The 254,784-nt window shown below is 42.9% G+C and overlaps 6 protein-coding genes and 2 pseudogenes across 11 annotated transcripts; 3 read left to right on the forward strand and 5 right to left on the reverse strand.

The window, feature by feature from the left end:
• Positions 1-2,326: 2,326 nt before the first annotated feature.
• MYO7B (myosin VIIB) lies at positions 2,327-71,905 on the reverse strand. The gene is made up of 49 exons (XM_066621484.1): positions 71,883-71,905; positions 69,571-69,684; positions 68,547-68,699; positions 64,262-64,446; positions 63,643-63,764; positions 61,421-61,563; positions 60,372-60,485; positions 59,487-59,640; positions 58,720-58,796; positions 58,309-58,428; positions 57,313-57,455; positions 55,822-56,032; positions 55,016-55,151; positions 54,571-54,737; positions 53,182-53,238; positions 48,349-48,486; positions 45,146-45,298; positions 43,233-43,331; positions 40,716-40,810; positions 37,953-38,037; positions 36,739-36,957; positions 35,663-35,770; positions 32,074-32,253; positions 30,766-30,984; positions 29,456-29,617; positions 25,642-25,710; positions 24,251-24,378; positions 23,951-24,077; positions 23,546-23,665; positions 22,147-22,320; positions 21,178-21,405; positions 20,743-20,910; positions 19,534-19,651; positions 19,311-19,437; positions 18,587-18,756; positions 18,106-18,287; positions 16,909-17,036; positions 15,692-15,849; positions 14,995-15,148; positions 13,812-13,967; positions 11,507-11,612; positions 10,629-10,742; positions 9,921-10,008; positions 8,623-8,729; positions 6,156-6,341; positions 5,486-5,602; positions 5,015-5,098; positions 4,082-4,201; positions 2,327-2,416 (listed from the first exon to the last, which is right to left on the reverse strand). The coding sequence occupies exons 1-49, from the start codon at positions 71,898-71,900 to the stop codon at positions 2,327-2,329; spliced, it is 6,591 nt and encodes a 2,196-aa protein (XP_066477581.1). The 5' UTR covers positions 71,901-71,905.
• LOC136646683 (5S ribosomal RNA) lies at positions 46,180-46,299 on the forward strand (annotated as a pseudogene).
• Positions 71,906-81,176: 9,271 nt separating the features above from the next.
• On the forward strand, positions 81,177-103,043 carry IWS1 (interacts with SUPT6H, CTD assembly factor 1). 3 transcript variants are annotated; one of them, XM_066621713.1, is made up of 15 exons: positions 81,177-81,336; positions 83,707-83,822; positions 87,306-88,101; positions 89,102-89,297; positions 89,944-90,001; positions 90,308-90,402; positions 91,234-91,384; positions 92,563-92,645; positions 94,212-94,341; positions 94,718-94,835; positions 96,539-96,650; positions 97,590-97,646; positions 98,381-98,492; positions 99,076-99,251; positions 102,643-102,731. In XM_066621713.1, the coding sequence occupies exons 1-14, from the start codon at positions 81,303-81,305 to the stop codon at positions 99,202-99,204; spliced, it is 2,187 nt and encodes a 728-aa protein (XP_066477810.1). In that variant the 5' UTR covers positions 81,177-81,302; the 3' UTR covers positions 99,205-99,251; positions 102,643-102,731. The 3 variants fall into 3 exon arrangements, with proteins under 3 accessions (XP_066477810.1, XP_066477809.1, XP_066477808.1); XM_066621712.1 differs by having other exon boundaries at positions 99,076-99,236; XM_066621711.1 differs by lacking the exon at positions 99,076-99,251 and having other exon boundaries at positions 102,643-103,043.
• A 1,859-nt stretch (positions 103,044-104,902) lies between these two features.
• Positions 104,903-113,131, reverse strand: LOC136644152 (coagulation factor X-like). Its single transcript, XM_066619733.1, has 8 exons — positions 113,053-113,131; positions 112,599-112,759; positions 111,458-111,482; positions 111,203-111,316; positions 109,190-109,324; positions 106,332-106,648; positions 105,920-106,037; positions 104,903-105,497 (listed from the first exon to the last, which is right to left on the reverse strand). The coding sequence occupies exons 1-8, from the start codon at positions 113,129-113,131 to the stop codon at positions 104,923-104,925; spliced, it is 1,524 nt and encodes a 507-aa protein (XP_066475830.1). The 3' UTR covers positions 104,903-104,922.
• A 9,760-nt stretch (positions 113,132-122,891) lies between these two features.
• Positions 122,892-134,508, reverse strand: PROC (protein C, inactivator of coagulation factors Va and VIIIa). The gene is made up of 9 exons (XM_066621485.1): positions 134,421-134,508; positions 133,459-133,545; positions 132,195-132,355; positions 131,525-131,549; positions 130,795-130,905; positions 128,644-128,781; positions 127,268-127,365; positions 124,631-124,748; positions 122,892-123,466 (listed from the first exon to the last, which is right to left on the reverse strand). The coding sequence occupies exons 1-9, from the start codon at positions 134,506-134,508 to the stop codon at positions 122,892-122,894; spliced, it is 1,401 nt and encodes a 466-aa protein (XP_066477582.1).
• A 3,692-nt stretch (positions 134,509-138,200) lies between these two features.
• On the forward strand, positions 138,201-138,320 carry LOC136647151 (5S ribosomal RNA; annotated as a pseudogene).
• Positions 138,321-139,334: 1,014 nt separating this feature from the next.
• Positions 139,335-230,202, reverse strand: DGKD (diacylglycerol kinase delta). 4 transcript variants are annotated; one of them, XM_066619920.1, is made up of 30 exons: positions 230,002-230,202; positions 209,591-209,701; positions 208,079-208,159; positions 182,187-182,291; positions 180,660-180,792; positions 180,014-180,120; positions 176,625-176,750; positions 174,413-174,515; positions 173,077-173,239; positions 170,312-170,420; positions 166,127-166,266; positions 164,970-165,054; positions 164,424-164,518; positions 164,232-164,331; positions 163,874-164,147; positions 162,490-162,648; positions 157,722-157,850; positions 156,386-156,482; positions 155,280-155,390; positions 154,010-154,106; positions 152,379-152,486; positions 149,870-149,983; positions 149,022-149,156; positions 148,632-148,783; positions 148,421-148,532; positions 148,240-148,332; positions 147,319-147,438; positions 146,941-147,058; positions 144,851-144,981; positions 139,335-143,156 (listed from the first exon to the last, which is right to left on the reverse strand). In XM_066619920.1, exons 1-30 carry the CDS (start codon positions 230,200-230,202, stop codon positions 143,067-143,069), a joined length of 3,699 nt encoding a protein of 1,232 aa, XP_066476017.1. In that variant the 3' UTR covers positions 139,335-143,066. The 4 variants fall into 4 exon arrangements, with proteins under 4 accessions (XP_066476017.1, XP_066476018.1, XP_066476019.1 ...); XM_066619921.1 differs by lacking the exon at positions 230,002-230,202 and adding an exon at positions 223,826-223,887; XM_066619922.1 differs by lacking the exons at positions 208,079-208,159; positions 209,591-209,701; positions 230,002-230,202 and adding an exon at positions 198,386-198,427.
• A 4,064-nt stretch (positions 230,203-234,266) lies between these two features.
• SAG (S-antigen visual arrestin) lies at positions 234,267-250,710 on the reverse strand. The gene is made up of 15 exons (XM_066621486.1): positions 250,600-250,710; positions 249,963-250,023; positions 249,817-249,861; positions 248,612-248,805; positions 248,050-248,109; positions 247,317-247,384; positions 245,994-246,129; positions 245,456-245,540; positions 244,937-245,009; positions 243,912-244,049; positions 243,519-243,596; positions 242,636-242,659; positions 241,611-241,675; positions 235,371-235,380; positions 234,267-234,366 (listed from the first exon to the last, which is right to left on the reverse strand). The coding sequence occupies exons 1-15, from the start codon at positions 250,708-250,710 to the stop codon at positions 234,267-234,269; spliced, it is 1,248 nt and encodes a 415-aa protein (XP_066477583.1).
• Between the last annotated feature and the right edge of the window lie 4,074 nt (positions 250,711-254,784).

A 254,784-nucleotide genomic window follows, 5' to 3' on the forward strand; every position in this document is an offset into this window, starting at 1 on the left:
ATGAGCAAGTATAAGGAGATAACTCGTGCTGGATGCCCTCTTCTGCTAGCAGATACTCCAGACTGTAACACTGGATCATTCTTTGAATTTGGTATGTAACGTTTGGATGTTAACACAGGACCTGAGCAGATGTTTTGTAACTGTAAAGGACTGACTGCTGAATCGCTCCAGCTTTATTATCATGCCCAGCTACTTATGTGGGGCTCAATGTAGTTCTGGTTCCCAAACTGCATTCTGGAACATAGTTTATAGAAGTTGGCCAGCCTGCTTGAAATGAAAGTAAAATGTTGTTTTTCTAGTTGATTTCATTAGCACACACACACCCCACCCCCAGTGTAGCTGTTGCTGGTTCGTTAAATGTAGCTTGGTAGCAAGAATCCCTTATTCCACTCTGCAAGATTAAGTGTTTTGATAACACAGTAGTGTGACAGGTTGTTCAAGAGCATTCAGTTTATTAATTTATAGATGATTTAGTGCAACATACTTTCTGGACAAAATTTCACTGTTCTGCAATTTTATGTAAAAAGTAGAAACAATAATTTGGCTATTACCATGCAATAAAATACAAAATATTCTTAATTAAGATAAACTAACTGAATTTTTGTTAAGAATACAGTGCGATCGTATCACCCTGATCCTAGGTTGTTTTAAGCATCCACTGCCAGCAATGGACACGGCCTGTGGAATGTCTACCAAAAAGTCAAGTATTCTGAAAAGTGTGGCACTTGTTTAGCTGCACAGAGATACAGAAGCTCTAATCCCCCGTTGCACATGCACAACAAAGCCTATTTGCAAGAACTGCATAGCCGCATCGAGGGAAAAGACAGCCTACTGTGACTATCTTGGCAAATGATGGGGAACTCCAACAGTGCCAGTTTTTCTTCACTGCAGATAAATGCCTCCAGGGACTTAATATGAATGTACTATAACAATCATAATAGACCATCCCGAATTTAAGAGGGACAAATTCGGTGTCCCTTTTATGTAAAGGCATTATAAGAAGAGCATCTTTCCAACTATTTGGTTCACTGGAGAAGTTTTAATCAAAGAACAATCTAGTCACCAAAAGAGCTGTATAATATAGGGCTAGGAAGATTAGCCCTATATATGTAGACTAAGGGGATCATAAGGCCAATTTTCTCACTGCAATTATCTGGCAGGGAATATTAAAAACATGGCAAGTACACATCTGTAATTTGTCTTTTTCTGTTGACTGTGGAAGCTCACTGAGTGCTTGCTCACACAGAGTCACACGTCTATGGATTTTTTTTTGGGGGGGGGGAAGCAACTATGGAGCCCCCAATCCAGATCAGGAGGTAAAGGCAGAGGGTTAAATCCCCCTCGCTACCCAGTGGAGTCCCAATCTTGATTGGAGTCCCTGTGCTATTTACTCTTTTACAAAAACACACACATGGAAGAGCTTATTGTGCACTTATAACATGAAGCTTGACTAAGAATGAAGCAGTGTCACTTTTCAGTGTTTTTCTTATGTGTTCTCTTTTTCTTATTCTTTTATTATAAAAAATTTAAAAAACACTAAAAAAGACAAATGAGGCAGAGCGAAGTTCAATGGTCTAGCTGACATTAGTTCTGCCGTGTCAGGATGAGAAGTGCAGGCTAGCAGAGAGCTCGCAACTTCATGTGTGTGAAGCATGTTAGTCACAAGCAAAGGTAGCATTCAAGAAACTGACTGTGGCCAAATCCTATCCAACTTTCCAGCCCTGCTGTAGCTATGCCAGTGGGGTGTGCACTGCCTCCTGTGGTGGAAAGGTAGTTATGGAGACCTCCACAAGGTAAGGAAACATTTGTTCCCTTGCCTAGGGGCTGCACTGCAGCTGCACTGGCATTGGAAAGTTGAATAGGATTGGGTCCTGTATCCCGCAGTCAGGGACAGGCTGCTTCCTTTCAGCGCAGTCCCTCTGTGTTTAAGAGGTAATATAGCTACCTCATTTCTGTGTACTACAGAGGTTTGTGTAGAATTATGGAGCATAGAGAGATGCTGTTGGACAAACTGGTAGTATGGCAGAACAGAAAGTATTCCAGGAAAGGTGCCTGCCATTCGTGAAAATATTGTAATATCATTTTAGACCAAAAACCAGGTATGATGCTATCCCTGAATGCGAACACTGAACCAGAAATTATTCAGCTGTAGTCAGCATAAGCCCACGTGTTTCCCTGCTATAACAGCAGTGTTAAGATTTACTCCACTAGTGTCAAGGAAAGATACAGTTAGAAACTTGCTGAGGAATTTTAAAAAATGAATTTCTAACAAGACATAAAATATTGTCACTTTGGCACAGCTGTGAATGATGGGCTGCTGCCGTCCTCACTCAGGGAGACGGGGATTCTTCTGGTTATTTACGGAATTCATTAACAGTTGCACATATGATGTCAACAAGTCGTCCATTTTGTAGCCCTAGAAGAAAAGCAAAAACCAGTCAACCATCTCTTTAGGTAAGCACTACAAAGACACAAACCTGCTCAGCACACATGGAACATTTCCCAATGGTATTCCAGCCAGTCCCGAAAACAGTTCTGTGTTGGTGGTGGTCCTGCTAATACAGACCAGAAGTATTAAACATTGCAGCTCCCAGGGTTTTTGTTTGTTTGTTTTTGGCAAAAAGATTGTAACATATGCCTCCTAACTTTCCAAAGTTACAAATATTTACTTATACCAAATGCCTCATCTCTTTCACTAACCCCATTCTTACTTATTTCTAGTCACATTAATATACTTTTCCTAATCCAGCCCCTCCTCCCCCCACTGTGTCCAAGAAAGAGGAGGAACAGAGTCCCCTGTAGTCTGTCTGACAAGAAGGGCCAAACCACATATTATGTTAAACATGTGCTTAAAGCTAAGTTACTTGTGTTTCTTTTCCCAATTCTCTAAATAGAAACTGAAGGCAATGAGGCCCAATTCAGATCAGGACCATGGCAAAGTAAATACTTAAAGCCCCCCTGCCAGTCCTGATCCAGCAGGGCCTTTCTCTGCTATTTAGAGAGTAAAAAGCAAGCACATCCTTCATATCATGTGTAATTTGGCCTTGCTCTAAAGCAGTGGTTCTCACACCTTTAGCACCAGGACCCACTTTTTAGAATGCGAATCTGCCAGGACCCACCAGAAGTGATGTCATGACCAGAAGTGACATCATCAAGCAGGAAAATTTTTAACAAACCTAGGCTGCAATCCTACCCACACTTACCCAGGAGTAAGTCCCATTTACTATCATTGTTAAAAGAATATACAGAGCAGTTTGTTAAAAGTACATGTCTGTAACATTTTCCCAAATGCAGTCACATACCATGGTAGCATCAAGTCTAATATATTAAAAATAAAAATTGAAATGAATGGGGACCCACATGAAATTGGCTTGCAACCCACCTAGTGGTTCCCGACCCACAGTTTGAGAAACACTGCTCTAAAGAGATGCCCAAGGAAATCTAAAGAGAGCTGTGATTTCTGGATTTTTCCCCTCAATCATTTCCAAGGGGGAACTGTTACCTGAGGAGGATGGAGGCATGAATATTTACTGGCAGAAACCTTTACTCCTTCCACTGAAAATGGGACAGCCTTCACCAGTGGGTTGTGTCCCTGTCTTTGGCATGAGACAAATGAACTCTTACTGAACCTTCAGAAAGCGATTTCAATTGTTTATGCGCCTCCACAAAGAGCAGCCTGATCGTCCTCAGGGACACAGTCACATGGAAGACCCAAGTATCCAGAGTTCAGTGCATCCATAGATAACAACCACTGCTTTTTGGCAGTCAATCACATAAGTGCAGCAACAAATTTGTTGGCTACCACATCTATAAAAAGCGCAGCTGAAAAATAATTGTATCTAGGAGTGTGTATGTCAAGAGTTACTTTCACTATTCAGCAGTCTTTCTGGGATTAGCTTGGCTGCTTTGTGAAGATTTGTAAACTTTGAAACTGGCTCCTAGAAGAATATTTTCAGGGAGTGCTTTTAGATGAAGGAGAGAAATGATTCACCATTCAATTATCAATTGATTCAATTATCACATCCTCCTAGCCTTTTCCGTAATGAGGTTTTGCTTTATCTAAAATCATAAGCTTTCTTACCAGCGATGTCTCGCAAAGAATTCGACTGCCTCGTACCAGGTTCCCTATGGTCATGTGGAAGTATGTACTACCGCTACTCCAATTGGAGATTTTATTGAAGGGGTAAACTGTCAAGATCTCCTGCAACCCAAAATACATGCATAAGATTATGCATAAGATTGATAGAAACCACATTTTTCATGCAAAGAAAGCCTTGTGGCACAGTAAAGAGTTCATTTGGGGCAAATTAATTGCTTGCATTCAAATAAAGTTAGTCATGATTAAGCACCATTAAAATCAATGAGACAAGTTAGTCATGACTAATTTTCTTTGGATACCACCTATGTTTTTCTAGAACATCAGCTGGTGGATTTCCAGTAAGCATTTAGATGCTGATGCTAGCTCAAATTATCTTCTCCGCACCCACACTGATTTAAAAGAAACTTTTTTTTACTGATGACTATGTGAGACATTCCATAGATCAAATCCTTCTGGTTCAAGAACGTTGTCACTGAGCCAAGTTTCTATTTCTTTGCTGTTTGGCAATTAGAAAGATACTTCCAGAAAGCCATCATGTGACTTGACTCATTCAGCAAGGAGTTTCTCCTCCCTGGGCTTATAGATCTCCTGAGTATTGCCTTTTTAGAAAATTCTTCCTTCTTTTTATTTTTCTGATTAAGAAACTATTTATAGGAGCCAACAGAACAATGAGGGAGAAACAACTCAGATTGGAACAAATTGCTTCAGAATAAAGAGTTTTCTATTTAATAAAGAGAAACGGTAGAACTGAGTGTCTCCTGCTGAAATCACAGAGACAGTCCTTTCTCCCTATACCTAAACTCTAAGGGAAATTTTAATGACGCTGGTATAGCAGATATATTTTCCAGACTGTAAACACCCATTCTAGACTGGGTCATGTTGTAGGTATGCCAGGTACCAAAAATGGACTCTTACCTTAGTCTTTGGATGTATTAAGGAGACTCCTTGTTTGTTGATAGCAATCAGAACAATGTCTGGGAAATTTGGCTCTGAGGTTTGCTAGTAAAGAGGAACAAATAGAAAAGGAAGCTATCCCTGTGAATTGTTAATTGTCCACCAGTTCCCATTCTCACATTAGCACAGGAACCACAAGTGTTAAGGACTGAACAATTTATTGCAGACGAAACATGTGTAACAATACACTGACAGCCCCTCCACCCCCTTTTTTTAAATGAAAAAAACTGATTTGGGAGTGGTAAGTGAACTGCAGAAATAGTGGTGGTGCCTATCTTGATGTAGGTTATGTTTTGACATGACATTCTAGACACAGCGCCTGTTCTCTCATGACTACATCTGGAGTAGTATTCCCAGGGAATACTGATTTGGATCCTGTCCTGACATGTTGCATGATTAGCAGCTAGAAACCACAGAGATGCTGAAACTTACTTTCACTTCAAAGAAGGCTGAGCCAAATGTTGGCCAACGATATATGAACTTCAAGAAGGCAATCTTGGCCTCATCTTCAGTTTTCTGTTCATGTTTGTTGAAGGCAGAAATAATACTCTGTATGAGACACAAATGGATGTGTTTCAAAATGGCTGACAACTTTTCTCTGGTCAGACATGGATCATGGATTGGCCTGTGGTAGGTCTGCTACTGCAGCTATGGATAAGGTGAGCCTTTCCTAGTAGTCCTTGCTACAGGCAATTGTACCCACTGAGCCATCTCCCCACCCTAGGAATCAAATGAAGGAGAACATTTCATGACTCCAGATATGGGTAGGAATCCAAGAGTGGCAGAAACAAACTATGCACTCCTTGAGTCAAGAGGACAGGGTGAATAAAAACAAAAACAAAATAAGTACAGCTTGATGCTTGCCATTTTCAGACTAGAGCTTAGAAAACTACCACAACTACGGAGATTTTCTACTCTCTGTATGGTCAGCATTGTATGGTCAGTGGAAGTCTCACTGATAGCACCATTAGCTTCATTTGCTAGTGGACACAGGTTAAAAGTTACTGGAATGTAATCAGTTACTCTAAACTGGGGCAACTCGAAAAGAAAGTCAGTGCACACAGACATTGATAACAGGGTAGAATAATCAAAGGGTTCATACCCGTTTCCACTCCTCTGGAGATGTTGTTCGGATCATATTGTCAGGCACTAGTTCCTTCAGCATTTTGGGAATTGATGCTTGTTGCATCCGATCATTCTTAAATTGAACTCTAAAGATCAGTCCAGCTAGCTGAATGGCATCTTCTTTTGAGCACTTGTGATAGCCTCGTAGATACTTCGGCAATTCCTGAAAAATTGATGAAAAACCACATTTATCTGTTGACCCCATTCTCTGCAGTTTTGCTGGTGGTCTGTGCATGTGCATGAGAGGGAGAGGCTGCTTTGGTTTGGGGTTTGTGATATTAAAACTTTGTTCATGTAATATCAAGACATTATTTTAGGAACTTACAGGGTGATTTAGGAGAAGAGAAAGCATTTAGGTTTTAAAACTGGGATGCACAGTGGCTCAAGCATTTTTATGGCTCGATGATGAGACACTGGACATATCTTTGGTCACAGATGATGTCAGGCTTAAGGGGTTTCAAGCTGTTCTCTTAGACAAGAGTAAAAAAGGGTATACATGGGAACTTCGGGGGGGGGGGAGACTGATATTTCCACTGTCCACTTAGCTATGAATCTTCAGCCCCTAGTGTTCCCCAACATGTCCGCATGGCTGATGGAGACAACAGTAAGAGTGATGGTGCACACACAAAGGAGACACATTTCCTGTTGGTGTGGAGGCATTCCACACTGGGCTGTATCTTATTTTTAAGGAATTTCTTGAAAGCTCCTCAAACTAGAAATGCTGATGCACTTTTGAGACAGATGTCTGTTTTGACTATTGTTCTTCCAGGATGAAAGATGCTGTATTCAATCCAGCTGCAGAGTAGTCTATGGCAAAGACACTCTGGTCACCATGTCTCAAAAAGGACATAGTGGAAATGGAAAAGGTGCAAAAGAGAGCGACTAAGATGATTACGGGGCTGGGGCACCTTCCTTATGAGGAAAGGCTATGGCATTTGGGCCTCTTCAGCCTAGAAAAGAGATGCCTGAGGGGGGACATGACTGAGACATACAAAGTTATGCACGGGAAGGATAGAGTGGATAGAGAGATGCTCTTTACACTCTCACACAACATCAGAACCAGGGGACATCCACTAAAATTGAGTGTTGGGAGAGTTAGGATAGACAAAAGAAAATATTTCTTTACTCAGTGTGTGGTCGGTCTGTGGAACTCCTTGCCACAGGATGTGGTGCTGGCGTCTAGCCTAGATGCCTTTAAAAGGGGATTGGATAAGTTTCTGGAGGAAAAATCCATTACGGGTTACAAGCCATGATGGTATGTGTAGCCTCCTGATTTTAGAAATGGGCTATGTCAGATGCAAGGGAGAGTGGGGCGATTCCGTGCTGCTTTTTCAGGCAGCCCAAAACACTGCAAAAAGGCTCTGCCTTGCCCAGGCAGGGAATAGCCCTGGAGCCATGGAAGAGGTTCCCCTTTCCAAGGAACAGTAACATTCCTGGAGCCCCTGAGCCAGCAAAGAGGCTGAAGAGGGGGGCAGAAAACCCTGTGTAATCAGAACACTTGCAGCAAGGTGGAGCTCTCTCTCTCTCTCTCTCTCACTTACTCACTCACTCACACAGGGGAAGGTGTGGTAGCAACAGAGGGGATTGCTTTAAAAAACCCAGGGAGTGTTTGCTGAATTCCCCCCCCCCCCAGATGATGTAGGCAATCAGTGACAAAAGGAACCCTTCCCATCAAGCAAAGCATGAGATATAGCTTACAATCCTCTCCACACTTTCCTGGGAATAAGCCCCATTGACTACAATGGGGCTTATTTCTGAGTAGAAACGCTTAGGGCTGGACTCTGAAAAGCTCAGCATCCCACCTGTGAAAGAAGCGGGACAGCTGGCAATGGGGAGAGCTCAGGATGGGGGAGGCAGGAGGGGGAGGAGAGGGGATTGCTTTAAAAAACCCAGGGAGTGTTTGCCGAATCCCCCCCCCCCCCCGCAAAAGATGATGCAGGTTCTCCTGCTCCAGCAAGCCTTCCCAAGCAAGCCTTGGCAAGCCTTGGAGAGACAGGTGAGGGTGAGCAGAGAGCCAGACTACAAGTCCCAGAATGCTCCGGGACAGAGGAGCTTCCATGATGGTGGCCAGGGAGGGCTGCAGGAGCAGCAGCAGCAAAGAGGAGGAGGAGAACCTGCAGCGCTGTTGGGAGGCCACCTGGGACACAGGACGAGGCTTCCCAAGCAAGCTCACCATTCCAACTGTGAAAGAAGCAGGGCAGCTAGCAACAGGAGGGCTGAGTACGGAGCGGAGGGAATTGAGAACAGCTGCCTTAGTTTCCTTCCATCTGGAAGTGTCAGGCTGCAGCCTATTTGCGTAACTCTATGGCATTTAGCACAACACATTTTTTGTTAATCGCGCCGAGTCACGGAACAGAACTAACACGGATAAATAGGCTCCACCTGTATTATGATTCTCAACATCATTATCATCAGTGGCATGCTACAAACATCAGCCCTTTTACCTGATGGTAATGAAAGATGCAGTCAGCCTTCAAGTCCTTTCCGGGAGTCACACTGAGCCATAACTTTCTCATGAAGTATACCTGATAACTCACAGTCACTGGAACTGCTAGGAAAGCATAGTTAAAGATGTTTAAGACAATGCAACAGTCCCTCCCCCCCCCCCCCCCACAGATTAGTTAGGCCAGGTATTTCATTCATGTTTGATTGCTAGCAAAGTGCTTTCTCTTGACTCCTCTGCAAGGAAGTACCCTCTCCAACTTCCAATAGCTTGCAGAAGGGCTGGCCAAGGGCAGATGCAGCTATCAGTAGCTAGAGGAGAGACCAACTTGTGTTCATTCTGTCATCAACAGTAAGCCTTCAGCCAGTGGAAGATAGATAAAGTACATTGGATACAAATTATTTACAGATCTGGAAGGAAGAATTCGCAAAATTCAGTTTGCCACATGAAAGCATCCCTACTTCAGAGACACATTTTCAGGAAGAGACGTTCATCTGGAGTGCCAACAGTACACTCCTATATTTCAATGTTCTCAAACTCGTAAGGAGTTTAAGAACTGAGGTAAGTGGAAGTGGGGGGATGAGGACAATGCAATCAGAACAATTGTGCTGCTGCTGGAGTCACAGGGGCTTCTTTTGTACTTACCCCTGCTGCAGCAGCCTCTGGGGAGTGCAAGGAGCCCCACAGAGCCCTCTGCAGGGCTCCCTGCACTCCAAAACATTTTTAAAAATGAAATTGTGATCCACTTCCAGTTTCGCGATCACAATCCAGACGTGGGTTGTGATCACATTTAAAAAAAATGTTTTGAGGCACAGAGAGCCCTGCAGAGGACTCCACAGGGCTCCCTGTACCCCTCCAGAGGCTGCTGCACACAGGGGTAGGTACCAAAATATTCCCAGTATTGTGTCCCAGAGGTGACACAATAGTTCCAATTGTGTCATCGTCAACCCCCCGTCCCTACCTCTTAAGGGGACAGAGGCAGAGCTTCTCAGGCTAGTGGGTCATGACCCACCAGTATGAGAACCCCTGATATACATGTTTATTTGGCATTCAAGTAAATGCCACTACATTCAGGTAAGTATGTATAGGACTGCAGTCCAAGTGATGCCTCCCAACTCAGTTTTGAAAGCCAGTTTCCCTACCTAAAGAGGGATACTTTATCAATTTTTTCAGAATGGTGCAGAAATATTTGTCGGATATGGTTTTGCTGAATTGAAGTGAAATGCTTATGGCCCATTTCATACAGTGGGCTGAACAGCATCATCTCCACACACAGAATCAGTCCATCCATTCCCATACCTTCTTTGCCGGGTCTGTTCTTCCGTGTCCAGTCCGTCAGCTGCCTCAAGGAGTCAAAAAAGTAATCTGCCTCATTCTGGCTAATCACCTAAAGGTGACAGATGAATGGGAGCTGAGTTAGCACATAGAGCTAGACCTAACACCACAGTTTCCACTGCAGGAACAGGAGTCATCAAAAGCAGAGTCATGTTGACAAGTTGACATGAGTGCCATACTCATTTCATACAGTTAGCCAAATAGCATTCATGGTGCCTGCTGAGGACCAGAAGTGATGTCTTTAAGTAGGAAGTGACATTCTTAAGCAGATGATGACCAGAAATAAGCACTTTGTTCTCACTTAGGAATTCATTTGTTGCAAATGACAGAAAATAAAACATGCAAACCCTGATCATATTTTCAAGATATGGGAGAGCCCAATTATCACGAGGGCTGGATAAAAAGCATCTGGGGGTCATATCAAGCCCATAGACCTATGACACCTCAGTCCTAAGAGGATAATTAGATGCAATGCTACTATGACCTGTGTGTTAGAATGTGGGAAATGCTGAACTGCTAGAAGACTAAAACTTAAGCAAAAGCAGCAGAGTAGAAACAGTCTTCTCACCCACCAGAGTTGGTTGAAATGTGGTTTGTATTACATAAGAGCTAATAGTGGACATGTGATTGACAGGGCACTTTTTAAAAGTGCTGCACTCAAATCTAAATTACCTTGTCTGCAATCTTGACAAAGAGGCTGAATCCTTCCCAGGAGTTCAGTTCCAGCTTGCTGGCAATTGTCTGACACAAAGTTCGTACTTTTGTGTTTGTCCCAACTTCAAATATCTGGAACACAACAGTGAGAGACAAAAGTGAGAAAACTGGAAGGAAAAAGAGTACAGCTTGCATGATGTAGAGTTTGCTAAGTCACCAGTCTGGTTGACAGTGAGCAACCGTAGAAGTTTGTGGTGCAAAATATGCAAGTCCAAGGCAGCCTCAACAAGTGATGGCTATAACCCAGGACCTCCCAAAATGTGGGTATCAACCCACTAGTGGGTCACAAGCCCATGCTTAGTGTGTCGCAATTTTGGCCCTTCCACCCACCCTTGCTTCCAGATGGTTCTAAACTGGAGCTGTTCTGGAAGCATTAGGAGGTCCCAGAGGCCTCTTCCATGCTAGCAACCCACCATATTGGCCTCCACAGGCAACAGAATGGCCTGCGTAGGCCTCTGAAAGTCACATCTGACAAAACTGGAAGTGACTTCTGAAAACCAGAAATTACTTTTTGAGGCCTCTGTGTGGGACATTTTGAGGACAGCTGAAAGAGTGGGTCACCGGTCCAGAAGAGGCCTCCAAGGCCTTGCAAGATGGAGCAGCGCATTGCAACCTGCCAGGGAGGACAAGGTGAATCATGGCACTAAAAGCTTTGGGAACCACTGCTATAACCATCTTGAGCTGTTTGTGTGAGCTCCTGAGGGTCATCCAGTTAGCTACTGTTGGAGGCAGTTCTGGTTTGAACAGATTGGATTGATCCAGCAAAGTACATTCCTACAATGTGAAAAACAGCCCTCAAACAGGCACGTGGGGGTATAAGGAAGGACTAGTCTCACCTGCTCTGTGTCATTTGGAAAGTAAACCTTGTGGGAGATTTTTGTGATGTTCCTCTGGATTGCCTCCACTTCCACATTGTGGGGAGCCCACTTCCGACAGCCACTCCTAGAAAACATAGGGCATTTGTTTACTTGGAGGTGTACATGACCTGTTAAACCAAGCACTCTGAATAGCAGGAAGCTCACCCTGCATCTCAGAAGAACATAAGAAAAGCCCAGCTGGATCAGCCCAAAAGCCCATCTTGTCCAGCCTCCTGTATCTCAGTGGCCCACCAGATGCCCCAGGGAGCACATAAGACAACAGAATTCCTGCATCTTGGTGCCCTCCCTCACATCTGGCATTCTGAGGTAGCCTACTTCTAAAATCAGGAGGCTGCACATACCAATCACGGCTTGTAAACTGTGATGGACTTTTACTCCAGAAATTTGTCCAGTCCCCTTTTAAAGGCATCCAGGCCAGATGCCATCACCACATCCTGCGGCAAGGAGTTCCACAGACTTGAATGCTTTACTTAAAGGAAGGAAAAGGAGGGATACAAATATTTTAGACAAATAACATTTACCGTTTCTAGATCATAACAGAAAAGAGAATGGTGAAAAAGGCTTGAGTACAAACCTGTTTTTGAAATAAGGTCTTTATGCTCAGCCTGGGATGCTCAATCACAAGGTTTAAAAATGATCAAGTGATTCCTACTAGACATGCCAGGCAGCCCAATCCTATGCAGCAATGCAACAGCATCAACATGGTGCCTCCTTAACTTCAGCCTTCAGAGGCCTCGTTGGATGAAGGGAACATTTTTCCCCTCTCTGGGGTAAGCCTCTGCTGGACCGCTGGGTCTATTCAGACCAGCACCAGCTCTATAGATAGCACAAGTACATGTGGACTTGGGTTTGGGGAATTAGTGCTGCGAAAGGGATTAGGATTTAGTGGACGCGCTGCTGCCAAACCTGCCCCCTTCCTGGTCCTGCCCTTCTCCCCACCCTCCATTGCCATCCTGTTTTGCCCACACCTCCCCATCTCCCTACACCAGGTCCTGTGGGTGTCTGGAAGCCACTGGTGCATGGAGCCGGTGGCTTGCCACTTGTGGCAGTAACCAGGCCAAGTGCTCCAGCGTGTTGCCTTTTGTGACTTCCAGAAAGCACCTAGCGCTGCCAGAATGCTTGTTCTGATGGCACCAGCAGCTGTGGCTTCTCTTTCCCACTCGAAAAATGGTATTTAGGCTGCAACCCTAGAAAAATTATTCGGGAGGAAGTTCCATTGAAATAAATGAGATTTATTTCTGAGTAGTTATCTTAAAGCATATTAGCACTGTGATGCACAGCAGAGCTTTCCAAACCCCGGCCCATGGGCCTGATCTGGGGTTTGGTGAAAGCCTTTTGCCCCATGAGCGGAGCTTACTGTTCCACCATGTCGCTGCATGTAGTCCAAGTAGATTGAGGCACAGGGACGCTCTGGGCAGTCGCGTCTTCCCGGATGTTCTGTTGCACAGCCTTCTGGGACACTGGGCAACAGACACAACTGCCCATAGCATCCTTGTCCCCCAATCTACTTGGACTACACACAGTGACATGGTGGGACAGTAAACTCCGGTCCAAATGGGGACCAGTTTTTCAGCATGCAGCAGTTGTGAGTTTGGCAACTGCTGATTTACAGCAATGCACAGTACATAGAGGATAGACAGTGTTGCACTGGAGAAATAATGAAAGAATTTCAGAATCTGATTATCTCCATGACTGAGTTCTCCCAACGTCGTATTTCTCAGTCTTCTAAAGTGAATGCTATTTGCTTTTGAGGCATCCTCTTACTCAGAAGCTACAGATTAGTCAATATTCCTGCTTCAGATTGGCAAAATTCCCAGGAAAGAACTCAGAAACATGCAAATGTAGCTGCAGCACCTGGGGAATGAACTGTGGGTTCAAGGCAAACACTACACCATAGAAAAGGAGGTTGGAAAAAGGGATGCTCTTTAGCAACATGTAAGATGGTACCAGGCTGTTCACCGTACAGGCAAAAACAAGAGAGAGAATGGACCAGAGCAGAAAAAGAAACCAAAAAGATCAAACAATACTTACTGCAGGATCTATAAGGTAACACTGGGGTGAAACGCAGCATGATTATGGACATGAGGAATTCCAATTCAGTCTCTCCTCACATGAAAGGCAACCCAACCTTTTGATTAGCTTATATATTTTACACATCAGAAAGAACTTTTGTTGCTAGCTGGCACTGTTGACAGGGTGGAGTCTCATCAACTCAAGAATGGAAGGCACAAACCCATTAAAAATGACTGATAAAGGCCTGTACCTCATCACTCTTTGAATTCTGCGCCTGCAGTCAGAGGCCAGGCTCTCTCTGTGATGAGTCTCTATGAACTTCTGAGCATGTTTCAGCAGCGACTTGCTCGGTGGGAAGAGACCTGTGCAGAGCCACAGTAACTGCCAACCACTGTTCACGCTGTAACTATAGTTTTGACAAAATATATTACCAAGCTTTGTAGACAAATAGACATACAAAAGAGCATTTATCCAACTCAGCAGTCTGGGGGGAGGGGACAGGATTGGCAGCAGTGGTACACACCATATCCTGTCTCCCTTCCCAGGCCAGATCCACTAACACAGATCCCTTGGACTTGCACCAGCGATTTAGCAGATGCAGGTCCAAGTAGACCTGTTGTTGCAGCTGGGGCTTACCCCAGGGCAAGGGAACAAATGTCCCCTTACCTTGAAGAGCCCTTCAGCATTCCAACAACTCCCACAGGATATAGTGGAGCCCACACTGATGCCACTGCATTGGGGGGGGGGGAGGTTGGATAGGATCCAGCTGTAAATACAGTAAGTAGGTAGCTCAGAAGTTGCCTCTGGGTCCATTACCAAAAGAACATGTGTTAAAAGTGTACAAACCCTAAGGAGAGTCAAAATATTTGTTTCCACAACATTTGGAACATAACCAGTCTAACCAGTCTAGCGTGACAGACAGACAGACAGACAGACAGACAAAGTGTGAGGTGAGAGTTCCTTAGACCTTGGCAATGAAAAGCATAGTGTCAATTGTCATGCATTATCCTAGAAACGCTTCAGATCTATTCTATAGCAACTTGCAAAGGTAAGGATAGTCTTCTCAAACAGGCTGCAGTATTCTGAAGTTATATTCTGTTTCTCATTTGGTACTTTACAAATTGGAATAAACACCAATGCATTTATCCACCATCCTGCTATGAATCAGTCTTAAATGACATCAATAAAATATGAACAGAAACATCACAAGAGGTGCTCCATGGATCATTTTTGTCAGTTTGGCACCTTCAGCTTTCCACGTTGTGTTGTGATGAAAATAAAACAAGGGCTGCAGGGTGGGGGTGAAGAGGTTGCCTTGAGTCTCAGGTCTTATGCAGTCAGAACTCTCTAAAACCATCAGAATTTGTGGTTTAGAGCTTGATGATGTTGGCTATTATCCTGTAGGAAATGCAAGAAATGCTTTGCCTTGGTACCTGTTTACATTTTCTGTCAGCTGTTTCATGATCTGACAGTAGATCTCATCACGCAGAACTTCCTCCTGGATTGCCACTACAAAGATCTGGTCAGTGAGCTCCGCAGGAGATCTTTCTTGCTTGGAGGGATAGTCGCCCATGTACTTCATAATAGGTGAGCAAACAGATAAGGAACAGTTTATGGGGATTGTGCACAAAATCCAATTCAGAGAGAGGGTTGAAAAGCTTCCTTTTTAAGAGTCCCTAATAAATGAGCCATTCAGTAACAATCAGACTGCATCCTGTGCAAACAATATGACTCTGTCAACCCAGACTTAAACCTATCTTGTACTGTTCTCCATGACTTCTCTCGCCTCCAGTTGTCTTCTTAGCATCATCATTATCAGAAATTACACTTATCCTAGCCATAATGGTTAACTATGATACATAAATTATTTGCTGGGATTATCCAACGGGACTAACTAGATCCTTGGAAGTAGATTTTCGTCCACCTTCACCTACCTCCTAATCCTCTACATCAAATAATGCAGAAAAATGTTCAACTATTAGCAAATAATTGTACATCGTTCAGCTGCTTGCCACTTCATCTCTCAAAATGAATACGAATACGAGTCAAGAAAAGTAACATGGAAAACCATTCTGGGGAAATAAGTTTCATTCCTTAAACTCATCCTTGACATAACTGTTGAAAGGATATCAGTGAAGGCCTGGCAAGCAAAGTCCCAAAGTTCAGGGTTGGTGCACACCTTCTTCAGCAAGGGCTGTTTCAGGGGCTCCTTAGAGTGAGACCACAAGTTGCTGCGCCAACGGGACTTGTACAAGACAGCTTTGCTGATGGACTCCTTCTCAGGAACCCTGGACAAACACAGAAAGGGAGCATTGTCTGAAAGCACTGTCTGATCCAAGTACTCACACGCCTGCCATTCTGACTCACATTTGCTTCTAATGGGTTAAATGTAACAGAGAGAATCAGTTAATTGTAGCAAGAATCAGAACTGGCCCAACTATCTGTACCTACCACATCATTATGGCTAATTCATACATCAGAAAGAGTGATGCAGGAGCTACAAGGCTGGTGCCAGTGGCTGGATCTGTACACAGCTACAGGCTGGAGGCCCAGAACCCCAAAAGGGCCTACTGCTGTACAGCCTTACCTCATTGGCTGATGAGTAAGAGCAGAAGGAGGAAACAATCATGTTTCCTTCCTCCCCACTGGCCAACATGGACATTTCTCCCTGTTCATAGCATAGTGACGAGCTGGGAGCAAAGTCCCACCATTTCCTTTCCTTCCCTTCTAAGTCAGTAGGGTGGAGATATTTTTCCCAAGCAGTGGCCTTACTGTCACCTGGTTGAAATACCTCACCCCTGTTGGAAAAGTCAGAGGCTGACTGAGGGGAGTAGCAGCTAGTGGTTAGTACTCAGCACACCACTTCCTGTTCTCCAGTTCATTAATTTATCAGGTTAGCAACTGAATGGTGGGACCAGTAGATATGCATTCATTCACTCATTCTATTTATATCCCTGCCATTCTCTCCCCAAGTGTCATCATTCCAGGCTAAGGAAATCAGGCAGAGAGGGGCCATCTGAGAAAGACCAAACCTCCCAGGACAGCACAGAGTCCTTGTTCCTGCTTAAAACCCGACTGCAGTATTGCTCATAAGCAATCAAGCATAAGAACCCACGGAATTGCCAGTGAACATGAGTGAGACAGGAAAGCAGTCAAAATAGAACCAGTTTACTAGGACAAAAAGAAAACTAAAAAGGAATTAAAATAAAACAAGGAAGAGTGAGTATCAAGATCGAAAACAGCTGATTCATCCTCAGTTGAGATCAGAGAGCAAAGCCTCATTCAAGATACAACAAATTATGAGAGAAATTGAACAGAAAAGTCCTCCAAAACACAGAAATGGATACCTGAAGTGCTCATAGGAGAATTCCTCAAGAGTATAGGGCTTCACCTTTGCTTCCTCTTCGTCAGGTTCCTCTGTGCGAGAGTTTAGCGATGCCAACCTCCGTTGTTCAGGCGACATCATCAGCAAGCTCTGAAAAGAAACAGCCACTTGAAGATTCCATGCTTACTGCCATGAAGGCAGCATTGCATCAGAAATTGGCCACCGTGTGGATCCTTCCAGAAAGATCTGTGAAAAGCCTACTCAATGTCACATCTGTTTACAGAATTTTCAGAAAAATCCAGCTGGAGTACCAGGCCTGTAAAAATTTTTCCAGGTGTTATGTCTCTATGGGAATAATTCCAAAAGTACTTTCCAAAAAAGCAAATATTGCACTAGAAGAGGACCTCTCAGAGCACCAAGCAGAACTCAGCCATCTTTGTGCAATCTGAAATAGTGCTGCAATATTTACTTATCTGAAACATATGGCCCCTTTTTCAACTGAAATATATTATCAAAGCAGATAATTAATAAGAATCTTTCAAAATAACATTTAAAACAATGATTTAAAAACATCCTAAAATTAATTTATTAATTAATCCCAATCAATAAGAGTGATAAAAACAGACAGTAACTAAATTCCCAGCAGATTATACGCCAAACTAAAAAGAAAAGTTTTTACTGGGCACCCAAGCAGGCCAGTTATCTATATCACCATAGTGGTCTTGTCAGCTTATGTGTGGACACAATGTTAGGGCACTTACCAAGGTCTTGGATATCTGGCTGGTTTGGGACAAACAAAGCTGCAAACTCTTGAAAGGAGTCTGGCTACCAGAACTTGCTTGACTTCCTTTAAACTACCTGAAAATGTTCAACACCCTCCACTGCAAAGGTGAAGTTCCCTTAGGAACCTATCAGTGCATGTCACCCCACTTGCAATACTTACTATGCAAATAAACTCAATTGGGGACTTACTGCTAAGTAAATGCATATAGGATTGCAGTCTAGGCTTGGCAGAAAACCTTCAACCAGGGACCAGACAAGCTCTAGCAGCTTTATCAAGTGCTGCAGCAGTCTTTCAGGTGGTAGATACTAATCTACTGTCCTTACCTAATCCACCATCCTAACCTACCATCTTAAATGCTTTGTGGATTTTAGCATGTATCAAGAGCTGGAAGACAGCCATTTATCAGAAGTAGAGAATGCATTACTTGCTCCTTACCAGGATCTGACTAGAAGGTTTCGTAACGGAAGGGATGACATAAACGGCCTCTAGTGCCACGTCTCCAGATTTGTGAGTTCGCTCGTTTTGAGCATGGACCCAGCCATGTTCTTCATTTCGTCCTCTGTCCTGGCTAAGAATCAGCAAATCCCCCATCTTAAAGGCCAGAATAGTAGGGTCCTCTGGGAAACAGAAGAGTTATTTAGCGCATACACAAAAAGAAGTCAAGCAACATAATGCATACAAATGAGTAACATCAACCTACAAGTTACTGAATGAAGTAGGATTTGGGTTGGAGTTGCTACTCCACATCAACTGATACACTTAACACTTGCGAATCCCTCCATTTGGAAGCATCCTGGTATCTGATAATTGCTATCTTTTTCTAGAATGAACTATCACACTATTTTTCTGCTTATGTTTTAACTTCTGCTTCACTACCCATCTTTCTTGCCTAATGGAACCAGCTCTGTGGAGGTACCTCGCTGCTTCTTCTCCTGCATGGCCACAGCATACTGTGACCTCTTCTTCAGTCCTTCCAGAAACATGACCACCAGTTCTGCAATGACAACACTGTGGACTGAAGTTAAGACAAACTCTTCTGCACGCAATGTGGTGATGGTGCAACTTTGTCCAAATGTCTTGACGGCCCTGAGAACACAAAACCATGTGTTAATGAGACAGAGCTCCTAAAGCTGCAGAAATGCACAGCTCAGGTTCCTGAGCCTTCATCTGAAGCCTGCAATACAAGAGCTCAAACATGTCTGCTAATCCACATGTATGATCACTGCTTAACATGCATCCAAAGCAAGGAATGAGAAGGACTAAACCTGATGATATTTAAATCAGGAAGGTGGTTCTTCTGTTACATGTCTTGAGAGAACACAAAGATATGTGTATGCAAATATATGTGGACCAACACTTCCTCACTATAACAATCTTCAGTCATGCTCAGTATCCTGAATGATGTATTTACAATTCCACTCCTTGTTACAGAAGATTTTCATTTTTGCTAAGAGCAGACTTTTCTTAGATGACCCAAGAAGAACTATTGTATTTCTAAAGGATCCATGGATCAGAATGTCCATTTGTGCCACATCTTCCTAAGCCAGCTGTATGATAAAATGCAGTTCAAAATCCTCCGCTGATTGTAGTCAGAGAGTCATTTACACCCTTCCTGGCCCCAGTATGTTCAATAAACAAACCTGCTGGTATGAATGCCAGTGATTTCTGGAAAAGACAAATCTAGAAGTCTCTTTTCTGAATCATCCAGGAAGCAGATACCTTTCCAATTGATTGCCACTATGAAATGGTTCTTGGGCAGGCTGGGTCCTGCAAACACAATAAAAAAGGTAGTGTGATAGCCTCTTCCAGCTTCAGGTATTCCCTCCTCTTTGTCCTCACCCATAGCACAGCACCCTCCATTACCTGAAAATTTAGTGACTTCAAAGAACCTAGAAAAAAGCAAAGGCCACTGAAAGCGGGCAAAATCCACCAGTTGTTCTTTCACGCTCTGAGGGGGAAGCCGGTCTTGTGTGTACGGGGCCTGCAACAAAGAATTTGAATTCTGTGTGCACATCTATCACAGGCAAGACACTAAAATAAGGTAAGAAATAGATAAGAAAAATTTTCTGAATGGTTTTGAAGTGCCTTACTACTATTGACAGCAGTGCAACTTAGGTTCAGCACTAGTGTGACTTTAACCACCAAGGAACAAAATATATAAACCCCCATAGCTCAAAAAGTCACATGTCATATAGACAGTAAATGAGATATCCACCACTAGCTTGGCACACCAAAGACACAAAAGCTGAAGACACAAAAGCTTAGGACTGAACAGTTCGGGTCATGTCCAGGGTCCCCTGATCCGCTTTGGGAACTCATCACGCCCTTACACTGTTCAACAGCTTATTGAAACTCCTTGTTTATTATCTAGAAGAGATTTTATGATATGTCTCATAAAGGTAATCTCTGTGGATTTAGTGTAGAATCTTTCTCAGTCCCTTTTGATAAACTATATACAGTAAAACTATCTTCTGATAAATTTATCTGCTGATCCACTTGGCTTTGGGACCACCATTTTCTGTTCCGTAAGAGAGCACAGAAGGACAATCACATACAGATAAACATAATTTAGCGTTAGGCCAATTTACCACATTTGGGACATGCATACTATCCTTTCCCCTGAATCATATTTAGGGGAAATCTATCTGTCAGATTTTTAGCAGAAGCTGGGTTTGTACAGTGGTGATTGGCTAAGACTTTCTGCCAACCAAAAAGTCACATCCAACCTCATCAGAGCAGGTCTGGCACAGTGCTGATTGGCTGGCCCTTGTGTCCATCAAAAGTCACATTTTAAGGTATTTTAAAAGTGCAAAAATTAAGCACTGAACAAATGCCTGAACAGAAACACATACATGATATCTGAAAAAGCAACAATATGGATGACCTGTTTAGAGCACCGGATGGAGGGAACACTGGATCCCAAGGTCATTTGCATGCTATTAGCACACACCCCACAGCTGAAAAACCCACACCTGCTTGTCTTTGAAGCTACATCTACAAGCAACCACAGAGAACGAAGTGAAGCAAATGCTAATTTTAAAGTAAGGTCCTTATCTGTTGGTTTGTCCATACCTTGGCATGAGCATATGTGATGAGGCTCACCCACTTCTCCTGAGATTTGGACTTTACAAGCTTTGCTGGAATACATTCCTGGAGTACATTTTGAACCAATTCATTTTGGATGGACTCTCCAAACTGGACATAGCAATATTTAGCTCCAATCTCCACCAAGTCCTCTTCCTGAAACAAATAAATCAGGTGAGGTAATTGTAGGAAGAGGTCTTAATCTAATCTCAGCCACTTCCCAGCACTTCACTGCCTGTGTTGGTCAATTAGATCTTCTTCCAGCAGGGTTTCTCTAGAGATTTATAAAGCAAATTACACTAAAAGACCCATTTGGCAAAAGAATTACCTTTTAAAAGGAAGTGATTATATGTACTCAAATCAATTCACCTCTCTAAGCCACCTCTGAAACCCTTCTAATATCATCACTGCATACAAACTCACCTTCTCACAGCGATATTCTCCAAATCGGATCCCACGGATGATCTGATGATAGATAAGCTCAGTGCTGACAGGATCTTCTTTAGAGTTGTGCCAGGGAGTGAAGATCTCTTTCCTGAAGTACAGACGCCAGGGAGTGTGGCGTTCATGGCCACCTTTCTTCCTTTCCAATTCTTCACACTGGGAAATGGCATCCATAATGTGGTCCCGTCCACTTCCAAGTGACCAAACCTAACAACACAGACATGGGAAGTTTTCAGGATAAATGTGCTGTTGGCTTAATAGATTGGGCCTGGAAGATGGCCCTGGATGAATGCTCATGAAGGCATCTGATATTGTGGGATAAATTAAGAATAGGAATAAACATTTACATACTGGATTATAAATACCACAGCAGGAAAAAAAAGAAACTAGTTGCATCAGAAGAATTAATTAGCACTTTCAACTGTAAAGCAGTCATCACCAGCCATAAAAGATGTTCCAGCGGCACTCTGAATAGAGTGCTTCTGGGATACTGGCAAGAAGGTTGGAGCCTTCCTGCCTAACTGCCAGCAGATCCCCAAATGCTTGCCAAGGAAGGTAAGGTGGCGATGAGGGGGCAGGGGATGGTGGAATGGAGCGGGCAGGGGCAAAACTGGGTGGGGAGGCTGCAGGAGAGGGTGGATCTGGTGGCAATGGTCCACGCAGAATCCTAACCTCCTTTTCTGCAGCCTCCCTGCTCCCTTTCTCTCCTCAGACTTGAGCTAATGAAACTGCTAGTGTAGATCCAAGGAGACCCATTGCAGGGTGGAAGCCTTATGCAGGGGTAAAGTGATTTAAATTTCCTTTTCCTGCTTAAGCCTCCTGATCTGCCCCTCCATCCCACTGGCTACACAACTCCCAGCAGGGGGTGGGGAAGGATAGAACTGGGCTGTGAAATTTAGAGGAATGCATTTGGACAAATGTAATCACAGACTGAGATCTATCTTTCACCTTGTCATACAAAGCAATGTAGAGAGAAAAACCAAATATATCCTTCAGTTTCATTTTATCAGCAACAAGCTGGCAGATCTCCTTTGCAGTGGAGGCTGAATCTGCAGGGATTGTGATGCTGTTGCCGTTCATAAGAGTCACGCTGAGCGTGATAGGCTTCTTACTCTTTGTTGCCTGCAAAGCAGAGTTTAAAAGAGTCAGAGAAACAGGAGTAGAGTTCTCCACACTTGTTCTACAATGTGGTCACAAAGCAGATCCCAGAGCATTGCAAAGGTCTGTAATTTTCATGTAACATCTAGAAACCTGACCCACATCTGTTGAAGTGGATCCTCTCTAGAGACTGGGAAGGGAGTGACACCCAGCTTGTAGTTTGCTACAGTTGTGCACTCCAGACCAGAAACTGGAAATAAACTGCAACTGAATTAGATATGTAGCATAACCAGACTGTAGGGAGGTATGACCTGCTCCGCCCCTTCCACTTCATTCCAAGGGGAAGGTCAGTATTATAGAGATTAGGGAATGACATTTTTTAGGTCTCCATTCCAGAATAAATCAAAACACTGGAGAATTCTGCTCCACTCCAGATATTTATTGAGGGGGGATAACTTACAGAGAAGATGGGAATGGAGGTAAGGTTCTTCAGGGTTAAAGCATCTTGCTGCCTTTCCTACTAGTGTCATCCAGCTGGGCATTAACTTCATGCCAGTGGAACAGGTAAAATTCTCAAATGGAGGTACTTTAGACTATACCTCCCTAATGGGGATACCTGCCAGGAAGTGCTGGTGGCCTCCTGCCCTGAGGCAATTGGGAGGTGCTACAGGTACCTGATGACCCTTGTGGCTGAAGGCTCAGGGCTAACTCTGGGGTTCTCTTATTTACTGTTGCTGCCCCTTCTCCTAACACTGCTATTCCTGCCCCCTTTCTTCCACTCTCCCTCCTTCTCTTCCAGCTCACTACCCACAATACTTTCACATTTGTTCCCCTTGCCTCTCCCCAGATTCTCCTGTTGGTTCTCACTGGGCTCTGCTTCTCCTTGCTGCTGATTGCTCATCTTGGGTTGCCTTTCTTAAACCTCCTGCCCCCACACATTGCCTGCTGCTCACTCTTCATACCTCCTCTCTCCTACCCCTCCTGATCCTTCTCCCTGTCTTTTAAACCCTCCCACCACCTTGATCTCCTGCTCCTCAGGATCATTGTTAGCTGTAAGGTTGACAGTATTCCAATTCTCCAGCTTGCAGGGTGAGGAGGCCATCGCTGGTCACCGAGCAAGGAAGCCCCAGCGACGGCAAGCACCCCATGACTGAAGCACCTGTGAATATCTACGGGAGGTCAGTTGCTGTTTCCTGGCTCCACATCACAAAATTTACCCGCATGAGAAAAGAATACAGTCAATAGCTACCTGGAGCTCCAACCACCCAGGTGGGTCTGTCCGTGCTCCATTCATATATGTGCGCCTCAATCGTTCAGCACAGTATGCGGTATACAAATTTGGTCCACCCCGGATGAAATTCAGCAGGTACTGGAAATAAGAAAGCAGAACAAACATCTAGGGATGAATTTAGCAATCACGTGGATGTAGAATTGCAGCAGAAGCTTGTGCACTGCAGGGCCTCTGCACTGCAGATCTTTCTCAGGGCCAAACTGTATTTCTGTGCGGCCCCCACCTCATAGAAATAGAAGGAACAACCTCAGACCAAAGCAGGCAACTGTCATAAGGTGTAATTTGGCTCTTGGGGGCAGCAAGCCCCATTAATATTTAAGTACAATTGCTACCACAAGTGGTGAGCAACTGCACCAAATATACCTTCACAAACTTGTCTGAAGGAGGGAAAGAACCAAGACAAAGTGACAAGAGGATCCAACCTCGGAGATAACTGGTCTTATTGTTATTCTCAGTAAGTTGTTTGCAGATCTGGCAGTAAATCTCATCCCTGCAGAGAGAAAAAACAAAACAAAAAACACCAAGGTGTGAAAAGGCCCTACCCTTACCTGACTATTTTGGCAAGTTATTTGGCTGTTCTGCACATTATAATCTGAAAAGGGGACACTGGATTGTGTGCAACCCAGTAAAATGGGCAGCTGGTTCTCAATACAGGTCTCCTACCTGATGGCAGGACGTTGGATAGCATTGCCAATAATGAAATGCACTTTTTCAAGGTTAGACGTAGGCCTCTCAGTTGTCGTACTCTCCCCCTGAAACATGTCTTCATCACTTGTCAGTTGATTTGCAACCTAAAATGAAGCAGAAGACTACCATCCTGTTTTGCATTAAAGATTTGTGTAAAAGCTATTCAGAGCCTTGTGCTAAAACAGATTTGCAGTACAGTACTCAGCAAGTATGGAAGGCATAATCAAATGTTCCCTGCAGACCAATCCTGTGCTTGTTTATTGGCCACAAGTCCTACTACCTAGTCATGTTTACTGATGAATTGGTGATCAGCCTTTACAATATGCTTCAGTGAGACTCTTATATGCAGAGTAATATGCATGGTATTAGAGCCCTCAGTTTCCTATCTCATATACATTTATTTTTAGTGTATAGAGGTTTGACATTTGACTCAGACGACCATCCTTCCTATTTTTATGGTACAGTAGGGCCCATTCACATTTTTACATGGGCCTTTATTCTATGAAACACAGTTGCTTCAAGCATCTAAATGACACCAATTATTTATGTCAATTTGCAAGCAAAAGCACAACAAATCTGAAGGAAAAAAATTAGATGCAAACAGCTCAACAAGGTTGCTTGTTCAAATATTTACCATGAGGATTTCTTGTACCGGTTGTGGCCCTATATATCTCACTTCTGAAATAATTTGTGAGGAAGGGAGAGCACGCATACAGTTATTTGAACAATGGCCAAATTTCCACAACCCACTCAACTCTTTTTTCAAGGTGGAAAGATTGTGGGAATCACAACATGGGAAGCAGCAGTTTACCGGTTATAAGTCTTTGCTCAAGACAGACCAGTGTGGAAGGGATTGTCACTCCCGAATTGGCCTTTTCGGCCACACTAGACGCTGTTCCAGAACCACCATTCAGAGCGCGATACCATAGTCTTTCGAGACTGAAGATTGCCAACTACTACTGGTATATGCACCTACAGCAATAGCTCTCTTAATGCAAGGGATCCATTCCAGAAAGTTGAACAATACACAAAACAGCACTACAGAATACATTGTTAATCGAACAGGCAAGAAATGGGAACTGACGAGTCTAGAAAGCACTACTTCCCTTGGTTAGAGTAGCAATCAATTATGTCATGTCAGAATGCTGTAACAAATCAATGCAAAAAGAAGCAGCATTATGAAAGGTACTCCTATACTTTTCATATCACACATTATGTCACACCTATAATGGGCAATGAATGCAATCACAACAATCCTTATACCCCACCACATATACATCATTCCCAACCCTCAATAAGCCATAGAAAGGCCATTATATTTCTCAGAAGGATTACTGGATGGTAAAGGATGATGAAGCAAAACCTACCTTAGCATTTCGTTTTAGTTTCACCGAGGAAATAACTTTGGAGAATTTGTTGTCCTTCCTGTTGTCTCTCTAGGGTAGAAATGTTCATTGTAAAGATTTAGTTTGATCTCCAAAAGACAGTGAGGAACTGCTGATTTAAGGAAAATACATCAGGAAACAAATCATGGACACCTGTGAAGGAAACCACTATAGAATACATAGAGAAAGGGCTAGACTCAAACACTTCTACCAGAGAAATTTTTAAACATACAGCATGGGGATGCCATCTAAATCCCTAGTACAGTGTTTCTCAAACTGTTGGTCGAGACCCACTAGGTGGGTCGCAAGCCAATTTCAGGTGGGTCCCCATTTATTTCAATATTTTATTTTTAATGTATTAGACTTGTTGCTACCATGGTATGTGACTGTATCTGGGGAAATGTTACAGCTCTATACTTTTAACAGGCTACTATGTTTATGCTTTTACCAATGACAGTAAATGGAGCTTACTCCTAGGTAAGTGTGGATAGGATTGCAGCCTAGGATTATTAAAAATTTTCCTGCTTGAGGATGTCACTTCCGGTCATGACATCACTTCCAGTGGGTCCTGACAGATTCTCATTCTAAAAAGTGGGTCCCAGTACTAAAAGTTTGAGAACCACTGCCCTAACCAGTATAAAATAGCCTTGTCTAATGAGTAGCACCATAGGGCTGGCTGATGCACAACATGAGGTAAGGGAACAAAAATTCCCTTACTCTGAGTTCTGCTCCAGACAACACCTACCTTGTGCTCAATTCAGTACAGGCCAGTTGATCCGCCTGTTCCAGCACAAGTTAGGATTGTGCCCTTATTAGACTTAACTCATTTGGATTTTGAAAAGTCTCAAATTCAACACATTTTTCATAAGGCACAGGTAGACACATTACTATCGTAAAGTATAGTTTGCTATATGTCTGGACTGATGGCTTCCTGCCTAGGTACTGTGCTCTGAGAACCAAGACGGTGGAGAGCAAAGAGCAACTCAGGAGGCTTTTATGCATGTTTGGTGTCACCTATGATGCTAGTGCAATTCTAAATTTTCCAAGTTACAATACAATCAGCGACAGTTGGCATGTTTGAGAATGCAGGAAGTGGGTGCTACAAGGAGTCCTTTTAGAGGACTTACAAATGACAGTTTTGGTTGCAGCATAATCTTTTATTTCTGTTGCAGCAGAGCCCGACAACTGTCTAGTTTAGCTTTGACTTTGCAGAAATCCCTTTGCTCTCACTGTAGGTAGAAAAGTTGTATACTATTAATACGAGTGGCATGAGGGCCGTGCTGAAACATTTAATTCAATACTATTTTTAAAAAAAATCACAATAAATCACACTTGAGACTATCTTCATTCTGGCTCTATAAACCATGAGCTGAGTAACATAAATGGAATGTAGGGCTTTCTTTTCATACAACAGAGCCCTAATGAACTATGACCCAGTTTTCTGAACATCAAAATGGTTGACAATTAACAATAGCGCAATCATAGACAGGCTAGCCTGTCCCCATTAATTATACTGATTCAAGTCTGCAAGCACTAATTGCAGGAAGTTAACAATAAAAAACCAAGAACCCAAGTTACACCATGGAGCAACTATCTGCAAAATTCTTTTAATCTTGGCTGATCAAAATGTAGAGCTCTTAGTCCACACGCACTATGCCAGTAGTCTAATATGTCTCTCCCCCTCCCGCTGGCCCTTGAAGATCTCCTTTTACATCTCTAGGATGGCTGTAAAAACAAGAGAGTTATAGACCAAACGTGAGCTGCCTGGAGTGCAGGGCTGCAGCAGTGCCAAAAACAGCTGCCACAATATCCAGCACACACTGGGCAGCTGCTACCATCTTTTCAGGAGAAGGGGACAAGAGTTCCCTTCCCCTGAGTAAGGGAAGTAGCCCTGCAATGGGGCTACTCAATTCTGCAGTGGCTCTTGAGCGAATGCAGAATCAAAGAGTACCGTGTCGGGCCTTGCGGCCCAACATAGGGCTCAGGAGCCAGTGAAGCTGAGCTCCATCGATCCTGACTCCCTTCCGCTCCACCCCTTCCTCTCGCCACACCTCCTCCCTGCCCTCTGCCCACATTCCCCCACCTCCCCCTAACCTGGAATGCCTCCCCCATAACCCCACTCTCTACTCTGCTGCCCAGCAGTTTGGACAATGTAACACAAGGCCAGTGCCAGAGCTGGCCCAGGGTCCACAGTAAGGGCTTGCAAATGTGCCTTATAGCATGTTTGTAACAGTGTGCAGCGGCAGTAAACCAGCACACAGGTCTCTGGATCAGGCCCTTAGTCTACATCAGCCATTTTCAACCACTGTGCCGTGGCACACTGGTGTGCCACGAGTGGTCCACAGGTGTGCCACAAGAATTTGGGGGATGTCATTTATTAGTAGGGCCAATGGGGGATATGAGCCCCCCACTGGCAGCATGGGGTGCCTTGTCAATTGTCAAAAACCTGATGGTGTGCCTTGACCATTTTAGTGCCTTGTCAGTGTGCCATGAGATGAAAAAAATTGAAAATCACTGCTCTACATGCTTTCCTGGGAGTAGGCCCTTCTGTACACAATGGGACTTACTTCTGAATAGACCTGCATAGGATTGGGTTGTTAGCACCTCATAGACTGCATACCTGGTGAGCATGCCTGAAACAGTCTGGAGGCAACAAGTTCAACAGGTTCGCTCCTAAATACTAAGAAATTATCCTGCCTGGATGTAATATAATAAAATGCAGAGTTTGAAACTGCCAAATATCCGTGAGATATTTGTTCCTTCAATAGCTGAAGGGAGCAAGAAAGCAAAAGAAACCTATATAAGGTTTATCTGGTTCTGCCTACGTTGAAGGATCTAGGTTCCACCTATCTCAGATGCAAACTTCCTGCTGTATGCCTTGTAGAACAATACCATTTGGAGAGGAGCAAATGTCCACCACTCCAACCTAATTCACAACTAAACTATGAGGACTACAGGTAGGAATAGCAACTGCCATTCAGAATAGCAACTGCAAATCCAGCAACTGCAAATCCAGAATAGCAACTGCTTCCAGGAGACAATGCCCTCGTGCCCTCTATCTAGATCACATTTTATGGTTGGTATTACACAGGAACAGAAATAACAGTGATTTTAAAAGCCACAAGCAAATGGCACTCACACACAGTGGCATTCCTTACCACTGTGTCACCTGGGGGCACACCTCCAGGGTGCCACCCCCTCACCTGGAAGAGCCACCCCCTTGGGCCTGCTGCCTTTTCTCACAGGGCCTTTTGAGGGCTGGGGAGGCTACACATGGCCTCCTCGGGACTCAGAAGGCTTTCTGAGACCTTCTGGTGACCAAAAACCATCACTTAGTCACCAGAAGTGATGGTTTTCAGCTTCCAGAAGGCCTTCTGAGGGCTGGGGAGGCTGCGCATGCCTCTCCATCCCTCAGAAGGCCTCTGTGAGGGGAGGCAGTGGCCCCAGGAGGTGGCACCTCCAGGGGGTGGCACCCAGGTGCAGGGGGGGCAGTAAATGCTGCCTCGAACCATGTGACCTCTCTGAACTCACCCCCCAGGTATTCAGCTCACATATTCAGACAAGCTACCCAGTCACACCAGTGTAAACCATTGGCTTACCGGGGGGGGGGGAGATATACCTTTCATACAGAATGACAGCTCGAGTAGGGGATGCAAAGTCAAACTGCACAAAATAGAACAAGAAAATCTGACACTGCAAAACAAGCTTAGATACAGAAGAAGCAAAGATTTTTTTCTTCTAAAACAATCATCTTGTTCTAATAAGCTAGTAGCTGTGAAAGGCGTCTTCCTCTTACCAGATCAGGACTGTTGCTGCCGAAAGGCTGCATGTGACTTCTCTTGCCAAGGCTATCATACAGCTGAGTCATCTCAGAGCTGCTCTTGCTGTTGGTGGTCTTTGCTGGCTCAGGCAAGTCACCCATGAATTGCAAGATGATGGTCCAAACAGCTTGAGATGCCTGGTGCGGATAGGACATCTTGTTTACTGTTACTATTGTGGATAATACTGTTACTATTCATTAAGTCCAACAGTGTGACAGTATACAAAATGAACATGCATTCTGCCAGTGGCCAAATAAATGTACTTAATTCTCATGGAAATCATGAGTGATCTATATGACAACTATACTGAGGCCTTCACCATCAATAATTGTAGCAGCAGCAGCAGTAACCGTAGCTAATCTAGCTTTTTTTTCTAATAAAAATTAGGTGTTCTGAAAGCTTGTCCTGTGATATACCATAACATGTTATCCATTTGATGTTGAGCTATCAGCCAATTAAAGAAATTGTGATTCCTGCAGCACAACCCTTTGCATGCTTATGGGGAAATAAGTCCCATAGTTTTCAAAGGAGATTAGCATATACAGGATTGCAGTCCAGATTGGGAATGCAGCATGGAGAAAGGGGGTAAACTGCTTCCTTCATGCTATTCCCCCCTCCACAACTCCCCTCAAACTTGTTATTTGCAGGAGGGCTGTTAATTTCCTCCATGGCAATTTCGCACCAAAAATCACCCTGCCCTCCAAACTGATACTTGCCCATAAAGTGACTATTTTCAGCAAATAGCCATTTTAGGGGAAAACAGCAGTTGGAACAGATGCTTCTTTTTTAATAGGTAAACGGTACCAGTGAGAAAGGTTAATTCCCCTCTCCACATAAACCTTGGTTCCAATCTGGGTTAGCCCTCCCCTCCCTCTGGTATGTTCAATGAATAAATCAGTCTAACCCAGTGGTTCCCAAACTGTGAGCTGTGGCTCTCTGGGGAGCTGCAGAAACCAGCCTGGAGAACTGTGGAATCCTCACCAAAAACTCGCCAAGCCTATACAATGGGATTGTATCTCTAATGGGGAGCCATAGTCAAGGGAGTAGGTCAAGCCCATAGTCAAGCCCAGTAGGTCAAGGGAGCTGCCAGTCAAAAAGTTTGAGAACTGATCTAACTGATGTCTTTTCTAGATGTCGCAGCACTACTTTTTATGTTACATTTTAAATATATTCCAGTGCAGTGTTGTTTTTTGTTGTGGTTGTTGTTGAAGTTGTTTTTGGAAAGGTGCTAAGAGCTGGAAGCAAAACTCATAAGAAATATTGAGACACAAAGGAATCATGCTACCAGAATGTCATCTTTCTCATCATGGAAGAGCAGTGGGTGGCGCAGTTGCCGCCGAATGTGAGTATGCGTAGAGGATCCCTGGAAGTAAGTGGCTGCAAATTTGGGGAATGTATACTCTTCTAGGTCATCTGTTTCCTCCTCCTCCAGCTCCATGGTCATTGGGATCATGTCTAAATCCACCTCATTCAGCTTGTATGTCTGTGTCTTTGTCTCCAGGTCCTGTAGGCACAAAAATAGAAAGCATGACATGGCACAGCTCTCTCTCACACACATACTATTATCCCTTGTACCCTGCCTTGCCACAAAAAGATGCTGAGGTTTGGCAGGTGCTCTCTTCAATTATATATATATAAACCTTTAATGGCATAAATACATCGATGAAATAAATTTAACAGGACAATGATACTAGAAAATATGTAACATAAACGACATATATAAAAAAGAAAATTTGCAGGGGGAGAAACTGCTCGTCCAACTAGCACTATGACTGGGGATTCACGGCTTAGGTCCAACTTTGGAAGCAAAACTCTCTTCCATTAACCTCTCCATTGAAGCATTAGCAGATCTAAGCTTACAACAAGCCTACAGCAATATTAGGGAGAATCTTTTCTTGGCTGAATTCAACTTTCTCAAAAGTATCCTTAACCCTGCTTGTTCCCCTCTTTTCTTTGGTCTATCCCCTCAACATGCTCTTATTTCAAATTATTTTTTCACTCTCACCAATCCACAGCTGAAAAGAGCCTTTTTGTTAGCCCGGTTTAACATATTCCCTTCTGCAGTACATTACGGTCGTTTTTTGCATATCCCTCGTGACAAACGCCTCTGTTTATTTTGCAAGGAAGCCCCAGACACCCTGTCCCATATATTATTTTTCTGCCCTTTTCATTCTTCCTTACGTAAATTATAATTAGCCACCTGGCTTTCCCATTATCCTCCCACATGTGAATCTTCTCTTTCACGGTTTATGGAAGATGCTATAGGACCCTTGACATATGCTGTTGCCAGATACCTGGCTCTTATTCTATCAAAAACTCCTGCTTTCAGACAAGTCAATCTGTCCTCGCAAGATGTGTGAACCGTTCAACTTTTCTACCAGCTTTGGACATTTCTAGAATGCTCTTCAATTAGCATCAGTATATGACGCTGATGCTAATTAGCATCAGTACAGCAGTAACAGAGAGCAGTTTGCTGCTAGCACAAAGGTGTGCACTGATCATGCTCTCCTCATGATAAATTTTGTAGTGGTCACTTCACATGCTCCTTTTCTTCTGGGGATAAATTGGTCTACAATTTCTTCATATCTTTTACCTCAAAGCCCACAGGAGCCTGTCCTTCTTGCCCTCCGATGAAAGAAGGTAAGAAACCAAACACCCGATCCACCATTTCCTGGTCACTGATAACATCGTAAAGTATTTTGTGTTTTCCATCAACAGCTTCCCCTTTCTTTTGCTCTTGGGCATCTTCTTGTTCGCAAACAGCCAGGCGTTCCTGTAAATACATATCAGGCCCACATTTAGCAGAATCCAGTCACTTGTTGGAACAAAGACTTTCATACTTGCGCAAAATCCTTGAGACAAATGGCTGCCACTAAACCACTAAAGAACATAAGAACATAAGAACATAAGAACAGCCCCACTGGATCAGGCCATAGGCCCATCTAGTCCAGCTTCCTGTATCTCACAGCGGCCCACCAAATGCCCCAGGGAGCACACCAGATAACAAGAGACCTCATCATGGTGCTCTCCCCTACATCTGGCATTCTGACTTAACCCATTCCTAAAATCAGGAGGTTGCGCATACACATCATGGCTTGTACCCCATAATAGATTTTTCCTCCAGAAACTCGTCCAATCCCCTTTTAAAGGCATCTAGGCTAGACGCCAGCACCACATCCTGTGGCAAGGAGTTCCACAGACCGACCACGCGCTGAGTAAAGAAATATTTTCTTTTGTCTGTCCTAACCCGCCCAACAATCAATTTTAGTGGATGTCCCCTGGTTCTGGTATTATGTGAGAGTGTAAAGAGCATCTCCCTATCCACTCTGTCCATCCCCTGCATAATTTTGTATGTCTCAATCATGTCCCCCCTCAAGCGTCTCTTTTCTAGGCTGAAGAGGCCCAAACGCCGTAGCCTTTCCTCATAAGGAAGGTGCCCCAGCCCCGTAATCATCTTAGTCGCTCTCTTTTGCACCTTTTCCATTTCCACTATGTCTTTTTTGAGATGCGGCGACCAGAACTGGACACAATACTCCAGGTGTGGCCTTACCATCGATTTGTACAACGGCATTATAATACTAACCGTTTTGTTCTCAATACCCTTCCTAATGATCCCAAGCATAGAATTGGCCTTCTTCACTGCCGCCGCACATTGGGTCGACACTTTCATCGACCTGTCCACCACCACCCCAAGATCTCTCTCCTGATCTGTCACAGACAGCTCAGAACCCATCAGCCTATATCTAAAGCTTTGATTTTTTGCCCCAATGTGCATGACTTTACACTTACTGACATTGAAGCGCATCTGCCATTTTGCTGCCCATTCTGCCAGTCTGGAGAGATCCTTCTGGAGCTCCTCACAATCACTTCTGGTCTTTACCACTCGGAAAAGTTTGGTGTCGTCTGCAAACTTAGCCACTTCACTGCTCAACCCTGTCTCCAGGTCATTTATGAAGAGGTTGAAAAGCACCGGTCCCAGGACAGATCCTTGGGGCACACTGCTTTTCACCTCTCTCCATTGTGAAAATTGCCCATTGACACCCACTCTCTGCTTCCTGGCCTCCAACCAGTTCTCAATCCAGGAGAGGACCTGTCCTCTAATTCCCTGACTGTGGAGTTTTTTCAGTAGCCTTTGGTGAGGGACCGTGTCAAACGCCTTCTGAAAGTCCAGATATATAATGTCCACGGGTTCTCCCGCATCCACATGCCTGTTGACCTTTTCAAAGAATTCTATAAGGTTTGTGAGGCAAGACTTACCCTTACAGAAGCCATGCTGACTCTCCCTCAGCAAGGCCTGTTCGTCTATGTGTTTTGAGATCCTATCTTTGATGAGGCATTCCACCATCTTACCCGGTATAGATGTTAGGCTGACCGGCCTATAGTTTCCCGGGTCCCCCCTCTTTCCCTTTTTAAAAATAGGCGTGACATTTGCTATCCTCCAATCTTCTGGTACCGTGGCCGTTTTGAGGGACAAGTTGCATACCTTAGTCAAGAGATCTGCAACTTCATTCTTCAATTCCTTAATAACCCTTGGGTGTATGCCATCAGGGCCCGGTGACTTATTGATCTTTAATTTATCAATGAGGTCTGAAACATCTTCTCTTTTAACCTCTATCTGACTTAACTCCTCGGTTAGGAGGGGCCATTCGGGCAGCGGTATCTGCCCGAGGTCTTCTGCCGTGAAGACAGATGCAAAGAACTCATTTAATTTCTCTGCCATCTCTAAGTCTCCTTTTATCTCCCCTTTCCCTCCCTCACCATCCAGAGGGCCAACCGCTTCTCTGGCGGGTTTCCTGCTTCTAACATATTTGAAGAAGCTTTTATTATTCCCCTTAATGTTGCTGGCCATGCGTTCCTCATAGTCTCGCTTGGCCTCCCCTATCACCTTCTTACATTTCTTTTGCCACAGTTTATGTTCCTTTTTATTCTCTTCATTAGGGCAAGACTTCCATTTACGGAAGGAAGCTTCCTTGCCCTTCACAGCCTCTCTAACTTGGCTGGTTAGCCATGTGGGCACTCTCCTGGATTTAGTGGAACCCTTCTTTCTTTGCGGTATACACCTCTGCTGGGCCTCTGTCGGCATTCTGTCGGCATTGCAGGTACAAACAGGGTTGCAATATTAGTTAATAAAATGCGGGTTGGAAGCAGAACACAAGGCTGGTATACCTACTTGGTAACTGAGTAGGTATAATTAGTCATATGAGGAAGCTGCCTGATACTGGGCTGGACAATTGGTCTATCGAACTTGGTGTTCTTTTTTTCTGACTGACAGCTGTTCTCCAAGGTCTCAGACAAAGAGAACTTTCTCCCAAACCTACCTGGAGATGTCAGGGAGAGAACCTGAGACCTTATGCCTGCCCAGCATGTGTTCTACCACCAAGTTACAGCCCCTGCCTGGAAGTTATTTTATATACCAGCTGCTAAATGCTTAGTCAAAATGTTCTACAAATAAATTCCAAATATTTTCAAACATTTCTAAAGCTTGTCTTCTTCTGTAAGCATCCTGCTCCTTAGAAGCCACATTTATAACTTTTGCTATCCAGGTTTAGATTTCCATGGCAGGTTTGGGGGGGGAATCTTTGGTTTTTAGCTCCAGACATTTGGCAGGAAGTAGAACATTCGAGAATCATGCTTTCTGAGAGCCAGTCTTAGTCCTTGGAACATGCAACTAGTTTTTAAGCAGGTGAAATAAGAAAATCTCATGATAAATTTAATTTGCCTGGCCATTTCTGACCAAAGATTTCCCAGGAACCTAGTGTGAATGAGCAAAACTGCACTTTCACAAGTGAAAATGATATGAACATGTGGAACAACCTCATATCAGTTCAGACCACCAGTTCACCTAGGCTATTCTAACTGGCAGTGACTTTCCATCCCTCAGAGATCTTTGCAGTCACCTGCTACATGTTCTAAGTCATTGGTGATTCCAGGAACTGACCATCCTGCATGCAAAGCACATGCTGTACCATTATGGCCTCTCCCCAGGAACCTCTCTGCTCTGCGGTGCCAACAGATTCAGATGGCATGAGATTGCACAATGTCTTCACTAAAGGTATATGCGCCAAAATCTATCAAAAGGCAAATATGAACACATATCACTGTGAGGGGAAACAGATCTCCATAGCAAAGTTTCTTCTGCTTGAGTACCACACAAAATCTTCCTTTTTGGCCTGAGAACCTACCTTTTCTATTCTAAGAGCTTCTTTCTTTGCTTTCTGCGCTCCAGATACTGGAAGGAAATGCTTAACTTCCTCCAAGCTTAGCTTTCTGGCCTTCAGTTTGTGTTGCTGCTGCAGGTTAACAGGAACTTACTCTGGTTGTCTTTAGCCACCTTTACCACTTTGCAACCCCTCATCTCCAAATGATTCCCACCTAACATTTGCACATGGTTGGAACCTGCAATGACTGTCAAAGCAAAAGAGCATTGTGGGTGGCTCTGACCTGTCTATAATGAGGAAATGCTTCTGTTAGAACTGGGTGAGCTTATTGGCATCCTCACACTTTCACTGATATGCCAAAACAAGAGAGACCACAAACCAAGGTAGAAAATATTTCTTTACTCAGCGTGTGGTCGGTCTGTGGAACTCCTTGCCACAGGATGTGGTGCTGGTGTCTAGCCTAGACACCTTTAAAAGGGGATTGGACAAGTTTCTGGAGGAAAAATCCATTACGGGGTACAAGCCATGATGTGTATGCGCAACCTCCTGATTTTAGAAATGGGTTATGTCAGAATGCCAGATGCAAGGGAGGGCACCAGGATGAGGTCTCTTGTTATCTGGTGTGCTCCCTGGGGCATTTGGTGGGCCACTGTCTGATACAGGAAGCTGGACTAGATGGGCCTATGGCCTGATCCAGTGGGGCTGTTCTTATGTTCTTATGTAAGGTAGTAATATATGTTGACTTCCTCTGTATTTTTATATACAAACTGCTTTGTGAATGTTTCTAGTTGAAAAGTAGTATATACATATTGTTCTTAATAGTAATAGCTCATTAAAAAGGCAATATGAACTGATCATAATTTTAATTATTCTGTTTCAAGCCCTTGTCAAGGTTTCCAAGACTATTCGTCTCGGCTATAGCAACCAGGGCACCACCTCTATCTCTGGGGTTATGTGTAATATGTAGTATGCAGCTGTTTTATATCTTGAAAACACTAAAGTCACTGTTAAATGGAGTTTCTATTCATAGGAGTTGGCAGCTGTCAAACTTATCATCACGAATCAAGTGCACCATGCAACTACTGTCCAATCATACCCACCTCTTTCTTCATTCTCTGGAAACTCCTCCGGGCAAACATTCCTCTAGCATAAGCCTGTATCACGCACACAGCTTTTAGCTGTTCTGCTGTTTTCTGGCGCATCAGGTAACCTCGACACAGGGCTTGGAACTTAATCACACTTGCCCGGGCTGTCTCATACTGCTTCACAAGCTGTCTGGTCCGGAAAACGGCTTGCAGGCGCTCAAATCCCAACATGATCTGCCACAGAAGAGAAGAAAAGGATAAGGTGAAAGATGTGGGTCTGATGAGGACAAGAACAGCAAGGCAGAATTGGTTTAGGAAAAAGCCAGGGCAGAGGCAATGTGACTAGTTAAAAATGGTTTTAATCTGATACTTCATCTTATGCAGTCTACTTAACATGATAGCTTTATGACAAAACTAGAATGACAGAAAATGAGAGATTAATGGAAGAAAACGATATCATGCTATCAGATGAATGGAAACTTTACATTGTCTTCCTAGATGCAGCATATTATTTAGAAACAGTTATGTCACTTTCTGGGCATTATTTATGCCCTTCACCTAGGGTGCGATCCAAACCTGCACTGGAGCAGGCAAGCCAGGAGGCTTGTGCTGCATCCAATGCAGGTTTGTTGGGTGCAGCGGCTCAGCCAGAGGCAAGGGGAAGCTCTTCCCCTTACCCCTGGGTAAGCGCTGCGTGCCCAAATGGGTCTCCTCAGATCTGTGCCACCTCTGGAGGTGGTCGAGTCCGAGGATAGCGGAGCGACTTGAAGCTGCTCTGTTCTCCCCGGGGACAGGGCTTGGGACCCAGCATAACTGCTGGGTTCCAGCCCCACCCCCGGCTCCCCATGTGCCTGCCCCTGGGGCTGCCCATTGCCTGCCCTCCCCCCACCCAGAAACGCCCCCTCCCGCCTCATCCCCGCCCCCATGCCTACCTTCGCCGCTTGTGTCAGCACAGGTGTGCCAGCACAAGTGATGGGGAGGAAGCCGCCGCGGAGGCCTCCTCCGGCCTCCATGCGTAAGCACATCTGGATGTGCTGACACAGCTTCCTCCCACAGAGGCGTAAACGTGCTTTACGGCACGTTTGTGACCCTCCAGGGACTCCTATCCCGGCATAACTGCCGGTTAGAATTGCACCCCTAATCATACCAGCATACTATGAATAGTATGCCTGGTTATGGAGAACACAGCACTGACATTGCATCTCAGAAGATGGGCGAATGATCCTTACCATCCTGAAGTTCTTCCGACAGTAATAGCCTCTCCAGGCAGTCTGAATAACCACAGCACTGCGCCTCTGCTTCAGAAACTGTTTTCTACAACCAGAAGATGTTTTAATAGCGGTTTTATTTTTTCACAAAGGAAGTTGTGAGAGAAACTATGATAATATCCGTTTACCAACAGTGGATTCTATCCAAAGGTATAGACAGTGGGACTTTGAAACCTTGTAGTTGGAGAGACTAAAGATCCCCCATACCCCATCCAAAACCAGCAGAACACTGCACCTATCTTGAGCCCAACTATCAATATAGTTCAATATAGTTTTCAAATTGTTTTTCCTTCAGTGAAAAATAGTTGCAAGTGAAAGTAGTTGCACTTAAACTCTCTTCTCCATGAACGTTTACAAGTACTATCCCCAATGGGACCTGCTCAAATCCAATGCTTTCCTGCGCAAACGTCCCAACCCTATCTAAGCTTTAAAACAGTGGAAAGGAGATTCTGCTGTCGTAAATGGCCATATTTTGGAGCTGTAATCACAAATGGCAGTGGTTTCAGTGGCCCCACTGTTGCAGCCAGCTATCCAGAGATAAGCCAGCACAGGGAGTGGGCAGTGGGGGGAATAGAGGAGTGTCTGGGCAGAAGGCAGAACAGAGGAGGGAGAGGGTGGATCCTAGCAGTGCTGGTGAGCGCAAGCACCCTACCCTCGTTGCCTCTCCACTTCACTTTCCCTTACTGTCCTTGATCCTGCACAAGCAAAATGGCTGGTGCACAACCAAGGATACCCATCAGGGCAATGGAGGCTTGCCCTGGGATAATGGAACAAAATATCCCTACCTTGAGGAGACTTCTGCAACTGCCTCTCATAGAATGCAGTGCTCACTCTGTTGGTACAGCTGTATCAGTGTGGAGGGGATTTAGAGCCCAATCCTGAGCTCTTAGCACCAATCCACCACTGGCGCTGAATGTCACAAACGTGCCATAAGGCATGTCTGCAATCCTCAGCACCACTCCAGAGCTGGTGCTAGCTGTCAGCGCCAGCCTGCACTGGGCTAACGCTAGTGGACTACTGCCAGCAGCCTGAAACAGAGGCTCTTGATTCTATGGCAGCTCAAGGGCTGCTGCAGAATCAAATAGCCCCATTGCAGAGCTACTTCTCTTACCAGGGCAGGGATGCTCAAACCCTGGCCTGGGGGCCACCTGCAGCCCTCGAGGACTTCCAATCTGGCCCGCAGGGAGCCCTCAATCTCCAACAAGACTCTGGCCCTCCAGAGACTTGCCGGAGCCTGCACTGACCCGGCGCAACTGCTCTCAGCTTGAGGGCGACAGTTCGACCTCTTGCATGAGCTGTGGGAAGAGGGCTCTCTCTACTGCTTGTTGTTTCATGTCTGTGATGCAGCAGCAGCAGTGAAGGAAAGGCTAGCCTTGTTTTGTGCAAGGCCTTTTGTAGGCCTTGAGCTATTGCAAGACCTTCATTCATTCATATAAGTCCCATTTCTAATGTATTGATTTGTGTAAATTTATGTAAATTTATTCAAATTTGAAATGTAAATTAATTCTCTTTTTTCCCAGCCCTTGACACAGTGTCAGAGAGATGATGTGGCCCTCCTGCCAAAAAGTTTGGACACCCCTGAACCGGGGATGGGAACTTTCATCCCATCCCCCGGAGGAGCCAGTGGCGGCTGCCCTGTTGTATGCAAAATGCCGCAGCAGCCACTTTGGTGCCGCAGCAGTCTTGGCGCAATGGGCAGCTCAGCATTGGGCTGTTAGTTAGGATTTGGCTGTAAGTGTTGCTGCTTTAATGTTTAACGCATAAAATTAGAAAACAGACACCACATGATCAATTCTGACAGGCTTATGTGTGTACAAGTACCTCCTGTTTTACCTGAGTTTGATTTACATGTTTCTGAAATAACACAATTTGAAAATTAATACTGAAACCTAATTTATGCATGCTAATTTTCAAAATAACTTCGTCAAACTATGACCTTGTAATTAAAGTACATCTCATTTCCTATTTATCCCACCCTTTCTCTGGCTTCCTTCTACTTTCTTCCCGGCTTGGTCTCTCACTCTCTTTTCTTCTCTCAGTCTCTTCATGTATTTGTTGCTGTGCAATGTAATCAGATAACCAGTTCACATTGTATTTATTTATTTTAAAAAATTTACATTCCAACTTTCCTCCCCCAAAAAGGGAAACTCAACATGGCTAACAAGAATTATAATACAATAGATATAATAAAAAGCTCACAATAGCTAAACAAGGCAGAGCAATCAATAATTACAGTGGTAAAAGCAAAAGCAATAAAAACAGTGGTAAAAGCAAAAACAACCAAACAGTAACTTAAGCAGCAATTGGGAGAACAAAAGAAAGGCCCGAGGGGGAGGAACCCAAACATAAAACAGAAATCTTTAGCCTCTGCAAAAACTTTAACAGTGAGGGTGGAGATCTTAACTCAAAAGGGAGGGAATAACTGAAGTGAACATTTGGGAGACTGTGCCTCATTGAACCACAGAGTGACCTGAAGGGCAATGGGCATTCCTTAGCTCCTCCCCTTCCTCCTGTTTGTTTTAATTCAACCAGGGAACTTGGAAAGCCTGTCAACAAGCCACCTTTCTGCACAGTAACCTGGCTGGCCACAAATCATCTTCCTTTTCTCTCCACCTCACCTTCCCTGCCCTTTCTGGACATCTCCAGAAACATCTCCAAGCTATGATCAGGAATATAAAGGAGATCAAAGATCTGGTTTTGTTAGCTCCCTTTAAGAGTATTTACCTGTCTTTGAATCCCCTCAGCACTTTCTGAATAAGAATGGCTTTCTCTGCAAGCGCTTGGTCTCGTCGCACTTCCAGGACAGTATCATGGTAATCCTATTAAAAAATGTTTTCAAAATCATCACATCTATCTAATGGCCAAAAAAAAAAAAAAAAGAGAAGAACACAAAAATTCTGCATATGAAAAGTATCTGAGTTGAAGAGTTCCTCTTAGATCAAGGGTCTCTAAATCCTGGACCGGGCGCCACATCCGGCCCTCTGGAGGATTTTATCGGGCCCAGAAGGTTCCCCAGCATCTCAGAGCTAAAAACAGCTCAAAACAAGCATTTCCAGGTTTCCCAACATGGGTATATACCGCATTTAGCCACTAGAAGTGCTGAATGTAATGCAATGTAATGAAAGAATTTATTTCATTACATTCAACACCTCTAGTGGCTGAATTTGGTATATACCCAGTATATTCTTCCTTCAGCTATTAGAAATGCTGAATGTAATGCAATGGATTGGAATGAAATTATTCCAATACATTGCTTTACATTCCATTTAGCAGCTCTAGTGGCTGAATGAGATATATACCCATGCTGGGATACCTGGAATATAAATACAAAGTTAGTGTCTATGTTAAAATTATATGGAGCAGAAACTGAGACAAAGTTTGTGATTTGCATTGTAGGTTGCTTGATACTTTTCCATAAGCCATTTCCCTCTCTCTGTGCAAGTCAATTCTACCCTCTACTCCCTTCCTCCTTCCACCCCCACCCACTTATTTTAATCTAACTCTCAGCACGTCAGTTATTTGTGTATTTATTATATATTTTCCAGTCCTCAACACCATGTCAGATGTACAATGAGGCCTAATACCAAAAAGTTTGGAGTCCCCTGTCCTAGATAATATCAATCTTAGTGCAATCCTAAGATTGCGCTGGGCTGAGGGTTGCAAACATGCTGTAAAGCATGTTTAGGTCTACTCCTGAATAAGCTGGGCCAGCACAAGGATGTGCCCCGGTCCACAGAGGCTTTATCCAGCCACTGAATCGTCGAAACAGGGTGAGTTTGTGCCAGCTGAGCTCAGCTGGTGTGAGGGTTAAAGGGGCATGGGGAGGGAGAGGAGGAGGCATTTTGGGGCGGGCAGAGGGCAAGAGGAGGGCAGGCTTGTTGGCCAGCAGCAGGACAGCAGGGGGTGGGGCCAGGATCAGGCACTTATGCTGGATCCTGACCCTATTTCCAGCAGCTCCAGGCTGCTTGGATCTGTGCCACCTCTTTAGGGGCTGCAGCAGCTCTTCCCAGGGTAAGGGGAAGTGATTCTCCTTGCCCAAGCTGAGTAGACCCATTGGGGCTGCAGCAGCTCTTCCCAGGGTAAGGGGAAGCAATTCCCCTTGCCCAAGCTGAGCCACTTTCAGCCCCAAACCCATGCTAGATACAGGGCAGGCCTACCAGCTTCCTCGTTCCAGCGCAAGTTAGGATTGCACTGTAAATGTATTAGTGAAACCATAATAGGAAAAATGCTTTGTCACATTGTATCTAATACTGCTTACATTCTGCTTTGTCACATTGTATCTAATACTATCCAACAAATACCTGGTTTTATTTCCTGAAGGCCAGGGTGCAGAGTTCTTTGGAGCATTCTTCCTGAGTACAGTTTTATCAAAAAAGAGGGACTGTGCAAGAGCACATGTGCTACCCGCAATGAGATTAAGTGGCAGACTAAATTGCACAGCTGAGGAAGCAACCTATAGGCTAAAGATGTCAGGCCACTCTAGAGACTCTAGAACGCCTAAGAAATGCCATCCTGTGCGTCTATTTAAAGCGTTCCATTAGACCAGAGGTGCCCAAACCCCGGCCCGGGGGCCACTTGCGGCCCTCAAGGCCTCTCAATGCGGCCCTCAGGGAGCCCCCATTCTCCAATGAGCCTCTGGCCCTCCGGAGATTTGTTGAAGCCCATACTGGCCCAATGCAACGTCTCTCAGTGTGAGGGCAACTGTTTGACCTCTCATGTGAGCTGTGGGATGAGAGCTCCCTTCACTGCTTGCTCTTTCACATCTGTGATGCAGCAGCGGCAGCTAAGGAAAGGTCAGCCTGGCTTTTTGCAAGGCCTCTTATAAGCTTTGAGCTATTGCAAGACCTTGATTCATCCATACAAGTTCATCTTTAATATATTCATCTATGTAAACTTATGTAAATTTATTCAAATTTGAAATGTAAATTAATTCTTTATTTCCCCGGCCCCCGACACAGTGTCAGAGAGATGATGTGGCCCTCCTGCCAAAAACTTTGGACACCCCTGCATTAGACCAATGAGACTGACTCACAAGACAAAAGTTCCCTTACCCTGAGGAGTCATCTGCAACTGCTCCCCTCCAACCATTGTATGCCACACATACACATGCATTGACGGGGGGGAGCGGGATTTGGATAGGTTCAGGGCCTTAGTAATGCAAAGTTTCTTCCTAGATATGTTTGTATGTACAATATGAGTGGGTGCCTATTACTCGTAAGTGTGAGAAGACCTTGAACTTACTTTCAGGAAAACTTTGGTTTTTCCAGTTTTCCATTCATCATCGTTTCCTATCACCCTTTTACAGATGTAAATGCAGCACTCTCGAGCATCATTCTTCAGCTGGAAAGTAAATCCATTATTATGTTTAAATTGGGTGGGAGATACTGAGGTTCTATAACAAACGTTTATGAAGCTGGACTCTTCAGACTATTAAATGTCAAAATAACCATGCTTTAGAAGTGACTTTTGAATCTACCGTAGATACTCACGTATAGTATGTGAAAATTTTTGCCAAGTAATCAAGCTCCAATTATCACTTCGCCTTATCTCTGAGTCAGAGGGCAGACCCTTTCAACTCTGAACAGTTTCCTTTCTCCGCTAAGCTTAGGCAGGCAGCTGGTTAGTTGCTATAGTTACTTTCCTGAGACATTCCAGCCAAAGTTATCCTTTAATTCCCCTCTGTTCCCTTTTGCTGCTGCAGCCTGATTCCTTTTTGCAAAGGCTTTGCATTTGGCAGAGGATTTTTTTTTTTCCAACACCAGGATGGGATCCCCTTTCCATTTGAAGCAACAATTCCCAGGCTACAATTCAATGCAGCATTACTTAAGAATAACACCCATGGAAAGCAGTGGGTCTACTTCTGAGTAAAAAGGGTTGCAAATATATGCAGCTGCATCTCTCTGCTGTGAATTGAATTGCACACTCCCAGTTATGTGTTATGGTTTGTATGTTGTATGTAGAGCTTCTGGCTTAACACACCAGAAACCTTAAAGGTAGATTTGATTCATGGATCTCCTGCAGTGGTTGCCAACCTTTTTCACTTGCATATCCCTTGGCAGACTATTTCCATAAATTGTACTCTTCATATTAGCAAAATCTTTGTAATTAATAATACAAGCCCTCATCTCCTCCATATGAAAGCCCAGACTTCATGTATTCATCACATATTTTCTCTTTTCATCTGTTTGAAGGACAGAAGAATCTGCCCTTGCACTGTTTTGCACCAGAAGTGTACTGAGAAATTCTGGGAGAGTGATCACTTTCCATATTATGTTTCAGCTTTTTTACTGTGCTGGTTTTCAATCACTCATTCATAGATGAATTGATGACCAAAAACTAGCTATTGGGGGGGCTTTCACAGCCAACTAGCTACCTCCCTTCCTGCCTTGCTGGTCCTTGCAAGGCATTCCTGTCTTGCAAGGCATTCTGGAGCAGGACCTGCCTTTTTCTGCCATTATTCCATTCTTTTTCAAGTACCCCTAAAGGTCCTGTTGAGTGTACCTGGGAGTACATGAATACCAGGTTGGGAACCACTGATTTACTGGTATGTTGTTTACAGTGCACTTACTCTGATAGTGTTTACAAAACGGTGGTGAAGACCAGAATTTAAAAAGAATAAAAATGTACCTTATGATCTTTTACTATGTTTTTAATAAATTAGAGACTACAGTTTTTAGGTAACAATTAGTGGTAGGTTATTTTTCAGGATCTGGCCTGGGGTAAAATCAGACAAAACTATAGTCAGACACCCCCCTAAGTTTAACCCCCGACTTATCCGAGGGTCATAGAAAATTCCATGATTGTTGGCTCAAAACCTGCCCTCGACTTAACTGTGGGGTCGGCTTATAGGTGAGTATCTGTGGTAGTTCAATTTTGCCTTGCTCCTTTTCTTTTAAAATATTTTCAACCAACGTCCCATAACATGAGAACAGCTAAGATGTATATTGCAATGCCATCACCAAAATATTAAATATTAAATTCTTCTGCAATATCTAATGGACAATTAAGAACAATATACATAATTTCATTTTTATGTTGGTGCTATATTTACTGGATATATAATTATAGTAGTAAGAAGGGATTTTAGATTTACAAAACACTTTTATTACCACAATCATTTAATATGATTTATTGGTTCAGGCTTCCTAAAATACCTGCTCTCGAGCAGACACTGGCTGCAGAACTTGGTATCTGTCAAAGAACTCTGCAAAACTATAACGAATTGGATAGCCAGCCTTCCGAATTCGAATAGTTTCCATCATCCCAGAATAGCGCAGTTGTCGGATGCAGAGTTCTCGATCAAACAACTGAAGTAAGAGAAAACACACAGCCAAAGTCATCAGAGAGGCAAACCGTGTATGCATAGAAGTACACTGGTTTACTCCTTCACACATCTGAATGCAGAATGAAACCACATAAACCACTTTTATGTTCAAAACCACTTTGAAGACACATGACGCTGCCCTATATAGAGTCTATATCACTGTTTCTCAAACTATGGGTCTGGACCTACTAGGTGGGTCGTGAGACAATTTCAGGTGGGTCCCCACTCATTTCAATATTTTATTTTTAGTATATGAGACTTGATGCTAACATGATATGTATGCATTTGGGGAGATCTGTATTAGGCTACAATGTATATGCTTTTAACAAAGATGTTATATGGTGCTTGCTCCTGGGTAAGTGTGAATAGGATTTCAGCCTATTGTTAAAAAATTTTCCTGTTTATGTCACTTCCAGCCATTACATCACTTCCAAGTTAATGACATCACTTCCAGTGGGTCCCGCCAGATTGTCATTCTAAAAAGTGGGTCCTGGGCTAAAAAGTTTGAGAAGCACTAGTCTATATCATTGGGCCATCTAGCTAAGTATTGTCTATGCTGGCTAGGAGTGACTTTTCAAGATTGCAGACATGGGGTCTGCAATCTTCCCTGCCTGTCCTGAAGATGCCAGGGATTGACTTGGGATCCTCTGCAACAAAGCATGTGTTTTTCCAATGAGCTATGGCCTCATCCCCTTGTTTTGCATTGCTTCTAAATTTATCAGCATGGGACACTAAAAGTTTAGAATGAATTGTGATTGGTTAAGATAAAGATAATGATACAATTTCTACTACAGATGGACAATATTTCCATACAGCTAGAGTTTCAACTCAGATAGCATGATTTGCTGCCTGCTTTCCATCAGTTTTGACAGCAACTGTTACCCTGCACATGCCCAATCTTGTCTGATCTTGGAAGCTAAGCAGGGTCATGCCTGGTTAGTACTTGGATGAGAGACCGCCTGGGAATACCGGGTGCTGTAGGCTTATACCATAGTCTTTCGAGACTGAAGGTTGCCAACCACCATTTCCATCAAAGACACCTCCAAGTCTCCCCTGAATTCTAAGCTTCCTTGACAATGCAGTGAAGTTCTTGCCAAGTATAGTGGCATGGATGTTGACTATTTCTTTGTACACGCCAGGTGATTATGCAGTTTCTGCATGGATAAATCCAAAATGGTTATACAGGTGAGACCCTATATCTTTGGATGCAGATCCATAGATCCATGGATACAGGTACCCCCACATGCCCATTATATTACCTTATTTTTTTGTGTCGTCACACTGCAAGCACTGGTGTGCCTTGCTTTAAACCTGCTTAAGCCATTTCTGCCCAACGTTGTAAATACGCTACAGGGATCAAATGTGTATACCTGTGGGCTGGGCAGAAATGGCTTAAACCAGGGGTGCTCAATAAGTCGATCGCAATCTACCAGTCGATTGCGAGGGAAAATGAGTTGATCGCAGGCTTCTCTCCCATCCACACATCCCTGTGAGTGAGCCCCGCTCTGGGAGTGAGCCCCGCCCTGGGAGTGACACATCCCTGGGAGTGAGCTCCTGTCCATGCATCCCTGGGAGTGAGCCCCGTTGACTCTACTGGGGCTGACTCATGAATAACCTGGAGAGGAGCCACTGGCAGGCTTCTCTCCTGTCCACACATCCCTGGGAGTGAGCCCCGTTGACTCTCCTGGGGATGACTTACCTTTCCCCTGTTTTTGCACTGGTATGTATGGAGATCTGCCCCCCCCCACTTCCATCTGTTGGTTCTGTGTGCAAGGGGTTGTGTACTGGTCTTGCTGTGATGTCTATATAGAGATCTTCCCTCCCCCACACCTTTCCCTTGTTTTTGCACTGGTCTGTATAGAGATCTGCTCCCCCCCCCACTTGTATTGGAATCAAGGAAGATCTGGTGAGGAGGTAGATGTGGTGTCAGCAGTGGCCCCTTTAAGGGTAAGGCCTGGGCATCCAGCAGAGTGTGCTGCACAGCTGCAGCCACTTGAAAGCAATAGGGCCCTCAGGGATATAAGAGCACCTGAGGCAGGAAGGGCTCCACTTATTTATGTGAGTCAGCCTTTTCCTACATGAAGATCATTAAGTCCAAGTACCGTTCCACCATGACTGATGAACATTTGGAAGTGTGCTTGAGGCTGGCTGTCAGCAGTTACTGTCTGGGCTATGCATCCTTGGCTGATTCACTTCAGTGCAAGTCATCAAAGTAAACTCAAGTAATTACAAAAAATGTTTATAGTTAATTGTGTTGTGTTGTGCAATATTGGCTCATGCAGTTATGCAAGGTACACCAACATACATTGTACACATAAATGTTATATGTTACGATGGCGCGAACATTGTAAAAAAACTCTAGTAGATCTCCGGGCCTTGCTGGGTTTCAAAGTAGCTCTCGAGCCAAAAAAGTGTGAGCACCCCTGGCTTAAACAAAGCAACACATCATGCAGGCAACCAGTCTTCATGCTAGAGGGCTACTAACAGGAAACAGGATGGCTCCTGCTTCCTATTAGCCTCTCTATAGCATGCAGGTTGCCTGCACATCACATTCCCCCACACCTGCTTTTTCCTTATCTACAGGGTCCCCCTGGAATGGAACTCCCACAGGGGTCCACCTGCACTAGAATCTTGACTCAATCTTATAAAAAAATGTACATTGTCTATAGAAGCGATTTTCAACCACTGTGCTATGTGGCACACTGGTGTGCCACAAATAGTCTGCAGGTATGACACTGGAGTTCGGAGGAGGAGGGTCATATGTTAGTAGGACCATTGGAGGATGTGAGCCCCCAGCCAGTAGTGTGGTGTGCCTTGACAATTGTCAAAAAAACTGATGGTGTGCCTTGTCAATTTTAGCACCTTGACAGTGTGCCATGAAATAAAAAAGGTTGAAAATCACTGGTCTACAGCCAACTTGTCTGAAATAAACAGATAGTGTTTCCTAATATGCTGCAAAACCCCTGTTTGAAATAACCAAGAAACAAGAGTATAGACAGTGGATTAATTGAAGGAACTTAAATGAAATATTACCAGAGGCTTCTTGTAGTCATTGGGTTTGAGACAGCGGATAAAATATGGCTGGCAGTTACCCAGGATTTTCATCAGCTGCTCCAGGGATTGTTTGAACTGACCTCCTAAAGTAGATAGTCGTTTGGTGGTATCTGATCCCTGGAGAGAACAAGCATAGATGACATGAACAGAATGAGCCACATTAACAAGTACTTCGTTACAGTGCTGTCCACTCTTGAAAAACAAAAAGTAAATAGTGGCTGCATGAACACTGGAGTCCCAACCTATCATGCTTTTGCAAGCTGACTTCTGAGTATTTTTCTACGTTATCTTTCTGTATTTAAATGTACGCATCCAGAAAAAATGAAGCATTCAGAAACTAGTGGGAGACGATTTCAGTCTCCCAGGATACTCTGCTGTGGATCTGAAAGTAGTTTACTTCAAACAAAATAGGGTTCAAAGAAATATTCCAGCAAGAAGTGTTTGAATCAGAAATTGTCAATAAATTGGATTGCATCCATTTAGGACTCAAACTCAATCAAGCTATTCATCCTATTACAGGTGTTAAATTAGCACAGTACAGTTGACAAGATTCCATTATTAGCAAATACTGCTCTTGAGCAGGAATGCCCAAACCCCAGCCTGGGGGCCACTTGCGGCCCTTGGGGGCTTCTAATCCGGCCCTCGGGGAGCCCCCAGTCTCCAATGAGCCTCTGGCCCTCTGGAGACTTGCTGGAGCCCATGCTGGCCTGATGCAATTGCTCTCAGCATGAGGATGACTGTTCGACCTCCCACCTGAGCTGTGGGATGAGGGCTCCCTCCACTACTTGCTATTTCACGTCTGTGATGCAGCAGTGGCAGCAAAGGAAAGGCTAGCCTTGCTTTGTACAAGGCCTTTTATAGGCCTTGAGCTACTGCAAGAACTTCATTCATTCATATAAGTTCCATCTCTAATAAATTCATTTATGTAAATTTATTCAAATTTGAAATGTAAATTAATTCATTTTTTTCCCGGCCCCCTACACTGTCAGAGAGATGATGTGGCCCTCCTGAAAAAATGCTTGGACACCCCTGCTCTTGAGAATGATCACTGTACTTATTGTATATGAATCTGAGTTTTGCATAGAAATATGACAGGCTCTCCTTCCAACATTTTATGGCCTTTAGCCCCACTGTTTTCTTCTTTTTTTCTGTATCTGCCTGCCAGCCTATGCTCATCTGTCAACTGAGGATAAATATATAAAGCATTTGATGAAGAGGGCTCTAGCCCATGAAAGCTTATGCCACAATAATAATATACTATACATGTCTACTCAGAAGTAAGTCCCACAGTGTTCAATGGATTTACCCTTGGGAAAGCATGTATAGGATCACAGCCTAAAAGCCCAGTCGTAATCCCTGCCACCAGCACTGATGCAGCTGCGCTCTGAATCCTAAGGTGCAGGGGACAATCATAAGGCATCCTCAGGATAAAGGACCTTTTGTTCCCTTAAACCCACAAAAGCTGTCCCTGTTCCACTACAGATCTTTGGCTGGTGCAAGTCCAAGCAGACCCAGGGTGCAATCCTAACCCCTTATGTCAGTCCTTTCCAGCACTGGCATAGCGGTGCCAATGGGACATATGCTGCATCCTGAAGTTGGGTGGCACTCATGGAGGCCTCCTCAAAGTCAGGGAATATTTGTTCCCTTACCTCAAAGCTGCATTGTCCTTATGTCAGTGCTGGAAAGTGCTGGAAAGGAGCTGGAAAGCACTGACATAAGGGGTTAGGATTGCACCCCCAAGTGGGTATGGCAAGGTCAGGCAGGGGCCATAGCATACTGGTGGTGCCATTGCAACTGATAACCGCCCCCTGCCTGCCCTCAGCAGTCTCAATCCTTACACTATTTCTCTCCCTCCATTATACCATTCTCCCCACCCACCCCGTGACAGCTTACCTGTGCCAGAGCAGGTCATCAGCTGCCACAGTGGGCCACTGATGCTGCTGCCATTTTGTAATGATAGATCAAAGATGGCTGCCAGATGGCCACTGTGCATCGTCAGTAGCCACATTACAACAGTGGGACAGTGTCTGCTGTTGTAAAGCAGGGAACAAGATTGGGCTATAAATCTATTAGTTTTTAAGGTGCCACAAGACACTTTGTTGTTGCATGATTTTAGAAAGGTGTTCTAAACGGTGCTGATAATTCACACTTTACATGGCAGACATATTTACTATTTATCCATTGTATATTCCAAGGGGCACCCACAATCTTTGAAGGATAAATGTGTGTCAGGAGTCACAAGTAATTGTATCTCTGCAATACCTGAGAACTACCTCTTCCCATATGTTTATAGATTCACATCTTCCCTTTGTATATTTCCACATTTGCCAGAAGAGAGACGGTGAACAAGTGGTTATATTGTCCACTGGGTAAAGTGCAAATTATTTAGGGCCCAATCCGAACTTCCTCAGCGTCAGCAATGGGTGTCGCAGATGTGCCTGTCCACAGCACCCAGAAAGGAACAGCTGCTGGTGCTGGGCCAGCTCAGCACCACATGGAGGGCTAGCCGACACTCCAGCAGTGCCAGTTGGTGGTAAGTAGCCTCGGGGCAGGGGACAGGGAGTGGGTGGAACAGAGTGGGGGAGGGTGGGGGGAAGGAACCAGGACGGGAGGGGGTGGAACTGGCAGAGCTCTGCTCCACTCCGCTAGATCCTGAACACCATTTCAGGCCAGAAGGCAAAACAGCCAGTGCTGATTTGAGAAGCCCCATTGTGGGGCTTGGGGCTTTTTCCAGGGGAAGGGGACGAAAGTAGTAGCTGTTCTGCATTTTGGTTCCGCTGTACCCAGTAGAGCTGCCACCTTCAGGATTAGGCTGTTAGTCTTTTTCAGAGACTGTAATTGTTCACTTGAATGTACCATTCATTTGTCAAACAGTTTATGTATAAAGTTCTACTGCCCTCGTGTGGCCAAAAACACAGAGCAAATGAGATGGTGACCCCTTGATCAGTCAGGCCAACTAATATTTATGTATGTTTAAAGCAAAAGTAAGAAATGTAAAGTAGAGATGATGGATAAGCCAAAAGAAAGTAAAACTGGTAGTAATTTGGTTGTTTAAACTTTTTAAATAAACAGCAGGAAGAACAATATTAATTGCATTAGAAACCATGAAATTTCAGAGGATACCTTTTGTTCCAGAACAGCCCCACATGTTTAAGGATATGCACGTTCAAAGTGTATGCACATTTTGGTCCCTCCCCTTGTGCCCAGGCAAGTTTCCTTCATTTCATGGTAAGAGAGTGATCCATCTGAAACACTCTTCTACATGCCCTGGAAATACCTGAACCATCTCTAGCATGCAGGTTTAGAGAAACTTCTCCCTCAAGCAATTATGGTGCAAAAGGAGGAGCCAGAATGTGTACACACCATGAGCACTCAAGACTTTAAAAATGGAGAAAGTATGCTATGCAAATATCTTCCATCCCAATCCACTATAACCTTGATAGCACCATAAAGCAGTGGTTCCCAAACAGTAAGCCATGGCTCCCCAGGGAGCCATGGAAATCAGCCAGGGGAGCTGCTGAATGCTTGTGAAAAACCCATTAACCTATACAATGTATAAGATTGTAGCCCTAATGGGGAGCTTTGGCTGAACCTATGGCTTGGTACATCAAGGGAGTCGCCACTCAAAAAAGTTTGGGAACCACTGCCATAAAGTGATAGAATGCCATGATTTGTGCATTCACAACTCAATTCCAACTGCAGGTTGAGCTGGAACAGCTGTCCCTGTGCCGGGTCAGAGTGTCACAAATGTGCCATAAGGCACATTTGTGACTACTCATGAACCAGCAGTGCCTGCCCAACAGTCTGTGTGGGCATGCCGGCACTGCATCTAGGAGCAGAGCTGGCCAGCACAGATAAGGTTGCACTGGGTAGGGCGGGGGATAGGAGAGGTTGGCATGGGGCATTTTGGAGGTGGAGAGGGGAGCATTTGGGGGTGGGGGAAGTGTGGGATTGGGCCTGAGAAGGGGAGTGATCAGCAGAGCAAGCCTCCACCATATCCTAATCCTCCTCCTGGCCCACCCAGCATTACACCAGGCTTCCCGGATTTGCACCAGCTATATAGCTGGCACTGATCCAAGAGCTTACTTTACCCTTACCCTGAGAAGACCTCCAGCTGCCTCCTAACCTGTGCTGGATACAGCGCATGCCGTGCAGCCTGGTTCTGCCAGCGCAGGTTAGCATTGGGCAACCCATGTCACAAAAGTCATTAACAACATTATAAGGATAGCCCTCACTGCCTCTGAGGAAATAAGTCCTATTTTGCGACTTATTTTTTTTCTTTTTTTATTATTAGCTATTGTGAAGATATTTCTTGTTGTTTTTAATTGTTTCTTTCAATAATATGTAAACTGTTTTCAAGAATAGAAAGTATTTTAGATGTGTTACAATAAACAAAATAAAAAGGAAAGTAATATTACTGTAGAAAACATCAGAGCAAAAATGTAAAGTGGAAGATAAAACAGCCCAGAAAATAAAGCTGGTAGAGAGAAACAAAATTGTGTAAGAAAAAAAAGATATATTGAAAAGAAATTAAGCAGGGAAAAAGTACCAGACTTTTTGTGGTTAAACTACAATCTGTGCTATTCAAACTATTTTGTGGCCAAACTATTAATAAGTGCTAAAAGTGATGACATGAAATTTTTCCTCACAATTAATAGGACCACCAATAGACAAACTACATGTTATTTTAAGCATGTGCTATGTAGTTTCATGCTTGTTTATTCTTGCAATTGAAAACTACACAAAACCCATTGTAGGAGTTCTGTAGTACTTATTTCTCTAAAGTGATCAATTTTCCTCTAAGTAGTTTACCTGTCCAAAAGCAGGAGGTGATGTTCCAGACTTGACAAAACTGCAGTGCGACAATGACTTGCAGCAGAAGGAGAACAAAGGGCAGAATTTTGAAAGAAAGTGAAGAATGAGCAGACAGACAAAAAAAGAAAAAGAAAAGGCAAGATAATAACAGGTTCTTCATCCTGAGCTGAAAATATAGGATATTGCACTACTAGTGCCGGATCAAAATATGCACAAGAATGATACAATCCCACACCAGAGCATCATTTGATAAAATGATAAACATTTGCTAAGTAATTTAAGGAAATTTTGACTAGTTCACCAATCTGTTTCATGGTAAAGCAAGGATTAGAACCCAGGTCCACCGACCCCAAATAAACCCTTGTGTCATTCTTATTCATGGTCGGATTCAGCACTAGTAGTGCAATATCCTAGAGGTGCAGATGTCTCCTCTGAGTAAGAGAACAATTGTTCCCTTACCCAGGAGTAAACCTCTGCAGTGCAGGGGGTCTACTCAGACCTACTTGTGCTAAACAGACCTAAACAGCTGGTGCAGGTCCATGCAGACCTGTGCCATGGGAATGGGTCTGGGAAGGGGGTTAGGATTTGGCAGCCACAGCTGCTGCTAAACCTGCCCTTTTCTGGACCCGATCCACCCATCTTACGCCCTTGTTGCCACCCCATTCTGCCCTCCCATTGCCCCCATTGCTGCTTCATTTTGCCCTCCCCCCAACATCCGCCATCTTATCATGATCAGTAGGTGACTGCAGATTTGCTGGCGTGGGTGGGAAGACTGGCCTTCCCACCAACATCCTGGCAACATGCTACTCAGCATGATGCCAGAGTGCCCTGGCACTGGTTGCTTTACAGCAGGCAGCACCAGTGAAAGAGGTGCCCAGTGATGGCCAGGCCCTTTAGGATTGGATCGTCAGATTTCGTTTTCCTGCATTAATTACTTCAGAAAGATTTTTTTTCAGCAATTACTTCATCAATTGGAGATACCACTGCAATCACTTACAGGGATTCATTCAGGTGCCTCACTTGCTGAAGCAATAGGGCCAAATGAACTAATAAAAGTTAATTTGCTACTTCAGCATGTGTTTAATTAATTCTATATTCCTGTGTAAACTCATTTACAGTGCTGGTATTGTTTTAAAGAATAGGTCGTTCTTGTTTCAATTTTTTTTTTTTTTTTGCAAATCTTAATTTTTGCAATTAAATATTTGTTTTATTTTTTGTATTTTAAATAACCTTGAGTACAATATTATCATAGAGAAACAAGATATAAAATTTATATAGCATGTAAGTATGGCACAAATGTCAAGCCGACACAGAAAACAAAGCAGAGTTAGAATATGTAAGGGACAGAGGAGGGGGTAGATATCAAATTAATGTGAGAAGGCTAACCTTGAGGGTGGGATCAGCTCCAAGCTGCTTGATGCTACCACGGCCAAAAGACACCACATTCATGGTTGCATCCACCTGGAAGATCTGTCTGAGGAATTTGTTTTTGGATGAATGAACCAACTGCATTATGTCAGAGCTAAGCATGTCACGGTTTTTCTCAAGAAAACCTATGGGTAAGGAAGAAGGTACATTCAATCATTTCCACTTAATGCCAATTTCCAGTCTCATGCTCAGTCCATGGGGAAATATTCCCTCTTCACATCAGCAGTATCCTTTCCCATTCCATTTAAATTTATCCACTCCACTGTAAAGCTAAGTTAAGAAATAGCTCTTTTTAACGAATCATCACCATGATGGCGTTGATTAGCAAGATTTGAGAAAAGTAATTCCCTTTGAATTGATGAACAGGGGTATGCAAGGAGGGGGAACTGTCTACCAAACTCACCTTTAGACTGGTAATAAACAACACCAGCAAAGTGACTGATACCAAAGACTGTGTCATGGACGCTCCTTGGCGGAATGTAGATTTTGCTTCTGCTATGATGAGAATTGATTTTGTTTAACATGGTGGCATCTGTTCCCTGGAAACCAACACAACATGAAGTGAAATTAAATACATCCATTCTCTCTATGTTGTTACGCTCAAAATATGCAAAAATTACAGCAAAATAACATGAATGAGAAAATAATTTTTTTCTATATTTTATAGTGTTCATTGCATATTATATATGGCGTTCAGAAAATTTAATTACTTTTTTTAAACATAAATTAGAAATCAAATTTGCAACAAGGATGGTGTTCTAAAAAAGCAGAGTACTCTCACATGTCTTAATATGAGACAATAGTAATTTGGGAAAAGGTGACACAAAAACCTGAGACGAACTAAGATGAAAACTCAAGTTAAACAGCAGTTTATTTTTTATCTGAGTGTTTTTTTATTTTACAACTAATAATTCTGCTAAAGATGTTTCTTACATAAATACATAATGTAAATAAATTAAGGTGACTGCATAGCAAATAGGTCCACAAGACAATCTCAGGCTGCAATCATATACAAGTGGACCCTCTTTCCATGGGTTCAGAATCTGTGGATTTTACTCAGTGTGGATTCCAAATTGTGCTGGAGGCCCTCACGACCTCCGGGACACGACAGGAGGCACCTTTTGGTCACGTCCGAGAGGCTTTCTGAGGTCCGGGGAGGTCACACACCTCTCTTCAGGAGGTCAGATTTTTTGGAAAACAAACACTTGCCTTTGGAAACCTGCTTTCCTCATCAATGAGTGATACAATATTCATCGGTTTGAGTGCAATCACTTCCAAGGCTGTACAGTTATCTGTGAAGTCAATGTGGCTCCAGGAGATGTTCTCAGATAGATATTCTTCCTGTTCCAGCTTGAAGATATGGCGTACAAAGAACTGCTGGAGGTGCTCGTTGGCAAAGTTGATACACAGCTGCTCAAAACTACAGGGGCACAATCCAGAAAAAAATGCCAGCACAGCTATAGACATGGAATCAATAGCGTTGGTGTGCCCATATATGTGGCACTAGATAATGTAGATCTCACAATACAATAATTTGTTAATTTGACCCTGACCTGGGCAAACATCTTAAGGCCAGATATCAGCCAGTACTAATGTATCAACCAGTACAATGCTCTAGTTTAGGGATTCTTCATGAAGGGCATTCATACCCCTTGGGGGTATAGGAACCAAATGATGGGTGTATGGGACTCAATCTCTGAACAAGTAAAAAGCATTGTTAGTAGATTACATTATTAACTATCACTACTATCAATATGGATTAAAGCTTGCTGTTCCTGGCTATCCATATGTAAAGTAAAACCAAGCTATTGACGTCTTTTGAAGTCACACTGTTACCTAATAAAACTGGTAATGATGATGACTTTGACAATCTGGCTAAGGGGATATAGGGATGCACTGGCAATCCATTAAGGGTCTCTAATCGTAAAAGGGTTAAGAACACCTGTTAATAGTCAATACTAGAACTAATGTGGACTAGGCAGTCAAGAATTAACTTATTCAGAGTGCAAACCTAATGTAGCACAGTACAGGCATAGCAGCTGCAGAGTCAACACTAGCTTATCGCAAATGTGCTGTAAACAGTAAGGAGCACTGGCTGCAAGGCCAGTGCTGAATCCAGAGCTACTAGGCAGATAAGAGCAGCTCCATGTGGCACAGGGGGAAGACGAGGAGGGGATGTAACAGAGCAATGGGAGGTGGAACGGGGGGGTAGTGGATTGGGCCTGGGAAGGAGTGAATCGAGGTGAGAAAGAGCAGAAATGGGGTGGATAGGGCTCAGGAGGGGGCAGAGGTGGCAGAGGAAGCCTCTGCCATATCTTAACTCCCTTCCTGGGCCTCGAAGTCTTAAATGGGGTTGTCACACTTGTGCCAGCAATTTCGCTGGTGCAGATCCAAGTAGCCAAATTGGGGTGCTACACTGGTAAGGAAACAAATGTTCCCATGCTCCAAGGAGACCTCCAGCCTGCCCACTTCTAGTGCTGAATATGGCGTGAGTTATATGGCCAGGCTGCACAAGCACTGGTTAGGACTGGGCTGTCCGTTACATATTTTAAAAAACCACTTATTATTCTGGAATTATTTGGTGCTTAATAATGCTTTTCAACATGATGTTTACTATCGTTTTTAAAGATTTATATCCCACCTCTTGAGCAAATGATTTCTCTGCATCCCATAAGAGGAAATAATCTGAGAAATTCATACCTGTTGGTGTTAAAATTTTCAAAGCCAAAGATATCCAGCAGACCAATGGACCTGCGCGTGTGTTTATGATCCTGAGAGGGTGGGTTGAAAATTGCGGTATTGATCTTATTCACTATCCACAAGAAGAGAAGCCCATAGATTCCCTGGTGGTAGAAAAGATATAGAAGAGCTTTGTGCTTTATACAATAAATAGTTTTACTAACCTCAATACAAACGTGTGACAAACACCCCAAGGGACTGAATCCATAGATAGGCAAAGGTTAAGAGAGGATTGTTTCCTTCTTGATTGGTATATGTAGATCTATGAGACACTGACATTTTCTTAATGGACCAAACACAAAAGCTGGTATAAACAGCAGAATTCACCTGTTTTCATGGACCAGAGCCTATTTCATTGAAAGTATGAAGTATTATCCTCAGTTGGCAGATATACACAGAGATGGAAGATGGGGTAAGGGAAACATTATTACAAAGTGAAACTACTAGCAACAGCCTCTAAGTGTTTACTCAGATGTAAGCCCCACTCTATACAATGAAACTTACTCTCATGTAAGCATGCATAAGATTGCAGCTAAAAGGTCCGGTAACCCAAGAGATAGGTTTACCTCATTCTTAGGAAGGGTCAAATGCCAACCAAGTCCAGTGAAAACGATAATGAACCAGTCAAAGTGGGAGTAACCCACTTCCAACTGGCAATGAATCAGCAATGCAAGATGAATAATGAACACCTAACAAAGGTCAATAATTTTCTGTACTTTTTGTACTGAGGAAACTGCAACCAGTCTCTATTCAGCCCAAGTCTGGTATTGTCAAATCTGCATATTAATTCCATTCAGCAGCTTCAAAAGCAGACATAACATACAGGACATCAAGGACAGCATGCTGTTCTCAGATGATTATAATTGTACTGGTGGTGATGATGATGTTTCAAAAACATGCACAATCCTTATCACACCTGAAAAACTATACATTGAGAGATTTGTTGATATCCTTTACCTTCACAAAAGCATCTCTCACTCCAGCAGCTTGGGAAACACTTAAGGGCATGGAGACACTTTCTCCTCGGATGATGATGGAGTGGTTTGTAAGGCTGTTGTGGAGTTCCCCAGAGTCTACCTATAGGAATTCATATGGTATTGAGTCAGTTTATGTAATGGGGGAGGTCTGGCAAGAAAGGCTGTCCACTCCTTTACACTGAAGAGGAATATAGAGATGCATAACAGAACGCAAAGACAAGACAGTGCTCTGCAAGACTACTCTGTCATTATAAGAATGACTGGGGTCAATGCAAGCACAAGAAGAAGAAACTGCAGAAAATCAGAAGCGTGCGTTCTCCCAAAGTGTGCATGCCTACAACAGAAACACTCTGCAGGGATAGCAAACTGGGAATGCGTGTAAAATCAATACCTCAAGCAGTTTAGTGGTGATGGAGAAGTGTGCAGAATCCAGCACAGCAGAGCAGTCCAAGTTATCATACACAGCAGCTAGATAATGGAGAAAAGTAAACCTTAGGAAACCCATGTAACAAAGAAGAAAAACTTTTTTTCAACCAAAAAGTAATTGTGAGGCTAAGGTAAAGAACAATACGCATTTTCAATTATGCATTTGATAATGTACACCTGCTTTATAATCTGACCTATTATTCCTGGTTGAAAATGGTACCAATCTCTGAATATGATGATCCTTCTACAAATATGTACAAAGGAGCTGACAGCAGGGATTGAAATGTAGCACTTAGATAATGATTTTGTCACATTTGCTATGTAGACCCTTACAAAGACACGCTTCACTAACTCCCAAAGCTACAGCAACTCACCACTACTTCCTTGTTAAAATGTCAATTCTTGCAGATCGCTAAGAAGAAAATCCAAGCATCATTACAAGTTCCTTGTTTTTCCACATACAGGCAATATAACTATTGTCTTGCATCACTAGAGTTCTCATACTAAAATGCATTTTTATCATACACTAACCATTAGTATTAACATGAATTTAGGTTAACACTGTGCATGATAAGAAAACTCTTTAACATAATAGTATCTATTACTGTAGCTACATTCTATTTCACTTACCTTTCTCAGGTTACAAGTTTCTTTTTCTGTTCAAGATATAGTTTTGTAACCTCATCAGCCCATCTTTCTCATTTACTTGGTCTGGATGTGCACCTGGCTTACCTTCAAATTCCACATTCCCCAGATGCAAGATGGCTGCCAGCAGTTTACTTATGTCCCAGTACTCAGAATCAGAGAACATGAGGATCTTCATAGCAGAGCGGATATGAGCATATTCCTTGGCATCGTTACGGCCTTCACAGGAAGTGCACTCACCCTGAAAGGCAGCATAATGATAACCAATGATATTAACCAATGATATTAATGATATTAACATATTAACATGGGCTATGATGTCACAGCCCATGAGATGTTTGGGATTTTTGGATGCTCACTACTTCAAACTCTATCCAAGAGTTTATGAACTGGTGAGATATCACTGTATAATGTTCTATGTTCATACTACTATTACTAATAAAAATAATAAGTATTTATATACTGCCTTTCTTTTGTCATCAGATTTCTCCAACTTTAATTCAAGGTGGTTTACACAGGCAGGCTTTTCTAAACCTCCACAGGGATTTTTACAATACAGGTTGGGGCCTCGGTATCCACGAGGGCTCTGTTTTTTGACCCCTTGCTGATACCAAAAATCACAGATAATCAAATTTGCAATTTTCCACCCCTTTCTCCCTCGGAATGACCAGAGGGACCAGAGCTATGCTCAGGAAACCAAAAGTGGTGTTTTTTCGCTTTTCCAGGCCATTCTCAAGCCCACAGAGGCAGCGGGTAGATGCAGAGGTCTCAGGTGGAGCACTGCATTCAACCTAACCTATCTCATAGGGTGGTTGCGATGACAAATTGAGGTGTACATTTCTCCGAGATAATATAGAACAAATGTAATTATATATAAACTATCTGAACCGATTTTCCATTTGATGCAATGTACTGCAATTGTGAACTACTGCGATCAAGTGGTAGACAGAACAGATTCTGAGGACAACTTACCATAGTGAGATAGGTGTATTCAGAGGCAGTGCCCAGATTCAGCATCCTCTTCTGTTCCAGATTCATTCCCATTAACATGCAGTAAAAGATGTGATAGTTCCTTTCATCTGGAGCCTAGAATGGTAGAAATATGCAATGTTGTACCTATTTATTATTGTCTGGTCCTGGGTGTGGTGCCTACCACCCTGGAGTGTCAGGCTGAATGGGCACCACGAAAGGTCACAGCTGTCAGGCAAAGGGGGGTGGCTCCCCGTTTGCAGGTCCAGAGTAAAAGGCCTCGGACAGGCCTGGTGAGGGAATGGGGCTGCTTCACCCTTATCCTTCTTCCTGCTCAAAGGCTCCTTATAGGCTCACAGGCCAGCCAGCTTCCTCACCAATCAGCCTCCTCACTACCACTGGCCTGCTTCTTCCTTATAAAGAGTTTGCCAGCCCCCTATGAACCTACGCCTGCCTGCCTCCCTTAATAAGGTCTGTTGCAGGATCCTGCCTCCTTTCTCCCCCTTGCTCCCTCGGTGCCTCTATTCCTCCTTGTACCCTGCCCATGTTGCCTCTTCCCTCTAAAGCCACGACTCTAGTTGCAGCTTTATTGCCATGCTCAGCCTCTCCGAGCTGTGGACCCTGTTGCGGGGCTCTGCAGATTTGTCACAATGGTCACCAGCTGGGAGGGGAATCACTGCTCCCTGGGACACCTCCAGCCAGAAAGGCACCCAGGTGGAACCTGGAAAATTATGTAATATTATATATTGCTTTACAACAAAAGAAAAGTTCACAACACAGTTTACATAGCAAAAAATGCTTTGACAGGTTCCTAGTCCCAGAGAACTCACAATCTGTAAACAAACAAACAAATATAAAAGACACCAGCAACAGCCACTGTAAAGTACACGGTACTAGGAGTGAACAGGGACAGCTGCTCTTTCCCTACAAAATTTAAGAGAACCACCATTTTAAAAGGTGCTTTTAGCCTAGGTAGCAGAGACAATTCACAACTGATAGCACAACAAAAAGTAGAACCACAGCCTCAATTCTATATAAATATATCTCTTTACCTGCCGACAGACTCGAGACTTCTCCAGAAGGAACTGTTCTATACGGGCTCCTTCGATCACACCATTCTGGTTGAAGTGAATGTCAATGTATTTCCCAAAGCGGCTTGAGTTGTCATTTCGAATTGTCTTGGCATTTCCAAAAGCTACAGAGGACAAGATAGTATAAAGAGCAAAGCATAGACAGGCAGAAGTTAGGGTCACTCTTTGCCTATTTGAAATTACTCAGAATACTAAGATACTTTGCAATCCCTTTACAAAGAAAGAGACATTTGCCTGTTCTGATATTTAGCCCACTTCATCCCAATACTTAAGATATAAACGCTGCCTTATAATAACTGGATTAAAATACCATTAAATACCATGGGTCCTGCCAATTTCACCCCAGATGGTGTGGGAATCTGGAGCAGGGCTTCTATTAGTGTCTGGGTAGTTCATGCGATATTCCTGAGAATCCTTGTCCCAAGCAATTTCATATCATTTGTTTATATTCTGCCTTTCTTCCAGAATGGAATTCAAAACAGTGTATGTGAGTTCCCAAGCAGTATCCCATCCAGACAACAATCAGAAGCAGTCTTGCTTATCTGCAGCAAGGTGTCTGAATCGTGTGCCTTTTCACCATAGCCCTACACCTCCACCACCCTAGGCTCTAAAAGAAAGGATATTTAGGGCTTTCAGGTTGCAATCCTATCCATGCTTACCTGGGAGTAAGCACCATTGACTAGAATGGGGCTTACTTGCATAGGCTTGGGTAGTCAGAGTAATAACTGGCACTTGGAATTGGAAGCATAAATAGATAAGGAAAGTGTACCTATTTCAACACTGGTTGTTTCATACACCTGTCTGTAATCTAGCTCCCAAATTTTGTACCAACTGTAGCTTCTGAATTGTCTTCAAGGGCAGACCCACATTTGCCCAAATGACCCAAATCAGTGCTTCTCAAACTGGTGGGTCGCGACCTACCAGTTCATGTAACGCTTTCCCCATCCCTTTAAGGGGTGGGGAACAGGGGGCAGTGACACAATCCCCAGGATCACATCACTAATGGGGGGCAAGGGGGTGCTTTTACTTATTGTGTGTTAGGGCAAACTGCAGGAGGTGCAGGGAGCCACATGCAGCCCTCTGCAGGGCTCCTCGAGGCCTGGAATCTTCAGAAAAAGCAAGTGCAAGCCACTTCTAGTTTGCGAATGCAGCCAGGTAAAAGTAAAAGCACCCCCCTTAACCCCCTTTACCAACGCGATTTTGGGGGTCAAATTGCTGCCCTCGCCTCCCCCCCCCCACAAGAACTTACTTTGGGAGTAAAGCTCCCAAAAAGTTTGAGAACCAATGATCCAAGTGAAATGTTAGCAAAGCCATGATGACTCTGAACAGGATATTTCTGTCCAGGGGAGATTGCAGCTGACACACCAGCCAAAGTTGAAGAAAGATGCTTCATGTCTTGAAGGCTATTTGGGCTTTCACGGACATGGCCAGATTTAACAACAATCCCAAACTGCACAGCTATTATTTCAGAGGGAGTGTTTCCCCATCCAGAACTAGTCAGTCACTATCACAGTAACTGGCTCATCTGGTAAGAGCCATTTAAATGTAATGCCCACTGTAGTGAATGCTAATATAAGTAAATGTTTTGGGGCAGCTTCCACAAAGCAGCCATAATGTTAGGACTCCAGGTTCCCAGTCACCCTGTGACCTGAAAAGCAGCTAAGCTAATGATAGCCAAAGGAACCTCAAACCACCTTCTCATACAATGCCCACTGTGATATTAGAAGAGATCAGTCTGTTAACACTGCATCATTTACGTCTTACATTTTTCAGCTAGTCTATTCATTTATTCAGCTCTGTATCATGTCCTCCAATAAAAGATTTAAAAAGCAACATCTACAATATGGGCAAACTGATTTTAACTTGGTTGAACTTTCAAAGCTTTCAAGAAGAAACTGAGAGAACTCCAGCAATGTGATGCACTATTAGAAATCCTTATACCCTGTCCCTACTTGCAGTTTTCAGTGTCCTTTTGTAGAAAGGTTTTTTTCCCGTAGGGAGATGCTGCAACAATCAAATTGTTTTAACTTTGTTGTTATACTCAAAGCTCTCCTGTTAATTGTATCATCCTTGGCCACTTTCTGCATCACTACAATTTTGAAATTTCTTGGTATATTATTCCAGCATCCTTGAAATTAGTGGAGCTGTATGAAAGGATATATCCAGTATCACACATAGCTTACCTTCCAAGATGGGATTGGCCTCCAAAATCTGTTGCTCAATCCAAGAACGTTGGCCACTGATAGCAGCTAAGAACTGCAATATCAGCTTTGTGCTTTCAGTCTTCCCAGCTCCAGATTCTCCACTAAAATGAAATTAAAAATGTTAGAATCAGTAACCAGCTCTCTTGTCCAACAAGAATAAGGAGGTAATGATTTTCCTTGCTCTTGAATTATCTTGACTAAATCCTTGGGAAAGAAGAAGAATGAACTTTACTTTCTACCATCGAACTTGCAAAAGGGAATCTTTGCTGGATAGCTGTATATCTGTGCTTTTATACCTCTGTCTTCCCCTTTCTTTGTCTATCCCGGATTCATAATCTTTTAAGGCAAGTACTTATTTTTACTTTATACCCATATGGACCATGCACATGACAGGCATTTTATGCACAATAATAAACGATGTGGTGGTGAATCTGGGGATTCTGATATGGAAAATGGTTTCACACCTGCTGTAGTAATGCACGACTGAAAAAAATTCTTGTTTCAGTTTTACTAAGACTCCCTCTAGTTGCCTCACCATCCCAGCTATTTAAACATTTTCTCTTCATTACAGTACCATTACAGATTCCATGGCTCTCACCTGATGACACAGCACTGATCTCTCTTGTTTCGTTTCATATTGAAATAACAGTTGTCAGCAATGGCAAAGACATGAGGTGGCAGCTCCCCAATCCTCTTGTTACTGTAGCGTCTGATTTGTTCCATGGTATACAGTGGTAGCACTTGGTATGGATTCACTGCTACCAAGATCGAGCCTGTGTACGTCTAAGAAAAGTTTGGGCTTTTATGGCATGAAGGCCAACATGTAACACAATAACATCCTAACCATCTCATGCTCTGCTATTATCAAAAGTCATAACACACTTGCATCAGAATTTCAGGAAAAACAAATACAGCAGAATGTACAATAAGATAAGAAGAGACCTTCTGGATCAAGCCAAAGCTCCAGCAGGTCCAGCATTCTGATTCCTACAGTATCCAATCAAATTCTTCTGGGAAGCCCACAAACAAGACAGGAAGGTAACTGAACTCCCCTGCTGTCTCCTCCTAACAATCCCAATAGGTATACAGGGGCATACTATTTTTGGCAACTACACATAGCCATCATGACAAGTAACCAATGACAGATCGTAATATTTGTTTATTTTCCTTTCAAAGCCATCTAAGCTAGTGACCACCACCACAACCTGTGCCAGCAAATACCATAATATTAATTATCTGATGTGTGAAATACTTCCTTTCGTCTGCCTTGAACCTCCTGATAATCAAATTCATTAGATCAGTGTTTCTCAAACTGTGGGTTGCAATCTACTTGGTGGGTTACAATCTAATTGTTGGTGGGTCATAAAGCTGAAACTGACAAGCTGAGAACAGAAAAGGAAAATATATGGAGCCCTTTGGAAAGTGAGCCACAGTGCGTGTTTACTCAAGAGTAGACAATTGTGCCTTGATCCATTGCAAAAGGGAGGCTGAGAAGAATCCAATGCCACCAGAATGATTCTGAACCGGTGAACACAGCCCCCCAAAAACAGCCGAGAAGGAAGTCTCTCCCTCCAAGCTGACAAATGTATTAAACCCTAGGGAAAGCCAAACTAAACCACACGTTCACATTTACTCACGAGTAAGCATACAAGCCTTGGCTCGTGTTGAAAGTCAGGCAAACAGGAATGCAAGGCCATCAGAATGGTCCTGATTTGATAAATGGCGAGCTCAACAAATGCTCTAGAACAGTGGTTCTCTGCAACCCACCAGTTCGTGTAAAGGTTCCCCCAACCCTTTCAAGGGCAGGGGAAGGGGAGAGGCAGGGAAGTGATCCCCAGGATTGGGTCTGTATGGGGGGGGGTACTTTTTACTCACGTTACGTAGGCAGGGCTGGAGGAAGTGCGGGGAGCCCTGCTCAGTCCTCTGTAGCGCTCCCCGAGGCTTGGAACATTCAGAAAAAGCAGGTGCAAAGCATTTCCATTTTGCAGGAGGTGCTTGGCCCCTGCTGTTTCTGAACATTCCAAGTGTCAGGGAGCACTGCAGAGGGCTGTGCAGGGCTCCCCACACCTCCTGCAGCCCTGCCTACATAACGTGAGTGAAAAGCACCCCCCCTTGCCCCTCCATACAGACGTGATCCTGGGGGTTGCGTTGCTGCCCTAGCCCCCCCCCCACAAAGACTTACTGAGGGAGTAAAGCTCCCTCAAAGTTTCAGAACCTCTGCTCTAGAAGGCAGCTCCGTCCCCACCATAAAAAGGATAAAAACAGAGGCTTCAGCTGGTAAGGTGAAAATTTTTTTTTCTGTTTTAAAGCCCAATCCGCTTACCGCCAGCGCACACTGTTGCAAACATGCCATAAGGCACGTTTGCGGTCCCTAGTGCTGGTGCTAGCCCAGCACTGGCTGGCGCTGGGCTAGCACTGGTGGAGCACCAGAGTTCTGCCACTTGGCGGTTGCACTCAGCGGTCGCATAAATAAATATTTTAATTTATTCAATTACTTATAGCCCACCTATCTAGGGAAAATGGTGCAATTTCAGTGCTTGCCATGGGCAGTTTCAGTGCTTGCTGCATTCTCAGGAAAGCACTTCCTGCTTGATGATCTCACTTCCGGCCATGATATCACTTCAGGTAGGTCTTGAGCAGATTGTCATTCTGAAAAGTGGGTTCTGGTGCAAAACGTTTGAGAACCACTGCATTAGATGATCCCCACACTCCCCAGTTATAAAAACATGACAGATGCTCTTTCCCCATACTTCCACAATTTTGTAAACCTGTACAATATTCTTCCTTATTTGCCTTACTTTTTCTAAATTATAAATCTAGTTTTGGAGCCAATAATAAAATACCGTTGGACTGGACTCAATGCTGAACACACCATTTAAAAAATAATACTGTTCACCTAATCACTAATAATCAATATGGACTCTAGGAGCAAACGTGACTGGCAAGATATGAAATTATGTTTTTTAAGGTTCTTTGAAGCCTTTTCAAAAGGCAGGGGTTTTTCTTCTACATACACCTATGATATGGAGAACTGACTTCAAAATGATATAAGAGTAGCTGTCTTGCTGCTCTACTGGGCAATTAACAAGTAGAAAACAGACTCCTTTTCTGAACAGAAATACATCATTTACCTAGTTACTCACTCAATTTGTATCCTGCTTTTCTCACAAAGGGCACCCAAAGCAGCTTACAAAACCATAAGACTAGTTTACAATATAAACATTAAAATATCCTAAACAGGTGGTTCTCCAACTGTTGGTTCACGGCCCACCAGTCTGGGAAGCACTGTCCCAGATCGTGCCGCCACCAGGGACGAGGGGGCTTTTTTTTTTAACTTACCCCTTTCCTGCGCTGGCCTCTGGGAGGTGTGGGGAGCCCCATGGAACCCTCTGAAGGACTCTCCGCACCTCAAAAGAATGAAAAAATGCAATCGTGACCCACTTTGCGACCCATGACAGCATGTTTTCATTGTTTTGAGGCATCGGGTGCCCTGCAGAGGGCTCTGCAGGGCTTCCTGTACCCCTCAGAGGCCAGCGCAGGAAGGGGTAGATTTTAAAAAGGCCCTTGGTTCCCAGCAGTGGTGCAATCCTGGGGATCATGTCACTGCCTTTTCACCATCCCTACAAAGACTTACCAGGGTTCTCATACTGTGTAAGAGTTTAAGAACCACTGTCCTAAACATTAAAACCTTAAAAATATCACGATAAAACACAAAAACAGCCGCAGTCAACTCCTAAGAAAGAGAAAAACCCCTTGCATTAGTGCTAATCCTATCGTGTCACCAGGGTCTAGAAGAGGGGGTAAAGGCAGTTGTTTGTACCTGGGCCCAGGGTCAGGAAGGGGGCCCAGGAGCCAAAGGAGGGGGCCCAGAAATTTCCTGGGATCTTACATTCTCCAATCTCACTGCCCAAGCAGGATGCTGGGGGTAATACCGTGGGCACATTGTGACAACTACTGCCACAAGCCATACACGCCAGGCCCAGAATTGCATACATTCCTTAACAGTGTCACAACTGGGAGGAAACTGACCTGCTGCAGTAGCTCTTTGGTTTGTGGATTTTCTAACCATGAAGGAGTGTATAAGAGCTCAACGACACCGCTGTAGGACTGTAACTACTGAAAAAGTCTGTTTTGGTGTACACAGGACACTTTCCATTCTCGTGTGAGCCTAAATACAATGATAGTAATCTCATGCAATGATTTTCTGTATCTGAAATATTTAGAGAGACTTAGGGGTATGTCTGGTTGTCCATATTACTATATCTAGCTGCCAACACCGGGCAGGCAAGTAGGTAGACCTGACTTGTGCATTGGAAAGACTGGTAGACCTGGACTCCAAAGACTATTTCTGCTGTTGTCACTTTCCCCTTGCCTGTTTTGCCCCCATTGCCACCCCACCACTCTGTTTCACCCCTCCCTCTTTGGGAAGGGACCCAAAAGAAACTCTGTACCCCCTGATAAAATTCCTCTCAGAGGCCCTGTGTGTCACCTCAGAAGTAAGTCCAATTACGTTCAATGGGAATTACTCTCAGGACAAGAGAACTGGCTTCTGAGTAGACATGCCTAGGATTGCAATGTAAGTTTTTTGTGTCTGTAAAGAGATGTAATAATTTCAGTCTGCTGATGATAAATGAAAACTTAGATAGGACTGAGGGAAGGATTTTTAAATAAACCATGATAAGATAATAAACAGACACAACTATAGTGTGTAAATTTTGAAGATATTAGAAAACATAATGACTACAGTGCAACAGATGAAACAATTCTCTTTTCAAGTTATCTCACTGAAAATAAGATAATACGTATTTTAAGAATGACTACAGTATGAAATAGTCACAAACTGTAATCGTATATATAGTATTTTTGAAGAATTCATCACTCACATAGATATTGTGCTCCTTGTAGCGGATGAGGAGGTTGCGCACCATGCCAGCTTCATTTAGGTCTCCAAGGCGTATCATATCTTCAACTCCTTGTACAGAAGCAGGATGCATTGGTCGCACAGCAGACATGTTCCGAGCTGTGATCCAGAGTTCCTGAAACACAACTGCTTCTAAGTAATCTGCTTGGATTGTACATATTAGCTCAGAGTACTCAACTTGGAAATACTTCTGGGCAACCCAATTCTATGGAGAGTATCGTCCTGTGGTACTACAATGCCAAAACAGCCACCGCTGTATCCCATGGAGCCAAGAAGGCAGCTGGAGGCTCCTTTACCCCAAGTCAAATTCAGGCAGCTCCTATAGGTCTACTCAGATCTGCGTCAGCTACTTAGCTGGCGCAGAACCAATAAGACATATGTACAGCTCTGAGGCCCAGAAGGGGGGGATAGGATGCGGCAGCCATCCCCACTCCTTCCCAGGCCTGAACCGCCCTCTTGCTTGCCCTCCCCTCACCCAATTGCATCTTGCCCCCCACCTTCTCCACCTCCATTCTGCCCTCCTCCACCTCCTGGCAGTTCATGTACCCTGGTTGGCGGGCACAGCTCCAGTGCCAGTAGAGGCCTACTGGCACTAGCCAGCATGAGATCAGGTTGTGAGTCATATTTGAGGCAGGTCATAAACCAAAATATTCCCAGATGTGCATTCAAACACAGTGTTGAACTTCAAATGTGGGCTTTTGGTTTGGCCCATGACGCCATAAAAGCCAGGATGGTGTTGTGGTTCTGGAGTTACACTTAGATCCAGATGATCTAGGTTCAAATCTCTACTCAGCCATGAAGCTTCCTGGGTGACCTAGGACCAGACGCTATCTCTCAGTCTACCTAGCTCACAGGGTTGTTGCAATGACAAAAGGAGGAAAGGAACTATGTACACCACTCTGAGTCAACACTCATGCTCAAGTTTCTAATGATACAGCATTATATAAAACATTTGGGCCTGTTGAATAAAATATTCTATTGCCTACCTTGCCTTCATCATCCTCCAGCAAGAACCGACCTGACTCAGAAATCTTTACTACTGCACCAATGGGCACATCAAACTCACTGCCTGAAGGAGATTCTATCCAAATGTGATCACCCTGGAGAGAGAAAAATGTAACAGTCAAGTCCTTCCTCATACATGGATACACGGTGACTTCCATTGAGCCTCAAGAAGTGGGTCCATGACTTTGAGGGAATGAGCAGGTTGCATGAAATGCTTGTTCTTAGGATAGTGAGAGACCTGTCCTTGGGAGGTCTTAGGAAAGCTGTTCTACATTTTTAGCATTTCTTATTCTAATAATGGGCATTTCCATTGTTAGTATTTGTAAGCAGCTTTGGGGCTTTTTGATGAAAAGCACCTAAACAAATCAAAAACATAATTCACAATCAGCAAATATTTGACTAATAAAAAGCTTCTCTACAGGTAAGACTGATATCATGTTTTATAAGATCTTTAAAGGCATTATACGATTTGAAAAAAAGCTGGAGAAAGACAAGTGAAGGGAGGGGGATGGAGCTCATATATAAAAATGAAACATAATTATAAACTACAATGAAAAATAAGATCCAAAAATTCAAGGCTATGAGAAGGGAAGGGCTTGATGACCTGGATAATAATATACCTGCAATGATGAATCCCTACTGACAGTCTTCTCTACTGTTCTCTATGCGCCCTGCAAAGTAACTAAAGGAATACAGGAGAAAAGCTCCCTGCTAACTGGGCAAAGAGGCACCTTAAGTAGTGTCCTCTTATATTTTTCAAGAGAAAACCAACTGTCCCTCTTCTCCTATGTGTGGCGTCTTTTCCAGAGGCTGTTGCTGGTGTCTCTTCTGACTGTGAGCCCTTCGGGGCAATGAACCATTTATTTATTTATTTATTTATTTTACTATGTAAACAGCTTTGTGAACTACTCTTGTTGAAGATATTCACTCTCCAGGTGAAAAAGGTGTGGAGTATGAAAGGTGTAGCCAGTGCTTAGTAGCATTTAAGGCCTCAATCACACTCTTGACTTTACTAGAGCACGTTGCACACATGGAACTATTTGAAGTCCTGCTATCCTTGCCTGCCTTGCTGCCATCCAGATGCTTTATGGGTTTCTGTTTCTGGACAGCTCAGAAACATCATTGCAGTCATGACACAGGAACTTTTGATAGAGAAAGTCACCTGCTAAGCCAGGGGTGTCAAACATAAGGCCCAGGGGCCAGATGTGGCCCCTGGAAGCTTTTTATTTGGCAGCGCTGAGCAGCACTGAGGTGTTACTGCTGAAACAGCAGCCCACCTGAAAATTGGGCTCTCCCATATCTTGAAATATGATCAAGATTTGCATATTTTCTCTTCTGTCATTTGCAATTAATGCAGTTAATGAGAACAAAGTGCTGTTTTCTGGCTATCAGCTGCTTAATGGTGTCACTTTCTGGTTAATGACGTCACTTCTGGCCCTCAGCAGGTGCCCTGAATGCTAACTTCGGCCCTCTGTATGAAATGAGTTTGACACCCCGTGCTAAGCTAATGTAATTATTGCTCTCTTGTTAGACTCAATGTAAACATAACATATAATCATGTACATCTTTCCCGTGTGTATTTTTTTTAATAAAGAAAAAGCACCCTCAATAGACTGCAAATTTAAGTGAAGAATGTGAGGTTTATAGCAGAATACACACCACTCAGGCAGCCCAATCCTGCACTCCGGGCACCAAGGGTTGCAGAGGCGCTAAAAATGGCTGCCGCTGCATCCGGCACACTCTGCAGGCAGCACCGGTGGCTCCTTGGGAGAAGAGGACTTTGTCCCCTTCCCCCAGGTAAGCTGAGTAGTCCCACAGTGGAGCTACTCAATTCTACATCGACCAGAGAGTTGGTGTAGAATTTTGAGAATTTTGGCCAGAAGTCCAAAACAGAGACTCAGGATCTGGTGGAACTAAGTTCCACTGGTCCCACTTTCCTCCCACCCTACTCCCCTCCCACCCTCTCCCCACCCTTCCCCCACCTCTCCCACCCTGGAACACCTCCTCCCTGCCTCCCTGCCTCCCCACCCCCTCACACCCCCACTGACCTCTCTGCTGCCCAGTGGTCTGTGTGACTGCTCAGTTGTGCAGCTGCGGTGCTCAGTCAGCACTAGTTCGACACCAGCCAGCACTGGGGCCCGAAAACATGCCTTATGGTACATTTGCAACAGTGTGTGCCAGCAGTGAGCCAGCGTGCACTGGTTAGGATTGGGCCCTGTGTCATGTCTAGTTTAGCATAGTACTTGAACTATATCTTAAAATATGCCTTATAAGAACCAAAGATTGGACTTACTTTTCTGAGAACCACCATCTTGATTCAAGGTGACACATGCAGCCTATGTTCAGAGAGAAAGAGAATATAACCAGACACAAGAAGCTAAAAACTTGTACCAAAAAGGAAAAAATGGAATTAATAAATACTGTAGAGCAGGGGTGCCCAAACCCCGGCCCGGGGGCCACTTGCGGCCCTTGAGGCCTCTCAATGCGGCCCTCAGGGAGCCCCGAGTCTCCAATGAGCTTCTGGCCCTCCAGAGATTTGTTGAAGCCCGCACTGGTCCAACGCAACTTCTCTCAGCGTGAGGGCAACTGTTTGACCTCTCGTGTGAGCTGTGGGATGAGAGCTCCCTCCACTGCTTGCTCTTTCACATCTGTGATGCAGTAGCGGCAGCAAAGGAAAGGCCAGCCTTGCTTTGTGCAAGGCCTTTTATATGCATTGAGCTATTGCAAGACCTTCATTCATTCATATAAGTTCATCTTTAATATATTCATTTATGTAAACTTATGTAAATTTATTCAAATTTTAAATGTAAATTAATTCTTTTTTTCTCCTGGCCCCTGACACAGTGTCAGAGAGATGATGTGGCCCTCCTGCCAAAAACTTTGGACACCCCTGCTGTAGAGATACATTTTGTTATTTCTTGTGTGGGAGATGGGTTGAGGGCAGAGACTAGAACTGAGAACAGATTGTGGAAATAAATCTTAATCAGGTTTGTATAACTACTCATGATTCCTGATTGTGTTTAACTTAGATCAGTGGTACTCAAACATTTCCGGCCAGTGGCTCCCTTGACCCCCGTGGCTGTTAGACATGACTCCCCATCATGTTCCTGTGGGTTGGAAATGACATCATTTCCTGAATGAATGAATGAATGAATGAATGAATGAATGAATGAATGAATTTCATTCATCATCATTTCCTGAATGAATGAATTTTCTGAAGAAATACAGCCTTTCCTGCAAGAGTTCCTGAATGAATTTCCTGCAAGAGTCCTGATGACTGGTAAAATAGGAAGCGTTTTATTTGGGGAGGGGGAGGAAAGCGGGAAGGTTTGGAGATCGAAAGGGGGGAGTGGAAGAGGGAGGGGGTTGAAAAGAGAGATTTCACTTTGATGAGAAGCAATCCCAGGCTGGGAACTAGGAACCAGCCAGACAAGGATCAGCAAGGTTAAGGACTGCAAGCTGAGCATGCTTGGTACTTGCCAGATGGGGGTTGGGGTTGAAGAACTTTGGAAACAACATGCAGGGAACACAGAAGGCAGCAGCCTCGGAGTGGAGGGAGAAGAGGGAGAGGCGGCAGCAGCCACTCTCGCAGCTGAGCAACTCTCGTTTCTTCTGCTTTAAAAAAAAGCGCAGATGAGGGGCAGAAGACAAGCTCGTATTCTGCCCAGGGGTGTGACAGTATCGCTGCAAGAGGACATCCCACGCCTCCCCTTTCCGTTCCTGGTGCCTCCCTAAAGAGCCGCGCTGCACAGTTTGAATAACACTGACTTAGATGTTTGTGTATACTGACTGAGAAGGTTTAAACAAGTTGATTCACTATCTGCCTTTTAAAGCAATTTTGTTCTTCAAAATCTTAAATTGGGTAAGCTAAAACTACCAGATGTTTTGCTTATAAAGTATATTCTTATTACAGAAGACTCATGGGATTTATGGTCTCCACTATCTCGAATGAAATATCAAAATGGTGGCAGACATTTTACGCATCTATTGCTTTTATTAGTCTTTGTCTTACAGAGGCAGTTAGGACTGGGATTCAACAGGACTGGGATGGTGCAAGTACTGAGAGGATTGAGATGCTGAACAGGCACAATGCACTGGACACTGTTCTCATGCAAGTCCCACTTTTTTACAGTAAGAATAGCACTTAGGATCCATTCAAAATCTTTGTACCCAAAAGTTGAACGCTACCATTATTTTTGAATTATTATATGAGACTTTAGGTTCTTGGATAGGCAACAGCTTTCCTACATCACTGTGTGGCAACAGACAACTTAAAAGTCTCAAGGGAAAAATTCTGAATAATAATAATAATAACTTTATTTCTACCCCGCCTTTCTCCCCGAAGGGACTCAAGGCGGCTTACAACATATTAAAAACAATTTAAAAACAAATAAAAACATATTAACACATACTAAAAACAGCAGTCAGAGTAAAAATAGGTAAAAAGAGCATAGAGCAGCAGCAAGTCATAAAAGAATCAGGCCTGTAAAAAAAATATTAAAAGATGTTAAAAAGATGTTAACACGCTCTGAAAACACGCTCAAAGGAATAACCTATAATTTCAGGCAGTTCAGATACTACCTGCCCCATAGCACAGAATTGCCAGTTTCAAATATTGAAGAGTAAATTTCCAAAATAATGAAGAATGCAAGTTGAAAATGTTAATTACTATGTTCTAAAACGTGTTTTCTTGATTCAGAGCATTTGGTTCTTCCAATTTTCCCCTGCATAGCTTTGGTTACAAAAATGTTTTGTTGTTGTTAGCGTTCAAACTGGCGATTTAACTTTTGTATGTTTAGAATTCAGGAACTCAGGACCTGATTGTATACATGTTCACTCAGAACTAAGCCTCACTGCATTTATCAGTGCCTCCACTTTCAAACATCAGTTGAAATGTTGGTATTAACAAGGATAAAACAATTATAAAAATTGCATAAGTGAAATGCAGTCAGAACTCACAACTTGCAAACTGCTTGAATTTTGCTGCTTACCTTTTGCTTCTCATTACACCAAATAAACTTATTCTTGCAATAAATTAATATATTTCACAGCTGGAAGAAGCGAGAGACAATGTATTACCTGTCCAGAAGAATAGTTGTGTAGTCAGGCTTCCAATTTTCACTTTCACAGAAGTTCTGTAAGTAATAAGACAGGAAAGTCAGGTGCAAGAAGTCAGTGGTGGAGATCTCTGCCCTGAAAAGACAGCCATTCCATGAAGGAGGAAATAACGAAAGATCCTGTCATGGTTATTTATTACAGGACTTTGTCCCCTGGCTGGAATATCTTCCATTTCTGCAATTGAAAATGAAGTCAGTTCCTGATTTCATGGGGCTTGATGAGTGTCTTTTAAGCTCTTTCTTGCATGCAATGAAAATCTTTAGGCCTGGCTCTTTAAGCTAGAAACAAGAAATTAAGGGGGAGTTTGCTTGAGCCGTACAGTGAACTTGGAATGTTCCCCATCAGCCACCCTAATAAATACTTAATTTATTACAAAAATAGCATTATTTCCATATTGAAATTATTATCAATGAGATAAATTTAGAGAAGCACTTCAATAGTGAAGTTTTTATCCAACCGCATCTCATTGATCCTAACAAAAACTCTGCCACAGAAGCCATTTATACTCTAATTTCTATAGACAGAAACAGACTTTCTAGGGCCAGCCCACACAATTTGGCTACTAGGTTTATACCCAGTTCTTTGACCATGCTCCTATGCAACAAACCCATAACTGACAAAAAGAAAACAAGTTTTATTATAGCTATCTTGCTGTACCACAGGAGACTATGGGGTTCTCAAATGGAAAAAGTCCTGCTCTTGTAGAATTCCCCTAGTGCAAGAGATGCAGACAGTGGCTCGGATAGTGACTGGAAAACAAATTATTATCTAGTGCCCTTTTCTTTCAGAAGGTTGCAAAGACCTCTCTAATCCATCTCTATTCCTTCTATTCATTAATACTGTCCCATATTTTGTGGCCTCTCACCTATCTCCACAGTGGAATTTCCTAACTTGTCTCCTTTTCCATAAAACAAAACAAAATTGGCATAGCAAGATAAAAAGAACCACAGAAGTTGTGTGGGCAGCTGTGCTCTGCTGAACAGAGAAAGCCAAGCCACAGTAATCCATACTCGGATGACCTCCAGGATTGACTACTGTACTGTGTTTTATGTGTGGCTGCCTTTTAAGACTGTTTGGAAATTGCAGTTAGGTAATAGCACCATTGAGCAACTAAGGCCACAATCGTAACCCCTTATGTCAGTGCTTTTCAGCACTGACATAAGGGCAATGAAGCTCTGAGGTAAGCGAACAAACATTCCCTTACTTTGAGGAGGCCTCTGTGAGTGACACCCAACTGCAAGATGTAGCGAATGTCTCATTGGCACCGCTATGCCAGTGCTGGAAAGTATTGACATAAGGGGTTAGGATTGCAACCTAACTGGGACATCTATGAGGCTCAGCATCCACAGATTTCAGTATACATGTATGCCAAGCCCACTTCTGGATGGCCTCAGAGGACCTCCTGAACATGACTAGAAGTAACTTCTGGTGTGAGCTGGAAACATCCGGTCACTTCTGGAGGTGTTCTGAGGTCATCCAGCCATGAATTTAATTATCTGCAGAATTCGGTATCTGCTGGGGGTCCAGGTAGGGATTCCCTACAGTTACGGAGGACCCACTGTACAATTCAAAGTGCCGGTCATTACTTTTAAAGTCCTACATGGCTTGGAACCTGGAGACCTGAAGAAACTCTTGCTCCCGCATCAACTTGCCTGTGCACTGACTTCAGAAGCCCTCCTGTGAGTTCTCCCACAATCTGAAGTAAGGTGGGTTCTAACTGAGGAGAGAGCCTTCTTGGTGGCAGCTCCTTTTGTGCTTATCTTGTCAACCTTTTGGCACCAGGCAAAGGCCTTTTAATTATCCTTGGCTTTTGAAGTGTTGGGTTTAAACCGCTTTACTTGATGCTCTTAACAGCTGTTTTCATTGTTGATTTCACCGTGAATTTACCTGTTTGGTTGTGATTTTATTGTTAGATTTTGGTTTCTCCTTTTGCGAACCACCTTGAAAATGTGGTTGAAGGGCAGTTAAAACAACAACTCTTGAGTGATAGTCCTAATTACCTCTGATAGCCCTCTAAATGCCATGATATAATTCTGTTGCTTCTATGTATTAATCTATTGTTCCAACTGTATTATAGTAATAACCCCCCTTAATTTTTTTAGTAAAGGAAAAAAATTCATGGTGCAATCAGTGAGCAGGTAAATAAGCCATCACAGTTCTCACTGAAGTACTCTGTAGCACACAGACATACTAGAAAGTGTAATTACAGGTGAAAGGGTAAAAGACAACTAATTTATACCATTGTCAATCAATAGTGTTGAACAATTGAGCTAGTAAAGTGTATGTTAAACTATGTAATGCTAGGTGACATTCTCCTATTCTGTAGAACAGGATATCTATATGAATATATACTAACAGAACTGCTCAGCAGTATCTTAATTAAGAGTCTGCCATCTGGATAAAAGAGCTTAAATGGCACATGGCTCTTACATGGGTATTTTCTTCTTTCTTTTGAAATTAAATTCACAAGTATGTTGTTACTCATCTGTTGCACAGGGTCAACAGTTGTGTTTACATTAGTCGCAACTGCATATCTGTGGCACTGGACTGCGATAGTCCTGGATGTAACAGCCCACTGCTAAATGCTAATGTCACATTATGTATCTTTTGCTTTCTGCAACTTCCCACTGACCATCTCTCTTTGCCCAAGCAGATTTGTGGTGCTAAGTCTAAAGTTAAATTTCAAAAACACACAGCAGGGAGTAAAGTCAAGAGAAAAACCAAAATACATACCGACGAAAGATCTCAGGTCTTTCCCCAATTTTCTCAAGCATATTTAGCTAAATTAAATTTCTTACAGCTTATTCATGCTGCTGAGAAAAGAATAAAATCAGGATAGCTCTTAGATACATGGTATAGCACACCTATATACATACATCCACCCACCACAAGGAAGGGCTTCTTATTCTGAGCGTTACAAGGTACGTCATTCTTCCCTGCTGTAAAATCTCATTAGGATCTATGTGTCGTTCATCCTTCCCTTTGGGATGTGGCCAGCATAGTATTAAAAGCACACACTGCAGATTATTTGTGTCAAGATCTGCCTCATCAAATACAGACATCTGCACACGCAACAAATACAAACAGGTACCTTCATAATTATAAACACGTTTACATGTGTTGTACTTCTCTGTGGAATCAGAACAAGAACTATCATTATTTTGATAAATTACTGTTGTAACATAGTCTCATTAAAAGATTTGCATATGACACACAAGAAATCAGGAACTGTGCAAAATGTGATTGTTATATTCCTAGGCTTATAAAAAACAATTTGAAAAGCTTGCTTCTATGGCACTGCCTCAGGTATGTGCACTGGGATCAGCAGGGAAACGGTCTTTCAGCACAAAGTGAGTCACCTAGTACCTGCTAGTTGTCATCAGGCTGACTGGTAGCAGCACTAGAGGTCACAGTCAGTAGGAGCATCTTGTAGCTGCTTTAAGTCCATCTGTCTGATTCTCTAGACCTGTGAATGAACCTTCCAGCCCCAGAAACAAAGAATCTGTGATGGAGTGAAATACGCAACACTATGGGAATGGGCTTCTGGTTATGAGCTCAGCATAAAGCAACAATGGTATCAGAAGGCATGTTGCTGAAATTAGGCATATTTAAATATGTTTAAATAATGTAAGCATTTGTACTGTAAGGAACACAAAAGAAAAAAAAGTAAGGCCAAAGGACTATTTGCAAACCCATGCTTAGTCTAATCTCTCTCCTGAGGATTATTAAGATAAATGAGGTAAAAATGGTCAACCACAACATAAAGCAGGAGCAATGGAAAACTAGCACAAAAAGTTTGGGATACGCCTATTTACGTAACACAAGTAGCTCCACAGTCTACTGGACTCATCATAGCAAAGGCAGGCTCACAAATCACATGCCAGGAATCTGTAATAAGAATTATAATTCTGAGCTTTTAACTTTCTCACTTTGGCAAGCAGGAGATTTTCTGACAGAAAACCCATCTGCAGATTTCAAATGTTTCTCTTTAATGGACTGATCCTTGCCGCAGGATGTGGTGCTGGCATCTAGCCTAGACGCCTTTAAAAGGGGATTGGACAAGTTTCTGGAGGGAAAATCCATTACAGGATACAAGACATGATGTGTATGCGCAACCTCCTGATTTTAGAAATGGGTTATGTCAGAATGCCAGATGCAGGGGAGGGCACCAGGATGAGGTCTCTTGTTATCTGGTGTGCTCCCTGGGGCATTTGGTGGGCCGCTGTGAGATACAGGAAGCTGGACTAGATGGGCCTATGGCCTGATCCAGTGGGGCTGTTCTTATGTACTCAGATGTAAACTCCCCTGTATGTTCAGTAATGTACTTCTCACATACAGAAGTACAGAGGGATTACAGCCAAAGGCTGCATTCCTTTGCACGCTCACGTAGAATGTTGAGCTGAATTCAGCGGGATATATTTCTGGGTAATCATTACATTGCCAAGTCTGACTGAAGCTGTTCCCCTCCCCCCACTCCAGCATGATGTAGTTTTGGCAATGACTACAGGCCCTGGTAAAATCTCCAGGATTGCTCTCAAGAACCTTCTGGAAAATAATTCTGGTGACTGGAGACTCCAGGCCAGTCTTGGAGGTTTGGCAACCCTAACGAACATGCACGTAGGACTGCACTGTAAGGCTCCAATCCTACCCCAAGTCCCACTGAAGTCGGTTTATTCAGCCTGCTGCTGAGTCAAAAAGATCAAGCTACACCAGCAGTTCCCAGACTGAGGCCTTATTTTGGGTGAAAAATACATTCACAAAATATTAAGCCTATTATATTTACGTGTGGGTGTGTTTAATATTTTGTGAACATATTTTTCACACACACACGTGCACTATAAAAATACGTATATGTTTTAAGTATATACACTCACAAGTATATATACAATACATAATATACAAACGTATTAAGTATATGTGTCCATCCATATTGGCAACCTTCAGTCTCGAAAGACTATGGTATCGCGCTCTGAAAGGTGGTTCTGGAACAGCATCTAGTGTGGCTGAAAAGACCAATTCGGGAGTGACAATCCCTTCCACACTGGGAGCAAGTGCAGTCTGTCCCTGGTCTGTCTCCCTGGCTATGGGCCTTCCTTCTTTGCCTCTTTGCCTCAGACTGTTGGCCAGGTGTCTCTTCAAACTGGGAAAGGCCATGCTGCACAGCCTGCCTCCAAGCGGGCCGCTCAGAGGCCAGGGTTTCCCACTTGTTGATGTCCACTCCTAAGGCCTTCAGACCCCTCTTGCAGATGTCCTTGTATCGCAGCTGTGGTCTACCTGTAGGGTGCTTTCCTTGCATGAGTTCTCCATAGAGGAGATCCTTTGGGATCCAGCCATCATCCATTCTCACGACATGACCGAGCCAATGCAGGCGTCTCTGTTTCAGCAGTGCATACATGCTAGGGATTCCAGCACGTTCCAGGACTGTGTTGTTTGGAACTTTGTCCTGCCAGGTGATGCCGAGAATGCGTCGGAGGCAGCACATGTGGAAAGCGTTCAGTTTCCTCTCCTGTTGTGAGCAAAGAGTCCATGACTCGCTGCAGTACAGAAGTGTACTCAGGACGCAAGCTCTGTAGACCTGGATCTTGGTATGTTCTGTCAGCTTCTTGTTGGACCAGACTCTCTTTGTGTACATATATACATACTGGATCTGTATGTATGTACATATGTATGTACATATATGCACATATGTACATACAAGACCTGGATCTTGGTATGTTCCGTGAGCTTCTTGTTGGACCAGACTCTCTTTGTGTACATATATACATACTTACATATATAATACATATACGTATAATATATATATTATACTTACAAGATATACATATAATATATATAGACTTACAGTATGCCTGTGGGCCTGTGTGTGTGTGTGTATATAAACACATACATATACACAAGTTTAAGACATGTGTACATATATATGTGTGTGTACAAACATATCTTTTACATGTATCTATATATGTATCTTAATATAAATACGTATACCGCATATCTTTGTTATATGTATATATTTTTCACGTGTATCTATGTATGTATATATCTTTATCTACGCATATATGTCACATACACGTATGTTGCTGCGTGTTCTGTTTCTGGGGGGAGCGCAGAGTGCTCGCCCCTCCCCTCCTCCAGGAGTCCCAGAGCGCCCCCTCCTCTGCCTGGGGCAGGGCTGAAACAGGGGGGGATGAACCGGAAGCGCGGCCCTACGCGTCACTCTTCCCGCCTCCGAGGCTCTAGCGTCACCCTTCCAAAGCTCGCGAGACTTTGTCCTCTCGCGAGGCCTCGCGATATCTTGCGACCCGGCCTGTGCTGCTCCTCCTCTGCCCTCTTCGAAGGCAGGGCGGGAACAGGCAGGCTCTGCGCATGCGCAGGAGGCTCTGCCGGGAGAGACGGGGGCGGCACCGTCTCAGAGCGGCGGAAGTTCCTGCCTGCGGCGCGGGGGCGGGCGGGGGGCGGCGGTGCTGGCGCTTCCGGCGCTTCCGGCCCGGAACCTGGAAGTTGATTCGCTGCCCGTCCCCCGCACGCCTCTCCGGTGCTCCCCCCGAAATCGGAGCCCCGCCCCCTCCGTCGGTCGCTCGCTGTTGGAGGCGGGGCTATGGAGGCGGCGTTCTTCGGCGGGGAGCAATCGGGTACGTGCGCGGCGGGCGGGCTGCAGAAGGGGGGCGGCCTGGCTGCGGGGTTGGTTCTCGCGGGTGGCCTTTAGGGCGGCATGCGCAGCACAGCCTGTGGAACTCCCTGCCACCTGGTGTGCTGACGGCGCCTGGCCCGGGCGCTTGGGGTCCGGAGAGCTCAGTGTCGTTGGCCCGTGGAACTCCCTGCCACCACACGTGCTCGTGGTGCCTGACCTGGATGACTGTTGTCGTCTCAGGGCAGTGTCATTAACCTGTGGAACCCCTTGCTACAGGACGTGGTGATGGTGCCTGTCTTGAGTGCCTGTGCTCATGAGTGCTCAGTGTCATTAGCCTGTGGAACCCCTTGCCACAAGGATCCAATTGTACACCTGTGGGCTGGGCAGAAATGGGTTGCACAGCATAGTGTGGGGTTCAGAAGATGATTCTGTTGGTCATAGTTGTATCCTACTGAAACTGACTGAGTACCTGTGCTTGCTAGTCCAAGCTAGTCAGGCTTGTTTATTCCTGGGAACTTGCATTTGGATTTTTTGTTGGTTCCTCCCTTTCCTCTGTGCCCATCAACATATTTTTCTTTACAGCAGCACTCATCATTGAGGGCCCTGTCCTATCCAATTTTCCAGTGCTGGTGCATCCGTGGCAGTGGGGCATGCAGTGCATCCTGCGGTGGGGAGGCAGTCACAGAGTCCTCCTCAAGTTATGGGAACATTTGTTCCCTTACCTCCGAACTGCATTACGGCTACACCAGTGCTGAAAATTTGGATAGGATTGGTCCCAACTGATTCTTATTTTGCATTTGTATTTAGGTACAGCTACCTGAGTACAAAATATAGAAAATTTTTATCCGATGTGATATTTTGCATCTAAAATTTGGTGTACATCTCTTCTTAAAATGTTCAGAAGTTGTTATAAGAAAACGGCAGAGTTACTGCTTTAGTGCATTTTAAAGAGACGTATGCATGGCACTTGATGGAGCCTAGTGTTTTATATTCACACCCAAGTGTGGGTATTGGTACACCCAGCCATGGCCTTCTCCCTGTCCTGGGAGATTTGCCTGGCATCCAGTTTTAAGTTAGGATTATTTTGTCAGGCCTTTCATTAACAGATTATGCTTGTTTGCTGCCTTTCAACTGTTTAGGGATTTTCTTCTCCCATTTAACTGGTGTATATGAATACAGCACATAAGACATTTGTCTTTTGTTCTTCTCCAGCATATCTATTTAAAAGCTAAGCCCAGTGAATCACTCTACGTTTCAAAGGAATTTCATAGATCCAAGCATCCAGCATTGAATTCAGCCTCCTCTTCTCAGGGAGGGAGAGTTGATTCAATTTCATCTAGTTTCTTTCCAGGATCTCAATACAATTCTATTTGTTATCTGTGTTCTCCTAAACAAGTACCCATGTAGCGAACCATATTTCTCTTCCTAGGATTGTAGCTTTACCAGCTAGTTACCTTATTCTTGCGCCTCAGTGTTGATGTGACTGCCTTCAGAGATGCCATAATGTCTCCTTATTAGCCAAGTTCTCAGACACACAGTTCTGTGCAGTTTTCATTGTGTTTCTGGGCCATTAAGATTACACAGAAACATTTTTTTCTGAACAAGGTGTATTTTGTTCATCATAACTGAACCTAGGATCCTGGACTGATGGATTTGACCAAAGGGATTTGACGAATTTGATCCGTACAGACGAATTTGGCCAAATGGAAACTTAGATCTTGAATCTGTGGCAATGAGATGTGTAGGTGGTAATTACATTGCATCTTGGTTTGTCATGTTTAAATATCAGCATTGTTTGGAAAATTGTTTTTTTTCAAATTAGTTTCCATTCATTGAGTATTTTTACTCTTGTTTTGAAAGGAAGACATGATCATTTTTCATATGATGACCACTTTTGTTTTTGTGGCTCAGGAAAAACAAAGGATCTTGTGTACTAACTTGTAAAATGCCCCTTCCACACATTTCTTAAGAAGAAATTTCTTCCCTGCTTGCTGTCAAATGAATAGAATTTGACACATCTTCAAAATACTGAGTTTTTGCTAGCTGGCAGATGTCAAATACTTGAAACTTAAATCAACACCTTTTTATTAAGTCTTGTGTTGTGAGTTGCAAGTATGTGTACTTCAGTGAAAACTTACTTCTTGAGCACTGAAATAATTTTAGGCACACGGTTGATGTTTGCATTTTGTACTGCTTCTTGCAGTTCTGTTATGACCCAGGGCCAAAATTAAAGTAAATGGGAGGTGCTGCCTTTAATTCAGAAACTGGATGTCTAGTAGCAGTTTCCCTTCTGTTACCATTATTTCATATGTTCAGCAGTTTCTTGATGAAGTATGTTAAGGTTTTTTCTGATTTTCTTTAACTGTTGAAGATGATGGTGGAGCCACTCCAGTACAAGATGAGCGTGAGTTAGGATCAGATGCAGAAGCTAATGAAAATGAACAGCACTCTGGATCAGAAAATGGAAGCATAGGACAACATTCAGAGGTAATAGAGAAACAAATAAAAATGCACCACTGGAAACAAGTAGAGTTTTTTCTATTGCTTAGAGGTCCTAAGTTTGGAGACCACTGCTGTAGACCAACCCAAGTACTTTATCCAGTTAAGAAACTAAGCCAAACAGTATCAATAACATTATCAAGGAGAGGAACTAAACATTCCCAACAGTTCTGTGCAGACCCCTGAAACGTTTTTGTGTGTATCCTGTCATGTCATATCTCTTCAAACTAGTAATGGTGCTGAGGCTATAATCCTTACTTACTTGGTAGTAAACCCCATAGAGCAATGTTTCTCAAACTGTGGGTCGGGACGCACTAGGTGGGTTGCGAGCCAATTTCAGGTGGGTCCCCGTTCATTTCAATATTTTATTTTTAATATATTAGACTTGATGCTACCATGGTATGCGACTACATTTGGAGAAATGTTACAGACCTGTACTTTTAAATGTATATTCTTTTAACAATGATAGTTAATGGGGCTTACTCCTGGGTAAGTATGGGTAGGATTGGAACCTAGGATTGTACAAAATTTTCCTGCTTGATGATGTCACTTCCGGTCATGATGTCACTTCCATTGGGTCCTGACAGATTCTCTTTCTAAAAAGTGGGTCCCGGTGCTAAATGTGTGAGAACCACTGCCATAGAGTATAGTGAAACTCCTAGTCAACATGCATCATATTGCATGGTATTAGCAAGTTAAAAACATGGCTAAACAAAAGTATTGGAAGGCAGAAAAAGAATCGGTCTGAAGGAAGGTCACTAAGGGCCATCTTGGATTTTAGAACTAGAGTAGAATATACAGAGGAGAGACTGTTAAGATTTGTCTTGGGAATCATTTCATGCTTTCATATGTGATTTTTAGCAATGGAAATTCGTTCCTGTTGATGAATAAATTGAGAGGGCAGAGGTTGGTTGATTTACAGGATGAAGTGGATGATTTTGTATACTGGATGATGATGATGTTTAAGAGAATTCTGCCAATTGGTGTGAGGGTTTGAACCTGGATATTGTAATAAACTTTTTGCTTTGTACAGTACTACAAATTCAACTGATGTATATGGTATGGAGGAGCAAGGCTTAGGGCCCAATCTAGAGCAGTGCATGCCGGCTCACCCCCAGCACGCACTGTTGCAGATGTGCCGTAAGGCACGTTTGCAGGCATTACTGCTGGCTGAGCACCAGAATTGGCCCAGCGTGGACCCTTACTGGGACAGCGCTCTGAAGTACCTGGTGTGGCGGAGAGGTAATTCAGGGCATGGGGGGTGGGGTGGGGGTTTGGTTGGGGCCTTCGGGGCGGGCAGAGAGTGCAGGGAATGTGTGGTGGGGAGGGGGGCGGGACTGGCAGAGGTCAACTCTGCCAAATCCAGAGCCCTGTGTCAGGTTGCGTAACTTGACATGAAGCTTCTTGATTCTGCATCAGCTAAAGAGCTGCCATAGAGTTGAGTAGCCCCATTGTAGGACTACTTCTCTTGCTCGGGGAATGTCCCCTTTTCCTGAGGAGCTGCTAGCGGCTGACCAGTGCACACAGGATAGCACAACAGCTATTTTTGGCACTGTGGCAGCCCCGCACGCCAGGCAGCTCAGGATTGAACTACTTGATCCCAAGACTGTGATGGGCCACTAACTTGGTATAGCTACAGTGAAAAGAAAGGCAGCTGTTAGAATTTGCGTGTTGAAACACGTACAAGAGGCCAAACGTGTCATTCAGAAAAAATGAGAGAAGCACTTCAACATCTGTACTTTTAAAATCAGGAAGCCCTAGTTAATTTCAGCCCATTTCCCTGGTTAACATCTTTTTGGATTTATGTTTTGAACTAGTAGGCATGAGCTGGGATCCAAGATCTCCTTTAAACTTTGGGCTAGCCCAGTATTTTTATCAGCAGACCGATATGGTATATTGCCCTCAAGTCTTGAGATTTATGTCCATGTATGGGTGGGTGGACAGGACTGCTACTCAAGAAATGCAGTCCAAAGGCTTCTTGCGTGCACAGAACTAGTATGTGATTGTTTGGTGAAAGAGTGTGCGTTGCCCAAAATCTGGTCTCTAAAATGTTTGAGCTGTGCATTACAATAGCAGCTAAAATTTTGTTGGCATCTTCTAGGCATGTAACCGTGCATGGTGTAATTTTAAGTGAAACTGAAGATTGGTGCTCTTGCTTGTAACAGGCCTCATGTGAAATCCACTTGTTGAATACAGTTCTTGACACTTGTACAATTGTGAAAAAGAGAGTGTCTTACAAGTGTATGGGTAACTAAAGAAGCTCCTTATGGTTAGGGGAGCTGTGATGTTTATACAGAGCACTCTTATGCTTGCAAATATTTTCCAAATGACCTAATGTTTGGGGCAACTCCCCATGCTTCATTTGTTGGTTTTTAATGTGTTGCCTAAAAGATAACAGTGAAAAAGGGATTGGTGTGCTAAACAATTGTGTTTGTCATGTATCAGGTGTGGCATGGAAGACAATGCTGTGATACAGAGAGAAAAATTCTTATTTTTTGTGTAAAATTGTTTTGGATTGCAACACTAAACACGTTTTACATACAATTAATTCTTATTATCCTTTAGAGTCAGGTTCCTGGAAAACCTATTGGATACCAAATTAGCAGATACTGAATCATGGAATCTATAGGAAAAATGGTGTTAGGTTCCAAGGGTTTCACCATCTACTGTATGAACTTTATGAACCTGAATCTTAATTTGAAGTCTATGGGGCTAGGTGGTAGTGAGGGCTCATCAACATCGCCAACATATGATGCTTTCCCCTCCATGCTGGCTATCCCTCGACTCATTGAAGGTTGCTGGCCCAGCAATGAGACTTCAGAGTTCAGTTGTGTGGAGGGGAATGCTTCACCTGTCCTCTGCTTCAACCTGTCTCTTGGCTTCTTCTCTGCCCTCAGATGGCCTTCCAGAGACCTCTCATCATTGCCAGGGTTGTGAAGGTACTTCTGGAATCCCCAAGGTAGTGGGACAAGTCTGGAAGTGGACACAAATGTGTTGATTCTCCATGGGTCATATCAGTCCCTATGTGTAGAATTGACCCAATCCAGACAGCTTCCTAAAAAACGAAGAGTACAATTGGCTGGATGTGATTCCTGCAATCCCCTCCTCTGTTGGCCGTATACTATATAGACATTTCTTCCTTCCCCCTTCCCCCCGTATTGGATTGGTGCTGCCTTCTGCTTATGAAGAGACCACTGTCTCTTCTCCTTCTGCAACCTCCCTTGGCCCCACCTGCCTGCTCGTAGCTGTACCAAGATCCCCCACCCCAAGCGCACCGGCACAGTATTCACAGATAATGAGAACAGAGTCGCAGATAATGAGAAGTAGGTAGGAGTTATCTCCCTCTTGCAGATAAGCAAATTCACAGGTAACAAATTCACATATAAAGAGAAATGACTGTAGGTATTTTTCTGCAATTTTTATCTTTGACTTGTTTTTTTGTAACTTATTCATACCTATTTATTTATCTAGAATGAACTCAGTGATGGGGAAGGCGATAGACAGGCTAGAGAAAACCCTTTGACAGACTCTGAAAATGAAGATACCCCAAGGCAAAAACACAGTGATTCAGAAAATGAGGACGCCCCAAATCATAATGCTAGTGACTCAGAAAATGAGGGGGTTCAGAGAGGTAAAGACAGTGACTCTGATGACGACGACGACCGCCCAGTTCACCATGCCAGTGACTCTGACAACGAGGATGCTGTAAATAATCAAGCCAGTGATTCTGAAAATGAGGAGCCTCCTAAAGGCCATGCTAGTGATTCTGAAAGTGAGGAACCCCAGAAACGCTTGGCTAGTGACTCTGAAAATGAGGGATCACAGAAAGGTCATACAAGTGACTTGGAGAATGAGGAGGAACAAAAACCTCCAGCCAGTGACTCGGAGAATGAAGAGCAACAAAAAACTCAGGATAGTGATTCGGAGAATGAAACGGCCCCCAAACCTCTTGCCAGTGACTCTGAAAATGAGGGGCCAAAGGGTCAACCCAGTGACTCTGAACCAGAGGATGTTTCCACAAACCAACCAAAAACACAGCTGGAGGATAGTGATAGAGAAACTAAGAAAGAGGAGGAAACAGAGAATGTTGCTCAACTTACAGACAGCGAACAACCAGGGAAAAGGCTTCATGGCTCTGAAAGTGAAGAAGAAACTCCCGAAAAACGGAAAATAGCAGACAGCGATGAGGAAGAAGAAAAAGAAGAGGAAAAATCCACAAAGAGGAAAGCTGCAGTCCTCTCTGATAGTGAAGAAGAAGAAAAAACACGTAAGGAATTGCTAATTTAGGCCTGATTCGCAGTGCACATGCTTCATCTGATTATTCAGAAGTTGATGAGTTGTAGTTGAATTTATGAACTGATATCATAGTTGAATGCCCTAGCCTGCCCTCTGGGGCTACTTGAATCTCTGCCAGCTATATTGTTGGTGGACGTCCAAGCAACCCTTAGTAAGGTTGCCTGGCCCAGGAGGGAGGGTAGGATATGGCAGAGGAAACCTATGCTTATTGAGCTCCCTCCCATGCCTCATCTGCCCCGTTTCACCCTCCCCCTCCAAAGTGCCCTCACATCACCCTCCCCCTGCCCTTGTGCTGGTTGGCACAAACTCCCCAGCAGCCAGGTGTTTGGATCCAAAACTTGTGGACTGGCACAAGCCATCCTGCCAGTGCTGCTTGCTCCTGAGTCTTCATTTAGTGCTTTTGTTGGGGAATAGCAACACTGAGTAGTATCCATCAGTAGAGGGAGCATTTAATTCTTTTGAAGTAGTATTGTATCTGGTCCCTTTAATGGTCACTGTAAAGTGCGTGTCCTTTGATTTCTTGTGTGTGTGTGTGTGTGTGTGTAGCTTCCTTTTTGCTAACCTTTGTTGTACTACAGATGTGTGTTTCCTAGTCTCTGTTTTTCGTTATTGTTTTTATTATACCTGCATGCGCTCAGGGGCAGCCGCTTAGGGCTCCTGGTCTTTCAGTGTTGAGAACCTTCATGTGATTAAGTGTTCGCATGAGCTTACATCAGACTGTAAGTAAATTTCCATTCAATCTTAATCTTTGGCCTAAGTTTTTTGTTTGTTTGTTTTGTTTTTTGTGGCTTGATTTGCAAGCATCCTGGTAGAAGAGCAATTCTTTTGGCTGATAACCTTTTGCCTTGTTCTAACAGCTTTACGGTGCTTTTACGATGACTTGTGCTAGCGTAGCAACCAGTGCGCTGGCGGAACATTAGAATAAGAGTGGACAGTCCATTATTTATTAATCTCTTAATCTGTGTTGGCAGCTGTGAAAAAGGGCCGCATCATCTCGGATGGCGAAGAATCAGATAGTGATGCTGCCTCAGAGAAATATGAGAAGCAAAAGAAACCCATTGCCTCAGACAGTGAAGATCAAAATGATGATGACAGGGCTGATGCTGGGAAGAAGAAAGAAGAGAAGGATCTTTTTGGGAGCGATAGCGAGTCAGGAAATGAGCAGGAGTAAGTTTCTTTCAAGTGAGAAAGCCACAAGGTTGGAATATGAAATCCTGATGAGTAGGTGGACCACAGGCATTGCTGTGGGAAACTTGAGTTGAGTGGCAGCCCTGGCCGCGGCACCAAAATGGCAACCGCTGCATCCAGTGGCATCACTGGGGCCACTCAAGGTCTCCTCGGGGGAAGCCCCACAGTGGGGCTTCTCTAGTCTGCGCCGATTATTTTGCCATCACAGACTTGAGATCCCCAAGGATAGGATATGGATACAGTGGAGAAGGGCTCTGCTGGTCTCACCCCCCCTCCCGCCCCAGTTCCTCCCCCTGCCCCAGAATACCTTCCCCCCTGCCCAAGCTCTTCCCTTGCTCTGGTGGTGTCTGGTGCTGGGCCCAGCACTCCCTGCACAGATGGTGCCGTAAACATGTTTTACAGCCTAGTAAGAATGCACGGTGCTGGAGCTCAGCACCTGGGGCTAAGCTATGGTAGGATTGGGCCCTAACTGAATAGAAGAGGGGATTGCTGGTGTTTTAATTTTGGACTTGTTAGGGCTTGGTGAACAAATGCAAATCCTGCCAGTAAAAGCCATTTTTCTGTGTGATGTTGTGTATCCCTAATAAGAATTAATGCAAAATATATGCGTGATCTCTTTTTTCAGAAACCTCATCGCAGATATATTTGGAGAATCTGGAGATGAGGAAGAGGAAGAGTTTACAGTAAGTATGTTGGGAATTGTTTTTCCTTGTCTTTCCCAATCTTTCCACCTGTTTGAGGCTTCTATAAATCAAAAGTGCTCCTAGTTTTGTATTATGATTTTAAAATTGCATTACTTTGTCAGCCTTGTTGTATGTCAGGAAAAAGATGGATCTCTTTAACAGATTGGAAAGTGGTGGGCCAGCTTAAAGACTAACATAAGTCTTGTGAAATATTTCAAACTCTGTGTTTGCTATGCTTTGATGGAGCTTTACTTAGAAAAATCTTCAATAAATAGATGCACTGAATTGTATTGTTTTTAATCCAAGGGCTTTAACCAGGAAGATTTGGAAGAAGAGAAAGCAGAAAGGAAAGGAGCAGCCGAGGAGTCAGATTCTGATGACAATATCAAAAGAGGAAAGCAGTGAGTCTTTATTGTGATGATTACAAGAAACTGATTTTGCTTTGTGTCACTACATTTTGTACAATAGTTGTCAAGGTTGTTGCCCTATTCTTTCTCTTTCAGTTTGGGTGCAGTTCTTTTTGTGAAACTGTAGATTACAGTTCTAAATAGCTATAAAATTTAGAGCAGTGTTTCTCAAACTGTGGGTTGGGACCCACCAGGTGGGTCATGTGCCAATTTCAGGTGGGTCCCCATTCATTTGAATGTGTATTTTATTTTTTAAATATTAGACTTGATGCTAGCATGGTACGTGACTGCATTTGGGGAAATGATACGGATCAGTACTTTTAACAGGCTACTACGTATATGCAGTTATAGTCAATGGGGCTTAGTCAAATAGTTATAGTCAATGGGGCTTACTCCTGGGTAAGTGTGGATAGGATTGCAGCCTTTGGTTGTCGGGAATTTTTTTTGACAGATCAGGATCTGGTTAGTAGGATTCTCCTTTATTTTAAATAAATTTTTAAACTTATTGTAAACTTTTAATTTACTTACTTAATTGATTTGATTTTTGTCATATGGGAGGGGGCTAAAAATTTTCATACTTGATGTCACTTCCTGCCATGACATCACTTCCAGGTTAGACATCACTTCCAGGGGATCCGGACAGATTGTCTTTCTAAAAAGTGGATCCTAGCGCTAAAAGTTTGAGAACCACTGCTTTACAGCATATAAAGCACCTGTGTTGCCTTATGCTAATTAGTTAAAGCTAATCTGACACACAGATACACATTCATCAGGTTACAAAGTGGCTGCTCTTGTCTAACCCTATCGAAACCTTCTTCATTTCAGTATGGACTTTATGTCAGATTTTGATATGATGTTACAACGGAAAAAGAGCATGAGTGGCAAGCGCCGGCGCAACCGTGATGGTGGGACATTCATTAGCGACGCTGATGATGTAGTCAGTGCTATGATTGTTAAGATGAATGAAGCAGCAGAGGTGCGTTTTGTGTGTGTGTGTGTGTCCAAGACTCATACAACTTCAGTTCACTCAGAGTAATTGTTTTCAGCACTAGGCTGTGGAAAGCAGTTAAGTTTGCAAGGAAAACACTGAGCAAAATAAGCTGAAAGTTTTCACTGTCCAAACACTCCAGGGTTTAGGTGCAAACTAGTTAAAAAGGGTTCCCAAACCACTTTTTATTTATAAAGCAGTATAGGACTTGCCGTGATGGCCCTGCCCCTTATATTGTCCAAATTCCACGGGAACAGCAGCAAGGGTAGATGAAAGCACTGGCAGTCCAGAAGCCAACTGCATTATTCAGTGCATATGTAGTCCATGTAAAAGCAGGGATGGCCTTTCAGTGGTGACCATGAAGGCTGATACACCTCTTGGGGAGAGGCCGCAAGGTGATAGGGATTCTCAAGCACTGAAGAGGAAATAGCCGACTGATAGAATACCAAAATACAGTGAAAGAATGGAATGGGAGGGGGGTTCAGTACCTAGGCTGTTCTCAGAGCAAGAGCTGACTGACCAAATTGCTTCAGTCTGGCAGGAATGAAGAGATAGCAGGGTGGCCATGGTGGGTAAGGGCAGCAGATGGAGCAAACAACTGGCAGAACTTGAGAGTAGACTCTCCTAGGAGATGCATCTGGAAGGCAATATAATTGTGTGCACAGTTGCTGCACTGTGTCTCTACAGCAAAGCAGGAATAAAATACATTAATGTGATACTAATTTTATAAAAAAACTTGTACTGCAAGAAAAAAACCAGAATGGCACCGCTTTTCAGATTTTGTGCCTATATGATAAAATTAGAGCTAGTGCCATAGTCATGAAGTAGTCTGGTTAAAGAAGTTGTTTAGATTGTGCTTTGCAATTGGATAAACATACTGTTTTCAAGACTTCTGAATAACATGCAGATAAGCTCTAAGATGTAACTTAAGTCTGTTGCACCAGTAACGCATGGGTTTGATTTGTGTTAAACACTTTTGGTGTAACAGGCCAAAAATGCCACTGGAATTTACAAAAATGTGATGCCACCCGCGTCACTGTTTTTTTGTTTCTAGAACTGTTCTGATGAATGAAGAACAGCAAATTTGTTTTGTAAGTCTTCTGAATTGAGATTTTTGAGGCTTCCTCTTGCTGCTTATTTATAATTAAATCTCTGGCTTCCAACAGGAGGACCGACAGTTGAATACTCAGAAGAAACCAGCACTTAAAAAGCTAACATTGCTTCCAACTGTAGTTATGCACCTTAAAAAGTAAGTATTAGTGCTTCAGTTGTGCACGTACAGTGCATGCCAACTGCCTCCCTGGAACAGGGGTTTACTAATGTTCCAACTGTCTCTTGTGGGTTAGGGGGAAGTGGAGGATGTTATCTGTTACCTATTCTTACCCTTAACATAGTCACCCAAGTAGTATATAAGCACTTGCTAACAGATCAAATTTGGAGCAGATGCCTATTCTTTTGCAGGCAGTGATTAGTTGTACATTACACTGAAAGTTGCAAAATTTGCCTTGGCAGCAGAGAAAATTCAAGCCCAGCATATAAAGTATTATGGGGGGTGTCTTGCGTTCTGGACCATCTTATTGATATTCTTGTGTGACCATTTTATCTGAGGTGCCCATGTGTTTATTTGTATAGAAGTAGTTTTGAGTTTTAAATACTCTGTTAAATCCTTGTAAGGTTTGAAAAGGATTGGTTTTGTGTGTGTTGAAAAGGATTGATTTTGTGTGTGTTTAAAGGTGTTTAAGAAACCTTTATTGGCATATTTAAAATCCGAGCAGTATAAAATAAAGGATTGGATGAAGGGATACATGAATCAGACAGTTCACCTCCAACCGTGACCAACCAGGCCTTGCTGCCATGTATCAACCATTTGAGACCATCATAGAAATACGTCTCTTAATTATCATATTTATATATTTGGCCACCATCCCAGAAAGCTCTTCATTTACGCCATCAAGCGTGTATACAATTTTATTCATTTACCCCACGTTATTCATTTACCTCACTAAGCATGTATACAGTTTTATTCTCTACGGCCATACTACCCTGAAAGCACCCGATCTCGTCTGATCTCGGAAACTAAGCAGGGTCAGGCTTGGTTAGTACTTGGGTTAAATATATTTGTGTTGCTGTTTGAGATATGTTCAAGTTTGGAATTTCTGGTATTCATGTTTCTTTGTATATTGGTATGGTGTTCACTTTTTTTTCTGTGCCTAAGGAGATTTTTTATTTTACTTGCATTCCAGTGCTATGCATATTTATTAAGAAGTTCAGTGGAACTTACATCTAAGTAAACATGCATAGAAGTACTGCATTGTTTTGGAGTGGAGTTGCCACTGAATTTCACCTAAAGTTCAAATTCACCCAAATTCAAGATGAATTTGGAAGAATTTTAAGAGACGTAAATGAGTTTTGATGAGACCAGTACTTCTGTATTGAGTTTCTCATATGCCTAGTTTAGAGCAAGTGTCCCAAATTGCCAATCTGTTCAAACAGTAAGCACATATGGTCCTAGAGCACACTGTGCAGGTTAAAACCCAGGGATCCAAAAGGTCTATGTGCACAGACTCTCCAGGGTATCGTGTGATGCTACATAAGTCTGCCCTTAGAAGGGGAAATCAGGAACTCCTTTGGGTGTGGATGGAGATTACTTAAGTCATTTTCAAGATGCAATCTCAGCCTGAATTTCACCTTTTTAAAATTTATATTTTAAACTGTTGTTGGAATGGTAATAAGGGAGCAGCATTCAAGAGATGGATGAGTTGACGAAAGACATTCTTCTCCTCTGGTTCTGATGGTTTTCACTCCACGTTTCCAGGCAGGACTTGAAAGAAACTTTCATTGACAGTGGTGTGATGTCAGCCATCAAAGAGTGGCTTTCTCCATTACCAGATCGAAGTCTTCCAGCACTGAAAATTCGAGAGGAGCTTCTGAAGATTCTGCAAGAGGTTAGCATCCTCTACTTGTTAGAGGCAGTACAGCTTATACAGCAAACTGAGTGTGTGGATTCCTCTGAGAGAGTATAGAGGAGTACGCTCACAGGAATATAGCACATGTGAATGGAGCTGCTGTATAGCATCCAGACGTGTTTTCATTCTGAACAAGGAGTTTATATCCCTCTGGTATTAAAAACACTCTCTGGATACCAATATAAAAACAAAGGTTTTCTTAGAAATGTAAGGGTTCTGCTGTTTACCTGAGCGACCTGTCCCTTTGCCCAGCTATTAAGAACCCTTTCATTGTATTTAAATCTACTTTGCTCAAAGTTTTAGTCTAGAAAGTGTAAACAACTTCTGTTTGTATTTCCCCCTCCCCCCCCGGCAGTTGCCTAGTGTGAGCCAAGAGACCTTAAAACACAGTGGGATTGGACGAGCAGTGATGTATCTCTATAAACACCCTAAGGAGTCACGGCCCAACAAGGACATGGCAGGAAAACTAATTAGTAAGTAAACCTTGATTTTCATGTGATGCGCGGTAGAATTGTGTCCTACTGGAGCATTTACAATTGGCATTAGCATTTATTCCCATAAGGTATGTGATGCAAGAATTTACAACCTTGTACGTTACTATTTCAGTTGATTATGTATGTTGAAGGTTGCACACAAAAAATAAATGCTTGTATATCTCTTAGTATACCCTTATCTTTTTTCATTATGATGGAGCTAAGGGGAATAGGCCAGAACAAAAGTTATGGTTATGCAAAGATAAGTACAGTGCTTTTATGCATGAGTTGGATTTGATAGCAACAAGATCTGAATTGTTCCAATGCCAGATGGTATATTTCAAAAATGCAGCTATTCCATTATTGGTGATCTTTAAATTCACATCTCCTCCACAGTTTACATTTTAAACGGTAAATTGAAATTATAGAGTGAATAAAACTCCACAAGTGGTTTGTTAATATTAATGTATTTAAGAAATCAAAAAAACATTTGCTTATTTATGTTTTCATGAATTTGATGGGTGCTGAACTGCAGATATTTTAAAAATTACACATCAGCAGGAAGCACCTAGCTTTTCAAGACAAAAAAAGAAAAAAGTCTTACCAGATCAAGCCTCTTTGTACTGTACTATGAGGGGGGCTGCCTTCTGGAGCACTTGTCGAGCTCAGTGTTCATGAGATTGGGACCATTCTGGTAGCCTTGCATTTCCCTTCACCTGACCTTCAACACAAGCCAAGGCACACTTGCTTACTTGCGAGTAAACGCAACTGTGTCGCTTAGTTTCACTTTCCATAAGGCTCAGTACATTTGTCAGCTTCGAGGGAGGGACTTCCTTCTCGGCAGTTTTTGGGGGGCTACGTTCATTGGATTGGGACCATTCTGGTGGTGTTAGATTCCCCTCGGCCTCCCCTTCGCAATGGACCAAGGCACGGTCGTCTATTCATGAATAGACACACAGGATGACTCGGTTTCACTTTCCATAGGGCTGAATACATTTTGCTCTGCTAGCAGCTTGTTATCCGTTGTGACCCACCGACAATCAGGTCATGACCCATCAAGTGGGTCACAACCCATAGTTTGAGAAACCGTGGCCTAGATGAACATCCTGCTTTAAGTGTTCGAGTTATTTTGTATTCTTGCATAAAATTGGTTCCTTTTTCAATTTTATTGTTTGCGTTCTTTGTCATTCTTTTGGCAACTACCTGGTTCTTTAAATAAATGAATCATAAAGACTAGAAACATTTTTTACAATGAAATCCAAGATTCTTGCAAGTGTTTGACTTGCACAGAAGCAATTGGAGCGGCATGTGACAACATTCCCACCCCACCCCTAGCACCTCACTTTAAGTGAACTCTTAAGAACATAAGAAGAGCCCCACTGGATCAGGCCAAAGGCCCATCTAGTTCAGCTTCCTGTATCTCATAGTGGCCCACCAAATGCTTCAGGGAACACACTAGATAACAGACACAACCTGCGTCCTGGTGATCTCCCCTGCATCTGGCAATCAGAGCAGCCTACCTGTACCTTGCACATACCTTACATATGACTTGTAACCCATAATGAACATTTCTTCCTGAAATCTGTCATGGTTTTTGAGACAAGTTGCTTGTTGGGCAATAAGAGCTCCTTGCAGTTGCATTGTGTGTGTTTTGGTGCTATTTGTCCTTTTTTCTAATTTTTCTTTGAATTTTGTAAAAACAGATGAATGGTCTCGGCCTATTTTTGGTTTAACGTCAAACTACAAAGGGATGACTAGAGAAGAAAGAGAACAGAGGGATTTGGAACAGATGCCGCAGAGAAGACGGTTGAGCAGGTAAGAGTCTGTGTGTACCATACCTTTCAAATTTCTACTCACAGAGTTGACCATTGCTGTTCTTGTTACTGCTGGCTTATAGTCTAACAGCCCAATCCTGAGCTCCCGTGACACGCAGCTTTGGTGGCACCAAAAACAGCTGCCGCTGCATCCTGCACACCTTGGGCTACCGCAGGCGGCACCTCAGGAGAAGGGGACTTTCCCAGGTTAGAGAAGTAACCCTGCAATGGGGCTACTCAATTCATTGCCGACCAAAAGGAAGAGCAATGATGTAGGGCGCCGAGCCCCACACGAATGCACAGGATCCAATGGAGTGGAGCTCCACCAGTCCTGCCTGCCTCCCTCCCTGCTCCCTCCCCCCACATGCCTCCCGCTGGCCCTCTCCCCACCTCCCTCTCACGCCTCCTTCCTGCCCTCTGTCCGCCTCCCCCCGGAACACCTCTTCCCCGCCTTCCCTCCGCCTCTGCTTTCCTTACCGTGGCTCGACGTTCTGTGCGACCATCAAGCAGCGGAGGCCGGGTGCCCAGCTAGCACGGGTGCTCACCCGGCTTTAGGCCTCGTATACATGCCTTACGGCGCGTTTGCAACAGTGCACACGGGGTAAGCCGGTGCGTCAAGCCCAAGATTGGGCTCTAAGCCAGTTATCATTCATACCCTGGCTTGCACATTAGTTGGCAAAGAGTCTTATTTTATCACAGTCCTATTTATTTTCATCAACTTGTTTTTCCCCCCATGTATCATTTCCTCCTCTTTTCTATATTTTGCAACAATTCTTATTCTATAGGGTTGCTATATTTGCCTCCTTTATTCTGAGGTGTGTGGGTGCAGCTACAAAAAATATTATAAATGTCACTCATATGCTTTGGATTTGTCAGTGAGAGAGTGCAATAATGATCAGCATTGTCCTGCAGCACAAAGCTTATTTCTTCTGTTTTGCAGCTCTGGTGGTCAAACACCTCGCAGGGACCTGGAAAAGGTGTTGACAGGAGAGGAAAAGTAAGTATGTCCTTTTTAAGGTACCATGTTGATGCCTCTTGATTCTGTGGTTTGTGATGGAAAGAAATTTGGATCTTTGTTTTTAACATGTTGGGGGAGATGAGTAGGAAATATTTTGAGACACTTGGTGCTCAATCCAAACTGTGCCCTAGGCCAGTGTAAGGGACTTGTGCTGGCCTCCAGGTGTTGCAAAAGTGCCATAAGGCACTTCTGTGACAACTCGGGAGCAGGCCATGCTGGTGGAAGGACACGCACCAGCCTGCTCCTGCCAGATCCAACCCCAGACCCTGTAAGTAAGCACTGGCCTGGGAAAGCTGGCAGGGGGGTTGGGGAGGACAGGAGGAGGATGTTTCAGGGGTGGTCCAGGGAGGGGGAGGGCAGGCAGCTGGCAAATTGGTAGGAGGACCAGGCCCAGGAGAGGGGAGGTGCCAGGATCCAGTTCTTAGGCTGGATCTTAATTCCCCTCCAGAGTGGCCCAGCCTTACACCAGGCTGCTCAAATTTGCATCACAACTTTAGGTGGTGCAGATCAGAGTAGCCTCATAGGGACAGCTGCCTCGTGACAAAGGATAAGGGTAATGAATACCCCTTACTCCAAGTTGAGCTACATTCTGGCCCAGCCCTGCTCTGGATGCAACACAGGACAGCCGGCCTTCTTGCTCCAGGACATGACAGGATTGAGCTGTTAGATGTTGAGCAATCTTTTGTAGCAATATCTTTGTCTTATTTTCTCAGAGCTCTTAGGCCTGGTGATCCAGGATTTTGTGCTCGTGCAAGAGTACCCATGCCGTCCAACAAGGATTATGTCGTCAGACCAAAGTGGAATGTGGAAATGGAGACTTCCAGGGTAAGTGACTTAAGGGAAGAAATGTATTCTTCAACACTGAGTCCAGAGCAGTTCTAGTTAGGTAATCATGAAAATCTGAAAGCCTCTTCTCCCTGTTATTCTTGAGGAGGCATTATTCTACTGTTTCCATCTATATATTACATGGCACTATCTTGCCCAAAGGCACAGTCTGAAAACCCAGCCAAAATAATTGCCAAAGTATTGTTGGGAAAGGTTGAATATTGGTCATGGTTGCAACAAGGATCAGCAATTTTATGTTGATGCTCGGATTATGAGTGACTTTGGAGATCAGCTTCAAGAACATATTTTTCATGATATAACTCTTTATCCTTTATAGTATTTTTTTTATCCCCTTAGTTTCCCTGATAGTCTTGAGTTTATGAAGCTTAATAGGTCTCTTTCTTCTTCTCTTCTACCCAGTTCATTATTATACTACTATTGCTCTAGATGAGGTACTTCCATACTCTAATTCACATTTTTTATTTGTTAAAGCCAGGTAAGGGGAGGCACCACCCTTAAATGTACTGCAGTTTTCTATTCTTATCAGTTGTCTTTTTTTCATTAACTGGGATGTTGTTTCTAGCCCGGAACTGTTAAGAAAGGTATTAATCGGTTGGAAAAACACAAGAGGCGGTTTGCTGAACAGAAGCGACTCAGCAAAGTGCATCGGGCTGTCAAGTTCAGCATTGAAGGCAACAGGATGCCCTTATAGTCTTGTAACTCTGCATGCCCTGGGCTTGAGAGGTATCCTCAAAGGAGGTGTGGCCAATGCTTGTGCTTTAGCTGTTGGCAAGTGTGCACATTCAGACAGAGCAGCATGTCTCCACTAACTATCACCTAGGAAATTCTCTCCTCTTAGAGCTTTGACCCACAAAGGAAGTAAGAAAGAAACACTAGCAGGCAATTTACAGTTTCCTTGACTTGATTATCATTGTTGAAGGATAAACCCAAAAAGGTCAACCCACATGGTCAACAATTATCACACAAAGTTCAATGAGTGGATATCCAGCAATTGTTGAAATGGTGCCAAATCCTGGTATTTCAAGTCTTCATCAGGGTTATTAAGAATTTTAAATACAGTTGTTTGGTAAGTGACGAGCTTGCCTTCTCAGAATCCAGGTGTCTTGCAGTAGGTAACTAGCCCCATACATAGTTTTGTAGTTGAGCACGATTCCTCTGTGGATAAGAACAGTTTTAAATACAAATCTGTGGTTGAGGAATTAAAATCTTGTCTCTTTTAAGCTCCTTATGGTATAATAATGGCCAACCTGAGGTATTTTATAACCTAACACTGCCGTTTTCTGGCAGACTCCTATCCAGGTATTGCGCCAAAGCAAAGATCGTTGTCTGACTTCTGGAGAACCTGTTGGTCAATGTAGGCAATACTGAGCTATCTGAACTCGGTGATCCAACTTGGCATGAAGCAGCTTCATATTTCTATAGGTCAGATGACCATCTGTAATATTCGCTAAATGGGCTTGGGCAAGCCACTGTCCTTGTCCTAACCTACTTAATAGAGATGGTGTGAGGGTCAAATAAAAGCATCTTTAATGAATTCCTTATGTGGAATGTGAAGCAACACTGACTTCTGAAAAATGAGGCTTTTTAGCTGACATTCATAATGGCCTTTCAGTAAATGGAGACTGTTAATTTCTAGGAAAGGCAGTCCTTTCAGAAATGTGCTAGTTGAAACTAGTTTTGTTGAACTAAATTTGAATGTTGAATTAAATTTGAACATTAAGATGATACTGGTTTTGGGAATAGAAGGTCTCTCTTCAAATACCCAGACATGAGGGTATTTGTTGTTATGCGGATGATTCTGTGTTCAGTCCCTGACATCTCTATGCACATCTGGGAAAGATCTGTGCCTGAAATCCTGGAGATGCAATGCTGGTTGATGTTGTAGATGGAAGAGAGTTAGGTGGACCATTAGTCTCACGAATACAGGGCCGCCTCATATGTACTTACTCTGTAGGGCAGTTGTTACGATACCTGAGATAAGAATTTAAAGTACTTTGAATACTGCGATTTGGGTATAAGGCTAAGCTTTTCAGTTACAAAAAGCTTGGAAAGATAAAATGTTGAGACATTGGGAGTTTGTGGTATAATGAGAGAAACTTGTAGTCCTAGCTGAGTAAGGTTGAGTTTGTATTGCATTCAGTGCTTAAATTCCAAATCAGAAGGTGCTGGGGCTTAAGCCTCCCTAGAAGTCTTGTGACCCTGACATGGAAACCTTTCTCATTCATCGCAGATGTGCTAAGAAACTGGTTATGGGTATTAAATAGTGAGGGAAAAGAACTCCATGTGGCTCAAAGGAACTTGTTTGGTTTCTTATTGCTTCATGTATTCCCATAGTTTTAAAAACCGTTTTTTAAACTCCGTTTGTAATTGTTCTTTTTTAATTGCAAGAGTGAATGCAACAGTACCCCTCCCAACACACACTGAATTGCAACCCTGCTCTATTGCACCTCACCTAAACAGAAGCGTCTTGCTGTGAATGATCTTCTGGAATGGGCCACATGCATTCCATTCTTCTTCTCATGCATGCCCCTATTTGGGATGTAGCTTTTCCAGGAAGTGCTCGGCCTAACTGTTAGTTCTGCTGTTTTGTCCTGTTTTTGTGCAGAGTCTTTGTCACATCTCTTTCTGGAAATATTCATTTGCCTCCTAATCTGTTTTAGGCTTGCAATGGAAGTTAATTTGAGCAATTGAGAACTGTGCAAGGATGTGTTCCTCCCCCCCCCCCCCCCGTTTACATAGAACAAGGTTTTTGAAGAAGTAGTTCCATGTTAAGGATATTGCACGTGATGAGTACTCAAAATACGATAGGTTGAGTCCAGAGCTGTGCAAATGGGAGTCCACTTGCACAACAGAGTTTTGCAACCTTCAGTCCCACAGCATTCCCCTGTACCTCCCAAAAACTCCTCCTGAGAATTGGGGTAGTGAAGGGGGTGGCATATGGGGGTGAATGTACGAGAAGGGGAGAATTGCCAGAAATTGGTGCTCCACTTGCAGAAGGTCTCTGCTAAGTTTTCAGCAATTTTCCCTCCCTCCCCCTTTCAGAAAGTATCCTGACTCTTTAAGAGAAACTTTTGGGAGCAGCAGAGAACTGCTGTGGTGGGGAGAGAGCAAGCAAGCCCTGTTGAATGACCAACTTCCTCTTGTACAAGTTTGGATGCAGTTCATTGTTTTGTAATCCTAGAAGTTCCATTCTGCCCCCCCCTCCATAGCACAATCATTGCTTTTGCATATTTTGTTGTGTGAAAATATGGTTATTTGCATGAGTGTCACAGACTCTTGTTGGCTGTGATGTGAATTGCAGCTTGTGTGTTTATACATGTGCATATAAAGCCCACACTATTGTGCCCATTTTTCATTATTAATGCTCTTGTGTTCAGTGCTTGAAAGGGGTAAAGGGAGAAAGCAGTATGGCTGTTGGGGATCACTGCTAGGAGCATGTTGAGCAGTAGATACAGACCAGGAGCCTTGTCTGGGACTTTGGACAACTGTTGCCACTTGAGGTGGACAGTCCTGGGCTTAGATGAACAAATGCTCTGGTTTGGTATAAGACAATGAAATATGTTGTGTCCCCAACCCCCTTTCCTAATTATGTGTGAATTTGTATATTGCATTGTAGCAGAGAGTTTGCTAACATGCAATTTAGGCATATGTTCATTTATTCCCAAATAAGCCCGATGTCTTGTACATAACCAGTATTTCTGTGCACTTCCCAACTGCAGGGACCAGTGGAATTGGTATGTTAGCCCACATTTCATGAGAAATAGGTGTGATGGAGTACTTTGTCTCCTCCACCAACAATATAAAATGTATAGTTTACAAAACTAGTATGAGACTGTTCATTCCATATTGCAAGAACTCTTGCATTCTTTATTGTTCCAGCATGTAGGTAGTAAAATGGTCATATTTTCCTGATAGAAAAGCTCTCATTTTGTGTGTTTGTAAGAAGTGCATATGCGCTTTGTAGTGTTCATTTGAAAATATGCTGTTGGGATTCTTCTGTGTCTTGACCAGCTATATTAAAGGATAGCAGCTGCTAGAAGAGTTTTATATGCATGTTTTGTCTGTTAAAAAAAAAAAAATAAATTGGGAACTTCTGTTTTTTTTCTAATAATAATTCTTTTATTTCAAGTTCCAGGCAAGCTCTAAGAAGGGGGTCAGTCGACTGGACAAACAAATGCGGAAGTTCACAGACATCAGGAAAAAAAGTAGAACGTCCCATGCTGTGAAAATCAGCATTGAAGGCAATAAAATGCCTTTGTGACCCTTCCCAGCATCATCTTTGAATTCTGCTGTAAGAAGTGTACCTACAGACTCTCTGAAGATGTCTACATTTTTTTAAAACAGACTTTGGGTTTTTTAAAATGTATCTTCCAATTGTTGATTCAGCTGGTAGTAATATATGTTGATGGAGGGTTATGAACCCTGGGACCTTGTTCATTATGATTGTATTTAACCTTGATCGGGTGTGTCCTTTGTACAGAAGAAATCTTGTATTGCTCAGACCTCAGACATTAAAATCTTTCTGATGTGTGGGGGCCGTGTAGTGCCTTGATGGGCTTGAATGTGTATTTAGAAGATTCAGAACAACGTGCTGCATACTGAAAACAGGGAGGATGTGTGGCTACATTTTATACACACACATCCATTGTGTGTTCATATGTACAGATTACTTGCTAGTAACAACACTTTTCAAAGTCTTTTGCTTTTTTGGGGTATTGTTGGAGGTAAATATTCTCTGCTGCCTTCGGAATCTGCTTCATGCCATGTTGCAGTGCATTACATTGCAGCAAAAGTTGAATGTACATACATTTTGTGGCACATAAGTAACTGTGCACATGTGTTGATTTTAGTTGACCTTACACACATCTAACCTTCTCTGGGTTGCATCCTATTTTTTTTGTCCTGTGGTTCAAAATAAGCATCCGATAGAATCCTCAGTATAGTGAAACCATGAATACTGGCTCATGAAGACTGCAATAGTATAGATACACTTGGATGATACTTGAAGTCATATGAAATCCCTCCTTATAAATGGAATAAAAAAAAACAGACACCTGGTCAATTGTTGGATTGGCTATAGTATGCTGGCAACCTATTACAAATGTAAGCAGGTTGTGGAAACTCTCTTGTGTTGTGGGACTGTCTGTTCCAGTTTCCAAACAATGCCATGTGTGTTTTGTGGTCTTGTGGGCAGAGATTTGTGTTAGTTTCTAGAATTTCTATTGAAAAATTCTTTCTTGATTTCAGAAGTTTTCCGCAGGGTGTCTTATGCACAGAAAGTTCAGCATTTGTGAGAGATTAATGAAACCCTCTACAAAGAAGAGAATTATTAGAAATGAAAGGGGCTGAAATTCTAATTGGTCTTTTAGAGTAATGATAGTTCTCTAGGCTCCTTTGAAAAATGGCTACCTTCTCAATTTATTTAAAACAAAAAGCCCTGAGTAGCTTAAGCACTAGTTAGATTCCACAGTATGATAGACTGTTATATCTAGGCTGCTAATAATCAAAAGGGAGTTCTCTGTTAAGTCCCTGCAGTGTCAGGCTAATTGTATTTCGCATTCTGGTATATTTGTGTTGGCATCCTTCAGTCTCGGAAGACTATGGTGTCACACTCTGAATGGTGGTTCTGGAACAGAGTGTCCTCTGGAACAGAGTGTCCTCTGCGTGAAGCCTGGGTAAAGTACGTATGGAGGATAGGCTGTTACCCATGCAGCAAATCCCCCCTCTCCACGTCGCTGAAATGGTCCAATGGAAAGGCAGAGGCCAATACGGTTGGTTCCAGCGGCGTCGCAGGAGTTGCCAGAAACATGGTTGACTGTTCAGCCATGAACTGCATCAGGGACTCCGGCTCCGGATTTTGCCTCGAGGTTGACTCCTGAAGCCTTTTCCATAACTGGATGTAGCCACAAGGCAGTGGAGGTTTGGGATCAGAGTTTTCCTTCTCTCAGATGAGCTGCCTTCCCAGGCTGACGAGTCCTATCTACCCGGTGGCTGTTTAGTCGCCTCTTACGACAAGTACAGCCAAACTGAGGGCCTATTCTTATCCCCAGCCCCCAGGGATAAGTGCTGGTATATAACATTTACCCAGGGATTTAGTGCTGGTATATAACATCAATAATGATAAGAATTAATTATCATTTATTTCTTTTTGAACATGAGTCTTAGGTATTTGAATATTGAAAGATTAAGTATACAGTGTTTAGGATCCTTCACTCATCACAGCGAGTTATTGGCACAAAGACTATATTTTAAAAAGAAGTTGGTTCTGCACGTTTAGATGAAGTGTGAGATGTATGAGAGGCTTACAACATCATGTAAGAAGCAGTTCTGGAATATCCTCAGTGCAGCCAAGTATTTGCATTTCATTAATCACCTATACATAGTATTTGTTTGACAAAAGATGACTTTCTTATGGGACATATAAAAATTCTCCAGGTTCAGTCACACTTTCAATAACTTCTTTTATCCATGAGAGGTAGTTTGATACTCGGGTATAAGCCCCATATTTCCCTTCTTCAGCACACCCTTCCCCCCAACTGACAATCCCCATCAGATACCAAGTGTCATGATGAGCTACAGCAAAAGGTCCCCCGCTGTCTCCTTTGCAAGCATCTTTAGCTTTTGTAGCATAGCCGGCGCAGAACATATTTTCGGTAAGGAGCTTGTCTGTTGTTTGTCTGCAAATATCCATAGTCACCATAGGCAAACTGACTTTCATGAGAAAGCGGGTTGATCGACCCTTGGTATGAGTTGCACCCCAACCACTCACCCTTCCCGGCTCCTGTCCTTCTAGCAATAAAGTAGCTAGATTAGGATTGGGAAGGCAAATAGGGAATACATTCTGGCTGAAAGCAACACTACTGGTCAGTTGGATCAAAGCGATGTCATTATTGTAGTTCTCAGGGTTGTACTGAGGGTGCTGCTGGTACCGCTGCACCCCCACCTTTTGTTCATCCCTTTCTCTCTGGTGCTTATCAAAGTCTCCTGAAAGGCAAATGGAAGAATAACTGAGTTTGGTACCTTTTCACCTGGAAAAGGAAGAATGAATGGTTAGCTAAAAATAGGCTCACACCAAACTGCTCTAAAGATGCTATTAAAATTCTGTGAATCCAGCATGTCTGTTCCTTATGGAGTTTTCTGTTGCATTGCAAAACAAAGTAGCTGTGAAGAGATGGTCTACTCTGCCATCGCAGTCCACTCTAAATTAGAGATGGACAATATGTTTAGTGCTGAGGACCATTTATTACATATTCATGCTCATCCCTGTCACCTTGAAGGCTAGAAATGTATTTATTTTAAAAATAGAAACATTGGGATGGAAGAGTATTATGTCTTGGGTGCGTGCTGTGGCAGGTGGAAACTAACCATATTATCTTGGAATGGTATTCATGACTCTTAACACTTACCTACAGTAACTTGATGTGGGATAACGGTATCAAGGCAGTGTGCTGCGGTAAGCACCCACTGTCTGCTGATTAAGCTGCCCCCGCAAAAACCATAACCTCTCTTAGTTTGGATCTGTACCTAGGAAGAAAAAGCAGCAGCCATCATTATTACTGACTTCAGTATAAGGTTTAGGTAGGAAGCAATTTCCAGGCTCTTGCAATAAACCAAAAGCTGCAGTAAATAAGAGGTCAGTAGTCACACAGAGAAAATCTAAAGGAATGTTTTTGTAAGGGAATTTCCTATACTATCAGTTAGTATACTTGCCTATGCGACCAGATAATAACTGGTCCCATGACTTGGCTCTGCAGGGCCACAGCTAGAACAAAGTGAAATGAGGCTATTTGGTCAAAATTTCAGGAAAAGTATCTGTACCTGCCAAGGACATTCTCCTGGACGGCAGAAAGAACCTCCAACTATCCTAGGATCATTGCTTTCATCAGTGTAGTTGATGTTCATCCAGCTCTGAAAGTTCCCTTCTGTGACATTCTCCATAATTTGTTCAAGGTCTTCTTCCTCAATCCCTTCCTGTACCACTGTCTGGTTCCAGCTGTCCAAGTTTTCCTGGGCCTCTGTTTGATTCATGTCAGTCACATTCTCAGTCATATTCCAACCATTCAGTTGGTCATGCTTGTTTGATCTTCCTCCAGAAGAGCGTGTGGATTTCCTAACCAGCCCGCAAGGAAAGCGATCTTAAGGGGGAAAGTTAGATAAATTTTCTTAGTTTAAGGTAGACTGATGAGAACATAGAAGAGAGAACCTAAGAGATGCCATGCATTTAGGGTAGTGGGTCCCAACCTTTAGGAGCCTGCGGACCACTGAAGCAAAAATTGGAATCATCGTGGACCACATGCCCCCCCACCCCCTGCACACAAAAAATACAATTAAATTTGTAATCGTTAGATAATACTTATTAGATTCATTCTTTATAGGGAAGATTTGTGGGTTGCTGTTTTTGCAAAAACAGCTGAAAAGGAAGTCCCTTCAAGCCAACAAATGATTGAGTCCTATGGAAAGTGAAACTAAACTACACATTAGCATTTGCTTGTGAGTAAGCAAGTGTGCCTTGGCTCCTGTTGAGGTCAGGCAAAGAGAAATGCAATGGTCCTGATCTAAAGTAGAGCTTAACAAATGCTCCAGAAGGCAGCCTTCCTTACTCTCCCTTCCCCCCCCCCCCAAAAAGAATCAAAACAGGCTTGAGCTGGTAAGGTGAATTATTTTTCCTTTTTAGACTTGTAAAGCTAGGTGGGTCCTGATACTTTCTCATTTTAAACAGTGGGTTCTGGTGCTAACAGGATTTGGAACCATTGCTTTATTAGAAAGGGTTGTTGCCTTTTCCAGATTCTTTGGGGAGGGGCCCCCACCTCTGTGGAGCCTCATTTCCTCTCATCACTCTGGGGTTTTAATGCTGTTTAGAAAGAAGCTTTGAATCAGTTTAGCCTCTCTTCCCCCCCCCTCCAAAAAATGTTGAATTTCAAAGCGATTTCATCCCAAATCACACTGAACCAGTTTAAATATAGGAAATTGAACTGAGCACTGTGTAGAGCTGGAAATCTTACAAATTTTGCAGGGGAAGGGGGGGGGGTTTGAGGTTATTGCAGGCAGGCTACAGAGAGAATTCACTTGGTGGCACAGGGTTGGTGCCTGGGGTCCCCCAGCTTAGCTGGGTCAGAGGAGGAGGTGCCCCAGTGTCGGGCAGCAGCAAAGGCCATATGGCAGTGAGGACAAAGTGGGCTCGGCTCCGCCCGTCCTGACATCAGGAGGGGTGGGGTTGGCACTGTGCTCGTCCAGGTGGCTGATGGCTGCTGCGGCAGACCATGCCTCAGCACCCTCGCCCTGTTGGCCCACCTGCAGATCTGGGCTCCATGAGAACCTGGGGACCCAATCCAGGGAGAGCTGGGCGGGTGGTACGCGGGATAGGAGAGCCTCCGGCAGCCACCTGGAAGCCCCAGATCCTCTGTCATCCCTGGGCCCCAGACCCTTTCCACAGTGGCAGCCATGGCCACAGCCCCAACCACAGGAGCAGCTGGCAGAAGGGGTAGGGCTGGATAAGGTGTGGCTAGATAGGAAGGGGTCGGGCTCCAAGGCAGCCTTATGACTCCCCTGAGGAGTAAGGGACGGGCCTGAGGGGGCTGGCCTCCTCCATAAAACCCAGCCCAGCTGAGAATGAGGGTCGGTGTTGGCTATGCTACTGGCTGGAGTGGAAGCTGGCCAGCCCCTGAGCTAGGTACCACAGGGGTTAGAGATCCTGTGACCTTAGGGGAGAATGAACTGGGTGATGCAACCCCCTTTCCCCCACAACCCTACTGAGCCTTTTGGGGCTGGGTTGTCTGTGCTGGGGCCAAACCCAGCAGTGCCCCACCACTAAACCTCAGGGTCCCAACGGACCTCCATGGCCCAGAGCCGAACACTGGCTTCCCCATCTCATCTCTTACGTAATTATTTGTTTTACTTTAATTATGTATAATTATTTTAATGTGCTTGATGATGTCACTTCTGGTCATGACATCACTTCTGGTGGGTCCCAGACAGATTGTCTTTCAAAATAGTGGGTCTCAGTGCTAAAAGGTTTGAGAACCGCTGCTGTAATATATAAAGAGGGATACTGTTACTTCATATTTACAGCTGAAGAGCAGTAATAATGGATGGCAAATGAGGAGATACGGAGTTTAAAGGCCTTTTGGTCTGGCACATAGAAATTCATGGTAACTCTATAAGATATTATCAGATGGTAACTCCTAAATTGGATTGATTTTTTGTTGTTCTTATGGTCATTAATTGGTAGCGTGTGCATTCACAGTACATAAAGCAGCATGCTGTAAGCTACAATTTCTTTTGATTTTGGAGTTGAGCTTTGGCTACTCATAAGATATCATGTGGCTTGGCCCATATGTAGCTAATGGGCTGTAGTATAGTACTAGCTTTGGTTGTTGTTGAATTTTGCAATAAACTCTACCTAGAATGAAACTTAGTCTCCTGGGTGGCAGAAAGAACCTCCAACTATCCTAGGATCATTGCTTTCATCAGTGTAGTTGATTTTCAGCCAGCTCAAGGTGGCCTTGAGCAAGCAGCTGTTTCTCAGCTTCCCCTACTTCAGTGGATTGTTGGAAGAGTCAAATGAAATAAAGACCCTAAAGTATATTGTAAGATGGTCAAGCTTTGTCCCACAGTGTGTCCTCTAGTCTGGGCATCTAAACCCACTTGTCACCTTCAGCTAGCATCTCAGCCATTACCTGATGGCGTGCAGCTCTTCCCATCTTCAATTAGTGTATATCCCCTCGCACAGGAGCAGGCCACGTGAAGTGAGTTTTCAATATCTTGGCAATATTGCCAGCAGCCACCATTCTTGTACCAGCATTCAGACTTCTCTGCATCAGAAGTATACATTTTATTTGAGTCATTACTTAGAAAGCAACCATTCGATGTTGGTGGCACTTCAACAGTGATACTTTAAACAATAACCATTACAAGCATCAGTGGCAGGAATTAAAATTTCAGGTCAGTATTAATTTAAACACATCACAAGACTCCTAATTTAACCCATTCCTGTCCAGTCCACAGGTGTACACATTTGAAACCTGCAACATTCTGCAGAAAAGGCTTAACTGAGTCACAAACTGGAGTACTATATATGTGGTCAAGAGAAGACCTTGTTGATGCTGTTCTGTAACAAGTTCAAATCTATCAAGATTATCTGCCTAAGAACTATCCTTGGATGTGCGTGCCATCCAGCCTGTGGAGTGTGCAGGAGCATGTTTGTCTTGCCACCAAAGGGCTTTTACACGTGATCAGTACAGGTATTGTCAAGACTGACTTCACCAACCATCTGTTTAGCAATGGAAAGACTTGCTTGCAACAGCAAACCTGCAGCCACCCATGGCATGTGAGAACCTTTGGGTTGGGGCCTATTATATTTAATAGCAACCTTATTTTGTTGCTATTGGTTTATTGGTTGGGTTAAAATAAAAAAATCCATTTAATAAAAAAATATGAATGGGGGGTGTATTGGAGGGTCCCGTGTGATCCGTGCATAAGCACACATTATGCATAGATAAATGAGGGCTGAGCCACCCAGTAACAGGTTTAGTGGTTACAGCAGTGTGCTTAAATGCAGTACTTCTCTCACGTATGAATGAATGGCAGTCATTCACGTACAAGAGAACTTGTACTCTGGGACAGCATGGGGGTGGTGGCAAAATCTATGCCAGGTCCATGCTGCTATGAAGAAGCCTACCCACTTTACAAAGCCCCACACCATTCATCCGCAGAGCCATTTCCTGGATGTCTGTTTCTGGAACATGCCCAAAGGTTGTGAAGTGTTGGCAATGGTTTTTTTTTTCTTTCTACAGAGAGAAAGAGAGAGAAGATACAAAAACTGCAGAGGTGGGCCTCACCAGCTGAAACCCATAGTAAAAGAGGGGACCACAATTTTTGGCAGGAAGCTGCTCAGGTACAGAATCACATTTCACAATTTGCACAATTGCAGCTTTAGCTGTTCCATAAGCTTGGATGATATCAACTCCTCTCTCACCATGGTTACAGAAGCACCAATAGGGAGGAAAAGAAGAAAGAAAAGTCTGCAAGGTAACAGAACAGTCATCATCACCATCACTATCTGGTAGACTGTGCTTCCTTTGCAACTGCCCTGTGAGGAAGGGAGGGGGGAAAAGCCATTGTCTGATTTTATGAAAACTGCTCTGTGTCTTGTTGGCTAAAAGGCAGGGTACAAATAAATAAAACAAAATGAATGGTCGAGCACTGGTTAGATGTCTACAGATGCCTATCTATGTTTTTCTATACAAAACAAAGAAATCAACTTAGGGCCCAATTCTATCCAATTTTCCAGTGCTGGTGTTGTTGTGCCAATGGGGTATGCACTGCTTCCTGTGTTGGGGAGGCAGTCACAGAGGCCTCCTCAAGGTATGGGAGCATTTGTTCCCTTACCTCTGGGCTGCATTGTAGCTGCACTGGTGCTGGAAAGTTAGATAGGATTGGGCCCTTAATTGCTTGCTTGACTTTTTGTGAATGCATTGCTTGTTCCCTTTTTCCCAGAAGGTGCTTCATTGTAAAGCATCTCAGTTCCTAGATGAATTCACTAGAGACCGATGCCTGTAAATTTATCACTTTTCCGACCTTGGGATGAAGGAAGCTTTAATATGTTTCATTCAATTTTGCTACAGCAAACAAGATATAGATGTTGACTACCAAATAGGTCAATTACCATAAATGTTTCCACCCTGACTCACCTAATTCACACAGACTCCCTCCATACCTTGGGGGACAAGTGCAGGACGACAGATAGTGTTTGATCTTGCAAATGCCACCATTTTTACAGGGATTCTCTTTACAGGGGTTTAAATCTGTTTGGAAAGAGAGAAATGCCTTGAGATAAAAATCACGAAAGAGAAACCCAACAAATTATTTCAAGGCCCTCTCTTTGTGTTTGCTTTCTGTTGCCCATGGTATTGTAGCATAGGTCAAGAAAAAAGACAGCCTCCTACCTTTGTAAGCAAACCAAAACTCCATCTGCAAAATAATTATAAACAATGAAAACATAGTATTGGTAAATAGGCCACTGAATAGTTGATGAGAAGAAAAAGAAAAAAAAACATATTCCCATGTATTTTAGATTAAATTAATTTATAAAGGATAAATATTTTTGACTGCAAGCTACAAATGTAATTTTAATGTAATGAAATATACAGCGCATCTATGTTTTAACATCTTTCAAAAGATCTCACATCTGTTATTTTGTAAACGTTTATTGCTATTAAAAACAATACCTTGTGCCAAAATTTTTTACATCTATTTCAAATACACATGCTATTCAGCAATATTATGAACCTTGCATGCAAAGCATTACAGCAGGGTCTTACTATTGCTCCTCAATACACAGAAATTTACAAATCCTAGGCAATCTCTACTCATCCTAGGCAATCCTAGGCATCTCAGCTCAGAAGTAAGTCCCAGTATAGCCACTGGTACTTACTCCTAGGTAAGTGTGGATAGAATTGCAGCCTTAAGCCACTGGCCAGTATGGCTCAGCCAAGGAATTCAGCCTGCCTCTATAGGCTGGCATGTCCTGCTGAGTCCATATTAGGCCCAGCCCACAAGCTTTGCATGAGCACCTCCCATTACCAACATAGCACAGGGTAGCCCACCTAAGGCTAGTATAGTATAGGGGCAAGGAAGCTGCATAGCAGGACTTCTCCACTTCAAAGCTTGCCTCTGCTACAGACTGATGAGGTGGCCTTAGGCAAGCCATTCCCTCTCAGCCTCACCTGCCCCTGGCAATATGGGGATAATAATACTTTACCTGCATTGCAAAGTTGTTGTAAGACAATATGTGCACTTTCACGTGCTCTACAAATGCTAAGTACTGTTATCATTACGTCACTCTGAAGGGAGTGGGTATGACATGTTATGGAAGCGGGTGTTATGCTGCACCAACCACACATGGAAGTGTGGCAAGTGACAAAACATAACGGGTTGTGTCCTAAGTTCAGTTAGTCATCATGATGGGCAGCCCTATACTATCCCTGGCGGTGGCGTCAGGTGCCACGGTGCCAAAATGGCTACTACTGTATCCAGCGGCACTGCCAGGACTGCCTGAGGTCTCCTCGGGGAAAGAGGATTTCTCACCGTTTTTTCTTGTGATTTGAAGATCTCTTTTGCCTCTTCAAATGAACATATTTCTTCGATGCATTCTCTTTCCAGATTTCCTGGGGAAATCTCTTCAAAGAAACTGTTGGCACGCTTAGAAATCCTTAGCACCTTGCTTGCTTCTTCTTTTCTCATAAAAACTGTGAAAGCCAAGAAGGTTAGTAAAGTGCCAGCACTCTTCCTTTTCTAATTTTCCTCTTAATTAATTCACATAATTAAAGAAAGACATGTAGGTAACACATTTGTAGGTGCTTAACTATAATTCAGAGTTCATTGCGTCATTATGGGGTGGATAGAATGGGGTGCCTGGCATTGGATGGGATGGAATCCCTTATGTGCTAACCAACAAACAATAACGATGTTAGGTCTCAGCTATGGACGTGAATACAGCTTTTGAATCCACATCAACACTTTGTGGTTAATAAGCACCTACCTGAAAATGAAAATGATAGGCTGCTGTAGAAGGAGCATATTAATAAAAGGAAAACCACCCCAGAGGAACTTCTATCCATTCTAGAGCCAAGACTTGTTTGGTTTGCAGAAGATCATCTATGTGGAGAAAAAGAACAAACATAATATACTCTGCAAAGTGGACAAGGGAAGTGAAAGTGAAAATCAGGGTGCGGTAGGATGAGGAGTAGGAAAAATAAACACAGAAATTGAATTGAATGAAAGACTTGGAGATATTTCACAAATATGCATCCATTGAAATTATCTTTTCAAATTGACGGGTTAAATGCATTCGAATTGAAGCTCAGACGCTCTAATCTCACAGCAAATTCTGTGTATTGAAGAAGCATTTATTAGGAAAGCTTGTCTAATCCGAAGCAGAGAAGTATATAGCTTTGTTAGACTATTAAGGGTGCTAGACTAGGAAGGGTACTCAAAACTCATCAAAGCCAGAGATGTAGCCACAATTCCACAATATCATTGATTGTACTGTTCAAAGACTGTGAACATAAGAACAGCCCCACTGGATCAGGCCATAGGCCCATCTAGTCCAGCTTCCTGTATCTCACAGCAGCCCACCAAATGCCCCAGGGAGCACACCAGATAACAAGAGACCTCATCTGGGTGCCCTCCCTTGCATCTGGCATTCTGACATAGCCCATTTCTAAAATCAGGAGGTTGCGCATACACATCATGGCTTGTAACCCGTAATGGATTTTTCCTCCAGAAACTTGTCCAATCCCCTTTTAAAGGCGTCCAGGCCAGATGCCATCACCACATCCTGTGGCAAGGAGTTCCACAGACCAACCACACGCTGAGTAAAGAAATATTTTCTTTTGTCTGTTCTAACTCTCCCAACACTCAATTTTAGTGGATGTCCCCTGGTTCTGGTGTTGTGAGAGTGTAATGAGCATCTCTCTATCCACTCTGTCCATCCCCTGCATAATTTTGTATGTCTCAGTCATGTCCCCCCTCAGGCGCCTCTTTTCTAGGCTGAGGAGGCCCAAATGCCATAGCCTTTCCTCATAAGGAAGATGCCCCAGCCCAGCAATCATCTTAGTCGCTCTCTTTTGCACCTTTTCCATTTCCACTATGTCCTTTTTGAGATGTGGCAACCAAAACTGGACACAATACTCCAGGTGTGGCCTTACCATCGATTTGTACAACAGCAGTATAATATTAGCCGTTTTGTTCTCAATACTTTTTCTAATGATCCCAAGCATAGAATTGGCCTTCTTTACTGCCGCCGCAAATTGGGTCGACACTTTCATCGACCTGTCCACCACCACCCCAAGATCTCTCTCCTGATCTGTCACAGACAGCTCAGAACCCATCAGCCTATATCTAAAGTTTTGATTTTTTGCCCCAATGTGCATGACTTTACACTTACTTACGTTAAACGCATCTGCCATTTTGCTGCCCATTCTGCCAGTTTGGAGAGATCCTTCTGGAGCTCCTCACAATCACTTCTGGTCTTCACCACTCGGAAAAGTTTGGTGTCGTCTGCAAACTTAGCCACCTTACTGCTCAACCCTGACTCCAGGTCATTTATGAAGAGGTTGAAAAGCACCGGTCCCAGGACAGATCCTTGGGGCACACCACTTTTCACCTCTCTCCATTGTGAAAATTGCCCATTGACACCCACTCTCTGTTTCCTGGCCTTCAACCAGTTCTCAATCCATGAGAGGACCTGTCCTCTAATTCCCTAACTATTGAGTTTTTTTAGTAGCCTTTGGTGAGGGACTGTGTCGAACGCCTTCTGAAAATCCAGATATATAATGTCCATGGGTTCTCCCACATCCACATGCCTGTCGACCTTTTCAAATAATTCTAAAAGGTTCGTGAGGCAAGACTTACCCTTACAGAAGCCATGCTGATTCTCCCTCAGCAAGGCCTGTTCGTCTATGTGTTTTGAGATTCTATCTTTGCTGAGGCGTTCTACCATCTTACCTGGTATGGATGTTAGGCTGACCGGCCTATAGCTTCCCGGGTCCCCCCTCTTTCCTTTTTAAAGATGGGTGTGACATTTGCTATCCCCCAATCTTCTGGCACCGTGGCTGTTATTGATCTTTAATTTATCAATGAGGTCTGAAACATCTTCTCTTTTAACCTCTATCTGACTTAATTCCTTGGTCAGGAGGGGCCGCTCGGGCAGTGGTATCTGCCCAAGGTCTTCTGCCGTGAAGACAGATGCAAAGAGCTCATTTAATTTCTCTACCATCTCGAAGCCTCCTTTTATCTCCCCTTTCCCTCCCTCACCATCCAGAGAGCCAACCGCTTCTCTGGCGGGTTTCCTGCTTCTAACATATTTGAAGAAGCTTTTATTATTCCCCTTAATGTTGCTGGCCATGCGTTCCTCATAGTCTCGCTTGGCCTCCCATATCACCTCCTTACATTTTTTTTGCCACAGTTTATGTTCCTTTTTATTCTCCTCATTAGGGCAAGACTTCCATTTATGGAAGGAAGCTACCTTGCCCTTTACAGCCTCTCTAACTTGGCTGGTTAGCCATGTGGGCACCCTCCTGGATTTAGTGGAGCCCTTCTTTTTTTGTGGTATACACCTCTGCTGGGCCTCTATTACTGTTGTTTTAAGCAGCCTCCATGCACTCTGGAGAGATTGGACTCTTTTGAACCTTCCCTTTCAACCTCCTTCTAACCAGCCTCCTCATTTGAGGGAAGTCCGCCTGTCAGAAGTCAAGGGTTTTTGTGAGAGATTTGCCCAGTATTCTTCCCCCGACGTGCATGTCGAAGCAGATCGCAGCATGATCACTGTTCCCCAATGGCTCCATAACATTGATATCTCTAACCAGGTCCTGAGTACTGCACAATATTAAATCCAGAGTCACCTGTGCTCTGGTGGGCTCCATGACTAGCTGCTCTAAGGCACAGGCATTTTAGCATGTCAAGAAATCTGGTCTCCTTTTCGTGACCAGAACACAAATTGACCCAATCAATATGAGGATAATTGAAGTCCCCCATGATTACAACCCTGTCCCTCCTTGTCACCTTCCTGATCTGTTTCCTCATTTCAAGTTCCCTTCCGATTTCTGGTCTGGAGGACGATAGTACGCCCCAGTATTACATTGCTCCTCAGGCCTGGTAATTTAACCCACAGAGATTTTACGGTGGAGTTGGACCCACCTTCAATCTCTACTTTGCTGGATTCTATCCCTTCCTTAACATAAACAGCCACCCCACCTCCAACACGCCCCTCCCTGTCCCTCCTGTAGAGTTTATAGCCCGGGATTGCGGTATCCCACTGATTCTCCGCATTCCACCAGGTTTCCGTTATGCCCACTATGTCTATGTTTTCCCTTGTCACCAGACATTCCAGTTCTCCCATCTTTGCTCAGACACTCTGGGCATTTGCATAAAAGCATTTGTTCACGGAATGTTCCAGGATGGGCTGCTTATTAGCTCCTTTGTCCCCGCATCCTCTCACTGTGCCAAACCGTCTATCACATCCCATCATGCTACCATTCCCAATTTCTTCTCCTACTCTGCCTTTGTCGTGTTGTTCTCTAACCTCCCCATCCTCGTCACATAGGGATGAGGAGTCCCGAACCAGATGCCCCTCGGCTCCTGTCAGCCTTCCCCCAGGAATCGGTTTTAAAGCTGCTCTGCAACCTTTTTAATGTTATGCGCCAGCAGTCTGGTTCCATTCTGGTTAGTGAAGCCCATCCCTCTTGTACAGGCCCCGCTTGTCCCAAAACGTTCTCCAGTGCCTAACGAATCTAAACCCTACACCACTGTCTCATCCATGCATTGAGACCCCTGATCTCCGCCTGCCTAGCTGGCCCTGCACGTGGAACAGGTAGCACTTCAGAGAACGCTATCTTTGAGGTCCTGGCTTTCACCTTCCTACCTAATAGCCTAAATTTGGCCTCCAGGACCTCCTGGCTACACTTGCCCACGTCGTTGGTGCCGACATACACCACAACTGCTACCTCCTCCCCAGCACTGTCTACCAGCCCGTCCAGACGAGAAGCGATGTCTGCAACCTTCGCACCAGGCAGGCAAGTCACCATGTGATCCTCACATCTGTTGCAAACCCCCCTCTCTCTGTTTCCGTCGCTAACCCCCCTCCCGCCGAGGAGTATACTGAGTATACTGAGTGCATTCAGATACGGTCCCGTCCCCTAGAGAAGGGGTCCCCCCTAGGGGATTGTTTCCTTCCTCTCCAGGATGACGTCCTCCAGTCCTCCCACCCAGGCAGCTGAGGAGCTGCACGCCTGAGGTTGGGACGAAGCCTGATCGTCCCCGGAAGTCTCCCCACGGTCCTTCTCTACCTGCCTCTGCTTCTCCAGGTTGGCCACCAAGGCTTCAAGGGAGCGGACGCATTCCCTGAGACCCTGGAGCTCCTTGCACCGAGGACACACCGATGACTTATGTCCCAGAGGCATATAGTCATACATGTGGCACTCGATGCAGAACACTGGATAGCCCCCACCCTGCTGCTGGCTGTCTGACTGCATAGCTTTCTTTTTTGTTTTTATTTAGGGGTACTTAAAAAAACCCTAAACTGGTTTGCTGCCCTCTTCTCAAGGGAAGGGGAAGGGCAGTGTATGGGGCCCTGGCCTCCTCGCCCTGCTGCTGAACTCGCCCAGATGCTAAACTCACGGTGCCTTACCTGCCACGTAGTTCCCAGAGGCACTGGGTGTCCCAGAGGCCACGCACACTTCTGCAGAGAGGCTCACATGGTGGCAGGCACTAGCTTTATACCCCTAGCTAGCTCCTCCTCCCTCCCTCCTTGCTGATTGAAAGGGGAGCTGGTCTTCCCAGGTGAGATTACAAAAGCTCAGGAAGGCAAAAGGCTGTTGATGGGCTTAATCCACTCTGCAGGCCCCTGAATGGGTTGCTTGGATTTGCCTAATGGGGGCTCTTATCACCTCCTAAAGGTCAATGACTATGCTAAATTGCCCTGTCTGGTTGGGAACTGGCCCTTCCTAGGTTCTTACCCCCCTAGTTCAGTTCTCTTAGGCTAGTCTGGTTTTTTAACTTCAAGCTAGTTTTTATTTGAGTTTATTTATTATTGCTCTCACCTAGATCCTGTGTCCCAATTTACTGAACTGTTTAGATTATGTTCTAACTTAGATTAAGTTTAACTTGGGTTAAGTATAGGGTTAATTTAAAACAAAGTAGAAAAACTTGCTTTCCACTTTATCCTCCTCTGTTTTATTTATTTTTCCAAGTGCCTGACCCTTGGGCTCTTACTCACGAGTAGGACTCTGCTCCTGCTCAGAGTAGACCTATGTACACACCTACATATTTATTTTTATTGCCCTCACCTAGCTCCTGTGCCCCACCTTGCTGGACCTTAGACTCCCTCCCTTAGGTTAAATTAGGTGCTAACTTAGGTAAAGCTTAGGTAAAGCTAAATTTCAATGTTGATTTAAGGTTGATTTAAAGTTAGAAAGACAAAGAGTTAGAAAGAGTACACTTACCTTCTCCTTCTCGTCGTCGTCCTCTCCTTCTCCAAAACTCAGAGGTCCACTTGCCTTCTCCTCGCCCAGATGCTAAACTCACAGTGCCTTAACTGGCACTTTGTTCCCAGAGGCACTTGGTGTCCCAGAGGCCACGCGCGCTTCTGCAGAGAGACTGTGGACTAGACTTGTGTGAATTAAGGCATCAGATGGGCACACTTGTCTATAGTCTTTCTTACAGTTGCCTCTGAATTCTAGATGCTATTTGTTAAGACAATCACTACCAAAATGTACAAGTTAAGGGTATCCAGCAACTGAAACCTCATCACCTGTGCAATGGAAATGTGTACTGAAAAGAAATGTGGAAGGTGAAAAGGTCCAGTGTCGATCTTGTGGACATCTACACCCCTTTTCTAAAAGGAAACAGCCCACAGTATGTTATAAGATAGAAATATTTTGTTCTCTTACCTGATTAGGAAGGACAAAACTCTATTTAGATCAACACTAGAATGAGCTTATGGGGAACTTAGCTGTTGATGATTAATCTACACAAATATTGACAAAGAAGCCTGGCTTTCAGGATGCTATAGGGCAACTTTCTAGTCCAAAGCAAATCATGTTTAATTTTAAAAAATCATATCCTAAAACACTATTATCCCAACTAACAACAGTGGTTTTTCTTACGTACATTATTCACAGTCTTGGGCACTGTTTTCTGAAATGTTCTTTTTTGTCATTACACAATTGCCTCTTCTAAAGATGTAAAGTTTTGCCCCACATTTCCTACACCTCTGTTCTATGTAACAGCAGTCTAAAAGGCTGTTTTGTGGAAGTCAAATGTTTCTTCTTATCCAGAGCCATAGTTATTCATTGACTTTGCATATCTTCTGCTTTTAGTAGGTATCGCGTGAATGAACAGGCTTTGGATGTTGTGCCACTGGGACTGGTCTTAATAGCAAAGCAGGAGTGGAGGAACACTGAACAGCGTAAGCAGGAGGGTGGGGATCTAGAGCAGGGGTGTCCAAAGTTTTTGGCAGGAGGGCCACATCAGCTCTCTGACACTATGTCGGGGGCTGGGGAAGAAAATAATTAATTTACATTTAAAATTTGGATAAATTTACATATGTTTACATAAGTGAAGATATTAAAGATGAACTTATATGAATGAATGAAGGTCTTGCAATAGCTCAAGGCCTATACAAGGCCTTGCACAAAGCAAGGCTGGCCTTTTCTTTGCTGCCGCTACTGCATCACAGACGTGAAAAAGCAAGCAGTGGAGGGAGCCCTCATCCCACAGCTCACGCGAGAGGTCAAACAGTCGCCCCCACTCTGAGAGCAGTTGCGTCGGGCCAGTGCGGGCTCCAACAAATCTCCCGAGGGCCAGAGACTCATTGGAGACTGGAGGTTCCCTGAGGGCCGCATTGAGAGGCCTCGAGGGCCGCAAGTGGCCCCAGGGCCAGTGTTTGGGCACCCCGATCTAGAGCTTTGGTTCGGTTTGCTTTTGATCACCAATAGAAGCAGCAACAGCTCATGTTGCATCACATTGGCCATGAGTAGCACCTCATCAACAGTGTGCACCTGGTTATCTTCACTGGGTAGGCTGGGGATAACAGTTCTCATATATGGTCTGAAAAGGAAGCGGCACCTGGTAACCTACCCTTTTGTTCAACATTTAAATCGCTTTGAGCCCAATCCTATCCTTTGACTTGGCTTGGGCTTCACGTGTACGGTATTCTGTGCAGGTCTGTCAACCTTTGGACCAGCCCCTGTTGTTGTCCCTTTAGGATTTGTTTGCTCTGCAGCCACAGTCAGGTGCTTCACTCCAAGGAAAGTTTCAGCTGGTGTTCAAACCCTCGGTTAAAAGACCAGAAGATGGTGGGGCCAGTTTGCCTCTGCCCAGTTGGCAACCCATATTCTATGCAATAACACTGTGTTGGACTTCAACTGTGTCTCCATGACTTCAGCCATGGAGATGACAACTCCTTAGGCTTGATCAGGATCTTGTTAAGCCTATTCTTTCATGCTAATTTCAGGAACATAACTCTCGCCTACTCCTTTGATATTTCTCAGACAATGAGGGACAGAACCTGAGTTCAAGAACAGCTGAAAATAAAGAACTCTGATGATATGGATTAGCTGAAGACAGTCAAGGAAGAGTTTGATCACTCATGTGTTTTGTTGCCTTTATTCCCCACTTTCCTGGGGCCTGGCTTCAGAGTCACTCCTAGCATGAATGGATCACAGTCTAGCCTTTCTCCTCCCTCAAACTCTGATGGTGGTGAAGATGGCTGGATCTTGGCAAGGTGGAAGAAGAAATAAGCAACAATGGACAGACAGTTGCAATTGTCATATTAAAGGCTTAAAGCCCAATCCTTCCTTAACTCCACCACCCGAACCCCTGCCAATGCAGCACACACTGCATCCTGGGGTGGGAGAGTTGAGAGGGTTTCATCCTTTGCCCCAATTTAAGTGGTCTGCTGTTCAGCAAACAATTCAGGAGAGTGCAGTACTTACATTCTTGCAGCAGTGTAGTGTATAAACTATTATGTGCATATATGCCTGGTGTGTGTGTGAGTGAGAGAGAGAGAGCCAGTAGCTGATGCTTTAAAAAAAAAAAAATCTCCATGCTCCACAAAGGTTTTAAAATTTGCAAATCAAGAATGCATGTCGAGGGACTCCTAGTTGTAAAGTCAAAACTAATTAGTATTAAGTCAGGGGTGTTGAACAAAAGGCCTATGGGCCAAGTGTGGTCCCTGGAAGCAATTCATCCTGCCCTTGTTTTAATTGGGTTTTCCCAGTGGGATAATTGGGCTCTTTCATATCTTGAAATTATGATTTGCACATTTTTTTTCTTCTGTCATTTGCAACTAATGAGTTTTTATGTGAGAACAAAGTGCTTATTTCTAACCGTGCTAAGTGCTTATTTCTAAGGGCAGGAGATCTGGCTCAGTTGGTAGAGCTGCCACCTTGTATGCCTGAAGATCTGAGGCTACCAGTTCGAAACAACCTGAAGTACCCGAGAACTGAGCGTGGGAGGCGAAGGGCCAGAGAGAGGCCAGACTGGGAAGGAATCCAGCTGGAACCAGGAGTTCTATGAAAGAACAGAACTATTCAATTATAAAAATCCCTATGGGGGTTTAGAACAGCCTGCCTATGTAAACCGCCTTGGATTAAAGCCTGAAGAGAAATCTGACGACCAAAGAAAGGCGGTATATAAACACCTGTATAAATATAAATAAATAAATAAACAAACAAATAAATAAATAACCGTCATCTGCTTAATGATGTCACTTTCTCTTAACACTTTGGCCCTCACCAAGCACCATCAATACTAACTTTGGTGCTCTATATGAAATGAGTCTGACAGCCCTGTATTAAGTGATGCTGACTATGGACTCTTGCTTAAGACGTGCTTTGCTGGATCAGACCAAGCTCCTATGTAGTCAAGCAATCTTTGCAAGAATCATAGCAAACAGACACTAAGTGGTCCATCAGAAATTGGCCAGTGGTCCACTAGTTGATTGTGGTATTTCCTCTGCATACACCGAGTACATAAAGAGGTGAAAACTAGCATGGTGTAGTGACCAAATTTTAGACTTTGATTGGAAAGACCTGGATTCAAATTCCCTCTTGGTTATGAAGTTCACTAGCACTCCAATCTTATACTGTACACACTCTCCTGTGAGTAAGCCCCACTGAACTCAATAATACTTCTAAGTAGACATGTATAGGATTGCACTGTAGGTGACTGCAGACTGGTCACTCTCACTCAGCCTAAACTACCACACAAGATTGTTGTGAGGATAAAAAGGAAGGAGGGAAGAACCATGCACACTGCTCTGAGCTCCTTGGAGGAAATATGGGGTATAGTTGCATTGTTCCCTTTAAGCAGGATAGTTCTGCATTTGCACAAGTCCAACTCCAACTCCATCTAAGTCAAGCTCAGTGTTCCCAGAAGTCAGTGATGTCAAATGTCATTGCTGTGCATCCAGGAATGCCAGGAAGGTGCTGAACAGCAAACAAAGGAGTCCACCCAGTAGCATGGTCCCCTTACTAGGAATATTGATTATGTGTAGGAAAAGAGCCAGGATAGTGTAGCTGTTTGGGAGCTGGACTTTGACTTGGATGATCCAGGTTCAAATCCCTGCTGAGTGATGAAGATTCCTGGGTGACCTTGGGCCAGTCACTATTTCATAGACTCACCTACCTCTGTGCTTTGAGGACAGAAGGAGGGACAGAACCTATTCACCACTCTGAGCTCCTTGGAGGACGGGTGGTATAAAAATATGAAAAAGTCCTAAGAAATACCGGACACTCACTTAGAATCAACTGAATTTATTAGCAGAAGACACTGGACGTTTTATACAGAGTACACTCATAGTAATAATTTCTTTGGGGTTTAAGGGTCTTGGGGTTTAACATCGTATGCTTTTATATGCTGATCGATCCAGTCAAGGTATGGGCTGACCTTGATGTAAACGCCATAGTTCTCAGGATTCCCACAGCCTTCTCCCCAGCTCACTAGTCCAACCAGGAACCAAGTGTTCATGAATTTAGTGACCATAGGACCACCACTATCCCCTCCACAGGCATCCCGCCTATCTCCCCTTATCCCTGCACATAGCATGTTCTCCGAGACATCATTCCGCATAGCACTGATGCAGTCATTCCGTGGCACCACAGGAATCTCAATATATCTGAGAACAGAAGAGAAATTTGACCTACTGTTCTCACTTTGGGTTCCCCAGCCAGTCACGACTGTTGTTGTTCCGACTGTCATCAATTTCTGCTCTGCAAGGTTTTTGTTGGGGAGGCAAATGGGCAGTATGTACTTGTTGTACACAATTGGCTGGATGAGGTGCACCATCGCAATGTCATTATCAGAGGTCCTTTCAGAGTAGTTCTCATGAGGAAATAGCATATCAGCGATGATAACTTGCTCAGTGTCATCTTTCTGCCGACGAAAATATTTACCTGCAAGGACAACAGGAAAACTGGAAAGGGCACTGTCTTTGAGATTCAAATCTGCTCCACCTCTCTCAAATAATTAGAATCCCGATAGCAAAGGGTCGTATTTCATTCCCCCTTTATTGCATCTCAGTCTAAGTAAACTTCAAACCCAAGAAAAAGAACTGGTAGTTCTATGCCCTTGTAGATCCAAGACACTTTATGCATTCAGCAGAATCTTATATTTCAAGAGGAGAGTCACAGATGTGGCCAGGCTGGTCACATCCAGGGGGCCCATGAACCTGAAGAGGCCCCGGCCAGCCATGCTCCTCTTGGCCCTCTCTTTCCCCTTATTAGATGGTAAGCGTTCCTCTTGCTTAATAGGCAGCAGGGGTGGGGGGCAGGGCAAAGGATTCTCCACCTCTTTTCTGAGCCCCACTCAAACATTTCGAGATGTTCTATCCCAGTGCAACATCAGGACTGGGCACCCAGAAATTTCTTAATGGCACTGGGGAGTAACTGCTGCTGCTGCTCTCTGGCCCATCACCAGGTAAGTGTCCTCATGGCTTTCTAGGTGATAGCAGGGAAGCAGCAGTGGCAACATTGGGAGCTCAATCATCTGGGGATCTTAATCTGGTATCTGTGAAAGAGGAAGATGGACTACTGCAGCTGTTAGGGTGAAAGATACATTGCAGAGGTCTACTCTGTGCTACTCTCAGGTCACGTCTGCCACTGCCACCTCTGCATTATTTAAAAAAAAAATCCTTACCTGTGCTCCTCGTTTGCTTCCTTCAGTGGCAGAAATGTGGGAGTTCCGGTTTTGTTTAAAGGGACTGTGCAAATCAAGGAGCTCCTTCATTCAGATGGTCCCTGTAAATGAAACCGGAAGTCTGGCACATCCTCTACTGAAGAAACTGCACAAGGAGTATTGTCAAGAAGCAGATTATCTGCTTCCTTCTCACTTTTAGCCTGCATGGTCTCCTGAAGAGACTACTAACTCTTCAGACTTACTCCCATGGGTTAGTATCATTCATCCTGGCTAATTTACCAATTCTTAGCTTTTTTGTCTGGACTCTTGACCACACTGTCCGTCTTGTCATTACAGCTGCCTATTATTTCCTTCAAAGGAATTTCAAGGGGATTGACTGGGTGACTCATATGTAAAAAAAAAAGAGCAGCCATTTTCCATACCAAATTTAAGTGGTAGTCTGGTTTGTCCCACTACACAGTGAGCAGCTGTCAGTACCCAGCTGGGATGGATGAGAACACCCCCACACTTAAATCGGCCACTTTCAAAGGTCAGCATCACCTGCAGAGAAATGGAAGAAGAGGCAAAGGAATATGGACTCTATTTCATACAACCATCTCCTCACTGTGTGCATGTTGTGTGTACCCACAACTGCTCTGATGATATAAATACTGTTGAAAATATAACAACATTCTGAAGAGCACCTTAAGAGCATAGGGGCCACAGAAGTCATCATCAATCAACTGCAGAAAGCAGTTTTATTGGGAATGGCTTATATTTTGTGGCAATATTTATAACATCAAAATATGATAAAAGTTAGGCATCCCAGGTCTTTGGGAAGGACTTGACAGCTGGATAAAACAAAGTCAATAACACCTGTCCATGCAAAAATCCATAATAATAATAGTAATCTCAGCATCTGATATTGTCCTATATTTTGTTCTTTGTTTAATAACAAAAATCTCCAGATGTCATCCAGGTCAAGATTTGTAGGTCATTTTTAAATTATTTTTTAATAATACTGTACAATTTTCTATTCACATTTCCCATGAAGCTGTGCTCCTTTTCCTAAGGAACCTGCTACTTACACAACAGCAGAAACGTCCTTGATCCATTTTGTGCTCTTATTCAGAACCCGTGATTCCAACTGATGCCAGTGTTTCCCATATGCCTGAAAATTTGAGGTCTCTGAGCCAATTCTTATGTCAGCCAGGACCCATTAATTCTACCAAAAGTGTATGTATGTGTAGTAACAACCCAAACCTATTTGAATTGCCCTGCCACTGGAGTGCGCAATCTGCCAGCAGAAGTGATGGGATCCAGGCGGAAGTGCCCCAGAGCTGTTGCTCTCTCTGACACATCTAGTGCTGAGTACTACAAGGCTGCCAGTGTAATTGCTAGCAGTCACGTATGTGGGCCACCATCCATTGGTGTCAGGTAAGTTGGCAGTGGGGAGGGGGAAGGGGAGGGGCAGGAATAGGGGAATTTCTGAGCAGGGAGGGAGGTGGAAGAACAAGGGTATTTGTGGCAGGGTGGGGGTGAGGTGGAATGTGCAATGTGGGCAAGATAGGGCTGTATCATTACAGTCTTTATGCAGTCATATCCTATCCCCCTTCTCTCTCCCTTACTCCCCTCAGTTCTGCGCCAGAAAAATAGCTGGTGCAGAACCAAGGATACTGAAAGGGAAAGTTCCCTTACCCTGAGGAGACCTCTGCAACAGCCCATAGGCTGTAACATATGCATTGATGGAAGGGGATTTGATAAGACCGGGGCTTAAATGTCTTGTTCCTTTCTTTGTAAACAGTCAACATGCTGTTGTAAGATGTTCTATTAAGGTGATTCAGTGCAGACGTTTTAACTTGAGGCAGTTCAACCTAAAACTATCCATGGGGTGATGTAGAAGTGCCAGTGTGGAGTTTTGGCCTCCAAAGGTCTCTTTGGGGCAAGGGAACATTTGTTCCTTTCTTCCAGGGCCTGGTGGGTTTCTATTGTTGCACCAACAGCAATATTGTTGGTGCAAGTCTGTGCAGCCCTACGAAGGCAGGAAACCCAGGAAGGGGGTTTGGATTCAGCAGACAGTGCTGCCACCAAACCCACCCCCTTTTTGGTCCCTATCCACCCTCCTCCCCGTCCCTCTTACAGCCACATTCCACCCACCCTGTGCCCCATTCCATCCACCCCCTACACAATCTAACCTGATCTGGTGGGTTTCGGGTGCCCACTGGCACACAGAGGTGGCTGCTTGCCGCTTGTGGTGGTGGCCAGGTCACATGCTCTGGCATGTCGCCTTATGCAACCGCCAGAAAGTGCCTAGCGCTACTGGAACTTGCTTTAATCCTTGCTTCATTGCCTGAAATAAACTATGATTGTTGATGGTCCTAGTTCAGACATTCAAGCTAACCATAATTATCCAAAAGAAGACGTGGTTTTACAAAAAGTCTGAACCGATCCTAATTGCAGTCACCTTCCCTTTTTTGGCAGGATGCTGTCCAGTCTGTTTTAGCCTGATGCTGTCTCTGTTACCAAGAAAACAAAAGAACTTGTGCAGGGAAAGTGCCCTACAGGTAGACCACAGCTGCGCTACAAGGATATCTGCAAGAGGAATCTGAAAGCCTTAGGAATGAACCTCAACAGATGGGAAACCTTGGCCTCTGAGCGATCTGCTTGGAAGCAGGCTGTGCAGCATGGCCTTTCCCAGTCTGAAGAGACACTTGGCCAACAGACTGAGGCAAAGAGGCAAAGAAGGAAGGCCCATAGCCAGGGAGACAGACCAGGGACAGACTGCACTTGCTCCCAGTGTGGAAGGGATTGTCACTCCCGAACCGGCCTTTTCAGCCACACTAGATGCTGTTCCAGAACCACCATTCAGAGCACGATACCATAGTCTTTCAAGACTGAAGGTTGCCAACAAGTACCAAGAAAAATGTTCCTTAGCAAACAGTGGCAGATCTGGTCCTTGCTTTTGGTTTGACCTTGGAAAGTTTAAAATAGAAGTCATTTTGTGCCAATACCTTGGAAAAATGAAACTCATTCCATGTAGATGGCTGTAGATATGAGCTGAGTGCTTCATCACTCCTTACCTGCCAAGGGCTGTCTCCTTTTCTTCCCATTTTCCCCCCAATGACTTTAGGGATATCTGATTGTGATCTCTGCACAGTTCTTCCACAGGGAAACCTCACTGCAAAAAGGACATGAAAAGATCACCTAGCAAACTGGGTATTTATATACCGCCTTTCTGGTTATCGGATTACTCCTCTGACTTTATTCAAGCCGGTTTACATAGGTAGGCTATTTCTAAATCCCCGAGGGGATTTTTACAATCACAGAAAGGTTCTGTCTTTCAAGAACCACACACATTTCAGATGGATCTTTCTGGTCTGGTATCACTTCTGGCCTCCAGTTGCCTCCCACGCAGGCTGACAAGCAGCTCCTTCATCTCTCACATGAAGGGCCAACCCTAATAACCTTATACCAACCCTATCAGCTTGTACTTAATAATAATCTGGTCTATGGCTCAGTAGACCATCCAAGTGTATGTTATGCCGGTGGAACATGCATTCCACCAGTCTAATGCACTTTCAGGCTGTCACAAATGCATCATCACTGGAGCATGCAGCTTGGCTGCAACCAGAAGCAGAAAGCAGCCAGGTGCATGTAGTATCAGACCATGGACACCTGCTACCTCAGGTAAGACCATGCTGGGGCCAGGAGGGAGGGGATGGAATAAGGCAGGGGGTGGGCAGAATAGAAAGGCAATGGGATAGGGAGGAGGTCAGATCAGGCCTGGGAAGAGGGTGGGTTCAGCAGCAGCGGCACCCACCAAATCTTATTTATTTATTTATACAGGTTTGCTGGCCCCTGCAAGGTTCAGGAACCCACGGATGAAGAAATCTGCAGGTTCTGAACTCATGGATAATGCGGGTGGACCTGCACGTTCATTTAAAAAATCTTCACCCTCTTCCCAGGCTCAATCCACCTTCATGGATCCACATGCACTTGCACCAGTGATATCACTGGTGCAGGTCCAAGTTGACCCACTGGGCCATCAGGGGCTTACCCTGGAGGAAATAGACCTCCCAAGGGTCAAAATTCCCCAACTGGATTCAGTGGTCGCCCCATTGGACCAAGGTACCACTCACACACACCACCCTTTTCTACTCCACGTGGGGAATGACAGTTGCCAAGAATTCTCCATATTTCTCCATAGTAAATAAGACTACCTTGTAAAAGTGATGAAAGAGGCAGGGGGTAAATTTCCAATATTAATAACAATGAGAAATATCAACATGGCTGCTCCATGTTAAGAACCACTGAAGAGGCAGAAAGAATGGGAGCCTCTAAATTAAAATTCATATTGCAAAGAAACCTCTCTTTAAAATTATGTCTTAAAGAATGCGAATGCCTCTTATTTGAAAATGCATGCATACAACTCAAGCTTGTGCATAACCTATCTTACCAACAGGTTCACAAGAAGTATGATTCTCCATCAGCCGGTACCCTGGGAGACAACTGCACGAACGGTGAAAGTTCATGTTCTCTTTACAGAGATGTTCACAACCACCATTGTTAGTGGAGCAGTTGCTGTAGATCACCTCTGGGCATCAAGAGAAGTACAAGAAATGATGAACAAAGGCAGAATCATATCTAATTCTGTTGTTCCTCTTTCCTCTTCAAAACTGTGCAGGACCTGAATGATTTGAGGCAGGGCCAACTCATTCATGAGGCCAGCTGAACAGGTTGACTCCAGCAGCAGACTGGTGGGGGGAGCCCATCTCTGCTCACCTACTTGTCTCCACTACTCCTCCTTCTCTAACCACTTCTTGGATTAGAAAAGAAAGAGAGAGAGAGAGAGAGAGAGAGAGAGAGACTGTGGAGGGGAAGAAAGTGCTAAGCTAGAACATTGAAGAATGGGAGAACCAGAGGAGAGCACATCATTGGGTGAAAGGTGTGCATTTGGCATGCCATCTCAGGCTTCAGAAGGTCATGGAGCAGCCCTAATTTGAGGCTGAATCACATGCCCCAAATCCACCCTATCCACAAGGTAAGATTGTTGTGCATTACAGTGGCCCACTTGACACTTTGTTCCATCGTGGGACCACATCCACTTCCTACCCACAATGAACTGTGTTGGAAATCACAACTGACCTCATTATGGGCTGAAAAATTAATCATCAGAACAATCAAACTGGCTGTATTGTAGCCCGGTTTGCAGTAATGTGCATTGAACTTGTCATGTGGCCCAGGCTCTGTTGTAAATCAGCCCGGAGGTAGATACTAGTATTTTTAGAGATACTGTCAGGATACTATGCTTCAAGATGCTTTAGAGAACCCCGTGGCCATCACAGAGGTGGAAATTGCAATTTTTGCAGCTCTCAAACTGTAGCATATATCATATTTTCCTTGTGCTCAAAGTTGTCAATATTATGTTGCCAGGAAATTGCAGTATTGCCTTCAGATAGTAATACACCCCTGTGGTTTTGTGTGAATGTTGCCGGCTATTATCCAGGGCCAACTCTACAATGAAACACAGTGAAGTGGGTCACCTCAGCAGCAGACTGTAGGCCAGTTCTCAGAGTCAGTATGGTAGCCCATCCAGCACCCCAGTCCCAGAGGGGAGAGAAATGGCTACTTTCTGCTTTTCCTTATTAGAAAATGACAATACAGATTGATGAAAACAAAAGCAGTTGGTTAGGGAGGTATCTAGGTGGATTCACTTGGGAGTGAGATCCATACAAATTGGGTGTAACAACACAGAAAGCCTGTAATGTGTCATCCCCCCCAATCCACACAATCTTGTGATTTCAAAAGATTTTATTGTTTTTTAATGCTTGAGAAGCTGAGCATGCTTTAACCTAAGTGTGAACAGTTTAAAAAAAATCTAAACTGTAATCAAGCCCAACATGTGCTCTAATCATACCTATTTCCTAGTCTTTGTTCCTGATAAATCATAGTCCTTTTGGGGACACATGGGGAAGGGCTAACCCTTTGCCCCCACAGCAGTCTCAAATAGGGAATGTCTTCTTAAAATATTGTTTGTGCAACTTGCTAGATTTGTCACTTTAGCAGTACGGTTCAGTTCATGTACACCCAACACAGATACTGTATTATGCTCAAGGAAGCCAAAACCATCACCCTCCAGCAGGCATCAAGTTTTTGCTTATTTTATGAACAAGCAAGGCAATCCTCCTACTGCATCTGTTAAGTGGTGACAGGCTAATGTGCAACTAGTGCTAGATTACAGCTAGCATAAATGCCGTGGTAAGAGAAACTTGAGCACAGAACACCAGCAATGTTTCGGTTTATCCCCACTAATAGGCTTTCCCTTTACCTTAGCTTACCAGGGGTAATCTCGCTGCAAGGGAAATAACCTTACTTGTTCGCTGCATTAAAAAAGATAAGCAAATGGTTTGACCCTGCAGGCAACTTCCGATCATAAGATCAGTATCTATTGTATCTATTGTACTAACAGTATCTATTGTACTTAAGGCCCTTAGAGCATCATGCCCATTCTATAGCAGATTACCAATATGAACATCACAGAGGACTCATTCCACAGCAACAATAATTGCATTCATGTAGCAAACTGTAGAATGGAAGGCTGTCTTACTATATTGGCACTTGTGTCCCTCCCAGCCTTGGTTACAATTGCAGACAAACTTCCCAATGTGGTCCACACAAGTTCCAGTGAAACAGGGTTTGGGCTCACACTGATCTCCATCTGAAAACACAATTGCAGAGAAACCAAGACCATCTGCCACAGGCATCTTTGGAAGAGAAATGCTGACTATATCTCCCCTCCCCTTTATATTCCCAGCCACTATCCACAATTTGCTCTCCTTGTGCTACACCCCTTCACCCACAGAGCACTTCGGAAGATGCTAACAGAACTTTGGAATGCTTCAGGCAATGGGGCGCTTTGGAATGTACTTCTGTTTTAAGATAACAAGAATCTAGACTTATCAGTTTTAAATACATTTGAAGGCACATATAATTCCTTGGCTAGAGCTAGGCAATCAATCAATCAATCAATTAATCTGCTGGACATTCATTTGTGGCTCCAGACCACAGAGGATGCCTGTCAAACGGCACATGATGTTAAATGCTACTGTGTAGCTGCTTTCATTTTTTCTTCTTCTTTTAATACTACTTGCAGCGTTCCTAATCTATGCTGGGAATGTGGCACATGGGCACTGTCCTATGGCACAAATCAGAACAAGTAACCTTAATGAATAGTGGGTATCTGATGAAAATAATATGGATACAAAGAGACATGGTTGGGGAAAAAAGATACAAAAACACCTGTTATATACATAAAACACGAACACTTCTTTACTTACCAACATATTTTGTCCAAAAACTTAGCTGCGAAGAAACAAAATCTAGGTTAAAGCTGGAAATAAACCATTCTTCATGAATGAACACGGGGTCATGACAGGGGGGCAGAGAAGTTGGGCACTGGCTGAGGTCCCAAGCCCATCAGGCCTTCTGGTCAACCCAACCGATGAATCCTTGGTACAGTGGTAACACTCAATGCATGGTCAGGAGCTGGTGGGGGATTCCAGGAGAGGCCCAGGGCACTTTGCAAACAGGTGCTGGCACTGAACTGTTGTCCTACCAGCTTTTGATGGAGATATAAGAATCAAAATGCTTAATGTAATCATAATTAGAATAATGATAAGAATTAGGTAATCCTAATAAGAATCCTAGTAGCCCCATAGGGCAGGCTGGGGCTTGACATGGGGAAAGGCCACAGCGGCCGCATGTCAAGCCCCAGCCTGCCCTATGGCAAAATTATCCCATTACTCTGACTTCCAGCCTGCACCAAACCTTAGCTGGATACAGCACAGGCCGCTGTGGCCTGCATGTTACAACACAGGTTAGAATTGGGCTACCCATGTTGCAACAGCTGCTTGGGGAGGGCAGACATCTTGCATAACTCGCATTCTTTACAGATTAATCCAGTAATGTGTTTTGATCCTCTTTTCCCAGTCTGTCACAATAGCTTACAGTTGCTTCCCTGTTTTTAAATATTTCATTGGCTTCTTCAAAATCACACTGTTCCTCCATACATTCTCGTTCCAAAGAGCCTGCTTTTAATTCCTCCAAGAAAGTATTTGCCCGCTTCTGGATTTTCAGTACTTGATTTGCTGCCGATTTGCTGTAAAACACTTCAGAAAAAAATAAAAATTTCACATGGGTCATGTACAGTTGCCGATTCTTTTATTATTATTTGTTTTCAACTCAGCTTTTATTGCTGCTGTTATATTTCCGCTTGCTCAGCTTTTCGACTGATGCACTGTTTAATATTGCCCACTGCTCCTTGATTTGATTTTTGAATGCTTTATGATTGCTTGAAATTGTTTTAAATCAATTTTATGTATATTAGACACATTATAGTTAACCACCTTGAGCATCCACCTGGTGAGGGAAAAGAAGGATTAGAATAGATTAAACAAACAACCAAAAAAGGTGTGTAGTGTAGCAGTGCAGAAGCACTGGGCTTTGCTAAGAAAAAACTGTAAATCTGTAGCTGCTGTCACTTATTAAGAGAAGCTCATCAGTTTATTGTAACTGGTGTGGGAAAAGGAATTTTCTAGAATCAGAACAGAAATGCAAAAAGGGGGCAGCATCCAAACAGCAACAGAAGGAATGGAGAAGATGAATTTCAACAAGGTGCAGAATAATGTATGTTATCAGGGAATGGTACCTTCCTTCAGAAGCATCTTCTTAAGAACCTGACTGTTGCACACAGTCTTGCTAATGAACCCATGCTGTGGGAGCCTACCCCACCAGAAGTTCTGTTTGCATCCCTGAAGAAGGTACAACTACCGAAAGACACTAAGTATGTAAAGGTGATAATTTCATAATACATTTCCACATTATCTTGTTGGACTTCCCCTCTTTTCCTCCTGTTCTGAACAAGAAACATTAAATGCTTTGAAACCACTAAAAACTGGAATCTACAAAAGCAATGAAGCTACTATCACACTGGTGCTGTTGAATGTAAGGTCCTCCCATGCCATGACACATACCACAGTCCTTTTCAAGGAGGTATAAACTGCATGCTCACCCACACCCCATTTGTTCCCACATCAAGGTGATAACAGCTACACGCTTCACTCCACTCTGGACATATTCTGAAGAGAGGATTTTATGTTCCAAATGCCACTGACGGGCTTGGATTATTGCTCCTATGAAGCATGCAGTGGGATAGCTCACAAAAGATAACATTTCTCTTAGAAGACTAATAGAGGAAAGATAAAGGAAGTACCTGAGGCTTCATGCTCACTGGGCAATAACACGGCCACTGAAAACACCCAAAGGGTAATGCTTTTCCACATTGCACAACAAGGTATGCCTAAGAGAATAACCACCACAAAACAATCTGATTTAGCAAATGCCTGCACTTTTCAAAAATGCCCTTTTAATTAAGATGTATTGAAGTGTTATTAACATTTTTAACAAAACAATTTTTAAACAATTCTAATTTACATCAGCATGCAAAGTATGGCACATGGTATATTTATATTTATTTTGCCTTTGATTTATATTTAGCCTATAGGTTAGAATTTCGAACTACAGTAATGCATTCCCAAACAGCACTCCCCATCGCTTTACAAACTGGCATGGTTGTGTCTGCTCTACCATATTAATCCTATGTATATTTTACATTTCTATCCCAAAAGTACATCCATTCGACAGACTTTCAGATGGATTTGTGTTCCCAAAGCAGAATGCATAATGAAATTGAAGACCAGACAAAATGTACTGCTGGTATCTTTCCCACTTTCCCCTCACCTTTCACCATCTACTTTTTTTTCTCTTTTTTTGCAAGATTAAACAGTTATTAAGGAATGTTTTAAGAAAAATCAGAAAGACTTAAAACAAACAAACCCCAAACTTCCAAAAGATTTACTGGTTTCACCGTTGTCTACTGTTCCGCCATTAGACTCAAAGGACACTGGTTAACCCCTAACTGCAAATATTTACTCATCAGAGATACACTCACAGGGCCTTCTAGTCAGTCAACAAAAACCGCTTCAATGGGATTCTACAGACCACGAGAGAAGACTAGGAATCACATGCTGTTAACCATCTTTTCTCTGATCATCCCTAGCTGTTGCTCAGACAATGGGTACTTGAAGGAAATGGACTTTGGCCATGGACACCCCTGTGAGGAAAAACCACAAGGGACTGTTACATTCTTCTCCACTCCAGAACTACATAACCTACTCCAGTCCATTGCACCTTTACACACTTGCAGCTTGTGCATCAACTGAGTCTTGTCTTTGAGAAACCTGACCTTGCTACTGTCCCCCATGCCTTGGGTATGTTCTGATCATTGCAATGCACTCTGCGTCAGGCATCTGCAGCCCTAGCTGGGGCAAAATGCTTTGAACAGGCTCGGTTGGTGAAGGCCTCTAGTACACAATTTTGATTCTTTGTGAACTACATTGGCTTCCCATCTGTTTTCAGGTACAGTTCAAGGTGTTCATTGTTACCTTTAAAGCCCTATATGTTTTGGACTTTGGCCATCTTAAAAGACCACTGAGGTGCTATCTTCTGCCATGTGACCCACCCACTGAGATCTTCTGGAAGGGCCTTGCTCCACAGACTATCTGTAAAGCATTCTGGTTAGCCGCATGAATTCTGCCTTACTCCTTTCCCCAATTCCTTCTACTTGCAGTGGGGCCCTCTCACTTGCCCCAGTTGTTCAGGGTGGCCAGGGCTCCTACTCAGGAGCCCTGAGAAGGGGGTTGATTCACCCCAGTCCTCCTCCACCAGCCCAGGCACTTTCTTCATCAGGCAGAGTGAGAGCCACCCCCCCTTTCACAAAAGGTAGGTAGGTAGGTAGGAAGGTGCATGTGTACCACACCTTCTCATTACAGGCCTGCTTTGAACTATACTGGAGTCCTCTGGGTTTATCCCTTCCTGAACATAGCCCTGGTTCCTCCTCCTAAGTAGATTAAAAATATCCAGCTGCACTCGGTTGGTCCTAGTTCTTTCTCTCTCGTTTCAGGCTGAATGAGCCATTCCCTTCCCTAGCTATTGGGATCCTTTCTCTTTCCCTTGCTGCCTTCCTCTACTCTCCCACTGTGCCGGCACAGCCTCTGATCATCAGCTTAGGAAGCCTTTAAGAGAACTTTTTAAACTCCTTTATTCCACCAAGCTTTTAAGGTGTGAGTGAAGGGGGGCCTCTAGAGATTGGTGATTTGATTATGGTGGGCTTCTAGTGTTTATTTTATCAGTTACTTTTTGTATGTTTGTATTGTTTTACTTTCCATTGATGTTTGGTTGGTTAGCTGCATCTGAGACTTTGTAAAAGGAAGGGTATAGATAAATAAAATTCCTCTTTCAATTCTTTGAGATCTTGTCTCTGTTCACCAAGACACTTTAAACTGAGATGACCACAAGGGAGCACTAAAGAGCTACAATACTCCACTTACCTTCTTTCCCAAGGTATTGCAATACTCACTGATTTATGATATAGGTCTATAGTCTGCCCTCACCCTTCTTGGCCTCTGTGCTACCTTCAAAACAGTCTAGCCACCATCTTCTCCTGCTTCACTTCTTCTACACTTTGTGGTTCTGCTACTGTTCTCAGCTGGTTCTTCTGTTGGATCACTTATCCTCTTTAAGTTCAATGCTTTTATTAGAAGAATTTTCCCACAACATTCATTTTCATGTCCCTGCTGCTGGAATGATTTCACTTGTGCAGGTCTCCGTAAACAAAACCATAAATCCGCATGTCTGGATTTGACAACAGTGTGTGGGAAGCACAGAAAGGAGGGAAATGATCTGCTTCTCGACAGAGGGAAGCTGATATTTGCAGCTTGCTTACATTGCTGGCAGGTTGGAGGGAAGCAGTGGCAGCAGTTGTGGTGGCAGACTCGGGGTACAAGCCACTTGACTCTTCCACCTCCTCAGACCCCTCGCAATCCACAACTGATGCAATGGACATTAGCTGGCCACGTTCAAAGGCTTGGTTCCATATATTTACCTTGTCCCTAATGATCTCATCAAATTTCAAGGTTAGCCCTCCCAGTACCACCTATATACTAGCTCCAATGATACCTCTACCCTGGTCTTTCTTTCTTCATGGAGCTTTTCTCCAGCTGCCTGCTGTTTCTACCTGAATATTTTTGCTGTCTCATAAATCTGCCCAAGGTGAATTGGCTCTTCTTGCCTCCTGAGCCTTCATCTCCTCAGCCATTCTTTGTGTTCATCAATATCACCAACCATTTTGTTGACCAAGCAAGAAGCCCTGACCTTCTGACCAGTGGTTCCCAAATTGGGAGCCGTGGCTTTTTAGGGATCTGTAGAAACCAGCCAGGGGAGCCATGGAAACCTCATAAAAAACCTGCCATCCTATATAATGTATAAGATTGCAACCCTAATGGGGAGTCATGGCCAATGACCCAGTAGGTCAAGGGACCCACCAGTTGAAAAAGTTTGGGAACCACTGCTCTTTGGCTGTCTATATGCACTATTAGCAGCTCATGTCACTTCTTATACCACTTTGAAAACATCTGGTTCTTCCCAGTCCTCTCATCTAAAGCCACCATTTACTCTTTGATAATGACTCCTTTACCTGACCTTTCTTTATCACGCTGAGGCAGCAATTCTAACCACACTTTCTTGAGAGTTAGCCCCATTGAACAAAATAGGACTTACTTCTGAGCAAACCTGGTTAGGAATGTGCCCTAACACTCTCATATATACCCTGATGCAAAAATAATTCACTTCACTTGTCATTCAAACTAGGAGCCATCCTTCTTCAAATCCCTGGCTTCTCATCTCCTGCATCCAACATGAATGCCTGTTCTTTTTACCCACATGTAATTCTCCACCAGTTTTCTCCATCCTATCTTTTGGTAATACAGAACTTCTGGGCAACTATCCTCAAATCCCTTCCCTGTGGATAACACAGGCCACCTGTAATTAGAAAAGATTAGAGATTTATTATTCATAGAGATTTGTGGTTTGTTGCTAGCTGTACGCAGTCCGTTCTCTGCCCTCTCTGGTGGTCCATGGGGGGACTACTCACTCAGAGAGATGCTGTAAGTGATCTAAAGCAATTTTTTTCCTGAGACATCACGGGCCACTTCTAAGGGTCCCTGGTCCACGGGTTGGGAACAAGTGCTCTAATGGAAATAAATTATTATTTAACAGGGCGAAGGTAGGAAATGGATTTTGGTGCTTTCCCCCCTTGTTACAAGGCATTTAAAGGTGGACCTTGGTATCACTGGGGAGTCAAATCAGTGGTTACAGGGTCCCACCTGTATGTCTTTCCTCTGGACTTCCCAGAGGCAGGTGGGGTCCCACTATGGGAAACAGAGTGATGGACTATATGGGCCTTTGGCCTGATCCATCAAGGCTTTTCTTAAGTTTTGCTGTCATAAAGAGTCCCGCTGGATCAGGCCAAAGGTCTCTTGTCCAGCTTCCTGGTTCTCACAGTGGCCTACCAGATGCTTCTGGAAGCACACAAGACGCCAGAATACCTGCATCTCGTTGCCACTCCCTTGGCACCTGGCATTCTGAGGTAGCCTACTTTTAAGACCAGGAGGTTGCACATACCCATCATGGCTTGTAACCCGTGATGGACTTTTTTCCCCCAGAAATCTGTCAAATCCCCTTTTAAAAGCATCTAGGTCAAATGCCATAACCACATCCTGTAGTATGGAATTCCACAGGCTAATTACTAATCACGTGCTGGGTAAAGAAATATTTTCTTTTGTCTGTTCTGACTGTTTTGACACTCAATTTTAGTGGATGTCCCCTGGTTCTGATGCTGTGTTAGAGGGAAAACAACATCCCTATATCCACTCTGTCCATTCCCTGCATAATTTTGTACATCTCAATCATATCCCCCCTCAGGCACCTTTTTCTAGACTGTAGAGTCCAAACAATGTAGCGTTTCCTCTTCACTGCTTATCTGTATCTCTAGGTCATTTATGAACAAGTTGAAAAGCACCAATCACAGGACAGATCTTGGAGGCACACCACTTTTCACCTCGCAGCAACTGTTACCCTGCACATGCCTGATCTCATTCGATCTCAGAAGCTAAGCAGGGTCAGGCCTGGTTAGTACTTGGATGTGAGACCACCTGGGAATACCAGGTGCTGTAGGCTTATACCATAGTCTTTAGAGACTGAAGGTTGCTTCACTTTTCACCTCTCAATTGTAAAAACTTTCCATTGAAACTTACATTCTGTTTCCTGGTCTTCAACCAGTTCCTAATCCATAAGAGGACCTGCCCTCTTATTCCCCAACTGTGGAGTTTTCTCAGCAGACTTTGGTGAAGGACCATGTGGAACGCCTTCTGAAAATCCAGATATACAATATCTATGGGTTTGCTCACATTCACATGCCTGTTGACCTTTCCAAATAAGTCTAAAAAGTTAGTCAGGCAAGACGTACTCTTACAGAACCCATGTATTTTAAGGTTTTATCTTTGAAGAGTTCACCATCTTAGTTGGAACAGATGTTAGGCTGACAAGCCTGCAGTTTGCCTGGTCTCCTCTGTCAAAGGTTATTAGGTACTGAAAAAATAGGACACTTGGGAGGAAATTGGGCAACATATACATCCTTAGAGCCTACAGATGATCCTCAGTATCGATCAGGGAGGGCCCTACTAAGAACTGCTTCCCAGGAAAGCATGAGGAAAATAAACAGGCAGCACTAATGAGCACGCAAGAGAGTTGGAAGGAGCTGCTGCCACCACCTCCTCAATAAAACTGGAGTGATAGTGCCCAGCACATCATGGGAGGGTCCAGCACAACCTCTTGCCCCAATACAGCATAATGCTGGCCCTGATTTTCTGTTAAGCATAAACACTTAGAATTATGCATCAGCAAGCAGAATCAGAAAGTTTTTCATTCTCAATTGAGCACAAAATTGCCCATCAGCGTGTGTAAAGACAGACAAAGCCACCTAGTGGTTCAAACCAAGACGGATGAGTTTCAGCTATGCTGGCAACACCTCTTCAGATCAGCTACCCTGAGGACATTGCATTTTGATCTTTTTGACACACTGGAATTATACAATTTCTTCCTGATGAATACAGTGATACATAAATCCTTTACAGGAAGCAGCTCTGAAACAGATTTCCTTTATGTACAAGAACAATATATTTACAACAACCGGCTGCAAAATATGTACATACAAGAGGTGTTTCCATGGTAATCACTGTATAAATTAAAATAATAAATAGCAGGTTCCATTCTTAAGGCACAAAACCTTCTTCCTAAGACTATACAGAACTGAAATGCTTCCCTAGAAGATCACTGGAATGGTTACAACACCCCTGAGGAACAGTCATTGGTGGGCAACAATACAGACATCAAACGACTTATAAAAACAATTGTCACTCTTTTCTTTCTACATCACACACATCTGTTAAGATATAAGGAGTTTTGTGTAAACAGTCTTTCATTTATCACACATAATTATCTTTAAATAATACTCAAACACAATTCTCATAGGATACAGGTGATCAGAGCTTTTCAAGAATTACTGGCATCAAATGCCTCTTTACAGTTCCTATTAGAGATGCAACATTTAAGGGAATTTTTTATTTACTGAGTGTCCATAGACAGACCATGTGACTACATCCCCTAGAATAAAACAGAATAAGCAGTTTTGGCTCCAATCCTACCCATGCTTACTTGAGAGTAAGCCCCATTAAATTCTTGCTTCTCAGCACAGATGCATGTTTGCGCTGCACATTTGTGTATGTGTACAACAGCTGCACTGAATTGAAAGTGGATATTCCTTCTTTTCAATGTGTTCAGGATTGGCACTTTGAGTAAAACTCTTCTTTTACTTATACTGAATACAACTCCATTGAACTTAATGGATCTAATACAAAACACTAGTTGGTAATATTCCAGTGTAGTGCCAAGCAAAATAGGCACAAAACCATTCAACATCATGTGTTTTTCCTCAAAGCAGAACCTGCTTCTAACATTTCAAAGGTGAAAAATAGGGTGAGTTCATGTCTTAAGTCTCCTTTAAAAAAAAAAATCACAAAAGATATGGTTGTAATTCTAAAGTCTTCAAGGCGAAATGTCTAGCTTGTAATGTCTTTTCCCCCCAGCCTTTTCTGTAATCTTTACTTAATGACACATACATTTTCCAATGACCACTTTATTAGATATCAGAGAAATAACTCTATGGGTGCCTAATCACGTTGCCAGTGTTGCACTGACATCTTGTTTAGAGTTTGCAATACAGGATACCTGTGTTGCAAGGACACTGCTTTACTTCCAGTGGGATTATAATGTTTTTAGGATGTGTTCTCACTGTCTAGATCAGGGGTGCCCAAACCCCGGCCCTGGGGCCACTTGCGGCCCTTGAGGCCTCTCAATGCGGCCCTCAGGGAGCCCCCAGTCTCCAATGAGCCTCTGGCCCTCCAGAGATTTGTTGGAGCCCACACTGACCCGACACAACTGCTCTCAGCATGACGGCGACTGTTTGACCTCTCGTGTGAGCTGTGGGATGAGGGCTCCCTTCACTGCTTGTTGTTTCATGTCTGTGATGCAGTAGCGGCAGCAAAGAAAAGGCCAGCCTTGCTTTGTGCAAGGCCTTTTATAGGCCTTGAGCTATTGCAAGACCTTCATTCATTCATATAAATTCATCTTTAATATATTCCTTTATGTAAACTTATGTAAATTTATTCAAATTTTAAATGTAAATTAATTCTTTTTTTCCCCGGCACCTGACAGAGTGTCAGAGAGCTGATGTGGCCCTCCTGCCAAAAACTTTGGACACCCCTGGTCTAGATCTATATCTGGTCTATTGACATCCAAAGGCACCCAACCGAAACAAAAACCTCGTTTTCTAGTTCAATAGAAAAGGTGGCGCACCTCCTAACCCTCATGCACAAGACACCAAGTGATTTGTTTTTTAAAGAAAAGCACTGGGATGTATTTATGGAGTTACATGAGTGCAGAAGGTTAATTTCTTGAGGCAATTATGCAATCCAGAATTGTTTGCAGATATCACCTAATGGTGATGCTACCTGAACGCTAGAGAGAGAAAATTTCCTATCTGAGTAAAGAATGTTTATCAAAGTCAGTTCTCATAGGGCAACAGCAATTCACTCAGGAGCTAAAAATAAAAGAATCCTTGACTCCCCAAGAGATTTCAGGGAGAACTACACAAGCAAGCACTCTAGTACTTCCACAAATAAAGGAACAGAAAAGGTAAAAAACACAACTGAACTGTATCTTTCTCTAAAATTATCATATTATGATTCTGCTCCCTGAGGTGTTCACCAAAAAATGGAAGAGGCTGCCATATAGTTATCACCACTAATAAAGTGCAGAAATAATCTTTAGTATCTTGTGTCTGATGGTGGCCCATTACCAAGTTTGGCACAGACCTTCAATAGCATTATACTAAAGTGTTAATTCCTATGTGACCTGTAATTCACAATTCTCTAACATGAACAGGGAATTCAATACAGTGATGGTAATTTGTACCAGTAAGGCAAAATCGCTTTGCACACAGAGATAAATGGAACAGAGCCGAAGATGTGATGCTCATGTTTAAAATTTTCTGTCTAGCCATAATGATTTATATTACAGATCAAACTGTTGCTTTCCATAAACAATACCATGCCGTTGTCTCTTGTAAAGAAATGGGAGAAGCAATCAAGATTAGATGCAATGCTGAAAATCATTAAGAGGAAATTCTGTGAAATTCAGTGACGTTACATAACTGAAGAATTTGGCAGAGGTTCTCCTAAAACAGAGAAAAATATTGCGTACATCTTGGCGCACAAGCCTAACCAGGTCTACTCAGAAGTAAGTCCTATTTTGTTCAATGGGGCTTACTCTCAGGAAAGCGTGGTTAGGACTGCAGCCACAGGTAATGAACCTCTGGCTTCATAACATTAGGGAAACAGGAATGCAAAGGAAATATTATACCCTGCCTAAAACTAGAAGGACCCATTCTTTGACAATGGCTTTTTCACTGTTTCCTGAAGTGCCAATCCTATTCACTTTTTAAAAAAAGTTTGGCAGAATCAGAGGCTATACACTCAGCACATAATATCATGAGAAATCAGCACATTCTCCCATCCTAGTTGCACTTTTGGGATCTTTTAATATTTTTTAGGCACTTGATGTTGTTTTAAGCATTTGGTGCAAGCCCCTGAACAACACGCAATCCAATTTCTGTGGCATCCACGATCATTTCAGAGTAAGAACATATGGGAATGAGCTATAGTTGGACTCAGAGGAAAAGGGACGAGTACGGCTTTGCACTTATATCATCAGTGGTAAATTCAACTCTGGTCTCTCAGAAAGGATAGTGACTGAAAAGAATCTGTTCCTAATCAGAATCCACTTGACACTTTGTACAATGACTGTGTAGTAACAGTCTCATGTACTTCTGGTGAATGTATTTCTTTATGTTGTCCCAAGTAGTTAGCTTATAATTTCCATAGTCTGGTATGCAGGAATTGTGAACAGGTGCTTTCTACAGCTTTCTCTGTTTTTGGTGCAATCCTCAGAAGTTAAAATATTGACTACTGTGACTAGCTGGAAAGTTCACTGGTCCACAAGAAGTTGCTGGTCCACAGGTTGTTTCAGTAGGGCTAACTAAAGGAGACAAGAAGGTGCCCAGCGCCATGTAAAGGTGGGAAAGAGGTGGCTGGTGAGGGCAGAGTAACACTGGCTTTGAATGCAAAATGCCATAGGATTGAATAGCGCTGTAACCCACATCAGAATGGCAGCACCGCAATAAGTTGGATATGAGCTCTGAACACTGAGAGTGTTCAGTTGATCCATAGATACCATTCTGAACAAGTCTGCTCTGTGAGCTGTGCAGACATCAAGGGGAATGGTAAATACAGGCTCTGAAAACAGAGGTTAAGCCTCGCTGACAGGAATATTCCTGCTCAGTTCCTTGATCCCATGTAATATCCTCTTCATATGGCCCACTTTGGTCACTCCTAAGTCCTGAAAAGAACAGGAAAAATAATCTTAGGCTACAGAACACTTGTTAGTTCAACGTACAAAATGAAACTCAAGAAAACAACATGAACAGCATAGTATCTCAAAAACAACCACTGCTAAAGTGACAGTTTAACAAAAAGTAGCAACCCATTGTGAAATAGGCGCAAAGCAGCAACAAGGTGCTAATACAAACTACACAAATTCAGAGGTACAGGTATAACCTAATTATCCACAGGATTTTTCACCGGCAGTTTTATCTCAACTGAGAAGGGCCCTTTAAATTAAAGAAAAAATGTCCCTTTATTCAGCCTCACTTACCATTGTAATGCAGGAGAGGGGCTCAAATTCTCTTCAGCGTTTGCACAGTTCCAGTTCACTCTGAGGCAAGCAACCCTTTCCCTTCCTCCAGAGCACGTGCAAAACAATGCAAAGCAGAAGTGATTATCATCTCAGGAGAGGTCGCTTGCCTCTCACTTCAGAGTGAACTGAAACTAAGCTGTTGATTGATTTATTGCCTGTCTGATGCTGCTCTCCCGCATTACAATGGTGTAAGCGAGGCTATTTTTAAACCGCTGAGTAAAGGGTCTTTGTTTTCTTTAAGCCATTTCTGCCCAAAGTTGCATATGTGCAACAGGGACAAAAAGTGTACACCTGTGGGTCGGGCAGAAATGGATTCACTGATTTCATTTAACACAATTTTCAGCATTCCCAAGGGTTCTGGGAACAGAACCTACACAGATGCAGAGACACAGCCCATACAAAGTTAGCCAGAAAGATCTGAACAAAATCAGGACTGCAAAAACATATAATCCATGATACATTATGTGTCACCTGTTCGCCTCCCCTCCCAATCGGTTTCTTATGAAGCAGACAAAAGTGACCACAGGAACACCCAACCCTAAGACACTTGTAAAATCATAAAATTTCAACCCACAGTCCTATACATATCCTCCACCAGGTTGTTTCACTTTCATACTAGAAGGGAATGACATTAAGCTTTCACAACCGAGAGAGCACTCCCCCAGTAATGGCAGTGGCAAATAAAGCTTAGCAGAGTTTGGTTATTCAGACCCCATTTTATAATCTTTGAAGCTGTGCCTACAACTTTTGTTGCTACTGAGTGAGCAGAACAGGAAGCAGAAGCAGAGATCACAAGGTATGTTTCAACTACAGGCCCCACATCATTCTGAACTTCTTGCAGAACCTGAACCATACAAGCAGTTGTTGGGCTGCTGCCTTGATCCTTAAGTTGGCTGATTCATTGTCAGCCAACATTAATTGTCCTATAATCTGCAGCGACGCAGACACAGTCAATCTGCTGGCTGCTGTGACCTATTTCTTCAATTAATTGCATTAACTAAAATACGGTTACTCAATGCCATTTAAGAAACATTTCTACCTTATGAAAGAGGGCCAGAGCAGCGGAATATTAACATCCTTCAAGCAACAGCAATCAAAAACTGTAGAAGATGGTGCTGGCTTGATCTACACTTTCATCTACAAGTCTCAGGTGACAGTGCTGGATTAAGAGTACAGTTTCTGATCTGACTCTGCTAACCCACAAGTATGCAATATTCTACTGCTCTGTTTAAAGTCACCTAGAACGGAGAGCATGCAGACCAGCTCCAAGTCTAGTCAGCACAGACAGCCATGCAAAATGCAGATGTCTATTCTTGATTAATTGCTCATGAAAGTACCTTGAGGTCTCTCCGTTCAAGATGCAGGAGCTCAGAGCCCCGGACGTCATGTCGGATGAAGATATCCTTATACTCACAAAGGCTGAGATGCTCAAGCCAGGTCGCAACTTCCTCTGTTCCCCAGAGGTGAACTGTCAGATGGAAAAGCAGGAGTGTGTTGAGTACCCAAAGCCCAGAGGAAAGGAAGTGAGAAAATGGTGATCACCAGCAAAACACCAAAGGAGCACATAAACAGTAGGGAAAACAGTACTATAAATTGACAGTAAAAGGAAATGACACATGAATCAAAAATTTCAAAGCACAAGAAAGGTTACACTGCAGAGATGTGGTCTTACACAGAGGCTAGATGTAAGAAAGCTGTTTTTACCAAAGGCCATTTACTATACTGTTGAGTTTGCATCATTAGATGCTTATTACAATGCCAAAAAGCAAGTTGTTAATGGGGTTTAATGTGTTCAGGGACAAGTGCTGAGGTAGGGCCAAACTGGGACTAATGGTCATTCCCCCTGCTCCTGCATGAGAAAAAATAGCTGACCCTACCTCAGGATGGCATGAGGGGCATTCTCATATAGTAACAAATGCCCCCCTTCCTCTACCAAGGAATAAAAGGATCAGGGAATGAAGCCAAGGATTTTTATTATTCTTTACAGGACTCAATCCCAAAACTAAATCTATTAACTGACAAAGAGCAAATACCCATATTTAGAGGAAAAAAACTAATTTTCTCTGTACATATGAGATCTGTTCAGATGAAATGCACAGGCACACTGAAACATCTAGGCATGGTGAGCTCAAACCAAGTCAGGTTTGAGTTCTTCCCTAAATATGCAGAGAACATAATATCTAGACCAGGGAGATAGTACAGATAACAAGGTTTGTGTAAGGCCCAGGAGAGGAACTGGGGCTCCCAGCAGCTAGGTTCCAACTCTCTCACTCTGGCCTTTAGGGTAGCGTTTGTACCATTGGATGGAGGCAGGTTTCTGGCCACAGAGAAACCTAACCTTCTAGGTTTTGACTCCTGCTAAATCCAAACCTCACTATATATAAGCGCTTCAGAGAAGAGGAGGAGAGAACATAATCTGAAAAAGCATAACTTTGCCCTGGTCATGGAGAGCAATATGTATTTTCCAGTGGCCATGAATGGCAGAAAGGAAAGAGTTTATTCTCCCTTCCCTTCCTTGTGTCAAGGTAACAGGTATTGACAAAGAATTCTTACTGTAAATGTTCTGCATCACCTAATTCATTTTCACCTGCTTAATAATTATAGATACCTGGCAATCTCTTCCTAATCCCCTAAGGGACTGATCATGAACACACAACTATCTAGCCTCTTCACTAGCCTCTAAATAAGAGAAGGGATTATCCAATTTTACAGTACAGAGGGAAAAGCAAGCACTGATGTGCCACAAATAAATGGAAAAAGAGTATTGTACCATTTGGGCCACAGAACAAATAGCATGTATAGAGATAAGAGTCATAAACCAAGTAACCCAAGTTGGAAAGAAAGTGTCCTGATACCATTCAAAATAATTATTTCAAGGGATCCATTTTTTAAAAACACCATATTAATCATTCAGGATTAATGTTCAAGATGAACCAGTGACGATGCACAATTCCCTGACAATTAGACATGAGACTTGATTAAAACCCGAGAGTGAATCACTGAAAGAAAATCACCAAATCAAATCAGGAAGTATTAGCAGAAGGACATCTGGAGTTATGCGGACTTGGGCTTCACAGTCTCTTTGATTTCTAAACATCTACGCATCATTTAATGAACTCTTTGGACCCACTCTAAACACCTTCGAAAGTCACACTGAAGAGGTCTCTTTGGATGGTGCTCTCAGTTTCGATATTTGGGAAAAGTCACGAAGTGCAGTGGTGGTATGTAGTTCCAGGACATAATCCAGCAAATACTTAATGGGAAAAAACATTGCTATGGAAATATGTCTATGGATCAAAGGGGCAAACACAGATAAAAGAGAGAAGGAAGTAGTAGAGGATATTCAAGGCAGAAGAAGAAATGCTCTCACATGCACCTTTACAGGTGTATAAAAGTAAAAACGGAAGCACAGAATGACAGTTGGTACCTGGCAATCCCAAACTGCTACGCGTTTCTTTATTCTTGTTGTTTTTTTCCTTCTTAAACTTTGTCACCAGCCGAAACTTGCCACTTCGACTGCGCTTAGAATAATCCAGTATCTGGTTCTGTAGAAAAAATTATAAAAATCACAATTCAGGAAACACGCAGCTCTCCAAGCTAGAGAAAAATTCACAAATAAGGAATATTTTATGAATAAGGATTCTTGCAAAGAGAAGAAAAATTCTCATATCATTAACCCCTTCAAGGCTAATTTAGTTTAAATTCATGTCATTCAGTTTAGCTCAGGTTCCTATACAGAGAGAGGTACCAGATCAACCTGTTCTTCCTTAAGCTATCATCCAGGCAGAATGTGCTGCCATATTACCTCTTCATCACTGGGTTCCATCAGCTGCCACAGCCATGGAATATCTACCAGCTTCCGCATATGAAAGTCCATTTCTGTCAGGGCTGCCAAGAGCTGTTCTTTCTGTGGTGGATCCAACTGCTGCATCAGAGACAACACCACACAGGCACAGAGTTTCAGGTTGGAGTACAGAATTGCATAATTAAACTCTATCAAGATAGCCACTGAACAAATCACTAAATACTGTACCATCATTATACTTTAAAATGAAATATTTTTGTAAAAGTATTCTCCTGCAGAATATTGCTAAAAAAAATCCTAAGCATGTTTACTCAGAAGTAAATCCCACTGCCCTAATGGGACTGCCTTGCTAATAAGAGTGTTCAGTATAACAGCCTTAGGGCACAATCCTAACCAGGTCTATTCAGAAGTAAGTCCTATTTTGTTCAAAGGAGCTTACTCTCAGGAAAGTGTGGTTAGGATTGCAGCCTTAGAGTGTAATCCAGAGTGCTCTCTGGGCCAACGCAAATCCTGGCACAAGACTGTCACAAACGTGCCGTAAGGCTTCAGCCAAGCAGCTCCCATTTCCTGCAATGGTGACTTCTATAGTGATGTTTTAGAATAGATAGTGCTTGGCTTTCCAGAAACAGATCCTCAGCAGTAACTGAGATATTACTGCAACATTTAACAAGGCAGTAGCTTGTGCTTACATTACATTACATAAAATCACAGATATCATAAGAACAAGCTTACTAATTGTGGTAAGTTGCAAAAATAAGAAATCACAATATTTACACACAGAATGAGAGAGGTAAAAACACCTAAAACAGGTGTCAAGCTGTGGACTTGAACAAATAGGACAATCATGTCTTCAATAAACATGTAGTATGAAACCAGTAGTAGAAAAACCAAGAAAGTTTTTCTGCTATTCACAATTCTTACCAGGGCCACCTTCCCAGCCAGAAGTAGTTCAGTTTCATTATGCAGGGCTTTCACATTATTCACCATCTCTACAACAAGGCTGCAGTTCAGGCCCTGTGTGGAAGTCATAAACATATAACAGTCAAAATGTCTGACCAAAAAGGAACAACTGGGAGCAAACTAAGAGAGACTAAGAGAGTACCTCTGCAGACTTGGATTTGGCATATACTTTGTCCATAGACTTGGAGCTAGCATTGACAGCATGAGCGAGTTCTTGTTCCATGTCCTGGTAAGACTGGGCTATTTCCCGAATGCTACAGGGAAGGGAAAAAAAACAATGGGATAAACTTCCTGGGCCCTTACCTTATTCTAGTTGCCTTCAAAACTTGCAGAAAAAAAGAAAGTGGACCCACCTGTGAATCAGAGCTCCTGCTGCTTGGCAAAACTGATTGATCTGAGTGGACTCGTCTTCAGATATAATTTCTGGGTGCAATGAGAACGAGGGAGGTCGTGGCAGATCACACTTTTGTTTGTCCTCCCAGGACTTTAGGGTGCTCTCAAAGGCCTAAAAAAAGCAGAACAGATTTCACTAGTTCATGTCATAAATGACCATTTAGCAGAAGTGTGTGTTTTATAGCCATACTCTAGAAACCCTGGATGTATGCACTTACACACACACCATCTACTGTCCCTGTAAAGGCTATTGTAATCTTGCACCACACTCTTGAAGTGGAACTCAGGTTTCTCTTCGTTAAGTAGGTTCAAGACTAGAGAATACCACAGGTAAGAGAGTTGGTTCTTACCCTATCTCTGGTTAGTGTCTGTGCCCTGTTTTTATGAACAATCCAAATATATCCTGGGGGTTGGATCCAGGCCTCTCCATCAACTTGTACAGGAACACCCTCATCTCCCAAGATTGCTATCTTCACTGTTCGGCACTATGAGAAATTCATGTGTTAAATGCATCTAATATCATAAAACAGGATATGCTTTCTACACGCTACCTGAAACATCTCCCTTTGCTTCACAATAAGTTTCCCAGAACTACATGCAAAGCAAAAATTGGAACGGCTGTTGCTAGTCCAATAATGAATTCTCGTGCCCTATTCAAAACTGAGCAATTCTGGGAAACCAGCTTATACTGAACACCACCGATGGCATCCATTAGCCTCAAATCTTTTATAAACTGCTGCACCTATTGTAACTTAATACCTCCTACTTGAGAACATTCAACTTAAGAATCTTCAAAGATATGAACAGCCACAAGCAACCCTCAGCTCCCAGCCCCCGCACCCTCCTTAAGAAACAAAGGAAGGGCTTTTAAACCTTACAACTCAGTACACATGTGCTCTCTCTCCCCCCCTCATTCCAGTCCCAGGAATTCCCATATTTAGTGCTCCACTGCTATAGCAACAGGTTTGCTATTTTCAGCACTGCTGAGCAGCTTCCTTAGCTTGTTTTGCCAGCATTGTTGGACTTATTAACAAAGCAACTTACAGACAGAACTTGCAACCTAACACGTTTCTGAGTGGTTTCGGTATAAGCTAAACCCTATTCAATACTTGTTAGTTCTCCCAAACAAAACTACTTCACCCTTGAAATGTTCTATGTATAGTAAGGCAATTAAGAAGCAAGCAACTTGGTGAAATACCTGGGCAATTCGATGATGCTGGAGGTTAATCACACGTGAGACAGCCATTTGCATACTACCAAATACTGCTACCACTTCCAGGATCTTATCATCAAAAGAAGGAGCTGTAAATGTCTGGGGGAGGAAAAGGGAGAAACTTATCCCACTTCCAAAGCAATTATAATGGCTTCCTCTGTGTCTTAATAACTAGGAGGCCAACTCCACAAGACTTACACATGCCCCAGCAACAGAAAATAATATTCCCTAGAAGACCCCAGTGTGAAACTGCTGAATTGAAATTTATCAGGAAGTTTGCTATTGTTATTCAGTCTTGACCTGAGACAATGGTTTCCTGTTGTATTACAGGGTTAGCTAAGTGAGGAGGATTTTGTTATCACCAATTAGATATATAAAAAAGAAAAGCATAATGGTATTTATTATACACACAGAGAAAAAGAATTGCCATGGACTGTAGCCCTTTCCAGATATTTAGTATCTCTGGGGCGATGAATTCATGGTGGTAGGGAAGAGATTGAGGGAGCACCTGCAAGACCTGCACCTGCACTGCACTCCAAAGTTCCAGTACCTGCTGACAATCACTGTACCTGGGGATACTGTAAATATTGTGATTTCTGCAACCCACCAAATTCTTACAATATCTATGATTTCACAGGAAGGCTGTCTCCCTGGGTACTGTGTTTGCTGCTTCAGACAGATGCTATACTCACGGATCGACTGTGGGTAGGATGCAGGGCATCAGAGTACCCTGGCATAGGGCTTGCAAGAACTCTATTGTTGCCCCCCCCATAATACATTTGCCCATGAAAGTCCATATAAAATGGGTTTATATGGCTTGCATTCTGTAGGCATTTCATGCCACTTACACTCCTCCCTTTTTTCTATGCCCCTGAATATATGTATTAACCTGACAACTGAGGACACTTCATGCATCTAATGAAGTGAGATCTACTCCAGGAAAGTTATGCTACAGTACACAGCAGTTCTCAAAGTGTGGGTCTCAACCTGATTTTTGGTGCGTTACAGCCTGTTGTGACCAGGAAGCTGACAGGCATAATGGTGTGTGACACGGAAGCTGCTTTTGATTTGTGCTGGCGTGTGAACATTTGCCATGTCACACCCTTGTAGCAGTGGGTCCATGACCAACTAAAAATCAACCAAAACCACAGCAACTTGGTTACTGCTGATGTGACAATGAATCAAGAAGTGTTGCTGCCATGTAGTGGAGAGGAGTGATGGATGATAAGATCAGCTGGAAGAATAACCAGCAGGTACTGGTAACCAACCAAAAGGCCAACATTAACAATAACCAGACACAGTGAATTGCAATATCTACTCATCTTTTAATACTAACACTTTATATTTGTTCTAGTAATGGTATTTTTCACATATATTTTGGGCTTTATGCAAAACGTAGGCACTACATTTTTCATGTTCATTATTTATCATAGTGTTATTTACTTGCATCTGTATGTTCTGAAAGTACTTTATTACTTAAACTGGGGTGCCCAAACCCTGGTGCGCAGGCCATTTGTGGCCCTTGGGGACTCCCAATCCAGCCAGCAGGGAGCCCTCAATCTCTATGTTGCCTCTGGCCCACCAGAGACTTGCTGGAGCCCACTCTGGCGTGATACGACTGCTCTCAGCATGGGGGCCAACTGTTTGACCTCCTGTGTGAGCTGTGGGCCGAGAGCTCCCTCCACTGCTAGCTGTTTCAGATCTGTGAAGCAGCAGCGGCAGCAAAGACTGAACTTGCTCTGCACAAGGCTTTTTATAGGCCTTGAGCTATTTCGAGACCTTCATTCATTCATATAAGTTCCATCTCTAATATATTCATTTATGTAAATTTATCCAAATCTTAAATATAAATTATTTCTTTTTTCCCTCTGGCCCCTGACACTGTCAGAGATTATGTGGCCCTCCTGCCAAAAAGTTTGAACACCCCTGATTTAAACAATTGTCAGTAACAGGAAAACAGAATTACATTACAAGTGGTCAAGCAGCTTGCATCAGCAGTGAATGGCAGAATGAGCCATCACCTCCCTCCAGCTTGCTCCAGACATGAGCTACACTGATTCACTTCCTACTCGCTTGAGTGAGAAGCAGATCATTTGCCACCTTACTGTGCTCCTCATGCAGTTTCCTCAAACCTGCAAGTGTGAATGAAGCTCTTTCCTTTACATGGTTCCTACAAATATAACCATAAATCCTACACTTCCAGGTTTGAGGAAACTGTGCAAGGAACATGTTATGGGGCTTTTTTTGACCTTCCAGTGTGCTGCAGCAGAGGTGGCAGTGGTGGGCAGTTTCCTAGGTCATGCTGCCCCTGAAAGTGGTACAAATTAAATCACAATATTCTTACAGTTTTCAAATAAATGACAATCTGAACTGAACAGTAACTTCACAAATGAGAATATTTAGATGGGAGTGCTTTGCTTCAGTGATTTTGGCACAAAGGAGGAGAAATTAAAAGACTACCATCCTTATTTGCAAAAATTGAGAAATTACTCACATCATCTTCCTTGGTTCCCCCCCAGAAATTGGTGCCTCCTGCAAAGCTCGGGATGTTAAGGACAGCAATTCCTTGAAGGCTAGGCAAAGGAATTGGACGCCCATCACACTGCATGATATAAAGATAATTTTATGTAACTTGAGAAATCTGCAGACTTTAAAGACAGCACAATCCAGTGCATATCTACTCAAAAGTAAGTCCTGCTGTGTTCAACGGAGCCAACTCCCAGGAAATGTGTACAGGATATCAGCCTAAGTGGGTTAATCACCTTTTAAAATGTTTGACACTAGGCAACTACCCACAACTTACACAGCGGACTGATTATGCAATCTACTTTCATGAAAACCCTGATCTCTAAGCATAGTACGTACTAAGATAAGAGCAAAAGTATGCAATAATAAAGCACAGTGAGAATCCTAAGCACAGAAAGTAGATGTAGGGGTCTTATCTGTAACTGCAATTCTATATGTGTTCGGTTTTTCATGGATCTGGCTCAATAACTTTTTTTTTTATCACAGATTGTCCTTTCAAAAATGTACAGAAGTAAGATTTATATTTATATATTCTATGTATTTTTCATTGTTATGACTTTTTGAAATACTGAAAGGTGCAGATGAAACAAGAAAACTATATATTTTATCTATAAAAGTGGGGTCTCTGTATCAGCGGATTCTGTATCCGCGGATCTGGCTCAATGCAGGTCTCCTGGACCCATGTTGAACCAGACTTGGCCCAACTGGAGCTGTGTGCCGGTCTCCTCCAGAGGGCTTTCTGAAGCCTGCAGAGGCTGTGCATGTCTGCCTATGGACTCTTTGGGTTTCAGAATGGCCATTTCAGCCCAAAACACACAACTTCTGGTTTCTCAAAGGGAAACTGCAAGTGTCATTTTTGCCCTTATAAAGCATTCTGAGGCCTGGGGAAGCCCCTGGAGACCCTCTCTCCAGAAACCAGAAGTTGTGTTTTTTTTGGCTGAAATGGCCAATTTGAAGCCCGCAGAGGCCCCAGGCTTAAATTCATCCAGGTTAAATTTATCAATCAAGAGTGAAAGAAATTTCTTTGCAACCATAATCATTGTTGCAGACGATATCTATTACTGGCTCTCCACTATCACTGGTGCCAGCCACACTAATTATCTGTAAGTGGGAAGAAATTTTGAGGCAACTGAATTTAGTACAAGGGATAAGAAATCAGACATAGAACCAGACATAGAACATTGAATCAGGCACAATATTAATTGTTGTGTGAAAACAAGTTAACAGTTGCAGATTTGAACTGAAGGAGGCTGACCAAACAGATTGGTTAAATAAATGCTCCAAAGCAGGTCTCTTGTTATCTGGTGTGTTCCCTGGGGCATTTGGTGGGCCACTATGAGATACAGGAAGCTGGACTAGAATGGTTAAATAAATGCTCCAAAGCAGGTCTCTTGTTATCTGGTGTGTTCCCTGGGGCATTTGGTGGGCCACTATGAGATACAGGAAGCTGGACTAGATGGGCCTATGGCCTGATCCAGCAGGACTGTTCTTATGTTCTTAAGCAGGATAATAAGTGCACATGGGGGAAGAAGACCAAACAATATCTTCTTGTCACAGTGGAAAATCTATACTGAAAGATCAAATTGCTGAGCATATTACCTCAAGCAAAACTTTCTGTTCTAAGTTTTTGTATGTTCTGTGCAGCAGCTCCTTAGTCCCAAGAACTCCATACCACATCATGTTCTTTGTACGACTTCTAATAAGGAAAGACAAAAAACCAGTGATATAACAGACAAAAAAAATACGAGTTGAGTCTCATTATTCATGAGGGTTCCTTTCCCAGAACTCACATGGACAGCAAAAATAGCATTTGTGATGTAACACAGAGTCATTAGGTAGACAATCCATCAATCAATCTCTCTCCAGGCACTTAGAAACGGCTTTGCTCTGAGCCAGCGACCCCTCCCTTGATCCAGAACTGGGAAAGAATGCACATTATCTTCCTTTCGTGTGCTCAGGGGGAAGGGGTCGCTGAGTGAAGCTGTTCTAAGTGCCTGGAGAGAGAATGATTGATGGATTGTCATCCAGCTGCCCTCTCTTGTATAAATGAGGCTATCGTTAAACACGTTTTTTCCTTTAATTTAAAGGGCCTTCTCATCATATTGAGATAGAAAAATCTGTGGATTTTTCCACAGGTGAAAAATCCATGGATAAATAGGTTATATCGGTAATTGCTTGCATGACTGTCTTGCTACAACAGTAAGAAAAGCAGTTTATCAAACTGATTTTAAAGGGATGCATTTTTCCCCTTCTCCAGGGATCAGCACATTCCTTCTCATTTGCAGTGGCCATTCATGTTGAGTCAAATCCATGAATAAAAAATCCATGTATAACAAGGTTGGACCAGTACATGGACGTTTATAGCATGGCACTCAAATGAAACCTCTCAGACTAAATGAAAAACAAAAATTAGACTAAAAACAGACTAAATGAAAAACAAAAACAACTGAAAATCTCATCCAATTTCTGTGAGTGAGAAATATTAAAGTAACAAATAGTTTGGTAAAATATCATTCCCTTCTCCGGAAAGAAATAGCTTTGAAAAATGAAACTACTGGAAAAGTCAGCAAAATAATCACCACCCTCTGCCTAAACTTCTGAATCAAAAAGCACAATGTGTCTCACACACCATTTGATATCCTAAAGTCTTCAAAAATTAGATTAGGATAGGCAGGATTCAGTGAGTAACCACGGTAACAAGATTCCTTCTAGGTTATATACACTATCATTGGTTAAAGCAATAAAAGAGTCAAAAGAAATATACTGAAATAGCTTACTCAGGCACTAACCAGATTTATAACCGCAATTGACACAGTAGGGTACAGGTTTTACAAAAGATCCAAAGCTGTTTCTCAAATGGATGACCTACCTGCACTTTTCTGGGTGCTCATCACGCTTGTTGTTGAAATCCAAAGAGATCTTTGCATCAAGTCCAATTCCAAAATAGTTATTCATTACACATTTCTCCACATAACAATCACTATAAAGGAAAAGAGGGATGCTTTAACTTAACGTAATGGAATATTTCAGCATTCCCCAAACAATTTGCAGCAACTCTCACTTATCCATATGAAATAGCCCTCTCTGCACCAAGAGTGAAGCCTGTTAAGAAATGATATCCAGTGCAGGTCAACATTATGCTTCTCATTGAAGAAAAGAAAGCAGCCAAAAAGCCAATAAAATGACAAAAATAAATAAAGGGAAATGGACAATAAAATGACAAGATATAAATAAAGGGAAATGGAACAAGTAAATGGTATGCTTGTGGTTGATTAACTGAAATAATAAGGAAAACAAAGACGGTTTGCTACTAGCTAGTAGCAGTTTGCTACTAGCTCCACAGTGTGCTTGGAGCCAATTTCATTACCTCATTCACCATTTCAATAAAGTACCGAAAAACATTTGGCCAGGTACAGAACCATACACATGGTTCAGTAAACATTACAAGCCACAGTAAACATCTATAGGTTTGGTATCCAGAAGGGAAATGAGAATGAATTTGGAAATATTTATGAATGAAATATGATTTCATATCATATCACTATGACTTTCCATGGGAAAGGGCATATGAAAAATGTGGGGAGAGGGAGGTTTTATCATTTTCTGTATAATTCAAACTGTTAAAAGGATAAGATGAGTTTGGTAGAAAATGTACATGGGTCCTCTTTCTCCGCGGCTTCAGAACACACAGATTTGACCCTCCACAGGTTCCAAACCTACATCTGGAGGGCCCACAAAGGACCTCCAGACACAACTGGAAAACACTTCCTGTCACGTCTGGAGGCCCTCTGTGGGCCCACCCATGGATCTCAGTATCTGTTGGTTCAGGATCCACAGGGGGTCTGGGAATGGATCTCCCATGCATACCAAGGTCTGTATATGGCTTTGCAAGAGATATTTTCTTTTAAAATGATTTTTCCCTTAATCATGACTGAAAAAGAGGTTCCTCCCCTTTATTCTCATTTGAATACTCACAGAGTTTCTGGCTCAGAATTAAAGGGATCTGCATTAATCAGTAAGCGGCTGATGACCGAACCTCCAGGTAGAGAGCCAGATGCTCCAGCACGCATATCTGTTGACAAAATTAATGTTACAGGAAATAGGATGGAGCTTATGAAGTGTGGCAAGGCTGAGCTTATTTACAATAGGCAAAACAGTATGTATTTTACCTCCAAAACCAACAGGATGTCGCTTCTGGAGCATGAAACATTATCTCACATTTTCACTGTTGCTGAACAATGAGGGAAAAACAGGACTTCAAACCTACGAAAAATTCCAGCCTTAGTACTTAAATCCTACACAGGAGCAGGTTCAAGCCCATTCAATTTTTCCTATTATGATTGTATGAAATGCAGTGAGCAACTACTATTTATGGGGAACACAGGACTTCCCATATAATCTGTTCTATATTAATTAGAAAGCTGGAAGGAAGAGATCCAAGATTTAATTCTGAAGAGGGACCCACTCCTATAAAGGGGTGGAAGATCCTCAGACCTGGTTTGGAAATGTGAGCAAGGCACAGGTGTTCCAAGACAGAGTTGCAAGATGAACAGCCTACTATAAAGAAATAGCTCTTTTCTTCTACTAGAAAAGGAATACAGATGAATTCATGGTTCATTTGTGAAAGAAAGGATAGGATTGTATTTCAAGGCTGCATAGTACATTGTTTAAGACTTCCAGGTTTTCAAACTCTTGTTCCTTACATGATCAGATTAGGTCAGATCAGAAAGGTCAATTTTTCTAACAAAAGAAAAAAGTTAAACCAACCAGTTCTGAACAAGAGTTAAGTTACATGAACAAGCCTGTTGTTCAAAGTAATGAGGTATGTGCCAGAAATTTCTGGGTAGGAGCAATACTCACATACTACTAATGAACTGAAGACTTTCAATGCATGTGAAAGACATAGGATTTGGTCTGAAGTGACTTGAGACTTCACTATAAGGACCATTCTTAATTCCTATGACTTTCCTGAACTTAGTTCCTGGCACTTGCCTATATTCCACTTTCACAGCAGTAGATTACTCCTAATTATGATTATATGTGCAGGGTACACACAGTGTAAACAATTCTTTCAAAAGGCCTATATATGCCACACAAACAAAGTCAGCCTTTTCTTAAAGAAAAATTGTTGGTGATCAACATTGCTTTTATGGCCTTTCCTATTCTAGACCAATCAAGTGTTCTCCACAAGTGGATTTATTTCCTACATGGAAAGACATTCATTTAAATTAATCACAGGAATCATGTTCTGCTCAGAAGAGCAGGATCTTATGCCCAGATCAGCTAGAAAGAAAGGGTGTGTGGCACTCACTAGGGTAGAGGATCTTTGCATTCAGCATTGGCAGATTGTCCCGGTTTCCTGCCTGAGGAGGAAGAGAGGCAGAGCTTCCCACAGATAAACCTCCTTTATTTATTAACCTTTCACAAGGTGACTTGATCACTATAAAATATAACACAAACCAATGATACTATTAGTTTATTACTTTAAATATAGTATAAAGATAAGATGTGGAAGAATGTACTTTTTCTTGATTACAAATTATGCCATGTTAACATTTTATAACACGTTTTGTATTGGGTAGATTCTTTAAGGACTTCCATATCTAAAATATGCCTGTTAAGAGATTAATGAAAAGTTATGTTAGAACTGTGGACTCCAAATCGTAGGACCGCTATGTTAAGGAAAAGCCTTCCCCATTGTGCACAGTTCTTGCTGTTCTGTGCTGCTGCCTGTCATCTTTCCAGCTGATCTCATCAGAGAGTTGCACAAGGCAGCTGTTTCTGACCCGAAATTGGGGCACAGAGCCTGCTGGGGCAATGGCTAGAGGAAGCAACAGTCCAGTGCAACTTTCTGACAAGATGGGCTGAAAAGATAACAGGCAGCAGCGCAGAATGGTAAGCGCCGCACATGACGGGAAAGGCTTTTTCCAGGTGCTGTATCCAGCCTGCAGGCCACGGTTTAGTACCTACTGTGTTAGAAGGTACATCTTTGGCTGAAACAAAAGCCACAGGAAGTGCTCCTAGCTCAAAATGCATAGGGCACATAGGTTACAATCTCAAAACACACTTATTAAGAAAGATCCATTGAACACAGTGAGATTTATTTCTCAGTAAAATGCAGTTAATTCCCTTATAAATATTTGTCAACATCTGCAGCTCCCCACTCCCATCAATGTCTTCTCATTACTTCAGAGACAGACCCTCTGTTTTTTCTAGCATTTTCAGACAACATTAAACATTCCAAAAAAAAAGAGACTCCCGTCATGATTGTGAGATGTTAATAGCAAATTATATTGTAAGCTATAGCCTACCCCTCAGTATCCACAGGGAACTGGATTCCAGATGCTGGAATCCACTGGGGGCCTGGTGAGGCACTTCAATAACTTACCTGAAAGCCACGCCCAGTCCTCTGGAGGTCACAACGGACTCCTAGTCTCCTCAGAAAGCCTCCCAGTTGTGACTAAAGTCACTTCCAGGTTGTACCGGCAACTTCCGGTTACATCTAGAAGTGTTCTGAGGCACAGAAAGGCCACATGCTATATAATATACACTGTGCAATGTTAAAAGGGATGTCTTTTAGGGACTAACCTGCAGCTATATTGTTTTATTGGAAAATTGCAGTATAAATTGCAGTAAAGAACACAATAAAGTGTGTTCTTTTTTAAACTGCAAATGTCTCACGGTCAATGCAATCCCAAAGATGTTTCATTTTTAAGGTTTTCTTGGGGTATATTTTATTCCAATACTGGATTGATACAAAACATTTATTTTAAAACTGAATTTATTTATATATCTACTGCATTTATATCCTGCCTTTCTCCCTGAAGGGACCCAAGGTGGCTCAAATTACTCAAAAGAAAAAGTGTGTCAATAACTTTTAGGGGGATACACACAACTGAACTTATGACTACTACTACTAAGAAATGTTGATTTCAAGGCTGCTTTTGACCTAATCCCTAGATCTAGGCTATGGGATAAGTTTGCAGCTTCGTCCATTGATCATCGATTATTTGCTGCTTATGGTTAGCTTGTACAGCAATTCTGGCATAAGGATTAGGTGTTCATCTAATGGTCATTTAATGAATTCAATTTTGGTTAATAAAGGGGTCAGACAGGGTTGTGTTCTTGCCCCCCTTTTATTTAATTTTTATATAAATTCATTGATTACTTCTTTTGATGATCTGGCCCTACATCCTCCAAAGGTTGCTGATCGTCATGTCCCTGTTCTGGTATATGCCGACGATGTGCTCATATTATCGAGAACACAGGTTGGCATGAGGAGGGCTCTTCGCCATCTAGCCCTGGTCAGTTCACAGGAGGAATTAACTATTAATTATGATAAAACAAAGGTGCTGGCTTTTGCTAGAAGTTATAAGGCCTTTCGATGGCTCCTAAATGGGAAACCCATTGAGCAGGTTAAAGTAATATAATACCTGGGGGTGATTTTTCACTATCAAGGAGGTCGTTTGGCCCATAAAAACTATGTCAGTCAATCAGCACAGAAAACATCTAGTGCCATTTATCGTTTTTATTCATCTAAAGGCGCCAAATTTCTCCCTGCGGCTTTAAGACTGCATACTGCTAAAACCAGGGTTCATTTGCTTTATGATTCTGAGATCGCCCCATATTTAAATACCAGGTCTCTGGAGGTGATCCAGACCAAATTTTTGCGTCGACTAATGTATGTTCCCCAATGTGTGCCGAATACTGTGGTTAGGTTGGAATCTGGTACCCCAAGTATAGAGATGTCGATGTGGCTAAATGCCTTACATTATTTTTTGAAGATTCTCTCGAGACAGGATAACTTTACTTATTTGATCTTTTTGGATCCTTTTGTAGGCACCTGGGAAAAAAGGCGCTTGGACCATTTTAAATGCTGCGATCTCTCCCCAGAGTCTTTAATGATGATGAGCCTGGGAGACGCAAAAGAAATTTTGCGTCAGAGTTTGGTGGACCTTGAAATGAGATCTGCGAGAGCCAGACCTCCTGCGTATGTTTTTCATGGGGATCGCTCTTGTACTTTCTCCTGCCAGATACTTTTATAATATTGTTATTCCTAAATTTAGGATTGCTTTTACTAAAGCCAGGTGTAATGTACTTTTATCAGCAGTCCTTTTGGGATGTTATGCAAGGCGTCCCTATTCAGAGAGACTGTGCCCCTGCCCTCATAATGAGGTGGAGACAACTGCCCACACTGTTTTGTAATGTCCATATTATGATGACTTGAGATCTAAATTTATTTCCCCGATTTTCGGTACTGAAATGGGGATGCAGGTGGAGGAGCAGCTTGCTTTTCTGCTATCTGATGTATACTCTGATATATCATTCAGGGTTGCCCGTTTCTGTTATGCTGCACAGTTGGTAAGAAAGAAAACTGAGAGTGTCAATCTCTGATTTTATGATTTTATATATGTGTAAATGGGGTGTTGGTCTTAATTTTGTGTATTTTGTTTTGTTGTCTGTGATTAGCTGGTCGGATGATCGTAAATAAAGTAAAAGTACTACTAAGAAATACATTTTGCACATTGCCGTCTAAAACTGAACTATGCTCCTATATCTACAACTAAGGTCACACTACAACCTCAGTTCCACTTTGGAGGTTCTCCTTCAAATCCCTGTGATAAGGGGAGTTCCCAATAGAGGATGTTTTTGTTCTTACTTGGGAGGGTGTGGAACAGTCTCCCAAAAGATCCCTAACTGCTTGCTTTTAGACTGGAAGTGAAATTGGTTTAAGAAGTCCTTTTTAGAACTGATGTCTCTTCACACATTTTTGTACATAGGGGTGGGTAGGGTCAGAATGATTGTACCAACAAGCCCCACACTGGCAAAGATGCACAAAAGCATCTCCCCCATCTAGTGATCAGAGCTTGTCTGCAATGACAAATTACATCCTCCCTGTGACAACAAAATGTTCAAAGGGTGGCCTTCCGATGCTTTAGGGGGCCTTTCTGAGGCCCGTGGAGGCCACGCACAGCCTCCACAGGCCTTAGAAAGGCCTCTAGAAGTCCTGGACGGGCACTTCTGGTTTTCGGCTAAAAACTGGACGTTTTTAGGACTTCTGGACTAGGACTTCTGGAGGCCATTTTGAGGTCCGTAGAAGCTGCGCTCTTCATTGTTACAATGTAAACTTAAGGGGCAGTACTCAAAAGGAATGGAGGGGCTGGATTTCCCCCACTTACAAGCAGAAAAAGAATGCTAGAAACAGCTCTGGAAGTTCCTGCAGTTAGCTCTGTGCATGTGCAGAATTCTACTACACTAACTGCATGGCTGCCACAAATAATATTCAATGTTATACACTTGTTTTACACTGCTGTCTCGTTTAACTGCTGCTTATTTTAACTTGTTTGTTTCTGCTTTTGAGATCTTTTTTTGCTTTTGTAAAAGATTTTGTATAAAGGGAAGGTATAAATGTATTAACAACTTCAAGATCTCATAGCAATACTTGGTGGAGCTTATTTAATGGAGAAACAGTAATAATACAGAGAGACTAAGTTAAAGCTATGTCAATGTTATCTATAGCTCAGCTGACAATCTGAACTCAGGGTTCAATCCTGAACTCAGCCAGTACCGGTGCTGAGCCTTAGCGCCAACGCTGGGTGCTGTAAACATGCTGTAAAGCACATTGATGATATCTGGTGAGTCAGGAGCGCCAGCAATGGGCCTGTGCCAGTCAGGCGCTGGGCCCAGTGCCAGCAGGAAGAGGATGCACTGCCAATGGGGGCAAATGCAACTACTGGGCAGTGATGTGGCCTCTGGGAGTGAGGGGAGGGTGGAATGAGGGTGGGGGAACTGGGGCGGGAGGGGGTGGGACCAGCGGTGCCCTATTCCACTGGATCCTAAACCCTGTGTCGGGCCAAAAGGCCCAACATGGAGTCTCTCAAGTATGCACTGTCAATATAGCCGGGGCTTTCTCTGGGGGGGCACCATGAAGCTCAGGACTGGGCGGTAAAACAGGACCCTAAGACTTGTACAGACACTTTTGACCTACAGCTAAGAAAATATGACAAATGCTGTGTAGGTTCAAGGAAGGCATATAAAATGACACTGCCTACAATTACTTGGGCTACCTAAGATTTTACCTTTCCGATGGCTCCTTCCTTTTGGAAAACCAAAGTTGCCAGCATGTGATGACTGCAAGATTTTATTCTCATTCCTTAGCTCCTTTCCCTCTTCAGGGGTGGAGAGACCGAGTATAAAGCAATCCTGTTCTTGGGTCTGAGCATTCTGTTCATCTACAGCTAAACAATAAAACAGTGACAGGCACAAGAGCTTTAAACTTATATCACACTATACATAGAGAATTGGTCAACAGAAGAACAGCAACAAAATTCTGTTCTCAACATGAAAGTTACTCACAGGGAAGAATTCACAGGCCACAATAATAGGATATATGAACCTCTCATGACATACACATTTTTCAGAAAAGATCCAGGAGCAAATATTTCCTTCCTTTATTATTATTATTAGTTTGATTTTTACCCCACCTTTCTCCCCTAAGGGCATCCAATGCGGCAGCATAACAGCACTGCTAATCTATCTATCTAGCACTGTTCTATCACTGACCAAACTGCAATATGCTAGCCTCACTGTTATACTTCCCATAGATATATTTCTCATGAAAACTAAACCCTTCAAAAAAGACCTGCCCTTATTTGCAAGAAGCATTGACTGTAACCGGTAAGTAAACAAAGAATATGCAGGAATATGTAGGTGAGGATTTCTTTTGTTTATTTAACCCTCCCTGTGACAACAGAAGAAATCACATGAACTGGGCCCACAAGGGCTAATAATCTAAGAAGTAGCTATAGTTAAGATTTACCTAAAGAATAAAGAGTAAGGAATAATCTGCATGGAAACTGAGCATTCAAAATGGCAAAATCATTGGGTCCGGATGACATATACTCAAGAGTTCTTAAAGAACTGAACTGAGACACTGTTGATCTTCTCAGAAAAATATGCCATGTCACTAAAACCAGCCTGCTTATTAGAGTACTGGAAGGTAATCAACATACAGAGATCCAGGAAACAGACCAGTTAATATCTAAACATGGTGAAAAGTGTTATTAAAGCTACAATGAACAAACACATATACAAGCCAGCCTAGTTAAGGGTGAATAAGCATGGCTTCTGTAAAGAGAAGTCCTGCCTTATCAAACTTCAGCTTAATAGTTGGCCATATCTTGGACTGAACTTTTATACCTATATGGAAGAATGTGATAATTAAGTGATGTCTTCATGGACATGGAGAGGATACAACACTAAACACTTTTCATTATGGGTAGGGTGAGAATACAACTATAGTTACATCAGAAGCAATTCCTCACTTTGTAATATATTATACAGATTATTTCAAGAATGCAGTAGTGAAATCCTGATTCCTGTTATGTCTCTGGAATAAAGGAAATTTAGTTCCTTTCAAACAGTGTTTGACACATACCCATGATTTCTTGGTGCTAAAGTTACCTTTTTCTGCATGTTCTATAATCTGACGAATAGCTTTTTTCAGACTGTTGGCTCTTAACATTAACTGCTCACGTGGTCGGAATATTTGAGGACGAGTGGTGCATGATGATCCTATTGAACGTTCACTAGAAGAATCACAAGCACTGCCAGAACCATCACCATCTTCTGTCTCCTCTGCAATGGTAGGAGGTGGGTTTGGCAGAGAAGATGAAGCCTGAGATTCTTCATTCAACGTCTTCAAAAGGGAGTCTAGTTTCTCTTTCAGAACAGAGCACTACAAGTACAAAGCATAAGGTTTCAAAGTAATTTTATGATCTTTTTTATATGTAGGTCATTTTAAATTTTTTTCTCCAAATACCTTTCTGGCCATGACTTCAGATTCCTCAGAACTTTCTGGTGCTTTCTCATAAGCCTTCCCAACTCGAGCCACAAAATCTTTCACAGTTTCACAAAGCACCCTAAACAAACCAGGAGAGGGAAGCAAGAATTATTTACTTACTACTCATGATGTAACTGGCTTCTATGAGGAACTTCCTCCTGAAGTACTTACTTGGCTGATGAGATGACCACTGAGTGTTGGTCAGATGTCAAGATTTTCGATAAATGAGCAGCCACAGAGTCTTCATAGAAGAGAATCTGCTGCACCTTGTAATATTCAGAAATGGGTAATTGCATCACTTCTTCCAGTGTTGCACAACATAGACCCAGCCAGCATTGATCAGTACATGCTAGATAATATTTGGCTCCCTATTGTCTGCCGTAGTTATTTCAATTTATTCTACAGCGAGGGCTATCAATACGTAATGGTAAATGGTATTTATTTCATAGTGGCCTCAGGCAAGGGAAATAAGTTATGTTAAACCTAATCTTCTTTTGTGCAATGAACATTTTTCAGGATTCTGGAAAATGTGTTAGTTTTCAGAAGCTAGGAGTCCTTTCTACATACTTTTCTGATGGTCATGCCTCTCCACAGAGCTCCCAATCCAGCATGGTTAAGAGTTCTTTCTCCATAATCTTTCTGTGTTGCTTTCTTCCGTTATCATCTAACTTTTTCTAGCTCAGACTTATCACTGCTCTAACCTTCTTAATTCTTTACCTCAGAATCTTCACTGAATTCTTCAGTGGCTGTAGAAGCAGATGCTTGACGAGGAAGCTTTGTTTCATACACCATGATGCTCCACCTATTGCAAAAGAGGCATCAAAGCATTTAATACAAAACAGGTATTCTCCATATGCAGGACTGGCAGGAAACAGTAACTCAGCAGCAGATTCAAGAGGAAAAATCATTTTCCCACTTCATCTCTGTGCATCACTACCAATGAAAAGGGGAACTGTGCAACACTGACTTTCTGGTTCAGGTGCAAATGACATAGGGCTAATATGCTGTCTCTCATGCACCTAGCAAAAAGCATTTAGAAAGACATGAAACGCAAAAGAATTATGCAACTACATTCTGGACACATTCTTCTTGAGTCGCTATGACTACAGTGACTGCACAGAAACAAAGCCTGCTTCTTTCAGAGAAAAGTCTTTCCAGTTCAATTTTATTTTTTTAAATATAGCCTCTTGAACAGAATCTAAATACTGCCACTACCAAATAAAAAGACAGATTGGCCTTCAGATGGTTCACATATTTTGGAACTTTACCATTCATAGGCCAGAAGTCTGGCCCAGAACACTATAGATATGCTTCTGTTCATAATGCAAACAAGGGAGGCATAATTTTATACATAAACCAAACAAATCAAAATAATGCTACCAACCTGATCAAATTCCTTTACTAACTTTATATATAGTTTTGATAAATACAAAAAGCAGCCACACACAATACTAACTAAGGCTGCATAGCCTCCAATAGTTCAATTGGCTAACCCTATACAAGATTGCATCTGAAAGCCATACAGCAATGCAACTGATCACCTTCTACAGTCAAAGCACTTGCTATAATGTAATAATAAAGGGGGGTTGGGGAGAGAGCTCCACAAGGTGTAGGTGTACCAGCAAGGATGGATGGAAAAATAGACTATACCACTTTAGCTCAGACTTCTCTACCCAGAACAGCAGTTTCTAGGATCACCAAGAAATCACAATTCAAATTCTAAAATGTTGCTGCTCACCAATATGTAAAGAAAACATAAAAGAAACTAAGCCAGGAACCATGTATGTCTTCCTGCTTCCATGGAAACTAGCACACATTCCAGTTTTCAGAAAGGAATGAATAATTTGGGACTGGCAGCCCTGAATGACACTTACCTGTCAAGCATTTTAGTACTGGCCCTTTCCAGTTTTTCTAGTATCTGTGGGAGTTGGGTATCATCATCACAAGCAGAACCCCAGCCTAGCACACGGGCAAGGTCATTGCCTGTACCCAGGGGCAACACTCCCAACTGGCACTACACATGGGAGGGGAAAAACAAAAAGAAGGATAGCTGAAAAGGATGCACAACTCACATTCATCCAAACATAACATTAAAGAGATTTTAGTTTATCCCCTAGAGCTGGGGTGCCCAAACCCCGGCCCTAGGACCACTTGTGGCCCTTGAGGACTCCCAGTCCAACCCTCAGGGAGCCCCCAGTTTCCAATGAGCCTCTGGCCCTCCGGAGACATACAGGAGGCTGCACTGGCCTGATGAAACTGCTTTCAGTGTGACGGCCAACTGTTCAACCTCTCACGTGAGCTGTGTGACAAGGGCTTCTGCTTGCTGTTTCACATCTGTGATGCAGCAGGGACAGCAAAGGAAAGGCCGGCCTTGCTTTGTGTAAGGCCTTTTATAGGCCATGAGTTATTGCAAGACCTTCATTCATTTACATGTTCCATCTCTAATGTATTCATTTATGTAAATTTATTCAAATTTGAAATGTAAATTAATTCTTTTTTTTTCCTTGCCCTGAGACAGTGTCAGAGAGAAGATGTGGCCCTCCTGCCAAAATGTTTGGACAACCCTGCCCTAGAGGAAAGCCCCTAGGGAAAATGATAAGTTGTAAGGAAGATATTAACCATTCATCTATATTCTTCAAACTAACTTCTACTTTTCTCTTTTGGTAGGCTGAAGCTTCCCCCAGCATAGTGATGCAGTGGTGCCGGCACAGCCTCTACTGTATCTCACGGGGGAGTTTTGGCTGCTGGAAGTCAACTTGGGATAAGGGGATATTTGCCTCCTTGCCCCAGGATAAGCCCCAGCAGCCACTATAAGTCAACTTGGATCTGTTCCAGCTCTATAGCTGCTGCAAGTCTGAGCTGATCTATGCAGGCAGATCAGGCCCAGGAAAGGGGTTTGGATTCAGCAGACACTGCCAAACCTCCCCCTCAGGTCCAATTCATCCACCCCCACCTTCCATCTTGTTTCACCCCCTATGCTGAGTTTACGTGCTCTGGCAGGCCTCCTGATATCCACCAGCATTAGTGGGAAGGCTCTGGTGTTCCTTGCTGGCAACTTGTGAGCCAGAAAACGCTTTACAGCTGTTTTACAGCAGCCTGTGCTAGCGGAGCACATATTCCTCTGGTGTTAATTTTAGATAGGATTGGGTTGTAAGTGTTCCTTCCTACTTAAAATCCCTTCTCAAAATAAACCTTTTCCTCAAAACTTTCTTTCCATCACTCAGTGTAACTGAATTGTGACTGCATTTGCTACTCTCTCATTTCCCTTTCTCCTTCTTGCATAACTTTAGTTTAGACCAGCTCCCTCAAAACCCCAGCCTGCAGGCAGGATTCGGGATTTGGGAGAAGCCCTCCGCTCTGTGAGCAGAGCTTACCATTCCACCGTACTGCAGCTCTTCATGTCCCCAGATCGGGAGAACGCAACACTCTGGGCAGTCGCATCTGCCTGGAAATCCAGGAACAACGTCTGCTGGGGCATTGCATCATAAACATGACTATCCAGAGTGCTGCACCGTCCTGATCTGGGGACACGAAGAGCCACAGCATGCCAGTACGGTAAGCGCCAGTTGCATTCATGTGTCTCCAACATCATATCTAGTTTGACCATTAGACCACTACTCCAGTGAAAGAGTGTATAAAATTACAACTTTATTGATGTACTGTTAGAGAGAGTCTTAATTCATATTGACTGAGAAGGAAGAGGATCAAGGATTTGAAGTTCATCAAAATAACTTGATTTAATGGCAACCTTTGTCAGGTGCAAAATGCACCTGGTGTATAGAAGTAACTCCCCCCCCCCCATAACCCTGTTTATATCACAAACTGCCCAGTGCTACAGGGAACTCAAGATAGTTTACAAAATTTCCGGAGTATTGTAGCAAGTATGGAAATGCCAGTTAAGGCTTTGGGCTGAAATAGCTTATTAAGCTTAGAAATCCCTGCTAACTGGTTTACCCCTGCTAGCTGGTTAAAGAGGCACTTCTTCAAGTGGGTGCTCCTCTTTTATTTAGCAAGGGGAGAGTCACTGGCCCACCTCACCCCAGCAGTGTCTTTTCTAGTGGCTGCCTGCTGGTGTTCTTTTGCATCTTTTTAGATTGTGAGCCCTCTTGGGACAGGGAGCCAGTTATTTGATTTTTCTGTAAACCGCTTTGTGAACTTTTTGTTGAAAAGCGGTATATAAATACTGTTATTATTATTATTATTGAGCCGGTAAGGCATTCCCGATGCGCAGTGATCTGCAGTCTGGAGACCACTGGTTTAGACAAGTGGTTCTCAAACTGCGGGTCCAAGATCCATCAGAGGACCATGACCTAATTGTTGGTGGTCGCAAATCTGACAGGGCAGATTAGACTATGTGTATCAAGGGTTTAAAAAGTTGCTGCTTGAGGGGGGCACTGCTGACCAATCACCATTATAGCCACACTTCTTGGCATTCATAAATCAGGTAGCAGTCTCTAGGGCAGTGGTTCTCAAACTGGTGGGTTGTGACCCACCAGTTTGTGTAATGCTTCCCCTGTCTCTTTAAGGGGTGGGGAAAGGGGAGGGAGGCAGCAACACAAACCCCAGGATCGCGTTGCTAAGGGGGCAGGGGGGTGCTTTGCACTTACTTCAAGAAGGCAGGGCTGCAGCAGGTGTGGGGAGCACTGCACAGCGCTCCCTGAGGCTTGGAACATTAGCTAAAAGCAGGCGCAAAGCACTTCTGTTTTGCAGGAGGTGCTTTGTGCCTGCTTTTAGTGAATGTTCCAAGCCTCGGGGAGCGCTGTACAGGTCTGCGCAGGGGTCCCTGCACCTCCTGCAGCAGCACTGCCTTCTTGACTCAAGTGCAAAGCACCCCCCTTGCCCCCCTTAGCTTACCCTAGCTCCTCCCCCACAAGAACTTACTGAGGGAGTAAAGCTTCCTCAAAGTTTGAGAACCTCTGCTCTAGGGACTCTAAAATGTTTTGAGAACCACTGGTGTAGACTATTAAAGTGACAAGCACCTCTTTATCCCCTGCTTAATGTTAGGATGCTAGCTGCCAACACTAAGATACAATAGTTACCTGGCAATAGCCAAAGCATAGCTGGAAAGAAAACTCACTCTGTTTCTAAAGCTATGCTAGAGAAAGAGAAGCAAGACGCAATCACTTTCATGACCTATTCATTAATAGCAGAACACTTCCAAATTTTGACCATTGGTAAAGTTCAATATTTCAATTTCACCACCAAGTGGTGCTATTACTTTCTTGAGGCAGGAGTTGTAAAGGGACATCATGCTCAATAAATGCATTATTTTTACTCAAAGAAAATGGCTATTTCAAGACAAAGCATGATCTAGATAACCAAACAACAACCCGAGGGTAAATTCAGATCTACTTGAATAAAAACTGCTCCATGCAGTGATCTGTTCATAACCATGATAGGGAAGTTTTAATATACCATGAAACAGTAAATCGCAGTAAAAGGAATGTTCTTTGCACTGGCATAGTAAGAGTTGGAAGTTCTGCACATGCAGGGTGACCTGATACAATGGAGGACAAAGTGCCTGTACCTTTAACTACAGTATAGAAGAGGGAATTTTGGCAGGTGTAACTCAACATGGTTTAAAAAGCTTTATCTGCCAAAATTCCTCTGCTATACAGTGGTTAAAGGTACAGGCACTCTGTCCTCTGTTGTATCTGGTCACCTTGTGCATAGGAAATATCTATACCGGAAAAGTTCAGTAAGCAGTATAGTCTCAAAAGAGAGAGGTTTAAAGGGATGATGACCTTAGAGGTGATGACCAATGGTCTCTAGGTGAATTAACACACAAAAGGCTACAACCATAACTCTTCTAGAGCCAGAAAGAAGCCTTACTGGGGGAAAGAGCTGAAAGGAAAAGCTGCATATTCCTCACCCGCTAATGCTCCTCCCTGCACATTAACATTAGGTGGCAAAAACAGAGATGAGAATCCCACAGTGTCTAGTTTTGGTGTTAGTTATTTCATTAGTTCAGGTCAAGTTGTATGACACACAGTAGGAGCTCTCTTTGTCCTTTGTTGCAGGTTATCCATTCCATATGCAAAAACTCTTTGGGAAGGTACCTGTTTGTGGAGACTGAGGCTATCAATTTCAGAGAGAACCCATCCAACACTTCCATCCCCACCACACACTAGAATTCGGAAGGTGTCGAATTTCTGGAATAAACGTAAACTGCACAGGGGAAAAAAAGTATATGCTGTTAAATGTGTTCTTAAACATGAGAGTGAAAAGCAACTGAGAACTATTATGTTTGGAAAAGACAAAACTTTTGCTGGGTTCCAAATAAATGCGCAATTGCTTGACAACCCATCTGCACAAGATTAGGAAAGAAGTACAGGTGCCTGCCACTTAACCATCGTCTGCTTAATGACGAGCTGCATATACAACGGTGATCAAAGCACAACAAAGAGGCTCTTAATTGAGACAATCACTGCAGATACTTGCCTATAAGTTGATCTCACAGATGAGGGCAGGTTTTGAAGCAAGAATCATAGAATTTTCTATGACCATCGGAAAAGTCGGGGTCATAAACTTAGGAGGTGTCTGATTATAGTTTTGTCTGATTTTACCCTAGGCCAGATCCTGAAAAAAAACTTACCAGTAATTGTTACCAGTGGTTCCCAACCTGGAGTTCATGTACCCCCAGGGACACTCAACAGGACTTTTAGGGGTATTTGAAAGAGAATGGAATAATGGCAGTGCTCCAGAATGCCTTGTGGGCCAGCAAGGCAGGAAGGGAGGTAGCTAGTTAACTGTGAAGGCCCCACCAATAGCTAATTTTTTGTGATCAATTCATGTATGAACCAGTGATTGAAAACCAGCACAGGGAAAAAACTAGAACATAAAAAAGTGTTCTATCACTCAGTGATCTATCACTCAGAATTTCTCAGGATACTTCTGGTGCAAAACAGTGCAAAGGCAGAGTCTTCTGTTCTATAAACAGATAAAGAGAGAAAATACTGTGATGAATACATGGTCTGGGCTTTCATAGAGAGGAGATGAGAACTTGTATTATTACAAACATTTTGCTAATATGAAGGGTGTTCATCCCTGCCAAGGGATATGCAAGTGAAAAAGGTTGGGAACCACTGCAGGAGATCCATGAATCAAATCCACCTTTAAGATGTCTGATGTGTTAAGCCAGAAGCTCTACATATAACATACAACTTAGAACACAACTGGGAGTGCGCAATTCAATTCACAGCAGAAACAAGCAACAGCAAATAGCTGTGACCAAGTGCAGCTGCACATAGCTGAAACCCTATTTACTCAGAAGCAGATTCATTGCTTTCCCTGGGTGTTATTCGTAAGTAATGGTGTTCTGAATTGTAGCTTGTGAGACATTTGATGGGTGGGTTTCCACTTTCAGGGAAGGTGCATCCTGCAGCTAGAACAAGCCCACCCTCACCTGGTCTGAGGGCTGTTTCCTCCTCTTGATTTACAGCAGGAACAAGGCTGTGGGGGGGGGGGTTTCACTCTTAAAGAAGTGGGGTGATTCTGGGGAGCCAGTTCAGCTCTGCTCTCTGTCTTGGGGGGATGTGCGAATAGAAACTGCTGTCTGCTGCTGTAATCGGTTTCCTGGTCAGTTTCCCTGGCTTGGCTTGTAAATAGGGGGCAGAGAAAGAGGGACAGTGGGGAAGGGAGAAGGGGGGCACAGCTGGCGAGGAGAAGGGGGAGAAAACACTTCAACAGAGTGAAGGCTGGCGGAGGGAAGAGAGGGGCTGGAGCTGAAGGGCAGAGAGAAGCTGGCAGTGCAGGAGTGGGGGCGGGAGGGAGGGAGGCTGTGTGGGGGGCTCCCCTCCTCCCTCTCGCTTGGAATAAGCCGTTGCAGAGCTGCAGACTGCATGAAGAAGCAGTCCTCCAGTCTCTCTCCCCATCTTCAAGCCTTTCCTGGGAGTAAGTCCCATTGACAATAATGGAACTTACTTCTGAGTAGGCATGCACAGGCTTGGGCTCAAAGGCTGCCATCTTATGTGCACTTTTCTGGGAGTAAGCTCCATTGACAATAATGGAACTTACTTCTGAGTAGGCATGCACAGGCTTGGGATCAAAGGCTGCCGTCCTATGTGCACTTTCCTGGGAATAAGCCCCATTGACGACACGCATGGGACCGTGCTCCAGGCTCCTGCTCCCTTGCTCCCCTTTCCTGTACTTGCGAAGGCTAGCAGGGAAGAGGAGGTGGAAGTCAGAGCCGAGGAGACCAGGCCTGAGCAGGCGGGACTGCAATGCCCAGGAGGAGGGAGCAGCAGGTGAGCCGAGCAGCTCCATCAGGCTCCCCGCTGGAGGTGTGGAGTCGCTCGCTTCCTAAGCACTGCATCACCCTCCCCAGCAGCACCACTGCTGCTTCACAGTGTGCCTGAAACAGCCCTGACCCCAAGTGGCCCTGGAGATAAGGCGAAGGGTTGATTCACAGCAATCTGCGGGGGGGGGGGGGATTTTTTGCCCTATAGGCGAGTATCTCCAGTAGGTCTCCCATAGGCTGCAGTATCTGTTCACACAACAAAGAGGCTCTTAATGCAAAGAAGAGGCAATCAGCCTCCAGTAGCCTGCTCATCCAGAGAGTGTCTGGTAGGGAGTGTCTGTTTACACAACAAAGGCACTAGATGGGGCTGAATGTTAGCTTAATGACCTAATCACATAACAGTGAATCGGAGAACATATTCCCTTTGTTAAGTAGTGCACACTTGTATACTACAGCATTCTTCAACATGGTATTATCTACAAAATCCATCACAAATATGAAGTGCACATCTTCAGAAACAGAGTAAATTAAATTTTTTTTTTTGACAAGTTACAGATATCTGTACAGCAAGCAAACATCTCTTACCCGAGGTGAGGTCCTCCATTCATGAGATCAAAGACCTGTGCAGGATTCAGCAGTTGTTTAAATCTTCGTAGGAATTTTACCCCCTGGTTGTCTCCACTTTTTGAGTTGACAAAGACCAGCAAAGGGCTTGTGCAAGATGGGGGACAAGTAGCTTTCCAGAAACCTGAGCAAAAAAACCCCAAATTAGAGGATGATTAAGCTGTACTATCACCAGGACAGTGAGACAACAGTAGTACTTAGCAAACATGCAATGTTGCCATATCATAGCAACACAATATTCCATCACCCTGAATCATGCTAAGACAGGGGTGTCCAAACATTTTGGCAGGAGGGCCACATAATCTTTCTGACACTGTTGGGGGCCGGGAAAAGAAAGAATTAAATTACATTTAAAATTTGAATAAATTTACATAAATGAATATATTAGAGATGCAACTTATATGAATGAATGAATGTTTTGCAGTACCTTGCACAAAGCAAGGCTGGCCTTTCCTTTGCTGCTATTGCTGCATCACAGATGTGAAATAGCAAGTAGTCGAGGGAGTCCTCGTCCCACAGCTCAGGTGAGAGGTTGAACAGTCATCCTCACACTGAGAGCAATTGCGTCGGCCAGCATGGGCTCCAGTAAGTCTCTGGAGGGCCAGAGGCTCATTGGAGACTGGGGGCTCCCCGCGGGCCGGATTGGGAGCCCCTGAGGGCTGCAAGTCGCCCCTGGGCCAGGGTTTGGGCACCCTGTGCTAAGAGATCATTATTATTATTATTATCATCATCATCATCATCATCATCATCAACATTTGAAACTGACTTTCAGAGTTGCTTCACAAATATTTAGCATGGAATGTACTGAGATTATAAACTATTCATAAAGATTTGAGAATGGGTCTGCTTGTCTTCAGCTGATGAAATTATAAACCCTGTTTTTATTTTAAAAAAGTTGGTAGTTTACCAAAATTTTCCATTATCTAACAATCAAAAGACAGATAATAAAAATGAAATGTAGAAAAGCAAATACATTATCACTTTGGGCAACTCAAAATCATCCAAAAGAAAAGAAGGTCTTAATAATTAAATCGCCTTTCTTGTTAGCTATTTGATCTTACAAATTTGTGATCCAGTCTTTTGTCTTTATCAGGCTATGCAAGAAGACAAGGGACAAGAAGAGGAGGAAAAAAGAGGGAAAGGAAAGAAGAGGAGGGCAATAGTTGCTGTCCAGTTAATGCTGCTTGTCTTATGAGAATAGCAGCTTTCTGTGTTATGTCAACATTGCTAATCAAACCACTCAATGTAGAAATTCAAACTAGGAAAGCAATACTGATAGGAATTGGATGATACCCACCATCTGAATCAATGCTGTTGAGAGCTGTGGGTGGGATTACAGATACTTTACAAAGGCCAAGGGGGCACTTGGTCGGCAACAAGTCTCTACATGAGGTGTGTACCTGGAATAATAAAATAAAATATCAGTTAAAACATTCTATTTTTGATTCAATTTTTGCTTCCAATTCAGCTATTTCAAAGATGAAGAAATTTAAAAAAACTAAAAGAAGGGAGAAAAAAGTTATTTTAAGACCATGTATCTAGAACTGTCAATATGTACTGAAAGAGTTCGCCTCTAGAAGATTTAAGGATATACGAGGGTCGCCTAGAAAGTAATGCACTACATTTTTTTTCTCAGCCTACAGTAATGGTATGAATGCGAAACTTTAGATATACATTATTTGACTTTTCAGGAGTGCACACACAAAGTTTTGGTTTCTTCAGACAGATAGCGTAGCTGCAGCAGTGTTTCGAAATGGCGTCTGTAAGTGATGTACGTTACAAGCAGCGTGTCGTCATTGAATTTCTCACTGCAGAGAAAGAAACTGTTGGGAACATTCACAAACATTTGTGTACAGTTTATGGAGAATCTGCAGTCGACAGAAGTATGGTTAGTCGCTGGGCACAGAGGGTGAGGCCATTAGAAGGCGGTTCGGCAGAGCTCCAAGATTTGCGGCGTTCAGGGCGGCCATCCACGGCTGTCACACCTGACAAGACGCAACTTGCTGATGTGCTCATTCACGAGGACCGACGCATAACGACTAGGCAGTTGGCGCTGAAGCTGTCAATCAGCAAAGGAAGTGTGGATGCAATCATCCGTGCTCTTGATTACTCAAAAGTGTGTGCACGATGGGTTCCGCGCTATCTTATGGTAGACCACAAATCTTTCAGAAAAAAACATTTCTTCTGAGTTGCTGAAACATTTTGAAGATGAGGGGGAAGCGTTCTTGTCCAGGATTGTGACAGGTGATGAAACCTGGGTTCACCATTTTGAGCCCGAAACAAAACGACAGTCGATGGAATGGCGTCATCCTCAATCTCCACAGAAGAAAAAATTCAAAGCAACTGCTTCCGCTGGTAAGGTCATGATCACTGTGTTTTGGGACTGTGAGGGCGTCATTGATGTGATGCCAAGAGGCAGCACCATTAATTCTGAAGCTTATGTGAAGACATTAACCAAACTCAAGAAGTGCTTCCAGCGACTTCGGTGCCATAACAACCCAGGTGAATGTTTGATTCAACATGATAATGCTCGGCCTCACACAAGTTTGAGGACTTCGGAACACATCACTAAACAGGGTTGGACTGTGTTACCCTATCCACCCTACAACCCTGACCTAGGTCCCTCAGACTTCCACTTGTTTGGGCCATTAAAGGATGCCATTCGCGGAAGACATTTTGAGGATGACGAAGAGGTGATTCGCACAGTGCAGAAATGGCTTCGTGACCAGAACAAGGAGTGGTACTGACAGGGCATACATGCCCTTGTGTCTCGCTGGAGGAAGGCCATAGAACTGGACGGAGATTACATGGAAAAAAACATCATTCTTTCTTGTGTGTAAGTTTCATTGTGTTCAATAAATAATTGTTGAAGAAAAAAAATGTGGTGCATTACTTTCTGGGCGACCCTCGTATGTAGGAGAGTTCAATAAATTAGTTTCAGCTTGTTTTTTCCATATACCATGAACCCTCACTTTATGAAACAATTCCAGGGCCCAAGAAAAGGATTTAATCTTTGCACCTGAAAGATCTCATATGTGTTTATGACTAATGTGACTGGTTTTTTGAGATTATGTACTTACACCTCTTTAAGCCATCTTCTGGTAGTTCAGTAATCTAATGCCATTTATTCAACTGAGTGACATTTCCTTTTATTGTTGTAGTAACATGACAGTATGTTACTTAGGACATTTTCACCTACCACAGAATCAGGATACAGTCCAGAGAAGAGGCTGTTATAGATGGCTATATATTTTATTATGTTGTCTGTTTTCTCACAACTACTTAAAAGAAAAGTCCGTGGTAAAAACAGCAAAAAACAATCTGTTTAAATTCTTCATAAAGAAGCCAAGCTCTAGTTGTGTTATTTGAAACTAAGGAGATAACCCAATTCATTTGGAGGAATGGCTCTGAAACTTTCCCTTAAACAAACATCATTCTAGACTGCACATAAACAGCAGAGAAAAGGAGAGTAAAATTCCACAGAGGAGCAGCATGATCATTTAACTCACCATTGCTTTGCACCAGAGACAACGCCAGTCTTGCAAGCGTAACACACTACCACATGTTTTATCGCACACTGTGCATTTGGCACTCACAGGGAGATTTCCTTCAAGCCATTGGTGTGGCATTGAAATCTACAAACAAAGCCAAGAAGAAATCTCTTTATAGGACCAATTTTAATCAGTGAACCATGAACAAATGTAATGATAGCAATGGCATCCTTGAAAAGGACCCCTCCAATATTTTAAAGATAAAGACATTGCTTTAACATTACTCTCATGTGGAGCAGGTGTTCTTGAGTTTCAGAAACCAAGAACACAAGAGCAAGATCACAAGATCCTGATTGAGCAGCACTAGTGCCGATCTGACTCAGTATCCTGTTTCCAACAGCAGCTCGGCAAATGCTTCCAGGCAGGGATGCACGTATCTACTAACCAACTCACCAGGGCAACAGCCCCAAAGTCTCTGGTGAGAAGGGCTCACTGCAGCATACATTTCTCTGCCTAGCTTTCATCTGCACTGCAGCATGGAAAACCTAAGAAACACCAGGTGTTTCTCCTATTATTTATCTTATCCAAATCTCAGGGCAAATAAGAGAAGTTTCCACCTCTCTCGCAAGCCCTCTGTGCCTGTTAACTTGTGTACCACAGATAAGGAAAGTGTCATGAATATGTACAGTTTAGGCCTAGGTTAGCATGTGAAGCCTGAACCAAACTAAGTCAGTAACAGAGAAGTGGCCAGCAGTTCCTAGCTGCAAGAATGTGAGTAAACAAACAAAAAGATTGTTGTCTCTCCTTTGCTGGCCAGAAAGGACGGACAACAAGAACTACAACCTATTGGAATGTTTAACTCCTCAGTAGACTGAGGGGCACCTGATCAAGCAGAATGGAATGCAGCTATGGATCTCCAGTTGGGAGGGGTAAGAACTAGGAGGGCTAGCAACCAGACCCACTCTGAGAAGGTTCTGTCCTCAAAAGTTTCTGATTGGACAGTCTAAATAAGTATGAAGTCACCTCAGTACTATTAGCATAAGAAGTATACTAATGAGTGCCCCAAGGGGTGTGTGCGGTTCCTTCTTGGGCAGAGTTTTTGGGTGCAACATCCTGCAAGCTGTGAGCTCCATTGTCCACCACGGGCACCTGGCCCCATAGGAAGCCCTGGAGCTAAGAGATCTACAAGAGTAACTGACCCAGGTGAGAGATAGGGATTAATAGAGATAGCCAGCTAGCTTTATTATTTTATTGCTGATATGTTTCCTAGATGTTTATGCCTCTAGCATTTGCTGCCTTATGTAACCTTATGTACTTAAACTAAAATCTCTTTTACCAAGTTGTTTCATTGTCTGTTGGGGACAAAAGTTCAGAATCCTGCCTAGCCGTTCAGCAAGCTACCAAGTGCTCATTGAGGTCTAGTAACTTGAGGACTGAAGCTTTAATTGGAGAAAAGCTCAGAGTCTGCAAGGGATAGAGTTAAGCTGTTACGTGAAAATCTCCTTTTCCCTTCCACGTTGTGATTTTGTATGTATTATGGACTAAAAACTCATGCAGGTCAAACCTCAGAATACAGGGCACCCTTCCCCCAGTCCAAGGCCCTGGTAGAAGTCACAAGTTTGCAAAACTCATGGTGATTACATCCCCTCCTCCAGTCAAGGAATGTCTCCTGATTATGCAAAACAAGCATGCACCTCAGGAGGAAGAAGTCTATTGTTCTTTTGTTGTAGCTTTATCACTCTTAAGCACCTTATGCAAATTGCCTCCCTCCCCCAGAAGGTCATCCTGGCTGGTAAGCTGACTTCTGGTTCATCATGTCTTTCTTACATACTCCACGTGTACCACTGTGCGTACTGAGCATGCGCATCTAGACCAGCACTAGGACACATCCGGGACATTTTAGGTCAGCCACAACCCTTTAAGAGAGAGGCTCCGAGCACATGCTCTCTCTCTGGCTGCCCTCCCAAGGGAGTAGTCCATCCTAGGACTCTTTCCCATCCAACTGCTCCCTGGGACAGGTAAATATATCTTGCGTCTAAAACTCTCTCCCTTCCATCCTACCTATTTCTCCCCTTCTTCCCCCATCTTTAGTTAGCAAACGGGGTTAGGCAGAGCAGGGACCCCTAAAATCCTTCCCTACAACCTATCCTTTTCGGATTCCTTATCGGATACACCAAATACATAGCACAAGCAACCACCATAAGCTAGGTACACTAGACACAAGTACTAGAAATCTATACTTATCAATTCTCCATGTGTATTATGTTTACCTTTGTGTGTTTTTGCAATAAAAACATAATCCTTTGATTGAAAGTTACCTTTCTCCCAGTCTCCTCTTTAAGCTAAACAAGGGATTTCTTTGCTTTATGCTGTCTTGCTATGCAGCCTGCGATCCTAAAAGTTTCCAAAAGGCTAATATACTAATTCCCCTAAACAAAACAGCCCTTTTTGGTAACAAAGCCTAGAGGGTCTCAGTGTTCCTGGTCTGAGGCACTAGCACATACAAGGTGGTGGCAGTACTACTGAACGGGGGGAGCCTTGAGGGCTTTAGGGTTCGAGAACCAAGAACTCTGAGCACCCCAAACCCCCTAAGTTTGTGACATGCTAACCTAGGCCTAAACTGTACATATTCATGACAGAAAGGTACAAACATTTATCTGAGTTTCTATTCAGATCACTTCAGAATTATTCAGAGGTTATTTAAAATCAGCAAACCACCTTTAACCATTCTGAAGGGATTAGATTCTTTCAAATATCTTTTAACAAATCCTTTTCTAACAAATCATCTAAGAAGAAATTAAATGTGACTGTGCTGGACTTTCTAAGACTTTCTCACTTATATATTAGATCTGGCAACACTGTAGTAACTGTTCCCACATGACTGGATCATATTCCACATCAGATTGTGGGCACTACTTAGGATTAAGGCAAGAGTCACCAACCTATAGTCAGCACTAATGCATATGATTGACCTAGAATTTGTATCTTTGTCACAACCTGAATGTACATTTACCCATTAAGAGAGAGACTTGGTCACTCATTACTACATCTTCTCTTTTGTCTGAGTTTTTGAGCCTTTTATTTCTGGAACAATTCTGGGGTGGCGGGGGGAGGTGAAGGACACATCATTATGACATCACTCCTGCAAGTCCTATATTACTTTATGATCCCGGTATTTTCATCCCCAGTGATTCTGTGAAGACGCTTGTTCCTCTTAAGCAATCTAGTTTGGTTCAATGCCCTCTCTGAAACATAAAGTCAAAAACACTTACGATACACTCTGTGCTCCAGAAGTAAATGTTCCTCCCTAAATCCTCCAGAACATCTTAGTAGAGGAAAAGGTAAATGCAAAATGCTTTCTATAGTTCCTGTTCTTCTTCTCCATGTGCTAAACAGATGGTACATACCCCATCTTCATCCTCAATGATATCCTTTCCAATAGATGCTAGCGTTGTCCATTTGCAGTTATTGGTTGCCCGAACAGCACAGCGCTTGTGAGCTTTAAATTTGCACACTAGAGAAAGGGAGGAAAATCAGTGTCACAACAGACATAGTGAGACGTTAAAGCTGAGAGAAGTCCGCTTTTAAGCCTAAACGAAATTCAAAGTTTACAAAAACCACTTGCTCTAGTTTTAGCATCATTCACCAGACCAATCTAAAGTTGAAGGGACATCTCAATCCTGTTTTCAAACTGCTTGTGTCATCCTTAGAAAACACTGTATATACACGTTCCCAAATTACTGCTTAGCAGAACCACGTATATTTAATTAGTTAACAGGAGTTCAAAAGCAAAATAAATGTAGAATCAGATTATTACTAGTTTTTGTACCCTACCTAATCCTGTTTTGGTGTCAACTTTTCTCAAATCTATAGCTGTAAACAAAGGTTCTGGGGAAGGGCAACTGTTACAGTTGCCAGATCCTGACACAGGACATTTCAGGTTTATATCATTATGTCCACCTTGAATGATTTATGGAGATTGGATTTGACTGATATAAGCATTAGACTTGCAGAAAGGTATGTTCCCTAGCAAAAGTTATAGAGAGATTGTACCTTCACAAGAGAGTCCATGAGACGTGACCCCAGATAATGCTTCCCGACACACATTGCAGTATGTTGGTCGAGCGTGTGAACAGGCGTACCAGTTATGCATCCCTGAGAAATGGTCCATACTATACTGGGTAGACTGAAAACAAATTAACAACAGAAAAAGTGAGAGGAAATTCATATGGAACCTTAAAATAAAGGAGAAAATATATTCTTATGAGATGGGTGTTATACTGGCTGCAGAAGATGAGAAGAATGAGAATGCTGTAGAGCAAATATTGGAGCAGGGCAGGGATGAATGGACAGTTGAAAAGTACAGCATGGAGTCAAATGGTAAGTTCCAGCCTACACAGTAGAAACAAAGACAATGAGAGGAATGCAGTTTGAGGGTTGCAATATTTGTGAATACAATGCATACCAAGCATTTATGCATAGAGCCATAGAGCACAATCTGTTTGAATCTGGACAGATTAGAAAATAGCACCATTTGTCAGCTATAACCAAGAGGGTTCGTGAAACGGAAAGGCTTTCCCATGAATACCAAGAGCAAAGGTGTGTATTTAACCAAAGTTTTGAGGAATCGGACCATTTGATCCAACCTTTGCTACAAGACAGGACCATCCACCCACCCCAATCTTGGCACCAGTTGCTGCTGTACGTGGGTTATTTGTCTACTAATAAGGTCCAAGTCACGTGTTTTATATATATAATGCACGTATTGGGGGAATGCAGTAAAACCTTAGAAAAACAGATTTATTGAAATCTGATAGAAGTTTGCTTTTTTTCTAATTTAAGTAGCATGCGAGGGGGAGGGGTGATCTTGATCCATTTTACCCTGTTTTGGTCCCCCACATAATTTTTTAAAGGAAATTAAGAGGCCAACACAGTCTTACAGGGTCAAACTGTATGTGGTGTGTAATATTCTCAGAGCTATGAGAAATAGTTAATTGCTTAACAAAACCATGGTAACCATGGGTAACTTAACAGACTCCAGTGACAGTGGAAAAGGGTGTCAAAGGGACCTGACTCACAAAAAGAGTAATCACAGAATGCATTTTATGCGTATTTCAGTGAAGTAATGTACCAAGTATAGTACAGGGACTAAAAACCATTCTAGAACTATCTTCTTGTACAACCAGATGAGAGGTCATTTTCAAAATAAAACTAGTACTTCTTCAACAGTAATGCCCTGCCAAAGCTATACTAATCATAGCTCTTTTCAACATTACTGCATGCACTCTTGCAAAATCAAAGATAAATATTTTGTGTACTCTTAATCACTTATGGGAAAGTACAACTTTTCTTCCCTATCTTGGATGACTCATGATGACAAGGTCAGAAGGCCTCAGTTCTGTAGAACAATCATGTTAAAGTTAGGCAGTTTATGCATATTTTAATGCCTGCTGAACGCACAGAACACTGAATCATTATTTCTGACGCCAGCAGCAAAAAATGAACTGCAGGCACTATATATGCTGCACAGTGGTGGTGCTGCATTTTAAAAGGAAGGGCAGATATAATCTTGTACATTACCTCAAAATGTTCACGATTCTGTACAGTCTTCAGTACTGCAATCCAGTCTTCCATTTCTTTTCTATTATCAGCACACAAGATGAGCTTCCGACATGGAGTAATAACCTGAAGCATAAGAAAACCATGTAGAAGTGTCAAATGCCACAAAGTGGGTTCCACAAAATCAAAGGACTCACATGTGCCTCGTGACTTTTAGGTATCAGACTATTTCATTATGTGTAGGAAAAGAAGAGAAGCAAGGTATGCCAGTACCATTTCTTAATTGGAAAGAAGGAAAACTTCTTAATTGGAAAGAAGAAAAAGAAGGGACTTTCCAGATGATAAAAACAGTAACATGATTTCTCTATTACTACCATTCAAGTTGTATCTGAACCCAGAACCTGTGGTACATCCTTCTCCACCCTGCCACCCACACACATATCGCCTTTCTGCAGTATGCAGTCTTTGGGTTTTTTCTTTTTAAATGGGGGGGGGGAATGCACTTTGCTGTGCTGAGGATGGCAAGTTCGCATCCTCTAAAACACTTTAAAAATGTGTGGTGCAGTTTTGCGTGCAAACATCACTGTGTCCTGTGTAAATTGCACTGTACACACACAGAGCAGGAATGGCAGCAGCACAGGCCACAGCACTCACCTATTTCATGGGTGGCCTCAGACTCCTAGTGATCACAACGGACAGGACTTTCAAGTTATTTTAATATTCATAACATCAGATATTTTTAAAAAATATACATTATGTGAAAATATAATCAATCCAATATAGCAAGGGAGATCCAAATGTGGAAGCACACAGTTAATGAAGATGAGAACACATATCCTCATTTTCACTGCAACATTCATTTGGATCTCACTGAACTGGCTGGAAATTTTGATGCAGACCGAAATGAGCATTCCTGTTCAGAGGTAGCTGTTTTGTTGGATCAGGGACATTATTTGCGTATACCTTATTGAGGTATAAGGTTCAGTAACCCCTCTTTCTTTGCTGCCACTAAAGTAGTATGCCATATATGTTATGAACAGTGTCTTCAAACTCCCAAATCATTCTGGGCAACAACATAAGGCCACAACTTTTATTAGCCTTTTTTTCTCTCACACAGCCTCGTCTGGGCACTGTGGCTCTTCTCCCCCCCCCACCATTTTATCTTCACAACAACCTTATATGGTAGGTTAGGCTGAGTGTGTGTGTGACTGGCCCAAGGTCACCCAGTAAGCATTATGGCTAAGCAGGTATTTGCATCTGGGTCTTTGAGTCCAAGTCCAATATTCTAGGGCAGGGGTGTCCAAACTTTTTGGCAGGAGGGCCACATCATCTCTGACACAGTGTTGGGGGCCAGGGGAAAAAAGAATTAATTTACATTTAAAATTTGAATAAATTTATATAAATTTACATAAATGAATATATTAGAGGTGTGACTTATATGAATGAATGAAGGTCTTGCAATAGCTCAAGGCCTATGAAAGGCCTTGCACAAAGCAAGGCTGACCTTTCCTTCGCTACCACTGCTGCATCACAGATAAGAAACAGCAATTGGTGGAGGGGGTCCTTAGCCCGCAGCTCACACAAGAGGATGAACAGCGATCTTCGCATTGAGAACAGTTACGTCAGGCCAGTGTGGGCCCAGCAAGTCTCTGGAAGGCCAGAGGCTCATTGGAGACTGGGGGCTCCCCATGGGCTGGATTGGGGGGTCCCCAAGGTCTGTGAATGGCCCCTAGGTTGGGGTTTGGGCATACCTGCTCTAGGGGTATACTTTCTGGCAGGAAGGCTACATCAAACATCTGGCACAGTGTCAAGGTTGGAAAAAATAAAGTTTTAATTTAAATAAATTTGAATAAATGTATATTATTCAAATTTAATATAAATTTGAACAAATACCCATGAATTAGGAAAAAATCTCTGAAAGGTCAGAAAGCACCACAAACCCGGTTCCACAATTTCTCCCAACAGATAGGTTTTTCCCTGACCCTAAGTAGCAGAAATTAATTTTTTTAAAATGCTGAAAGGCCAGAAGGTCTACAGACCTGGTTCCATCAAACCAGCAAATAAATACAAACAGCACACATGTTAATGGTTGCCCCCTACCCCAAGGAGATTAAATAAAGAGAAGTCAGAGGAGACAAAACACATAAAACACTTACAAAGACAGTAAAACTCAGATACAGACATAACTGAATCAGAGACAAGGAAAAACATGGAAAGTTTAGGAATTTGAAGTCAAGGGCTTGCCCCCGCTGCTCTTGCGCTCCCGCTCAGCCCCTCTACTTGGCGCGCGAGGCAGCAGTGGGCAGGAAGTTGTGGCCAAGAATAGGGTTTCCTCCACTGCTTGCTAATTCACACATGTAAAGCAGCAGCAGTGAAGGAAAGGCCAGCCTCACTTTGCACAAGGCCTTTTACTGGCCTTGAGCTATTGTGAGACCTTCTGGTCTCATGGCAGCTCAAGGCCTATAAAAGAGCTTGTGCAACCTCAGCCCGCAGTTCACGTTGGGCAGTTGTGGGCCAGCATGGGCTCCAGCAAGTCCCCAGTGGGCCAGAGGCTCACTGGAGACTGGGGGCTCCCAGCGATCCGGATTGGGGGTCCCAAGGGCCGCAAATGGCCTATTGGCCGGGGCTTGGGCACTCGTGCTCTAACTGCTATACTACACTGCCTCTTCCAGTTCAGATTGAGAACTTTTTTGTTTTTTTAAGAGGGCATATGGCAATTGTCATTAATGAGGATCTGCAGATGCATATCCACTAGGTGAAGTAGTATTTCCTTTCATTTGTTCTAAATTTACCCAGCTGTAATGCCACCAAGTGACCTTTTGTTCTCTTATAATGGGTCAGGATAACAAACAAGGAGTTGTTTAGATAAACAGCTGAATCTCTTAACTACCAAAATGACAGAAAAATATCCTAGGAAGCCTATGAAAGAAATCTTGTGTACTTTCTCCAGGCTCCATAGGTGACAACACTTATGCTTTGCTCAGAGGTTTATTTCAATTCCTTAAAAAAAAATTAAATAAAACCTTTTCTTCCTAATATGGAAATGTCAAATGCTATACTGCTGCTTTATATAGTCTGTTTACTTTTTTCTTCCTAGTTTTTGGATCCCAGGTTTGGTTTGTGAGAAAACTGGAAAATCAAAGTCCTGAACATACAGTTCTAAGCTAAAGTCCATTTACAACACAGTCTACAAATCCAATGTTTTGGAGCATGTGTTGCCCGATATGACCAAAGGAAGCATCACTGGCTTCAGAATGGTTGGCCAGAAGTTGCCTTTCATTCAGTCCCCACCCATCCCCATTCCATAAGCATTCCTAGCCAATCTGTGCCTTTTGTTCAGACCCCCACACCTCACAAGCATTCTCAGCCATCCTGGAGACAATGTAAAAGGCTTGCTATTTGTCTAAGTAGAGAAGTGCTCATTATACTTCCATTTAAAACAGATCTCTATAAGTATGTGGGGGGAGGAGAGTAGATCAGAATCCGGAAGGAGTGGTTCAGTGGCAGTAGCATCAACCAAATTCTAACCACCTTCCCAGCCTCAATCCCCTGACTCAGGTCCATGTGGTCTCCAGGTAGATCCAGCAGTGTGGGACAAACTTAACTTAGGGCAAGGGAACAAATCTTACCCTACGGCAAGTGAACAAATACAGCAGGTGCTGCGTTGGCACCAAATGGGGAGTTAGGACTGAGCAGTGTGACTATTTAAAAAAAATAGCTTTTTCTGAAACTGTGTTAAAATCAGGAACAGTTTCTTGCAGAGCTGTTAATGTAAGCAAGGTAAGGGAAGCCATATGAAGGAACACAGTGCAATAATGCAAAGAAATGGGAAAGAAAATACCTCATATGCGCATGTATGGCGACAATTCCTATACAATGCATGTTGCAGACCAGATATATAGATATGACAGCTAAAACACGCTGAAAACTGAGGTTATTGAACTGGAAAAATAGAAATTGGTTAAACTAGCACCTGATGTCAAGCAGTCAAGCAGTTTCTGACAGGCTTGGGGTGATACCATTCAATAAAATTCACACTTACTAACAGGTTTCCCACAGATCACAACACAATGACAGCTGAGAATGAATAGCTCGCATGCAGAACAGATAATTCAAGGAAGAGAACAAAATGGAAGGCCAAATTACACATATGCACACACAAACATACACAAAATTAAGTAAGAAGAAATTCTAGTAAATGTTTACTCATTTTACTGGTAGGGAACCCTGAGGAGATTACACCCAAGAGCAGTCTCTGAACCTATGACAGTAAACTCAAGTACAAAGATAAAGCACTATTAGCTTTCAGCAGACAGAATACTGATATAGTCATACAGGCTGGATAGCCTTCACCAAAGAGCAGCTGCAAGCATGAGTATACAGTGCTGGGTGTCCAGCCATTAAAACCACTTCATTCCAAACATTAAGTGAAGCCCTATGTTTCAATCTCCGTGTATTTGCAACTATTGAAGCAATCTTCTTTTCCCTCTAATTATATCCCCTGTGAGAAAAAAGTATTCCCTCACTTCGTTTGTATCAAAAGGAATTCTTACCCATTGCTTTTTTCAGGTCTTTCCCAGCATTTTCCTGTTGCCCTGAAAACTCTCAAGAATGAAGGTGGTTGTGGTCAAGCACACAGTGAAATGGCCTTTGTCAGAGTTGATGTGGCAGACATCACAAGAGACAGAAAAATAACTTAAGGACACACTGGCTGGTTTTTATATTAGCTTGGAATATGCAGACACATACCAAGAGACAGAGGTGGTGTAACTGTATCTGCTAAATATAGTGATCCTGATGCAGCTTTGAAAGCCAATTCTGAAGTGTGATAGAGACTGATAACTATAGCTGTTTCCTCTTTACTCACATCCTGCCTGAACACAGACCTATGTGCATCATGTCAACCTTGAGCTTCCCAAGAGACTGTCAACTATTTAAAAATCAGCCAGAAGTACAGGAGAGCTATTTATTTTAATAACATAAAGTAATCCTGCACAGAAATCCTATTGATCTGAGCAGGGCTTAGGAATCAGTTACTACTATTGAAATCACACTTACACTTTGAAGCACTTTAAATTATCACTTGCGAATCTTCTCTCATTTTAGTTTAGTCCATCACATTAATAGTAGTCACATACAAGAGTATGTGCTTCCAGAATGATGTCACCACACTGCCCACCAGCTAATGCAGGAAAAGACTTCCAATTGTCTGGCCCATAATATCTGCATCCAACTCTAACTCAATTCTACAAAACGGTGCCTTTCTGCACTTGCTCTGTCCTCAGCAGCTCAAAGCAATTGCCTTTCATACTATGCCAGCACTGTTGTTAGTTTCACCTGCTATAGGAAGCAAGCATTCTTGACAAGACACTGGAGAGGTGAAATTGACTATTTAAATTAAAATAGAACTATATGCTTCAGGGCTGATGAGCACACAAGGCTTTTCAGCAGCAGCAGCAACAGCAGCAAGTGCTTGGTGATATGGAGGGAGGTGGGAGGAGGACAAGGCCAACTAATCAGTAGACTTCCAGGTTCACAATTGTGGCCTTGGGAAGGAAATGAGATGTCCCTTTGCCCTTTACTACTTATATACATTTCATTTAGTGGGGGGGGGGGGTGGCCTTGAGAAAAAAGATTATCTATTCATAGCAATCCAGGAGCTAGGACTCAACATCTGCCTCCCTCCATGGGAAGAGCTTCAGAGGCTCCATCACACCTGAGGAGATCTCTCTTCTGAAAATTTTTGCTTCATGTTGATAATGTCATTTGGCCTCTTTTTAATCCCCCAAACAAATTTTTTTCTCTCTCTGAGCCTCTTGGGAAACAGGTCTACTAACATGTAGAAAAAATACTGTCAGCCATTAGATACAGCAGGATAAAAATTGAAACAATAATTTGTATTGTTGCGAGATGCCCTGTTGACTGCTGTGGAGGCAGAAGGGGAAGATAAAAAATTCTTAAATATACAGTATATCTTTGGGAAAGGCCGGCATGTGCTCCCTTTTCTTTTACTGAAGTGGAATTTTTCCCATTCCCCCCCCCCGCCTTAAGAGCCTCAAGAACCAGAACTTTTGTTGCAGAATTCAGCATTAGGAAGACAAAAATGCAGTGGTACCGTTTTCAAATTTGTAAAATATGCTTGTTAAAGTAACCAGGGGGACACTTTCCATAGAAGAAGGGGAGATTAAAAAAGGAATTTAGGAATGTGTACAACTCTATGGGGAAAAAATGGTGAGTGGAGGACTCAAAATTGCCTTCCAAAAGAACACTCATGAATGACAAACAGGGCAGGAGGATTGAATTATAAGTCAACAGGAATGACCATCAACCGACTAAAAAAGTCAGTATAAACACATTTAAAATTGCATTTCTGTTTTTTCACAGTGCAGCTGAGATTATTAAGAGTGCCTTAAGTGGAATGAATGAAATCATTCTAAGAACAGAATTCCAAGTATTATTAGGAAACTGAACTCTCACCAATTATGAGGTTTCTTTGCAAGAAATTTCAACCTATCTTAGCATTTGGGTTACTTTTCCCTTGACTTCCACTGACAAATGTTCAAACATAGACCACCATTTCAAATGGAACACTGTATTACAGTACAAATGGGGAATAGAGGGTACAGAAGGGGAGAGCTAGTTCATTTTGTTTCAAATGAAAGAAATGTTAAAATGCAAGAGAGTGAACATGGTAGTATATGTCTGTGAGGATGCAGATAGCCTTGCTCATTCAGATAAGCAGGTGGGCACATGTCTTTCAATAGACTTTTTAAAAATGAAATAAGCGGTACAGGATTATGATACTCATCACCAGCAAGGTCACATTAGTTATCTAACAAGTGTCCATGATAGCTATAAACACATCTTTTGTGGCAGCGCTGTGAACTAGTGTCCATGTTTTCTGGTTTTTATTTGAAGCCCTACAAAAATCTCCAAAACTGGTTTGATCTGAAAATATGGTAGATCAGAAAATTAATGTTTAAATAGCACATAACGAGGGCTCGACAATACAACTTCTAAGACTGAAAAACCATCATCTGCTGATAGATAAGTAGAGAGGATGAAAGCTAAGAAACAACCATGCATATCTACAAAGTTGGATTAACAGACATTCTAGGAACAAGTGAAATAACTTTCTGGTTGCTTCCTCTGTCAATATAAGTCAAAACTTGTCCACAGATAAAGATTATATTCCATCTTGCTGCCTCTGAGTCTTTATCATTTCTGTGTTTCAACTGGTCAGGCTGACATGGTATTACTTTTATGGGAAAGAAGTAATCTCCCTGCCCAGGGTCAAATTCCTTTATCCATCTGGAAGTTTGTTCAGAAACAAATTAGAATAGCAAATATCTAGCATCAGCAAATCTAATATCTGTAAAGTCACTAAGAAAAAGGAACAAAGCATTCCACACATATACCCCCAAGGAACTTCACGGTGTAAAACTCAATCCTGCAAGAATAAAATCTGATTTTTAAGCACTAAAACCATAGTTTGCATTTTGCAACTCAAAACCGAATAATAGATTCAAATCAGTTTGCATTCTTTAAGAGCTCAGAAATTCACCACATATTGCATATTCATCACACTTCATCAGCTATACTTTTTCCTCAACTTGCTGCTCAATCTCAACTCCAAACTTTGGCCAACCTAATTCGATTATTGTGCTATATTACTTCTAACATCTGCAGCCAGCACAATCTACCTGTAAAAACCTGTAAAAATATGGTTGCTATAGTAGTTGGCAACCTTCAGTCTCGAAAGACTATGATATCGCGCTCTGAAAGGTGGTTCTGGCACAGCGTCTAGTGTGGCTGAAAAGGCCGATTCGGGAGTGACAATCCCTTTCACACTGGGAGCAAGTGCAGTCTGTCCCTGGTCTGTCTCCCTAGCTATGGGCCTTCCTTCTTTGCCTCAGACTGTTGGCAAAGTGTCTCTTCAAACTGGGAAAGGCCATGTTGCACAGCCTGCCTCCAAGCGGGCCGCTCAGAGGCCAGGGTTTCCCACTTGTTGAGGTCCACTCCTAAGGCCTTCAGATCCCTCTTGCAGATGTCCTTGTATCGCAGCTGTGGTCTACCTGTAGGGCGCTTTCCTTGCACGAGTTCTCCATAGAGAAGATCCTTTGGGATCCGGCCATCATCCATTCTCACGACATGACCGAGCCAACGCAGGCGTCTCTGTTTCAGTAGTAAATACATGCTAGGGATTCCAGCACGTTCCAGGACTGTGTTGTTTGGAACTTTGTCCTGCCAGGTGATGCCGAGAATACGTCAGAGGCAGCGCATGTGGAAAGCATTCAGTTTCCTCTCCTGTTGTGAGTGAAGAGTCCATGACTCGCTGCAGTACAGAAGTGTACTCAGGACGCAAGCTCTGTAGACCTGGATCTTGGTATGTTCCGTCAGCTTCTTGTTGGACCAGACTCTCTTTGTGAGTCTGGAAAACATGGTAGCTGCTTTACCGATGCGTTTGTTTAGTTCGGTATCGAGAGAAAGAGTGTCAGAGATCATTGAGCCAAGGTACACAAAGTCATGGACAACCTCCAGTTCATGCACAGAGATTGTAATGCAGGGAGGTGAGTCCACATCCTGAACCATGACCTGTGTTTTCTTCAGGCTGATCATCAGTCCAAAATCTTGGCAGGCCTTGCTAAAACGATCCATGAGCTGCTGGAGATCTTTGGCAGAGTGGGTAGTGATAGCTGCATCGTCGGCAAAGAGGAAGTCACGCAGACATTTCAGCTGGACTTTGGACTTTGCTCTCAGTCTGGAGAGGTTGAAGAGCTTTCCATCTGATCTGGTCCAGAGATAGATGCCTTCTGTTGTAGTTCCAAAGGCCTGCTTCAGCAGGACAGCGAAGAAGATCCCAAACAAGGTTTGGTTGCTATATAACTATATATGGTTGCTATATAACTATAATTATATATATGCTATATAACTATGCTATATAATAAGCTAATAACTATGCTAATAACTAGTGCTAACAACTATTACTACCAGCAAAGAGAAGCCTAGACTCACCTATCTTCAGCTCTATCTCTGAAAGCTTGGCTGAGACCTAAATGTGTTATAGTGTTATTAAAAGACTTAAAAGCACAATCCTATGCATGTCTATTCAAAAGCCCCACTGAGTTCAATGGGACTTACTCCCAGGTAAGTATGTATAAGATTACAGCTTAATTTTTTTTTGCCAATAACCGTCTTTATCAACTATGTGAACTGAGAAGGTGACTGGTATGAAGTAGTTCTTAAGGTTTAACTCGGGAACTGATATTAAAAAGAAGGAACACATACATGGCAGTTTATATTGGAATTACATTTTTTAATAGGTCAAGAGCAATTCTTCTTTTGAGTGAGACGCCTATAACTCATATTTAAAACAATGCATATAATCCAAAGTGATTTACTCTTGTTTTATTGAGACTTGCAACTTGCTAATATCAATTTCAGGAGTAAGAGAGATGTCAATTGTAACAGCCCCATCCAATGTCAGTTTGATTTCAAAATTTTATTTTTGACTTATGAAATAAATTTTCTCTCATCCATTTTGTAAAGCAAACGACTGAAACATCACATTTTGCAAATCTGAAACAGATTAAAACAGATTATGCTGAACCTAATTACCAACCAACCAAAATAAAAGGCAAGAATAAAAGGCCAATCTACCCATAAAACTGTTTTCTATAAAACAGGAACAAACAATCTCAACCTTCTTCCCTATTTCCATTTCTTTACTCCGTTATCTGTAACTACTTCCCCAGTTTTACTCCCTCTTAAATGTATCTAACTCAGTGCTTCTCAAACTTTTTAGCACTGGGACCCATTTTTAAAAATGAAAATCTAAATAAAATCCACTTTTAAAAATGAAAATCTATTGTGACCTACTAGATAAAAAGAAGAGAACTTTAAGGGGGAAAATATTTCATGAATTAATAATAAATAATAATAACCAGGGTCCTGCATGCCCAAGACTGCCAGAGACTTTACATATAGTATAGTATAGTATAGTATAGTATAGTATAGTATAGTATAGTATGTGTAGACATCTGCTACTCTCTCTCTAGAAATGGACAGTTCCCCTAAACCAGGGGTGTCAAACATAAGGCCCGGAGGCCAGATATGGCCTGCTGAAGTTTTTTATCTGGCCCTCAAACTCTCAGCTGCTGAGCAGTGCTGAGGTGGCACTGCGGAAAGGACGGCATGAAAGTCTGGCTCTCCCATATCCCATATCTCCTCACCCCAGCACTGTCTGTTCTAGTGGCTGTCTGCTGGTATTCCTTGGTATCTTTTTAGATTGTGAGCCCTTTTGGGACAGGGAGCCATTTAGATATTTGATTTTTCTCTGTAAACCACTTTGTGAACTTTTAGTTGAAAAGTGGTATATAAATACTGTTAATAAATAATAATAATAATAATAATATAATAATAATAATAATATCTTGAAATACAATCAAGATTTGCATACATTCTCAAATCAGGAGGGGTGGAGCCTGAGGTGGCTGAGTAGTCGCGTTTTTCTGAGCTCCTGGAAAACTCTTGGAAAGCACACTATTTCTTCCCAGAGAAGGAGAAGGAGGGGCAAGCTTTCCCCCTCCTGGGAGAAGAGGGGAGGCTTTCTCTGCTTATTTGTTTGTTGATGTGAGAAGAAGCTTTGGAGGAGATCTGCCGAGCTTGTTATGGAAATATGAGTGCATAACTCTAACTTTATAAATCTAAAATTTGTTGGATTACAAATTAACTGTCTTGGAATAAAATTATTGTTGTGGAGTGTTCAGTTTCGTTTTCCTGTGGAGAGCTTGTGGAGTGCCTGTAGAGAGCCGCTAGAGACCTGCATTTTTGTTTTGTTTTGCAAAAGTGGTTGATTGTTTACATTCCTTTGATTATCTCCTGGAAAGGAATGCAGTTGACATAGAAACAAATATAAATAACAGAAATAAGATATAGACAACAGAAATAAGAACATCAGGGACATCTAGTGGACTAAAAAAGACACTACAAGGACAAGAACAGGACTTGACAAGTGAGGTAAGAAGAAAGAAGATACAAGAAGAAAGAAAAAGGATGACAGGAAAAGGAGCGAAAGTTAGGAGCTCTCCTGCCCTAGAGTCCAGCTTGGGAAAACTAACACAAGAGGAACCGAAAGGGAAAGAATGGAAGCAGAAAAAACAAGATAATATAGAGAAATTAGTGGCGATGGGACAGCAACATACAAATTAACATCTGCGGGTTCAAGCTAGTTTGGGTGCGTTAACTACACAACTAAATGATCTTAGTGTGCAACTTAAAGATGTTATATCTGAATCACATAAGAAAAAACAAAGGATTATGGAAAAAGTACTGGAAACGGAAAAGCAACAAGTAAATCGATATTTACAAATCCATATTAGCCTGGAAATCTTAATTCAACAGACAAATGAGTCTAATACTCAACAAAAAGGAGAGGATCAACAAAAGAACAAAGAAATGGAAGACAGGAAATAAATAGAAGACAGGAAATAAATCCAAAACACTGGAGACAGGACAAAACAAACAATTGGAAGAGACAATGTTAATGGAGATAGCTAAAAGACTCAAAAGTCACCAGACCAGAAAGGAGAAGAAATATTTCGACTAATTGATGCAGATCGGATTGATCAAGTGAAGGAAGAAGAAATACTTCAACCAACCGACATAGATTGGAATGATCAAGTGAAGGAGATGACTCATCAAGATGTTGATTTAGCAAGAAGAGTGAGTACATTAAACTGTGATCTGTTAAGAGGAATTCATGTGAAGTTTATTAGAAAAAAAAGATGGAAAGTTAAAGTCTAGAGAAGAGATTTGGCAGACCTGTGGATATTTAGACTGGAGACAAGGGAATAGGTAAAAAGACAGTAATGTGTTAATTTTGTATGTTAGAAATTAAAACTTATTAGATGTCAATGAGAAGCTGTATAAGCTTTATAGGTGATATGTAATATGTATAAAAATTTTAATTAGCTTGATATTAATAGATGTTAGAATTTTAGAGGATAATTATAATGAATTAGAATTAATTTTTGGTGATATTGTTTTGGATGTTTACGTATATGTTTATGTATTTAGTCATGAGGATATATTAATTTTGGATGTTATAGAGAAATGATATATGTAATTATTAGGATATTAAAAGTTGTTAGAATTTAGTATGTTAGATATTGGATTATGATATTAATTGTTGTGAGGATTTTATATGCTAAATATTGGCAAGACACGAAGATCCCAATGAAAGAGGAATTAGTAGAGAAAATAATGAATGTGGCGGAAATTGACAGATTTTTAGAGAGCTTGGATCAACAGTGAAACCGATATAGATTGAGTAATGAAAATTATTTTATGCTTGGTTGAAAATAAAGTTGTGGAAGTATAATACAGCGTATTTAGATGAATGTATTATATATATGATATATTATATATGATATGATATGATAATTGATAAATGATATTAAGAGGCTAGTAGAAGAGGAACTAGATTAGGAAATATGTAATGATTTATTAGTTATAGTGATGTATAATATCTTGCAGCCTCTAATATTGTTTTTATGTATTGGATTATGTGTTATGTTATGCGTGTTTGTTATTTTTGTTTTTGGAAAAATTAAAAAAATTTTAAAAAAAGATTTGCATATGTTCTCTTCTGTCATTTGCAGCTAATGTGTTCCTAAGTGAGAAAAAAGTGCATATTTCTGGTTATAACCTACTTAATGACATCACTTCTTGCCTAATGACATCACCACTGGCCCTCAGCATCTCCGGTCCACATGAATGCTATTCGGTCCGCGGTATGAAACAAGTTTGGCACACCTGACCTAAACTTTACAGTCATTCGAGGGGTACCCTGAAGGCTGAACTGAAGAGCAAGATGTGCAGTTAGGGACTTTCAGGTCAGACAAAAGGCTGAAACTGGGTTCACACATTACCTAAGGCACACCAATTACTAGAGAAAATCAGAAAATGTGACATTTTAATTTGGGTGTATGAAAATGACCTCATACCACAGATTAGCATTCCAGCTAACAATTTTCTTCGACAAACGGGGCATAGGTGCTTGCAAAGTTTGATTTCTTTAATGTTTCAAAAACTTTTCACAACTCTCCAAAAATCGGCTCACAACCCACTGGTAGATCTAGACCCACAGTTTGGGAAACACTAGTCTAGCTCATTTTGAGTTCCTAGTACAGTAGTAGTTAACTGTATAGAAATCTCCTTTCGATAGTACAGAAATGATAACAAGCATATCTTGGAGAACCATAGATGAACATACAAGGAAAAAGGGTAACGGAAAAAGACTTTAAAATATAGTACAGTATACTCTCATATATTGGGCTAGTTGAATTGAACTCATTTTGCCCGAAGTATTAGCCATCTTCTCACATTGGAAATGGTTACAAGAATTTCTGTGGTACAAAAGTCACTTGCAAAAAGTGTGCATTACATATGCATATATTGTATGCAATATGCATTATACAGCACACATAAACCAGGTAACTGCTTTATGTGTTATTTTATTTTGTTTTATTTGGGAAGTGTGAAGCCAGAAGACCTGTTTGCCAAAGCCCTGCCTCTAAGTTACACTGTCAACCCAGGCCAACAATGCAAAGAATAAAACAACATTGCGAAACAACATCCATTTCACAAGGAGCTAAGGATCCAATCCTATCCAATCTTCCAGTGCTGGTGAAGCTGTGCCAATAGGGTGTGTACTGCATCATGTGATGGGGAGGCAGTCACAGCAGCCTCCTCAAGGTACGGGAACATTCATTTTCTTATCTCAGGGTTGCATTGCAGCTGCACTGGTACTGGAAAGTTGGACAGGATTGGGCCCTAAAGCACCTACTGAAAGCAGTGTAAGAAAATAATGTTGTGATATACCAGTAGTTCAAGCACAGTATATCTAGCCCTCTTACTTTTTGACAGAAAATAAGATTTTGTTATAGCTATACCTATATCGATAGCGAAATGGCAGTGTGCACATCAAATCCAGCCCTCGAAGCAATTTTTTTTGTGGTTCCAGCTCATCCTACAAATATGAATGAAGACAGGGCAAACTATTTTTCAAATTGAATAAAAAGATATTCATATTTTATATCTTTTCTGATTTTGAATACATGGTGACTACTATGTAGTTAATGTATATGTGCATACTCATTCATTCAGGATTCCTAGTCTACTTTGCCTCTTTGAATGCAAGAGCTTTCAAGACAGTTCATATGAGTTTAACAACAATACAGAAGGAAAAAAAAACAATACCCAACTCACACTAAGAAACAGCAGCAATAAACAAAAGCATGCGCTGAGGGGAATAAAAAGTCAAGTTAAAGTCAGGTCAAATGTTTGCCCAAAACAAAAAGGTGAACTGAAGACCAACAAAAAAGGGACTAAACAGATCTTCCAGGGCATGGATTTCCATATCCTGGGCATTACCACAGAGTACGTTCTTTCCTGTGTACTTCAGATGGTAATGGGCCATGCAAAAGGGGCCTCTCCTAATGACCTTAGTTAACGGACAGAGTTCTATAGGAGTCAATGTACACTTTGTCAGATACATGAAGTGAAATCCTTAGCAGACAGGTACATACATGGCTTTGCATCACAACTCAAGGTTCTTATCACATTACAAACTGGCTTAACATTGTTATGTGGGTGGTATCACAAATTGTCACTGTGCTTATCTTAAGTTTATTACAGATCAGACTTGTTTTATTTATTAATTTAAATAATTTATACTCTGCCTCTTCACACTGCTTAAGGGCCTGCATGGCAGAAATCCTTTAGCTAATTCACTCAACTGTTTTCAAAAAATGTTTTCTTTTGTAATCATGTGTGTATCACACACACACACACACACCTTTACACCTGCTGAGGATTTCATCTCGTATATCTGATGAAAAGGACCATAGTTCACAAAAGCCAATGCTGAAATAAGTCTTTAAATGGCATAGGAATCTTTCTTGGCTATAATGGGTCCCCTAAGGGCCAACGTACTGAGCAATTTACTCTTCACCAAAGGTATGAAAGGTTGCTGGTATGGGGTTTAGGAATGGACTAGCTGACTACTAGCAGGTCCCTTTCAGCAGCAGCTACTGTCAAGACCAACAGCCCATTCTATCCACGAGCAAAACCAGTTTTGGTCAGTTGCATGTTGTTTTGCCATTTGTGCAGGATGGAAGCATATTCATCCTTCTTCTATGTGGATAGTTCCTATTTCCCACTTTCACCCCTTCCTCGGTGCCTCATTCAACACTCTCATAAAAACATCACACTATGTTTAGAATTTGAGACCTGGAAGATGACCTGAGCCTACTTTGGTCTCCAAAGTAACTTAACCCTTGTAAAATACAGTTTGTGACATGCCAATGAGAAAGGCAGGACACCCAGTGAGCTGAGTATATTTTGCAGACATAGTTCTAAAATTTAATGTGGCTTCTTGAAATCAGTTTACAAGAAACCAAAGTGTATTGGTTAAAACACATCACATGTTCTGAGGGCTTAAAACCTCAGACTGAAAAAGCATCCTCTGATCCCAATTTCTCTTGTGCAAGCAATGCATTACAAACACACTGCTACTAAATCAGAGTCCTTCCAAAAGATTCACAGTCTGGAACAGCCTGAAATGTGGAGCATTAACTTCTGATCCATAGGTGGGGGCTGGGAAATTGAATCCCCCCCCCATGTTTAAAGTTTAGCTTCACTACTGGGTCATAGGGTAGATATTGGGAGACACATCCACTTTTAATAGCATACGATTGCGGCAGACATTTGGTTTCCAAGAGTTAAGGTATTGGGAAACTTGTATGAATAAAGTAGGAAGGAAAAATTCGAGAGCAGGAGACATTCTAAAAAGTGCATATAATATACTTTTCTTTTGCTTTTCATTCCATCCACAAATGAGGAAGCTCACTCTCTTATGAATGTCCAAAATTTAGATCCACTGTCATATAACTGAATCTACAAAAACGCTTTCACTTGATCACATCCATAAGAAAGAAGAAATGGATAACCATGTTATGACTGACCCCAAATCAGAAATCCCCACTTTCCAAACTCTTACTGTACTGGAAAAAGTAACAGTATTTCTAATTCAGACAGCAAAGTCCTTTCTCACGTATTTGTAGCTCTACAAAACATTTGTTTATGCATCAGCACAAAAGAGTGAACTGTTACTTTTGTTAATTTCACTACAGAGAGAAAGAGCCCAATCAACTTACTCTGAAGTATCTGGATTCCTGCTGGACTCAAGCATAAAGAGAACAGACGCAGTCTTCACTAATGCCTGGTACCATATACTGATCCAGCTTCTGTTTTCTTGTTTTAATGTTGCCACCTCATGCTAGATGTTACTCTCCTGACCCCACTTTGGTTTCCTCTTCCTTAGAGCAAACAAGTTCCCAGGAATTTGACATTAATAGGATTACTCCTTCCGTCGACCTATTTCTGGGAATTCTGTTAGACTCCTCACAAGTGGATTAGCTGTCTGCTTAAAGAAGAGCCGGGGCAGATTTGCTCCTCCTGGCAGCAAACTCAGGAGACAGGCACAGGCACTGACTGTGAAAACATGCTGCTTCCGGTCTGCGGTAGAGCTAAGAGGTACTTCCTAACTCAAGAGGGCTTATGAAGACTCCAAGCATCTGAACTCCACCTCCTCAACAACTCATACTTTAATCTTAGAGGCTTTCTATACAGCAAAGAGTATGATTATTGGCAGCTCGGCTACATACCATCCACCCGCTAGCTCCAAAGAGCTTTCACAGTAGCCCTAGTACAAGAGGATCAAGCAAACAGTTCTGCCCACTCACTTACCGCCTGTCTCAATTTACATCTGGCAGCTTTCTCCTGCATAGTGTCAGAGAAAACAAATAGGGAATTGATGTTGAAATCTTCATAAAAGGTCACCCGAAACAGTGACTAAACTGGATTCCAGACAAGAATATTTTGCTGGATGGGCAGGGGAGGGGGGAAGGAAACATATTCCAGAGGGTGTGGAGTAAAAGTTAGACAGGGGGATTTGGGACTGAAAATAATTGCCCATCTGGTTCATCCCCTATGTATAGCAAGTGTATTTTTGCTCCTCGGAAAAGGTATTTAGCTGCCCAAAGATCTCTTGCTATCTTTACAACTCTGCCCATGCTCCCTTGCTGCCCAATACCTTCCCAAAACCCCTAAGTGGGGCTATCTCCTCCAATTCCCAGCAAAAGAGCTGCTTCTTTCACAAAGTCTTTGCCTTAATTCCTGATTGTCTGACAATTGGACTCTTTCTGCTTACTTGTTTGTAGTGAAATTAATAAAAGTGATACTTAGTTCATTCTTCTGTGCTGATGCATAAGCAAATGTTTTGTGAAGTTGAAAGTACATGAGCAAGAACTCTGAGACAAATTTAGAAATGTCGTCACATTTTCCAGCACAGGAAGAGACTAAAGAGTGGGGAATTGAGGTTTGGGGTGTATAATAACATAATACTGTGGTTATCTGTTTCTTCCTCTTGCAAATGGGATTTTCTTCTTACTGGCAACTGAAATGAAACCTAAGTATGCATAACTACTTTTGCTTATGTTTATCCTTTGGTATCCTTACTGCGACCATGCAATAAATAATAATAATCATAATAATGTATACACCACTGAACTGAGGGGCTTTCAAACTGAAATTCAACAGAAGGGGGTCCAGTAGAAGGAAGGGAGGAAGACGGAAGCAAGGGTAAACAGAGAAAGAATACATATTTAGCTCAACTGCATACTCTTAGACTTAGTTTCTGCAGGGGTGAGGACTAAGGAACTGTGCCAATGGATTCGTGGAAATGGTGGGCTTTTAGGAGAGATATGAAGAAAAAGAGAGGCGGCATCACAAAGGTGTTCTGGGAGGAAGTTTCAGACACTGATTCAGCAAAAGTAACTAGCAGGGGGGACACAAAACCTTCAAATGGCTGAGGGTTGCAAAGCTGGATCAATGAAGGTTACCCGCAAAGACAAATCACAATGTGAAAGCACAGAAATATGGGGGTTATGCCATAGAAGGCTTTAAAGGCAAACAGGTTGTGCAGGGTCTAGGAATGAACAAGAAGCCAAAGTGTAAGGATGGAAATGGTCATACACACAGATTTTGCTGTGTAAATTTAGACTGTGAACTCATTTGGGCAGAGTTTAATCTTTTTTATCATGCACAATGAAGATAACAGTAAGGGTAATATGTAACCAGGACGCCTTTAAAAGGGGATTGGACAAGTTTCTGGAGGAAAAATCCATTACGGGGTACAAGCCATGATGTGTATGCGCAACCTCCTGATTTTAGAAATGGGTTATGTCAGAATGCCAGATGCAAGGGAGGGCACCAGGATGAGGTCTCTTGTTATCTGGTGTGCTCCCTGGGGCATTTGGTGGGCCGCTGTGAGATACAGGAAGCTGGACTAGATGGGCCTATGGCCTGATCCAGTGGGGCTGTTCTTATGTTCTTAAAAAAAAATTTGTAATTTTGTCATACAATTTCAAAATTTAATAAACTCTAGAAGAAACTCTTCCTAAATGTCAACCTACATCTCTACTTTTGTCATTCAATGTTGTGAATTAAATATGAGGTGAATTAAGTAATCACATAAGTAATAATGAACATTCTTTTACAGCAGTGGTACTCAAACATTTCTGGCCAGTGGCTCCCCTGACCCCCGTGGCTGTTGGCCATGACTCCCCATCATGTTCCTGAGGGCTGGAAGTGACATCATTAAACAGGAAGTGGCCAGAAATATTAACTATATTAAATATATTAAATATGATATTATAATATATTTATTATAATATAATATTAAATATATATTAAAATTAATTATATTAATCATATCATTAATTAAATGCAGAACTTAAAAATATATTATTAATACACAGCAATATACATGCTTTACAAATGATCAGCTGCTGATCACTGTTGGAGACAGGATGCTGGAGTAGGTAGATTTTGTCTGGTCCAGGAAGACTCACTTTTTTTAAACTTTGTAAGCATACCAATAGAATTGTTTTATCAAATGAACTTTGTGAACAACCAGTCTGGCCAACATTACACACACACTCCTGTGGACCCCAATCCAACTAGTCATTTCTCCCATTCTCCTTGGATAGGATTGAACCCTTTATTAATTTAATGAAATTAAATTTTTCCAGCAGCTGGTGGGGAAAACAAAAACAGACCATGAAAATACATCAGAGCTAATAAGGGTTTGGTTAGGAAGCTGATTTGTCTCCTATATAGGAGATGCACAGCTCAAGCCTATGCATGTCTACTCAGAAGTAAGTCCCATTAGAGTCAATGGGGCTTACTCCCAGGAAAGTGTGGATAGGATTGGGCTGGCAATCACTGCATCAATGGCTGATAAGTATTCCCTTCAAATAGAAAGATTCATCACTTTAAAAATACAGCCTTTCCTCTTCAGTCAAACAACAAAATTAATAAATCACTTTAAAAACAGTACCCTTTTTCTGCTCCTGGCCAAGTAAAGTGTGTGCTTGTCTCTCCCCTCCCCCTTTGCCAACTGCATGGAAACAACTTTAAGACCCCCTGGTGACTGGTAAAATAGGAAGCGTTTTATTTGGGGAGGGGGAGGAAAGTGGGAAGGTTTGGAGATTGAAAGGGGGGAGTGGAAGAAGGAAAAGAGAGTTTTCACTTTGATGAGAAGTGATCCCAGGTTGGGAACTAGGAACCAACCAGACAAGGATCAGCGAGGGTTAAGGACTGCAAGCTGATCAAGCTTTGGAAACAACATGCAGTGAACACAGAAGGCAGTAGCCTTAGAGTGGAGGGAGACGAGGGCGGGGCGGCAGCAGCAACTCTGGAAGTCCCTCTCTGAGCAACTCCTGTTTCTTCTGATTTAAAAAAAAGCGCAGACGATGGGCAGAAGACGGGCTCATATTCTGCTCAGTGGTGTGACTGTATCGCTGCGAGAGGACATCCCGCGCCTCCACTTTGAGTTCCTGGAGCCACCCTAAAGAGCCGCGCCTCACAGTTTGAATAACACTGTTTTACAGTATGGTTATAGAATCATAGAGTTGGACAGAGCCTATTAGGTCATCTAGTTCAACCCCCTGCCTTAGGGGTAATGGGCATTCTCATAAAGTAAATTCAGTAAGCTCTGGATCAGTTAGTCAGTAAGCTAACTGGTAAGAGGCACTTTTTCAAGTGGATGCTGCTCTTTTATTAGCAGGGGGAGAGTAACTGGCCCACCTCCCCCCAGCAGTGTCTTTTCTAGTGGCTGTCTGCTGGTGTTGCATCTTTTTAGATTGTGAGCCCTTTTGGGACAGGGAACCATGAGTTATTTGATTTTTTTTGTAAAACGCTTTGGGAACTTTTTGTTGAAAAGCAGTATATAAATACTGTTAATAATAATAATAATAATAATAATAATAGCAACCTATTCCTTCATCAATCCAAGAATATAATTAAGATTGCCTCTTTATCCCAACAACCCTGAAATGTCCTCACAAGCAACATTAACAACATCTCACCAAGGAATCAGATAGGTCCACTGAGACAGCATACAATTCCCAACACCTATAAGACACTAGGATATGTCTCTTGCCAATCAATGCTCCCAGTATTTAGGCCATACTGTCTAACTTCCTGCACCATCAGTGCCCTGTTTTCATGGCAAGACTGAGTTCTATGCACCATACCATGTAGGGGCAGCAAAAGCATGCCAGAGCATTTAGTCAAGCAGATACTCAAGATCTTTGGTGGCAAAGAAGCTAACAGCACAAAATGTAAGCCGTATCAGTATCTACAAAGCATCATTCTAGGTAGCTCTCCACCACCTCCATACAGACCATGCCAATTTCTTATGGACAGCCAAATAACAGGCATTCAAGGGACTGGGTGACAGGCTCTTTTCGTAGGGTGGAATTTATCAAACTTGAGTCAGTAAAGCAACACTCAGAAGCTAGAGAGTAATCTTCCTCTCATTGCCTGGTTGGGTGCATTATGCACCTGTGTTTAGTCCCTCTGTCCACTCTTCTAGATGGATGAGATTTTCAGACGATTAATCTTTGAAACCAGTAGTCATAAGAACATAAGAACATAAGAACAGTCCCACTGGATCAGGCCATAGGCCCATCTAGTCCAGCTTCCTGTATCTCACGGCGGCCCACCAAATGCCCCAGGGAGCACACCAGATAAAAAGAGACCTCATCCTGGTGCAGAAGCTCAGAACACTCAGAAGCTAGAGAGTAATCTTCCTCTCATTGCCTGGTTGGGTGCATTATGCACCTGTGTTTAGTCCCTCTGTCCACTCTTCTAGATGGATGAGATTTTCAGACGATTAATCTTTGAAACCAGTAGTCATAAGAACATAAGAACATAAGAACAGTCCCACTGGATCAGGCCATAGGCCCATCTAGTCCAGCTTCCTGTATCTCACGGCGGCCCACCAAATGCCCCAGGGAGCACACCAGATAAAAAGAGACCTCATCCTGGTGCCCTCCCTTGCATCTGGCATTCTGACATAACCCATTTCTAAAATCAGGAGGTTGCGCATACACATCATGGCTTGTACCCCATAATGGATAGTCTGATCCTCGATCAGTACTGTACCGATGCTGTACTGATGTAATGATTACCTACCTGGCAGTAATGAGATGAGCCCAATGAGAGTTGCTTAACCAATTCCAAAATTAACACTAGAAAGGACTTTAAAATCATCATCTAGTTCAGTTTTTGCACTGAGGCAGGATCATTTATACCAAAATATTCATAAAAGATAAGTGAACACAATCCAAATTATAGCATGCCATGAGCAGAAAGCATGGATGGACCTCAACTTTTTTTTTCAAAAAAAAAAATAAAAAATGAGTACACTTTGCTGACAGAGAAAACTTACAGCATCATGTAAAGTTAAAAAGTCCTCTCTGGATTCCACCGTACTGAATAATTTCTGGTCAGTCTCTACCCCTTGTTTTTGGATAAGATAATTGAATGTTTGGTAGTATCTCAGCTCCAGAGGGTACTGGATGAAAAAAGCTTTGGTCACCCTGATGGATGACTTAAGCTCATGACTAGACAAGGGGAATGTGTCCCTGTTGGTCTTGCTGGATTTCTCAGCAGCTTTTGACACCACTGACCATGGTGTCCTTCTGGATCAATGGCTTAGAGGCACCGTTTTGTGGTGGTTTAGCTTCTTCTGGGCTGACAGATCTAAGAACATGTTGCTGAGGGATGCTAGTTATGATACCTGACCACGTCCATCTTGCTCCCCACACTATTTCACATTTACGTGAAACAATTGGAAGAGACAATCCAGGGATTTGGAACTGGGTGTCACTAGCATCTGGATGACACCTAGTTTTCCATCTGATATTAGGGAGGCTACTGAGGTCTTGGAGCTCTGCTTGGAGGCAACTGTGATCTGGATAAGGGCAAACAAGTTAAAATTAAACCTGGACAAAGCAGAGGTTCCCCTGGTCCAGAAATTCATGATGCAGACTATCAACCTGTTCTGAATGAGGTTGCGCTCCTCTGCAGTATCACAGCTTTGGGGATTCTCCTAGATTTGCAGCTGCTCCTGGATTGCCAGTTGGCAGCTGCCCAGCTTGCTGAGCCAGCTGAGGCTGTACCTGAGCTAAGCAGACCTGACCACAATGATCCATGCCTTGGTGACATCAAGAATAGATTACTGTAACATACTTTATGCATGGCTGCCTTGAAGACTGTTCTGAAACTGCAATATAATTACAGGGGATACCCATATCTGCAGGTTCCATATCTGCAGATTCACTTATCTGTGGATTGGATCCAGGCCTCCCCCCAGCATGTGCACCTGCCTGGAGGCGAGAGGAGCTCTGTGTCTGCCCATATCTGCGGTTTCAGTTATCCATGGAGGGCTCCAGAAAGGAACCCCCATGGATAAGGGGACAAACTTGTATTATGAATATTTACATACCACTTTTCAACCAAAACATTCACAAAGCAGAGAAAATCAGATCATCAAATCAGTGTAGTAAGTGGCAGCCCCAGTGGTTGTCAGGTCACTACCATGGAGGCTACACTAGCTGCCAGTTTGTTTCCAAGCACATTTAAAGGTGCTGGTTTTGACCAGTAAAGTCAATTGTAGCTCAGGACAACCTTCTTTCATAAATTCCAGCCCTACAGTCATCAGAGGACACTCATCTATATGTGTCATCTTGAAAGAGATCAAAAGGGAACATGCCAAGAGGCAGGGCCTTCTCTATAGTGAAACTATAGAATTCCCCCCCTTTTGATGCGAGATCAGTTTACTCCTTAAAAACCTTTGCAGCAAGGCTTGAAGACATGTCTCTTTTATTGGTTTTTAATAGATTTTATATGTTGTTTAATGGATTTTATATGCTATTATGGCTAGTTTTAAATGAGTATACTTTTAGGTTGTGCTGCTGATTTTTAATTTCTGCTTTGATTGTTTTATGTATTGGGAACTTTTACATCTTGTTTACGCTGTTACTGCTTTTTAAATCTTTCATTCTCTTATAACTTTTAAGACTTTTGACAGCAGACTATGTGCATTGCTGATTTTATTTGGTATTTATTGTATGTTTTGTGATTTTTATCTGTTTAATGCCAGAATTTATTCTATTTTTGTAAGCTGCCTTGGGTAGAAAAGGCAGCTAAGGAGAGGGGAAAATTGGGGTATAAACCTGAATGAATGAATGAATGAATGAATGAATGAATGAATGCAGTCCTATGGATGTGACATCTCAAAAGTAAACCAACAGGACTCACGAATGCATTCCTTAAATCAAGCACAATTCTTCACTCAATGTGCCTTAAAGAATGCAGTTCCAAGATTCTCTAAGAGGAAGAAAAGAAGAAACGGCATTCACAAAGAGAAAACTATAGGTTATATAGAAACTAGAAAGGAACTCCAGTGATGTGGCCAATGAAAGAGTAACAAAAATAACCCAGCTTTTTTGTTTGCTAGGCCGTTTTCATAATATACACTTGCAAAATGTTCTTTAACAGACTGCAGGCTTAAAAATTGCTTTTATACATAAGCTGACATTCTCCCATATTTTTAAGAATGGTTATGCTACTCTGAAAGGTTGGAATTTTATTATGGATTGCAGTGATATTACATAGTACTATGCGCTTTGGCTTACTAGATCTGTGATGTGTATCTTCCCTTATCATTGCTATAAAGGTAGAAAGTTTGATACATCAGCAATAATGCCCATTATTCTTTGAACCATAGCTCGTGAGAAGTGATTCCCATCCATTATGAGAAAATGGTAATACAGGTGGGGCCTCTGTATCAGCAGCCCCCCTCTGTTCTCGGACCCCTCCAAGGATACAGAAAACTTCGAATAATGAAATCCGCTGTTTCAGGTCCCTTTAAGCCCTCTGGATGCAACCACAGCTTCACTTTAGTCACCTCCAGAGGGCTTTCTGAAGATCACAGAGGCCACCCACATCCGCCACGGGTTTTAGAATGGCTAAAAAAGCCAAAAAAATGCAACTGAAGTGACTTTTTTGCCCTTATAAGGCATTCTGAGGCCTAGGGAAGCCTCAGGAGGGCAACTCCAGTAGCCTCTGGCTCAACGTGGGTCTGGGTGACCTGAGTTGAGCCAGATCTATGAATGAAGAATCTGCAGGTACAGAGGCCCCACCTGAAATACACACTACTGCCATGGTCTTCTATAGTGAGGGTGAAAAATAGGCTTCAGATACTCTATCCTTAAGTAACCTTACAATGTTATTTTGGCATTGCTCCACTCCATCTACGAACCACCAGAATTTTGCATGCTATAAAATCACTCCTATTTCTCAACTCACTTTTGGGGCGGGGGGGGGGAATATATTGTTCCATATTTCAAAGGTTCAGAGTAGGTTACATTAAGAAAAGGTAAGAAATTTAAATACAATAGAGGTAAGAACTGAAGTCATTAAAATAACCGCTTATAAGTTAGCTAAATACAATAAATACAACTATGATCACATTTAACAGGTATGTCAAACTTCAGCTGCTCTTATATTGCTTACATTTGGCTATACTTGGACAACAAGGCCAAATAGGATTGCTCTATCAATTTATTTCTTGCATACGACAAAGCACTTCACCCAGTAGAAGTAACTGCAAAAGGAGGAAGATTCTGCTGTTCCACAGAAGTGAACATTACCAATCTCAGCACTTCATGGCTGAAAGTCAGGGTAAACTTTTTAATTTCACATAAAATAATAAATGACATGTGCATGAAGTGTTAATTACATTCTTTGAAACCTGTAACAATCTGCCTTATGTGTGCTGCCATGAAATTGCAGCAATTACAAAACAGCATTATACTTTTGATACATGAAACAGGGGAAGGAAGTAGCTCATAGGAGAGGAACAGTGTATGTCTGTGCTTAACCTTGCCTTTCCCACTATGTTTTTCTGCAACTTCTTTTTCTAGCTACTTTTCCTTCCACACTGACTTCAAAACCAAGATTCTTGGTGCAGTGGAGGAAAAAATAAAACCTAGAGAAAGGAAAAGCAACTGTCAGAAATTCACTTGCACTTTTTAAACAATGGAAGAACTACATAAAGGTAGTCCTGCTGAAAGAGACCACAGCTCTATCAAGACCGGTATCCTGTTTGCCACAGCAGCTGCCCTGGCTTCCTGGAATGGAAGATTAAGGGCCAGATCCTATCCAACCTTCCAGCACAGATGCAGCCACAATGCAACCCTATACTAAGGGAACAAACATTTCCTTACCTAGAAGAGGCCTCTGTGACTATCCCATGACCCAAAGGATGCAGTGCACACCCTGTGTCATAGCTGTGTCAGAGCTGGAAAGTTGGAGAGGACTGGGTCCTTAGTTTCATTGTGAACAGGACTAAGAAACTTTCATCCCACACTATCTACATATACACATGAGGAAAAATATTCAAATATATTGAAATGTGATGCAAGAAATCCTACCGTGAAGCTGTTATTGACATTTTTGGTGCTGGATTCCGCCACACTGGCATCTGTCAGGTCCACTTCATCAAAAATGATCGACTGGAAAAAATTTTAAAATGAGGATAAATTAATTATAAATAAAAAGCAAAGCAAATACAGGTGTGTCCTACCCTATAGCCAGATCCAGTTATCTGCCATTCTCCACACACACACACACCCCGCACCCACTATCTTCTTTACAGTTGCACTAAGCAAGAATGTTTCTTTTTACCAAATGCTGTAAGCATGCAAGCTTATAGGAAGATAAGCAGGTAGGCAGCCTGAATGCTAGAGAAGACTAAGCAAGTGTTAACAGGAAGTAGGAAGCTTCCTGCAACAAAATGTTGTAGTATATCCTCAGTCTCTGAGAGGAGTGTTTCTTTTCAGGTCTCCAGCCAACTTGGAACAGGATCTTTATAATGCTCCCCAGGAATCACCCAGGGGTGGGGAGATATCAAGATGGAAGAAGGGAAAAGGGATGCATTTTTCTTTACTTCTCTGAAGCCTTGTTCTGCTATGCTATGTAAATGCAAAATAGCTAAACGACTAGGCTTGGAGCTGACTGGCTGCTAGCCCCAAAACCTAGGCACTTTATGGTTATACAGTTGGGGAGGAATGTTCTGGAGAGTGGTGGGAAAGGAAAAAGGATGTCCTTTTCCACTCCATTCTCCTAAAATAGCCCTGTATAGTGCAGGTGGTACAGGGCTCTCTCTCTCTCTCTCTTCTCTTTTTGAAAACTTCATGACATACATCTTCCTATTCCAAAGATACCAGCTGTCCAGAGTTTAAGTCAGTCAATTCTTACTCTTCCCTTGCCATCCAACTTCTTTTGTCCCCACTTACAATGAGTAGTGTAACATTTTGTGGCTTAACTGCTGTCAACTACAGATTTAATTGATCACACAATGCTGCCTATTATCTCCTCCCTCCCCTCCAGAAATTACAACCTATAGATAATAATTGAGATATCCAAGATTTTAACACAGCTGTGATTGTGTGGCAGTAGTGTTTGCCCCCAGCCCCCCAAAAAAGTAGAAAAAAAGATATGAGTTTCCTCTCTCCAGACAATGACATAAGATACAGTATTTTAAGATACAGTATTATCTCTACAGCTGCTCAACATTCCATAAGGTCCTGGAAATTCATACCAATTGTAAAAGTTCACAGGGTGGAAGTTCACAGGGCCATTTTGGAATTTTTACATTTTCATTTGCAAACATATATAATTCTGCATACCTATGGTATCTACTGAGTATGCTACTACCTTTATTTTTGATGGTTCTATTTTGCTTTCAAAGTGACAGCACTCAACCATAAGAGTTCCCTGTAAGTCCATCTGATTACAGTGTACAAGTAAGGATGAACTCATCCTGAACAGCAATTCTGCAGGCTCCAGTCTTCCTCATTAGTTAGCAACCTCCTGCATTGGTCAGATAACCCAGGTGACTCCTGTTCCATAATTCCCTCTCACAAGTTTGGTTAGCAACATACCTTTGCAGTTTTTGCATAGTACAGAGTTCGTCCTCGCAATTTGAAGTATCGTCTCTTCCAGCGCTGAAATGAACTGGTCTGTTTCATCAGCATGCCCTCTTTTATAATAGTCTGGAAGCAAATATATATATAAAACCTGAAACAATTCTTTACATGGCATGTTTTCCCTTTCCTTTCCCTCCTCCCCACCACAAACAAACAAAATACTGAATTTGATAGCAAAATGCTTTGCTGTTTGACTGCCCTCTGCTGGAAATACCCACAACATTCATAAAACTGAGCTGGTGATCCTATCTACATCCTGGAGCAATAAACAATGGTCAAATACACAGGGCAGAGATTCCATTCCTCTGTGTGGGAGATGTTTATCGTAGTGTGAGAAGGATACAATTCTTCAAACTAGTCAAGGTGATCTTATCAAACTTTGATGATACAGAAAGCATAGAAGTTGCAAGAACTGAGGTCAGGGCCCCTCTCCTGTTTAATCAGGACTGTGAGCTTAGTTGTGTTTGACTCAAGCACACAGCAGGCTACCTCATGTAAAGCTATCAGCTTCTAAGTACCACAGGAAATGATCTGCATATTTAAGGGAACGAGGAAGGCAGCAATAAAAAGGCAAGAATAATCTTTCCAGCTTTTATATTTGGTGTGTGTGTTTTTTTTCCAGATATTCTAGTTACTGACTCATTGCTGGCTGGCTGGCTGCCATTTCCCAAGGCTGAAGTGCCAAGTCTGTCTACACACAAGGTTCTGGACTTTTGTCTTTTGCTGCTCCATGACTAGGCGGGTGCACACACAGACACACCCACGCACTCTTCACACTCATTCACATAATAAACCTATCAAAGCTACAGTGCTAAGTTTAGCCCATATTCATTTGGTCTCCTTTTACTAGATACATTTGTGACTCCATATGAGGAAATATAATAAACACCAAAAGAGAAATTAAAATAAGTCCAAGGTGGAATCTTAAAAACAGATGAAAGGCACAAACTGAAAAACGAAGGCTTCAGCATTAATTTGTTGCCAATGCATAGCTCCTGCCAGCTCCGAGTGACATAATATAGTGCTTAAATGTTCCATTTAACACTCTCCTCTCCCAAGGAAAACAGGACTTCTAATAATTCACACACTTCAAATGAGGAACACACCATTCGGAGAAAATGTTGCAGTTGCTTGATCACTTTCTAACCAGAGGCTAAGAAAGCAAGATATACACAGCAGTGCTTTCACTGTAATACAAGCTCATCACAATACCTGGTCACCTAGAATATGACAATTAAGATGCAATATTATTCTCATTACATGGCCTTGAAAACTTAGCATCCCACTATTCCAGGGGTTTCCAAACCCTGGCCAGGGGCCAGATGATGCCCATGGCAAGACACTATCTGGCCCACAGCCAGTCTTTGATCTCCTGAGAGCCTCTTGATCAAACACAACTGGAGTTGTGGGGTGGGGAAATGGGAGCCCATTTAAGTGTATGCTTTATTTCTTGGGCTGTGTTGTTGCTTGGAGAAATCCTAAACATTTGAGCCCATTCATTCATTCATCCAAGTTCTATCTCTAATGTATTTATTTCAATTTTACATTTAATTTTTTTTTTCTGGCCCTCAATACTGTGCCAGATATTTGATGTGGTCCTTCTGCCAAAAAGTTTACAGACCCCTGCACTATACTGACATGAAATAAACCAAATAGTTAGTGGGAATCCAAGATCTTGAGTTGATTTGCCCATTCTTTAAGAGACATTAAAAGTTGACTTATAGAATGGGTGTTCACTGTGTAAGTAAGTGTGCATAAGTTACAAAGCCAAAACTTTTTTCTTCCAGCCAGACTGCCCATACAGGCCTATAATACTGTAGTCATTTTTTATGCATTAAGCTCCAGAAAGAAAAGAACCAAGTATTCCCCAATTTACAAATATTTTCCTTCTGGAGAGCCAGAGGCAATTCTTGTTCACTGCAGGTGATCAGGCAACTGGCTATTTACAAACTGGGGATATGTTATATAAAAGTTCAACTGCAGAAGATTGCCCTCCTAACCAGTTGCAGATTTCTGCATCCGTTTCTTTATCCGAACTCTTGGTTCCTCATCAATCAGTGGAGAAGAAAGTGCTATAGAAGAAACATCCCTGAAGCCCAGCATGCAAGCGACATCCCTTTCTAAATCAGGATGACTTTAACAAGAAAGTGAAAAGGTGCCACAACTGCTCTTCCATTATTCTGAGCAGAATTCAATAAGCAACAAATGGGAAAACAGGAAAGAATTGACACCAGAATACTACTCACAACACATTTTTCAACCTAGAATGCATAAGGATGAGCAGGTATGGATAGATGCTGGTATCTGCGGAGGATGAAGTCAATCACTAGAGCCCTAAAAATCTTCAACATAATAATATGAAAAAAATGAAGAGGTTGCATCAAAGAACCACTTCCATACAGAATTAATTATTTACAGAAAGTCTCTGGTCTCCCCACAGGAACCAACACTTCAGTAACCTCAAAACCAGAAATTCTAGTACTCCTAAAGAGACCTGGTCAATTACGGCCTGCCTACTCCCAACAAAAGTCACAGAATTGGAAGGAACCACTGGGATAACTACTTTAAATCTTTGCTCAGTTACTAGCAGCTACTTTCCCAAGTCACAATCAAAGAACAGGTGCTCTGAAGTCACTGAGCCAGTAGGCTGTAAAGCCATGGATTACGTGAGCAAGTGTGCCAAACTAAGCACCTACAAGAAAGAAACAGAAAAAGAGGATGAAGTTACAATCCCCCAACTACTTCAGCAGTTGCCATCAGTCACAGCAAGACTGAGAGAAAGAGTTTAAGGTTTCTCAAGTGCACTACTGCATATAAAAAAAGGTAAGTCCTAATTGATTAAGGGACTTTCTGCTTTGTTACTCAGCGGGGGGGGGGGGGGAAATGGAAGATAATACCAGATTTGAAAACACTGCAGTGAAGACATGTATCCAAGTGAATGAATATGATTAAACAGTTGAGGGCCACTGGAAACTAGCTGCCATTTTGTGAGTTTCATCATGCATCAGATAAGTTACAAAGGCATCCAGGAAATATGATGCTATGGCAGAAATGGACCTGCCATCATCCTTACATCATTACCTACATCAAGAAAAAATGGACATTGTTTTATTTAAACAATTTAGGCTGCAGTCTTGAGAACATTGAGTGGCGTGGTCCTGTGACTATATGCTTTCTGGAGAAGAGGACTGAGAGTTTACAGTGAACTCTTAGAGCCCTACATTTGGCCTCCAAAATAAGAAAAAGATCCTTTAATATTCTTGAACAAATGCCCTGAACACTTCCTAGCTGAGGAAAAGTAGAGTTTGCTTTAAATAAATATAAAGCAAACAACCTTTAAACCTTTAAATGTTTAAACTCTCATTTGACACCTTGAAGATTTACAGAAAGGCAGAAAATAACCAAGAATAAGCAGCCCGAACAACTGGGGCACAGACTAAATGACTGAGGGTTTGAAGAGCCACAACAGAAACAAGTGTCAGCCCTTAAAAGGGTGGCACTAGTAAAGGATCCCAAATTATACTGTGTCGCTTGTTACCTGGAGCTTGCTTGCTCACTTACATACTCCACTGAAAGAACAGGCTTAACTAACAGTACACTAGTTTGATTTTACATTTTATGAGTCCACAGTTTGCATGTAAGTTTGCAAAAATGGCAATGAATACTCTCCATTCAATCACCTTCCTGTTACACTTACTCATAATCTTAGTGAACTGATGTCCTAACCCTTTCCCCAGTGCCTTCAGGGTGTTCACTCACATCTACATAATAAACTCACCTGTGCAAACGATGAATATGCCTCCATCTCTTTTAAATAATGCTCTTTTCAAAGAAATCAAAAAAGCTGTCACTATGTCCGTCCCACAATTAAAAATAAGTCAGGGCATTTTCCTGCATTAGATTATCTACAGGAATTTCACAGGTACATGACTTAGATATGAAAGACCAGCAAAAATCCTTACATAGCTCTTGTGCTGCCTCTCACACAACACAGATGCTGCCTGGGGAGAGAATAAGCCTGCAGTTTACAAGCTGCCCATCTCCGCAAGGGAGCTGCTGGTCTATTTATAGACAGACAGCTTAGTAAAGACTTCGGTGGGTTTGGACGGAAAAGGCTGGAGATAAGATCAAGATGACTTTATAACATGTTTCCCCCCCTCACCACACTGCTGCTTTTCTTTGGCGTGATGTTCATTTCCCCGCCAGAATATTGCTCTGTCTTTTCAATGGTAAGGAATGCTTCTGAGCAGTAAGTTCTGAGAAAAGACTAACACTTGAAAGCAATGTGACTTTTTTCTCCTTTTCCCTGTACAATCTTTAGAAGTACTAAAGAATCTACATTCAACATCTGGTCAGGTATCTTATGTGGGCACTGACCTACAACAATGGTTAAAGGTATGTATGGAGGTTCTGTACGCTAAAATTAAGAAGTTTATTATAGGAATTTCATCTTAATTCCTTAAGCAATCAGCGGGTCATATGAAACTTACCGGCGCTGGCACTTAGGAGCAGCCTCCCTCCTCCTACAGTGGCTTATGGCACTTTTGTGACACCTGGAGGGTGGCGCAAGGGGCGTACACTGGCCTAGGGCGCCATTTGAATTGTGCCCTTAATCAACAAAACAGTAACAATGGCTTCTTTTGCAATTCAACTGCCTTACTAAGCTCCCAGTAGTGACTTCTGCAAGTAAAAATAAGTAGCAGAGACCACTCCCTTTCCCCTTCTCACAGTCAGGAGATTTGAAAGTGCATCAAAAGATTAAGCATAAGCATTATAGGCCATCCTTGAAGATGGTTTGGAAGGTGCAGCTAGTATAAAATGTGGCAGGATGGTTGGTCACTGAGGATCAATGGGCTGAGCCTGCCATGCTTTGCTCTGGCAGCCATATTGGCTGCCCATTCAATTCCAAGCCCAATTCAAGGTGATGATCACCATGGTGATGACTTTTAAAGCCCTACATGGCATAGGTCCAGGATACCTCAAGGACTGCCTTGCCCCCTATGATCATAAGATAGGGTCTTGCTTAGGATACTGCAGGTCTATGTGGTTCTGCCCTCTACCACGACATTCTGCTAGTCCAAGAGTTATCAAGAGCAACCATCAATCAGAATGGTTCTGTGATTCAGTCAGTGTCATAGGAAGGTTTGTCTTTTACCACAATTCCAAATATAGCACTACTGGCTATGCGCATCTTAGCATTTTCAACATTCTAGAAGCTGATATTTTGCAGTTCTAGCAAATTATAGTGACTGTATCAAGAACAAGACGATAGAATCTGGTTTATAGTGAACACCTATTAATTCTCCAGCCATCACAGACTAGAACCCGTCAACAAAGAATGGCCTGCATTAACCAGCCCATCTTTAGTGAAGACTGTCCATTCAAATATACACGACAGATGTATCCAAAACCATATAGATAAAACCAGAGAACTTTGCTAACATAACTAAGGTGTGAATACACCTATTTGTAAAAGTGGTGAGCTGCTGTGTTTAATTCTCACAACATATGAGCTAAGCTAGGTTGAGAGACTGTAACTTGCCCAGGATTATAGCTACAGCAAGGTTCTGAATCTGGATTTTCCACATTCAAATTTGATACTCTAGCAACTACTCCTAATTAACTTTCAATTTGTAGAAAGAGGAAGATTTAAAGTTGGCTTAAAGCTGATACCTATTAATTCTTCAGTTATCATTAACTAAGGGCCCAAACCTATCCAATTTTCCAGTACCCGTGCTGCTATGCCAATGGGGTATGCACTGCATCTTGTGTTGGGGAGGCAGTCTCAGAGGCCTCCTTAAGGTACGGGAACATTTGTTCCCTTACCTCGAGGCTGCATTGCAGCTACACCAGTGCTGGAAAGTTGGACAGGACTGGGCCCTAAGCTATCAACTTACAACGAAGACTGTTAAGTATCCCATAGTCTTTAGAGAAGATTCACTGATATGGTACTAACTGAAATTACTGATAAGTAACCTCAATTTATTGTGACAGTCCATTTTCACAGTTTGCAGATATCAGTTATACATTAGATTTCAGATGTGGAGAATAACATTCATGAAAATGTATGGATTCCAATATGGTAACGTCATAAAAATGACACACTTTTTTGTATTTAAATCTTTTCATAACATAAGTAAGAATGTATTTAGTTATTTCTGTGTTTTGATGCCAAGAAATCCATCTGCGAACATTAAAATATATGTTAATATATTAAAAATAAAATACTAGCTTCGTGTTTAATATTCATGTTTCATTTTCAGGTATGCCAGCTGATACTCTCTGAAAATGAAGGAGAATGTTAAAAAGTGAAAAATGCTTTAAACTGACAAGTGAACCCATTCTTGTAAATGACTTTGAGAAACACCTATGGATTGACTAGGTGTATCCTAAATTCCAAGATTCAAATTGAAGCTGCTTGTTCTGTCCTTCAAACACCACTAATGAAGCACCATGTAATACAGATCATATTAACCAAAGTAGTGTTCTTGGAAGTGCTACCTGCTCCATGTGTAGGGCCAGCTAAGTAGTTTATAGGGCTCAATGTGTGAATGAGACAGTGATGTTGGGAGTAGGTGGTGTTAGAAGGTGTTAGGCACTGAGGAAGGTTTTAGGACAAGCCAAGCCTCTAAAAGAGGGATGGGTGGCACCTGAACCAAGACAGAACCAAAACTGATGTTTTAACCAAACATTAAAAAGGTGGGTCAGCAGCTTTTAAACTAACCCCTGGGAGAAAGCCAAGAGGAGCTGAGTGGCACCTGGTTCAGGACTATTTATCCCTATGGGACAAGGGTGGAGATGTTCCAGAGCAGGGGTGCCCTCCAGACCAGGGGCCACTTGCGGCCCTCGGGGTCTCCCAATCTGGCCCACAAGGAGCCCCTCAGTATCCAATGAGCATCTGGCCCTCCAAAGACTTACTGGAGCCCACACTGGCCTGACGCAACTGCTCTCAGCGGGAGGGTGACTTTTGACCTCTTGCGTGAGCTGTGGGACGAGGGCTCTCTCCACTGCTTGCTGTTTCATGTCTATGATGCAGCAACGGCAGTGAAGGAAAGGTCAGCCTTGCTTTGTTCAAGACCTTTTATAGGCCTTCAGCTATTACAAGACTATCATTCATACAAGTTCCATCTCTAATATATTCATTTATGTAAATTTATTTAAATTTGAAGTGTAAATTAATTTTTCCCCTGGCCCCCAACACAGTGTCAGAGAAATGATGTGGCCCTCCTGCCAAAAACTTTGGACACGCCTATTCTAGAGCAATCAATGACAATAAAATTTAGAGTGGAAGCATGGTGGGACACAATAGTAGTCCTGCAGAACAAGAGGCTGCAGGGATGAAGGCACAATCAAGCAACCTTTCTTTGGGGACCTCAGTATATAGGTGTTTTCATACAAACTGCCAAGGTCCCTGAGCTAAAATGGAGGAATTAGAATGCTTGGTGCCTAGGGAAAACACTGATATAGCGGGCATAAAGGAAACCTGGTGGAATGCTGAGAACTAATAGAATACTGCAATCCCAGGGTACAAACTCCATAGGAGCTAGAGTAGAAATTGAAGGAGGGGTCCAAATCTGCCATGGCAGTTTAACCCACAATTCTGCTGTGAGTTAAACTACTAGGCCCAAGGAGTGATGTAATCATGAGGGCACAGTATCATCTTCCAGATCAAAAATCTGAAGGAGACCGTGAAATGAGGAAACAAATCAGAGAGACATCCATGACACACACTGTTGTGATAAATGAGGGACTTCAACTACCCTCATACTGACTGGATCAATTCACGTTCTGGTCATGAAAGAGACACCAACATAAGAACATAAGAACAGCCCCACTGGATCAGGCCATAGGCCCATCTAGTCCAAAATTCTTCATATGCTAAATGACTGCCCCTTGAAACACCTCATCATGGAGCTAACCAGAGGGTGAGTGGCTCTGGATTTAATTGGACTTGGAGAGAGATGTAATGGTTACGGATCAGCTGGACAGCAATGATCCTGTTGCAATCCATTTCTCCATTCCTGTTGGGAAGGAAAGTGCCAGGCGAATCGCCAGGCAAAATTTCCAAAGGCTGAACTTTTCACAAATGAAAAGGCGACTTACAAAAAAAACTGAAAGGGTCAAATCATGCCAGAGCTCACAAAGGCTGTTTAACACTAAACTGCTCATAACACTAGCTAAAAAATGAGCAAGTAAATCCATCTACCACAGATGCTATGTCATCTCTTCCTACTTTCAACAATTCAGAAAGGTTTCCAGTGCTGCTTGTTGCCCACCCACCTCATTCTTTGAGTTCATTGCAGATTTGTCTTTAAGCAGTGGCCAGAAAAAATGAGTGGCTCCTCACAGAATCACATGTGCAATCACAGAATTCAGGAATTATAAAAGAACTATGAGAAAATGTGTTTGGTGAATAGGATTCTATGACACATTCTCAGGCCTATGGTTCTCAAACTTGGAGCTTTACTCCCTCAGTAAGTCTTTGTGGGGGAGGGGCTAGGGCAGCAACCAGGGAGCCCTTTGCAGTCCTCTGCAGTGCTCCCCGAGGCTTGGATTGTCAGTAAAAGTGGGTGCAAAGCACCTCCTGCAAAATGGAAGTGTTTTGTGCTTGCTTACACTGATGATTCCAAGCCTCAGGAAGTGCTGCAGAGGGCTGCAAAGGGCTCCCCGCACCTCCTGCAGCCTCACCTACACAGGTAAAGCACCCCCCCCATAGGGACATGATCCTGGGGATCGCTTCCCTGCCTCTCCCCTTCCCCACCCCTTAAAGGGATGGGGGAACCGTTACATGAACTGGTGGGTCTTCTAAATACTAAATTTGAAGAGCAACTGATGTTAACGTATATACTCTAAAGAACTCACAGAGAATTTTATATAGCAGCGCCACAATTAACAGCCTAAATGTAGGTGCTAAATAGTTTATTCTAGGCAGAACAAAAAACGATCATGTTTTAGCCAACTAGCAATCTAAAGAATATACATATTGATCAATAATAGGTACACACACATTTATACATACGTATATTAATATCCACCCTCGAGAAGCACTGGTACCAAGTTGTGTGTAAAGGAAACTTTCCAAATGTCTATTAACAAACAGGGCAGCTAGGACTGCTGGCAGCAGAAACTTGAAGCTGTCAGGATCCGCGTCTCCTGTCCGACATCCTGTTTGCAGACAAATAAATTGACCTAAATACACCCAAGATTCTCTATGGTGCTTAGCAGCCATATAGCCCAGACCTATTCTACAAACCTGTGGTAGAAAGAAAGACTTGTGGAAGCCCCAGAAGGGTCTAGAAAACTCAGAGACAGGGGGAGAGAAAAGTGACGCAATCTATGGCTGGCAACTAAGGGGGAAATATGATATTCTGAAACAGCTAAGCAGCTTGATATGAAAACAACTGCTAGATTAGGGAAAGAAGGGGAGGATATGACTAGTTCCAGTACACAGGACAGAAAAACCATCACCAAAGACTAGGGCATCTTTCAGGACTTGAAGGTAGAGACTGATGTGTTGTACTCCAAATATGTTTTGGATTGAAACCTGAAATATTTTTAACATTTTCTGATCATGTATGTAATGCAGTTCTGTGCAGAAAAGGGACAATCTGGGGCAAGTACTCTTGCCCCAGACTCTTGCCCCAGACTGACACAGATCATTTCTGCACACCTGCTCAACAATCCACATACAGCAAGTCAAATAATAGATATTGCCAGAACTACTTTTGTCACACATCTATTTCCAGCTAAGTGACTGATTTTTTTTTAAACTTTGTGTTGCTATTGTTTCTCACCACATCCTGTTGCAATACACACTACACATTAACTATTTTGGGTTGGCCTACTTAATAGAACAAATCAGGCTCAAGAAAAAGGAGTAAATAGTAAAACAGAAAAATATTACATAGATGATTAAAGCATAATTAAACAGATCTATTGCATTTTATAGAAATTTGTGCATTTATACTAATCACTTGTACGTTATAGCCAAAAATATAATCTATCTTGTTTATCCTTTAGCAACATGGCAAAATTACTCCCACTTTCTAAGTGAGATTCTGAACCCAAGGATAATTGCTTTGTTATATTAGACCAAAGCTCAATCCAATCTTACATTCTATCTCCAACTGCAGCCAAGGTTCAGTAACACAGCGTAAAAGGTTCCGCGTAAAAGGTTTCAGGTTCAGTCCCTCACATCTCTAATTCAAAGATCTCAGGTAGCAGGTCTGGGGAAAAGCTCTGCCTAAGGTCTTGAGAGTCACTGCCAATTAGTACACAGTGCAGGGCAGAACATTACTCTAAGGGCACAATCATATCCAACATTCCAGCACCAGTACAGCCGCAATGCAGCCCCAAAGTAAGGGAACAAACATTCCTTTACCTTGAACAGGCCTCTGAATTCCCCCACTGCAGGATGCAGCGAGCACCCCATTGGCATGTTTGCACCAGTGCTGGAAAGATAAAAAGGACTGGGCTGTAATTCTCTTTATATTCTAGGTGTTAAACTTGTTTCATATAGTGGACTGAATAGCATTCATGGTTCCTGATGAGGGTTGGAAGTGATTAAGCAGGTGATGACCAGAAATAAGGACTTTTTTCTCACTTAGGAACTAATTAGCTGCAAATGACAAAAGAGAAAATATGCAAACCTTGAACATTTTTTCAAGATACAGGACAACCCAATTATCATGCAGGTCACCCTTTCAGCAGTAATGCTTCTGCTGAGGCATCACTTCACAGCTCAGCAGCTGAGAGGTGTACTGTGCAGTGATCTCAGCAAAACCAACACTGTTAAAAGTGAGGTTTGCATGATAATTGGGGTTTCCCAGAGCCTGAACAGCTCGCTTACACTCTTGGTCTGCTCCTTCCCCTACAGCAGTGATTTTCAACCTTTTTCATCTCATGGCACACTGGCAAGGCACTAAAATGGTCAAGGCACATCATCAGTTTTTTGACCATTTTCAAGGCACACTGTGCTGTCGCATCCCCAATGGCCCTACTAATAAATGTCCCTCTCCCAAATTTCCACTGCAGACCTGAGGACCAGTCGCAGCACACCAGTGTGCCACAGGACAGTGGTTGAAAATGGTTGCCCAATCGCATTCTTTGCCTTCTGAGGCCTCCTTCCATCTCTCTCTTCTGTCCCAGTGCTGTGAGAGCCCAATTATCACATGGGTCAGATAAAGAGCTTCCGTAGGCTACATCTGGCCCACAGGCTTTATGTTCAGCACCCCTGTTCTAGGTAGTAGTACATATTTCAAGTAGGCAATCCTCTGGCATCTACTGTACTTAAAACTGAGAGGACAAACCTTACAGACGATCACGGAATTTGTTAGCAGTTAGATAATTCTAGGTAAAAGTGCTAATTCTAGGTAAAAGTTTCTCAGTATCTTTTCATTGACCCATATCATCTTTGCAAATTGCATTCTTCATTGGCTGTAATAGAACACTGTGCTTAATTCAACCCTGCAGCTTTTGCAAAGATAAAAGAACACAGGGAACCATTAGAAGTCAAAGCCAGCAGTTATTTCATCAGATTATGAAAGATCCTTAATGTGTCACAAACAGATGGAACAGACTTAAGAAATACCATTGGTTATTTACAATTGTGTGTGTCATATAATATCCTGGTTCATTTCCTGAGTTATAGGTCTCTGGAAGAACTGCATTACTTCCAGTATGTTGCAATGCATTCACAAACATGCTTCCTTACAGTTTCTATTCAAACTGCCATCAGTTATTTGATTTTCTCTGTAAACCACTTTGTAAAATTTTCATTGTATATGAGTTCTGTTGCTATTATTATTAATATTATTAATAACAACAACCCCCTCTTCATCACCACCACAGCACAGATTTTGGTTTTGTGCATTTAATCTATTACATAGGCCTATAAAATTGAGGGTCAGAAAAGTTTTTCCCAAACTTTATGGTGGTTTGATATGAATTTGGGGTGCTGATTCCAAAAATGACATCCGTTTTGCCCTATCACGTCTAGTTTTGGAGATATAGTGTAGCCTCATTAGTGAATAGTTCAAGCAGCTTCCTCATGAGGAAGCCATGGTGTAGGCTGTGCTTAATTCTACATGGTGTAGGTTTCCTCATGAGGAAGCTGCTTGAACCATTCACTAAAGAGGCTATGCCGTGTCTCCAAAACTAGACATGATAGGGCAAAACAGATGCCATTTTTGGAACTGGCACCCCAAATATACCCAGGAATTGGTGTAACATTTAAGGAAGCAAAATGTGTGTTGGCCTGTGTTACCTGCCTTACCAACAAGTATTCAAGATACAAACCAGTCACATTTTACCCTAATAATTCACTGCCTAAGATCACTAAAAACCCTCATGGCTGAACTTCAAGGTTCAAAATTTAATGCTACACTAGCAACACAATCACTTTGCTTCTCTGAAATACCCTACAAAAAAGAATTACAGCCAATTCTACTTGACTCCCTGTGAGGTGATGCAGTGGCACCAACTGCATCCCATGGGGGAGTTCTGGCATCCGGAGGCCTCCTTCAAACAAGGGAACATTTGTTACCCTGCCCAGGGGTAAGCCCCTGCTGAACCGGCAGGTCTCCTCAGTCCTGCGCTAACTATATTGCTAGTGCAAATCTGCGTGGATCTGTGAAGGGGGATCATGCCTGGGAAAGGGGTTAGGTTTTGGTATATGCCACTGCCGCATTCTTACCTACAGAGGCGGGTGATGGCTGCCTGCTGTCCTGCATAGCTGTCCATACACTGCTTCCAGTGGAAGCCAGGCCATGCACTCCCGCAAGTTACTGTGCTTCCTGAACAAGGCTTCTGTCTAGCTGTCAAAGAATTATATCAAATTGGGGGAGTTCTTTCATTCTTATCTTGGCAGGGTCTGGATGATATTTCGTGAATACCAGAAGCAGATGGCAGCTTCTGCTGTTGCTTTCCAGGCTCTATGCAGCAACATGTCTTTTGCAGCATCACTGCTGCAATTAGGGCAGCAGAAGGTAATCTGCTGTCATAACAGGTCCATAGTATTGCAAGCAAAAAGAGGTTGTCACATGTCTCCTTACAAAGGTCCATGAACATGAAGTAGATCAGATTCATAAGGGGAGCAGTAGTCCTTCAAACACCCTGCTCCCAAACTATTTAGGGTTTTAAAGGTAGTCATCAGCACCTTGAATTGTGCCCAATGGTGAATGGGAAGTCAATGGAAATGGAACAGAATGGAGTTACAGCTCCTAATGAGGAGCATAGCGACTGTTTTCTTCTTTCAAAACTTTAAGGGCAGCCCCACATTAAGTACAGTGCAGTAATCTAATCTTGATGTGACAGGTGCTAAAGGTACCACTTTCTTCTTCAATACACACTGATAAATATCTACCACAAGAACCTGTGAGCACTTTGTGAATAGAAATGAAAAACAACTAGAGGAGAAAATAAACACATCTAACTTACAGCACAAGCCTAGGCAAGTCTACTCAGAAGTAAGTACCACTGTGTTCAATGCAGCTTACTCCCAGTAAAGTGTGTAAAAGACTGCAGCTATTGACTCTTTCTGATTTGACAAATTCTGGGCACTCAGAAGACTTTATGTTATCTTGTCAACAGCTGAGTTGCCTTAGTGTTAAGGCACTATTTATGGCAATGGGCACATAAAATGTACAGTAAGTTGCTGGATAATTCAAGACACAGATTCATTGCTGTGAATTGACACTATTACAATTCCAGAACTCTTCAAGGTCAGCAACTCCTAAAGTGACTGTGGAAAGAGATTAAATTAGGAAAAAAAATTACATTCTTAGGGTTCCCTCCTATATTTTTAAAACAGCTTCCCTTATGGGACGGGCAGTCCTATCTCTGGTGGCACTGCCAGATGCAGTGGCACCAAAACGGTGACTGCTGAATCCAGCAGCCCCACTGGGCCCACCAGAGGTCTCCTTGGGGGAAGAGGACTTTTGAGCTTTCCTCGCAGAAAGCCCCAGGCCCCGCAATGGGGTTTTTAAAGTCTGCACTGGCTATTTTGCAAGCACAGATGAGACAACCTCCATGTCAGGTTTTGCAGCCCAACATAGAAGATAGGATCTGGTGGAGCAGGCCTTTGCTGGTCCCACCCTTCCTCCCTGGCTGACCACTCTCCATGCCCCATCTTCTGCCCACTCTGGAACACCTCCCTCCCCAAAGTCCCTTACTGCTGTCTGGAGCTCTTACCTTGCTCTGGGTGGAATCTGTCCAGCGCTGACTGGGGCTGAGCCAGCACTGGTGCTCCCTCCTCACAGGGTGCCACAGACATGTTTTACGGCACATTAATGATACCCAGCGCTGGTACTGGAGCTCAGTGCGGCACTGGAGGGCCATAGCCTTGGACCCCGAGTAGCTAAAAGGCTCAAGTTTAACAACAAGTCAATCTTGAAGGAAACCCTTCTCTGTTCACAGCACCCAACCTCAAAATAGCACACACAGCTACGCAACATTATGTGCTAATCATGCTTTTGTTCTTCCCTTTTCAATTCCACTTCTGACGGGAAAGAAACAGGACTAAAAGTTAAAAGGGAAGTGAAGAAATGTATAACTAATGAAGTCAGCAAATCACAAAATAATTGATCATTTGAAATATCCCAAGTTGCCTTGAGAAACTGACACTGCTTAGCTAGAGGTTTTTGGCAGATTAAAGTAATGGAAGCTTAATGGCGATACACAATTTCTGTTTATAATCCTTGTACTTAAAATGTTTATATTCACATAGCACAAGCAGAGTGTTTAGGCTTTTTCTAGCCACATTGACGTAGGAAATGATGCAAAACACGGCAAGTGATTAAGTGGGAATTCAGAGTAGAGTTCAGTAGAGTATCTGAACTACAGTAAAATATAAAGGTACCCATCAATGTCATATCTCAAACTATTGCTGTTAAAACAGGAGAGTTTCATTCTAATGTTGGGAAAGGTTTGCTCCTGTCATGCTTCAGTTCTAAATTTGCATCCATGAGTAAGACTGCTGCATCCTTCCCTATTCCTAAGGGAGTCACTAAGATACTATTGTTTAAATATTATCAAAGCATTCAAGGAGGGAGAATTTCAAATGTCCATTCTCAAACACAATCAGAGAATTTTTCAGTTGCAGGTTTGACAATCACCTTCTTCAGAACACAGATAATCACACACACAATCACACTTTCAACACATACAAAGGATTTGACTGCTTGCATTAACAGGGTTGGAGGCAAGCAATTCATGAAAGGTTACAGGTACAGAACATTGCCAGTGACTCTAAATGAGTACACAATAGGAAACAAACATCCCTCAACAATAATACTTCCACGTCAACAGGTCTGACTGCAAACTTTATTAGATTTTACCATCCCTGTTTAATTTATCTAAGGCACAATCCTAACCCTTTGAGTAACCCAAGGGTAATGGGTAACCCAAGGGTAACCCTAACCCAAGGGTAATGCACCTTTGAGGTAAGGGAACAAACATTGCCATACCTTGAAAAGGCCTCTGTTCCTGCACCCCAACTGCAGGATGCAGCATATGCCCCACTGGTATAGCTATGCCAGTGCTGGAAAGTGGGTTACGATTGCACCCTAACTATACTACAGTACTTCATGTAGATTTTGAACATCTCACTACATAATAAAAGTGTCTCTTCCAAGTACAATACAATGAAGTCTGAAAAAGATCTGAAGTTTAAAAAAGAAAAAAAGATGTTTCACTCAGAAGCTTACTATTCAGAAGCTGCCTTTGGTCCCCTTGGAGAGAAAAGTGGGGTAAAAATGCCATAAATAAGTAAATAATACTAGATTAATACCCCCAATTTCCCATTCACCCCCACTCTCTCCAAATATAACAAGAGGTCTCCAATAGTCCTTTCAGGTAGTAATCTTCTCACACCTTAGCTAGCTAAGTCTTTTTTTTTTTTTTTTTTTTTTAAAGATTGTGAGCCCTTTTGGGACAGGGAGCCATTTAGTTATTTGATCTTCTCTGTAAACCACTTTTTTATTACTGTAAATAATAATAAATATACATGGGCCATTATTTTGTTGAACCCACATGAATATTCAGTGCTCAAGAGACACTGCATGAACTATGCTGCTCCTGACTTCAGTCTATGTTTGCCCCATGGCCACCTGTGATGCAGACTGAAAGTGATCATGGGATCAGAAAAACAGCTGCAGTCTGAAGGCACAGAAGAATGTTAATGTGGCATCCTCTTGCACCACAGTGTCCCTATATTTTAGGGGACAGTTTCTCATCCCTTAATTTTTAGTGTTAAAATGCTGGAATGTGGGAAGTCATGTGTGTAAATATCCCCATGGAATCTAAGAACTGCAATCCATTATGAATATGTTTGCACAGAAGTTTTCTATGCTCCTGGCTTTACGCCTTAGCACAGGGGTGCCCAAACCCTGGCCCTGGGGCCAGTTGCTGCCCTCGAGGACTCCCAATCCAGCCCTCAGGAAGCCCCCAGTCTCCAATTGGCCCACCGGAGAATTGCTGGAGCCTGTGCTGGCCTGATGCAACGACTCTCAGTATGACGGCCAACTGTTTGACCTCTTGCGTGAGCTGTGGGACAAGGGCTCCCTCCACTACTTGCTGTTTCACATCTGATGCAGCAGCAGCAGCAAAGAAAAGGCTGGCCTTTCTTTGTGCAAGGCCTTTTATAGGCCTTAAGCTATTGCAAGACCTTCATTCATTCATATAAGTTCCACCTCTAATATATTCATTTATGTAAATTTATTCAAATTAAAAATGTAAATTAATTCTTTTTCCCCTGACACAGTGTCAGAGAGGTGATGTGGCCCTCCTGCCAAAATGTTTGGACACCCCGCCTTAGCACAAGATGTGGAAACTACAAGCAGTATTCAAGGAAAGAAGATGCAACATTTTGTATTGTTTTTTACATAGATATTGCTTCTGCACATGCACATGATATTGCTTCTGCACATGATACATAGATATTGCTTCTGCACATGCACCTTCTGCAGGTGCACAATCTGTAATTTCTTACCTCTGATGTTTGGTCAGGTATAGATCATGTGCTTACAGAGACTAGGTAGATAGATCCTTGCATTAATATGCCTTAAATTATTATGATCAAGAGAGGAGAAATAAGGAATTATCTTCTCTCCCTCTGAATGAGGAGGGAGAGAAGCTACAATAAATGCTGAGCTACAAGTCACCAAAAGTCGCCAAAAGGTGCTATGATGAACTACCTAAAGATAGTAAAGCCTCTCATCAGTCTTTTTTGTTCTTATCTCTACACACATGGTATGACGACTTGCACTTGAAGTCTGTATAACACTATCAGAGAAACAAACCATATACCAGAACCCTAACAAACTACCAATGCCTCCAAGTTACAAATCAGAAACTTCAGATGCCTAGTATTTCTAAAGGTGGCAAAAAATACTACATCCAGTTTTCATCATGTGCGCAAGAGTATCTCCAATAAGATTTCTGGCTCTTGCAACAACTCAACAGTTGAAGGTTTTCCTGACAGAGATTTAGCAACAGGGAAAGCTTTTCTGGATGAATGGCCTTCTACCTCAAAATATTACTATTTAAACCAAGTTTTCAAACTCTCAGGAAGAGTTTGAACTGCAGTGAGTTCTTGTGGGGGGAGGCAGCGACACAACCCCCAGGATCCCAGCTCCAGGGGCTGCAGGGACTGGAATGTACTCACCAGTCCCTGCAGCAGCCTTCCTGGGGTGTGGGGAGCCCTGTGCAAATGTCTGCAGGGCTCCCCAGGTCTTGAAAAGTGAAAGCGCAGCAATCACACTCCACTTCCGCAAAACCAGAAGTGGAGTGTAATCGTTGCGTTTTCACTTTTCAAGACCTGGGGAGTCCTGCAGACATTCGCACAGGGCTCCCTGCATCTTCAGGAGGTTGCTGCAGGGACTGGTAAGTAAATGCCAGTCCCTGCAGCCCCCTGAGGGACATGATCCTGGGGATTACGTTGCTGCCTTCCCCTCCCCCGCCCCAGTCCCTTAAGGTGAAAGTGGCCAGGGCTCACAGGTTGGGGCGTCATGATGCCCCAGTTTGAAAAGCCCTGATTTAAACTAATAATTTGAATAATTCAAATCTGAATATTATTCAAAATAATCATGAGTGGCAACCTTATTCATGCTTATAAGATATACAAAAGGGACATCAGATGGCTTCAAGGCACAATACATGACCCCATTCTTTTCAAGACCATTACTATAGTCTTTAACATGGTAAAATAGAAATGGCGGGATGAGGGACTGAGATCTGGAAAACCTCTTCTACACCACCTGTTCAGAATCAAAGACAGGCAGTACAGGTGCTGTTCACTTGCTTGCCTGTCAATTAGGTAAAGTACCAGATGCAAGGAGTGACCACCTATTCTTCCTCTGCCTGATCCCTATGGGCTATGATTGGAATAGAGCTCAGCACCACTGACCAGAGAGCAAGCAGGTGAGCTAATATTACAGATTCTTACCATTACACTGCCCAGATAGGTGAATGATCAAGGAGAGCAAGCAGTGGCTCCTGCTGCAATAACCATCCACCTCTGGTTGTCCAACAGTTCTTCCACACTGGACAACTGCATAGAACAGAGCGGCTTCTCTTTGTTCCTGTCAGTGTTTGCCTCTTGTTGACCCATCCTCTTGAAGGCAAGGGAGCAGAGCTGGCTTCTCCTTGCTAACATCCCTGCTCGCTTACTTGCCCAAAAGTGTGAGAAACAACAGTGCCAAGGAACAGTCACTGCCTAATTTCAACTGTTTGCCTGTTCTCCTGCTCTGGGCACCATGGCTGTTGGGACTGGACATGCTGGGATACATGGGAGGTATTCTGACATGGCCCAATTTCAACTATTCTGCTACCCAGAGAGAGTAGGGGGAACTAATGCCACCTCTCTTCAATCACTCGCTGCAGTTCAAAAGCAGGCTAGCAGGTAGACCCACTGCTTTATCCACCAGCGCTCTCCCTCCAGGCAATCACTGTTGCAAATGCTCTCTCTCTCTCTCTCTCTCTCTCTCTCTCTCTCTCTCTCTCTGGCTGATGTAGTTGCTTCTTACTGCATCATCCAGAGGGAGAGAGAGAATAGAAGCGGAAACGCTTCCTCACTATGTTCACTCATTTCTCACCTGTTTGCCAATCTGGACACCATGGCAGTTAGGTTAAGGCCAGCAGGTCGAATCCTCAAGAGAGGACAGTGGCAGTGGTGGTAGCAGTGGCCTCTACACTCTTTCCTCTGCTTGTGGGCACAGTCTGGCAAAACAGCAGTTGGCCCTGTGCCGAGTATTCTGTTCCCCAGAGAAAGGCAATCAATTAAGGGGTGGCAACAACCACAAGGAGCAACCTCTTTAGTTTGCCTAGGTGTGCACTATCTCTAACTCTAGATCAGTGTTTTTCAACCTTTTTCATCTCGTGGCACACTGGCAAGGCACTAAAATGGTCAAGGCACACCATCTGTTTTTTGACAACTGACAAGGCACACTGTGCTGTCAATGGGGGCTCACATCCCCCAATGGTCCTATTGATAAATGACCCTCTTCCAAATTCCTGGGGCACACCTGGGGACCGTTCATGGCACGCCAGTGTCCCACAGCGCAGCGGCTGAAAAGGGCTGCTCTAGATGGAACAGCAGTTAGGGCCGGGCACCCCATTCTGCCCAGAAGCGACCCTGAGACCGCCTAACCACCACATTGCTCAGAAGAGAAAGTGTGCTTAGGTGGGCAAGCAGGGTGGTTGCATGGCAGGGACTCCTTGCAACCACCTCCCCTTACTCTGGGCAGTACAGGAACAAGAATGGGGACCAACCCCAGCCTCTGCGCTGCCCAGAAAGCAAAAGCATCCAGATGAACAGTGGCTGCGTGGAGCTATTTCAGCTCATTTGCCCTCTCCAGGTGGCACGGTGGGAAGCCGCAGCACTGCCCAAGGAGCGCGTTCCCATGCACTGAGCCACCCAGGACAGGACGAACCTAGGCAGGAAGCACAGAGACTACCCTGGGTAGCTGCCTCAAGCACAGAGGGCAGTCCCTGCCTCCACAGGCTCACCTGTGCTCCTTCTCTCCCTCCCCCACACTGGGACAAGGCCCAGTGTGGGGGAGGCGGGGGTCCCACCAAGGGCTGAGCCCCCCCCAGACCCTGCAACCAGCCCTGCCAAGCCAGGGGCAGCCAAGCCACGCTGGGGGTGGGGGCGCTCCAGAGAACATGGCGGTGGGCAGAGGGAGGCAACAGTGGTGGGGGGCCCCGGTGGGAGGAGGCATGTGGGGCAGGGACGCGCTGGGGGGCGAGCGAACGGCCCAGGCCACGCAGCGGGGCCCAGCCTTGCCTACGAAGGGCCGGGGGGAAGGTGGGGCGCAGAGCCCTCCCCCTCCAGGCCCGACCCCCGCAGCCCCTCCCCCGCCCGCCCTCACCTTCTGGCGGATCTGGCCAGACGTGGAGACTTTGCGGATGAGCTTCTGCGGGGAGCCGGGCTCCTGCTCCGGCTCGCTGTCGGACGACTCCTCTGGCACCACCGTGGGGGCCACGGCGGCGCTGGTGGCGGCGGCGGCGGCGGCAGCAGCAGTAGCAGCCCCGGCCTGGGGCTGCGAGGCGCCCGCCGCCGCTGCCGCCATGCTGCACCGTGAGGAGCAGAGCGGGCAGCGCCACCTAGCGCCGCACGCGGGGCCTCGCACGCCGGCTGAAGGGGAGGACACGCGGACATGGCGGAGCGCGCCCTCTGGCGGGGGGAGCCTGCGTGGCAGCGGAGCGCCAGCGGGGACGGGGCTCTTGTCTCGCGGGGCGGCTCCAGATGCGCCGAGGCCTTGCTGACACTCAGCCCGCTCCTATGCCTGTCCACTCAGAAGCTAGTCCCATTAGAGTCAATGGGGCTTCCTCCCAGGAAAGTGTGGATAAGATTGGGCTGATAGGCGGCCTGAGGAGCAGGCGGTGGCTTAGAGCTGCAGGGCTCAGTTCAGTCGCTTAAAATGGTGGCCTTCAGCCTCTTTAGAGCCGCCACCCCATCAACCAATCAATCAGTCAAGAGACTGGGGACCCACTGGTGGTCCCCCTCAGGCCCCTCCGTGCCCCCTCCCTGCCACTATTGCCAGCCTCCCCTCCACACCCCCATTACGCCTTCCCAGCACTGTTCAATGTTACCGAATATTCTTATTAGAGAGAGCGGAAAAAGTTACCACAAAGACTGGCACAATTTTAGCACAATTGCTAAGAACCCAAGCAGGACTGGGACACACCGTGCCATCCTATGCAGGTTTACTCAGAAGTAAGCCCCATTGAGTTCAATTAGATTTACTCCCATGCAAGTGTGCGCATAGGACTGCAGCCACAGTCTCCAGGTACCTGAAGGGGTACATCGAATGCCTCTACCCCTTTACCTTGGTGGTGCTTCAACCTTTTTCCTTCCTGTAAGTCACCGTGACCCCAAGGTTGAAGAACACTCGTTTAAGAAACTCCAGGCCCCCAGGGAGGAAGGATCTAGTCCAATGTTTCTCAACCAGTGGCACAGGTACCACCAGTGGTACTTGAAGTGGCTGGTGGTACTTGCAGGACACCTGGATACCTGCTACCCAGCAGCGAGACGCAACATAACATGCTCTGAAGCATGCTTTTTCTGGAGCATTCTCAAAAAAACCCTCCCGTACATCTTGAGCCTCTTACTGGTGTTTGTCCTATTGCATCTGGCCCCCCCAACCCAGAAATAACTGGCAATGATGTCATCGCCATTTACTTCCAGTGATACTTCCAATAGGTGAACCATGTGAAGTGGTACGGCGGAGGACAAACTTGAGAAATACTGATTTAGTCCACCTTTATAGTCGGAGCATTCTGGTGCTAGGGAGCTTTCAGAGATAAGTGTTTTGGTCTGCAGTCAGAAGCAATGCATTCCTTCTGCTGTGTAGGAAAACAGTGGTGTGTACGCCACACATACCCCCACGCGCACGCGCACACATGCAGGGACTGTGCCTAGGGCAGTGGGCTTTTTGCTAGAATTCTGCTATTCCTTTCAGCTGGTTTCCCTGGGGAGCCACATCTCACAGTTTGGTGACCACTTCAATAGAGCAAAATGAGCAGCAGTCCTGGGACTGCACTGCAGAATTCAGTATGAAGCTTGCAGTGAGTTTGCATGTGATCGGTGTAAACAACTGAGACAAAGGTAGTGCTGTGAAGTTTTGTTTCATTTGGATAAAGGGCACAAGAAACAGAGGCATCTTCATAATATTTGCTTTATTTACAAATACACAAAGCAGAGCATCTTAGAAGCAAATAGGCACTCTTTCAACATGCAGCAAGAGTGCAACTTGTACAGCTCCCTGCAAAGTTATAACCCCAGTTCCAGCTACAAACTCGAAGGTCTCTCAGTGTGGACATTCAAATCTCCAGTGATTGTTTTTACCACCTCCCAATACAACATAAAGCACTAATCTCTGACTCCCAACCCCTGCAGGTGAAATGAGTATACTGGAAAAACAAACTATTTTTTTCATTTGGATTCTATAGAACTTTTTTAAAAGTCTTTTTTTTTTTTTACTGGGCATGCTAAATGGCATAGAGCCGAACCCTATCCAACTTTCCAGCACCGGTACAGTCGCAATGCAGCCTCAAGGTCAGGGAACAAATTTTCCTATACCTTGAGAAGGTCTTTGTGAGTGCCCCACCACCACAGGATACAGTGAATGCCCCATTGGCATAGTTGCACCAGCACTGCATAGGATAGGATTGGGCCCTTAAACACAAAGAAAAAAAAGCAGGTCTTGCACTAAATTTAATGGAATGCTTATGTTTCTAAGATGCTGCTGCTTTTTATGTTTTATGTATTTTGTATTGTATGCTGGCCTTTGCTTTTTACTTTTAATGCATTTTAATGAATAATGTAGACTACCTTGTATGCCCTGTTATGGGGGGAGGGGCATAAATCTTTTAAAAACTATAAATTAATAAATGTAAAGTTTCCAAGTAACTTCCAGTAATTAAGCACTGGAAAGAAAATGTATACCTCTCAGCAAATTATTGTTTAAGACATGTTTGGAACATTCTGTCTTTTGAAACTGACATGTATTAAAATTCAGAGAGGATTGCCTTAAAAAAAAATTTTGTTAACAGAATTGGTCTCTTTTTATGTAATATTATAACTCAGGATACAACAATAATCATGATACAACAACCCTATAGCATGTTATGTATTTAATGTTACGTGTTTAAATAACTCTGTTGTGTGAAATTCCTTTTAATACAATAAAAATAACATTAATTTTACATAGTGTCGCATAGTGACAGCAAATTGTCTCCTTTTCTTTTCGACCACCTGCAAAGCAGGCTCCATTTGTCAATGTGAAAAGACACACCTTCCTTACAGTCTTCCTCCACATCACCAGGACAGATGCTGCACCCCAGCCATTCACAATGGAGAGGCCATATGGCCTCCTGAGGAGCCCTGGCACATTTCTTGGAGTTCAATAATAAATGATTTTAGGTTTATCTGTTGTATCCTTGTTAGATGGGGGGACCCTGGAACCCGAGAAGAGCTCCTAAGGGGCTGAGCCAAACAAAAGGTTGAGAATGGCTGCTCTAGACCAGAGTTTCTCAAACTGTGTTCCTAAGAGTCCTGGGGTGCCCTGAGACCCTTTCAGGGGCTCTGTAAGGACACCGTAAGTGACCACTGATTGCATGGTGCTGCACCACTCCACATATGCGCCATGTTGCCTGAGACTCTGCACATGTGAAGGAAAGGCTCCCTAAGACTCCATTTAAGAGCATATAGGGCTCCAGAGACCAAAATGTTTGAGAACTACTGCTCTAGACCAGGGGTGTCAAACATAAGGCATCCGGCCCTCAGGCTCTCAACTGCTGAGCAGTGCTAAGGTATTACAGCTATAAGGGCAGCCCACATGAAAATTGGGCTGTTCCATATCTTGAAATATGATCAAGATATGTGTATTTTTTCTTCTGTCATTTGCATGCACTCATGCAGCTAATGAGTTCCTAAGTGAGAAAAAGTGCTTATTGTTTGTTATGAACTGTTTAATGACCTCACTTCCTGCCTAATGACATCACTTCCGGCCCTCAGCAGGCATCATGAATGCTGCTCAGCCCTCGGTATGAAACAAGTTTGACACCCCTGCTCTAGACTCTTGAACGGAAGTGGTCGGTCAAAAAAAAAATTCATACTTGGGCCTCATAAGGGATGGCTGAACCCAGAACTGTTGCTTTACAAGTTATGTGGCAGGAAACATACATTTGCCACTTATCTCTATGCAGAAAAGAGGGAGTCATGTCAATCTTGACCTTTTGCCACATGCAGCTGCAGAACAGACATGATTTCAAACACATTTCTTGCCTACATATATTACATGTTTACATGCATACATTCGTAACAAGTGTAGTAGGAATGCTTCCTAGCAAGTCTAGTTTCCAAATTCAAGCAGCAAAATACAACGATATCCTGAGCCTTCCATACATTTGGTGGACCTGGGACTATCATGCAATACATTTCTAAAGAATGGAATGTTCTAGCAAGGCATCAAATACACGGAATAAAGAAATAAACATAGTCTTTTTCTTTAAAAGACTGCTTATCCGACCTTTAAAATTTACAGTTTAGTACAACCGCTTCTTACTGTGTTTGCCATTTCAGAAAAATCTTGTGGCTTCCCTGCTAATCCAACCCCCTATTATCTATCTGTCACTCATCGGTTGCAGAACCAGTCTTGTTGTCATCCTCAGAAATATCATCTGTCAGCTGCTGACGAGCAAACTCCTCAAACACCAGGTCATCGTGGTCACTAAGGAAAAAGAGAAGACTCCTTCATTCATCTGCATTCATCAGTCATATTGTTTGCAGAGGGGTAGCCATGTTAATCTGAAGTACCAAACTGCTGATTGAGGCAATTGCCCCACAGCCCAATCTTTGCATGTCTACTCAGAAGTAAGTCCCATCAGAGTCAATGGGGCTTACTCCCAGGAAAGTGTGGATAGGATTGGGCTGCCAGTCAGCCCTATGGATGGGCTGGCCTTGTACACACACAGGTTGCCTTTGTATTCCAAATTTCTCATATCCTTTGGCACGTTTGGGCACACACAGCTCTTTTACACTTTGCTCACACAAGAACTAAAAAACACATTTTGCCTTCTCTTGTACTAGCTGTGTCACGGCCATATGTAAATATTAGCCAAGCAGGAAAGAATGTGGAAGTAATATCGGTTGTAAAGTCTACATTACCTAGATTATACCTTCTCATTACTGACCAATTTAAGCACAAACTGATTGAAGCCTCACTGAATATGACCTCAGCATCTTAGAAGCACCCAGGCCTTAAATTACACAGGCCAACACACATTTTGCTTCCTTAAACATTACACCATGGCTTCCTCATGAGGAAGCTGCTTGAACCATTCACTAATGAGACTATACTATATCTCCAAAACTAGTCGTGATAGGGCAAAATGGATGCCATTTTTGGAATCGGCACCCCAAATTCATATCAAACCACCATAAAGTTTGGGGAAAACTTTTGTGATCCTCAATTTTGTAGGCCTGTGTTATGGTTAAAAAACACTGGGCGGAGGAAGGTATCTTACACTACCTTGGTACCATGTAAGTTTGGTATATGGCACCACCCTCTCAAACCCTGGTCTCTAGCCCACCTTCAACATAAATTCAAGAGGCAAGTACTTCTTTGGTGCTGGTGGTGCAACTCAGGAATTCTTCCAGGGAGATTGGTTTATAAGCAATGCCAAAAGGACTTGAGTGTGTTGCTATAAAGTTTTAATATGAGACAAGTCTTACCTTTCCTTTCCTGTCATCATCGGTGAATAATGAAAAGAAAAGATGGAGAAACTTAGCAGTGCATGTTTAAGGACATGGAACTTTGACTACGAAGCTTATGAATATTATTTGTGACATTAAATGAGAGGTCCACCTGAGGATGTGGTGAAAGAAATTACACTGCAGCAGAGTACCAGCCATTTACTGTCACCATTTGCAGGGAAGACCAGCAGATTGGTCGGGGGGCACCTATCTCTGTCCACCTATTTGCATCCACTGCCATACTTTCACTTCCTGTATTGCAAAAGGAAAAGGGGAACAGAGAAGAGGAGGAAAGGCGAAGAGGAACATAAGAAGAGTTCGGCTGGATCAGGCCATAGGCCCATCTAGTCCAGTTTCCTGTATCTCACAGTGGCCCACCAAATGCCCCAGGGAGCACACAAGACAACAGACACAACCTGCGTCCCAGTGCCCGCCTCTGCATCTGGCAATCAGAGGCAGCCTGCCTCTAAAACCAAGAGCTTGCACAAACCTACTATGATTCGTAACCCATAATGAACTTTTCCTCCAGAAATTTGTCCAGTCCCCTCTTAAAGGCATCCAGGCAAGATGCCATCACTACTTCCTGTGGCAAAGAGTTCCACAAACTAATTACCCGCTGGTTAAAGAACACGCTGGGAAGTGCTGTGCTAGAACATTGAAGAGTGGGACAGCAGTGGCTAGCACATCAGGTAAGTGGGGGCAGCAGTTGGCATGCCTCCTCAGGCATTAGGATATCATGGGGTAGTCCTACCCAGATGGTCTCCTATTGACAGAAGGAAACTAGCAGTTACTGCAGTAGGGTTCATCTAAACTGGTCTAGGTCAGAACCTGATAACAGCAGAAGTCACACTCTGTCTTTTCTCCAAGCGCTTTTAAGATAATCAAATTGCATGCTGGATGGTGCAGACTGCAGAGGAAATAAGATACAGTACATTGCATTTTAACTTGTGTGTTTTTCAAGTCAGTATTAAATGATCAGCTGCTGAAAATATGTACAAGCTTAGACCTCATATACGAGTATGTGGCCATCTGGCATGGCCCAAATGTGTACCTATATTGGACGTGAGGTTTGCTAATGGCCTCAAATAGCTAAGCTGTTGCAGCCATCTTTTTGCTTTAATGTAGAGGTGTACCTTAGTGAAGCAGTTACAGGCACTGTGGTTAAGATGGCAGTGGACAAGTGTTTTAGTTCACTTTCCTACTATTTCAGACAACTAAAAATAGCCACTTTGCTTGCTTCATAGACCTTCCAGGTAACCTTAATCCATTTTTGCCCACCCCACAGGTAGGTGTACACATTTGGTCCCTGTTGTGTATATGCAACCTTGGTCAGAAATAGTTTAAACTGAGATTGCTAACCTTTTTACTGAGCCCTGCTATGCCTTTAAGCATAGAAGCACAGAAGTTCACCATGTGTAATTTTTTCCCCCCAACCTTCCATCTCTATGCCAAGGACAGCCTGACCTAGCACCTTTCTGCCAGTCATAGTTGCTGTTCAAGTCACAAGAACAAGATCCGTTAAAAACAAAAAAGTTGGCAACCCTGCTACATAGGTTATTTCGTACAGCCACCAACTTGCCGCAATAAATTGTATATGTGAAATGTAGAGAAAGAGCACAAGCGTTCTTGATACATAAAATACCAGCCTAGAGAGACACTCAGCACAACTGAAAACCATATTGTTGGAGTATCACATTAGAAACTGTGTATTTTAGTATTTTAAATAATATATTTAAAGTATTTTAGTATTAGTATTTTAATTAGAAGAAGAAAATGCAGACTTTCAGGGAAGTCAGTTGGGAAGAAAGTAGATAGTTTCAAATTCCAATCTATCGTTTGCTATATAGCAGCCTGATTCTATGCATATTTACCTGAATAAGTTCCTCTGTACCAGTGGAAGGACAGCCCAATTTTGAGCTGCCCGCAGCGCTTAGGCTTGGCGGCTCTGAGGAGGGCTGCCGCCGAATCCTGCACCTCCTGCACTACTACGGGAGGCACCTCGGGAGAAGGGGACGTTCGTCCCCTTCTCCCAGGTAAGGTAAGCAGCCCCACAGTGGGGTTACTCTCTTTAGCACTGACCAAAAGGTGGGCACTAAAGCAAAGGCACTTGAGTAGGGCGCACAACCCTGCACGAGCGCCCTGGATCCTGCGGAGCACAGCTCTGCAGATCCGCCTCTCTCCCTCCCCCGACACACCTCCCGCCTGCTCCCACCGGCCTCCCCCCTCCCCGGAACGCCTCCTTCACACCCCCGTCCCCCGTCACACCCCCGTCCAGGAGACCGCCAAACTGCAGAAACTGGGCCACCACCCGGCACTAGCCCAGCACCAGCTGGTGCGGGGTTAGCACCGGCAGGAGCCTGGCGGTGACCCTTACAGCACGTTTGCAATTGTGGTCCGAGGCACAGAGCCGTGCCGCAGACCACAGGATTGGGCTCTTACTCCCTGGTAAGTATTCATGGGGTTGAGTCCAAGCTAAATTTGTTTTGCTGTTGACTACTACTACCAAACGTGTATTTTGGAAAGTCATTCCTCCCGACTCTTCTCATTTCAAGATCCATATAAGGCAACTTCAGTGTTCATAACTCTTTTCTGTTCAGATTTAGGGAAGACACATAATTCCTCAAATGAAAAGTATTGGAACTCACGCAACTACTTGGAAGCCATGCACCTTCCTAGCAGCTCTTTCCCCAATCACTGGTTAATTTAAAGACAAAGAGAGAGAAAGATGCCAGGGCTGGAACCTCCCCGAAAGTTTCATCCTCTAACTCAAAGCCATGTTCATTAAACCCAGATGTGGGCATTAGGGTTGCCAACTCTGAAGCTATTACTGGAGATTTTTCTTCCCACATGATGTATAGTTAGACATACCTGAAGACACTGTTAAAAATCTCCAGAATGAGCAGCTATTCTCAATGGGAGCCATATGACCCCTGGAGAGCCCTGGCACATTTGAAGGGGGCCACTGATTGGTGTTGAATAATAAATGATTTTATGTTTATCTGTTTGTGTTGTATGCTTGTTTGACAAGGGGGGCCTTGGAACATGAGAAGATCTCCTCAAGGGTCATAATCATAAAGAAGGTTGAAGAATGTGTACCTTAGAGCACAGAGAAGCACAGATTGCTATCTCTTCCTTGCAGAATTTATGCATAGCCTGAGGACTGTGGGCATTTACTTCATGTCAAGTCACATATATTGCATGCCTATTGCATTTTTTGTTTCTGTGCTTTGTTTAATTTTTTGCCCTGCCCACAGGTGCACCCATGCTGAGTATATGCAACATTGGGCAGAAATGGCTTAAGTTTTGTAATGCACTAACACAGCCTGTAATTTAACATCCTCTCCCCTGTAACCAAAAAGACTTCAAGTACAGTACTGTATTTCTGAAATAATCTTAAGGAGTGGTGGTGGAATCCTTTTCAAATATTAACATAAATTGCAATGATTATACAGTAATTAGATTGTCACAGTCAGTTACTGAGGCTTCATAATAAATGCTTATTGAAACTGTTTCAAACATAATTTATTAACAAAACTTTAGTTAGTGTTGTCCTCCAAGAAATATTTTCCCTCCTAGGGCTTTGTGGTGATCTAGGTCAGGGGTGTCAAACTCATTTCATACAGCAGGCCAAATAACATTCATCATGCCTGTTGAGGGCTGGCAGTGATGTCATTAAGCAGGAAGCGATGTCATTAAACAGGTCATAACAAAGAATAAGCACCTTTTCTCATTTAGGAACTCATTTGCTGCAAATGACAGAAGAGAAAATACGCAAATCTTGATCATATTTCAAAATATGGGAGAGCCCAATTTTCATGTGGGCTGCCCTTTCAGCAGTAACACCTCAGCAGTGTGCAGCAGCTGAGAGCCAGATAAAAAGCTTCCGTGGGCCACATCTGGCCCCTGGGCCTTATGTTTGACACCCCTGATCTAGGTGAAAGGTAGAACCTGGAGCTGGTACCTCCCTTCTTTTCTCTGATCCGCCCCTATGCCAGGGCTAAAATCAGTAGGCTGAGCTGCCACCATCAGGAAAAGCCAAACCAGGAGGGAGAGACAACCCTTGGAAGTCTCCCTCCCAGTTATTTGAAGAATTCCCCAAAAACCTATCCAATAGCATGTAGCCAAGTATCCAGTACGACGAGGACAAAACTCTGGCTGAGTTCAACCAACAAGACAGATAAAGAGTTAAAGAATACAAAGAAGGAAAGAATAGAACAAGCAGGCTTAGAAAATGGCTTGGGTGCTAGAAGTGAAAAATTACAAACATGCAAGTGTTGGCAAACTTAGCAAAATACTTCCCTAACACTCCTAAGCTCTGTGGTCCCTATCTATACTTACTCAGAGCTTTAGCTTTCTGGATGCCATTACAGCTCTTTGATCTAAGAGAGGGGGCTGTAGCTTTGCATGCTGAAGGTCCCAGGTTCAATTCCTAGCATCATCGGGTAGGGCAGAGAAAATGTCCTGTCCGAAACCTGGAGAGCCACTGCTAGTCTGTGTTGACAATACTGAGCTAGATGGATCACTGGTCTGACTCAGTGTTTGGCAGCTTCGTTTGTTCTTATCCCCAGTGAAACCAGCAGAATTGGCCATGTACATATTCCATCTGAGACAGCCAGGTCGTAACACCTGTGAGCATCCTTGGACTTGACTTGAAGAAATCCAGGTTTAAGGAGGTCACTAGTCTGCCGGATTGGATGTTTTATGACCACCTAGACACTCCTGTCAGTCTTGGTCAGTTGGACTTGGGTGCCCCATTGGCTGTCTCATACTAATCCAGCATAACTACCTGAGTTGGCTAGGATCTGCTGCGCTGGGAAGATCCATACAATGAAGATAAGGAATACACAAATCAAACGGTCTGCTTTCTGTAATGGAGTTGATTCAAAAGTGTCGCAGGAAAGGTAATTTGCCAGCAAACATATTGTGGTCTCAGGTTAAGCAAGCCACAAAAGTTCATTACATCAATAAATATGAGCACAAACCAGAATGGGCACTTCTATGAAGCCTAGTGAAGCAGTCACCTCAGGCAGGAGAGTAAGTACATAAGAAAAGCCCTACTGGATCAGGCACAGGCCCATGTAGTCCACCTTTCTATATCTCACAGTGGCCCACCAGATGCCTCAGAAAGCATTCAAGACAACAAGACACTTGTATCCTATAGCCACTCCCTTGCATCTGGCATTCAAAGACAGGCCACCTCCAAAATCCAGATGTTGTATATAGTCATCATGACTTGTAACATGAGATGGACTTTTCCCTCCATAAATCTGTCCAATCCTCTTTTAAAAGGCATCTAGGTCAGGTGCAATCACCATATTCTGAGGCAAGGACTGGTGGAGGTTGCTCATCTCTGTCCATGTACTTGCCTCCAGTTCTGCTCCTCTTCCTCCTTCCACTTTCTGGATTGAGAAGGAAGAGGTGGACAGAGAGGAAGTGTGGAGGGGAAGAGAGTGCTGAGAGTGGAAGGAGCACTCCCCTACACCTGCATTGCTGTTGCAAGGAAATGGTGATGCTATCATGGAAAGGAATTCACTTGACCCATATAGTTCCTATTTACAGGATATATGGTACAGGCCCAAACAGAACGGGTTCTGACATAGCAAGAATACTGTATGAATAAGCGATTAGAAGGGGGAAAGTATATACTGTATAATGTACCAAGCATCCCACAATCCTCTTTCCAAATTGACAAAGAGACAACAATTTTTGTCATTTTTTTATTACCACCAAATTCAAGATGTGATGGCTACAGTTTGATCCCCCTTGTAATATTTAAAACATGGGTGTTCTATGAGGGTGCATTTCCTGTAGCTTTTGTGCAAAAACCTTTTACTTCAAATATTTTTCTCATTCTAGAACTTCTCCACATTGCATGCTTGCTTTCAAGAACCTTATTCAAACAACAGAATACTATGTTCTCAAAAATAGCCAAAGTCTCATCAGCTGTACAGCTAAGTATCTGAACTACAGGTGGTTTATTTCCAGTGGCTGGCTACTAGGGCCTCTGATAATTGATCGATTGATTTTTAAGATTGTGAGTCCTTTGTTACAGGGAATTTTCAAAACTATATAAACTGCTCTGTGAGAATTTCTCTGTTCAAAAGTGGTGTGTGTGTAATCTTCTATGATTCTGTAGAAGTAGAAAGATATCAGAATGTTACATGCAGTGATGGGTAAGCAAAGAAGAAAAGAAGCCATTTTCTAAAGTATTCTACTGACCTGTTGCATGTACTTCCTCTGGCTTGGGATGCATGAGACGGAAGGGGAGTTCCATGCCCACCTCACTTTGGGGAAAGGAAAAGGAGGAGGAAATCCATTACACCTCTCACTAAGCAGTCCCAGCAGTTCCCCACTTCTATCCCTGCAACCATCACTCCAGACCTAACTCTATACCCATAAGACTACTCCAATATTAGAAGTTTTAACAAGAAGTCACAGCTCTCCTTCTCCCCCAAGGCATGTTCTGCCCTACAAGGCTGGGGTGTGCAATCTAAGAGGTGCAGCCCTTGAAATGTGGCAGAAGGTGTCGGAGCATAACCCTTAGAGCTTCTACAGCTACATGCAATTCAAGAGCTGCCCCTTGGTATCCACTGGGTACTCCAAGGGTTTCTGGGCCTTTTAGATCATTAATAGCTTCAATGGCACTCCTATATATGGTTGCTCCTAAGCAACTACTTCGTTGTTTTATTGCTGGGATATGGCCCTGCTTTCCCAGATCCACACATTCAGATCCTACACATATAGGTCACCTCATCCCTACAATGACCAGGCTACAATCAAAGTATCAAGCATACTACTCGGTGGTGGTAGTCTTCCCAAAATTAGAAAAACCTGGCATGTTATGTTAACTTGCAATGTATTTTCCCCTTGTGGATAATACAGCATTTGAGGCTTTAAATCTTGCATTTAGACTATTTGGGAGATGAAAAGTCTTGTGAAAAGATGTAAGGAAAGAGGCTTATTGTAGAGGTCTGAGGGCATGTGACTATCTTTAAGTTCCCATGGCAAATTCAGGTCTATTAAGGGACTGTCAGTCCCATCAAGGTACACACAACAAAACTGGAATTGATGATAAGGTAAGGCAGTAACTGTTCACTCTTCTGCGGGGACATGTACCTTGTATTTTGGGAGAGTTTGACCTAGTCCATGGTGAAAGCTCTAATCAGTTGTATAGCTATTAAACTATGAGGAAACAAGGAAAAGCCCAAACAGAAAGAGAGAGAGAGAGAATCTCAAAGGTTTACCTGGAGGTGAAATCTCCTAGCAGGCTAAGATATAAACAGACACAAAATCCAAAGTTTAATATAGTTCACGTCAGATATTCTCAATCACACCATACAAAATTAGTGTGCCAATCTGATTGAAGCTATTCATGGAGATTTATTTTTCAACTTGATGTATGTTTTCAAATTTTGGGGGGGAGGGGTGCTGTTAAAATTTCCAGGAGTCACCTGAAGACTGATGCTGATTCCTGGAGACTCCAGGACAACTTTGGAGGATTGGCAATCCTGTACAAAATGCAGCTCAAAGAGGCAAAGTGTTAGTCAATGCTGCATCATTCATACACTATATGCCATTCCAACCCCACCACGCTATCATACCTCCTTGATACAACCTTGGCAGCAGTTCTGGTTACTTTACATTAAGAAAGATCATTCCCAGACAAACTTGCCCAGATTCTAAGATCACCTTTAGAAGCCCTGATCCAAGTCTTCCCACCATCTGATGTGAGATGCATGGGGCAAATGTGGCATCCCCCCCTGGAAAGCCCTCTTCCTAAAAGTTTGTATGGTACCATTGTGTAATTTTATGCCAAACTTTTTAATCTCCTGCTTTTTTTATTTCCAATTTTATTTTTAAGAGTTTTTTTTGGGGGGGGGGGGATGCTGCTCTGTGTTCTTTGGCTGAAGTGCAGTTAAATATTATCAACAAAAATTCATGCAAATATTCATCATCCCATTTAGATATTCCACCCTACTAAATAAGAGACAATTATTTAGAATTGCCATGCAATCTGACATTTTTGAGAAGGCAAAGGAATGCTGCATATGACTCCTCCTGATTTAGCAGAAAAGACATTAATGAACACTTGTTGTTATACAATACAGAATGCTTCATTGCTCTTACCCTGAGACAGTGAGCTTCACCTTTAACTTGTAAGCAACCAGGATCCCCAGAACTGCCTTGTCTATTCCATCTTTAATACTGTAGAAGGTAAAAATAGTACGATCAAGATGAGAAACACATACGCAAAACCTTCCCCTGTGGAGTGGAGGCAAAACTTTCCCCTGTCTAGCCAATCCTCTCATTAGCACAACATGTTCCCAAATCCCCATAATCCACTTGATATTCTCCCATTACTAGAAAAGCTTTGTTTAGGAAACTTCCATATAAGATAGACCCAAATGTGAATCCTACTGATTGTTTAGGACACTTATTTTCTCATGGTTAGCAATACATGCAACTAGATAAACTATTCTGTTTCTGACAGTTAGTGGATGCTATTCAAATTGGACTCACATGGTACTGGAGGCCAAGTTGGTATCTTCATCTTTTAGTTTCCCATCCAGTGCTATGCCCCGTTTCTCTCTATTGTTTGCCAGTACAGGCAGTATTGTCATGGTCTTTGTGAGGATGCTGTTTGGCTGCACCTTTTCCCTAGAGTATGCAAGGTAAGAGGATACAGAAAACAAGTTGAGTTCCAATCTGGTAGGACAATCTCTAGCCATCCACTTTCCTATTGACTTTGCAGGAACTAAATCTGAACAGAGATGGAATTTGTGCAGTGAAATAAAGTTTTGAAGTCACTGTCTACTGGGGGGGGGATGTCATGGAAAGGTAGGAATTGGGGTCATTTTACTTTAAATATCAACTGAGATTTTTTTCCCTCTTGACCTGGGATGATTGGGCCTCTGATTGGGAATTGAAGGCACCTCTGAGGCTGAACAGAAGGAAAGGGGGAGTGAGCTGTGTTACTGATAAAACCTCCTACAGTTGGTGGGGAGAGACTGAGCTTGGCGGGGGGGGGGGGGTTTAAAACTATTTAGAATGTATTGTGGGGGGAAGACTTCTTAGTAAAAGATTAATGTTGTTTTTATTCGTCTTGTTAAGAGTCTATGTGTTAATAGAGAATGGCTTGTCAGTATTCTGTACCTTTGTAGTGCTATGTATTTTAAGTATTATTGTAAATAAATTACCCCTTTTTATTATTTGGGAGGATTTCTAGGTTCATCCAGATTAAATCTGTAAGTATTTGGAAGCTGAGAACCCTTATGATCACATGGTGGCCTGCTGTAGTAGAAGGAGGCAGGCGGCATGTGTGATAGGGGGGACTTATTTTTAACAAAATAAGCTATTTAAGAAAGAAAGCAAGAGAAATTGGTCATTTTAACAGAAGTTTGTTAGACCTTATCTCAGCCAAAGAAGAATCAGGAAACCAAATAATGCATAGACATGAACCTACATTTTTGAGTTAGAGCTGGTTAAAGGAATGTAACAGGAAGTAAATTTTTGGGGTAGGGGAGGAAAAAGCATGGCACACTCACTCTGCCTCTTCCAGAGCTACTGTCTTGGTGTAGAAGTCACTGGAGTACAACACCACATTTGCAACTTGTTCCACTGAAGACAGAATGAGATTGGACCAAAATCCATGGAACACAAAACAGAAAATTAGTTGAGAAAACTCTTGTTTTCCTAACCTGTAGGAAAACAAAAAGAGCCAAATGGGGTCTAGGCCATTTCCCAGAATTTTACTCATCCTGCTGGATGATACTATGCATCTGTCATTTCTTTTGTGCTTCTGGGTCCTGTTCCCCCTGCCCCAAATTTATCTCTGACTATGACCTCCTATGCAAAATTGCAGATTAGCAATGCTTTAACTTTGACAAAGTGCATCTAAGGTCATATAAGTAGCAATACCTACACATCTGAGGGCAAGCCTTTTCATACTGCAAACACTGGGTTATGCCCTCCAGCCTCACCATTTCAGACTGCCTCTCAGTACACTCTGAAAGCTATGCTTCTGTCCCCCAAATATTGCTCAGATTTATGGACAAAATCAGTACCTGACACACTGATCTTCTTAACCACTTTCTCAGTGTTGTTGATCACGGTCAATGTGACAGAGATTGGTTCGCCATGATAAAATACCTGGAATGATAGAACTAGTTTAGCAGGAGGACTCTTGTGGACTACATGAACCCAGGCCATGCTCTGGGGTAGATGATACAGCTGCTTGCTGGGGCTAATTTAGTAGCTCTGGGTCAGGTCAGTGCCCAGCTGGGAAACTGTCTAGGACTCTCAAATATAGTGCCGAGTTCCACCATAGATGGATGGCAAGACATAAATACAGGAGAACAGGCAACCACTGCAGACAAACATGGAGACTTTGGGCCTTATCCACATTTCCTGAAATTCAGCAGAAGTCTTTATTTTACTGGCAAGTTCAAGTGTCTCTCAATATGAGCCCACAGTTTTGAATGGATTCAAAGTTTTTGAGTGGCGGGACATAAAGAACAAAATATGGGTGCACAGATCTTAGGGGAGCAGCTGAACCTGTCTTTGAACCAGAGCAATAAGTCTCAAGTGCTGAAAGACCCTTACCTCTTTGCTGAGGCAGGCCTGCAAATGCAAAGGTTTCTTGGAGAGGAAGAACTGCCATGTGGTCTCCGCATGAGGCTGAGGACCTGGCACCTCAGGGGCGTGCTGCACCTTGCGGATCAGGAGGCGGACCGAATTTCTGAGAAGTGGAAAACAGGTTGCACCTGTGCCCAAGAGACTGAAGCAGTGGTGACAGTAGAATCTGCAGAGCCAGTTCAGTAGATATGGAGAAAACGGCACTGCTGGGCAGCAGGCAAGTATGGAAGCACCAATAGTAACAACAAGAGTCTTAAGAGATGTGCAGATAGGAAGCAGCAGTGCCTCTCCTTCTTCATGTGCCTGCAAGTCTGAACCTGAATATTGTTTTATTTATATGCTGCCTCTCTCAATAGACTCAAGGCAGTCTACATAGGCAGGCTGAACATAAATCCATTGTTCAGCAAGACATTTACAAGTATAATTTCATGAGACCATCTCATAGAACCTCCATTTCTTCAGGCGCCTCTCTTCACAGTGCAGTCAACATCCTGGCTGTACAGCTCTTGCCCTTTTCAAGCTCTCACTGGTAGCTGCAAGCCAAACTTCAGACCGGCTTCTCAAGGATGTTACCCCTTTTTTTGCCTGCTAACTCCTCCTCACTCCACTCATCCACACAGACAGCAGCCTTAGTGTCCCATTCAAGCAATGGATCCTACTTAGCTTTTTCAGATAATGCAACAGCTCAGCCTCCAGACCACACTTCCTTCCCATATCTGCTTTAAATCGCCCAGCAAAAGTGGCAGTAGGTATCTGTTTCTGAAGATTGATCCACTTTACAATCCTGAAAAGCTGACATTCTTGGATTTACAGTGCAGTCCTATACATGTTTACTCAGAAGAATGTCCTATCTTATTCAATGAGGCTTATCCCCTAGTAAGTGCACTCAATACTGCAGCCCTAAACATAACTATGGATTTCAGTGGATTAAGAGGCTCCTCTTAATATGATCACAGCTTGTGCTGTTAACTACTTTTCTAGTAATATGTTCTGGGCCAGTTAGACTTTCCTGGGCAAACAAAGGACAGCCCAAGAAAGGCAGAACAATAAAAAAAGAGGGAAAATGTTATGTTTAATGTTTCTAAATCTTTTTGCGGTTTTTGCTCACATACTCAAAAGGAGTCAACAACAGACAAAAGAAGCCACAACAAAATCAATAATATGTTTTGTGACCATCCAGTGTTGAATCTGCATGAAAGTCTTAAACAGAGAATTGACTAATGGATATTGTTATTTAAGTTCCTCCTCCTCTCCTATCCAATGCCCATCAAAACAAATTTGATTTGTTACCTCTTGAGAATTCTGTCTTCCACATTTTCTGCAGAGAAAGCTTTGACCTCAAAATCTACTCCACAGCACTGGAAAAGATGGGGAGTGAAGTAGATGAAAGAATAGATTATAGTTGCTTGGTATACTCCATTTTGGTATCAAAAAACCCAACACTGCTCAATGGGACAATCAATATCAGTTACATGTGTCACAAATTGGTACAGACTTTTCCCATTCACACAGGTGCCCAAGCCATTCTCTACTAGAAATGTTCTGCCCCTCCCCCCCATCTCTGCCCAAGGTTCTGGGAACCTTATGCAAGAGTCCCTATTAGAGGGCCTTCTTAAAGGAAAAAAGAAGAGATGTCCAAGAAGAAGACCAACCAATTGTGCCCAATTGGTCTTCTATCCTTGCATGTCACCAGAGTCTTCTGTATGATAGAGAGAACTTTAGGGTCACCTAATCTTTCACTTGGTTCTGGGTGTCTTGAGAGATCAGAAGCTTGGCCAGGCTTAATTGTGCAGCCCCAGACCTTTGGGCAAAGTCAGAACCCTTTACTTTGCTCCAGTGGCCTCAGTCTTTAGAGGCCAAGGACCCACAGTCAAGTCTTCAGGGTAGATGCTTAGAAATGCCCTGAGAAAGCATTTGTCCTCTGCGTTGGTCCTTACACTCCTCTCAAACCAGAGAATCCTAATCACTGAATTTTATCATTAGACTGCTTTCTTAGTAAATATATTAAATTTTATCCTCTCACCTTTCCAACATCATGAGGAGCTGGCTGTAGGGAGACTGAGCAAGGCAGGGAGTCTGGAAACTGCAAGGAAGACACGATACTGGTCATTTTAACCATAGAGTCAGCACCTGCTAGACAAGTTTCATGCTTGAGGAAGATGCTACATAACAGCCCTGGAGAATGCAAAAGGGACTCAGCAAATACCCAAACCTGACTCACACCACTCTCCAGAGTTCTTCTTCCAAACTACACAGAATCTTTAATGTGTCATTAGCCTGAATGAGCATAGTTATTCTTCACAAATAGCTATGGGGGGGGGGAACCATATGGAACTGAGGGGGATTTTAACTCTTTGGCCCTGCCACTCTCGATGCTGATTGAGCCCAACTGCTGGTTGCTCTGAGAGAAATGCTTCCATTTGCATTAACTTAGAATGTCGTCCTGGGGCAAATGGTAGTTGCAGGCGTATAATGGGTCAGAATGTATGTAAAATGTCTGCTTACGTTAACACACAACAGTCCATTTTCTACTAACCCCCATAACAAACTCTGAAACCCAGTACAGAATCCAGAAAAGTACTTACAGTTAAAATGAAGGGATATGCATTTCCCCCCAGTTTATTCAGCAGGCATTCTTGCAAACTGGAAAGTGGTCTTTGTTTGTCCAGTGGTGGGTACACTTGTACCCTAGAGACATACAGGTCCTTTCGGAAAGTCAGGCCCATAATATCAATATCTTCTTGCCCATATCGAAAAGCACAAGTAAGCATCACGTACACTGGGAGAACACACAGGGAAGACGTTAAGAACATTGCACGTGGCCAGCCATAAGTATCATCCACTTATGCAGATGGTCTGTGCTTAGATACCTGAGAGTCACCACTTACAAGCTGAGACCACATTAATTTATTTTAAAAATAGCCAAAGAAAAAGCTGGGTGCTGGCTAACAAAAGGCAAACTGGAAAAAAAAGGCAGGTTCATTGTTAGTTGTAATCACAACTATCTGGCAGGATAGACAGATGTGCAAACTTCTGGCCCCATTTGAAATCAATCTAACCTCCATATTCATTCCTGAGTTAGATACTATCCTGAGTTGAATACTATCCTATCTCAAATTTTCCCCATGAGGGAAGTTAACTGAGATTGTGTCCACTCTTCTTTTATTCTAGAAAGCACTCTGGTTTCTCAAATTCCTAACAGGCTGGCTTTTAATCTGAATTTGATTCTATATGTATGTAGCCTTGGGCAAGGATAGACAGTGGTTCCTGTTCTGTTCTTTTAGTGATCTTCCTACATTTTGCAAGCACTTTTGGTAATGGGTTTGTTGGTGACAACTGTTAACCTTAGCGGGGGTTCTTGGATCTCAGGTGTTGACTACCAGAAATGTGCAGGGGCATGCATCGCTGGCCCAGCCATGCAATATGATGCAGCTTGTATCAAGGCAGGTGGTGGGAGGAGCAGCTGATCTGGGGTGCCTTTCACCCCAAGTCTCCTGCTGCTTCCTTCCAGACCACCATGGATGCAAGCAAGCCACAATAATCTGCCCCTGCTCAATAAATGTGAGAGGGAATTAGATCATCCCCTTCCCTCTCTGTGCTCCATCCTCACATAGAATTTAAAATTTAAAGGGAATATCTCCCTTTTAATATAGTGCAAGAAAGGAGCACTTTGCTACTCCCTCCCCTCACTCCATTCTTGTGTGGTGTGAATGGCTGGACATTCATTCCCATTTAGCAGAACATTAATGCTGAAGCACAGATCTCTAACACAGTGATTAAGCCATCTAACCTTTTTTTGTCTTGACAATATCAGGATCCACCAATACCACACCATCTACAGAAGAAAGAGCAAAGCAATAATAATAATAATAATAATAAATGAACCTAGGGCATTAAATACACAAGCAAAAGATGCAGCAACCACCTTGAACTTACCTACTTGTTCCACATCATCTACATGGTCAATGAAGTCTCGCTTTCCCAGATAGATAGTAACCTGTAAGGATGGAGTAAATCATGGACAAGTCTATTGGGCATGCTTATGTATAACCTCTAAGTTTCAAGGTGGTATTTCTTTGAAAAGTAATTGTTGGGGAAAAGCAGCAGGGAATGGCTTTTGCTATCTGTTTCCCAGGAGCATCTGGCTAGCCACTGCTGGAAACAGGATGCTTGATCCAAGTGGGCTCCCATGTTCGCAGCATAAGACAAGACCCTGACGTAAAGACACCCAATTACTTATAGTGTTCATCTCAAGGGCGTTATATGGTTATAGCTAATACCAAACTTTTAGGGACAGACCAGACTGTTCAAGCAGAGTTCTTAAAAGTGTAGTGGAACCAGCAAAGCAAAGGAAGCACCTGTTGTTCTGTTATGTAGAAAAGCACAGTTTGGCAGGTGCTGTTTGGCCAAGGTGGTTTACACAACTGACAAGTCAATGACAGCACATTTTTACTGGACTGACTTGAGACAAGCTTGTTGTCTTTTTTAAAAGGCAATTCACTATCGGGGGCCCATCACTGAAAGGTAAAATGATAGATGGATCCCAGCCCATACCTCTTATTGGGCTACTTACAGCTTTGTCACGAGATATTTTCTTGTAGATAACATGGCTTTGAGGGGGCACAGCATTCTTCACAGAAATTTGGGACACTGAGACCATCTTTGTAGTTTCAGGGCAACTCATCTGTGAAATTTTCCTGCATCAAGAAATCACAAGACCAGCATCCGACAGAATGAAGAAAAGCTGAAGATTTGAAAACAATCAATTGGATTCTAAGAACTGTGAGAGGAGTTTTGTTCAGGGAAAGGGGGTACTATTTCCTCCCTCCCATTGTAGATTCCCCCCCCAAGCCATTTTGAGGACTAAGGGACTTTAGGGGAATTGTGTGGCATGGGGGGAGAGGACAGCTAGAGGAGGCAACTGGCATAATAAGCCCCCCCCCATGAGCAAATGTGTTTTCTGCTCACAAAAACAACCCTTGGCAACCAATTCACTGATTACTTATATTTTCATTCGCATTAAATATCTTGCATAATGGACTTGCCAACTTATTAAGTCCCAGACCAAGTAGTACTAACCCACCTGCTTGCTGCTAGTGATTGATTTAGGCTGCTTACTGACTAACAAGTCCTTTCTTGGACTGCTGCTTTCCCAGCTAAAACTGGGAGGGATTGCCAGGGTCACTACTGATTGAAAGCAATTCCCCCAAAGCAAGAGCTCTTTCCTGGTGATGTCATCTGGCAGGATCCCTCCAGCCATGACTGCACTCCTCTAAATATAATAATAGTCTTGAAAGATCCTTTATACACTTAGTTCCAACAAAGCAATCAATGTTTTAGAAGATATCAGTTGGAATTAGGCAGCTAATTCCTATATAGCACTTTGATAATTTAATATGGGGAAAAGCCACAAGAGTACATAGAGGACCCTGGCTAATTATATACCTGGCTATCCTCTCTAAATAATTTGGTTTTACTTATGATAAGGTGAGTTACCATCAGTATCAATGGTACTTAGTGTGGATAAGAATGACATTTTGGTTGGCAACCTTCAGTCTCTAAAGACTATGGTATAAGCCTACAGCACCTGGTATTCCCAAGTGGTCTCCCATCCAAGTACTAACCAGGCCTGACCCTGCTTAGCTTCCGAGATCAGGCATCTGCAGGGTAACAGTTGCTTTAATATGTTTAAATAAGATACAGATGACCCACACCCAGTTCCCAACTTTTCAAGTGTTTGATTGAATCATCAGTAAACTGAAGTGATATGGCAGCAACAGTTGAATGTGACACTGAATGAGACTGAGCTGGGTGCACATATCTGTCCTGTTAGTTCTGATGGGTGTCTGATCCATAAGTCAGTAAACTAAAACTTACTGAATTAAAGTTGATTTAGTCCCATAGAAGGCAATAGCATGAAGGCTGCAAATCCTATGCACCCTTTCCTGGGAGTAAGACTCACTGAACACATTGAGACTTACTTCTGAGTAGACATGCACAGGATCCTGTTGTAAGACTCCCTGATTCCAACCATACCGCTACTATTGATTCATAAGAGAAATTTACTTCTGGCTAACATGCTTGATATTGGGAATCAACCTCTGTTCAAATACTTCAGGTTAGATAGGTTAACACAGTGAGGTCACATTGTTTTTCCTTTCTCCTTTGAACTGATGTTCCTAAGAGTTAAATTTAAGGATTTATACTTATCACCATTAAACAGAATACCAATAGAAATTCTGACTGCACTAGAAGAATTAAAATTCAATTATAACAGATTGCAGAACCTTGTTGGCACAACACTGGTTAACAGACAGTCTTGTAGTGAGCACTATCAAAATGTGAACTCGTGTTTTTACAGGAAATAACATGCATTGCGCATAGTTACACCACACTATGTAATTCTTTCATTTAAAAGCTGTTGAGACAATATAAATGTCATTATTAGAAATACTTCCCAGATTAACAACACTGTTTTTCCCTTTGAACAAAAACTGTATGGCCATTCTGGCAGACATGAATAAGAACTAAAGTCTTTCCCCTTTCACCCACCTGAGACATATAATTCAAGAATGACCTGTCAGTATATTTGTGAAGCTATGAATATAGATAAAAACTAAAATACAAAAAATTAGGTTACCTTCTCTCAAGATGAAAGGAGCATTCAAGATTTGCTGCACCAAAGAAAGCAGGAGTAAGAAATTTGCAAGAGATTACCTGTATATTTGTTTATGATCACATGCATGTTTGTTTAGCAATTAGTCCAACTGAATTCAATGGGTTTACTCCAAAGTAGGAACATGGCCAAATACCTACCAGTGTTCCAAAGGCCCAGCAGCAGAGGGGAAGAGAGTGTTGCAGAAGTAAAAATAAAGAAATAAAATGAAGACCTCACCTAACTCAATAAACAAGGCTGCATAATCCAGGCAGACTGGATGCACTTGGCTTTCCTTTCTGCAGGGACATTAAGCATTAGCTCCTTTGGAGGCCAGGATGGCAATTTGTAGCAGGTCTAAACACGAGATTTGGGTGCTTAGCAGCCAAAGTTTCCAACAATGAATCCAAATTCAGAGCCAGGTGATTAGACTTGGGATTATCAGACTGGAAACTGGTGAGATCAGCGATGCTGGGTATTATCTAAGGGACCTCAGTTCAAAGATGTCAAGCTTCCAGGTTTCACAATACACAGAGACAACACAGACGATTTAGCAAGGAGGTTACTGAAAGCAGCTTTGTTGTAAACCTCTTTCTCCATCCTTACTAGGGCTGAGAATCACCCCAGTGGTCTAATGAGCTCAAGATAAAGCACGGTGTGCCATTTGTTTTGTAAAGCGTCGTTGCAAACACATCCGAATACTGTAAAACGCAACCATGTTACAGAACTGTGCGTGCATCACCAAAGGCTACTGTCTCTCCCAAACAAAAATTCATGCCATTAGAAAAGCGTGGATGTTTAGCCATTCTTTGGAATGCTAGCAAAATGTCTGCCTTTGTGACAGGCAGGCAGGTGCAATAACCTCAAATCTCTAAATTATCCTGGCTGTGAGGAGAGGCAGGAGAGCAATCAGGCTCAGGATTGCAAGGAAGTTTAAACACTGGCTTCATTCACCCTTGAAGCAAAAACAAATTAAAGGGAATATGGCTCAGAGTCTTTGGAACAGAGGGAAACAGAAACACATCAACAAACTGAACAATTAGCTACCAAATGGTCCCAGTGAAAAACAGACAAACAAACAGAAAGATTACATATGTTTGCAGTCAACTGAATTGATGCAGCCCAACATACCTCTCAGTGGAAATATGCCTGTTATTTTCTCAGTTGCAGTAACCCCAAAGATGCTGCCAGGATCACACAGGCAGTCTCTGCAAAAAAAAAAAAAAATGTTCCAGATCTTTCCCCCACTGGTTAGTGTTTTTCAATCTTCTGCAGATGCAAATTCCACACAGTTCCTTTAACCCAAGCCCATACTCGGTTAGACTTACCTGCTTCACTTCCTGTCCTCCTGCCATTTATTGCACTCCTCTTCTTTCTCCTTCTCCACAGCCCTTATTACGCCTTTAGTGCTCCCCAACAGTCCTTTTTATCAACAGGGTTGAGAAGTAAGTGAAATGTACTAAGATGCCTCCCCTGCCCGAATGTAATGAATTCATAGTGCTAAATGATGCCGCTATGTCTAAAATATGAACAAGCAGGTCAAATCATGCATGTAAAACAAACCTGAGGCCCAAGAATTGCAATACTTTCTGAAATCTGATAATTCCTTTGGAATTGCCAACTTTGAGAAAGATTTAGAGCAATTCTATCATTCAAAGCAAACCAAAATTATAGCTCAGCAGGCTGGATGCGGCTGTCACACATTGGATCTTTCATGCTGTTATGGTAGATCTGCCTGAAGGCAACAAGAGCCCTGGGAAAATGTTTCAGATCAAATGAGCTGGATATCGGAATGTGAAACTCACTTTGACCCTGCATTGCTTTCGTTGACCAGCACACAATAAAGAAGAGCCGAAGGCAGTCACTTATATGATTGTAGTGGCTAGAGAATATTACAAGCTAGATATTGGAAACTGAACAAGGTCTATGGGACTATGTAGTGACGTCAAAAATACCACGTTAGGGACAAGTGAATGAAGGAAGACACAAACGTGAGATGTTTTATCATAATTGACACTGTACAGGTTTGTTAAATGACAAAATTACATATAAATACTGTTGGAAATGTCTTGTGTTGTATAGTAGGAAAATATTACGTTAACT

The sequence above is a fragment of the Tiliqua scincoides genome, chromosome 3, assembly GCF_035046505.1.
Source record: "Tiliqua scincoides isolate rTilSci1 chromosome 3, rTilSci1.hap2, whole genome shotgun sequence".
NCBI classification, from domain to species: domain Eukaryota; kingdom Metazoa; phylum Chordata; class Lepidosauria; order Squamata; family Scincidae; genus Tiliqua; species Tiliqua scincoides.

Excerpts from the sequence above, each read along its gene's own strand:
- PROC (XM_066621485.1), bottom strand. The coding sequence starts at position 134,508 with ATGGGGGACAGTAGCAAGGTCAGGTTTCTCAAAGACAAGACTCAGTTG. Across the intron at positions 130,906-131,524 it reads TTTTTGGACAAAATATGTTG|ATGGAGATCAGTGTGAGCCC; the intron begins GTAAGTAAAGAA and ends TTGTGTTTTCAG. Across the intron at positions 124,749-127,267 it reads AAGGAGACAGCCCTTGGCAG|GTGATGCTGACCTTTGAAAG; the intron begins GTAAGGAGTGAT and ends ATTTCTCTGCAG.
- MYO7B (XM_066621484.1), bottom strand. Across the intron at positions 63,765-64,261 it reads GATCAGTGCTGTGTCATCAG|TGGAGAATCTGGAGCTGGGA; the intron begins GTGAGAGCCATG and ends ATTTCATTTTAG. Across the intron at positions 61,564-63,642 it reads GGCCAATCCCATCTTGGAAG|CTTTTGGAAATGCCAAGACA; the intron begins GTAAGCTATGTG and ends TGTCCTCTGTAG.
- IWS1 (XM_066621711.1), top strand. The coding sequence starts at position 81,303 with ATGGAGGCGGCGTTCTTCGGCGGGGAGCAATCGG. Across the intron at positions 88,102-89,101 it reads TGAAGAAGAAGAAAAAACAC|CTGTGAAAAAGGGCCGCATC; the intron begins GTAAGGAATTGC and ends CTGTGTTGGCAG. Across the intron at positions 98,493-102,642 it reads TGGAAATGGAGACTTCCAGG|TTCCAGGCAAGCTCTAAGAA; the intron begins GTAAGTGACTTA and ends TTTTATTTCAAG.
- DGKD (XM_066619920.1), bottom strand. The coding sequence starts at position 230,202 with ATGGCGGCAGCGGCGGCGGGCGCCTCGCAGCCCCAGGCCGGGGCTGCT. Across the intron at positions 170,421-173,076 it reads AATGGAGGACCTCACCTCGG|TTTACGTTTATTCCAGAAAT; the intron begins GTAAGAGATGTT and ends TCCCCTGTGCAG. Across the intron at positions 157,851-162,489 it reads AGGAAGGAGCCATCGGAAAG|TGATCAAGTCACCTTGTGAA; the intron begins GTAAAATCTTAG and ends TATATTTTATAG.
- SAG (XM_066621486.1), bottom strand. The coding sequence starts at position 250,710 with ATGAGTTGCCCTGAAACTACAAAGATGGTCTCAGTGTCCCAAATTTCT. Across the intron at positions 246,130-247,316 it reads GAAGACAGAATTCTCAAGAG|AAATTCGGTCCGCCTCCTGA; the intron begins GTAACAAATCAA and ends TCCACTTCTCAG. Across the intron at positions 242,660-243,518 it reads GTGAAGCTCACTGTCTCAGG|CCTGCTAGGAGATTTCACCT; the intron begins GTAAGAGCAATG and ends TTTATATCTTAG.
- LOC136644152 (XM_066619733.1), bottom strand. The coding sequence starts at position 113,131 with ATGGATAGAAGTTCCTCTGGGGTGGTTTTCCTTTTATTAATATGCTCC. Across the intron at positions 111,317-111,457 it reads GTTTTGGTTTGCTTACAAAG|ATTTAAACCCCTGTAAAGAG; the intron begins GTAGGAGGCTGT and ends CTTTCCAAACAG. Across the intron at positions 105,498-105,919 it reads CCCACATCAAGTTACTGTAG|GAGACTTTGATAAGCACCAG; the intron begins GTAAGTGTTAAG and ends TTTGCCTTTCAG.